The following is a 288,358-nucleotide window of genomic DNA, read 5'->3' on the forward strand; positions in this document are numbered from 1 at the left end:
TGAGACGGAGTCAGCCTCGCCCACAGGTGACGCTGCCCAAGTGTCTGGCCTCCCTCTCCACGCTCCCTCACGTCTGGCTTTGAAGGGCAAATGGGTCTGGGTAAAGCTCCTGGGAGTGAAGGAAACAGAAACGGACTCAATTAGCCGGAGCCAAAGAAGGGATTTGTTGAAGGTGGCACGGGTTGTTCATGAGACTCTCGGGTCTCAGGTTAATAAACCAGGAACAAAGGTTAAGTCAGGGCAGACACCCACCGTCTCTCCCTCTCTCCCCAGCAACCCCCACCCCCACCAGCACCACCACCACGGAGTCCTCATACATGCTTCTCATGTTCTCCTGCCGCTCCCCACTCCAGACCTGCTTTCTCTGGTTCTCCGTGGACATGGCAGAACACCAATGCCCCGTGGCTCCCGAGTGATGTGCCGTCATTCAAGCCACTCCCAGAGAGCGGTGCCTTTGAACCCCAGATTTCTAAGTGAGAGAATGTGATTGGCCAACCTGCAGTCATAGATCTGTCTGCCAGCCCGAGTCCTCATTGCCAGGACCACAGAAGAAGTCATCCCTGGCTCATTTTCTCCTCCTAAAAATCATTCCCACATCCAGGAGTCAACAAATACATGGTAAGCACCTACTGTGTGCAGGCACATACTAGGTCAGGGGACATCATCGTGAGCAAAAGAAGTCTGGTCTTTGCCCTCATGACTATCCGGATAAGGGAGGCAGACAGGAATTCAATGACCTTTATAGGCAGAGAAGCACATCATGTGTGGATAGGTTAGCTTTCAGGTGAGCCACTGGGCGGTTATGAGGAGGCCACCTGAGTTTGGTAGCTTAACTGCCTAAGTCTCCGTTCTCTGTCTCTCGTCTCTTGCCAAGGATACCTTCCATCATCTGCCCAGGACTCTAATCTAAAGAAGCCAAAACCCCTCTTGACTCTCAGCTCCTCCTCTGGCTTTCCCATCCTCAGCCCTGGGAAACTCAGCAGCACAGAAAAAAATATTTATCTTATATTTAGCCACATCCCTACCAAATGACTAATCTCCCGTCCCCGTAGCCACAGTGAAACACAAGACTCAGCACACAGACTGTGGGAGGCAGGTACTGCAGCTAGCAGACCCCAATCACAGAAACAGGCCCAGGAGGGAGGCTGGGCAAGTTTATCACAATACATCGGTGACCCTCCCCCGCTACTTCCACTTCGCCTGTGAAGACAGCTTCAAACCTGCATCATTGAGTCCTTCAGAACCGAACTGTGGGATAACAGATGGTATGAGAACCATTCATACAGAGTGACCCTGATGCGTCAGGAACCGCTCCAGGCACTTGGCCAGGGTTAGCTCAGCCACACGTCCTGCCAGGTACTACCGTGTTTCCCAAAAATAAGACATCCTCTGAAAATAAGACCTAGCGCATGGAAAGATAAGACATCCCCTGAAAATAAGACCTAGCGCAACTTTGGGAGAAAAAATTAATATAAGACACTGTCTTATTTCCGGGGAAACAGGGTAGTATCCTGCCCATTTTATTGATGAAGAAGCAAAGGCACAGAGAGGTGGAGCCCCTCAGCCACAACCACACAGCCAGGAGGAGAAACAGCCAGGTTTTTATAAAATATATTTTTATTAATTCTGAGAAGAAGGGACAAGAGGGAAAGAGAGATAGAAACATCAGTGATGAGAGAGAATCACTGGCCAGCTGCCTCCTGCACGCCGCCTAGGAGGGATGGAGCCCACAGCCCAGCATATACCCTGACCAAACTGGTTCACAGGTTGAGGCTCAACCACGGAGCCATTCTGCTTGGGGGATACAGCCAGTTTTAAACCCGTGAGAGGCCTCCTGAGCCCCACTTTCCACCACTGTTGTCTCTTGCTTTCTACAAGACACCCCATGAATGCAGCCCAGATAGACTTGGTTGTTGTTTTGCTAACTATGTTCCCTCATCAAAGGAAGCAGCCTGTGATGAGGGAGCTCTGGGTGAAGACTCCCCCCTCCCCCCCACCTCCACCCCGTGATTGGGGTCAAAGAACCCACACAGCTCAGCATGCGGACCTATCTTATTCCAAACGCCGCAGCAGGAGATCCAAAGAGCAGGCCAGCCTAGTGAGAACTTTCCCTCTCCTTCCCTCTCCTTCCCTCTCCTTCCTCCCACATGCTGACCCTGGGGGGAGGGGGGTACAGAGGGAAGGAGGGGAAGAGAGAGAACATGAATAAGCCAACCAGGACCCACCTGCCCCTTTGCAGGCTTCCAAGCCTGAGGGAGCCTGATCTGGGAAAGAGAGAAATCTCAGATTGGATTGTGGTTTTGAGTTTTGACATTATCCTGGACTGGACTTTAATGCCTGGGAGGACTTGCCCAAGATTTCACCTGGGAGAGAGGGAACAACTGTTTGAGAGAGCAGGTTTAATGGGGAGCGGTAGGGGGCAGAGAGGGTGGCATGCAAGGACTCACTCAATAAACAAACTACTTCATCATACGATGAAGGCCATGTGGCTCAGCGGTTGAACATCACGACCCATGAACCAGGAGGTAACGGTTACATTCCCCAGTCAGGGCACATGCCCAGGGTTTCAGGCTCAATCCCCAGTAGGGGGCCCATAGGAGGTGGCTGATCAATGATTCTCTCTCATCATTGATGTTTCTATCTCTCTCCTTCTTCCTTCCTCTTTCTGAAATCGATAAAAAGACAATATTTTTTGCCCTCCTTGGTTTGGCTCAGTGGATAGAGTATTAGCCTGCGAACTGAACGGTCCCAGGTTCGATTCCGTTCAAGAGCACAGGATGGGCTGTGGACTCGATTCCCAGTGGGGGGCATGCAGAAGGCAGCCGATCAATGATTCTCTCTCATCATTGATGTTTCTTTCTCTCTCTCCCTCTCCCTTCCTCTCTGAAGTCAATAAAAATATATTTTTTAAAAGATAATTTTTTTACAAAAATTTGTGGGCAAAGACATCTGGAGAAAACAGGTAAAATAAAATTAAGCTAGTTTTGGGGTTGTTTTTCCTAATAAATCTTGCCTATTTCCTCTTGCCTATTTCCCGCCTTTTTTGTTAGCAATTAATTTACAGGGTGTTTCCCAAAGTGTGTTCTATAGAACCTTAGTTTCAAGATTCTGGAGGGGAAAGAATGAAAGGATTTCCATTGGTTAAATCTATTTGGAGAAAGAAAGTTAAACAAAATTTAGCCACGGTGTCATTCACAGCCTCCTTGTGGGAGGAAATTGACATTTCTGATAAAATGTTTAAGTGATTTTCAAACCAACTTCAAGTTGACCCTCAGTGGGGAATCAATGATTGTCCACCAGTTAGTCTTTTTTCTCGTGCCCATGCTAAAGATTTGAGAGATGGGAAAGCTTTTTTTCTGTAATCTTTGAATTTTTTGCCATCACCATGTATTACTTTAACAAATGTTTTTGGAGCTGAGACAGGTTCGGCTCAGTGGATAGAGCTTCGGCCTGCGAACTGAAGGGTCCCAGGTTCGATTCTGGTCAAGGGCATCTACCTTGGTTGCGGGCACACCCCCAGTAGGGGGTGTGCAAGAGGCAGCTGATCGATGATTCTCTCTCATCTGTTTCTCTCTATCCCTCTCTCTTCCTCTCTGTAAAAAATCAATAAAATATATATATTTTTTTAAAGAAAAAATGTTTTTGAAGACAACCATATATCATGGCCAGGTTGTGAAAAGGCTTAAATGCCCCGTGGGAGTACCTGGAAATTATCACACAAGCAATGGGGAGCCATGGAGGCCTTTGTGCCAAGCATTCCTGGGCTGGAGTGTCATTCTTAGGAGACGCACCTTGAACTAGTGACCCGCCCTCCCTTGCCCGTGTTCTTCTAAGCTTCTCCTAAAACGAGGTGTGGACATTGTGTTCTTTCCGTGGGAGCATTCAGAATAGATGTCATCAGAAAGGGACTGTTCAGAAAAAGTGTGAAACACTTCGAAATATGTAAAAAAAAAAAAAAGATTACTGGAGTTCATTGGAATCGATGAAACGGATGGATTGAATTGAAATATCGATGGACATTCCATTGGAACGCGGGGACTTGTCCAGCAAACCTCAGCGCCACCTCAGGCTTGGAGTGGCTACTTCACCGCTGTGTCCTGTGGAGCCCTGACGGACGCACATGATACTGGTCCACAGACGTGCAGATAAATCCTGTCTGCAGACAAGATGATCCCAAACACACCTCGTTTGCCCTTCGGAGTGGAACTGGGGCGTGCCTCTGAGGAAATGCCTTTCTGATCGCCTATAGGCAAGTCTGTTCCTCATATCTCCTTTGAACCGGCTTCCATGTCCTACCAACTTATGGGTGATTTGAACAGTAAAATCTCTTCTAGGGGTTCATTTTATACTTTGAAAGTCATCATTTAATCTTTTGAAAATTATATTTTAACGTGACCGAATCAGAAGGGAAGAAAGGAGACCATGGCTCTGCTCCCCAGTGTCTGCGCCGGGAGGAATTCGCGATGACAAGACTGAGGGTCTGAGTGCTTTATGACGAAGTGTGTCAGGCCGCCAGGACCGGAAAAGAGATGTGATTTGGACATAGTTCGGCCGTCAGTTGGGCATGGAGTGGCAGGGGACTGTTCCAGATGTGGTGGAGCGGGGTGGGGGTGGGTGCAGAGAGGAAATCTGATTATCAGATGTGCAAACCGCTTACAGGCATGTTTCTGTAATTAAACCATGCTCAACAAGACAGCAAGAATGAAGAAAACTGCAAAGAGCTGAGAGGCCTGGATGTGGGGAAACTTGTTATTCTTGAATCGGAACAATGAGGTGTTTTCTTAAAAGATAATCAGATAAGAAAGCAAAAGGAAGACGTGTCCTGAGCTGTGCCCAAGCCCGTGATCGTACAATATTTACGTGAAATGTGAAAGCTAATGAAATTACAGGTCAGTGATCAGGGAGAGGCGTTTGCCTGTTAACACGGTTCTTACCCGGGGACGAACGGGCCGGCTGTGTTTGGAGTAATAATAATCCAGAATAGAAAGGGGGAAAGGTCAGCTTTTGGGAGCAGATCCAGGCTTGGAGGGCTTCTTCAGGGTGAAGCAACCTCCATGTGAGAGAGAAGGGGAGCATTCTGGGCCGCTTTCCAGGCGCCAGCATGACTTGGGTTTGGGGCTCTGGGATTCCGACTCCCCAGGCCGTCACACATGTCACGAGCTGGGCAGGCTGGGGGGGGGGGGGGGGCGGCATCCGCTCTTCCCGCCATCCCCTCGATGCCTCTGAGAGGCTGGAGGAGGTTTTCCTCAACGAGCAATTGCACCGTGCTAGGTCTCACCTGCTATGGAGATGGGCCGGAACAATGCCTCAGACCGAAACCTCTGCTTTTTTTGGTTTTTGTTTTTTTTACATAGTAATGCATCTCTCTTGGTTTAAAACCAAGGGATAGGAGGTACTAACTTCCAGGAATCAAAGAAATGTCACAGGGACGTGTAATGTTCAACCTATACAGGGAATAGAGTGAAAAGTATTATAATAACTGTGTGTGGTGACAGGCGGTAACGAGATTTATTATCCTGGGGAGCATTTCACAATGTCTATAAATACTGACTCATGATGATGTGCATCTGAAACTCACAGGCACTGTGCACATCAATAAAAAATAAAGCTGACATGCAGGGACCACAAGGAGTATGGGATTCGGGGTGAGCTCAGAGATTTTAAAGTCGGGGCTCAAATTCTTGCAGCTTCTGTTCGTTGACTTGGGTGGGCTCATCTTCCCAACCCTGAGGTCCCATGTCGTCAAGGGGTTTCCATCCCTCCGGGCCGGACTTACCCTGGCTGACGCTGGACCCAGCGGCCGCAGCAAAGTGAAGCACGCAAGCTGGACCCGGGCTTGTGATAGTAGGATGGCGGAAGGCTGCCGAGAATGTTTCTTGAAGTAGTAGAAAGGGTACGAATGTCATTTGTATAATATTTAAATAGTAGTTTGTAGCATTTACTGCATGCCAGGCACTGTTCTATTTAACCCTCAAAACAAATCGACGTGGCCTGGCCTGTGTGGCTCAGTGGTTGAGCATCGACTTATGAACCAGGAGGCCCTAGTTGCTGGGCTCGACCTCAAGTAGAGGGTGTGCAGGAGGCAGCCAACCCATGATTCTCTCTCGTCGTTGATGTTTCTATCTCTCTCCACCTCCCTTCCTCTCTGAAATCAATAAAAATTAAAAATTAAAAAATTAAAAAAAAAAACAACAACTATGATTGGTGCTGTCATTGTCTCCATTTGACAGATGGAGATGTCAAGGTCCCAAGGGCTAGAGAACCTGCCAGGAGATACAACAAGTAGGACTGGAGCCCAACAGGCCGGCTCCAGGAATGGAATGTCCCTCCGTGGAGAGAGCAGGCCCGCATATATGCCCCCTGCTCAGAGGGGGCCTCTCAGCCATCGGCGGGCCCTTCAGCACACCAGGTCAGAATTTCCACCTCTGAGCTGAGTTAGGAGCCCCCCAAGAGGCCCCCAGGAGGCTCTGCTTCCTGCACCTTCCAACTTGCTTTAAGACAAATCTCTCCCTCGGCCTCCTCGTGGCACAGGAGAATTCCTCAGCTGCTTTTCTTAAGAGAAACCAAATGCGACGTGAAGGTGGCGGGGACCCTGGCCCAGCTGGCGGGGCGTCCACTGTGGGCAAAGAGAAAGACAGATTTCAGCCGGGACAGACAGCTCGTCTCGGGCCCAGGGACAGAGCCTCGCCAGCCACCAGGTGGGGGACCAATTAATTCATGAAGTCAGTTCTCGAGGCCCCGCTGGCACAGGCAGCATCTGCGCACACAGTTTTCCATTCCTGCAGGGAGAGGCGATGCGGAGAGACCTTCCCCAGAGGCTGCTGGGAGGCTCACGAGAACCTGGGAAGAGTTAAGCCAGTGTCTGCAGATCGGAGCGAGGAGACATCCCCAAAAGGCCGGGTTTGGCCTCAAAACTGTGCTTGTGTGTGGAGCCTCGGAGCGGGGGCTCGGCGCGGCCAGGCGAACAGAAAGACCTTTCATGGCGCTCTCCGGAGACCTTTCCAAAGGAGAGAAGTAAAGTAGAGCCTTTCAAGGAAGAAAGTTCAGCCCTCAGCAAAAACTGGGGGTTTTTTTGGTTGTTTTTTTTTTTTTAGAAAAATTTAATCAATTTTTGCGGTTTCAATAAAAGCAAAGGGTTTTGTGGTTTTTCCCTCAAATTTTTCACCATTTTCCATAAAAACAAAAGCCAACCTTTGAAACCATTTTCCCCCGTTGAAAGGGGCAGCATTTTGCCCATGGACCGTTTCTTGGAAAAAACATCTCTGCAGGGTCTCCGCCTGTGACGGCGCTGCTGAGCCTGGGCTCCGTGGACCTGGGCGCCGTGGCCACACGCGTCCACCGTCCACGCTGGCCGCCCCACCTGCAGCCAGATGTGGACGCCGGCACCCCAGAAGTGTGCTTCTGTTGGAAAAATTCTGCTTGATGAGAAAAATTCTTTTTGTTTTATTTCAACAGGTTAATTTGGAAGGGGGCCATTTTACTTCCAAGGGAGTTGAAGATAAGGTGTTCTGATACACAGGCTTGTGCTTAAACAGATCTAATTTTGGAAGTCAAAAAAAAAATGTACCACCTGATACCCAGTATAATGCGATGAGTTTGTATTTAGTATCTAAAAGGATGCAAGTGTTCACTTCCAGTTGACAGATGAGGAAACTGAGGCCCAGAGAGGCGGTGGGGCCTTCCCAAAGGCACAGAGCTGAGACGCAAATTCAGCTATCTATCTCCACCCCATAGTTTGGGGGTTTTGTGGGTTTGTGTTTTTTTTCATATCTCATATTCTCTGTTGGTAATTAGTTTTATCTGTTCTTAATTCCTGGAGCAAATATCATCCACACTTTTGCCAGCAAACCATATGGTTTTTAACCACCTGGAACTGAAGGTCACTAACTTTCAGCCTCTTGGATTTGAACTTCAGCAAAAGATTTCAAACACTCTCAAAAGTCTTGCTTTCTGGCTGGGATCAAGGACATTTTGGGAACATTTACGGGGTCATCTCGATGAAGTAATCGAAGATTGTTACCCCTCCTGGGTTTCTGCTACCCAGCATTCACAGCCATAACAGCACCCTCTGAGTTTTGCTTATTGCCTTGGCTGCTAGGGAGCTCGGAGCGAAGCTGTGAGTTTTGCTTCCATAGTTCCCCTGCACCTGGATTTGTTTGTGTAATTTCTCTGTATCTCTGCACCTTTACTCTCTTCACTCTTGCCCCTTTATTTTTTCCTGGATTAGTGGTTTTTATGCTTTGTATTTTGTATTTAAGTAAATCATTTCAAATTCCTTCTGAAAGCAGGTAAAGAATAAATACTAAAGTAAATAAATACTGGCTCTCTCAAACTTCAAACCAAAATGAGTAACAAAATTACTTGATGACAGATCGCCGATTGCAGGGAAAACGCAAAGTAAATATAAAAAGAGCTTTCCTCAAGAATGCCAGCAACAGAAAGCCAATGTGGTACCGGTCAACCTTTCAGAAACACAAAGAAAACATTCTCCCTCCAGGATGACTGAACTGCTGAGACTGCTGAGGGCGTCAACTCCAATCCCACCAATTTCACAGATAAGGAGACTGAGTGAGGCCCAGAGAGGGTGACCGACTTTCCCAAGGCCACACAGCTTGGGAGTGGTGAAGTGAAGGTCTGAGCTCTTTCAAAAATATATGTCCTGGTTCACCAAACCACATGAAACAGCCATGAGAATTTAATTTACCAACATAAGGGGGGGGGGGGCAATGGTAAGATATGTACACAGATAATAATTTAATTTTAAAAATTTTTTATACAAAAATAAAAAAAATAAGTGTGTGTGGGGGTTGTTTTTTGTTGGTTTTTTTTTGTTGTTGTTGTTGTCTTTGTTTAGCTTTTTCGGGCCAGCCTAAAAGCTACAATTTTTAAAGGGGGTTAGTTTCTACTCAGTGATCTGTGGTCATCAACAAGCTGTGTGTGTGTGTGTGTGTGTGTGTGTGTGTGTCCAGGTATCTTTGTTGAAGTAAGACAGATGAATTAAAACCCAAGAATCTTTATTGCTAAAATTTAGGGAATTATTGGCAAAACAAGCTGTCACACCTATTCAATGCACTTTTTTTTTTTATTCAATCAGTGTCCAACAAGAGCCTCCTAAGTACCCACGCCATGAAGGGGCGAGAAGTAGTAAACAAAACAGAAAAAGTGTTAAAGTTTCAACCCCCGTGGAGCTCAGAGTCCTATCCCAGGAAGCTGATGTCTGAGAGAGAAAAAAAAACTGTGTATGTCCAAGCCAGTACGTGAAATAAACACTAAACTGCTGGGTGCTGAAGCCAGAGAAAACCCCACAGCCTCTGCATCGTTCTGAGCAGAGAGAAGGAAAGCCTTCGTTTCCATAAGCAGCTGCTTTCGTGAGGTGAATTCAACAACACAGTCATTTACACTCTCCCGGAGCGTGTGGTAGCGCAGGAATGCGTGTCTGCAGCCTGGAGAGCTGGGACTTGCTGCCCCACACATCAGCCCCTCTGTCTTCGCGGAATCCCGGCGTTAGTGTCTGCTGAAAACTTAATGCTGAGTTAAATGGTTTCCCCGAAATGTGGGACCCGCAGCGGCAGGCTTGGGGTCTGGGACATTAGTGTTCTATGTGTTCGTGGAGAGGGATTGATTTAAATATGCTGAGAGCGTCTTAGTGGTAAAAAAAAAAAAAAAGAGGGTGGATTTTTTTTTTTAAGGAAAATTTTATTGGGAATATTTTTCCCCTTAGGTGTGAAATTTGGCAGGTAACCACATTCTCTGATGGACTGTTGAAGACTCGGTTAATTAGAAATAAGACCCGGGTCCAAGGTAAACATCTTGAGCCCGCTAAGTCTTCTTAGGATGTTTGTCTGAAATGCTTCTGAAAATAGTATAGCTTTCTATAAAGAAATATTAACCGGTGTTCATAAATGGAGCTGACTACGTTCTAACCCAGCCCTTACTAAATTAGTATTAGAGGAGGGATTAGGCTCTGATTTTTATTTGAAAATCCCAAGAGGAAAAGCAGCTCCAACCACTGCTTTCTTATATGTTTTTCAGAAAGAAGGCAACGGAGCCTCCTCTTTGGTCAGCTGGGGGGTGGGTGGAGGGGGAGATGGTTAAACCAGCCCCTCTGGCTTTTGGAGCAGAATTTGCATGCCGCTAATTGCCTGCATTTGTTGCTACAATCAGCCACATTGACAGAAGGCAAGCGTGAGGGGCCTTGGAGGTTCCTCTGGGCTGGGACACAGCCCTCTGCCTTGCACCGCAGGGCCAGCCCACTTTGGGATGGTCTCGTCTTCTCCATCTAATCTCCCTTGTCTCTTCTCTCGGTCCCCACACGACATTGTCTAAGGGGGGTTTCACACCCCCCCCCCCCCGAATTAGCATGAGGAACGCATAGAGAGGGCGGCGCCTGCTGATTTGTGGGAACAGCGCCCCTCGCAGCCCTTGGACCTTCTGGGCTCCTTGCAGGACACCGAGCCTCTGATGAGCGCCCTCTGGGGGCCAGGCACCAGTCAGCATCCACCAGCCGAGATGCATAAAAATTAAGCCAATTGCCCTTCTAGCTACAAGGGGAAAAGGGGAACTTGAACCCAAACATTTGGAGAAACCAGCAAGATAACAAGGAGGATGGAAAGGGTGGCGATGGGGAGGGGGAGGAGGAGAAGTCCCGGGCTGAGGACACACAGGTCTGGAGTAGCTGAAAACACAGCTGGCCCCCATCACTCAGAGCAGAATCCGGCAGAGGCTGAGCTGAGCGGGCCTCAGTCATGGGCCCCTCTTCATGGAATTATAATTGAAAAGCCATCAGCACAAAACATTGCATGGTCTGGCTGCGGCTTGCTCCACCTTCAGGGGAGGGCAGGGCAGGTGCTGGAGGTGTCAGTTCAAAGCACAGCTCCCTCTCTGCTGCTCTGATGGTTGGGAGGTTCTGGGGTCCCAGCTGCTTGCCCACATCCTCCTCAGCTTGTGCTCAGCCAGAAGTGCCCTTCCCATTCCATTTCCCTCTGACTAATACCCGTCCTTCTCCCAGCCCCGTCTGGCTTTCACCAAATGTTGTGCGGATGAAAGAGTGAATACAGACCCAAGTGCCATCTCAGTGTGAGCCTTTATTAATCACTGGGCCGTGGACCCCACAGGGTGGGGTCTGGGTTCTTTCAGTGCTCAGTACGAATGATGATGCCTGGCACTTAGTACATGCTCTGTACATATATGTTGGGCAAATGGATTATGCAAAGAGATTCAATAAAAAGTCTTTGTTAAATGATCTGAACTCATACAACTTAGCAAAAGGAAGACAAACAAGCCAATTATAATATGGGCAAAGAACCTAAATAGACACTTCTCCAAAGTGGACATACAGAAGGCCAAGAAACATGAAAAACTGTTCAGAGTCACTGATCATCAGAGAGATGAAAATTAAAACAACAATGAGGTATCACCTCAACCTGTCAGAATGGCTACCACCAACAAATCAACAAACAACAAGTGCTAGTGAGGGTGTGGAGAAAAGGGAACCCTAGTACACTGCTGGTGGGAATGCAGACTGGTGCAGCCATTATAGAAAACAGTGTAGAGTTTCCTCAAAAAATTAAATATGGCTGAAGCTGGTTTGGCTCAGTGGTAGAGCGTCGGTCTGCGGACTGAAAGGTACCAGGTTCGATTCCGGTCAAGGGCATGTATATTGGTTGCAGGCACATCCCCGGTAGGGGGTGTGCAAGAGGCAGCTGGTTGATGTTTCTCTCTCATCGACATTTCTATCTCTCTATCTCTCTCCCTTCCTCTCTGTAAAAAATCAATAAAATATATATTTTTTTAATTAAATATGGAACTGCCAATTGACCCAGTGATCCCACTTCTAGGAATATATCCTAAGAAACCCAAAACACCAATCAGAAAGAATCTATGCACCCCTATGTTCATAACAGCACAATTTACAATAGCTGAGATCTGGAAACAGCCCCAGTACCCATCAGTAGATAAAAAGCTGTGGGACAGTCATACCCTGGAATACTATGCAGCAGTAAAAAAGAAGACTCTCTTATCCTTTGAGGCAATACAGGAGGAACTGGAGAGCATCATGCTAAGTGAAATAAGTCAGTCAGAGAAAGACAAATATCACATGATCTCACTCATATGTGGAATCTAATTAACTGATGAATAGAGTGGATCCACAGACATGGAAGCATGGAACAGAGCAGAATCTCGGGAGGGTGGGAAGTGATCAGTCAACGACCTTGTATGCATGTATGCATATCACAGGGACACAGACAATAGGGTGGTGAGGGCCTGGGGAGGGGTCGGGGAGAGGGTTGGAGGGTCTAATGGGGGGGTGGGGGGACATATATTTTAAACAGTACTTTAAACAATAAAAAATTATTTTTTAAAAAATACAGATCACCTGGGTCCCAGTTCCAATTCCATGAAATGTCACCTCCTGGGCCCCGAGGGATCGTATCCTGCGTTTTTGCCTCTTGAACCCTGCCGCACTCTGCCTCCTTCCTGTTCCAATTCGGGCCACAGGAGAGGGTAAGCGAGGGCTGCCACTGGCTCTCCCAAACCCTGCACATGGCAGGAGTTTCTGGGAGAGGCTGCCATGCCTGGCAGGTAAGGGCAGAACTCTGCTTTGAGAAGCCAACCATGCTCTAAGGCTTCAGTCTCCAGGCCCAGGCCTGGCCTGCAGTCCGCTGGTCCTGGGGCGTCCCCCGCTCCCAGAGCAAATGTTCTCCATCTTCCACAGGCACAGCAGGAACGCCTGGCCTGGAGAAACCCTAGCCATCTGTTTCCGAGGTCCTGGCTCTGTCCAGCCGGAGACGCCGGGAGCAGGGCCGGGTCCCTCCTGAGCTCAGGCAGCCTGCAGCCTGGTCAGCACCAGAGCTTCTGTGTGTGAAAGGGGAGGTGCTGCCCCCTGGATCTTGGTGTCTTTGTTTTAAAGTTTTGTTTTTTTCCCCCCTCTGATGCATCACCAAAGTGTTCCCGTCACCTCTTTCTCCTGTGTGTCCCCCTCTCTTCTCCTCTCTCTAGGGCTCCTCGGGCAAAAATGCGTAGTTCAGAATGACACTGAGGACCAGGGCAGGGAAAACATTTAAAAAGAAGGAAGAGCCGGGCCCTCGCTGTGTGCTTGCGGGTTGAGGCATACTCCGAGTCCGGTGCAGAGGCCTGGGAGAGTCTGTGTGCGGGAGGCCGGGTGGCCCATTCTGGTGAGGGAATGCAGCAGGTAGCCTCCTCTCAGTGTGGCTTCAAGGCCCAAAAAGCAAGCGTCAGGAGGTCCCCCAGACTGCGCCATGAAAAGTGTGCTGACCCTTCGCAATAATTCACTCAGTCCGCTAACAGCTCCTGAGGACCTACTAGGTGCCCACACGTAGACTCCAGCAGTGACTGTCGTGGACACATGCACGGCCCCCCGAGGGATGGGGAAAGGAGGCAGGCCCTAAGCATCAGTGATAAGTTATTCCGTGTGTATGAGTGTCCTGTGGCTGCTATAACAAAGGTACACAAACCGAAATTTAGGCTCTCTTTTTTCTTTTCTTTTTTTTAATTCTGAAGGCCAGGAGCCCGAACGCAAGGTGTTGGTCGGGCTTCTCGGCTTCTGGGCTGCCGGCAGTCCCCGGCTGGTAGATTCATCTCTCCGATCACTGCCTCCACTGTCACATGGCCCTCTCCTTGTGTCTCTGTGTCCCCTTCTTCTTCTGAAGACACCAGTCATTGGATTCGGGTCCACTCAAAGGACCCCACTTCACTCGGTCATCGGCAGAGACTCTCTTTCCCAATAAGGCCACCTTCGCACGTACCTGGGCTTACAATTCAGCCCACAGTTGTGTTTGGAGAAAATGGAGCAGAAAAAGGATGTGCCAGCGTGGAGGTGAGGCTGTGGGGTGGGACAGCATGCGGCTGTGTGTCCGAAGGTGACAGTGTTAGGGTTTCGGCAGGCCAGGGCAAGCACGATCGCCATCTCCCTTGGACCCTCGGGATTCTGGGGCCCACTCAAAGCCCCAGTGAGAGTCGCCAGGGGCCCCCCTGAGTCGCCAGAGCTCCTGGGCCAATTTCCTCGAGCCTTCCCCGCCCGGGTGTTTGTCTGGCTTTGCGGGCAGGGCCCTTTGCAGCCTGTACTTGAGGCGAGAAGTTGACACGTCTCCACTAACGCTGCCTCATAAAAGCTGGAAATATATTGAGCAAAGGATTCCATTTCCTGTCCTCGGCCAGCAGGCGCATGTACCAGGCTTTCATTCTCGGCCAAGCACTCCAGGGAGGTAACACTGCAAACCATTTTTCTGGATAAATGTTTATACTGTATAATTTTTCCTTTGGTGCAAAGCATTTCATATATGCGGGGAAACAGAGAAACAGGCCCAGCCGAGCTGCATAAAGACAGGAATCCATGAAACCGAGGGACAGGGAAGGAGGACAAACATCTCCATAGTCAAGTTCAATGAGGCGAACCGTGGCCGCGCGGCCGCCCCCGGGGGTTCCCTCCCGGCGCAGGGAGCTGCGAACGGGGCTCGCCGCCATGCATTTCAGGAGAGCGGAGCGTTCTGCTCATTGGTCCAGGCCCTCCTGGGCCCGACGGTCCCAAATCTCTCCGATAAGCTTCGCTCTTGATAAGGCCTCCTTTGTCTGAGATCTGAACTGGCTCTTGTTTGGTTAAGATCCTGAACAGACCAGGAAAGATTTTTTTTTTTAATTAATAGACTTCATTTTTTAGAGCGCTGTGAGGTTACAGAAAATTGAGCACAGAGCTCCCCCGTGCCTGAGGCGGCTCCTGCCCTGGCCGTGGGGTGCGGAGTCCAGGCTCTCCGCTCGTGCCCCTTAGGAGGCCGGCGCCTGGCTGGGACTGGGGCTGCCATGGGGACAGGGACATTCCAGCAGGCCTGGCCGACAGGACCTGCTCCCCAGCACTTTTCAGTCTAGAGGGGGCACAGACAAGTAAGCAGGAGCAGCGTTGTTCAAGAGGGTGATACAGCTGAAACCGGTTTGGCTCAGTGGATGGAGCGTCAGCCTGCAGACTGAAAGGTCCCTGGTTCGATTCCAGTCAATGGCATGTATATTGGTTGTGGGCACATCTTCGGTGGGGGTGTGCAGGAGGCAGCTGGTCAATGTTTCTCTCTCATTGATGTTTCTAGCTCTCTATCCCTCTCCCTTCCTCTCTGTGAAAAATCAATAAAAGATATTAAAAAAAAAAAAAAAAAAGAGGGTGATACAGGACATCCCTAGGACCCTGCCTGGCCAGCAGGTGAGGCTGCTTTGACTGGTGCTGGGGGAAAGATGTTTACACAGCACTGTGCATGGCTCTGTTTTATTAGTAAGATCAAAAAGTTACAAATGGCCTCAAGGCTCAAACATGGGAATATGGCTAATTAACCTCAGGATCGGGTGGGTGAAATACTACGCAGCCAGCAAAAATAACATAAAGATTAGGTAACACCTGGAAAATGCTTACAACACAATTTCAAGTGGGAAAAAAAAAAGGCAAAATACAACATTGTACCTACACACACTAACTGGGGCACATAAACTATATACTCGCTGGAAAGAAATACATCACGCTTAACGGAGTTGTATTTGGCGCTGAAGAGAGGAAGGCGTATTTCTTTAACGAGTACCTTCACCTTACACAGCAGGTGGGGAAAGTGTGAGACAAAGAAGTGACCCAAAAGCGCAAATCAGTTCTAATATCATTTGGAGGTTATGACTTCAAAGTCAGCTTTGATATCTAGCTGTTTCTGATCATTCACTACAAGCTAGTATAAAAACTATACCAAGATAATTTGCATATATATTCATAAGACACATTTATATATAAACATACTTTCACACACTTACACATATATATACATACAAACTTACACACACTTATACACATATACATGCAAACAACATACATATATGGACGTGTGTGTGTGTGTGTGTGTGTGTGTACATATATACATCAGGACTTTCTTTCCTTAGAGAAAAGTTACAAGTCTTAATTTCTTTGGAAAAAAAAATCCCTTGAAGGTGGGCCTCAAATGGTCTTATGGAAACAGATGACCAGTCAGAATTTATGAACGTATGATGTAGAGAGGAATAATGTTTTGCATGACATGTTCCTGGCAGCCATACGTGTTCAAAATTATTTTTTAATTAATTTCAATAGTTAAAAAAGAAAAGAAAAAAGAAGGTCATTGAGTAATGAAATTCCCTGCCTCTAAGCATTTTCACTTAAATGGATCCATTTGGTTTTTAACTGACTCCATAGAAATTCGTGGGCCAAAAAAATGAGGTCTGAGCTAGCAACCTTGCCTCAGACCGGAAAGCCGGCCGCTCGGAGCCTAATCCAGGCCCAGCTTAAACCCCTGTGATCCCAGAGGATTGACAGGGGCTTGGATTCCCTCTTCTTATGGGAGAGTTAAACACCATTGGATTCCGGGGTGCTGGTCACTGGCTACGGGGACAGGGACTGCGCATGGCACCGACAGCTCTCCGTCCGGGCACAGAGAGTGAGCTGAGGGCTCCGCAGACAGGGCCGGGCGCTCTGAGGGCTGTGAGCCGGGAGCGCTCCTCTCCCAGCCTCCTTCTTCTCATGGAAACACAGGAATCACAAAGCACCTCTCTCAGCAAGACGGAGCATGACAAAACTGGACTCACATGCCAAGGGTCGGTCCCCAGGTTGGATCCCATGCAATGGTTTTCACTTTCTCCTCCCAATTCTTCTCTGATAATTGATTCACCAAACGGTTACGTTGAAGCTTGTGCCTTGCCCTTGGACAAAGGCTGGTTTTGAGTGAATGATGATGGCCAGTTGGAATGAGCACTTACTATGTGCCACGCACCTGCCCATGGGAGCCACACCCCCTCCAGGAGCCCAGGGTTACTAGTGCTGCTTCCCTATTAGGCAGATGGGAAGCTGTAGCTCAGTGAGAGCACAGCTGAGATTTCAGCCCGGCAGGTAGACTCCCAGCCGACATGCGTAACACGTGAAGGGGACAGGTGTAGGGTGTGAACAAGTTCATTCTCCATCGTGAATGCTAATTAGGTTCACAGGCATCCACACCACTATCCTCCCCTGCCCACTCCCACCAGCCCTCAGCTCCAGGGCTCTGATGTGAAGACCCAGAGGTGGAAGCCAGACAGGATTCCAATTCCAGCGCCACCACTTCCAGCTGTGCCATCTTGCCTGGGGCTCTGGACCTCCCTGCTCCCCGGTCCTTCAGTTCCAAGTTAAGGAGAGCACCTACCTCACTGGCTGTTGGGAAGACGAGATGAAATAAAGTCCATAAAGTGCCTGCAAACCAGGAACTGAGACTCAGAGAGGCTGCCTGACTTGCTCCACATTTCACAGCCTGGGTCCCCCACCAGCGGTCATGGAAGCTGGGAAGGGAGGGACTCACCTCGACCCGGGTTGGCAACCGTTTTTTTGTAAAGAACCAGGTAGTAATTATCTTCAGCTTTGCAAGCCTTTCGGAATTTGTCACAACTACTCAACCCTGTTGTTGTGAATGTGGCTATGTTGCAATAAAACTTTATTGACACAAAAAGGTGGCGGCCCTCGGGTTGCAGTGTGCTAGCCCCGGTTGTGTAGACAGTCTGAAGCTGGGTGCCCTAGACTAACTCAGAGAAAGGAAAAGGAGCTCCAGGAGCTCCTAGGATCCCAACAGCAGTTCCAGGGCTGCTTTCCAGGATGAAACTTTCCCTTGACTCCTAGCAACATGGGCAACTGTGGGTGCTGAGCCTGCCTGTGGGCCGTGGGGTGAGGACGGAGAGCTATGAGGCCCCTTTCTACAGCGGGGCTCTCCCACAGATAGTCTCTCTGTCAGGGCACAGGCCTGAGTCAAACTCCCCAAGCTCCTTCCTGCCCTGGGGCCTTGGCAGGTACTGTCCCCTCGGCCTTCACCATCCTCGTCCCTGTCTGTCCTTCACCTGCCAACTCCCCGCTTCAGGCCTCAGCATAAGCACCAACTCCCAGGCCAGACACCTACCATTATGGGGTACGCCACCACCACCCCCCCCCCCCTTAACAAATACCCATCCTCCTGCACTTCTCCTTGCAACTCTAACCACCTGTGGTTCTACAGTGTTTACTTCTCTCCCCGGCTGGCCTGGGAGCCCGGCGGGCGGGCACCACATTGGTCTTCTGGTTTCCCCAGTTCTAGCTCAGGATCGGACTCAAATATGTGTTGAACAAATTAATAAATGAACAAAAATCGAGAGGAATCTCCTGTTGCAACAATGAGGTTAAAACTCAGAAAGTCTGAACCCTGTTTCCTCTTCTCTTTTCCCGCTTTCTTGCTTTCCAAACTTATAAACAGGTCAAGTGCGTTCACAAAAAGAACTAAGCTCTTTTTTTTTTTTTTAAGTTTTCCAGTGGCTGATGTATTTCATTAGTATTGAAAACAATATAGCTCCATTATACATTTTATGTACGCTAGTAATCCACATATGTGCAAATTTGCCTCTAAGGGCAACTTAGTGTTTTTACGATATGCTTCCAATATTTCCCCATTGTTCCAATGTAATATGTTTTGCTATTAAAAAAACACAATAAAGTTCTAGAAGAAAAGAAAACAGGGTCAGTCTAAGCAAAGAGAAGAGAGATTAGAACTTGTATGACAGCTTTTTCCTTTGCCTTTGACAAGTGAAGGGTGTGAAATTAACTTTACCTCCTCGATTGTAAAAATACAGTGAGCCCTGGCTGGTGTGGCTCGGTTATTTGGAGCGCTGTCACAGGTTCGATTCCTGGTCAGGGCACATGCCCGGGGTTGTGGGTTCAATCCCCAGTCAGAGCAAGTATGGGAGGCAACTGATGGATGTTTCTTTCTCACATTGATGTTTTTCCCTCCCTTCCTCTCTCTCTAAAACCAACAAAAACATATCCTTGGGTGAGGGTTTTTTTTTTTAATAAAATAATAAAAACGCATTGAAATAGTCGTAGGCAGGCTTTAGGTTTAACTTGAACTTGCCGCACTGCCTCAGCTCTCTCTCCTCAAAATCAAAAGGCGTGGCTCACTGCTCTGCCAGGGAACTGTCTAACAACTGGCCTTCAGGTCAGGGAGCCTGGTTAGTGATGTTTACTGACTGCGGGCTGAGGCCTCATGCAGCAGAGAGAGAGAGCTCCGGTCTCTTCCTCTTCCTTGAATAACACTAATTCCATTGTGCCCCACCCCCACGCCCCACTTATCACCTTGTCTAAACCTAATCACTCCCAAAGGCTCCACCTCCAAATACTACGGCTTTAGGGTTATGACTTCAACATACGTATTGGGGGGCGCGGGGGTACCTTCAGTCCATCAGGCCCAGTTTTTTTTAATATTGGTTACATGTTGAAAGGATAATACTTTGGGTACACTGAGTTAAATAAAGTTCATTGTTCAAATTACGTTCACTCTTTATAATGTGGCTATGGGAAAATTTAAAATGACACGTGTGCCTCATACTTCTACAGGCAGGGCTGGCTTAGCTAGACCGTGGGTTCGTACCCACGTGCATAACGCACTGTGTGGCCTTGAGCAACAGATGTGCCTCAGGTTCCTCATCTGTGAAATGGGCGTCACACTGGCAAATAAAGGTGAGCTGTTTCCGTTTGCACCATCACCTGGCAGACAGCCCTTCCCAAGGAGCCATCTTCCCCAGAGCAGGTGTGCCTGCCGAATCCTCCGGTGGGAATGCAGGGGGGTGGGGAGGGGGTAGCCCTCACTTCCCACTAGTCCCGGCAGGAGGAAGGATCACACAGCCTTTGTTTGGCGAAGAACTGATTGACAGGGAGACACTAAGCCAGGAAAGCAAACAGGGCCCCTCTCTAGGTGGTTACTTAAGAGAAATGCTTGAAAACAAACAAGCAAGGGAAGGAGTAGTCAGGAGAAATCTAAGTCGTTAATGAGGTGCCCTTAGAGCTCACGCCAGGCCCCCGATGGGAGGGGTGCATAGAGGAGGACAGCAAAGGGCAGAGGAAACGGAGGGGAGGAGACAATAGAGACGACCAGAAGCCTGGCAGGAGGAAGCTGACTCAGAGTTCAGGTGAAGGAGAGGAAGGAGGCCCCACGTTTGGAAGTAATCACTTAAACAGTCTGCACCTTTCAAAGCAGTGGACAGCAATCGCCAGCTCCACACGTCTGTGTCCTCCCGTGGAGGGCCTCTCTGAACCCAGCGGGCAGGGCGGCGCTCAGCCCGGGCTCGGGGAGAGGGCCGCGCCTCAGGGGCCCCTCCGTGTGCTGCCCCAGCCGGGGTTGCCGAGCGAGCATGCAAGGATGGTTTGTCTGCTGTCACTGGGATGGAACCAACTGGAACCCACTCGCATCCTGCACCAGCCAGGGGTCACATTGTGATGGATGAGGGTCAAGAACCTGCCCCCGACCTGTGTCCTAGGGGTGGGCTTTCCTTAGAGCCCCGGGCCCCCTGGGGTGGTGAAGTTGGCTGAGCCCCACAGCAGCCGCTCTTGGGCCATCGAGAAGCCTTTGTCAGGGGCACTCTGGATGTTTTGGTGAGCAGGTGAGAGCTGCTGGTTTTGCAGAAACAGAGTCCTACATCCCATGGTGTCAGCAGGCCCCTCTGCCCCACATGCCGCCTGCAAATACAGGTTTCTAAGATGCTGAGCAACCAGGTCTAATGGAATCACTCACGTGGCCCACCTCAAAAATCAAGAGATTCCGGTTAAGACCCTGACCAGGCCGAAACCGGTTTGGCTCAGTGGATAGAGCATCAGTCGGTGGACTGAAAGGTCCCAGGTTGGATTCCGGTCAAGGGCATGTACATTGGTTGCGGGCACATCCCTGGTAGGGGGTGTGCAGGAGGCAGTTGGTTGATGTTCCTCTCTCATGGATGTTTCTAGCTCTCTATCTCTCTCCCTTTCTCTCTGTAAAAAAATCAATAATTTTTTTTTTTTTAAAGACCCTGACGAGGCCAAACTAACCAAGTCCAGGCTCTTTGGTGCCTCAGCTCTGCTCCTTCTCACGTTCATCCACATTGGCCGCCACGCCCCAGAGTTTCCCAGAAGGCACTGCATGTGCCATTCTCTTCACCCCTGGTGCACTCCATCATGACCCCTTCCCAGCAAATGCCCTGCCGTCCCCTCCCGGAGAAATCTTTTCTGACTTTCTCCCTGTCTCCCCTCTGCCCCCCACGCCGGCCCATGCACAGCTATTGTTGGCCTCAGCTCTCTGCATCATAATTATATCTCGGTTTATTCATTCCCATGTCTGGCTGCCAGCTCCTGGGGGCACAGTGAGGGCCACAATCCAAATCACCTTGGCATGTGCACATTGCAGGCGTTGAATGCAAATGGGCGAATGAATGAATGAATGAATGAAGACATAAAACTGACTAGACAGGGGGTTCAGAGTTATCCTGAGCTCTTCCTCTTTAGTGAGGAACACGGGGGTCAAGCCCGTGGACCCTGAGGCAGCCAGCCTGGGTTTGAATCCCAGCCCCCAACTCCCTCCATGCTGTGCAACCTTGAGCAAGACACTTAACATCTCTGTGTGCAATCATAGCATCCACCTCCTAGGAGAGGGGTAACCAAGAAACTTTATTTGAAGTGCTTAGAGCAGCGCCAGGCAAACAGAAGGACCAGGGACATTGGGTAGTGTCCGCTGTGATCATCCCACTGGCACTGAATACAGAGCCAAATGCTCTTTGTAACGTCCTGATGTGGATCCCCACCGCCCACTCGGAGCTCACAGCTTAAAACAGAAGGCAAGGAGTTAAACCCGTCAGCCTGAGGAAAGAGGGATTAGCAGCACTGTGTCTGCGGAGTGACTCAGCTCCCTGCCTCTCCAGAGGAAAGCGGCCTTGAAAGATTAGATTATGTGGTGTGAACCGTGGCCGGACGGCAGCACCCGAGAGCTGCTGTCTGCTGCTGTGGCCTCCCAGCCAAGCGGAGGTCTCGGGCTCATTTCCCGTAGGTGGTCTGGCCAGATTTCCTGGAGGCCCGGGGACAGAGCAAACAGCCTTCCCCATCCCCCCGGATCGCAGCGCGAGAGCACTTTCTGAAACTTTAATTGAAGAACTGAAAGGTCGTGTCCATGCTGCAAACCCCGCGCGTACTTCATTTTTAAAACAGCAACACGCCGCGGACTCTCGCAGGTGATGGGCCCAGCACTGGACCATTGAAAAGTGTTCGCCTTTGCCGAAACCGGTCTGGCTCAATGGATAGAGCGTCGGCCTGAGGAATGGAAGGTCCCGGGTTCGATTCCGGTCAAGGGCATGTACATTGGTTGCAGGTACATCCCCGGTAGGGGGTGTGCAGGAGGCAGCTGGCCGATGTTTCTCTCTCATCGATGTTTCTAGCTATCTATCCCTCTCCCTTCCTCTCTGTGAAAAATCAATAAAATAGCCGAAACCGGTTTGGCTCTGCGGTAGAGCATTGGTCTGCGGAATGAAAGGTCCCAGGTTCGATTCCGGTCAAGGGCATATACATTGGTTCCGGGCATATCCCCAGTAGGGGGTGTGCAAGAGGCAGCTGGTCGATGTTTCTCTCTCATCGACGTTTCTAGCTCTCTATCCCTCTCCCTTCCTCTCTATAAGAAAAATCAATAAAATATATTTTAAAAAAGAAAGAAAAGAAAAGAAAAGAAAAGAAAAGAAAAGAAAAGAAAAGAAAAGAAAAGAAAAGAAAAGAAAAGAAAAGAAAAGAAAAGAAAAGAAAAGAAAAGTGTTCGCCTTCAAGAAAAATAGTTCCACCTGTGTTGGACCCGCTCCCGAGGGCATCTGTCCTCCTCGGGACAGTCTCCCTTCGCCAGGTGTCAGGGCTGCGGGAGATGCCGACGAGGGACGTTTAGAAACTGTTCAGGCTGTGACAGTGCACATCCGGAGACAGCCCCGGCCCTGCCCCCCTGGAACAGGAATGTGCCCTTGTTCCAGGCACCCGGTGGCCCAGGGGGCGTGGACAGGCCCGGCTTCCGGTGGAAGGCTGGAGAGATGAATGTGTTTGCGCTCCAGAGTCATGTGACTCCTGGTAACTCGAACCTGGAGCTCACAAGCCAAACTCCAGACGCAGCTGCAATGAAAGGTTCTTGCATAAACATCAGGAGCCCGATGCCGAGGCTTTGCCCTGGGCTTCCCGAGGTGTCTGCCCCTCGGCCAGCCTCTTGACCACTCTGGGCCTCAGTTTCCTTATCTGTAGCACTACCAGCACCTGCTTCCTAGGTGGGTGGCAAAGATGCCTTGAGACCTTTTACTTGAAGACTCTGTTTTGGAAACTGTATTCAAGCAGGAATGTGATCTTCAAAGTAATCGATAATGTAATAAAGGAACCCCCTCCCCCCCCCAAAAAAAAGAGAGAGAGAGAGAAAAGAAACTCGTGTATGAGCAACACCTATTGAATCATGAGAATTCAGGAATCATTTTTAAAAAGAGTCTTTGGTGACTCATAACTTGAAATTAAAATTAATAAATCCGGGTGAGAAAGCTGCACAGCGCCGACTCCCCACCTGCAGGAGCCACAACCCGTGGAACCATCAGAATAGAGAGCGATGGCGTCTGGCTCTCTCACTAAGAGTGCAGCCCCAGGAGCTGGAAATCAGAGAACCCCCAGCTTTCGCTTCTATGTTTGTATCAACCAAGACCACTTTGGGTTAATAATAAAACACTCAGAATGCAGAGTGAGGACAATCCTGGCTGGGAGCCACTCTCAGGAACAGGATCTGGGGGTGGCTCAGGCCCTTTCATTCTTCCAAAGCCTCTTCGAAGAAGTGCCCCAGGCTGGGCCTAGTCTCTAGACACAGAAAGGAAATGCAGGAAGGTAATTGGCTTCAGAAGAACATGACACCCTTGCTTCCTGGTCTTCCTTCTCATGCACATGCACACACGTGTGCACACACATGCACACACATGCACAGCAACAGCCACGGAGCTTCAAAAACTAATTAATCCCAAAATGAAGGGTGGAGAAGAAACCTCCCCCGGACAGCAGTGACTTTTGAAGTGGGGGTCCTGTTTGTTTGTGTTCAAGCCCTCCCAGTCTCTCTCCCGAGCTATAGGTGAAACTATCTCTGGGGATCAGCCAGGAGAACTCCCGCCGGCTTCAGTCCACAGCTGCACACGTGTTCCGGCAACGAGAGACCCAACCACCGAGCCCCGTATGTTGTCGGAGCGTATGGACTTGCAGACCCACACAACGCTCATCCCCACCCCCACGTTCACACCCCACAGGCTGAGTATCACATCACTCCGATGATCAGAACTGCCAGTCCGCGTGGCCCCAAATAGCCATTATTAATCGCCTAATCCCCCTAGGCTGGGGGATTGTCCTGTGGAGACCTACTCCGTAGTCTTGCCCTGACATGAACACTCAAGCTTAATCGTGGAAGCATCTCTCCATGCGCCCCGTCCCAAACTCTGCCGTGCATGACAGCTGTCCCAGGTGGGCGGCCCTGATCTCCCAGCACATCCCCTGGTGGGGCCTCTGTCTCTTTGATGGATTCTGCCACCTGGTGCAGGGTTTTCTGTGGGCATCTGGGGGGGGGGGGGTTAGAGAGCAGGAAAGGATGGTGCTCTGAAGGGGCCTGAAGAAGACATTGATGGGGAAGGCCCATGGGGAGCTGTGACATTGCTGCAGAGCATGTATTCCTAAGGACAGGAGACCCCGAACTCCGCCACCTGTCAACTAACGATGGGGGGGGGGGGAACCTCTGAGATATGGGGTCTCTGCTGGGGCCCACTCATCCCCAAAACCAGCCACACAGCCCCTGAGACACTGCCATGCTGTTGGAGGAGCCCACAACTCCCAGAGTGTGGTGGCCGTGCTCCCCAGGAGGTGGAGGCAGCTGGCGGCGGCCGTGGGGAATGGGAGAGGGCAGAGCAGCAAAGACAGAAAGCAAATGGGGTCATGGTAGTCTGGTTGTTCGACCCCACCTTCAGTCCATAAACCATGAATCTTGTTTCTGCCACAGACACCTCAAGAGTCCTGACGAATCGTGTGTGTGTGTGTGTGTGTGTGTGTGTGTGTTAAAGTACACAACATAAAATGTACCATTTTAACCATTTTTATTAAAGTGTGCAATTCAGTGCTATTTAGTATATGCACAGGGTTGTACAACCATTACCTCTGTCTAGTTTCAAGACATTTCCATCACCCTAACTTGAAACCCCATACCCAATAGCTGCCTCTCCCACCTGCTCCTCCTCCCCCCAGCACCCTGGCTTTCTGTCTCTATAGATCTATCTATCTGGATATTTCGTGTAGATGGAGTCATACAATTCTAACCTTTAGTCCAAATCTAGTTGTAGGGCGACTCTAAAGCAGCACTCAGCCCCGGGGGGAGGTGGCGGCTGGAGCAGATGGCCTCACTCATGGGAAACTGAGTCAAAGTTAGAATCCTTTGTCTTCCTCTTCATTCAGTCCACATTTGTAAGCATTTATGTAGCACCTGCTGTGTTCAGGGGGCAGCATGCACTTGCATGGCAGGAATGGGGGCAGTCTCTGTCTTCCAGGAGCTCACACTCCCAGGAGGGCTTGTGTGGGTTGTCATCCCTGTGAGATGAGGGGCCCCTTACCTGGCAAAGCTGGCATGACATTTACCTGCGGAAAGTGAGGGCCAGGACTAGGGTGAGGGGGCAGGGGCCCCGGTACACCATTGGAGGTGGCACTCACTGTCGGAGTTGTGCAAGTGCCGAGTTGGCACCTGAGGGTGGATGCTCCTACATTGGAAACCCCACTCCCCTCAACCCAGTCCTGACAACACAAATCGGAGGGCTTCCTACAGGCGGGGCAGGACACCATGGTCACTTCCTACGTCCTTTACCTTCGTCATCACAGCAAGCCTAGCAGCGGCTCGGGCTCCGTCTCTCCCCTCTGCACACCAGGCTGAGAGGTAAAGGAACGCCCCGAAAGCCCCAGAGCTTGTGTGTGGCAGAGCTGGTGTGTGAGCCCAGCTGCAAATGACCACAGAACTGGAACTTGTACCTTAATCATGAAAGCAGATGTCCTTCCATGATGTCCCAGAGTGGGGACATTTTCTGAGAGCCTCACCTTCATCACCTATATATTTTGAACTCATCCATACTTAGCTGGCTCTTGTCCATAAGAACTAGCCGGGGTCTATCCCAGAAGTCCACTGTCCACAGCACCCTCTCCCAGGACCCTCTGCCATGGCCATAAATATGGGTGTGGTCACTAGTTTCAACTAAGGTGGACATGCCTGCCATCAGAACACAAGTGCAGGGATGAGTGTCCTGCGTGTCCATGCCACACTTCACTGTCCCACACACACACGCTGGCTGGAAAACAGCTCAAGGTTCCTAAAAGGGCCCTGGCTGGTGTGCTTAGTGGTTAGAGCGTCAGCCCAAAAACCGAAGGGTTGTGGGTTTGCTCTCCTCCCCTGGTCAGGGTACATCAGGAGGCAACCAGTCAATGTTTACTTTCTCATCAATGTCTCTCTCTCCTCTCTCTCTCTCTTCCTTTCCTCCCACCTTTCCTCCCCACCCTCCCACTGTCTCTGAAAAGCAATTGAAAAAAATATCCTCAGGTGAAGATTAACAAAACAATACCCAAAGATTCCTAAAACGTCCTACAGAGGCACAGAGAAGCACATTCTGAGTTTTTATTTTTTTATATATTTTTATTGATATTTAGAGAGAGAGGGGGAGAAAGAGGGAGAGAGAGAAGCATCTCTGTGAGAGAGAAACATCAATCTGTTGCCTCCCGCATGCACCTCACCTGGGGCTCAAACCCACGAGCCCTTGGTGCGCAGGACAATGCCCAGCCATCGGCGTCACACCGGCCAGGACACATTTCTGATGTTTGCAGATGCTTGGTGGCCTGCAACCACTATCCTCTTCCACAGCTCGAGCTGAAGCAAGGAAGCCCTACTCACCTCAGCCAGTATCAGGGTTCCCAGAGGAACAGAACCACCAGGAGACAGGCGTGTGTGTGTGCGTGTGTGTGTACACATATGTATTGAAACAACATGGAATTGTCAGGCCGAGGTCTGACCCCTAGAAGCAAAATGGTCAGTGCAGATGGAGAAACCAGCAAGAGCACGCATAAAACTGAAACCCAGGAGGTCAAGTTCTCCTCAGAAAGGCCCCTTTACGTGTTCAGGAGGGTTTTGTGTCATTGCAAATGTACGAGAGAAAAATCATAAATATACTTTTCATTATGGCTGAAGAAACAGAAACGAAGTCTGCTCTGCAGATCAGGGGGGAAGCCCCCTCGTCTGTGGGAAGGGAGGGGCGGGGAAGGGAAGGAAACATTTGGGATTAAATATTGTCATTTGAGCGGCGCAGCTGATGAAAGCCAGGAAATTCGCCGTGTACGCACCGACAACCTGCCACTCCAATTTTACACTCCGGCCCCGAACAAAAGCCGCACTGTGCGGCCGGCGGCCGCTGGCGTGCCTGCGAGGAAGGGCGCAGGTTTCCTTTCCATTTAATGGCTTCTCAATGTCGAGTGTGAAAACCGAAATGTGGTGCTGTGGGGCCGAGGCTGGGCCCTGCTCCTCCCCCCGGCTCCTGGGAGATGCTCCTTGATGAGGGGCAGGGTCGCCCGGCCCTTGCTTCACCTCAAAACATTCACATTCAGGGGTGCTTCCACCTAGGGGTCCCTTCCTGTCCCCATCTGGACATAGACAGGCAGCCATGACGTCCCGGAACTGCAGCCCAAACACCCCTGGTGCTGTCCTGGTCACAGTAAATCCAGTAAATCAAACCTGGCCACCGCTGACGCCGGGCCCTGGACAGAAAGCCAAAGGCCAGAGTGCAAGAGTTTGGACCAAGTGTGAGTTCAGAGTGAGAACCCCACAGAACAGCGCCCCCTTCTGGCTGGCTCACTCTGGGGAGAAATGAGGGGATGAACCTAAGTCACAGTGATCCAGAGTCCCTGGCATCTGTTTATTGAGTTCAGACCTCAGTCTTGGAAATAATCTAGTGCAAGCATGTCAAACCAGTGGCCTGCGGGCCACATGCGGCCCACAACGAATATTTTTGCAGCCCAGCCAATAAAACGGTATGTAAGAAATGTTTTTAAAATTCTTCATAACTTAGTTTTTACAATATCCTGTTACATATAGTTATTAATAATGAACTACAGCATTCACTAATGCTGATTACTATAATCGTGTTGCATTCATTTCCCTTACGCACCTTACGCTCAGGCGCACCATTTCTCTCCACTAACACTAGCAGCTGATCTTTTAGCAGCCGATGGCCACGTCATTAGTCTTGTACTGACTTGTTTGTTGTGCACAACAGAAAATATTTCAGAGAACGAGAAAAATAGGTTTATTTGTCTTACGCTTATTAATTTGTGCAGTTATTCGGTGTCTGGTAAGTTAATGTTCCAGGAAAAAATATTAACGTTTATTAAAATGTTCTATTATCGTATGTTAACAATTACTCATTTATTTCAATCCTTTGTATTCAACATGTCTCTATCGAAATAAACCTACATAAGTTTTGGGGGTTTTTTTGTGGCCTACTTAAACTTTCACCTTGCGTATTTGGCCCGTGTTAGCCTTTGAGTTTGACATGCTTGATATAGATGATCCTGATAAAACCATGGAGATGTGAAAAGGGATCAGACAAGTTTCGCATGGCCGGGTGGGGACCGAGGAGGGAGAAGGGGCGGGGATCCTGGAAGGCAAGGCCTTGGGGGCCCTCCTCCCAAAACGACCTGCACATCTCTGGGTCCGGAGAGGAAGGCAGAGGCAGCGTGCCACGGCATTTGCTGCGTGAGGAGCTGCGTGAGGAGCTGGAGGGCGCCGTAGGGGAGGAAGGGAGCAGCCTGAGCCTGAGAGGAAAGAGGCACCGGAAGGAGCCTGGGCTTCCTGGCTTGCATCACTCTTTCCCTTTCATGAGTTTAAGGCTGAAATCCTCGGGCTCGGAGCGCTGCTGGGAACCTCCACCGTACCGTCTCATCGTGCTTCAGGAAAGCACACACACCGGTTTGGTTTTGTCCCCAGCTCTGAGGGATTCCTTAGCCCTGGATTAAAAATCCCTACTGTAGGCCCATCCAGAACCAACAGGCCCGGGGTCCCCACACTCACATGGACCCACCTTGCACCACCGTCCTTCCCCCCAAACTGGCCCACCGCTGCCACGCCTGAGCCTGCCCAGCCTTTGCCTGTGCCCTCTGCTCAAAATGCTCCTCCCCCGCGTCCTGTCTTGAAGAAACCCTCGTTGCACCCCCTCCTGGCACCTGTGCCAATGCATTGGCAGAACAGGGCCCTCCCTGCCCGAGTTTCCTCCAGGGGCCTTGGCCAGAATCTCCAGAAAGACTATCATACACTTCCCCCGCAACCCCCAGGTCCGAGAGGCCGCTGGGGCTCATCTTTATATCCCTGTGCAGTAGATGCACCGTACATTTGACCTCTCTGGGACAATAGGAGGGTGTGCATTCCTCACAAAGCCCCCTCCATGGAAATCCCAGCAGGCCCAGGGCTCAGCATTCTGTGTTCATCATCTCAGAGCCTCTCGGCCACCCTCTGGCATCTGGACTTTTATCTCTGCTTCTTAGATGCGGAAGCCAGCCCTCAGAGTTCTTGTAACTCTCCCAGGGACACAGAGCCAGGACCACAGCCCGCAGCCCACCTTCCCAATTAGTCAGAAAAGCAGTATTGGGTTCTCAGCCCCACCAGCCTTTCCTGCAAGCGTTCCAGGCAGAGCTAAAAAAAAAAAAAAAAAAAAAAAAAAAAAAAAAAAAATCTCTTCTAACCTAAAGGAAGCTTTAACTCGTTTTATTTTCAGAATTTTTTTCCTTCCAGATAACTGGTCCAAATGCCCATGATTTTGCCCTGATTTTAAAGCAGTATTACAATACTAGTTTCTCTCTCTCTCCCCTTTCCCTCCGGCTCCCATAAAATGTGCGACAGCGCCACCTTCTGGCCATCAGGCACGGGACATCTGGCCCGCGTGGAAACACCATATCCAGGGAGCAGCTGCTGCCCTTGCGCCCTCATGAGAAGTTTACCCTCTTCCATCCCAACTGGGAGAGGAAACACATGCGGACACAGGTATTCGTGGGAAAGGGAGGCTGGAACTGCAATGACACGGGCTCCCAGGGCTGCCTGGTCACATGTTTCAAAGGTCAGGTACCAAAGGGGCCCTGGGCCAGGGAATGCCGCGCCTCCTGGTCGGCCAACGGAGGATCGCAACTAAGAGGTGAGCCAGGTGTGAGTGCCAGGCACGCGGCAGACAAGGGCAGGGCAGGCAGGAGATCCTGCCCAGCACAGGACCTGGCATGGAGTGAAATGAGGTGAGTCCATCAGCAAATAGCCTGCGTGCCTTGAGCCAGGGGGCAGCCTGCACTAGCAGGCAGGATCCGCCTGTGCCCAGCACTGCCCCGGGAATGGGAGACAACACACACGAATAAATACACGGATAATAGTTTCACATGGTTTGCTGCAGTAAGTCCTATTTCCAGGCAAGTCCCTCCAATAAGCAGGGCTGGGATTCCCTGGAGACCGAGGCCACCGGGAACTCTCTCGTTCGTTCATCCATTCTCTCATCCATTCAGTAAGTATAGACATGATGCCAGCAACTGCAATAAGCACTTACGTGCATGTGTCATTAGATGTTCGCCACAACCCCTATATGCACTTTATGGATTCAGAAATTGTGTTCCAGGGAGGTTCGCTGACTTATCCAAGGTCACGCCATCTCTCAGTGGCAGACCAAGAATGGGAGCCAAGGTTTAACCCCAAAAGCCCACGTGCTAAGTGAGCTAAGCCCCGGGATGGGCCTTAGCCCTGGGAACTATTTACTGAGCTCCTGTCACAGGGCGGGCACTGCGCCAGGTTCTCCAGACACGTCAGTGAACAGGACAGAAGGAGGGCCCTGCCCTGAGAGAGCTGATGCGGGGAGGATGGGTGACCACAAGCTAACAAGAGATAAAGCAGAGACGAGGGTAGAGTCCCTGTGAAGGTTAAAATTAGCTGACACCTGGACAGAGCTAAGCGTAGTGGCGCCTTTGTCAGTGGCTCAGAAGGAAAGGCAGCAAGTCCCAAGCGGGGAGGACAGGAGGCCCATGGGCAGGGGACCAGGGCCGGAGGAGGGGCTTGGGTGGTGTTAAAACTGCTCTGATGGCTGTGCAGGGTGCTGGGCTGGGGGTGACGAGAGAGAAGGCCCGGCAGCCAGGCAGCGAGGCTGCGACCCATGCTTCAAACAACCTGCACGACGCTCACTGCAGCTCTCAAATCCATCACAGTTAAGGGGAATGTTTTCTTTTTTTTAGAATTTTTGTTTTGACATACTTTCAGGCTTGCAGTAAAGTTCAGAATAGTATAAAACATTCCCATATACCCTTAACCTGGATGCCTCAAATGTTAACATTTCCCCATGTCTGCCTCACTTTCTCTCTGTATCTTCTTCTTGGAGCCATTGAAGAGGAAAGTGCCATGCAGACATGATAAGCCCTTGGTCCCTGCGTGCTTCCATCTGCACCGGGACGTTCTCTTTCTCAGCAACAGTCCTTAGTCCAGCACCTCAGAGTCAGGAATTCGCCTTGTTGCAATGCCACGATCTAACCTACAGACTTACTCAGGTTTCAACAACTGTTCCCATAACGCCCTGAACATCAAAGAAAACCCCAGGCCACGCACTGCATCCCACTGTTGTATTTCCTGGGCCCCTCTCGTCTGGAACATTCCTCGGTCTCTCTGGTCTTTCTTGGGCCAGTTCCTGTGCAGCATGAACTTCCAGTTAGCTTTGTCTGATATCAGGTCACTCTATTCAGTGTGTGCACTCTGAGCAGGAACTCTGCTAAGTGAGGCTGTGTCCTCGTTCTGCCGGATCAGGGGGCCCACAAAAGTCCACTGTCCGTTACTGACGATATTACTGTTGGTTAAGGTGGTGCCTGGCACGTTTCTTCACTATAAAGTTATTCTTTACCCTTTGTAGTTAGTGTTCCTGGGGGTGGAAGGGGGGGGAGATTCTTTGAGACCACATGAGTATTCTGCTACTAAAGAAAACTTCAGGAGCATTTGAAATCTTGCTCCCTGGCATAGGTTGTCAGTCTGGCTCAAATAAACTCATAAGATTTGAAAAAAAAAGAAACCGTCACCCACTGGCTTTAGCATCTACTACTGACTCTTGTCTCTGAATCAGTTACTGCCATGATGGCTGCAGAGCGGTACTTCTTTCATCTCCCCTGTAACACTATTAGTTGGCATTTCAGCATACTTTTGTGAGGCGCAGATAAGCACATAAAAATGGGAAATGTCTTTCTCTGTCTGTCCTCCACACAATAGTTAAAGATCCTTTGAACAAGGAAATCAAAGTTTGCCCACAGTCAAATGAATGAAGTTGAACCCTTACCTTACACCAGGGGTCTTCAAACTTTTTAAAGTGGGGGCCAGATCACGGTCCCTCAGAGAGCTGGAGGGCCGGACTATATGAACTACTAATTCCTATTGTAACACCTCGGCTGCGCTCACTGCCCAAAAAACCTGGCGGGCAGGATCAGACTCCTCTGCGGGCTGCATGTGGCCCGCGGGCCGTAGTTTGAAGACCCCTGCCTTACACCATACACAACATTGACTCAAGCTGGACCAAGCAGCTAAATGTGAGAGCTAAAACTTAAAGTTCTTAAAAGAAAACATAGGAGTAAATCTTCATAACATTGAAATTTTCGGTGGATTCTTCTATATGATACCAAAAGCACAAGCAACAAAATAATGGAGAGGGGAAAAAAGATAAATTGGATTTGATCAAAATTAAGTGAACAGACAAACTCATGCCCAGGGGAGAACTGGGAGGGGGCCCTCTTCCAATCACAGGGCCTTTGGGCTTAGAGCCGTGCCTTCCACCTGATGGCTCCAGACTGTACCAAGTGCTGCTTACTGTACACATATGGTTCTTTTGCTGCCCCATCTTTTCCCATTGATCATGTAGACCATGCCTCTCAAACTGTGATGTGCATACAAATTACCTGGAGTCTGTGGGTTTGCAGATTCTGATACAATGGGTCTAGGGTAAGTCTGTGTATCTAAGAAGCACACAGGGATATTGTGGTTTTGGACACATGGACCACACTTTGAGTCACCAGGTAACAAAAGACTTACTGTATCAAGTAATGGGATAGGAAGTCCTCTTCTCCTCTGCCACTCCCTTCCCCACTACCCAGGCCTTGGGAAGGCCTGCTCCCTCTGCAGGCAGTACCAAGGAGATGGGATTTGTCTCCTTGATGTGAATTAGGCTTTCAGAATTTGGAGAAAGAGAAAAAGGAAGAGGAGAAAAAAATGGAGGAGGAGAAGGAGAGAGGGAAGGAGGACAATGACGATAACAACAATGAGGAGTTTTAAAAGCACTGGGGCAACATAAATAATCTAATATACATGTAATTAAAATCCCCGGGGGGAAAAAGAGACAGAGATAACAATGTAGAAGATATATTTGAAGAAATAATGGCTGAGAATTTTACAAAACTAATGAAAGGTATCAAGTCACAAATTCAAAAGGATCAGAGAACCCCACACAGTCTTATTTAAAAAAAAAAACTGATCATATTCAAAATAATGAAAGACAGAGAAAATCTTAAAGAAAGCCAAAGAGATTAAGGAACAAATATAAAAATGACAGCAGAATTCTCATCAGAAACTCTATAATCCAGAGGACAATGAAGTGTCATCTTTAAAGTGCTAAGAGAGAAAAAATAACTGTCAGCACAGACTTCTACCCCCAGGAAAAAAATACCTTTCATAAATGAAGGCAATTTATTTTAATTTTCAGGAAAACAAAATCTGAGATGATTACTTATCCATAGACTGTGCTGAAAGATATTAAAGTAAATTTTTTTAGACAGAAGAAATATAAAACAAGACAGAAACTTGCATCTACACAAAGAAATCCAGAGCTCTGGAAATTGTTTCAATGCACATAAGCATAAAAGACTTTTTCAATCACTCTAAGATGTGGATTGTCTAAAGAAAAAATGGAAGCAAAAGATTGTGGATTTTATAGCCTAGGTAAAAAGTGATGTATAACAACAATAGCCCAAAAGATGGTGTGTGTGTGTGTGTGTGTGTGTGTGTGTGTGTGTGTGTAAAACCCAAGCGACCAGAATGGTGGAACAACCAGAACCACAGGAATGACTGGTCACTATGACACACACTGTGGTGGCCAACCGGTCCTATGGGGGCCCCAATTGCCCCCCCATCCCGATAGGGGGCAGGGCCAGCCAGCCAAATTTCTATGTCCCCTCCCACCCACCAGACTGGCCCTGATCAGCCCCCATTGGGACAGGACTGGCTGGACCCCACCCATGCACAAATTCGTGCACCAGCCCTCTAGTAAAAATATAAAAACAGTGTGCTATGGAATTTATAGTGTATGTAGAAATAAAATGCATGAGAAAAATAGCACAAAGGTAGAGGGGCTAGGGGAAACTTTAATCAGTCTCTGACCAAACCAACCACATCTATAAACTGTGTAGACTGTCTACATCACAGAGTTATGAAGAGCACTAAATGGGATCACATATGTCTGCTATCGAGCTTAACCCTGACAGTAGCAAGTGCTTGGGAAATGACTGTTGAATGACTGAATGGATGGATGAATGAGTTAGTGTCAGAAGCACATATCCCATCCAGTATACGACAGATAGGATTCCTTCCAAAGCAGAGAACCCAAAAAGCTGAACTTAGATTCCTATACCGGGCTCACACGGAAGTGGGTTAAGTGCCAACTAGCTCGGTGCATTCAAGCCCTGCTCTGTAATACAATCAACTCCACCTCCAGAAATTCAGCTTCCCTCTCTGGAGCTGGGAAATGAGGCGCAGAGTTTAGGTAGTCATGGCAGTCAGGAAAAATAAACTTCCCTAGAGAAAGGGACAAAGAAAACCACAAACAGCTCATGTTGAAAAAAAGAGCTGTTTTAATCCCCCAACCTCTGTAATGCACACTTATCTTGCGATGAGCATTTGCACTTCTGTATTTGACCTTGGGAAGAGCCCAAGAAGTCTGGCTGGTTTGAGATGAATGCATAAGCCACATACAAATTCCATAGCAAACCACCAGCAAATGTGACACATAAATAATCCTGTGAACCTAATAAATCAACGATTAGATATTATTATGAATGGAACGACTTCCATGAGGCTTTGTGCCGGAATCCCAGGCTAAGAACAGTAAATAATGTTCATGGAAAGGCCTTTAAATGGGATGTTGGTCCAAGGACTTGTCCGTTTTCCACTTTTGCCTGGGACACACATGCCCTGGCTTAGCAAGAGGGACCACTGGAGGGAAGGAGGCGGCGGGAAAACCCGGGCATGTCTGGGGAAGAGCTGGTGGGAATTGGAGGCTAGCGTGTTGAACATTGCCCCATGTGCTAGCCTCTGAGCCCACCATCTCGCTCCAGCAGTTTCTGCAGCAGCCAGCTGTGCACAGATGCAAGCCAGCAGCTCCTTGCCTGCTGCAGGGCGCGGGTCTTGCCTTCTGCCCAGCTTCTCTGCCACTGCGTCCCGGGAAGCCTCCAGGAGCCCATCCCATCATAGAAGTACTTCCACAGCATCAGCCTGTGGGCTGCTCTTCACCATCGCCAGCGCGGGTGCAGCAACACACCCTCCCCCACCGTCAGCCCCCAGTGGACCGGTTCTCAGTTCGCCCTGCACGCTTCCTCAGGAAGCCCCCAACAGAACAGAGCCCCTGTTGCCCGCTGCCGGCTGAGCAGCCGCCCTCACTGAGGTGAGTTGGTCCCATGGCACTTGTCCCACAGAATCAATTTGTTCAATGACCAACTAACTTGCAGAATTTAACCAATATTTATCTCTTTATACTGTTTATAGCTATTGCTATTGGGAGGGATGGTGTTAATGCATTTGAAGATTTTTGCAAAGCTTCAGGTCACTGATTTTTATTTTGTCTTCATAATAGCGTTTTAAGGAGTAGGCTAGTTCTGTGGGGGCGGCTGCAGCTCCCAGCAAAGGGGGAAGGTGCAGAGGAGCTCAGCTCACAGCAGCCTGGGCCGCAGGTGATGGGCAACAGGGAGACAGCGTGGGGTGGTGTGGCCGGAGTTTGCCCAACCCTGCAGGCTGCCCCACCATCTCTTTGGCCCTGGTGACCCTTCCTGGTTGGGAGCCTGTGTTCCGGGCACTGCCGGGTTTAAGTCTCAGCAACTATTCCTGGCGGCTTTGTGGCCCTGGGCATATAATTTCAGTTTCCATCACCGCTATAGGAAGGGATGAGGGTTACAGTGCAGGTGCAATAAGACAGAATATGATCAGTATGCCATGCAGCAAGCATGCAGTGCACGTGGGACGTTTTGAATCATTGCTCTGGCCACAGACATTGCGTAAGAAGATCCTGCAATTCTGAAGAAGGCGTTGGAAGACATGACTCCTCTCAGTTAGAGACCTGCCCATGCTTCAGGAACCTTCCTGCCCCAGCTCTGCCGCAGCACTGGGCTGAACACTGAGAGCATGGGCACACAGTGCCACCTTCCAGAGACTTCCAGGCCGGAGGCAGTGGAAGGCAGGCAGGAAGGATGGCACGGGCTGAAGAGCAGCAACCACAGGAAAAGCAACTCTGAGAGGAGAAATGGAGGTCGGAGGCTCTCCTGGCAGGAGAGTGAGCGGAGCAAAGGAAGGAGGATGGAAATAAACACCAGTGACTGTACCCGCCCAGTGTGGCTCTGAGGTTGAGTTTTGACCAGGAAATCACCACTCGATTCCCAGTCAGGGCACATGCTCAGGGTACAGGCTTAATCCCCAGTGTGGGATGTACAGGAGGCAGCAGATCAATGATTCTCTCTCATCATTGATATTTCTATCTCTCTCTCCCTCTCCCTTCCTCTCTGAAATCAATAAAAATATATAGATTAGAGACCTGGTACATGAAAATTCATGCACTGGAAAGGGGGGTCCCTCAGCCTGGCCTGCTCCCTCTCACAGTCTGGGAGCCCTCAGGGGCGGGAGGTGACCCAGTGATCAGGGGAAGCTAACGCCCCATCACACCTCTGCTGCTGCCCTGGTTACCTGAGCCTCGGGCAGCCCTGGGCGGCTGGGCAGCTGCCATCCGGGGCTTGCCTGTGCCTCAGGCCAGCCCTGGGGGGACTGGGGGACTCTGGAGACAGGCATGTAGGGACCCAGCCTTGCCATAGACCTGCCATCCCAGTGGGGCTGAGGAGACTGGGCACTGCCATTTCATGGCTTTGAGTACTATGATCTTTGAGGGTGTGGCAATCAATTAGCATATTCCCTCCTTTTTGGCTGTGGGCACTGTTATCTTTATGACGATGTGAGGGCCAATTAGCATATTCCCTCTTTATTAGATAGGATTTTTTTTTTTTTTTAACTAGTGGACTGGTCTGGCCCTGTGTGGGGCTGGGAGAGGACTCGGGGAGAAGGGTTTCACAGGTCAGGAGGACCCAGACTACTGTGCACTTTACCTAAATATCTATTCTTGCAATAATGAAGGTGTCCCTTTAGGGAGATGGCCATTTTTCCCTTGACACCAAAACTTAATTTGCACCACTGGCACAGACAGCATTACCCACGTAAGGAACTAGTTTCTGAACAGAATCCAGCAGAAACTCTGGGGCATGCAGTTGTATGGCCCTGCCTGCCTGACTGTCACCTCCGTGAAGTTGCACTTGACCCTGCTCTTGCTCCAAAGCCTGTGGAAAATCCCACAGAGCGTTGTGGTTGCTCCTCAGGGTGTGGCACATGGCTTGAAGCGGAGAACCTCTGAGAAGCCAGGGCGTGGCGAGGGCTGCCTTGCCTGGGGAGCAACGGCTCCTCCACAAGAAAGCCGTGGGACTAGATGAAGGCCCTTACTTACTGCCTTTGTTTTGTCATCTGTAAAATGGGAAGGACAACTGTGCCCTACCTCTCACTTATAAGGCGTGAGTGCAGTACTTACGTGGCAGTTAACACAGTGCCTGGAACATATGAGCACTCAATAAATGCTACCAATAAATGGTACCTGGTTGTTTTTATATCATTATCACCACCACCACCTTATGACTAAGTGTGGCTGTGATGGTGGAAACACCCATTTAATACCCATGTTCAAATGCAGGTTCCCCTCCTGGACATGGGGTCTGAGTGCTCAAATGTGACACATTCCGGTGCCAGATGGCAGGTGCACAGCACAATCACACTGTTTACTCCCACGCCCAGGACAGGCATTGCTAGTGGATCACAGAGCTCGGATGTGATCTTGTACTTGCTCTGACACCCCGCTCCATTCAGACCCGTGAATAGATCAGAACTGGCCAGAAGATGAAATGTACCTACCCACGGAGACCTCCACCCACGGGAGGGAACAGGCTTAAACTGCAAGAAGTAATTGAGACATGCTGAGTGGGTTTCTGATTAGCCAGCAAAACTTTAACTCTGGAGTGCAAGATTGTAAAAGCAAATTCAGGTTCACTCAAAAAAAAAAAAAAAAAAGTGAGAAATACTCTGTGGTATCCTCAATGGAAATCTATAAAGAAGAAAAAGGGGACATTGGTGGGGGAAAATGGTGAAATCCACTGCCAGCTGGAATTTAATTAATAGCAATGGTTTGGTTTCTTAGTTTTGGCAAATGCCACGATTATATAAGATACACTAGGGGAAACTTAGCACCTGGGAAAATCTGTATCATCTCTGCAACTTTTTAATAAATCTAAATTTATTACATAATAAAACGTTACTGCCCTGGCTGGGTGGCCCAGGGGGGTGGAGCATCATCCTGTTCACCAAACGGTTTCAGGTTTGATTCCCGGTCAGGGCACATACCTAGGTTGCAGGTTGGATCCCTGGTCAGGGCACATATAGGAGGCAACCAATTGATGTTTCTCTCTCACATTGATGCTTCTCTCTCTTTTTCTTCCCCTTCCTCTCTCTCTAAAATCAGTAAAATCATGTCCTCAGGTGAAGATAAATAAAAATAAATAAAATGTTACTTTAAAAATAGTCTAACAAACAACAAGTGTTGGCCCAAAGTTTGGAGAAAAGGGAACCCTTGTGCACTATGGGTAGGAATGCAGATTGGTGCAGCCATTATGAAAAACAGTATTGAGTTTCTTCAAAAAATTAAGAATGGAACTACAATATGGCCCAGTGCTCCCACTTCTGGGTATATATCTGAAGAAACCCAAAGCACTAATTTGAAAGAATATGTGCATCCCTATATTCATTGTAGTGTTATTTACAATAGCCAAGATATACAACAACCCAAATGCCCATCAATAGATAAGTGCATAAAATAACTGTGGTGCATATAAACAATGGAATATTATTGCCCATAAAAAAGAATGAAATCTTTCCCTGGCCAGATAGCTCAGATGGTTAAAGTGTCATCCTGGTATGCCATGGTTGCAGATTTGGTTCCAGAAGCAACCAGTGAATGCATGGATGGGTTGAACAACAAATCTCTCAATCTCTCTCTCTCTCTCTCTCTCTCTCTCTCTCTCTCTCTCTCTCTCTCTTTCTCTCAAATCAATAAAAAAAATTTTTAAGTTTTTAAAAATAAAGTCTTTACCATTTGCAACAGCATGGGTGAACCTAGAGTATATTGTGCTAAGTGAAATAAGTCAGACAGAGAAAGACAAATACAATATGATTTCATTTATGCATAGACTCTAAAGAACAAAATAAAATAACAAAATCGAAACGAACTCATAGAGAACACAGACTGATGGTTGTCAGAGGGGAGGAGGGTTGGAGGACTGGGTGGAGAAGGTGACAGGTTTAAGAAGTACAAATAGTCACAGGGATGTGAAGTATAGCCTAGGGAATTCAGTCAATAATATTGTAATATTATAATTATATAATATATGGGCCCAGATGGGGACTGGAAATGTCAGAGGAAACACTTGGTAAAGTATATGATTTTCTAACCACTATGCTGTACACCTGAAACTAATACATATAATGTTGAATGTGAACTGTAATGGGCAGAGGAAGAGCCAGTAGCTGAAACCTCGCTGGCTACATCACCTGGAGGAAGGGGCGGCTGAAGCTTTGATTCCCAGAGCTCACCTGGGATACATAACCATGACAGTCACATGCGCCCAATTTTCCAGGATCATCCTACGCCAATATTCAGACTTGATTTTGACTAACATCAACAGGTGTAAACATTTCTGAATAGTTTTTTGTTCCCCTTCATGATATTCTCCTTTCCAAAACAGACAATGCATTAAACACATGCTTAAATATAATTCAATCTGAATATTTTTTTAAAAAATTTCTTACAAGTTCATGTCTAGGAAATGATAGTTTGCCAGTCTGTGTGTCTTAATTTTACTTTTTTTGAGGACATGATCACAGTTTACAGAACATTGGTGGCTTTGAGCTCTGAGAGTCTGTTCCTTCCTTATATGACCCATTCATTACTTATCCCTTTGCATGGACACAGCCCTGGCTTGAGCCCACACTCACTTGCTGCAGAGCTGTGTGACCTTGGGCAAGTCCCAGCACCTTCTGAGCCTCGGTTCCGTAATCTGTTAAAGGCAGAGTGGATTAAGATCGAGCATGTAAAACGTCTGTGGAGCAGATGGCAGGTCAGAAGCAGTGCCCAGTAACTATCATTATTGTTGGCATTCAAAAAATACCAGTCCACTTCCATTCTCCTTTTCTATCATAAAAAACATTCCGTTATAGCGATTTAAACTGTGGCAAAGAAGGCTCTGTAGCTCATTTCTTATATCTTCTTACATTCCAGAGCTTAAGTGATCATTTTCCCATCCACTGGGTTGGACATAAGACAGTGAACATCTTCAGCTCTCCTTCCATCCGAGATATTTTCCTGTGGCAAAAATCAACCAAGCTGACAGTCGGGGCTGTGGTCATCTGAAGGCTCTTTTGGGGCCGGAGGACCTGCTTCTTTGCTTCTGAGTTCACTCACATGGCTGTTGAGGTTTCAGGTCCTTACCATGTGAGCTCCCCAGGGGGCTGCTCATGACATTGCAGCTGGCTTCCCCAGGGCAAAGGACCTTGCAGAGAAAGAAGGAGAAGAGAGAAACAGAGAAAGGGAGAGAGGGAAACAGAGACAGACAGCTAGACAAAGAGACAGAGACAGACAGAGAGACAGAGAAAGAGAGAGGGAAAGGGATATACAACAATGTGGAAGCTGCAGTATCTTTATGGCCTAACATTGGAAGTGACATAGCATTAGTTCTGTAGATTCTATTGGGCACACAGATCAACTCTGGTGCAATGAGGGAGGAGACCCACAGGGTGTGAATTCCAGAAGCTGGGGCTCTTGGCCATCGTGGAGGTTGGCCACCACAATCTGTCTGTGGTCTGTTTCCGAGGACACCACCTGGGAGCACAGATGGAGGCACTCACGTCCTCCGCTGGCCCCTCATCAGGTGGCTGCCATCAAGCAGGACCGACAGCAGGGCTGGCAACTTGATAGCAAATGAGCAGAGAGAGTGACGCTACATTCCTCGCTAACTGCAAGACAACTGGCAGGCGAACACCTAAGGCATTAACACCTCCCTCTCGCCAAGGGTAATTATTTCAGCGCATTAGCAGCCTCATATATGCATTTCAGAAATTCAACAGAGAATCAAAGCCGGAGGTCAGTCCTGCAGGTCTTTGCACAGGGCCTTTAATTTTATTTAAAAAGGAAGAATTCGGGACTGTACAAACAGGGTCCATCTGGGCCAGACTGGGCCATAATCAGCTTCTCTCTCACCTGAAAGGACAGAAATAAGAGGGAAGCTGTGTATAGGAAATAAACGATGAAGTGCAAATCTTTTTGTTCTTAATCTTTTCATTGTTTCCAGAGGTAGAAAAGTACAGCTGGCTTCCTCCCAAGCGAGCCCTTGGGACCTGAACCCTAAGAGGCCCCCAAAGATCTAAAAGTCACAGTGACTCAAGGGCAGGTCCTGTGCCCAGCCAGGCTCCTGCGCATTTCCCATCTGTGTTCTGAGAGGCAACAAAGCCGGACTGCTCTGCCTCCGTTCCGCCTATTCCCGAGTGTGTTCTCAATAGCTGTGGCTGACAAGTATTAAACACTTGCTTGCTCTGGACCAGGCTTTGGTCTTATTGTGTCATCAACATGATCTCATTTGACAGGCTAAGAAGCGGAAGTTCAGAAAGGTGAAGTCACTGGCCTTTCCCAGCTGGGTAGACACACACACTGACCCCAGGGTTGGCAGAAAAGAGTGGGCCTCAGCCTGTGATAGATGGGGGAATGGGTGGATGGAAGGATGGATGGATGGATGGACAGATGGGGCAAAAGATGTATAAATGGGTGGAAGGATGATTAGATGGGTTAAAGGGTGGGTAGCTGGATGGAAGGAGAATGGATGGGTTGATAGCTAGTGAATGGAAGGAAGAATGGAATGACGAGTGGTTTGATGTATAAATGAATGGAAGGATGAATGCATGGGTTAGTGGGTAGGTGAATGGATAGAAATTTAATGGATGGATGAAAGGAAGAGTAAATGGATGGAAGGGTGAATGGACGAGTTGGTGGGTGGGTGGTGGATGAAAAGATTAGCAAATGGAGGAATAGGATAATTGTTCTGGTTTTGGCAATCCAAACTCCTTCCTTTAAAGAAGTGTTAGAAATGTTCACGTGTTTGCTTTCCATAGTCCTTGACAAATATCCCACAAGGTTGGGCTGTGAAATACCTCCTCTTTTCCTGAGGAAAAACAGCATCTCTTTTTTCTTTCTTGCAAGTGACGCAAAACATTTCACGTGGCCCCAAAGAGATCTGGCACCTCGGGGTCAGGAGCTGGGGACTTCGCCGAACACTTACATCATTAAAGCTCCCCTGGAATTAATGTTGCCACGGACCTGTGCCCGTGATTAAAGCATTAAACAAATATTGAGAGTGAGGCAGCTCGTTACCCAGGGTCGTTAAGTGGCTCGGGAAGACTGTGGCTGCATTTGAAGCCAATTAAAGGGCCTCACACTGGGTGTTGGAACCACATGGGGGACCGGCATGTCCCCTCGCACATAGTAGGCACCTCATAAAACACATAGAAGAAGCCAAAAGAGTCCCTCTGTCCCAAGATTAGCCAACTCCCCCAACACGCTCCATCTTGGATACCACTCCTCAGGTCCCCTGGGCCTCATGAGACAAAAGTTCAATCCTCAGAGCTGAGGACACTGTGAGCACACAGCACATGTGACCTACACCAGCGATAACTGCCAACGGCTCCGTTGTTGGTTTCCGTGTTTTTAATCGTGGTAAAATAGACAAACAAGGTTTGCCACATTGACCATGTTCCATGTAGAGTTCAGGGACATTGAATACATGTGTGATGGGCTGCTGTCATCTCATCCATCCCCAGAACTTTTTCATCTTCTCCAGCTGAAGCCCTGTCCCCCTTAACACTGATTCCACATTCCTCGCCCTCCCAACCCCTGGAAACCACCACTCTGCTTCCCGTCTCTATAGATCTGACTACCCTAGAAATCTCCTGTAAGTGGGAGCATACAATACTCATCTTTCTGTGTCCAGCTTATTTCACTCATACAATGTCCTCAAGCTTCATCCATGTTGTACCTGAATTTCCTTTCTTTCTAAGGCTGAGTAATATCCCACTGCCTGTCTAGACCACGTTTTCTCTATCCATTCATCTGTCGGTGGAAACGGGTTTCTTCAACATTTTAGCTATTGTAAATAATGCTGCTATGAACATGGCTGTACAAATATCTCTTTGAGGCTCTGCTTTCAATTCTCTTGGGTAGATAGCCAGAAGCGGAATTGCTGGATCATGTGGTAATCCTACTTTTTTAATTTTGTGAGGAGCTGATAAGCTGTTTTCCATGGTTGACTGCACCGTTTTACATTCCCACCAACAGTACCTAGTGTTCCAAGTTCTCCACATCCTCGCCAACGCCTGTTATCTCCAGTTCTGTGTAAATATATGATCCTGATGGGTGTAACGTGGTATCTCCTTGTACACTTGATTTGCATTTCCCTGATCCTTCGTGATATTGAGCATCTTTTCATGTGCTTATTGGCCCTTTGTTTATCTTTTTTGGAGAAATGCCTGTTCAAATCCTCTGCCCATTTTTTAATTAGTTGTTCATTTTTATTATTGTTGAGTTTTAAAAGTTTTCTATATACCTGAATATTAATCTCTTACCAGATATATGATTAGCACATATTTTCTCCCATCATGTAGGTTGCCTTTTTACTCTGTTGACTGTATCTTTTGATTAACAATTTTTTTTCATTTTCATGCAGTCTAATTTACCTATTTTTTTTCTTTTGTTGCCTGTCTTTATTGTCATTATCATGAAGTTGTTGCCAAATCAAATGTCATGAAGCTTTTTCCTGATTTTTTAAAATAATTTATTTAAATATATTTTATTGATTTTTTTACAGAGAGGAAGGGAGAGGGATAGTCAGAAACATCAATGGAGAGAAACATCGATCATCTGCCTCCTGCACACCCCCACTGGGGATGTGCCCTCAACCAAGGTACATGCTCCTGACCGAAATAGAACCTGGGACCCTTCAGTTAGCAGGCTAATGCTCTATTCACTGAGCCAGGGTCTGATGTTTTCTTATAAAAGCTTTATAGTTTTCGCTATAACGTTTAAATTTTTACTCATTTTGAGTTAATTTTATACTGGCTGGGTAGTGAAGTGGGTTGGTGCATTGTCCTGACATGCCAAGGTTGCAAGTTTGATCTCTTCTCAGGACACATACAAGAAACATTTTGAACTAATTTTTGTTTATGGTGTTAGCTAAAGGTACAACTTCATTCTTTTGCAAGTGAATATCCATTTTCCCCAGCATCATTTGTTAAAAAGACTGCCCCTTCCCATTGAGGGATCTTGAAAAATTGTTTAACCAACTAGGCAAGGTTTCTTCCTGGGCTGTCTATTCTAGTCCATTGGTCTAGATGTCGGTCTTTATGCTGGTACCACACTGTTTTGATTACGTAGCTTTATTGTCAGTTTTTAAGTCAGAGAGTATGTCACCTTCAGCTTTATTCTTTTTCAAGATTATTTTAGCTAGTTGGCACCCCTGGAAACTCCCTGTGAATTTCAGGATAGTTTTTTCTCTTTTTGCAAAAGACATCATTGGGGTTGTGATAGGGATTATGTTGAATCTGTAGATTATTTTGGGTAGTAAGATTGCTAACAACTTAACAATATTAACTCTTCCGATCCATTAGCATGAGGTGTCTTTCCATTTACTTTTGTCTTTCATTTCTTTCCGCAATGATCTGTAAGTACCTGGGGAGAAGGTCCTAGTGTCTAATTCCTTAGCGCTTCAGGTGGCAACACCAAGAAGAGCCTCTGGCTCCCTCCAGTGGAGGAGGTGCCTGGGAAGGCCAATGACAGCATCCCCTACACTCGCACCCAGGGCTCTCAAGCCCTAATAAAATAACACCCCTTTGCAGGCCCCAGGAAGTAAACTGCAAATGCCAGGCCTGTGCCCTGAGCCCAGGGCAGGCAGACAGGCAGCTTCCATGGCAAGGAATGCCAGCACCCCAGCAACTCAGCACAAAGAGGGTCCTCCTGGCCGCACCTGGACACTCAGACTGTGGCTCCCAAAGCCGGGCCTCCTGGGCTGTAGAGAGCGTCTCTAGTACGTGATCACCTAGGATGAAAAGATGACCAGGAGACAGGCAGGGAGAGAAGTGGGGGAGGGTTGGATATGGGAGAGGAGGAAGTGTGGGAGAATGAAAGGGCCACTAGTTATTGGGCACTTTCACCTTTCCAGGACCGTGCCAAGTGCTTGATTCACATGATCTCATTGAACTCTCCCTGAAACCCAATGCCCATTTCTCAGATGTGGAGAGCAGGCTTGGGGAGGCGACATCACTAACACAAGGGCACGCCACCAGCAGGACATGGAAATAAATGTCACCAGGCCTGTGAGACACAAACAGCAGAGCGATTTGTGCTGTTACGGCACATACTCAACCTAGGAACGAAGAGTGTCGTTTAGTAACAGTCACGGCCCTGCAGTCCCAGCAGCATGGGCCTCTGTGCAGAGCACGTGCTCTCCCTGTCACCCAGAGCCACCGGTGAAGAGAACATCCCATCTTCTGGTGCCCGGATGCCCTGGCGCATGCAGGCAGCAGGACCCGCAGCCCCCTCCCCCTCCCATGTCTCTGTCCTCTGGCCACATACACACACACCCAGGTGATCGCATCCGGCCCCTGGCTCCAAAAGAAGTTGATGGTGACTCTGATCTACATCTCCAGCACTGCCAGTGGCTCCTCAGCACTGCCCACCAAGGACCTGCTCCTTCCCCGCCTTCCCCAGCTCAAACCTGTGGAACTTCAGGTTCACAGGTAGCTCCTCTCCTGCTCCCAACCCTGGCCAATCCATCAGCAAATCCCGTCCTCTCCATCTGCAAAACGCAGGGATGGAGCGCTCCTTCCAGGCTGCCAGGCAGCCTCTCCAAGGCCCTCCCCAGCCAATTCTCAGCACGGCCACCAGAGGGCGCATGTTAGACTGCAAACCTGGCCAGTCACTCAGTCCTGGAGCCCTCAGGGCTTCCCAAGTCTTTCCCCTGACAGGGAGGCCTGAGCTGATCCCTCCAAGCCTCCATTCCTGACCACCATCAGCTACTCTCTCCACACCAGCCAAAATGGGTTTCTGCCATTCCTCACACTCATCATGAGTCTGCTCTCGGGGTCTCTGAATCCCACCACACACACACACACACACACACACACACACACACACACACACCCCGTCAATCCTCTGCCCAGAGTCCCACCCCATCACCCACCTTTCTCCCTGGGCCAACACCACAGGGCAAGCACGTGTCTATTTGTGTGTGTCGGCTCTCACTGTCCTGTGGAGTAAGACCTGCAGGAGAGGACCAATGTCTGTGATGCCGTAGTTTGAAGACCCCTGCAGGTCTGGCCCGGGCCGCCACAGGAACTGTCCGTAACAATTTGTACTTATTTGTCATGTACTGTTGGTTGAAAATAGCATTCCCACGACTGTCCCAGGCTGGTTTTTGACTTGGTGGCAGGTTTCAGCAGCTTGCCCAGGTTCACCTTCAGGCATAAGGAGAAGGGGAAACCACATTGTTCTTCCTCTGGCTTAAAAAGGAAGCTTTACAAGCGCTTCTAACCTCAAGAAAGCAGGTTTTAGCCAAGACCGGTTTGGCTCAATGGATAGAGCGTCGGCTTGGGGACTGAAGGGTCCCGGGTTCGATTCCGGTCAAGGGCATGTACCTTGGTTGCGGGCATATCCCCAGTGGGGGGTGTGCAAGAGGCAGCTGATCGATGACACTCTCTCATCGATGTTTCTAACTCTCTATCTCTCTCTCTTCCTCTCTGTACAAAATCAATAAAATATATTAAAAAAAAAAAAAAGAAAGAAAGCAGGTTTTAGAAAACATGGATAACAAATTAAGAAACCAATCAGCCTGGCCAGCGTAGCTCTGGGGTTGAATGTCGACCTATGAAGCGGAAGATCATGGTTGGACTCCCGGTCGGGGCACGTACCCTGGTTGCAGGCTCGATCTCCAGTGTGGGGCCAATCAATGATTCTCTCTCATCATTGATGTTTCTCTCTCTCTCCTCTCCCTTCCTCTCTGAAGTCAATAAAGATTTTTTAAAATGAAAAGGAACAAATTAGAAGTGCAGACGCTGAGGGATTTTAGGTTAGTTACAGAGGACAAGGGAACAAGCCACAGGGTGAATGTTAAAAGACACTTCAGTGCAGGAAGTGCCCAGACAGCTCTGTGATCACAGAACCAGAGCTGCTTGCCCGTTTCACCAGCCAGTGTCAGGCCGAGGGGACAAGGCTCTGGGACCGGCAGTCCCAGCTCTCTCAGAGCGAGGTTTCCTGCACACCCGCCGCTCGCTCCCCTGCCCTGGGGGAGGGGGCACAGGGCTCCGGCCTTTTGGAGGAGAAGCCTGCCCTGACCTGCAAGGACAGAAGCACTGAAGTTCCATTTGTGAAAATGGAGAGGAGAGTGTCCCCAGAGGATTGTAAATGGCAAAGACCTGAGCAGACCTTAACATACAGGCTCCGTGTTGGAGATCTCACAGGCACCTCTGGGGACCAGACCACAAATACAGTGGGAACCTGCTGGGCCCCAGTCACATCCAAGAATGCCTGGCCCAGCAAGAGTCCTCCTGCCCAGGGGTTGGTGGGGAGGGGAGGGAGCGGTGGAGAAAGACACCATCAAGTATGCCAAGCCTCAGAGTCAGCTGTTGGCACACCGCCCAAAGACAGTGATTAACATGGTGGCCAGAGCCAGGAAGGGGAGATTAAGAACCCAGAGAAAGAAAAGGAACTCCCACCTCCCCACCACGAGAGACGCGATACCCCAGGCCTCCCTGAAGAGGGTGCTCTTGAACTAGGAATCCCACCCACAAACGCTTACTCAAATTTATTTAAAGTACTCAGTTTCTCAAATGCTACAGAATGATATGGTAATCCTGGAAGATAAACTAAAGTGACAAATAAATGTGGAAGAACATGTTTACTAGTATGACCCAAACTGGAAATATTTATAAACATTTAAGACTAAGTTATAAGTCAGCATGAAAAGCAAAAGAAAGCAAGCCAGTGTCATGCTAGCCAGATGGGCAGCGAAGACAGAAAAGGCCCATCCAGAAGGCTGTACAGGCCAGGGCTCCTCTGTAGGCAGTGCGGGGAAGGGCACAGGGCAGAGGGTAATGCCAGCGGGGGCTGAGGGGGCTGCGGGGAGGGAGGGGTGAAAGGGGCACCCAGGGCACTTTGGGCTCTTGGCATTCGTAGAAAAAAAAATGACAAGTACCATCCATCACTTGACCTGCACTGACCAGGCAAAATACTTGTTTTCTTGTGGCGAGTCACAGTTACAAGGGGACAGACAACAGAATCTTTAAAACCCACAAGAAGCCAAAACAGGTTTGGCCAGTGAATAGAGCATCGGCCTATAGACTGAAAGGTCCCAGATTTGATTCCGGCCAAGGGCATGTACCTTGGTTGTGGGCACATCCCCAGTAGAGGATGTGCAGGAGGCGGCTGATCAATAATTCTCTCTTATTGATGTTTCTAACTCTCTATCCCTCTCTCTTCCTCTCTGTAAAAAATCAATAAAATAATTTTTAAAAATAAAATAAAATAAAAGTTTGAGTACATCTAGCATTTCTCACCAAAGTTCAAACAATGGGTCAGAAGCAAGTCTCAGAGCCAAGAGATGGGAACAAGCACCTGTCCATCAACCGATAGATGGATAAGCAAAACATGACCTTTGTAATGGATATTGTTCATCCTTAAAAAGGAAGGACATCCTGGCACAGGCCACAACATGAATGAACCCTGCAGTCATTATGCTCTCTGAATGAGCCAGAAATAAATGGACACATACTGATCCCACTTATATGAGGGGCCAATCTCATAAAGACAGAGGGGTGAATAGTGGCTACCAGAGACCGGGGAGAGACGGGAGAGTCAGTATTTAACGGCTGCGGAGTCTCTGACACACAGCATCTCCTTGTAAAGAGATGGACAGGGACAGGGACAGTAACTGATACTAGGCCAATACAGTGTGTTTAATTTATACAGAAAAATACAAGAAGTTTAACTAAAAGTCAAAATAAAAGATTATGTGCATTCTTGGGTGGGCCCGAGTCCAATTCATTCCTGGTGCTTGGCTGGATTTAAATAACAAAACCCACACCCTGGCACCTGGGCTGAAGGTCAAGCTGACAACACTCCTGCCTCTGGCAAAGTGTGTTTCCAGGATGTGGCTTTGCCAACGCCACATGATCAACTGACAATAATTAAAGAAATGCCCATGTGCCTTCCCAGGCGCTCTCTACAGAGAGGTAGTGAAATGTCTGGGTCAAGAATGTTACACAGGCTGAACATATGCAGAATACAGTTTAATTGGAATTGAGGGGCAGGCTTTGGGCAATTTGGAGACTCCCTGAAATTGTAGGCACCACCTGAGTGTGTGAGCACATGGGTCGTTTCCAAGGATTTTAGGTTCTCGCAGTCTCTTGGACTAAAAGATGCCTGAGGCTGGGAGACTCATGTCCTCCAGGACAGAACCCTGAACATTGTGTCTGTAACCACCCAGCTTTGGCAAACGGAGTGTTTTAAGTAACTATTCAATAAGAGGGGTCAGTGTACCTGGGATCTTTTTTACACACGTATCTCATTCTTGTAAGGTCTGAGCACTTCTCTATGTTTTTTAAAAAAAATAAGAGTGACACTGCCATAGAGGATGGTGCTGGAGGCTGGACAGAGGCTGTTGGGTCAGTGGCAGGAGTTATGGTTGGCCCTGATTTCTAGGAACAGTGCACACATGGCAGTTACATGGGTTTGGATCATTCCAGCTGTTGGAATGGCCAATGACATCAGAGGCTTTGACCTCCCTGATTGGAAAGACCAAATTCCGTAGTGCTTAGCAACAGAGGTGGGCACCAGCATCTTCTCCAACAATTTGAACAGATCAGAGTCTAGGTGTCCTGAAAGGCAAGATTTGGGAGAAATCATGGCCAGCTGTGGCCCAAGTTTCCAGCTTGAGAACCAGAGACCACAGCCTAGCTGCTCAGGGTGCCCCCTGGAGGTGAGAGAGGTTGAAGTAGTCCCAGGACCACCAGGTGAGGAGACTGGGGGCAGAGGGATTGGAGAGGGCTGACCATTAAGGAAGGGGAACCTGAGTGGGGTGTGTGTGAAAGAGAGATTCAGAAAGCCTGGGGCTGGAGAAGAGCACAGGGGCTGGGGACAAGGAAATCCCCACGAAAGGACACACAGGGAAGCTAAGAAGGAGGCGAGGAGATGAGAGCCAAGGGTGTGAGAGGGGAAGGGAGGAAACAGTGGAGGAATTATCTCTAACGAGGACCAGTTTTGAGGGCAGAGATATGGAACAATGACCAGAGGAACAGAACGATGGCTGAGGAGAGGGCCAGTAGTCTATGAGACTGGAGAGAATGGAGGGGTTTGTGTTTGGCGGAGAGGGGGGAGCAGTAAATAGGATGGAGTGGGGGAGGGGGTTTTGTGACCAGTAACTGAATTCCAGGGGCAAATGCTGTGTACTGTAGCCTGGTTCCTTTACACAGGCCCCTGTGCAGAGAGCAATGCCCTGCCTGGATCTGCTGGCTGGAAGAGGAAGAGGGCGTGGCCCACAAAGGAGGGGACAGAGGAGGAGCCTGCCTCCGGGGCTCAGGACTTCTGGGTGGTGGAGTCTCTGTGTGGGCTCAAGAAGCTGAAGAGGCAGCGGGTGTCTTCAGCGCGACCAGAGCACCATCAGGCCTTCACCAGGCTGCTGGGTAGGAAGGGACCCTGGAGAGCACCCTCCAATCCTCCTGTTTCAAAAGGGCCTTCCTGGAAGGACTCTTTCCCAACAGAGAGGAATGCCCTGCCCGTTAGTGAGCTCCCTCTCCTAGGAGGGCTCGTGTCCATCATTCAGGGGGCACTTAGAGAAAATGGAGGACTAGGCTACAGCTGAGAGGGTCTGCACTGGGATCAGGCAGCTCGGTTCCAAATGCACCCTCTGCGACTTCTCAGCTCTGACCGGCCTTCTGAGTCTAAACACCGTCATCTGTGTACGAGGGCACAAGGCCTCCTTCCCACCCTGAGGGCACTGTCCGTGGACGATGGCCAGGGCACTGGCAGGGGTACATCCATGCATGTGGATGGATTATTTAAGCTCTGAATCTTACAGATATGTGACTGACACCCCACCTGTCAGTCGCCCCAGACTGGGTGGGTAAGGTCCAGGGGTCACCAGTGCTTCCTTGCCCCAGGAACAGTCTCCTCTGTTCCTCTTCGTACTGGCCTCGGCCTTGGCCACAATCCTAAAATTCCCCAGGAGGGCCATGGCTCTGCTCTTGGCCCCTGAACGCTCCCGTGGCAACCCTGTAGCTGTCCCCAAGCTCACATCCGCCCTCTTTCACAGAGGACCCTGTCATTAAGAGATTCCTGGCCTGGGACACAAACCTGAGGCTCTCTGACAAGGTAAGAAGTATTCCTGCTCCGCTATCTGGGGGCAGGGAGAGCCTTCTGAGCCCACGTTGTCTCTCCAAACTGAGGCCTTGTCACCCTCTCCTTCGAGGACGAGGGGTCTCCTGCAGTGTGGATGGGCATCCCTGCCTCAGCCCCGCTCCTCAGGATCCTTTATGTTTGTTCTCTCTCCGTCAGTATCTCCTGTCCATGGTGGTTGCTTATTTCAGCCGCCTGGGCCTCTTCTCCTGGCAGTACCAGCGAATTCATTTCTTCCTGGCCCTGTGAGTACCTTGCTTATTCCCATCATTAAATATTCTTACCTTGGGGAGATGGAGGGAGAGGAGTGACCTTTCACCCGTTTTCCCCCCACCTATTTGTATAATAGTTTCCTTTGTGTGTAAACCGACAGATTGTAGTATCATGTTTTGTAATGCTATTCGTTGTTAAAGCCAACAGTGAAAAGACTGAGCAAAGTCAAAGAAAACACAAAAGTGTTATAGAGGATGGACACCACTTTGCTCCCAAGTAAACACACTTGGGACCTGTCATTATTAATTAAGTCCCTCTCTCTCCTTCTCTCTCACTCCTATAGCAATCCAAAAGTCATGGCCTTCCTCCTCCAGTCCAGCCCTCACTCAGTAACACAGATCCAGCTGGAGTGGCTCAGTTGTTATGGGTGCTATCCCCTACACTGAAAGGTCCTGGCTTCGATTCCCAGTTGGGGCACGTACACAGGTTGCAGGTTCATGCCAGGCCCTGGTTGGGCAAGTGAGGAAAGCATCAATCAATGTGTCTCTCACAGAGGTATCTCACTCTCTCCTTCCTTCCATCCTTTCTTCCACTCCTCTTAAACATCAATGGAAAAAAATATCCTCAGGTGAGAATCAACAATCAATCCAGCAAGCAAGCAATCAATAAAACAGGTCTCTGGTAAAATCCTACCCAGGGATGTTTCTTACAAGTCTCCCTGAATATCCTTCCAAAACACAGGTCTAACCACTTCACCGTCCACTCCACAATTTCATTTGCTAATTACCTTCTGATTCAAGGCCTGGATTCTCAGCTTGAATTCAGCTCTTTGTGATCTCCATCCAACTTGCTTTCCACCCTATATCCCATTCTTTGTTTACTGCTCTCCCAAACACCCTTTCCTGTATTCTTACGTTATATTTCCCATCTAAGTATTTTTTTACATGTATGTATCTGGAAAGAAGACATATCACTAAAATCGATTCAAACATCAGAATCTTTGGTTACCATCTCTGACCCCACAATTTCTACTGGCCAATAGCACTTTAATTAAAATCCTGCTACAATGTGATATTTTGGATTACAATTATTTCTCATCTCTCCCTTTCTCCTTCCCTAATCCCATTAAGTTAGGCACTTATTGAGGAGGAGGGCGCTTGTCAAAACATCATTGGGCTCTTAAAACACTGGGCAATTTTATGTTGCAAATGTTCAAATTATATTGAGTCTGTAAGGTAATCAGTTTTCTACTTGACTGTGAGAAAAATCATTCGTTCATTCATTCATTCATTTATTCATTCTGTGCAACCCCGTATAGTCCATCTCATGTGCCAGGGGATGTGAGGACGGGAAGGGAATTTAAAAGTGCTGTTGAGTTAATGGGCCTGTTAGTCACTTGGTAGGAAAGTGATGGAGATGGAAATGGGCCGGTCAGGCCCTGCCCTCGGAGCTGTGTGGACACTGACTATAGGAGGCAGGTGTGCACTACCCTACGGGTGAAGGGAAGGACCTGCTTCCCCATTGAATTTGACCTTCATCGTCAAGGCCTGAGAGGTGCTCTCAGTCCCGCTCAGCTGCCTGGTGCCTGGGTGGCCCTGGGAGACACGGATAGGGCCCCCAGGGCCTGTGTGAGGAGGACCCAGCCTGTGTGCTTTCCGGGAAGCTGACCAGAGACAGGGTCCTTCCTGCCCTGCTCCTGACGAGCAACCTAATGTCCTTCCTCAGCTACCTGGCCCTGGACATGGAAGACAATTACCACGCCCCAAAAGGGGCCATCTTGTTCTTCCTCTACGGGGAGAACAGCTGCCCGCAGCGCCGCCTGTTCCACAAACTGCGATTCCAGTTCTTCTGCTCCATGAGCTGGAGGGCGAGGGTCACGCGAGAAGAGTGCGAAGAGGTAGGTGGGCTGTGGGATTGGGGAGGGGAGCCAGATGGGGGAGACCGGGGACTGAGGGGGATCGGTTTAGGCACTTGGGGATGACAAAGAATTGGAGGCTGGGCCAGGGACGGGATGGGGTCCACCTGGAGAGTCATCATCTTCTCGGGGGGCTGTTTGTCCTTCCAGATCCATGCTTTTGATCCAGAGCTCTGGGTGTGGGGACGAGATCGTGCCCTCCTTTCCGAGGCCACCGAGCCTAAGGTAGGTCTGAAGGAAGGCGGGTCTGTGTCCTCACAGGTACAGAGGGAAGGGTTTGTTGTCTCTTTAAGAAATCCCAGGAATCCAGTGCCTAGACCCATGCTCATCGTCCCCCTCCCCATCACCAGGCACTGACTCAGCTCCCAGCCAGAGCTCACACACAGCACCTCAGTGGGATGTGTGGGGGCCAGACCTCAAGATTTGGTGGAATCATTTTAAACAGAGCAATTGGGTCCAAATAAGAGCTTTATTGAAATGTTGAGTTTTGTGAAAAGTGAGTAAGTTTCCAGGTGTTTTTTTTCTTCCATATATTGTGCCTTTCTGTTATTCATTCACTTGGGCCTTTTCATCCCTCGGGAATGCCAACTATAGGGACTGTCTGCGACAAAGTCAATGTCTAACAATAGGATATCAGATGGAACATCTCTATATCCAAAGATCAATACATAGATCCTGACCAGCTATGTGTTCATCCAAGTTTACATGCAATCAAATCGCCTATGGCCAGATCACCGTGTGTTCGTCATTTCCCCCGGCTCACCAATCTCTCCCCTTGCACCATTACCCGTCTCCCCTCAAGTATATGTCAAGGAAGTTTGTCAGAATGAACTAAGGTTGAGAAATCCTGGCTCTGCCATGGCTTCCTCTGATCAACATGTGGGAGTTACAGATTTGGGCAGAGGATTCAGTTTTGGTTAAAATCTTGTGACCTAGCTATCTTAGTCCATCTGGCCGCTATAGCAAAATACCACATCTGATCGACAACAGACATTTAGACATTTATTCTCACAGCTCTGGAGGCTGGAAGGCTGAGGTCGGCACGGTGGGTTCTGATGAGGACCGTCTTCTGTGCCTCAGATGCCAACATGTCGCCATGTCCTTACACAGGGGAAGGGGCGAGGCATCTCTCTGGGGTGTGTCCTAAGGGCAGACAATAAGCTCATTCTTAGGGGCCCCATCCAATGACCTAACCACCTCCCAAAGGCCCCCACCTCCTATCACCACCACCTCAGGGATTATGCATTTGGGGGTCACAAACACTCACACTGTAGCACTAGCCTCATTCAGACTCGGTATGAGGGTTAAACATCAGGATCCAGAGGTAGCAGCAGGGATGGGGCACCTGGGCTCATGGTCTGTGGTGCTGACATGGCAGTGATGCTTGCAGTGTGGCTGGGAGTTCAGATGTGAAGGAGCACGAGAGGACCAAGATGTGAGTGAGAGAGAGCAGCTCTCTCCCTAACTGTGCTGCCCCCGTACAGAGTCACCTGGAGTCCTGGCTATACGGCAGCTCGCTGGGTATATTAAGGGATGTTTAGACTCAGGGTCTTCAAAGTACAAGCATCACAATTGAAAACAGTACAATTGTTGGTTGAAGGAGGAACTGGAGGTTAAATGGGGTCTATAGGTGAGTCTGAACTCGGTTTAAATTTTCTAGGGATTTAATCTTTACCTGTGGAGAGCCACCTGGTTGGAATGTGACATCCTGTCTCTTCCTCTCACCTCCAGATCGCTGAGCCCAGGGCACACTCCACTTTTCTGCAGGAAGTCAATCCAGATGCTCAAGACAGACGGCAGGAAGGGAATCACCATCCAGAAGAGCCTAGAACTATCTCTGGCAAGCTCTATAGCTCTGTCTGTCTGTCCCTAGGAGCACTTCTAGGGGTCTGCAGGAGGGCAATCAGGATCTAGGGTTCTTTCAGATTCCATCCCTTCCTGAGGCCCCATCCCAAATTTCACATTGCTTACCTCAAATCTCCCCTGAGGCAGAAGCTGCAGGTCCCACATTTTCTACACCTGGGAGCAACCGTTCAAAGCCATCTGAAGGAGAGAAATACTTGAAAATTATAAAATGAGAGCCCTAAGTTGATGGTAGATGAATGAATGTATGCTATACATTCTATTGGTTTATTTTGAAAATGTTGCCCATAGGATTGTTATATTTATTCTCATCCTATGTAATGAACAGCAGAATGTCCTGCCGCTGTGAGGGGCACTGACCACCAGGGGGCAGATGCTCAAGGCAGGAGCTGCCCCCTTGTTAGTCAGTGAGCTCCCACAGGAGGGCACTGCTCAGCCAGAAGCTGGCAAGGGCAGCAGCAGTGGCAGGAGACTGTTCCGCCTCTGAGGCAGTGCTAGGGAGCAGTGAGCCCAGCAAGGGCTCTGGGACTGAGAGGGATGTCTGACTGCTCTCCTGTGGGGAGCAGGCCTAAACCAGCTGGCAGACATCCCCAAGGGATCCTGGACTGCGAGAGGGCACAGGCCTGGCTAAGGCACTTCCCCCTTCCCCCAGTGCACTGGGCCTCTAGTATTTAATAAATTTTGTATTTATGTTAGGTAGTTTTGAATAGTTTACTAATGTTATAGCTGAATACATATGTCAATACTGTATAATGCTGTTCCCATATTCATTGAGGTTTTTGTGATTTTATCTATTATATTTATTTAATATTAATTATATCTGGGTGAGCAGTTCTTCTTTATTCTTGTAATGTAATTTTTGGGTGGGTCTATATTATTGGATTGTGAGAATTCAAGTATAATTTTTTAACTTGCCTGGGTGACATGTGTGTATGTTATTTTAGATCATTAAAGAGCACAGGGCTATGCATCTCTTGAAATAAAATATAATAAAGATGAATTCTCACTCTGTGATGTTTGTGATAGTGTCAGTTTGATTCCCTTGTTCACTGTCTAATGATAATGTTGCTAAATGGGGTTGTGATTATTCAAACAGCTTTCTTAACTCTGAAAAATAATCCTGAATTTTTTCCACATATTAGAAAAAAAACAATAGAATTTCAGGCAGATCCTAAGCTAGAGTCTGAGAGGGGGGAAATGGGGACAATACTGAGGTAGAAGAATGGGGAAGAGCAGAGAAAAGGAAGAAAGCATCCCAGGTACCCAGACAATAACCAGAAACTCAAAGTCAGGGACAGGTGTTCACCAACAAGCTTTCCTGGAAATGGGCTGTGACAAGGGACCCCTGGGCACAGAGAACACATAGTGTTCACTCTTTACCCCTCATGGGAGTCCTGTTCACAGCCTCTGAAAACAGTATCAGGTGTAGAAGGAACACAGAGAGCCTGTGGTGAAGCAGGAACCCTGCGAAAGAAATGAGGGCCGCCCCAGATGGTTTGGCTCAGTGGGTAAAGCACCGGCCTGTGGACTGATGGGTCCCAGGTTCGATTCTGGTTGGGAGGATGTGCCTGGTTGCGGGCTCGATCACATAGGGGGCGTACAGGAGGTAGCCAATCAATGATTCTCTCATTATTGATATTTCTATCTCTCCCTCTCCCTTCCTCTCTGAATCAATAAAAAGAAAAAGAAAAGAGGGTTCTGGGGGAATTTCTGGGACAAGTTCAGGCTGTTTAAGGAGATGGCCTGATGAAGGAGGAACTACTGCCGTGAACAGTGGATTGTGGAGGAAAGCTTCCTGGGAGATGGGATGATCGGAAGATGCTGGGCGGTCCCACACACCAAGCTTCCATGTCCTCAGCCTGTGGCCTCCCTCCCAGTCCTCAGATGTGCTTCACCCATCAGAGAGGCTCACCTGAGCTTTCGGGACCTGTGTTCTCCTTGGGTTTTCAATATGTAGGCACCATCTTGTCAATCACTGGCCCAGAGTTTGAATCAGTCTCCAGTGCCCTCTCCTCCCCAGAGTTTGGGCCTAACCACTGACCTGCAAGCCCTGGGTTGGTCTTTCTGGCCTGCCTGGCCCACACCCGGAGGCCCCTCCTCAGCATGTGCCCAGTGTGCTCCACTGGGCTCAGCGTGGTGTGCACTCATCCCTATCACTGAGGACACTCGGAGGACTGAAGGGCTTCCTCCAGGGAACCTGGGACAAGGACCAGCCAAAGGTGCTCATGATAGGACCCCCTGAACATGGCCGGTGCTTGGGGTGGGGAAGGGGTTTGGCTGCAGGAACAGTTCAGGCCAGCGCTGTGGCAGCGGAGACTGGGGATGCTGATGACATGAGGAGTGAAACAAGGGGGTGCTCACAGGCCTCGAGAGGAGCTCAGAGATGCATCCATTCGGGACACGGGGCAGCTTCTAACGTGTGAGCAACTGAGTGAGGAGAAGCCAAGAGGAAGCATGTCTGTATATTGGGGGTGGGTTTCTCTTTCCCAACAATGGGGGCAGGAGGTATCCCAGGCGAACAGTCCGGGATGTCCTGGCAGAACTCTCTCCATGGTGAGGCTCATGTTATCTAAAAATATTATTTTTTTAGAAAAATGTTTCACATATAAGTGAGCATGCTATGCCTCCCTCTTTCCCTCATTTCTCAGTTTCCTGTGGCCAGTGATTCTAGGCCGTCAGCTCCCAAGGTAAGGACAGGGCAGGGCGAGGGCACACCTCGTGCAGCGGCGGCAGTACAGACATTCCTTTAAGTTAAAGGGAAACTGGAGTCCCGTGTCTGGGTGGCGAGTCTTCTCCGCACAGTGACTGGGCAAAAGGAATATGGGAGTTCTGTGTACAATGCTTTTGACTGTTCCATAAATTGAAAGATTTTTTCAAAATAAAATGTCGAATGTAAAAGAATGCTAGCCAGAGCCAGTTTGGCTCAGTGAATAGAGCGTCGGTCTGTGGACTGAAGGCTCCCAGGTTCGATTCTGATCAAGGGCATGTGCATTGGTTGCGGGCACATCCCCGACGGGGGGGGGGGGGGGGGGGGTGTGCAGGAGGCAGCTGGTCGATGTTTCTCTCTCATCAACGTTTCTGGCTCTCTATCCCTCTTCCTTCCTCTCTGGAAAATCAATAAAAAAAATTTTTTTTAAAGAAAGAAAAAAAAAGAATGCTATCAGCACTGGCTGGTTTGGCTCAGTGGATAGAGTGTGGGCTGATGGACTGAAGGGTCCTGGGTTCAATTCTCATCAAGGACACATACCGAGGTTGCAGGCTCAATCCCCAGTAGGGGCAAGTAGCAGGTAGCTGATCAATGATACTTTCATCTCTCTCTCACCCTCTCCTTCCCTCTCTGAAATCAATAACAATCTTTAAAAAAAAAAAAAAAGAATGCTATCAAATACATAGGAAATAATTCAAAGGGACTCAGAAGAAGCAATTCACTGACAAACCCACATACACATCAAAAGGAATAACAACTTTAATCTACCAATGGACTTAAATGTCATTTAAACCCATGAGCTCATAACAGTAATAAAATGAAACAAACTAAAAATCTTGTTCAATATTTTGGAAATTGTCTTTCTATTTTTATTTATTTATTTATTTATTTGTTGCATATTAGCCTTTTATTATATAGGATGGAAATTGTCTTTCTTGTATGAAACACAGAACCAAGTAGATTGGAGATGTTTTCTTTAGAAACGTAGTCCAGCAAGTAAATGAAGAAGAAAGGGTAGCCCTTGCTGGTTTAGTTAAGTGGATAGAGCATCGGCTTGTGGACTGAAGGGTCCTGGGTTCGATTCCAGTTAAGGGCACATGCCTGGGTTGTGGCCTTGATCCCCAGCAGGGGGCATGCAGAGGCAGCTGATCAATGATTCTCTCTCATCATTGATGTTTTTCTCTCTCTCCTTCTCCCTTCCTCTCTGAAGTCAATAAAAATATATTTTCAAAAAAAGAAGAAGGATAAGAAAGGGTAAAGAAGCACATTGCCATTTTGTCTCACCTTATGAATCATTTGGTCACGGTAACAGGTATCAGTCAACAGAAGCTAACCTCACAAGACGAAGACAGGAGGATAAAACTGGCTTCCAGAAGATAAGGACACGTGCCATGGACAGAGCCTGAGTCTGGTCTGAGCCATTTCCCACCTAACTACCGATCCTAGGGAATTTCTTAAAAAGTAAAGTTTATGGCAATACAATCTACACAATACAAACTGTGGGAAACTGAGGATTAAAAACCCAATGTCTTCAAACAACAGATTGCAAAGAAATAACAGGAGAGACATGAAGGAGAGCTACTATTACAAGATTTAAAACACCGATCTGCCTCCTGAAACCTGACTCTATTCGTGTCCTGACTGAGACGAACAAAACAAACATTTAGGAAACAGGAACTTTGAATACCGACAGGGCACAAGGTCCGATTTCTCCATCACTAGTTATTTCTCCAACATGGTGAAGCTGCAGCTGTGGCTTTGTGAGGAGTGGTTTTCTGAGAGTTTAGGGAAAACCCCAGGTCCAGCAGGGATTGAGTTGACTGTGTGTGCTGGTCTGCCTGCCATCGTGTTGAATTACACCTGCATTCCTGGAATTCAGTCTGGCGTTCAGCTGTTCCCAGACAGAAGTTTTCCATGTGGACAGTGACTGTGCCATCGCTCTAATCATGGGGTCTGGAGTGTGTGTGCTGCACTCTGCTGTGTCCCGGCCACAGGCTGTCACCAGCGCCAGCTCGCATCTGGCTGCTCCGTGTACCAAAACAGGAAGCCGCTCCGGCCGCTCAGGTCATCCTGTGGTTGGTGCCAGTCAGCCGATCACTGTTCGGCCTCAGGAGCCTCTTATGGGCCTGGCGACTTTTTCTTTTCTTGCTTTTAATTTTGTTTCTTTTTCTTCTCAACACTTTTTAAAACGTAAGAACCTATAAATAAATAAAGCTTTAAATGCTCCTGGGTTCAAATTAAACACTTCTGGTTCCCAGGAAGTCCCGGTTTCCTCCCCCAGGAGAGGGCATTGCAGGCCGTGTGGGGAGGGAGTGGTTCAAGCACAGCGCATTTGCTTCTGTCCTCTCAGGCCTGGGAAGTCGCTGGGTGGGGCCCCCAGCCATCTGTGGAGCCCAGCCCTTGGCATCAGAGGAGAGGAGGCGCTTTAGGCACAAGAAACCTTCCCCCAAAAGCAGGTGGCCTTCGTGGGAAGTGCCAGACTGGACACCAAAGGGGCTGAGGGGAACTGCCAGCTGGCACCTCCCTGGACACCTCAGCCTGGGTGCTAGCCTGAGACAGGACCGCCTTCCAGACGCAGCAAATACACTGAGGAGAGACCCATGTTTCCGTGTGAAGTGGAACAACAAGCCAGATGTTAAAACATTCCAAGACACGCAGAGCAGGGCCTACACTCAGGCTCGCACACAGGAAAGCGCTGCAGGGCTGGGGCAGAGTGGGCCTGAGCTCTCCACTCACCCCCAAAGTCGGCCACCTCCCCAGCTCTCAGGAGCACGGCCATGCCCTTGCCTGGAGCACGCAGGCCCCGTGTGCTGAGCATCAGAGCAGACACACACCCCCCTGCCATGCTGCCCTTCACTTCCCTTTAAAGGAGCCGGTAAATCACCTGGGTGCTCGCCTCCTCAGCATGACCACCCTCTCCTGGGCATGGTCCTGGGTTGGGCTGGCACAATGCCTGCCCAGGTCTGCCTTTGGACACTGGATGAAGTGGCCAGTGCAGAAAGCTGAAAGGACTAAAGCCACTTCTTCCTGGGCAGCCAGCCACCTTATTTGACACCAACTCAGCTTTTCCTGTGCCATGGAAGGCTCCTGGCCCCCCCACCCCTCACTCCCTGGTGGGACAGTTGGGGCATCAAGGCCCCATATGACATCTGCACTCCCAGGCTCCCCACAGGGCACCACAGCACTAACCCCCTGGGATCACTGAGTTGGAGCGGGCAGAAGGGCCGGGGGTAGCAGAAGCTGACGGGGCTCTGGCTTAGAGCGTAAGAACCTTCCAGAAGATGGGTACCAGTGAATGTGCTATTCGAGACTTAGGGGAGGCTACTTCAAGGCAGCTGTGGTCAGCAGAAAGATGCCCCCCCAGAAGATGTCCAAGTCCTCATCTCTGACACCTGCAAAGGGGAGAGGGCTATTGAACAAGTAATGATAACAAAGCAGATAAATCATTGAGTTCTGTGGTGGGGAAGACTCTCATCCAGAAACACCTGTCACTGAAGGCACCTGATGGTCGTAGCCCTTCAGAGTTTGGATGCTAGTTCTCCGTTTTGTGTGTTTCCCAAGTCTGGGCACTGTCTGCTTCCTGGCCAATGTGGAGCAGAAGCACGGAGCCTGTTTTAGCCTGGGATCTCAGTAGGTTGTGTGGCTATCGGGCGCTCCAAGACGGTTTTCCATTCAGACTGTGGCGTTTCGGGCTGTGGAGGGTTGGTTGCTGTCAAGCACCCTCTGTGATCTCCAGGCTCATCGCATTGGGCAGAAAGCTCGCAGCTGCTCCGTGCAGCAGCTGAGGGGCCGAGCTGACAGTGTGGCGGGTTCTCATGACTGAGGACGAGCCAAGCACTCACTCGACAGGAAAGGCAGCCACCCTGCTCCCGAGAAACAGTGGGATCTGCTTCATCCCAGAGCAGAGAGAGGCTCGTCAAATACAAGAATCCCTCTGGCGGGAAGAGGCCGATGTTCTGGAAGCCAAGGGAAATGGGTTTGCGGCCAAGGGGCCAGCTCTCAGCTGGCTGTAAAGGACTTTTTCTGGAAGGTGAACTTAGGGAATCTCCCCGACAAGAGGTTGAAAAAGACTCTCTGGCTCTTGCAGGATCCTTTCCTGTCCTAGGAATACAATTATGATCAGTAGTTTGGGGCCCTTCATTTGCATTTTTAAAAGCCTGACTTTTGTTGTTGTTAATCCTCACCCAAGGATTTTCCATTGATTTTTTTAGAGTGGAAGGGAGGGAGGGAGGGGGCAGATCAAGAGAGAGGGAGGGAGAGATCCATTACCTTCCACAGATGCCCCAACTGGGGCTGGAGAACAAATGTGCAGTGTTTCTCTTTCACATCAATGTTTCTCTCTCTCTCTCTCTCTCTCTCTCTCTCTCTCTCTCTCTCTCTCTCTCTCCCATCAATAAATATATCCTTGGGTGAGGATTTAAAAAACTCAAGCCCAGCTGGGTGGTTCAGTGGTTAAGCATCACTCTATGAACCAAGAGGTCACTAGTTCAATTCCTGGTCAGGGCACATGCCTGGGTTGTGGGCTCAGTCCCCAGCAGGGGTCTTGCAGGACACAGCAGATCAATGTTTCTCTCTTATCAATGTTTCTCTCTCTCTCCCTCTCCCTTCCCCCATCTCTAAAATCAATAAAAACGTATTTTTTAAACATTCAGAACCTCGGTTGCAGTGGCCTCACTTCGAGTGCTCAATAGCCACATGTGGCTTGTGGCTCCTGTCCGGAAAGGTGCAGGTCTACAACACGCCATTAGGGTGTATCCTCCTGGATGGAACTGTACTGCATGGTAATCGCTCAGTAAATTTTATGGGACAGAGGGATGGAAAAGGGAAGTGGAGAAGGGAGGGCTGGGAAGGTGTTTGTGCTCCCCGGCTTGACTCTGAGGTGCCTCAGATTACACGAACTTCTTTCCCCAAACCCCTTCAACTAGGTGGGACACATTCTGCCCAGAGGTCGCAGACTCCAGGGCCTCTCCCGGAGACAGCAATCAGCAGCTCCAGAAGGTGATGGAGCAGCTTCCAATCCTGACCTCTGGCCAAGACTTTCAGGAAATGCTCTCTTATGCCTCCTCATGGCATCTTCAAGAAAACTCACACCGGCAGGCAATGCCTGGGCTCAGGTCTGGTGGCCACATAGCATGTCCAGCGTGGGCCACTACAGGAAAGTTGTCATTGCATTAAGGACAGGTGGCTGTCACGCCACTGTAGCACCTCTGGACAGATTTCAGAATGACGGGGCAAATACTCCTCCATACCTGGAAGAAAACCACAGCTGCCACCACTGAGGTCCGGGCATGTCCTCCCTCACATCACCGTGCCCTGCCAGGCTTTCTGCTGTAGCCTCCAAGGGTGTCTGCATCCTCTCTCACCCCCATTCCATTCAACTTGGGTCAGCCATTGTGTCGCTTTAAATGCAAGTCTGATGCACTGTGATCTTAAAAACCTCCCACCGTCTAGCCTCTGCTCCATCTTCTATCGCTGTCCCCTCCCAAGCATGAGCTTCCTATGTGGGTTGCACACCCCAGACCACCCCTGGAGGCCTTCACACTGTGTGCTTCTGCCCAGACGTTCTGTCCTCATCCTTTGTTGCTGGGATAACCAGACTCGTCTTCAAGTCTCAGCTCGGATGGCCCCGCCCCCAGAACCTTTCCTGACCCTCAAGATCTAGTCAGCATGCCTTCTCTTATCTGAGGTTCCCCAATCAGACTGAGGCAAGGATTGAGTGTTTTTTTGAGAGGTAATCCAGGGAGCCCTGTGAAGAAGTGTGGGAGGAAGACAGGGAAGGAAAGGAGCCAGGACAAAGGACATTGCCAGGAAGGTGACCACTGTGTCAATTGGGCCTCAGCCTAATGGGACCTCAGGAGACAGTACAGAACACAGCTCAGAGGGGGAAGAGGCTGTTTATCCACATCACCCACCAGCACTGGTTGAGGGCTGCACCCTGGGGTGTCACTCCCCAACACATCCAACCTGTTCCTGCACAGACTCCACAGCCAAAGATCACTCCAGTCAGAGATTGCTGGTCCTTGGGGCAACATGGGCATGTGGACAGGATGTGCCACGGACAGTGTCCCCTGCACTCCCACCCCCATGCTCACGTGTACTTCACTCTTAACACCACTGTCTATCTGCCTGAGAGCAATTTGGGGTTCAGGCACATCTTACACTCTCCCCCCAATGCCTGGCACATGATAGGCAACATGGTTTGCTGACTGAATGCCTGATGCCTATGTAGCCCTTGGGACTCTGATGATGCACCCAGGAGAAGGCAGCTGTGCCTCCCTCAGGGAGCCTGGAGGCCCGCAGCCACAACCAGCTCAGAGGGAAGGATATGCCCGCCCCACCCCCACCCTGCAGGGCCAGCCACTGGGCTGTCTTTGTCCTGCATGTCTGTGGCAACCAGTCCTCTTGACTAGACTTCCTCCAGTCTCTAAAATGGATACCCGTTCACATGTCCAAGGTCTGTTCCTGTGGGAATCTGTCCGTTCCTTCCTCCAGGGCAGCGACAGAGGTGCTCAGGGTAGGGGATTTGAGTACTTTCCTGTATTCTCAAAATCTCCCAAAGCAAACTGTACTGCTTTTCTAATTAAACTTTTACTTTGAGATCATTGTGGATTCACATATACTTATAAGAAACAATAGAGAGCCCCTTACCTTCATCCAGTTTGTCCCAGTTGGTAACATTTTACAAAACTATGGTGCAGTCTTAGCCAGTTTGGCTCACTGGATAGAGCGTTGGCCTGTGGACTGAAAGGTCCCAGGTTCAATTCCAGTCAAGGGCATGTACCTTGGTTGCAGGCACATCCCCAGTAGGGAGTGTGCAGGAGGCAGCTGATCGATGATTCTCTCTCATCGATGTTTCTCTCTATCCCTCTCCCTTCCTCTCTGTAAAAAAATCAATTAAATATATATATTTTTTAAAAATGATGGTGCAATATCACAACCAGAACACTGATAAAAGTCAAAATATAAAATATTTCCATCACAAGGATGCCTCATGTTGCCCTTGTATATTCACACCCTTACTAGCTCCTACCTCACTGGCTCCTGAACCCCTGGCAACCACTATTCTGTTCTCCACAGCTATACTTTTATCATTTGACAAATGTTATGTAGGACAACTAGATAGCCACATGCAAATAATGAGTCCAGAACCCTACCTCACACCATAAAAACATTGCAAAAATTAACTGATAATAAAAAATCTAAACGTAAGAGATAAATTATGAATCTGTTAAGAGACAACATAGGTAAATCTTTGTAAACTTGGATTATGCAATTGTTTCTTAGAAATGACCATATGACTTAGAAAACAAACAACCTTAGAAAATTAAGATCACTAAAAATAAAAAATTTTTGCCAAAGGACATCAGGAAGTGAAAAGGCCCCTGGCCAGTGTGGCTCAGTCGGTTGGAGCATTGTCCCATGCACCAGAAGGTGGTGAATTCCATTTTCAGGTAAGAAATAATGAAGTGAGCCCTGGACAGTTGCTCAATGGTTAGAGCATTGGTCCAAGGACTAAAGGGTCACAGGTTTGATTCCCAGTCAAGGGCACATACCTTGGTTGCAGGTTCAATCCTCTGAGCCCCAACTGGGGCTCGTGCAAGAGGCAACCAATCAATGTATCTCTCTTAATATCAATCTCCTTCCCTCCCTCCCTTTCTACTTTCCAGTCTCTCTGAAAATCAGCAGAAAAAATATTCTCAGGTGAGGATTTTTTTTAAAAAAGTGAAAAGAATTTTTTTAAATGAGAGTGAAAAGGATTTTTTTTAAGTGAAAAGGCAATCCACAAAATAGGATAAAATATTTTCAAATATTTTCTGATAAATATATAGCACCAGGAATACATAACACAAACTTAGTAATAAAAAGATAGTCCAATTAAAATATACACAACGGGTTTGAATAGACATTTCTCCAAAGAAGACATACAAATAGTCAATAAGCATATGAAAAGATGCTCAGCATCTTCAGTCATCAGGGAAATGCAAATCAAAACCACGAGATACTGCCGAAACTGGTTTGGCTCAGTGAATAGAGCATCGGTCTGCGGCCTGAAAGGTCCCAGGTTAGGTTCCAGTCAAGGGCATGTACCTTGGTTGCGGGCACATCCCCAGTAAGGGGTATGCAAGAGGCAGCTGGTCGATGTTTCTCTCCATCGATGTTTCTAGCTCTCTATCCCTCTTCCTCTCTGTAAAAAATCAATAAAATATATATTTTTTAAAAAACACAAGATACTACTTCACACCCACAAGGATGGCTAGTAGCAAAATGACAGATACTAAGTGTTGGAGAGGATACAGAGAGATCCAAACCCTCATGCCTTGCTAACAGGAATATAAAAATTGAAATGGTGCAGTTTCCCACTGTGGTGAGAAAGTTGCCATACGACCCAGCATTCCTAGGTACATACCCAAGAGAAATGAAAATAAAAACATTAAGCTAATGCCTAGCTGGTGTGCTTCGGTGGTTGAGCCTCACTCAATCCATGAACCAGGAGGTCACAGTTCGATTCCCAGTGAGGGCACATGCCTTCATTTCAGGCTCCATCCCCAGGAGAGTGCATGCTGAAGGAGCCAAACAATGATTCTGTCTCATCATTGATGTTTCTATCTCTCTCTTCCTCTCTGAAATCAATTTTAAAAATTAAAAAAAAAATTAAAAAATCACTCAGCTAAGTGAAAGAAGCCAGACACAGAAGCCCCACATGTTATATTATTACACATACATGAAATGTGCAGAATAGGAAAAGTCAGAAAGTAGGTCAATGGTTTCCAGGGGATGGGGAAGATGGGGAGGAGGAGTAACTGCTTGGTAGATACAGTGTTTCTTTTGGGGGTGACTAAAAAGGTCTAGAATTAGATAGTGGTAAATATACTGAAAACCACTGAGTAATATATTTTAAAAAGATATGTTTTAGCCCTGGCTGGTGTGGCCCAGTTGGTTAGAGGATTGTCTCATGCACCAAAGGGTCACGGGTTCGACTCCTGATCAGGGCACATCCCCAGGTTGTGAATTCAATCAGGACTTGTATAGGAGGCAACCCATCAATGTTTCTTACACTGATGTTTCTCTCTCTCTCCCTCTTCCTTCTGCTCTCTCTAAAATCAATCAAACAAACAAACAAACAAAAGTATATTTTATGGTATGTGAATGGTATCTCAGTTTTAAAAATTCAATTCACATACAACTTTATGCTATTTAAAGTGATACAGATGCTAAAACCATTTCTGGTCCCTTGTCCAGAGATTCTGCTCTCCTTGGCAGAGGAAAGAGAAACCTGGAAATGGCCCCTATCCCACAGGGACACAGAGGTAGAAAATAAGTTACTCCTTCATGAGGGGAAATCATTATCAATAAGAAAGTGGCCACTTTAGAGTTTCACATATAACCTTTATTGATTACATTTATAACAGAATCACACCCGCATTCACAGCAACTCTGTACCACCAAGCATCCCCCATGAGAAAATACTTGGATTGAGTCTTCAGTGTGAATTATGTGATCTGAGTAAAGAGTGGCTATCATAGACTCCTTCTGATTTGACAACTTTCATGAAAGACCTTGATTCTGATTGAAATTTTTGTTGATGTTCTTAACACTAGCTGAAGATTCCAGCTTCAAACCCCCCAAAATTGGCTGAAAAGCAAAGAGAAAGGCAGTTACTAGGAAGGTCCTCCAGCTGAGCCCACACTCCCCTTGCAGGGCCTGTCAGGAAGCCTCCAAGGGGAGGAGAGTGGAGGGGTGCCAACCAGGTGCCCAGTGCACTTAGACCTGAGGAGTCTAGGCAGGAGAGGGGTGCAGTGAGGTAACACCAGGGTACAACCTTAGCTGGCTCACTTTTAGCTACGGGACCTCAGGCAAGTCACGCAACCCCTCAGAGCCCCCTCTCTACTTCCGGAACAAGGATAGAGTCCCAGCCTTGCAGAACTAGAAAAGGAATGGAATGGAATGGAAGCTACAGCACGTCTGATCAAGAATACAAGCACTTGGCTTAGTCACTGTTCCTTGGGGCTCCCTGTTAGGAAGGTTCTGAGCGCACCTGCCCTCCTGAGGCCTCTCCAATTCTAGCAAGTCTCTGCCAGGCCAAATGATGGGTGGCCAGTGGCTCCTCCTCAGATAAGCTAGTTGTGTAGTTTGGGGTATCTCGCAGGGCATCCCATGTACACCCCAGCCAGGTGAGATATAGCTCCTAAACAGTTGCTTGGTGCCTGCACCTCTGCGCTAAGAGCCTGCCTCAAACACAATCACCTGTAAAGGCATCAGCCATTTTCCTTTGGGCCTCCCCTGACCATCTACTTAACAGTCAAGCTTCTTTCTTTGCTTTTCCCAGAGTGGGTGCAGAGGAGTCCAACTAAATTTGATATCGAGTTGGCAAGCATAAAAAGAAAGATAAATCTTCATGAAAATCTCACAATGCTGACCTACTCATGTTTACAGGCCATTCCAAGCTGACGGAGCCCTGCCGGGGCCCCTTCCTAGGAGCACGTGCCCTGAGAGGCTGAGCCCCAGGTCACTTGTAAGTGAATGTACATCACAGGGAGTTTACCATCCCAGAGAGTCCAACACCGGGTCAGACAAGTGGGACACAGGGGAAAGGGACTCCCACTTCCGGCCATAAAAGAAAGACAAAGACAAAGCTAACCTGCCACATACAACTAGAAAAATGGGGAAATGACACCTACAACTGTTTTTGGGTGCTGGACATTTTCTAGAATATTCCTCTTATTCTGGACGAGACAGAAAATTACAAAGTCAATACCTGTAAATTAGAATTCTATACATTTACATATTAATATGTATTTGCATGTCTCTATATACATAGTTGTGTGATGAAAAGGAATTGGACTGGATAGGGGTAATGGTTAGGAAACAATGGGTGAACTGGGGTTGAGGTTGGGGGTGGGATTTGGAGAAGGAAGGCTTTCTCAGAGGAGACTAAAGGAAGAAGCTGGGTAAACGGAGGTGTCTCTTGAACCCCAGAGTCACCCTGAAGGCTTCCTGGAGGCGAGACTAAGCAGGATTCCAGGTGAGAAATGTGGGGCCTGGTGGAGGCTGGTGGGGTACAGATTGGTTAAGAGCTTTCCAACATGCAGCCTCAATGACTGGGGCGGGGCTCAGGGAGAGGCAGCAGGTCCCACCCCAAAAGTGTGCTCAAGCTCTCAGATCCACTTTCAACCCTGACATGATGAAAATTTATGGGAACTAAACTGGTGGTCTTTGGGGATAGGAGGATTTTAGAACTTGGGACAGAAAAGAGGTGAAGAAAGGTGGGAGGCCCAAAGTGTCCTGGTTCCCACCATCAGCTCTACCATACATATCTCATTGCTTTTCCATTAAGCAACGGAATGAGAGAAAAGACACCTGCTCTGGGTATGACCAAGACTCTGGACTTGATAACAACGCATAACACTAACCATGGCCATAGCCATTCCTCACTTTTTTGCTGAACTACACCCAAGTTCTCCCACATCTTTGACTCAACTATACCCCAGGGAGTGAGACGGGCCTGGGGCACCTCTGTTCCCACCCAAGCCCGCTTACCGAATGAACGAGATGGCCCTCAAGCCAGCCTGGAGGAAGGCCAGGAGGCTGAAGCAGAGAGACAGGAAGGAGGGCTGGGGGGTCACTCTCCTCTCCAGGGCCAGCTGCCCTTCCTGGTGAAGGGCCTGGAGCTGCAGCCACTTGAGAAGAAGGTGTCTGCTGCAGCAGATCCGCCAGCGGTTGTGCCAGGAGTGCGAGTCCAGGGGGGATTCTAGGCAGAGAAAGCGAGTCAGGCCCAGCCTGGGTGTGGGGACAGGCCCACCCTAAGTTTGCACACTGCACACTAGACAGCCCCCAGAACTCAGGGCAGGAAGCCAAGTGCCCCAGCAAGGCAGGTCACAGCCCCAGGGAGTGGACACTGCGCCAACATTCATCAAGATGAAGAGGGCTGTTTATTTATTTCCATGGTGATCATGGGGCCTCCTGGCTGTTTTCTGTCTTATCTTTTAGAGCTGCATACAGAAACATTTATGGATGACAGGATATGGAATTTAGTTGGGACATGTTTTCTATTTTATTTATTTATTTATTTATCTATTTAGAGAGGGGAAACAGGGTGGGTGAAGCTCAGATGAAACCAGGTTGGCGAGGAGCTGATAGTTGGAGCTGAATGATGAAACATGGGGCTTATCTGGGTACTTGAAATTTCCCATATAGAAAGTTAACAGCAATCACAACCACCAGTGGGATTCCTGTGCTCCCATCTCCTTGACGCTCTCAGGTTTCTAGACACTTATAATACTTTGTAAATGCACGCTCTCCTGTTAATACAACTCATGTATTTACTACTAATGCATTGAAATGTACATTCTAAATATACTAATATGCAGGTGCACTATTAATATAAAATATAACAAATATATTTTCCTTTTTAAAAATTCTAAGCAAAAGCAAAAGGAAAGAAAAGCACATGAGCCCCCTCTTTACAAGGAAAATATAAGATGAGAAATACGAATTTTCTCTTTAAACAGAAATCAGTCCTGGCCAGAGTTTCCAAGTTGTTAGAGCATCAGCCCACACACCAAAGGGTCTTGGATTTGATTCCCAGTCAAGCGCACGTATCTGGGTTGCAGGTGGCAATGTGGGAGGCAACCTCTCTCACATCGATATCCCCCCCCCACACACATTCCCTCCCTCCTTTCCATTCTCTAAAAACTCAAGTTCCTCTGTATACATACTAATACTTGTACAGTGAGACTGCCCTCTCCATCCTCTCCATTGAACACCTCTGGACTGAATGGGTTTGAGGGCCTGAACATTTATTAATATTATCTGCCTGAACTATAAAACAATGGCTCTAGTAAAAAAATAATACTGTTTTTGCTGTTGCTTTTTAATCCTCACCCAAGGATATTTTCCCCATCGATTTCTAAAGAGTGGGTAGGATGAGGAAGGGGGGAAAAGAGAGAAAGAAACATTGATATAAGACAGATACATCGCCGAGACCGGTTTGGCTCAGTGGACAGAGCGTCAGCCTGCGGACTGAAAGGTCCCAGGTTCGATTCTGGTCAAGGGTATGTACCTTGGTTGTGGGCACATCCCCAGTAGGGAGTGTGCAAGAGGCAGCTGATCGATGATTCTCTCTCATTGATGTTTCTAACTCTCTATCCCTCTCACCTCCTCTCTGTAAAAAATCGATATATATATATATATATATATATATATATATATATATATGACAGATACATTGATTGGTTGCCTCCCTACCTGGGCTGGGGAACCTTCAACCAAGGTACATGCCCTTGACCGGAAATCAAACCCATGACCCTTTGGTCTATAGCTGACATTCTAACCACTGAGAAAAACTGGCCAGGGCTAATACTGTTTTTTATCAATGTCTCAGTTGACTTATATGATTCAACAATAAACTAACTGCATGTTTAGCTTTCCTTTTTTTAAATGTATTTTTGTTGATTACAGAGAGGAAGGGAGAGGAAGAAATAGAAAATCAATAAGAGAGAATCATTGATTGGCTGCCTCTTGCATGCCCCACACTGGGGATCAAACCCGAAACCCAGGCATGTGCCCTGACCAGGAATCGAACCATGACCTCCTGGTTCATAGGTCGACGCTCAACCACTGAGCCACACTGGCCAGGCTAGCTTTTCTTAAAGGTGTGGAGTATTATTCAAAACCAAAAACAAACAATAAAAATAAACCCATAAATATGTGTGACTATACAGTTAGAATAGCAGTTAGGCCCTAGCTGGTTTGGCTCAGTGGACAGAGCGTCGGCCCACAAACTGAAGGGTCCGGGTTTGATTCTGGGCAAAGGCACATACCTCAATCCCTAGCCCTAGTTGGGGTGAGTGCAGGAGGTAACCAATTAGTACATTCTCTCGCATCGATGTTTTCCCCCTTCCTTCCACTCTCTAAAATCAATGGGGGGGAAATCCTCAGGTGAGGATTAACAACAAAGAAGCAAAAGCCCTGTTAGGATATTGATAAGGGCTGGGTGATGTATGTCTGAGTTAACAGTCACTGGTAACTCATGAGGGCAGGGAGGAAGGTAGGTAAGGGCCCTGCAAAAAGAAATTGGGGTGGGGGTGCATAATGAACAAAGCAAAAAGCAAAACATTGGCTCTAGTTTCAGATACAAAAGCTAAAAATCACTTTATTGCCGAAACTGGTTTGGCTAAGTGGATAGAGCATCGGCCTGAGGACTGAAAGGTCCCGGGTTCAATTCTGGTCAAGGGCATGTACTTTGGTTGCGGGCGCATCCTCAGTAGGGGGAGTGCAGGAGGCAGCTGGTTGATGTTTCTCTCTCATCGATGTTTCTAGCTTTCTATCTCTCTCCCTTCTTCTCTGTAAAAAGAAAATCAATAAAATATATAGTTTTAAAAAAATAAAAATCACTTTATTTAAAAAAAACTCTGTATCAGTAGAACAGTAGGACAAACTGTTACACTTTTTAATCCTCACCCAAAGATATTTTTCCATTGATTTTTAGAAAGTGGAAGGGATGGAGAGAAATATCAATGTGAGACAACGATTGGTTGCCTGCTGCGCGTACAACCCAGGTAGGTGCCCTTGAATGGGAATCAAACCTGTGACCTTTCGGTGCGCGGATTAACACTCTCAGCACTGAGCAACGCTGGCCAGGACCAGGGCTTTTGCTTTTAAATTTATATGAGCTTGCTTTTGTTTTTCTATGATACAATGTTTTTTCTCAGGGCAGGGGGTCCATTTCATTGTCCCTAACTGCATTCTATAGGTGGCAAGTGCCATGTTTCAAATACACCCCCCCTGATGTCCATCCTCCCAAAATACTGCTTCCAATATTTTGTCCTGAAAGTCACTGCTGCATACAAGGGTGCATGTGGGAGTGTCCACAGACAAGACCATGTGGGCTTGCTGGATTAAGGGTTCCGCATATTATGAAATTTGACAGACACTTCCAAATTGACCCCCTGGCAAAGGTTGTGATAAATTATACTTCTCCTAATTGTGTTACTTTTATAATCAGGAAAAAATATTAATCTTTTGCAATATGAAGGGATGGGCATGTGGAGTAGTGGCCCTTCACTTCCCAAGCATGCTCCCACCTAGCTTCTCTTGGCCCTGAGAGGGCCGCTCAAACTACTTGCCCGTCACAGGAGCCCTGGCATCGGGCATCCAACCTCCTATCTCGCTATCCATCCATTTCCTCCCAAGTTTACAGATTCCATCAAGGTGTACTCACTGCTCTGAGCCTGGCTACAGCACGCCAAGGGGAAGATGTGGTACAAGCTCACAAAACATGTCTACTCCTTTGCTCACATACAATGCGGAGAAAACAGGTGTGCTGGACATCAGCACCAGAAAGGGTCTTCAAGAGCAAATCCAACCCATTCATTTTAGAGAAAATGGATGTAACGGTCAGGGTGCAGATGCCACCCTTGTATAGTATGACAGGAGTGCATAACTGAATACAGATGCCGGGTCACAAATGGGTATATATTTTATCATGAATATGTACTACTTCATGAACATATGAATATGTATGTACTCTGTCTGTCGTGAATATATGAATATGTATATTCTAGGTCACGAACATGAATGTATGAAGATACTGTGTAATGAATATATGCATAAATATGGTGGTATTAACAGAGGATGTTATGAATATACAATGTAGAAAAGTATATCTTATGAATATATAAATATATGTACATTTTTGACACAGTATGTTTAAAAAAAACAAAAAACACTTTAAATGTCATCTAACTCCAGATTGCAAACTGGTTTCATCTTAAAAACCAATGTTGGCCTAGCCAGCATGGCTCAGTAGTTGAGCATTGACCTATGAACCAGGAGGTCACAGTTCAATTCCAGGTAAGGGCACATGCCCAGATTGTGGGCTCCATCCCCAGTGTGTGGCATGCAGGAGTCAGCTGATCACTGATACTATCTCATCATTGATGTTTCTATCGCTCTCTCCCTCTCCCTCTGAAATCAATAAAAATGAATTTTTTAAGAATGCTGATATTTGGGTAAAGTCTAAGGCTTCCCTCGTTTAACTGGGAAGACGGTGGGTGATTAATGATGCCTGGCAATAGTGCAGGGGTAGAAGTGCCATGTGTGCCAGTCTGTGGATATCTCTGTGTTACAGGCATCTGGGATAAGAGAAGTCTCCCCATCCCCACCGTGATGGTCATGAGACCCCCCTTCTTTCCCGAGGGAGATTTACCTTTGATGCTTTTAAAACTCTGCTGTCTTTTCGCCACCTACAAGAAAAGCACGTGAGCAGAAGTGTCCACCGTGGTGACCCATGGGCGGGAAGGGGGATTTGGTCTGGAAACCACCAAAGAGGCCTTGGCCAGCGCAAAACATCAGTGCCCTGGTCTCCTTTTAAAAGGATTCTGGGTCTTAATTCCGGGGACAGTTTACTGCTTGATGGTGGAAAACCTGCAACTGGGATGTGGGTGAAGGCAGAAGGAAGCCTCTAATACCTCCCAGGACACCCATGGGAGAAGGGTGCCAGGGCTGAGGAGGGCTGGACCTGGCCAACCTGCGGTCACTGTCTTGTAACCCAGAGCCCTGGGGGAGCCAAACAAAGCAAAGGGCCAGGACAGAAACTCAGAGCAATGGTCCTTCCCTGATACCCTCCCTACCGCCCCACCCTCTATGCCTCCCAGGGATGGGGCTATAAGAACAGGCACTCAGACAGGCTGAGAGAGCTGGAGGGGGTGAGGGAGTAGGTGGTGGAAAGCAGGAGACAAGATGATGAGGAAGCAAGCAAGGTAGTGGCAGAGTAGGAAGGAGAAGAAGGAGGAGAAGGTGGTAGAAGAAATAGTGGCAAGGAGGGCAGCAGAGACAGGCACCTCCTCAGAGAGCAGTGTACCCCCTTCCCAACCTCCACCAGGACATGAGACCTGGCCCCATCCACACACCACCTCTGTGCTCCTTTGCCACGGCTTTCAGAGGACCGCTCCCCACGGAACGTCAGTAGAGGCCTGTGTGTAAAGAATCCAGCACCCACCCCCCTAAAGGCCTGCCCTCACTCAGGCTCCCTACTGTGAGAGCCTCCCTCTTACCTTCTTGTAAGACCTCAGGACCCGGGGCACCCAGTAGGGCATCACAGCCTGGTCCCTGGGCACTGGGAGATAGCCCCCAAAGCGGTGGCCTGGGCAGAGGCATGGCTTGGTTGATTCGGGGGTGCCAGTCTGGATCTAACGGAGAGGAAGGGAAGAGGTGGATGGAGCTGTGCCCCAGACACACTTAGCCTCGGGGACAGAGCCTGGTCAGCCCCTCTCTACATCCCTCCCACAAGCACACGCCAACACCCAGATGAGGGAGGTCCCCTTCATGACATTCTGGGGTGGGAGGCACAAGCACAACCATGGTCCCCCTCCCCTCACTACCCACCTGGATGACTGATCCCTAATCCTAACCCTGGATCCTAATGTTTGACCATAATACCTAGTCTAAACTTGGCTAGTGCTAAGATGGTAGGAGAAATAGTGGTAAGGAGGGCAGCAGAGACAGGCACCTCCTCAGAGAGCAGTGTACCCCCTTCCCAACCTCCACCAGGACATGGGACCTGGCCCCATCCACACACCACCTCTGTGCTCCTTTGCCACGGCTTCCAAAGAACCCCTCCCCACAGGACGTCAGTGGAGGCCTCTGTGTGGAAAGAACCCAGCACCTTCCCCCTCATCTCTGGGTCCCCCTGAAGGCCCGTCCTCACTCTCAGGCTCCCTACTGTGAGAGCCTCCCTCTTACCTTCTTGTAAGACCTCAGGCCCCGGGGCACCCAGTAGGGCATCACAGCTTGATCCCTAGGCACCGGGAGATAGCCCCCAAAGTGGCGATCTGGGCAGGGGCACACCTTGGTGGCATTGGGGATATCAGTCTGGACCATCTTTTGGATCTAACAGAGAGAAAGGGAGAAGACCCAAAGGTGGATGGAGCTGTGCCCCAGACACACTTAGCCTCAGGGACGGAGCCCGGTGAGCTCCTCTCTACATCCCTCCCACAAGCACAGGCCAATGCCCCAGCTGAGGGAGCAGGTCTCCCCTTCCAGACATTCTGGAGAAGGAGGCACCAGCATCTCCATGGTCCCCCTGCCCTCACTACCCACCATGCACCTCTGAATGCAGTGGGACTCTGAATGGCGAGTGGTACAGGGGCAGGACACACAGGTTGGAGCCGAGAGACCTGGCTCTGTCCTGAGCCTGGTGGCCTCTACGAACATCCCTTGGGCACAACATTCAGCCCCCCTAAGTGTCAGCATCTCAGCCGTAAAGAGGACTTTGCCAGCATTTGGCAACATCCATCAGAATCTAAAATGACAGTCTTCGGTCCAACAAAGACTCCTGAGACCGTATCCCAGGACTTGTGTACATTTACAAAATGTGTGCACAGAACACTCACTGCAGCATTGGCTGTTGTGACTGAAGAGCCTGAATGCCCATCTAAACAGAACAATAAATGATGAGAGGAGGGGACAGAGGAAATGGGATGGGCTTTGGCAACAACAAGATAGTCTAGTCTGTCAGACATGATGTTAAGTGGGAAATACAGCACTATAAGTACATCACTGTACCATTTGCAGTTTTAAAGAATATATGTGTAATATTGCTTGTGTATGAGTTGTGATGGGCCACATCCAATTCTTCACCCTTTCCCTGCAGCCTCCCCTTTGCCATGTGACTCTGCAGGTCCTTCCAGCAGGGACAGGGTAGACCCCACCCCTCAGCTTTGATTAGACCAGGGTGGCCAGCAGAATGAGGAGGAAGAGTCAGATCTGGACCTGGGCCAAAGGATCCTCAGAGGTTTCCAGCTGCTCTTACTCATTTGTCATTTTCACAGGAAGGCCATGCCTGAGCAAGCCCACCAGCCTCAAGATCAGATACACAGACTGGGTCTTAAAGAAGAGGCTGGACTTTTTCCATGGCGGGAGGGTTGGAATTGGGACATTGGGGACCCAGGGGCACTCTTTTGGTTTTGCATCTGGTGCCCCAAATCACCATGTCACACTCTCCCATAGGTGGGTCTCTTGAATGTCTTTCTAGAGATCCCACCAAAGAGCATGATTTCCACCGATAGCAGATACACACAGAAAATCTCCAGGACACATAAAAGCCTTGGGATAGGGAACGGGTAACAGGAAAGGGGGCGGAGGCAAGCTCCTTTGTACTGTTGGAATTTCCAACCATGTGCACGTCACGCATCATAGAAAACAATAAAAACTACTTTTGAGTGACTCTGTTGACTTCCCAAAGCTGCCAGGAGCACCAGACAACCTGTATGAGATGTTCTGCAAAGCACAGATGACTCTGCGGAGGAAAGGCTGAGGGGATATGAGGGCTTAGGCAAACGAGAAGACCTACCAAAGCCTGGGGCACTCAGGACCCTCCCCAGCCTCTACACTTCTTGCCACCATGGCATGGACACCACCCCCTCGCCTTGTCTGTGACCCCTTTGCTTGGCAGGATGAGGACACACTGGCCAGTTCTACCCAGTCTTCTAACCACTTGCTGAGTGCATGCTCCATGGTAGGTGCTGCGCTAAAAGCACATGGAACCCCATCCTGTCCACTGAGGGTCACTACACCACACCACCCATGGGAAATAATAAATGCCAGAATGACAGGGACCAGGAGCTAGGAAAGCATTCCAAATCAGAGGAGGGTTTCCAAGAAAGTGTCACTGCACCATGTCCCAGGGGGCTGGATGGTGGAGAAAGCAGCAGAAGAGTATGAGCCTATTCCACAGCCCTCAAGGACGTGGATAACAGCACTAACTTCATGGGCAGACCTTGGAGTTTGTCCATGCAGCAATCTCTCCTCCCTCTTATTAAAAGAACCCAGTGCCCTAGTCAGTTTGGCTCAGTGGATAGAACATCGGCCTGCAGAATAAAGGATCCCAGGTTCAATTCCAGTCAAGGACACATACCTTGGTTGCAAGCTTGATCCCCACCCTGGTCAGGGTGCATGCAGAAGGCAACCAATCAATGTGTCTCTCTCACATGAATGTTTCTCTCCCCCAACCCCCTCTAAAAATCAATGGGGAAATATCCTCAGGTGAGGATATAACAAAACAAAAAACACCCATTCATATAATTCTGATTATATGAATCAGAACTTAAGATTCTAAGGAGTGACTGGTCCCCTGAAGTTTACCCTAGACTCAGATGAAGAATCCCTGATTCAAGTCACCTACCTGCTTTTGGGGTCTCAGGGACAGAGGGACCCAGTAAGGTAGTGCTGCCTCAGCCTGGAGCACCAGTAGGCAGCCCCCAAATCTGGACTGGTACTCACAGCAGAGGGGTTCTCGGTGAACAGCACTGGGGACAGGACACATCTGAGCAAGAGCCAGAAAAGACAATTGAATGTGAGGCTGCATTTGTAACGTGGGCCAAGGAACTCTCTGGAAGAGTAAATCAATGCTCAGAGAGAGCCAGGGTTGAGGCAAGGTGTCCAAGGGCAGGGACAAGGCCTCATGTCCTATTGCAGCTCAGAAAGAGGCAGGTACCATGGCTTGCCCTCCCAAGTCATTTAGTGGGGACAGCCAGAGCCTGCAGACAAGGTGTGCTGGGACTGGTGACCGCTTACTGCCGCACTGCCGTGAGAAATACAACCAGCTCTAGCAGAGAGGTGATTGCTCTTTGTCAACCTGCATACAATGCTTTCCACTTGCAAAGGCTTCCGCATCCATCCCGTGTGATCCTGCCCACCCGTGTGATCCTGCCCACCCATGAGCAGGAAGGGGGGGGAAGGCACCCTCTTCAGGGCAGATGAAGGGGCGGATGCCCAGGGCAGGTACATTAGAAGGCAATGCTGGTTCCCCCGGGCCTCCTGAATCCCTGTCTCGGTGTCATGAGGAATTGTGAGCTAGGGATAGGCAGTGGGTGACACTACATAGAGATTTGGGGGGCTTGGAGAAGGCCCCTAAACCATGAACTCCTGTGTATGACAGATCCTCTCATGAATGCTACTTCTGAACCTACCTTCTCTGCTCTCCCCACCCCACAGGGGTGTGTTGGGGTTGGGGTAAAGCAGACGAGGGTTTGCTTTCCTTACCAAAAGATCTGTGAGGCACACTTCTTTCCCGAGGGTTGGAAATGTGCTCTTCCTAGGAAAAAAGAGCACGAGGTTTAGAAAGTTCTGGGCTTTGTGTAAATTGGATACAGGAGTGCTAGGGTGAGGGCCTGGGCGCCTTCTGAGAACTGGCTCATATCATTAAACCCAGGGGTGTGAGGGGTCATCCTTCTAAGCCTTAAGAGGGCATCTGGGGTGATAACAAAAAGTGTGGTGGGCTCCTGTGCTGTCTGGGGCTCCTGGATGTTGGGTTAATATGGAGCCCTGCATTGCTGAACCTATTGCTCAGGCACATGCCAGCGAGGCCCTTTGGGGAAGACAGCAACATTCCAACCTGGTGAGCACTTTCCAAGACATGGAGCTGCCAAGCACACCTGGGATGCTTTCTGTCGCCCCCTCGCTTACTTAGAATACTGAAGGAAAACATTGTCAAAACCACATTTAACTAAATTCCTTCCAGCATCGAAACCTGGGTACTTGGTCTCTGGGGTGACTCTGTTACTCTTCCTCACTCTCCCACCGCCCCCAACAAATTGTAGAATCTGCCCACCTGGAATCTCCAGTGGCAGGAATGGGACGTGTCAAAGGTGTTTGGTAATATGGAAACTAAATGATTCAGATGTTTTTGAGTTTCATTATTATCGTCATTATTGCTACCTTATCTGAAAACCAGAAGAGCGATACAGTGTTTTTGTGTTTCATTATTACCACAACCAGCTCTGTTCATGTGGTGCCTATGGGCTGAAACCCCCGCCTCCCAGGCCAGAAGTCCGGCCCAGCTCCTCTGGGAAAGGCCCGCACTCAAAGAAGCAAAGCTGGGAGACAAGACAAACGTCCTTGGCCGCAGTTCCTGAGCACCTGGATACAACCACGCCTGAAGACCTCCACTGACATCCTCAACGGAACGGCAAACCGCCCTTCTGTGCTCACATTCTGTGCTTAGGTGTGGTCTCGGCCCTGCCTACGCGATACAAGCTACTGCGAGGGCAGGGACCAGGGGCCCGGGGCGCCCAGGCCAGGCCGCCGGCGCTCGGTGTGAAGGCGCCCTAACAGACCCAACGGCCGCCGGGGGCTCCGGCAGGGCCGGCCGGCTGAGAGGCCGCCGAGAGAGGGCTCCTGAGGAGTGGCGATGCTCACTGAGACGTGGTGATGAAGGCGGAGACTAAGACGCGGGGCACTTGGCAGGCGGGTGGGAGCTCCCTCACACATACTCCTCCTCCGACCGCAGACCAAGCCCCTTCTGCCGGCCGTTGTTCTGGGTCCGCCCTCCCACACGCCCGCCCCTCTGCGTGCCCCGCTGATTGGCGCTTCTTCAGCCAATAAAGCGCTACCTTCTAGGCACGTGCACTTAGCTGGCGGCTGATTGGTTCCTAGTGGAACTGACCTCGGGGTTGGAGGGTCACCGGTGGGACTGGGTGGTCCTGGAGTGGAAAGCTCAGCAAGCCCCACGCGGATGCCCACGCGCCACCTGCGACGGATAGCCCGCGGGGGACGCAGCGGTGGTTGGGGAGTTAATAATGGGGGGTATGGAGGCGGGCGGGGCGGGAGAGGGGTCTGTCCACTGCAGGGCCGTGCAGATGCGGGCCAAGGGCTGGTTTCCGGGATGCATGAGTTTTATCACACGCAGGACTTGGCATATACTTGTATTTAAAGCTGTTCATTGTTTTTCTAAAATTTAGACTTAACTGTGCACCCCTCATGTCATTCGCTGAGTCTGACAGCCCTACCGATGGGCTCAAATTGTGGCTTTTAGAGAAATGTGTGCTTCTTGAGAAACCTGAGGTTTAAAAGGCCGTGGAAGTCAAAACGGCTGCCACCCGAGGGTCCAGCTGCTCTTTTGACCCTTTGGTCTCGTTTCCTCGGCCCCTTAGTCTCCCATTCCTCCACTTTCACTCCGTGCACGGTGCCCCCGCTGGGCATTTGCTAAAATGAAAGCAGGATTATGTCTTCACATTTTCGTAAAACCAAATACTTTCTGCCTCTATATGTTCCTTTATCACAAAATTCAATTTGTTTTTTTTTTAAACGAGTTTTTGTTCACTTTTCACTATTTTCATCTGACTTTAATACTCTCAATATCAATATTTATCCAAACCATCATAAAAGGATCTATAGCCCTGATGGGCATTCCACCCCCACCCCCACCCCCACCCCTGTGTTGCACTCTAACCATGGAGCAAACAAGGGTGCTCCCAGGCACTACTCAGCTTTTTTGGCTCTGCTATTTAACCATTAAGGTCGAGACTGTGAGCAGGATTGAGCAGTACACACGTGAAAGTTCTCCTGGCCAGCACCCATGCTGATTGGACAGTGCCCCTACCTTATTAAATGCTAATATCTCAAACATTACCCCCTGTGTCTGTGGTAAGTGTCATCACTGGCCTCTTAACAGCTAATGAGAAAATTATCCAGGACTCATCATTAGCCGAGCATTTTATTTACAGCTAGCTGTCTTGTTTCTGTCCACCTTTGAGTGCTCTCGGCTTCCCTGCTATTTCCTTTCTAAACCCTCTGGAACATGACTGTAGCATGGAGAACAGGCTCATGACCCTCCCAAGCTCTGGTCCTTACCACTGAGATGCTGTCTTGTCCTTTCATGTTAAGAACAGCTCATCACTGTCCCTATCCCCACCAAGAATAGCTAAAATAAAAAGGACTGGAGATACCAAGTTTTTTAGGAAGTAGCAGGTGGAACCCACATACAATGCTCATGAAATAGATACAACTGTGTTGGCAAACTGTTTGGCAGTATTATAAAACCTAAACATGAATATTGGATAACAAGCAATTCCTTGCCCAGGTATACACCCAAGGGAAATGAGAGCATATGTCCACCAGAAAACATGGGCAAAAGCATCCACAGCAATCTTCTGTTAACAGCTCCAAACTGGAAATGAACCAAATGTCCATAGAAGAAACATTTTTTTAAATATTTGTGGCACATTCGCATAGAACACAAACACACAATCGCAGCCCCCAACAAAGTAGATGAATAAAGCACACACAGAAGCCAGACCCCAAAATGTGCATGTGATCCCACCTGTACGATGTCAAAAGCCAGGAAAGCAAAACTACCGTTCCAGCTGGTGATCCAAGGGACACCCCACCACCCAACCACAAGTGTTCAGAATAACAAGGCCCTGATCCCAATCCTCGCCCAGCCTGTTGGATCTAAGTCCTTGCCTTCCGCCTGGCCTGGTCCACAAGGTGCTAGCAGACACGCTCTGAATGACTGAGCAAGGGACCTGTGAAATCCTGTGTATATCAGGCAAGTCTCCTAACTTTTCCAAGCCTCAGTTTCAAAGGGAACCAGTAATAACCATAGAACTGATCCTACAGGAAGTTTGAGAAGATGAGGTGAGACAGAGCAGGAAAGGTGCTGGAGACCCAGGCACATGAATCGTCAGTACCTGAGTGTATTTCTCCCACATTTCCCTCTCCTTTCCCACTTCAAGCAAGGGTTTGCTCATTGCCACTGTCACAGGAGGGAAGCAGGGCCAGAGAAGCCTGCGCTTGCCAAGCATTTCTGTGCCAGGCTTTTGTTTCCAAAGTTCCCAGGAAAAGGAAGGGGGAGCAGAGTGAGGGCTGAGTCCCTGAATCGTGGTGCAGTTACTGTGCAGTATGTTCACCAACCAAGGGTCTCTGCCTGAGAGCACAAGGGGGGCCTGAATTTAGCCTGCGCTTAGCCTAATTAACCCGCCACAGGCGTAGAAGAGGAGTTCTACAAATCTAAATCCTGGATTAAGTTAAAACATGATTTTTAAATAAAATTTAAAAATATAATTTTTAAGATTTCATGTTCCTTATCGGGGGCCTTCTGAGTCTCAGAAGTTAAAGTATCCCTTTCCAAGCAGGTCATGTAGTGGGTCTGGGTTAACACCAGATGCCACTAATTTGCATTGGTGTGTTTTGTGATAATGGCTCCTGTATACAGGATGCTCACTTTCTCACCCATCCTGGGGCCTGGGTTATATGTCCGGTGCCCACTGGTGGACATCATGTGCAATTCTGCCAAACTCTTACCCTTTCCTCCTGGGATCACGGGTTTCATGGTCGCCTTTTAGTCTGTGATGTTCTAGTGTTCTCTCTTCAGTGAGCTGTGTAACTTCTGTATCTCGGTCTCTCTTTTCTTCTCTGTATCCTCCTGCCGTGGGATACGGAGCCCACTCTCACCCTCCTCCTGACTATCATCAGAGCGCTGTGAAGGGGCAGCCCAAGCCAGACAACCAGACTTGGAGAGTTTGTTCATTTCCAAATGACTCTGTCATCATTGTACCCCTTTCCCCTCACACCAAGCACCCACATCCTAGTGCTTTCCCTGAGATCACCAAAGCGTCCTCAGAAGAGGGGTTCTGAGAAGTGTCTCACTTGCCTGTGGTGCCTAGTGGAAGCTTGCCAATCCAACCATGGAACACAGAACAGAGAGAAGCGCCATGGTGATGAGGGGCATTCACCAGGCTCAGCCAGCCCCTAGCTCCATCCTGCATCCTGGAGGGGCCTGAGAAGAGGACAGGAATTGGGTCTAGGTCCTCAAGGCGCTCAGCAGTCATGCTCTGAATGACTGTGTGAACAAGGGCGACCTGTGAATTCCTCCTGACGCTGGGGCTCCCATGTTGGTATGGCAGCTACCCTGAGCTGTGTCCAGGCACCTGCGGTCCAATGAGTAGTCACAGTGGCTGTGAAGTAGGCTCCAGCACTGAGCCACTAGCCGGCGGGTCCCGAGACAGTGTTGGGGCAAGTGGCACAGAGGGGCAAGGGTGGCATCAGCTCTTCTCTCCCACCCCTCAAACCCAGTCCAAAAGTCCACAACTCCTTACCCAGAGTCCTGTCATTTTCCAGGGTTCAGGCCATGTCAGCCCTTACCAGAATCCCCACAGCAGCCTCCTGGGGACATCTCCCACCACCTTTTCCACCTGCAGCCCCTTCTCAACATGACAGCCAGAGCCATGTTCTGGCCTGATCAGAGGTACAGCCCAGTTCCTCAGTGTGGGAAGGCCCGAAGGGTGCTGTGTGATCTGTGCCTGTGTGAATACAAACACGCATGTGCACATCCCATTTCCAATCACAGTTTCAGAAAACTGATGGCATTGTGGTGTTACCCAACTCAAGGGGTTTGCTGCCTGGGGTGTCCTATGCAAGATATGGTTGTTGTTAGTTTTACTTGTAACAAGTAAAGGAGATCGACACCAAAGCTCTGTCTCCCGGGGGAGACTTAGTCATTACTTGTATACACTACTTGGCAATTACACATTCATTTCTTCCTGGCAGTTGCCTAAACTTACCAGGTTGGGTTCTGCTCAAACTCATCCTTTAAAGTTGCCTCTGCAAAATACTGTGCATTTTAACCTTTAGCAACAATAGCATTTAGTAATATTAAAAACTGCCCAGACTTTGGGACCTTTGTCTTATCTAACAGTGGCTTTCTTCTACTCTAAATACTTCTGAGAGCTTTTAGTCAGATTACATTCCAGATCTTCCCCCAAAAGTAAAGACAAAGAGGTCAGCCTACATTAACACTGGGAAGGCCCATAACTGGGGTATTTTTTCCTCAAGTTCAGGAAAACTTAGAACATTCCCAAAGCACTTTTAACAGCTGGAACACAAAGGTAATGAACAGAATAAAAGGCTCCTAGAGCACACGACTGCTTTCTCCAAACTCGGAGTCAGATATCTGGCTGCTCAGAGTCTATACACCAGACACCATGGTCATAGGAACTTAGGAAATTTCAATTCCGGTCACCAAGTTCACTAAGCGACAAAGGGACTGACAGGTTTCTATTCCTTTGACACTGTTCATGAGCACTAAAAAGTGACTCACTGGCAGTACGAGGACACCTGGGCAACCCATAAACTGAATACCAGCCCTGAAGTGTCATCAGGGTGGAGAGAATCAGTCTTGGCTGCAGCAGTCAGCTCCAAGTTCTCAGGGAAAGAGAAAGTTTGTAGTTCTGACTGGGTTGGCTCAGTGGTTGGAGTGTTGGCTGGTGCTCTGAATGACTGGGATTCAATTCCTGGTCAAGGGGATGTGCCTTGGTTGTAGCTTTGATTCCTGCCCTATTCTGGGTGTTTGAGGGAGGCAATTGATGTGTCTCTCATGTCTGTGATTCTCTTTCCCCTCTTCCTTCCCTTCTTCTTTCTCTAAAAGTCGGGGGGGGGGGTGTTGGGGGAGAGAAGAGGGGTAGAAAGAAAGCCCGTCATGTCAACTTGACCCCTGGGCTAGATCTGCATGAAGCAGGAATGGAGGCCCACCTGCATCTAGCTAGTCAGACCACTATGTGCACTCCCTGCTCTCCACGCCGGCCAGGACTTGCCTGGGCCCGAGATGGGGTCAGGACAGAAGGCACGGGAGGACAGAAGCAGAGCAGCAAGCACCAGCCACGTGAGTCAGATGCCCAGACTCTGGCATGTGCTCAGAGAGGTCCCAGGCCAGGGTCAGGAATTTTCCCACGACCTCCAAACCTGTTTACACTCAGCAGTAGCCACTGGAGGTCTGAACTGGATGAGCAGATATTGAATAGAACTGGACATACGCCAGGCCGGTGTCACATAGCTGGGGGGGGGAAGTTCAATTGCAATGAGCATCCAGCCCTGATATAGAAGGCTCTCCAATGAATTGTGCCTGAAATCTCTAATCACATCCTCTTCAGTTGAGTAGCAGAGAACAGAGCATGTCCGAGTATACAGAAGCAGGTGTTTCTTGCAGTCCACACGGCAGACTTGCCTCACCCAACTTCCCAGCAGCAAGGTGGTAAGCAAAGGTGGCGCCAACGATGGAAAAATGTCTAAGGATACTCTTCGGTCCACCTGCCACCTTTCCCAAATCAAGCACCACATGGGCACTGCTGGTCCCTAAAATGGGTCATTCGGGTCTAGTTAATTCTTCCGAAGTTAATTCAAGCAGGAAGTTCTGACGAGCTGCCTGACCATTCCCTTGACCGAGGAAGCCAGCCGGTGCTGGGTCCCTGCACACTCACTGCTGAACTGGAAACCCGGAGCTAGCTGGCTGAAGACATATCAGAGTGGGAAACAACACACGTTCTGTACTGGTGGCTGGCCTTGCCTGGTGTCACTGCGGGCACTGCCAGGACAGATACCACAGGCCCTGGGCCCTCACCTCACACCAGAGACAGGCCCGACATGGACGCAGTCAACAGCCCACAGCAAGGGTTACTTTGGTCAGTATTTGGAGAAGCTGTGTATAGACCCAAACACTGGAGACAGGTTACATCATTCAGATTTGAGATTGGTTTTGAATCAAAAAATACTCATCTTCAATCCATGTGATCTCTACAATGTTTAGGGGAGGCCTCAGATGGAGAGGGGAGTTCCTTAGAGCAGCAGTTGCCAACCTTTCAGACCTCATGAACCACCAGTGGTCCGAGGACCACCAGTTGGCGACCGCTGCCTTAGAGCAAGCCTCAGGTTCTAGGTAAAATAGGCATTTTCTTGAATTCACTTAAGCAACAGTGAACTACAGAGAACAAGGGCTTGCACGCCCAGTTGTCCTTTGTTTTTACTTTCCTCAAAGCTTCACGGCCATAATTATCATGAGGGTTCCAGGCCGGCCACACTGCACGAGAGGAAGTCATTCTGTAAGGCAGGAGCAGTGACACTTTTAGGCTCAGTCCTGCCAAAGATGTGGAAACTGGGACCATGCTTCAACTTAACTCCAGGACCTGCTAGAAGGATCTGGAAGGTGAGCAAAGGACATGCATCTCTAATGAGATTCAGCTGACAGCGCCAGGCAGGTGAACCCGCAGCTGCCCAGGAGGGACCTCGCCTTCTTCACTTTTCTCTCTCGGTTCTCCACAGAACCTCTCAGGAGGATGAGTTTGCCATTTAGGGGCTTTGTCCCAGAGCTTGTCAATTTTATGATACTGGGAAGCAAAAGGTCAAAGTTTCCAAACGAATTGAAGGGCACTGGGGATGTTTTTATTAAAAAAAAAAAAAAAGAAGAAAAGAAAAAAAAAAAGCCAGAGAGAAATTAATCAGGAAAACAGAGGACACATTTCACAAGACAGCTCAGGTTGGTCTCTACATGAAGGTACCACAAAGCTGCCCCTTTCCCTGGGGTCCCTCGCCTCTAGTGTGAGGGCTCAGTGCAATCCACCGAACAAGGAAAAGTAACCGAGAGGGGAACAAACTCTGCCCTGCCCCCGGTGAAGCACACACCTGGGCAGATGAGGTGGAGATGGCTGTGCTGACTGGAGAGAGAGCTGAAATGTCCTCGGAGACCAGCATGCATTTAGGGCTCTGTTCTTCAATAGATACTGAGATCAGCAAGGACCTCAGAGGGGGTTCCCAACACGGGCAAGCCACCAGGAGAAGTCAGTGCTCAGGGTCTCCGTACGGGAGGGTCCCGGAGAGCTCCTGGTCTCCAAAGGGCACCCTGATTCGTACAGTGTGACTTCTCTAGAAAGCTGCCCTCTTGCCCACAAAGGGCTGCAGTCCTCATGTGCTGTAACACTTCCCAGAACAGCGCCTGTGTACATCGTGCAGATGGAATAAACGCAGGGTCGTAAAAAGACATAGCCCTGTCCAGTCCTGGGACATGTGGCTGCAGTTTGAGATTCTAACATCAGAGTGTGTGTGTGTGTGTGTGTGTGTGTGTGTGGTGGTGGTGGTGGTGGTGGTGGGGTAACACAATGAGCACTGACAGGAAATGGCTGAAGGGAGAGTTCTAATGTGAGAGAGAGGCCAGGACAGGCACATGGGTGCTGCCCAGGGACCAGGACCAGGGGTGATATTCCCAGGGCCTTCCGAGTTGCTCAAAGGCCTGCAGTGACATTCTCTAGTTACCTGTATCGCCAGCCCCATTTCTCTGATTCAGAAACTGAGATGGGGGTGAAGTGCTTTTGTCCAAGTCTGAGTCAGTATAGAAATGGGAATTCACAAAAAAGAAAAAAACAAAACAAAATGAAAACAAGAAAAATAGGAATTTAGTCCTGGGTCCTGAGACTGACACCCCAACTCCCTGGGGCTCTCTTTCCACAAACACTACCCTCACTACCTGCCCAGGCTGCACAGAAGTTCACCTCGCCAGGCCCTCACAGGTCTGTGGCCACTTTCCTGTGCTTCCTGACAGTGGATGGTGGAGCTGGCACCCCACACAGTGGACCCTTACATCAGGAGACTCAGTTATGTCAATGAGCTTCCCTGAAGGAGGATTTTGTTTTCCCTAGAAAACTGTCAGTGAGCCAAAGACAAACTCAATTTCTCCAATTCTTTTTTTTTTTTTTTATAAGACATGCTCAGCTCAGCCTTCCCATCAGCTACTGATAAATATGCAGACATATGTTGCACACTCTATAGAAAGCATCTCGGGTCAAGAAGCCTACAAGAAGGTGGATGCTCTGGTCAGAAGGTCAAATCTCCAAAGTGCATGCTGCTGTTCTTCCCAGGTCTCAGAGTCTGGAGCTGCGCCCTCGAGGGGAAGGGGCCCTCAGGAGGTCAGGGACTGAATGTTCTTGAGCATCTCCTCGAAGGCCTGCGGGGACGGTGCGTCCGCATTCCGGAAGGTGGCCTGGACTCTGCTGTACAGGCTGAAGGATTTCAGCTCCAGCCAGATGAACCCGAAGCGGTCATCGTCAAACAGGATGAAGACCCCGGGCGTGCGCTCGGGGCTGGTGAAGCCGTGGCCGGCGATGAGGCCTGTGCCATAGAAACTGAACAAAGAAAGAGGGAAGCACAAGGGAAAGAAGAGTGAGAGGAGCTTCGAGGCTCTGCACTGGCCCCAGTCAAGCCCTGTGTCATCCGGGTGTTCTAAAACACCCTTCATTCCATTCAAACCACTTTTTGCTATTCACCACCAAGAAGCAAGGCAGCTAAAACCGGTTTGGCTCAGTGAATAGAGTGTCGGCTTGTGGACTGAAAGGTCCCAGGTTCGATTCTGGTCAAGGGCATGTACCCTGGTTGTGGGCACATCCCCAGTAGGGGGTGTGCAAGAGGCAGCTGATCGATGATTCTCTCTCATCGATGTTTCTAACTCTCTATCCCTCTCTCTTCCTCTCTGTAAAAAAATCAATATATATTAAAAAAAAAAAAAAAAAAAAAAAAAAAAGAAGCAGCAGCAGCAGCAGCAGCAAAGCATCAGCAGACATCAAGAGAGCCTGTCTTCATCGGGCCTGCACAACTCTCCATGTCCACGCGCCAAGCCATCTAGCAGAGGCAGGGCTCTGGGCCGGTGGGGAGACAGATGGTTGGGATCACTCCACCAAACATTGATGTCTACCACTTCACCCAACTACGGGAGGAGGATCTCAAGCAGCCCCACCTCACAACTCTGTCCCAAAGCACATATCTTCATAATGCAGGCCCAGGTAACAAAATCTTAATTCCTAGGGAAGCTATGTCAACATTTGTACAATTTAAATATAATCAATGAAGACTTATTGTCATGTAACTGACATTAACTCAGAAGATCAGACTTTCAAATATCATATAGACAACTATTGAGATCTCTATGTATTATATGAGGCTAAAACACATTTATCTTTCTTGCTTCTGATGAAGGACAGTAAGTCAGGGGCTGGCCTGAATCTCCCAGCATGTGCAATGGTGCCAGAGATCCCCAAAACTCCCGGGCACGCTAAGACACTGCTGGGCTGAAGAAGGGAGAGCAGCCTGTGGTTCAGAGGGTTTCCTGGGTGGGGAAAAAGGTCCAGAAGCTACAAGGAGGCAAAGGCTTAGAGAACACACAGCAAATGTTTCCTGTTGGGTCGCTGTGGCACCGCCTCACAAACCAGACAGGGAAGGATCGCAGCAGCCCCTCCCAAGCCATGGAGCCCCTGATATTCAGGATGGGGTGGAGGACCATCCTACAGCTCGGCCAGGGGTCTGGACCGGAGCTTCGGGACTGGTTGGACCCAACGTCCAGGTGAGCTACTAATGGGCTCTTGGCTGGCCATGAGCTACTAGGACCTGTCAAGCTTTCCAGGAATCACAGAGCCTTTTTCTTTTATGGCCTTTCAAATGGGAATGTAATGTACGGCATAGGAAAAATAGTCAACATATCCTAATAACTTGGTATGGTGACAGATGGTTACTAGACTTATTGTGATGATCACATCGTAAGGTATATAGATGTGATTCATACACCTGAAACTAATATAATATTGAATGTCAACTATATTTAAATAAAAAACTTTTTTTAAACTGTACAAAAATATTTACATCAGGTAAAATTATATCGGAATGCTATTTGTATGTCTCCCTCTGGAAAAACCAGATTCAATCACTTTTATCATAATTGTTCAACAAGAAAATGTAATAATTTTTTTCTGCTAAGCCCATGTAGATACCTAAGTCCTTTTCAGGGAGCTCAGCCAGCTGCCCACACTGTTAGTCTGTAAGTGCCAGTAAACAGCCCCTGCAGACACAGCACAGCAGCTGGCCCAGAAGTAAAGTGAGACAAACCTTCACACGTGACCTGGAGAAGGCTAAGAGGGTCAGCGGTAATGCCAAGAGACTGACAGATCATTCCCTCAAAATGCCCACTCAGGCAACCGTACAGGAGGACTTCCTGTGATGATGAAATATTCTAGATCTGCATGTCTAATGTGGTAGCCGGAAGCCATGTGCAGCTACTGAGCACTTGAAATGTGGCCAGTGCAACTGAGGACCTGAATTTTTAATTTTATTCATTTTAGCAAAACTTAAATAGCCCTGGAGTGTAGGGGACTGAGGGCAAGGGTCTAGTACTCATCTACCAGGGAATGGCCTGAATGGCAGGGGTGGGCTTGAGTAGCTGAAAGCAGGGGCCTGAGACAAAACCCTAAGTCAGGTAAGAGCTGGCAGCCTGGGGGAGGATCAGGGATCGGGACCTCTGCAGGGAGGGAAGCAGCAGTGCCAGCCCCTTTCCAAGTGCTGTCTGGGCTGGGGTTCACTCTGGTGGCCACTGCAGCGCTGGCCCAAAGTAGCAGAGAAGGGCAGAAAAATAACAGAAAGGAGGAAGGAGAGAAGGAGGGAGGGAAATCACAGGAAGAAATAATGAATTGACTTCAGAATGACCTTCATTAGGAGATGGATGGAGAACTCCCGACAGGCCTTACCTGCAAGGACATCTGGGAGAACTCCAAGCAGCCTTTCTACATGGAGAGGTGTGGGCAGGGGGAGAGTCCTCTTCCTCACTGTCTGTTTCAATGCTGCCTGACATCCTGCCTCATCTCCCTTTTACCTTAGCAACTATGTGATGCAAGGCATTCTGGGAGGAGTCTTCACACCTCACAGTTCTAATACCCCAAGTCTGAGGCTCCCTAAGGGATGTGACAGCTGACTGTAGAGCCCAGGAAACAGTGCCATCCGTTCAGGTATGAGCTTGGTCCAACCATCAGAGGCTCCCATTCTGGTGCAACAAGCCAGCCTGCCAGAGCCAGGTCCCACCCCAAAACTGGGTCTTTGCCCACCCTCCTGTCCTTACCATATCCTGCAGGTTCGGGGATAGTTCTCGTTCCTTGAGCTCACACCCACAGGCAGAACAAACTGGAGAGGCTCCTCCTTCAAAGCTGCGGCCCCTTCACTCCCGGGCTCGGGCTCTCTGACCTCAGTGGGCGGCCTGGAACCCTCGCCGGAACCCTCGCCGTCCTCAGTCCTGCCTTCTGGCTGCCGCTGCTCCCGGTGCACCTCCTCCTGAGCCTCCAGGACGATGCGCGAGAGTTCGTTGAAGTTGTAGAGGTCGTCGACAGTGGGCAGCTGGATGGGGTGCATGAAGTCGACCTCTACTGTCTGCTGCCCGGCAGGGATGTTGGGGTCACCCTGTGGATCAAGTGGATGGTGGTCAGCAGGGCTCAGAGAGTAGCAGAAATACACTCCTGCCTATATCTCACCTCTGGCCAGATGAGCTCACTCAACATTCCTACTGACTTAGCAGCAACCATTTGAAAAGTAGGACCATTTTAGAAGCCCTTAAAAAATTAGTGCCTAGAGGAGGCAGCCCCATCAGTGAAAGGTCGTTGAGGACAAAAAATCACAACACTGACTAGTGATCTGCTGAGGGTCTGCAGGCATCCAACAGAGTGGCTCATCTGCATTCAAAGGCCACAGGTGGAAACTAGCCTGTGTGGCAGCTGGAGAGACCAGGGCTTAGAGAACTTCATCCTCTCCCAGGGTCAGGCAGAGGGCAGCAGGCCTGAGGGGCCAGCCCAGATAGGTCTGCCTGGAACGCAGAATCTCCTAAGCCCGTACCCCAGGAGATGCCTCAGGCCCTGCAGCTCTCCACGAGCCCCAGGAGCATGCGGAAATCCCTGCTGGAGAGCCCCCCTGTGCCAGGGACGCAGCCCTGGTTCCAGGCTTTTGTTCACATGAGGTTTCCCCAAGCAGAGGCTTCCCGGCAGACAGAGGTTCAAGAGCAATGCTCTGTGAGGACTAGGAAGTGGTGCTGCTTCTTCAGGATGCTCTAGTGTATCTGCCAGAAACTCACCCCACCAACTACGCAAATGACCAAAATGGTTGGCGGTCCTTGGAGCGGGCAACACAGGGCCTACGTGGCTCAACAACCCTCCAACTGTTTTCACAAGCTGCTGAGCACAGGACATGAAGTGGGCCTATGTGCTACTGCAGGGGGTCTCCAATGTGCTGGTCCTTGGGGTCACCTGGGGAGGCTGTGAAGCCGTTACCCAGCCCCCTCCACATTAAATTAGAATTTGTAGGGTGGGGCAAGGGCATTAGAGTTTTTTCAACTTCCCTTTCTCAAGGTATGTCAGTGTGCAGCCAGGAAAAGAGCCCCGAAGGGCAGCGGAAGTGCTCAAAATCCCCTAGGATTCTGGGTGGGTGAGCCCAGGGAGGGTCTGAGGATCTGCACTCCCAACCAGCTCCCCGGTGAAGCGGTGCTGCAGGCCCCAGCCATACCAAGCAGCCAATGTGCAGCCCGAGTGCCCTGCCATGGCCAACCTGACAAGTCCACACAGGGCTGGACCCGGCGGGTAGCCCCAGGACTTACTGTGATCTTCGTGACCCTGGCGTGCCTTCCATGGAAGCTGAGCATGACAATCTCTAAGCCGTGGCTGCCATAGGTGCCTTTAAAGAGGCCTGGCCTGATGAGATCATCCGGGTGGCTGGGTGGGAGGTAGATGCGGCGGTAGGTCAGGCAGTTGCTGTGGGGAGAGTGGGTAGTGTGACAACATGGCAGAGTCCCACAGATCTACAGCAATGCAGAGCCCATACCTCCCTGTCCCACCCCGGGGGGGGGGGGGGGGGTGAGAAGGCAGGAAGATGAGAATGGCCAGGTAAGTGGGGAGCATGAGCACTCCATGTTCCTGAGCCATGCTCACCCTACCCACAGGTGCATGGCACCCTCACACCTCCTCTGATTCCAACAAGGCTTAACGGGGGCTCACATGTCTCTGCTGGGCCCCCCGAGGCAGGTGGAGTGGAGCTCTCAGAGGAGGGAAGAGAATGCCACTCCTGTTCTGTCCCTGGGACAGGAACCCAAGACGTGGGCAGGGGACATAGTAAAGGGACTAAACAGGGGCTGCAGGGACAGGGCTCAGGGACAGAGCGGCTGAGAAAGCAGGCCTCCCAGGGTGGATGAGGGAAAACAACCCTGAGGATCAGGCTCATACAGCAGGCCTATAAGATGGAAAATATATGGGGTGCAGGTGGGGAGGTGGGGATGGGAGAGAGGGAGGTACTGAGTTAACAATTCTCCCACAGAGACTGCGCTCACAGGACCCACAGGGAGGGACTGTGCTCAGCACCACAGAGGGCGGCCGCACTTACTCATACTGACTGGTGTAGATGAACTTCATCAGGATGAGCTCTTGCATGTGCTCGTGGAAAATGTCCTCCAGCGTCCGCCCCCATTCTTCCCTCAGCCATGTTCGGAATTCCTTCCAAGAGAACACAGGTCGTGAAAACTACCATGACACGGGGGAATGGAGCCTGCTACCTGTGAGTCTGATTGAATAAAGCAGCATTTTTATAGCTGTGGGCACACCTATGACGAAGGAACCCACCTGGGTGGACAGACGGAGACAGGGCTGGGCAGGAGAATGGGGAGCTGCCTGCGTTCGGTCCCAGCACCTGGCCTGCCTTCCTGCTGGGCGTGCCACCAGAGAAAAATGGGCCTGTCCCTGCTTTCCCTGAGCCCAGACTTCAGGGGAAGGAGCAGGGTCCCTTCAGGTGAGGCTGGGCCACAGTCCAGGCCCAGAGCTCCCAGGGACAGCACAGGAGCTTCACTTCATGCCCATGAGCCAGGAGGTGTCTATGCTGAGCTGGCTTGACACTGCACAGCCTCTGAGCCTAGTTCTCGGGGTTCTGGGAAAGCAGCAGCACAGCAGGGCTCAGCCGCCAAGTCCGGGGCTGGTGAGTTGGCCAGACGCACTTTCTGCAGCTGCTGCTGAGGAACATGGGACAGCCTGGGTCGAAGGACTGGGTGGATTTTCCTTTCTCAAATATGCCTTTATAATAATGTTGTATGTTCGGTAAGTGCGTGTGCAAAAAGACCCCAAAGCTCAATAATTCATTACGGAATCAAACACCAGGAAGGATATTTAGTGCTTAATTGCTTCATTTGCACTTTTAACTTAACCCACAGAACTGAGTTCCTAATTCAATGTAGTGTTTCTAATGATTATCTAGAATTTGCTCTATAAATGAAAGTGAAAGCAATTTACCAAAACAACAAAAGAGCTACAATCTGTCAAGTGCTTTAGTATGCTACTGCTCAAATCTGGCAAAGAACAAAAATTACTAGTGAGTACACAAAACAACTATTAGAACTACAAAGTTAATATATAAAAATCAACTAAATTTTTATATACAAGCAGCACAAAATTGTAAAATAAACAATTTTAATCCTATTTATAATAACCTAAAACAAAACAAAACCACAGGACTTGGGAATAAATATTGCAAAATATGTACAAACCTCCACTCTGAAAATGCCAACACTGCTGAAAGAAAGTAAAGAGGCTGAATAATAGTGAGAAGTCCCTACAGACTGGAGACTCCCCATTAAATCAGCAATTTACAAACTGACCTACACATTCAATGTCAATCATAATCCTACCAAGATAACCTTTCTTTAGAAACAAGCAAGCTGATTTTGAAATTCTTGTGGAAATTTAAAAAACCTAAATGTCCAAAGCAATTTTGCAAAAGAATAGAGCTGAAGGATGCAACTAGCCCATGTTACAACTTACTATAAAGCTACAGTAATAGAGACGGTGATATGAGCATAATGACTGACAAATATATTAATAGAACTAAACAGAGAGCCTGGAATCAGACCCACATTTATCTGGTCAGCTGATCTGTTTTGTTTTGTTAATCCTCACCTGAGGATATTTTTTCCATTGATTTTTAGAGTGGAAGGGAGTGAGAGGGAAAGGGGAATAGGGGAAAAAGGGGAAGAGAGAGAGACTGTCATTTGAGGATAGGTAAAGTTTTTTAGGACACATAAAAAATAACCATAAAAAAATAATTTGACAAATTATACTTCACCAAAGTCAAAACCTTCCACTTAAATGGCTCAACTCATGGAATAAAGGTCCTTAAAAAATAAAAGAGATAAATAACAAATAAAAATGGAAGCAAGTGACTGTAATGAACAAGGATTTCAATGTTGCCATGGTGAATAATCAGACTTGAGCTAAGCGCCATAGAGAAGATGGCTTGTGAATAGTCCTAATCTTATTACTTTGCATGAAAAGGCCAAAGTCATTAGGAATACCAACCAGACCCAATTATTTAGAACAAAGAACTTTTAAATACATGTTTACTATAAAATAATCTTACAGCATATATAAACATAAGGAAAAACTTAGGGGCCTAGAACATATAAGAATCAGTCTAATATTTACCCAGGGCTGGCTTACTATGTGTTAACACTGTGTGTAATCATTGTTTAATCTGCACAACAGGCCTAGGATATGGGTGTTAACATTTTCCTTGTTCTTCAGAGATTTGGGACTTATAAAAGTAGAGAAATCTTTCCAAAGTCTCCCAGCTAGGAAGTGACAGAATTAGAGCTAACCCAAAGTCCATGTACTAATTAGTCTTGCCTTCACCAAGGCCAATAGTAGGGTCAACAGGAGCAATGGGGGGGGGGGGGGGGGGGGGAGCCCCGCGGGGGAGGGCTCACCTGCCCTGGCAGGCTGTACACAAGGACCAATCAACTGACAAGTGACCTAGGAGGGTTGAATATTATAGAATACCACATGTGAATGGCTTAGCACCAGGCCTGGCTGGAGCCATCTAGAAGGATGCCAGGTGTTATTACCCTCACTCCACTGTCTGATCTCCATGGAAACCTTATGGATCATGCAGAACTGGAATTGCTGTGTGGAAGGGATAGAGAATCAGAAACATCGATGAGAGAGAAACATCGATCAGCTGCTTCCTGCACACCCCCTACTGGGATGTGCCCACAATCAAGGTACATGCCCTTGACCGGAATCGAACCTGGGACCTTTCAGTCCACAGACCAATGCTCTATCCACTGAGCCAAATCGGTTTCGGCAAGTGTTCCATATTTTTAAAAATAAATAAAATTTTAAAGAAGAGACAGTATTTTGAAGTGGTATTATGACTTAGATCCTCAGAAAACTACAACTCAAAGACGAGTTAAAAGTACTTGTGCAAACAAAAGGAAGCACAGAGACTCTTGGGTGTGGCTGACACGCAGGTTTATCCACTGTTCTGCCCGGTCTGAAATTCTCAATCACCAGGTCCTCCTGCGGGGAGAACAGTGGGGCTCTGAGAACAGTCCTCTCATCTGCCTGTAACTCACCTCCAAGAAGAAACCTGTACAGCACACGGAAGCTCTCGGGATGAAGGATTGCCTACTGAAAACAATTTCCGTTTGGTCATTCATTCTGAGAGTTGGTGGGTGTGTGGTCTGTGAGAACATGGGCCCCTACCCAAGCTCCAATTCCTCCTCCCGCCCAGCGGGAATATGAAGGCCATCTGTAAGGGTGCTGTGGGACCTTGGGAGCCTGGCCAGCTTCTCAGTCAAGGAAGCCGCCAAAAAGAAGATGTTTTTGGATGTGAACCTGGATCGAATAGCTGGCACTTGTATCTTGCACAGCTTGTGCGTGTGTGTTAGCATGCCTACCCAGCATGGCCCATTTGCTTTGTTTCCTGTGCTCTATATAATCCTGTACTGTGAAAGCCTGTGTTGCAGTAATTTCACTGGCCTGTGCGTAAGTCCTAATAAGCTCATGTCTTTCACAGCCAGTCCTCCAGGTTATTTTGGGGGAAACTGGCAAGCAATATACTGAGATTTCCTTGGACCTCGGCTCTTTGCATAGCAGCGAAGAAACGAAGGTGTATGCTTGTGTACACAAGTCCATATGAGGCCGTTTCTGACAAAGGGTCAGGACACTTTCTGCAGCAACAGTGTGAGGATGAAGCATGAGAGAGGGCGCTCTTGGTGGCATGCTGATGCCAACCTCACATCTGCTCCTTGTGCACAGGAGCGCAGGCTTACCTCTTGTCTCCCACCAGACATCCTGTGGTGCTCTGTCTGGTTGCACTTGGTAGAGAACTCGTCCTTCTTCACAATCTTGAACATTCATGACAAAGGAGAGAGGGGGACAATAAATCAGCCATGGCATCTCCATCAGACGATGAACCCCCCCTCGATGCTGCACCCCACTCATCTACAGAAGCCCCATATGCCTACAAATCGTGACCAGTCCAGAAAAGAGAGCTCAGGACTACCTGAGCACGCTCAGAGGAGCGGTGCACCAAAGAGAGAGGTGTTTGTGCTTTTCCAAGGAGATTGTTAGAGCAGGAAAAGGGGACTGTCGTTTTGAAAACAGAACAGTGAGGAATTGTATTTGGAAATAACAAATGGTTTTAACTGGACGCAGAATCAGTAGAGGGTTCCAACTAGTGATTCTTTGGGGAGTTACATCACAGCACCACAGCATAAATACACAGAAGGGATGGAGGTAGAGCCGTTTTCCCCCCATTTCCCCTGATCTGTATGGACACAGGTTTTTAGCTAGAAACACCCCTGCAAACTCAGCTGGCCCCAGAACTTGGAAGAGCAGGGGAGACCTCACCCCTCGACTGCGCGTGGCTGCCATGTCTGAGAGAGCCCAAGCATGCACTCACCTGAATGTGGCCGTTGTGGGGCCCTCTGTGGCCGTACATGCACTCCACTGTGGCTGACTTCCTCTCCATCAGGTGAATTCTAAACAAGGGTTTGAATCGCATTGGGTCGTCCACATGAGGGTCATGGGGAGGCAGGTACATCCAGCCAATAATAAACAAGCCGTCCACCTGTGGTGAGGAGAAAGGGCGCATGTCCATGTGAGGGTTATAGGCACTGAGGCAGAGGTTTCTCACCCCACAGCTGTCCATGATGACCATCCCACACCTCCACACTCCAGTCCCATGGAGAACCTCAGGACCAAGAGACATCAAGATGCTCCTGATTTATGGCAACGCACAGCCCCGCAACCAAGTGCTTATTAACTAGAAAGTACTAGTAATTCTCTAATGGAAAGCAATGTGCTATAGCTGATAACACTGTATTATATCAATGGAATTTACAAGAATAGAACATAAACATTAGGTGATGGATATGTTAATTAACTATATGGCTGGAAACCTTTTATAATGTATATGTATATCAAATCACCATAATGTGCTTTATAAATCTTATAATTTTGTCAATTATACCTCATACCTCAATAAGGCTGGACAAAATTAATTTTTAAATAGAAAAAAAACAGTTGGATCTGAATCCAAAAAAGCCTTTTAGAGAGAACTTCCAGATCTAAAATGGGGGGGGGGGGGGGGGGAGAGAAGTGGGAGGAGCTAAATGATATGAGAAAAAGGCAGGCGGAATAATCCAGAAAGTGTCACCCACTAGGGCCACTGAATGCTGCTTTCAACAGAAGAGAGTCATGAGGCAAAACAAACTAATAGAATGTGATTTCTATTACAGTTCAATGAACCAGCTGTCAAAGGCAGTTTTGAGACAATCAGGAAACCTTCCATATTGGCTGTGTCTCAAGTAATAAATATCAAGGGATTATTAATACTCTTGTAGGGTGTGATGAGAATGTGGTGGATATGTAGGAAAATACCCAGATTTAGAGATCCACACTGATGTACAAACAGATGAAGCGACACAGGCCTGGAATTTACTTGAAAATGCCTGAAAACAAACCACCACGGGGCAGAGACAGAGGCCACAAACTTGGCACATGATTGGTAATTGCTGAATCCACATGGTGGGCATTGGTAATGCATGCTACCGTCCCCCTATTCGTGTGTGTGTGTGTGTGTGTGTGTGTGTGTGTGTGTGTGTGAGACAGTGAGTGATAGAAAGCGACAGAGCTCTGATGGAAGGACGGCACAGTCCCCACACACTGTGCTCAGCACAGAGGCACCATGTTCTCAGTGGAGGGGACAGGGACAGCCCAGGCTGGAATGACCCAACAGTCACTCTTGCTTTCCCAGAACAGCCTGGATCGACGGCTTCCAGCTCTATCGACAGAGGGGAGAAATTAATCGCTTTAGTGCTAATTGGTCTGAGACAAGAGCCAGTTGCTGTTATTCAATCATGGGTTCCATTTTCCCGTAATTATCCTCTGCTTTCAGAAGCCCTTTTTTTTTTTTTTTTTTTTTACTCTATTACTCACTGCCAGTATGAAAAACAATTATCACCGGCCTGACTAAAAGAAAAAAACTATGCCCACACTGGGAGCTATCTGGCTTGTCTCTGAGAGAATGTTTTAAAAGCAACACTTTTCCCCAGTGATATTAAACATAACACTTGTAAATGTGTTTCTTAATGAATGTTTCTACCAAATATGAAAAAATATAAAGCAGTATTTATCCCTGTCCAAAACCCCACCTGCTGAGCAAAATATACAGAGTGACAGAGTAACTAGCATCACTGGGCAGCCCACCTGGACAGGGCTCAGCAGAGCTACACCGAGACTACCCAGAGGCCTCTGCGAGGCAGACCCACTACCATTACATGATGTGCAGACAGTCTCCTGGACTGGGCTTCTGGCACGTGCCAACAAGAGGGAAAGCAGGAGCAAAACACCAGCACTCCCCAGGGGGCACCTGACTTTGTTTTATTTTGACATCAGCTACAGCAACATCCGGGCCCAGGGCTATTCAAAAGGCACCGTTCAGAGCACATGCAGCCTTCACTGGGAGGAGACTGCTGTTCTGCATTAAACCAGCGAGGGCCACAAACATACCCTGATGAGAAGCTCCTGTGATTATGCTAACGTCACACAGAAAGCAGCTGACTGCCCCTCCTGTAGAAAAGGCACCACACTCCATCCATGTGGGACAGCAGTCCTGACTTCACAGGAATCCACACTCGAGGCTCTCGGACTTACCACCACATTCAGCAGTCCTCCATAGGGCCCGATATCTGGCTGCCACAATCCCAAGATGTGTCTGTATCGGTGGAGCACTATAGGAAGAGAGAGAGAGCAGGTCTTCACTTCAGAGGCAGCCAGTCTTCACTTTATAGTAAATCAGAGGAAAGGGCAGGAGGTGAAGAGAGAATTATGAAGAAATTATGAAGGCTTGTAACAGAGCCTTATTAACGTGAATTGAAGCAAATCTTACCTACAAGTTTCTGAAGAATTCTAAAAATAAAACTGTCTTTAAAAAGCATCATAAAACGCCAAAACCGGTTTGGCTCAGTAGTAGAGCGTCGGTCTGCGGACTGAAAGGTCCCAGGTTCGATTCCGGTCAAGGGCATGTACATTGGTTGCGGGCACATCCCCGGTAGGGGGTGTGCAAGAGGCAGCTGGTCAGTGTTTCTCTCTCATCAAAGTTTCTAGCTCTCTAGCTCTCTCCTTTCCTCTCTGTAAAAAATCAATAAAATATATTAAAAAAAAAAAAAAAAAGCATCATAAAACAGCCCGCCGGTGTGGTTCAGTGGTTAAGCATTGACCTATGAACCAGGAGGTCACAGTTTGATTCCGGGTCAGGGGACATGTCCAGGATGCAGGCTTCATCCCTATTAGGAGGCATGCAGGAGGCAGATAGATGATTCTCTCTCATCATTGATGTTTCTCTCTATATATACCTCTCATTTCCTCTCTATGAAATCAATTTTAAAAAACCCACATATTTAAAGGGGTGAGCTTTTTAAAAAATAATAATAATAAAACAGACAATTGGGTCCTTTTGAAATCCAGCCCCTATCTTGTAAGACACAGACTGGGCGCCTTTCTGAAGTGATGAGCATCCCATCAGTGTACACAACGAAGGAAGCACAGGATTCTTTAAAAGGAGGGGACAGAGTTAAACATGTCATGGGACAGTATATTAAGAATTAAATTGGGTCATCTCACTTTTTTTAAAAAATGGCACCTCCCCACCTCATTTAAAACACAATGCATCCAGGGGTCTTCAAACTTTTTAAAGTGGGGGCCAGATCACGGTCCCTCAGAGAGCTGGAGGGCCGGACTATATGAACTACTAATCCCTACTGTAACACCTCGGCTGCGCTCACTGCCCAAAAAACCTGGCCGGCCAGATCAGATTCCTCTGCGGGCTGCATGTGGCCCGTGGGCTGTAGTTTGAAGACCCCTGGCATAGACATTGACTGAAGACAACTGGAGAGAAGGAATCCCAGTGCCACCCTGAAACCCCACTACACAGAGATGACCAGCTGCAGTAAGCATTTTGGAAAATGTCCTTCACTTCAATTGCCTTTGCACATGTACTTGTGGAGTGAATGAATGAATGAATGAATGGCAACCAACTTACACAGTCCCTAACTGCCAGGCATAGGGTCTGAGGTCTCTGTGCAAACAGTGTGTGGTGATTAATTTCATGTGTCAACTTACTGGGCCACGTTATTCTGGATGTGTCTGTGAGGTTGTTTTGGATGAGATTCACATTTAAATCAGCGGATGGAATAAAGCTGACGGCTCTCCCCAATGTGCTTGGCCTCATCCAATCAGGTGAAGGCTCAGTACAGAAGGCTGACTCTCCCACCGGAAGAAGAAACCCCTCCTGCCTTGCTACAAGAGCAGAGACATGCTATTTCTAATTTCAAATTCTAAATATGGCTCTTCCTGACTAGAATAAGAGGCTAACCCTCCTGTGACTAAAGAGAATTTCCTCCTGCCTGACTGCCTTGAGCTGGATATTGGTTAAAAGTGACCTGTCCCTCTCCACCCTGTGGTGAGTGATATTCCCTATACCTACTAAAGCAATCTGGAGCTCTGCCAGAATTCTGGGTCAGAACCTCAAAACTCAGAACCCTACGGTTAAAGTTATTTTTAAGTTCGAAATGTGCTTCGACAGTCATCATCCATTTGCACACAAGAATGTGTTAAATATGCCAGTCATAAGGACAACACCCCCCGCCCCCCATGATGCTTCCAACTTCTTACAGACAGGAATTATCAAGAATACCAGGCCATGACATGTGGTCTGATATTGAAGAAAATAAGTGACACAGCAAAAGCAGCTAATCTGAGGCCACAACGCTCTCACAGAATTTGCAGCCTCAGATGATGCTGACTTGCTTCTCTTCAGAGCAGCGTCTTGTACTCAAGACTGCCGATCCTCTCTGGTCCAACAGAACCAAGGCCCGATGGTTTTAAGAGACCAGGAGAACTCAATAGGTCCAGGAACAGAGCAGGGCCCCAAGTCCCTCAAAGCCAACTGTCACACAGACTTCTCTGGAAAGTTTGGCTAACGGTCAAAAGAAATTCTGAGCTGCACTCCGTTCAGCATGCTAGGAACACTGAAACACCAACTGCCTGGGCACTGTCAAGTTTGAAGGTGGGGTTGACATTTCTTTCACACATTAACTTTCCCCTGGAGGTAACAGACCACACACAGTTCAAATACGTCCACAGAGAAATGGAACTAATACAAGTTTTCTATAATGACTGCTGTATTTTTATAACTCAGACCTTAGAAAAGACAGCAGCCTCCAGTTAGACCAGCCTCTTCTAAGCTGTCAGCCACCGGCAGCTGGCAGGCATCATCACTTCAGTCCCCACAGTCCAGAGGCTCTGGAAGTCCCCTCCCAGAAGGGTGGTGACACACCCTTACAAGCTACAGGAAACTTCTGACCACCCCTTGGGAACGAAAAGAACACCCCCACACAACTCCAGGCACTGCCTGGGTCTCAGCCACCAAGCCTCCCTCCCAGAGGTGGGTCAGAATTCCATTTTTGGTCTCAGATATAAGCTCCAGACAGACTGTTGTTCTAAGAGAATCTGTTGGCAAATGTGTAACATAATGAGCCTCTAAGTGCTTGTCCATTTGTATTTAAAAGCCCATGCCAGGCCATTCCCGTCAGCACAGCAGTGACAACTGATGGATTGCTCTCATAAATAAGCGCTATGTGGCGTTCTCTCCCCAGGCCTAGAGAAGGCACCTTGGCTCACCCACTGCTCTGCAGGGAGGGCGGGTTAGTCTAGGACGAAATGTTCTAGAGAGGCTACTTCTAAGAGGGTTTGGAAAAGAACAGAATTCATGCCTTCAGACTTGGCCCGCCTTACCCCTTTGCTATCCAGCCCCAGCCACGCCCCCAGCTCCTCCTGACTGTTCACACACCGGACTGCTCACACACACTCCTGACTGGTCACACATATCCCTGTCTGCTCGCATATATCCTTGTATACTCACATACCCTAAGTGCTCACACACACTCCTGGCTGCTCACACATATCCGTCTGCTCATACACACTCCTAACTGCTCATACACACTCCTGCTGACTACACATACACACTCCTGACTGCTTACACAACTGACTGCTCACATATACCCAACTGCTCACACACATTTTTGTCTGCTCACACACACACACACACACACACACACACACACACACACCCTGACTGCTCACACACTCCTGACTGCTCAAACACACTCCTGACTGTTCACACACACTCCTGACTGTTCACACATATCTCTGTCTGCTTATACACACCCGACTGCTCACACATATCCTTGTCCGCACACACACACACACACACACACACACACACAGACCCTGACTGCTCACACACACTCCTGACTGCTCACACACATACCCTAACTGCTCACCCACACTCCTGACTACTCACACATATCCGTCTCTGCTCACACACACTCCTAACTGCTCACATATATCCCTCTCTGCTCACACATACCCTGACTGCTCACACACATCCTTGTATGCTCACACATACCCTAAGTGTTCACACACACTCCTGACTGCTCACACATATCCGTCTGCTCATACACACTCCTGACACACACTCCTGCTGACTGCATACACACTCCTGACTGCTTACACACACTCCCGCTGAATGCTCACACACACCCAACTGCTCACACACACTGACTGCTCACACACACCCTAACTGTTCACACACACCCCTAACTGCTCACACACACCCCTGACTACTCACACACACACTCCTGCTGACTGCTCACACACATTACTGACTGCTCACACATACCCTGACTGCTCACACACACTTCTACTGGCTGCTTATACACACTCCTGACTGCTCACACACATTCCTGGCTGCTTACATTCCTGACTGCTCACACACACCCCTGACTGCTCACACCCACACTCCTGACTGCTCTCACACACTCCTAACTGCTCACACACAAATCCTGACTGCTCACACACAATCCTGAGTGCTCACACACACACTTACTGCTCACACATACTCCTGACTGCTCACACATATCCTTGTCTGCTCACACACACTCCTGATTGCTCACACACACCCTGACTGCTCACACACACTCCTATATGCCTCCTTGCCACTGGTCTTTACTCTATCAGTTCAGCTCTGGGCCCGATTACACCTACACTGTGGATGGTGTTCACAGTAATGTGCAGTGCTCAGACACCACCCCAGAGCTTGCTGATCAGTGCTGGCATCTCCACCTCCCCTGGAGTAAGTAAAATGGGACCAGCAAGCACTTTAGCTACATGTCCAGAGCCTGGCAGTGGTTAGGAGAAATTCCATAGATGACTCTATTCCTTGTGGGCTGAGTAGGTTTTGTTAGAAATTGTACACTTAAAAGATTTAGAAGTGGGTCTACTCCACGCAGGCGATGCTGACACAGCACACTCGCAGGGCTGAGGGAGTAAGCAGCAGGGTTTGTACTTCTACAAATGGAAACACTGCTTTCAGCACATGCATATAGTTTAGTATTTTTCTTGACACTACAGTTCGTGCTCTTCGTCTCAACTCAATCGAATAACAAGTGGAGATAGCCTTAGTCGCCATTGACTATGGCTTCGGAGAACTTCCAGAGCCCAAGTAATGCCAATCAACATGAATCAGGTTCTGCCCTCGCTTGTTTGGCTCAGTGGACAGAACATCGACCTATGGACTGAAGGAGCTCAGCTTCGATTCCAGTCAAGGCCACATACCTCAGTTACAGGCTCGAACCCCAGTCCAGGTATGTGTGGGAGGCAACCAATCAATGTGTTTCTCTGTCTATCCCCCGCCTTCTACTCTCTCTAAAAATCAATGGGAAAATGTCCTCGGGTGAGGATTAACAATAACAACAAAAGAGGAATCAGATTCTAAATAATGAACTGTTTCTACATACTTTTGTCCATTTTCAGTCTCAGATATAAGTTCCAGATAGATATATATATAGGTACATATCTATGTAATTTTTTCAAATTCACATGTGCTGTCCAACTGTGATCAACTAAAGAAGCCTAGAAGTAAACCACTTACATTTCATTTAATTTCTACTCTGACCTCCCAGTCTCAATAAATGTGCATCAACAGAGCAATCACGCTGATACTACCTCAGAAACAAAAGATTCCACAGAAACCTGGCCCATATGTACAGCAGCCCCAGGCTGGTGTGCTCCTGGTCATGGCTGAGCCACAGAGAATGCTGGGGAAAGGAGAAAAGACAGCCAAAGCCAAGGAGGTCAGCTCGCTGTTAGGACCAAAGCATCTGCGTGCTGTGAGTCGAGGTCCCTCTCCATGCAGCTTCTGGCCGTGCTCCCCGCCACAGCCAAAGTAGCAGGAGGTACATACGGCAGGTGTACACATCTCTGTACTCCATGTGCTCGTAGTCGGGAAGAATTTTCATGAAACGGCCCGACTTCACGCGAGGGTTTATACCTGAACGACACAGCAGGGAAAGGGCTAAAGATGGTTCCACTTCCATGATGTTATAAACAGGTTTCATATGACGCAACACCTGCTCCCTCACCCCATCCTACTCAATCCCCAGTACCTTAGGAGGCAAGCACTTGACAAAAATGAGAGGCCCGGCTATAAAGAAAACGTGTGATTTGTTCCTTTCAGTCTACAGATTCACACCAGAAACTCATGATGGTGACAGGCTTGGGACACTCTTCATGCTCACGTTCCTCCCTCTCCTGTCCGGGGTCAATGGAGCTCACTGGGTGAGAAAGCAGAGGACGCAGCTTGTGTACACCTGGAGTGACTGTTTAGGGAACCCTTGTGCCCCAACCAAGATATTCAGCTTGTAGAGTGTATGCCCAGCGCTTTCCTTTGCTTTTGTCTGTTTGGTTTGGGGTTGCAGATGACATCTGCCAGCTCCTAACGCAGAGACTTTGCTTCGGAGTCAAGGCTGGCTCACTCTTCCACCTATGCCAGGGCTAAGGCTGACTTTCTTCTACCACCTGTTCCAGAAGCTAAGTAATTTTCTCCTGGATAAGGCCTTCAAAGCAAAGTCACAAAAACATGCTCCTGCTCTGTGAAACCTGCTTCAGCTGGTGGCAAATTAGACACTTTGGGATACTAAATGAAGATAATATGAATCGTTCTCTGGATTTCCCAACCATTTTCAAAGAGTAAAGAATCAGCAGTCAAGGGGGCGGGAGCAAGATGCAGGGAGTTAATGGGGGAGAACGGAGATATCTATAACACTTTCAACAATAAAAATTTTTTTTAAAGAATCAGCCCTAGTCAGTTTAGCTCAGTGGATAGGGGGTCGATCTGTGGATCAAAGGCTCCCAGGATGGATTCCAGTTAAGGGCAGGTACCTTGGTTGCAAGTTCCTCCCCAGCCCAGGCCTTGGTCAGAGCACGTGCAGGAGGCAACCAATCAATGTGCTTTTCTCACAGTGATATTTCTCTCTATCTTTCTCTCTCTTCCACTCTAAAAATCAATGGGAAAATACCCTCCAATGAGGATTAAAAAAATAAAAGAATCAGCAGGCAAAAGAAATCTCCCGATGTCCCTCTCTGTCCACCCAGGCCCCGTATGTATGTGTGCTTGTTGACCTCACCATGGCCCATGTCCGCTCTCTGTTGCCCACTCCTGACCTCCCCCCGGGCACACCATCACCTACTCCCCAGCAGTCACTACCCACCTACAGAGAAGACTGTTCCTTGACATGACCAATGTCTGTCCTGCAAGCTAAACCTGAGCCAGAAGGAAGGTTGCTTTCTGCAAATCCCACATAGACTTTTTGACCATAAATGATGTTCATTTAGTCTAGCCAGTATGGCTCAATGTTTGAGCATCAACCCAGGAACCAGGAGGTCATGGGTCGATTCCTGGTCAGGGCACATCCTAAATACTGGACTCGATCCCAAATAGGGGGCATGCAGGAGGCAGCCAATCAACGATTCTCTCTTATCATTGATGTTTCTAAGTCATTCTCCCTCTCCCTTCCTCTCTGAAATTAATAAAGACATATTTTTTTTAAATAATGATGTTCATTCAGATATAAATAAGCACCCTCCCTTGCCTCTTGCTATGTGTTGGTTCCTGGACCAGGCTGTTTCCCTGACCTGGGAGGGCCCGGAAGTAATTTCCCGCACCTGTGAAGCAGTCACGTACTACCGTGTTTCCCTGAAAGTAAGACATCCTCCGAAAATAAGACCTAGTGTATGGAAAGATAAGACATCCTCTGAAAATAAGACCTACCGCAACTTTGGGAGAAAAAATATGAGACACTGTCTTATTTTCGGGGAAACAGGGTAGTATGTGATATCTCCCCTCCCCCCATGTATTTCTTTGGTGCCTGTCGAGCGGTGTGAGGCTCCCTTTCATCTTTCAGCTGTCATGATGGGCCTTGTCTGTGAGTTTCCCCTAATAAACCCCATCAATCACCAGACAGGAGTAGCCAGACTCCTTCTTCCTTCCTTTCCCTGCTCTCACTTACAGAGGTAGGTTTTCCATCTCGGGGCTTTTTCCTGAGTCTTCGTGTGCAAACACTGCCAGCCCGTTCCCACCCCCGGTGCCCAGGTGCCCCCGCTAGATAGGACAGCCACCATCAGGACCCAGCCAGCCCCTCCTCCACTGCTGAGATGAGCTCCGTGGGGGCCTTATTCACCAGGTGTGCTGTCCTCTGGGTGTCACAGCCATAATGCCCGGCAGACATGAGCACCTGGCCCCTCCAGGACAGTACTTGAGACTCACAACTCTTTTTTTTTTTTTTTTTTTTTTTAATATATTTTATTGATTTTTTAACAGAGAGGAAGGGAGAGAGAGAGAGAGCCAGAAACATCAATAAGAGAGAAACATCGATCAGCTGCCTCCTGCACACTGCCCACCAGGGATGTGCCCACAACCAAGGTACATGCCCTTGACCGGAATCAAGCCTGGGACCTTTCAGTCCGCAGGCCGAGGCTCTATCCACTGAGCCAAACCGGTCCCAGCGAGACTCAGAACTCTTAAAAAGACAACAGTCTTTATGCTGCTTTAAGACACTATCATCACATGGCCCAGGAAACTCAAAAAGCAGTTCCCAAGGACAAGCACTTGTCCTGTTAGAAACTCATAAAAGCCAGTGGGCATCCACACGAGCCAGGAAAGCTTTCTTGTGTGTATGTACAGACTGGTGCAGGGAGTACTTGGTTTTGACTCTAACACCAATGCCAACAGCAGGAGTGAATTCCTCCAGTTCTACGGTCTGACTAGAGGTAAGACTCTGAGCTCTGGATAAAACACCGAGAAATCGAGGGTGGAGCCAGGACCATGTGGGCTCCCATAGAATAAAGGGTAAGAGGGGAGCAGGGGAGCAACCAGCTTCCTGCCTCTGAAACTCTGGGCTTTGGAGGAAAGACAGCCATTGCTCTTGCTGATGAGATGAGAGGACAAGAAGGGTTATAATTCCATGAAGAGATGCACATCTTCTGGGGTTGGTGGGATGTGAAGCAGAGGCAAGAGGAGAAACCAAAGTCTCAAAGTGCACAGGGACAGAGGAGCAGAGAGAAAGGTCTTGAGCAGATCAGCCTTGCAGTGGGGCCCGGGGCCGGGACAGCAACTCAGGAGGCAGTAGCCGGCGTGAAAACGGTGGCTGGGGGGCCAGAGTGAAGCCCGGGGTCCACAGGAGGGAGGAGGAGGGGATGCGAGGAGTTGGCAGAACTGGAGCTGATGTGTGGCAAGACAGAGAGGTCCCAGCAACAGCCTTTCCAAGTTTCTAAGTCTCTCTGAGGCAGGTGAGAGCGGACAAGAACTTGGAGGTCACAGCTGAATGACCAAAATTGTGCCTGGAAGAGAAAGCCTCGTGAAGAACTTAGAGCTTTTTGGTAGGAAATCACCTGAACTGTGAGCAAATTCTAACACAGAAAGACTAACCAATCCAACACTCCCAAATAGCCATTAGATCAGAGTGCGGAGAGTCTGATGGGATGAGGAAGCGATGAGATGTTAAAATCAGCCCAGATACAGAGAATGAACACTGCCCGGGTCTTCCCACAGTCAGCCGCTCTGCACAATGCCAGCTCTGCCTGTGCTGGGAGTGCAGCCACGTGACAGAGGGGTATCTCGGAAGGGGACTCTAAGAGGAACAAATCCAAAGGAAAGATGGGATTCAGAGAGTGGCCCCAACTCGCCCCCAGACCTTGCAAGAAAGCTTGCAGCACACAGATGTTTCCTTGGAGAAGCGTAGCCCTCAGTTCCTGGGTAAGGTACTTGGTAAGCAGACATCAGCTGGTCTGTTTTCCATGGTGAACTGAGTAGAAAGTTCAGGAGAATGTGAAAACCAAAATTTTCTAAGATGGTTTTAAGATGAACATTTAAGGCCCTTTTCAGAATGGTCCACAGGTCAACTTTAGGCCAAAGAGAACTGGGTCACCATTATCTTTCTTACTCTGTTCTTTAAGCCCCAGCTCTGGGTGCTAAAACAATCCATGCCACACCCCAACGGGGTGGTGAGTGAGCATGCTGCTTCCTGGGCCTCCGCTGCTCCTGGGCCTCCGCTGCTCCTGGGCCACCGCTGCTTCCTGTGCCTCCGCTGCTCCTGGGCCAGCTCTGCGTTACCAGGAGCTCACAGCCTCCTGTAACGGGGCCTCAGGAAAAGGCCCGCTGGGAAGATACTTGGGGCTGGGGAAGCTTGGAGCACGCAGGGAGTGTTGCTGACGACACTGGAAAGTAAAGGAAACTGAAGGGAAGACTGAACTGAAGGGTTAGAGCCCAGTGCCAGGCTGGAGGGAAGAACTGGCCCACAGGCAGCCCTGTTAGCTGGGAGTGTCAGCGGGAGGCTCAGGCGCTATTTCCCAGTTACTATCAGCCATTGCACATCTCATCAGGCCATGGACCCAGAATCCAGAAAAAGGGACCCTCTGGAAGCACCCGAATTTGTTCCCAGTATAGCTATGTTTCTCAGATCTGTAGGTCCTTGATACCTAATATCTTGTTATGGGCTGAAAAATAAGCGTACTGATATGCCCAGAAGGGGGAGAAGAGAGGCCCCATCCCGTGTTAGTGCTGTTGCTGCCAGTGCTGTCTCTAAAATGTCAATTATACGCTGGTCAATGTGGCTCAGTTGGTTGGGCATTGTCCCGTGCACTGAAAGTTTGCAATTCCCAGTCAGGGCACATGCATGGATTGTGGGCTTAATTCCCAGAAGAGGACGTGCAGGAGGCAACTGATCAATGTTTCCCTCTCACACAGACGTTTCTCTTTCTCCCTCTTCCTTCCTCACTCTTTCTCTCCTTTCTTCTCTCTCTAAAAATCAATTTTTAAAAAAATCTTTAAAAAATTAAATAAAATGTCAATTATGACATTAAAATTAAGGTCTAAGAATGGAACTAGGGCCGGGACTGGTTTGACTCAGTGGATAGAGCGTCGGCTTGGGGACTGAAGGGCCCCGGGTTCGATTCCAGTCAAGGGCATGTACCTTGGTTGCGGGCATATCCCCAGTAGGGGGTGTGCAAGAGGCAACTGATCAATGACTCTCTCTCATTGATGTTTCTAACTCTCTATCTCTTTCCCTTCCTCTCTGTACAAAAATCAATAAAATATATTAAAAAAAAAAAAAAAAAAAAAAGAATGGAACTAGGTTTTCGGTTAAAATAATGTACTGTTCATCATTGATGCTCTGCTCTTGGAACAAAATTAATGATGGGTGATAACAGATTAACTTACGCTTCGCATAGACATCTCGACAAGACACACCCGTGATCTCCAGCTTCCGCAAGTTTTCACAAACACCATACTCTGTAACAAGAAACATTTATTAGACGTTACAGTCAAGAAATCCCAAAGTAATAGAAATTAGACTGTCAGGAGGGAAAGGAGAAAAGGGAGGGAGAAAGGAAGGGAAGCAGGGTGCACGCCTAAGCCTTAGCCATGCCTCACTGCTCTGATCACACGATTCCAAAACCACACAATCCCCAGCTTATGAATATGGTGTGGCAGAAAGTCAGTGTTCTGAAAACTATGCATGTTCCCAGGAAAATGAGATTGTCATTGGTGTCAGGGTTCCACGAAGGCCCTTTAAACCCCGATTGGCCCACCGCACTACTAATTCTATTGAACAAAAGCATGGGTCCTACAACTGAAGACCTAGGCAAGACATGGGAAGGAGGAGCTGGACACTTCTGCCCTTTTGCATTGGGCTCCCTTAGAGCAACAGCCAGTCAGGGGATCCTTACACTCCATCCACCTCCCTGTCCTCACCTCTCGCCTGGCCCATAGTGCATCCTCCTTGTCCCTACTCTCATCCCACTACGGCTCCACTATTCAAAATCACACCTCCCCCCGCAGCACTTCCCAACCAAAACCTTGGGTCCTTCTGTTCAGATCTCAGTGAGGTTTCAAAAGGAAAGTCTGTAATTGAACTAATGGACACAAATACAGAACTGCCTGTTGGCCAGGAGCTAATAGTGACAACAATAGCCTCATACCAACCTTTGTGCAAGCTGGGCACCATGCCAAGCTCCTGCCGGGCACCACTACACTCTGCCCTGCCAGCAGCCCCGGAGAGAGGTGCAATTGTCATCTCCATTTTAATGATGAAAAGACAGAGGTAGAGAGGCGATTGATTTGCATAAAGGAGCCTGGGCTTATGAGCCGGATGAGAAAGCCTCATAGTTGTGAGCACAGCCCTCGCACAGGTGTGTGCTCTGTAAGCATCTGATGAGGAGAATAAGGGGCCCCTAGGGCCTCACAGCAATAACCACTAGGACTCTCACTCACTGTGCTCATGTCAGGTGCAGGCATCCAACTGGGGCTTCCTAGGACAGCCTAATAAAATGCTGACAATCACCTCTATGCCCAGTACTACGTCCCTATTGCAGGGAGGGAAACTGAGGCTTGGTGAGGTTGGTGACTCAGCAGTCATCGGAAATATGGATTGATACAGTCTGGACAATAGCCGCAGAGCACTGTCTCTCATCTCATGCCTGAACCCACCTGAGGTCTGGTCTTTTCAATGGAATGGATGATATTAACACAAATGCTTCTGTAACAGTTGGGATTTTTACAGTACACAAGGTAGAGCTCAAAATGCACTCAGGCTGGAGAAGCTATCTGGGGTGAGGCAGTTACTACTCTGCAAACCCCTTTTATCAGGCTGCTTTTTCCTATCGCCACTATCAAACAGACATGAAGTTCAAGGCCTAAAACCATGGCCTTGCTCATTATCAGGCAAAATACACCTGTTTATCCTCTTGCCAAGAGCAATGTGGACTCCATTCTAGAACAGAGATCGCCAACCTTTCAGACCCCACGGACCACCAGAGGCCCACGGACCACCAGTTGGCCACTGCTGTTCTAGAAGATTATACAGATTATAAGGACTTCTGAGAAAACACAAATCATGAAATATGCTGAGAATCTGGGGTAAAATAATGTGGGCATGTGACATGAGTTTTCAGCAATCTGAGAGACCAGTTTGTGGAAATCCTTGCAGACCACTCCTGGCTGGTGAAACAAACGAGAACAACTGGTCTACCCCGAGAAGAGCTCTGCTCTAATTAAATTATCTTAACATTTTCCTGTGGCTCTGTGATGCCACGTGGCTCCCGCTGAACATGACCAGTCATTGTCACTACTTCGTCCAGTTCTCCATAAACACATTTTATCCTCTTGTAAAAACGATGCACTACAAAATTGTTACTGCAGCCCAGCCGGTGTGGCTCAGCAGTTGAGTACTGACCTATGAACCAGGTCATGGTTCGATTCCTGGTCAGGGTTCAGTCCCCGGTGTGAGGTGTGCAGGAGGCAATCAATGATTCTCTTTGATCACTAATGTTTCTACCTCTCTCTCCCTCTCCCTTCCTCTCTGAAATCAATAAAAAATATATATTTTTTAAAATTGTTACTGCTTTGGTTTGCTTTCTGTGTGACTTTCTAAGGCCAGCTCCTTTTCTCAGTTCCAGCATGCTACACCACATAAAGCAGCCAAGGACCAGCCTCTTTCCGCCTCACCAACAAAGTGATTTGATTGTGGGGCAATGGGTGTGAGAAGGTGTCCTCCTTTGAATTGCTTACTTTGTAATATGTGTTAGTACTGAAGGCCAATGGTTATATACAGGGTGAGCCCTTAAATGCATCCATCTGTGCTCTTATTGCTGATGGCCTTTTGTGAGGCATGAGACTGTCCCTTGGGCATTCCTCTGCACTCAGACTGTGGAAGGCTAGTTACTTGGTTCATAATGTCTAGGAATCCAGTTACTCCAACCTGAGAGAAACTACCATTGCCCCTCATTACTCACTTTGACTTCTGAGTGATTCTAAGGTTTTTATCAAGGATGATCATATCATCATAAATCTCTGTGTACTTTGTCAACAAATGGTATTGCTAATAGCACAACCAGATAAAGCATCCACAAAAATGCCATTAACAATCAGAAGAAAAGCAAAGTTATGATGTATTGCTAACGAATACAGAAATTCTTAGGGGGACTTTTCTTAATATTCTCAAAAGATGACAACAAATTCACCAAAGTGGAATCATGAACCAAATGTTCCTGTAAATGTTGGGTATTTTCCACAGGATGGAATTATAAATAATAATAATAATAATAATAATAATAATTTTTAAAAAAAGAGTGATCAAGAACAATTCCACATCCTCTAATTGTTCTATAAACCTTCCCATAAGTTAAGGGGGAAATGCCCTGAAAATAGCTTTAAGGCCAGTGTACATGCCTGTACTACATATCCTTCCTTCCAGAAAACCTAACAAGTGTTAACTCTCTCCTTTGGCAGAGATCCCATCTGAAATGATTAAAAGCACTCCAAACCATGTTGCCTACTGCTGCTCTTAACAACTGGCTAACGGGCCACAGTATGCTCATGTTTCTGTGCCCGAATGTTGCTGACTGGTCACGAGTTAACTCGTGTCTTTTTCTCAACTCATCAGTCAGTATTTTCAGAGACGTGACAAGCAACACATCTAATTCTTTCCATCCATCTTTTATTCTGGCTAAAGTTTTAAAGAATACATGTCGTGCGGGGACCCGTTTGGCTCAGTGGTAGAGCGTCAGCTTGGGGACTGAAGGGTCCCGGGTTCGATTCCGGTCAAGGGCATGTACCTTGGTTGCAGGCACATCCCCAGTAGGGGGTGTGCAAGAGGCAGCTGATCGATGACTCTCTCGTCGATGTTTCTAACTCTCTCTCTCCCTTCCTCTCTGTATAAAATCAATAAAATATAAAATACAAAAAATAAAATAAAAAAAGAATACATGTCGTGGCAGAGAAGAACATTTGAGCAAATTAAGTGCAAATACTTTGTCTGATTGGCCGAGTGACTTTGATAGTCAGCTGGAAGATAGTACTTTGTTAGAAGATAGTAATGAGTCTGACATTAGACCATCAAGAAGGCAAAAGAGAAACGTGAGAGTAGCTCTGACAGTGAAAGTGATTCTGAAGAATGGGCAGAAAAAGACATTTTACCAGCCTTGAATGATTATACAAATATTTCAGATACAACTGTTCAATTTGAAGATTCCTAAAGCATAAGTGAAGCAACCAATTTACTTTTTGATAAGGATTTTTTTCTACCTCATTATGTCTCAAACCAATTTATACCATCACCAAATAGAAAAATAGCACAAAACCTCTGCTCAAACTTCAACATGGATGGATGTTACTTATACAGATACTAGAGGAATGGTGCACGAAATTCGTGCACGGAGATGGGGGCGCTCAGCCCAACCTGGACCCTCTCCAATCCGGGACCCCTCAGGGGATTTCCGACTTCAGTGGGGTAATCAGGCTGGCGGGGGAGGGAGGGGTACCTCACTTTTGGCAAGATCCCAGGGATTGGGCCAAAACCGGCAGACGGACATCCCTTCACAATCTGGGACCGCTGGCTCCTAAATGCTCACCTGCCTGACTGCCCCTAACTGCCCCCCTAAGGCATGATCTGCCTGCCAGCCTGATCGCCCCTAACTGCCCCTCTTGAAGGCCTGGTCACCCCCAACTGCCCCCCTCTGATGGCAGGTAACTGTCCCCCTTCCCCCCGCTGGCCTGGTTGCCCCTTAGTGCCTCCCATGCCGTCCTGGTCACCCCAACTGCCTCCCTCTGCCAGTCTAGTTACTCCAACCTGCCCCCTCTCCCGGCCTGATTGCCCCCAATTTCCCCCCATGACAGCCTAATCATGCCAAACTGTCCCCTCTGCCGGTCTGGTAACCCCCAACTGCCTTCCCACTGGCCTGGTTTCCCCCAACTGCCCCCCTACTGGCCTGGTTGCACTTCACTAACCCTGTCTGACAGCCTGGTCACTGCCCCCATGCTAGCCTGGTCGCCCCCAACTGCTCCCCCCGCTGGCATTGTTGCCCCTAACTGCTCCCCCTGCTGTCCTGGTCACCCTTCACTGCCCCCTTCTGCCAGCTTGGTCATCCTCACTGTCCTCCCTCCCCCGCCAGCCTGATTACTCCACTCAGCCTGCTGTCAGTCATTTGGTTGACCCTCACTAACCCCCCTGCCAACCTGGTCGCCCCACACAGCCTGCTGGTCAGTCGTTTGGTCGTCCCTTACTAACCCCCTGCCAGCCTTGTCACCCCACACAGCCTGCTGTTTGGTTGTTACTGTGAGGGCATGATGACCAATTTGCATATTACCTTTATATTAGTACAGATTATTAGTATAGATAAATAAGTTTCTTGGTTTAATTATATTGATGGGACTAAAAAAGCCATAATGTCAACTGATCCTTTACTTGAATTATCCATATTTCCAAAAAATATGACTAGAAAGAGGTTAGAGCAAATACTTACATTCTTTCATCTGAATGATAATTCACAAACAACATGTAACACAGACCATCTTTACCAGTCAGACCTCTTTTAGATCACTTTATCTCAAAATTTAAATCTTTACATATAGCAAAACAGCAGCTATCACTCAATGGAAAGGACACATCAGATTTAAAACATACAATCTGACAAAAATAACAAAATATGGAATTTTAGTAACGATGCTTTGTGAAAGTGAGAGAGGCTATATTTGCAACCTCGAGATATATCGGGGTGAAGGCAAAAAGTTACAACAGACTATATTATCCATCTTACGGCCTCTTCTTGGTTCTTGGCATCATATTTACCAAAATAATTACTACAATAGCGTGTCTCCAGCTGAACTCTTATTGAAGAACAAAACACTTGTCTGTAGATCAGTAAGGAAGAATCATGGGTTTCCAAAACTACTGACAGTAGCCAGCCACATGGGTGAAATCTGACTTGAAACAGCTAGTCAGCAAGGTGTTAACTATGGGATTTGGTATTGCAAGCTGTCAATTCAAAAGTTTCCTTACTAATCTAGCACATAAGGTAATTTATGAAATTATTTTTTGAAAGAATCTACCCCAAAGATGGCAACAATGTACAGTTCAGTTCCCGGTCAGGGCACATATCTGGGTTGCAGATCAATTTCAGGTGGGCGGTGTGCAGAAGGCAGCCAATTAGTGATTCTCATCATTGGGGGTGTGTGTGTGTGTGTCCCTCTCTCTTCCTCTCTGAAATCAATTATTTATATATATATATATATATATATATATATATATATATATATATATATATATATTTTTTTTTTTTTTTTTTTTTTTTTTTTTTTAAGTTGGGAAGGGGGTAAAAATGGGTGAGCTAGACTTGGGAATACTATAAAGTCTTTAAAAGAAATCCTGACACATGCTACAATGTGGATGAGCCCTGAGGACATTATGCTGAGTGAGATAAGCTAATCACAAAGGGGCAAATACTATATGACTTCATTTACATAAAGTCCCTAGAGGAAGTGAATTCATAGAGTCAGAAAGGAAAATGGTGGTGGCCAGGGAGTGGAGAATGGAAAATGGGGGGTTCTTTTGTTTAACTTATCTTAATTGTTGAAATTATGACAGATGACCCCTACCCCTGCCCCCTCATTGACTTCTTGCACCCTGGTCCTGCCCCTTCCCCAGGCCTTCACTACACTATTGTCTATGTCCATGGGTTATGCATATGCTATATAATAAAGAGGTAATATACAAATTGATCCTCACACCCTCGCACAAGGTGGCCGCTCTATGTGGTCAAAGATAGCTGCTCCCAGGTGGTCAAAGATGGCCGGCAGGGGAGGGTAGTTGTGGGCAAGCAGGCCTGCATGGGAGGGCAGTTAGGCATCAATTAGGCTGGCAAGGGAGTGGTTAGGGGGATATCAGGCAGGAAGACAGGCAGACAAGCAATTGGGAGCCAGCATTCCCCGATTGTGAAAGGGATGCCTGACTGCCGAATATCCTCCGAGGGATCCCAGATTGGAAAGGGTGCAGACTGGGATGGGCTGATGAATTTCGTGCACCGGGCCTCTAGTATGGATATAAGTTCTTTGGTTAATGTCTTCCTGCCCCCGCCCCCCACTTCTCTCTGAAATAGGTCAGTCTCTTGCATGTTTTAATGTTGGGGAGTTAGTTTTTAATGGGAACAGTTTCAGTTTAGGAAGATGGAAAGAGCTATGGAGACCAGATGGAGGGTAATGGCTGCACAACTATGTGAACATACTTGATGCCACTCAAATGCACACTTAAAAAATGGTTAAAATAGAAAATTTTACTTTAGGTATATGTTACCACAATAAAAAACTAAACTGCCACTTCAAATATTCCAACCAGAAATTTTTCAAAAAGCTATTTGAAAGATGTTCTGCTAAGAGTTAAAAAACAGCCTGTAGTTTGGCCTGAGTCAAGTTAACACTAAAGCTGCACCTATCTGCCAGGGGGCTGCCCACTTCCCATCTTGCTTTTCCTGTTCAATGAAGCGAGTGCTGTATGATGGGGCTAACCAAAAATTGTCCCAGCCCAGCCAGTGTGGCTCAGCATTTGAGCGTCAACCTATGAACCAGGAGGTCATGGTTTGATTCCTCGTCAGGACACATGCCTAGGTTACAGACTCGATCCCCAGTAGGGGGCGTGCTGGAGGCAGTCAATTAATGATTCTCATCTCTTTCCCTCTCCTTTCCTTTCTGAAATCAATAAAAGATATACTTAAAAGAAAAGAAAACTCTGTCCCATAGCACATTTCTTCTTTTTTTTAAATTTATTTATTTTATTGATTATGGTCTCACATAATTGTCCTTATCCCCCCCATTCCCATCCCAAACCCCACCCTACATATGCCACCCACCCCCCTCCCTGTTGTCCATGGCCACTGGCTAGGCCCATATGCATGCACACAAATCCTTTGGTTGATCTCTTCCCCTTACTCCCACCCTCCCCTACTTTCCCTCTGAGGTTTGAGAGTCTGATCGCTGCTTCTCTTTCTCTGGGTCTGTTTTTGTTCATCAGTTTATGTTGTTCATTATTTCCTCTAGATGTGTGAGATCATGTGATCAGCACATTTCTTCTTCTTCTTTTTTTTAATCCTTGCCCAAGGATATATATTTTTTTATTTTAGAGAGAAGGGGATGAAGTAGAGATAGGGGAGGAGAAGGGGGAGAGAAAGACACCAAGCAGTTGCCTCCTATATGTGCCCCGACCAGGGATAAAACCCACAACCTAGGTATGTGCTGATTAGGAATCGAACCTCTAATCTTTTGGTGTACAGGACGGTGCTCCAACCAACTGACCTAGCTAGCCAGGCAGCACATTTCTGAATATGCACTGAATCTAGTCAGTCTCTGTGGGTGGGAATGGCAAACAAGAGTTTTCTCTCTCTTTTCTACTCTCTAGCCCCCACAGGAGCGGCCAATGGACACACATCTGCTTCTTTAGGCTCCTGTCCTGAAGGAGAAGATGGTACCCATGCCAGTGTGACTGAGGTGTGTACACACTTGCGCTGGAAAAGAAGGGGAAAAGAAAGTTGACATCATTACTCGGTGTACTGCCTCAAAATTGGGATACTATAATTAGAAAGGACTTAGCCTCTTTGTGCCAAAAAACACCACTTATAAGGGAACTCTGCCACCTTGGAAAGGCACAGTGCTAAGACACCGTCTGAAGCAAGCTTGTGGGCGTGAGTCTTGGTCCTGGAGGGGCTGGAATGTCAGAGATGAGGTCCACGGGCAACACAGAAGCACTGAAGAGTCTTAGGGAGGAAAGCAGCTCAGTACTGCAAAGTGGACTATTAACCTGTGGGTGGAGCCAGCAGAGATGCACCTGGAAAGGCAGGTGGGAGCGGGAGGATCCAGTGAGGCGGCCACTGTACCACCAGGTAAGGCAGAGACAAGAGGAAAGGAAGGTGCAACCCAGATTTGGCACCTGGCAAGGAGGAGGGAGCCAAAGAGAAGGGCGAAGTGGCCTGGAAGAATGCTGCTGGCTTACTTCCTACCTGCCGTAAACTCAGTATTCTTTTTTTTTTTTTTACCTCAGCAGCATGGTGGAGGCAGCTGGTGTCGGATGAACCTGGATTCAGGACGACCGAAGAAAGTTGCACCTGAGCCTCCTCCGAGCCGAAAGCCGAAAGCTAAACTCAGTTATTCTAAATAAAACTAAAAGGCGGTATTGATCGGAAAGACTGCATTTTTGTTTGTACTAAATTAGGAGATAATTATAACCCTTAATGAAATATGGTTAAAACTTTTCCTTCGAGGCTAAAAACTAAGTCAAAGGCAGGAGGGTGGGAGCTTGTGGGAAGGAGGAGTGGAGGTCAGAGGCCCCTAGGTTTCCTGACACAGCTCCTCTTGAGCGAATATTCAAGAACACTCAACAACCGAGCTCTAATTTCAAGCCCCTGTGTGTTCTCCAGTAGCTGCTTTACTCAGCTATTATTGTAAATGCATGTAATGCCCTTAAAAAATATAATAATGTAGCCAATCTAGAAAACACTCTGCAGCCAGCTCATCTTAGGATGGGAAAAAATGTAAAAAACAAAACCTGGACATGGCCCATAGGTGTCTCCTATTAAACTCCTAGAACATTCGGGATGCTAAACAAATAGTTCCGAGGACAGCTAAACCACCTACATAAATCAATGTGACTTATTCCAAACAAGTTTCATCCTGCAAAGATACACAGGCTGGGTGCCAACAGGGACCTTGAGAAACTTTGCTCTTCCAGTTAGATGTTGACGTTTGACCCCCAACCGGCTCCTATGACGGTAATAAGAGACCCACCAAGGGAGACCCACTCAGGCTAAGGCCCATCTGCTATCCCACACACTCATTCTTCCTGAGTGCACACATGCCTGCTCTGCCTCGGTACCCATTTTGAAAACAGGAGATAAGCCCAAGAGTCTGACTGACTGTCATCATCTCACACTGGCTCTTTTTTTTTTTTTTTTTTTTTTTTAAGTATATCCTTATTGATTTCAGAGAGGAAAAGAGAGGGAAAGAGAGTTAGAAACAAACATTCCAGGATGAGAGAAAATCATTGATTGGCTGCCTCCTGCATGTCCCCTTCTGGGGATCAAGCCCACAGCCCAGGCATGTGCTCTTGAACCTGGGACCCTTCCGTCTGCAGGCTGACTCTCTATCCACTGAGCCAAACCAGCTAGGGCATAATATTCCAGACACATCCCTATTCCTCCACCAATACTAGACAAGCAGGCCTGGAGATTTCAGGTTTACTCTCCATCACCACTGAGTGGACAGCGATGGCATCACTGGCAAAGGATGCTGACTCCTAAGTTTGGAAGCCAGGCCATCTCCTGAAAGGGCCTGATTTGGGGGACGACACTTGTTCCTCCTCAAAGGCCCAAAGTTGCCCTTGTATTTATTTGCATGCCCTTTGAAGCCAGAAAGACAAACTCAGATCTTCACATGCATTACGTAACCACTTAATAAACACAGTAAAAATGGCAGCGCCTGGATCTCTAACAACCAACCAATTGTTTTTGGCAAGTCACCAGTGTCTGTCCAATTAAATAGGGCCAACGGGAAATCTTTACGCAATGCTTTCTGATACCAGATTCACTTTCCAGCCCACTTTCATAAGGTTAAAAAACAGGAAGTCTTAAGAGGCACCATTTTTCTTTATCCTTTTTTATTTTGCTAATTGAAGGGACTAGGTTTCTCTACGAAGCAGCACATGAAATTCAACCTGTAAAAATAAAGAGAACTATAGTCCTTTCAACTAGCAAAGCAGAAGAAAAGGATAAAGGTTTTCCCTGTAGTTTTGAGATCCTACTGTAAGTCCAATAGGTAAGACTGGCTTTCTCTTCTCATGGTTGAGAGACATGTGTTTTTATGACCTGGACAGTTTGTTTATACAACTGCCAACCCACCTTCCCTGGTGGGCTCAAGAAGTATCCAGTTAACAGGAATCAAAAACTATTTTTTAAAGATTTTTTTTTTTAATATTTTTTTATTGATTATAAAGAGGAAAGAAGAGGGAGGGAGAGATAGAAACATCCAAGTTGAGAGGACCACTGATTCAGCTGCCTCCTGCACACCCTACAATGGGGATCGAGCTGCAACCTGCACACATGCCCTGACCAGGAATCCCACCGTGACCTCCTGATTCATAGGTTGACCCTCACTGAGCCATGCAGGTCAGGGAACAAATATCTCTTAAGTCAATCTTAAAATTAAGCCCACCGTATTGATCTGTGAGTGCCTTGTGTGGGGCCTGGATGAGGTTGGTTGATCTATTTGGAAATGTCTTTTGTGTGAAGTGTATCCTTGGGCATGTGGAGGTATTATTGATTTGAGAAAATGTTAAGTAACTGATTTACTATCTGAAAAATTTAAAGTTCTGAAAGTTTAAGGTCTCTTGCCAAAAAGAGGTTTTAAAGCTAACACCTTAATTTTAATGGAGAAAGGGGAAGACAAGCCCTTCCCACTGCGAACAGGTAATCCAATTCCAACCAGCAGCTATCTTTAAACAATGTGTCCATTTACACTTGAATGGCTACACCTTTTGATAGCCTAAGGGCAAGTTTACATGTAAACAAGTTTGCTTCTCAATTCCCAGGGCAGAAAAAAAACAAGGTTTAAAATTATTAGATTTTAAAATTTATTCTTAGAAGTGTAAAAGTTTATTCATTAAAAAAAAAACAAAAAAAAAAGGAGATTGAAAAACCTGATGAACAATAATAGCTGTTCATTTTAATAGAGTCAGCGATATGGGAGGGGAGTGGACTGACTGTTCTCAGGGAAAGGGGGAGTGGTGGAGGGGGGAAGAGACTGAACATAAAATGTTCACCTTTGGATGAGGACAATGAGGGGTGGGGAGGGGGCGGAGGGTGGGGTGGGAACCTGGTGGAGGGGGGAAGAAATGAGGAACCTTTGTAATAATATGAACAATAAAGATTGATTTTTTTTAAAATGAGGACCTTTTATAATAATATGAACAATAAAGATTGATTTAAAAAAAAAAAAAAAGATTAAGCCCATCTTAAGCCCAATAACTTGCCCATTTCACCTTTCGAGCAATGACCCTTCCAATTTTAGCCATATTGAATAAAAGCCACATTTCTCATATTTTGCATCAGTATATCAAACAGAAAATAGCATTTTCTTCTAGATGCAAAAACAAAATTAAGTATTGGTTTTAATTTCCCATTTCTGTCATAAAGATCACACATTATGGGGAAAAGAGATTTCTAATTCTGATGGAATGTAAACCCACATTACACCTCCAACCGATCAAACTATTATACAAATATTCCCTGTGTCATTAAAATCAAGGGAAGAAATGGGGAAATTATATATTATTAATTCAAAACCTGATAATGGCAACAGGCACTGAGCTGAAAAATATGAAATTATTATGACTCAATATTTAGAGGTCAGTGTTGAATGAAAAAAATACATGTATGAGCATGTCTCTTTTTTATTTATCTTCTGTCATTACTTGAAAATTTTGATTTCAAACTATAGTCTGAATTTTGTAAACTCATTAGCATTAGGCAGACTTCATGAAATATTGCATAAATTAACAGTGTTAAAATTGGCGAGCATTTAAAAATCTACCAACTAGATGGTGAAGTATTAACCAAAAAAAGCACCATCAGGGTCAAAGGCAAAATAATGTACTTGGCATGCACCCCTGGTACTCTGAGTTATTGACTTATTTATAGCCCCACATGCAGTAGGCCTGTAGCCAAAGGAATGATGCATCAAAATGTGTTTACCCTCCATCTACCCGCCCCTGCCTAAAGACTAGTTTGGTTTGGTTTCCTGAAAGGAGGAAAATAGCACCTGTTTTGTCACATACTTGCCCCAAATCAGGAGCGCTGATTTGGCTTCTCAAGAGCAATCTTTTTATCTGCACAGAGAAATACCAGTACCACTAGAAAATATTTACTCCCACAGCTCCAACATGCAGGGCTACAATGGCCAAAGTTCTATAAAAATAACTGATTTATTATTGCTAATATATTACTACCAGGACAGTGGAAATTGTGAACTTCTTACCAAACAATATAAAAAGCTACTTCATTTTAAGTTTCTACTGTAGCTCCCTCCTGGCCCAAAATCATCCTATCATTTTAGAAAGAGCTATTACACAGACATGCCTTGTTGGCATTGAAAGTTCATGGCCCGAAAGCCTTTGAAGCAATAACACAGGAGTACGGCATCCTGTTTTTCTTGTGGCTTGTTTTCTGTTCTGGAAAATCCAATTATCAAAACACAGAAAGCAAACACATAAACACTGAGTAGTAAACATTCAAATTCATTAGTTAGTCTCACTCACTCTCCCAAGACACTAAAAACTGGATGCATTATTATCCTATCAGGTTTCCTAGGACCATCCATCTCCTCAACCAGTCTGAGATCCCGACTTCTATTTACCAAGGCTGGGAAAGCTTTGGTTTTCACCCACAGAGACTTGATTTTGGCCTTATTAACACCCACTATAACCTAATGTCTAGTTGAGGAAGGATAAAGTTGTGGGGATGAGAGAGTTAAGACCACCCTTGTCTTGTACACAACTATTAAAAAAGTAATATGCAAACTGACTCTCACGCCCTCACAAAATGGCTGCCTATGACCAGGCTGGCAGGGGGTTTAGTGAGGGACAACCAAACAACTGAACAGCAGGCTACATGGGTATCCCGGCCAGCAGGGTTGGGCAGTTGGGGGCAACCAGACCAGCAGGGGAAGCAGTTGGGGGTGATTAGGCTGGCAGGGGGTGGCAGTGAGGGTCGACTAGGCTGGTGGGGTGGGGGGGAGTTGGAGGCAAGCTGGCTGGCAGGCAAATAAGTGATTAGGAGCCAGCAGTGCAGGATTGTGAGAGGGATGTCTGACTGCTGGGGATCGGGCCTAAACTGACAGTCGGACAAATCCCAAGGGGTCCCGGATTAGAGAGGGTACAGGCTGAGCTGAGGGGATCCCCCTGGCCCAGTGCACGAATTTCATGCACCAGGCCTCTAGTTCTTTAATATAAATGCAATCACAATTATACTAACTCTTGGAGACACCTATGGGATTATCCATTTATTGACCTAGATAAGCTGGAAATAAAGCTATGAAAATGAAATAGTGAAACCAAAGATCTGTCAACCATCTTCATAGGAAATGTTCTGTAATATATTAAACAGAAATCTACCTAGACTAAATTAATAAAACCCACAAGTCAATAAGAAAAATAACAACAGAAAAAGATGGCAAAGATTAAGGATAAGCAAGTTAAAAAAAATCCAAATTTCCAATAACATTATTTTTAAAATGTGCATCCTTACTAGTTATCAAGCATATGCAAATTAAACTGAGATGCTGCTCCTCTCCCAGCATGGCGCACATATTAAAGATGGATCATTCACATTAGAGAGAATCCAGCGGGTAATGGGTTAAATGAGATAATCTGACCCACAAAAGGCAGCTATTTTGTGATAATGCATATTGGGCATTTGTATTTTATATTTTGTGACTTTCCTGGTGTGTAAATAGGTAAAACCATTCCAGGAAATAACTGGACAGTATCTAGTAAAACTTTGAATCTAAAAAAACAAAACCTTCATGCCGAAACCGGTTTGGCTCAATGGATAGAGCGTCGGCTTGGGGACTGAAGGGTCCCAGGTTCGATTCCGGTGAAGGGCATGTACCTTGGTTGCGGGCATATCCCCAGTAGGGGGTGTGCAAGAGGCAGCTGATCGATGACTCTCTCTCATCGATGTTTCTAACTCTCTATCTCTCTTCCTTCCTCTCTGTACAAAATCAATAAAATATATTTTAAAATAAATAAATAAATAAAATAAAATAAAATTAAAAAATAAAAAAACAAAACCTTCAAATCTCATAGCCCACTGCCCGGCAACACTGCTTCTGGATATATTAGTATTCCTTAGAAAAATTTTCAAACTTATCTGTGTCCAAAGAAACATATATGAGATTGTTCACTGTCATACTGGGTATAATGGGGGGGAAATAAGTGAAGGAAAAAAAGTGTGGCCTCGCCTTAACCGGTTTGGCTCAGTGGATAGAGCATCAGCCTGCAGACTGAAGGGTCCCAGGTTGATTTCAGTCAAGGGCATGTATAATATCTTGGTTGCGGGCACATCCCCAGTGGGGGTTGTGCCGGAGGCAGCTGACCGATATCGGTTTCTCTCTCATCAATGTTTCGAATTCTCTATCCTTCTCCCTTCCTCTCTGAAAAAAATCAATAAAATATTTTTTTAAAAAAGTATGGCCTCTTCAAAGAATGAACCAACACAAAGCGCCCATGTGGCTCAGTTGGTTGGAGCGTATTCCTGTACACCAAAAGGTTTCAGGTTCGATTCCCAGTCTGGACACATATCCAGGTTACAGGTATGATCCCAGTCGGGGTGCATACAGGAAGCCACTGATATCTCTCTCTCTCTCTCTCTCTCTCTTTCTCTCTCATATATATATATATGTGTGTGTGTGTGTGTGTATTCAGTAGCCATGAAGCATAATTAGACACTCACCATTTAGAGCAGGGGTCCTCAAACTTTTTAAAGTGGGGGCCAGATCACGGTCCCTCAGAGAGCTGGAGGGCCGGACTATATGAACTACTAATTCCTACTGTAACACCTTGGCTGCGCTCACTGCCCAAAAAACCTGGCGGGCAGGATCAGACTCCCCTGGGGGCTGCATGTGGCCCGCGGGCCATAGTTTGAAGACCCCTGATTTAGAGGGTGAGGGCTTCACATGTATCATCTTATTTAACCCACAAAATGACCCTCCGGGCCAGTACTTCCACCAATACTCGGCAGGTAAAGCAGCATGCCCAGGACCGCTTAGCAGATACCCAGAACCTGCCTTGATCACTACAAACCTGGAGTTTTAGCCATTGAGGTTTACAGGAGAGAGTAATCGACTGGCTGGCGCCCTTGCTGGGAAGGATGTGAGAAAGGAGGCCTTCTCATGTAGCCTCACTGGGGGTGCCAATTCCAACAGCTGGACAATGGGTAGCTAAGGTGTTATCAATGTGCTAAGCTACTACCTGTAACCCCACTTTGGGAAGCACACACTAAGACAGCCTCAGAAGTTCTAAAAGGTGCTGTATGTCTCATAAATTCCTATGAAATGCACACAGGCAATCCAGGTAGCACTGTTTATGACCAGGGAACATTGCCATGTTAAGTCTGTCAGTAAGGAGCTAGTCTGTGGCACATGTATGCAGGGGAACAGTAGGAAGCTTTTTTTTTTAATGCTAAACTGTCTCTAAGGTAATTTATATTCCTTAGATCTCATTTAACTGAAAACATGTACATGACTCGACATGTGTATATGGAGAGATGTTTTCCAAATTTCTAAGGGTTTATTTTTTATTGTGGGGACTCTGATGATTCTTCCCTTTAAAAAAAAAAAAAAAAAAAAAAGTTGCTTAAACCGATTTGGCTCCGTGGATAGAGCGTCGGTCTGTGGACTGAAAGGTCCCAGGTTCGATTCCGGTCAAGGGCATGTACCTTGGTTGCGGGCACATCCCCAGTAGGGGGTGTGCAGAAGCAGCTGATGATTCTCTCTCATCGATGTTTCTAACTCTCTATCCCTCTCTCTTCCTCTCTGTAAAAAAATCAATAAAATATATATTTGTTTAAAAAGTTTATTTGAGCCGAAACCGGTTTGGTTCAGTGGTAGAGCGTCGGTCTGTGGACTGAAAGGTCCCAGGTTCGATTCCGGTCAAGGGCATGTACATTGGTTGCGGGCACATCCCCAGTTGGGGATGTGCAAGAGGCAGCTGGTTGATGTTTCTCTCTCATCGACGTTTCTAGCTCTCTATCTTTCTCCCTTCCTCTCTGTAAAAAATCAATAAAATATATTTTTAAAAAAATAAATAAAAAGTTTATTTGAGCCAAGCTGATGACATATGCCAGGCAGCAAGATCTCAACAGCTCCCTGATGATTCTTAATTTCACTCTTTTGTTGTTCTGCGTTGTTCAGATCTTTTCTTACCTATCCTTTTTACCAATATATGAGAGCTTATTGAACATCAAAGATTTGTTAAGGTTTAAACGCAGAGGGCCTTGCACTCTGGATTAATAAGTAAACCTTCCTCCTGGGGTCTGTTACAAAACTAACTACTCGATACTCCCGCTGATGCCACCAGCATCCCTGAGGCAGACAGCAACCACTCCAGCACTATCCAGCTCCACCCACCTGTCCAGAGACCAGTCCTTTTCTCAGAAGGACCTCCAAACACCCGCTCTGTTCCGCACCTACTCAAGCCCACCTCGATCACTCTCCTCTGCTTCTCACCCCCACCCCGCGCCCAAAGGGCTGGGGACAGGGAGCTGCACCTGCAGATGTCAGGTTACTACCTGGCCTAAACCTCCAGGGTCTCACACCTACAGGGACCCCCACCTCCCTCACAGCTAGAGCCACTTCCCTTGGCTCCTTGGCGTCCAGTTCCCGCAGCTGGGAGATCCCTCATCCCTCTCCGAGCACCCCAGTGCCCACGGAGAACGCTTCTTGGCCGCCCCCGCGCCCCGGATTTGTGACAGGACCCGCTCCTCCCCCCGTCACCCGCTCCCCCACAACCAGAACCGCCCCTCGGTGCTTCCCGATCTGCGCAGGTCTCCATCTAGGGCCCATGCAGAGCCGAGACCCCCGAGTCCACCCTGCTCATGAGGCCCCCCGACTATGGCAGGTCCCTGTCCAGGGCCCTTGGGGACCTCAGACCCCTTCCAGGCCTGTACACGTGCTACCCGGACCTCCGGGCATCCTCCCAGTCCCGGAACCTTCCCCCACGCCCTGACCTCCGCCTCGAGCCCCCTCCAGGCCAGGACCCCCCACTGCCGTGCACTCACCCTCCCGGCAGCGCCGCCTCCAGATGGTGTCGTTGTGCAGGATGCGGCAGAACTTGGTGCAGACCTGGGCCAGGCTGGGCAGGTCCGTGCCGGGCAGCGAGGCGAAGATCTCCACCAGCAGCTCGGGGGGCAGCTCCAGCAGCGAGCAGCGCGGGGGCGGCGACGGGCTCGAGCTCCGGCCCCCCCACTCACCGCACAGCTCCGCCGCGCCCGCCTCGATGCGCTCCTCCTCCAGGTCCGTGTCCGGCTCGCTGTCGGCCGCCGCCGTCTCGGCCGGGTCCCGGCGCTGCTGGCGACGCCGACACCCCCGCGAAGGGCCCACGCCACACAGCCGAGCACACACCGCCATGCCTGTCGGAATAACGGCCGCCGCCGCCGCAGCTGCTGCAGCCGCCGCCGCCGTCGCCGCCGGGCCTGCACCTGCTCCGCCGTCAGCCGGCCCCGCCCCGCAAGAGAGCGCAGCCGGGACCTCAGGCCTAGTCCCGCCCATCAGAGCCAAGCCCCGCCCCCAGTCAGAAGATCTAGCCACGCCCCCGATCCGTCTCGGCCCCGCCCCCACAGGGGACTGCAGAGGCCCCGCCCCGGAAGCCCCACGTGCGGGGGTGGGAGATCCGCCAGGCCCTCTGCTAGGAGGCCGGCGACCCCCTGGCGACTCTGTCTTCCACTCAACTGCGGTCTGAGGGCCTCCGGCTCCCCTCGCGGAGCTTGCCCGGGAAAAGATTACCCACTAACGCGCTACGGTCGCCCTTCCCCACTAAAGGCGTGAGTGAGGGCAGCATAAGGGCGTGCTGCCGCGTTTGAGAACAGAATCCTAAGGATTCCCCGGAGGACATTCTCCCCCTCCCCCCGCCCACGACTCCGACGATCCTCCGAGAAACTCTTCCCCAGGACGGTCCAAAGAACCCCCCTCCCATGAATCCTTCCAGGACCCTCTCTGAGGGCCCCATGGACCCCCACTAGAACCGCTAGGACCTCCCCCTGAGGAGAGCCCCAAGGAGTGGCTCCCAGGATTCCCCAAGGACACCTTCCTCCCCAGGACCCCCTCCCCCGCAAGGAAAGCTCCAAATGACCCCCAAGACTGCTGCTCACAGGCGTGATAAGTGACAGGTGGAATCAAGGCCAACCGTTAAAGTTCTACGAAGCCAACTAGAACCCTAAATTGTGCCTCCCAGCTCTTTTATCTAAAAACTAACATTCACTTGTTTCTGCCCTTAATACAAAGAAAGGGAGAAATCACGCTAGGTGATAAATCCTGTGTCATTTGTCAATGATCTTGTTACCTTGTTTACTGTGCTCCAAGGCACGTGTGTTTTAGAGACTGTAAAGCTAGCTCTTGACTGTAGCTTCACCTTAAATAACTCATAACAGGAAACCGTTATTGTCTTTAGAGAGGAAAGCCAGGGGTACGGATGCTATCGTAGCAACTCTACAATTCCTTTCTGATCGAGACTTACTTCAATGCCCTGAAGTGCTGGAGGAATAGCCCAGCATCTAAATGGAAGCTAAGAATCCTCTGGCAAATGCAGTGTTTCTGGGGTGGGGTCTTGCTTATCTAATAGAAAAGACTAATCTGCTAGTTTCCCTGGGCCCAACCTCCACAAATGCCTGGCTATCCACCTCCACCTCCATAAGGAAATCTCTAAGCAGAAAAGAGGGCAGTCTACCTAGTCCACAGAATCCTATAAATAGGGAAGTGCATCTTTTGACAAAAAATAGCAGTGCCTTAGTTCAAATTTTTACCATCTCAGGTCTACACAATTGAAAAACAACACCTTGGTCAGAAATAACACGGGTAAGCTGCTATATCCTTTCACCATCCGCACAGGATGTCCCATTCATTCTCCACGATGGTGACCTTAGTTTTGATCCCACAAGTTGTGATAGAGGAGAGAGTTTTGCACAGAGACCTGCGTCCTCTCCCCTCACCCCACAGGTCAGACACACAGTCTTGGGGTGGGCCTGGGGCTCCACTCCTGAGCCCTGTCTTAAGAATGCCACTGCCAAAACCGGTTTGGCTCAGTGGATAGAGCGTTGGCTTGGGGACTGAAAGGTCCTGGGTTCGATTCCGGTCAGGAGCATGTTCCTTGGTTGCAGGCATATCCCGGGTAAGGGGTGTGCAGGAGGCGGCTGATCGATGACTCTCTTTCATCGATGTTTCTAACTCTCTATCTCTCCCTTCCTCTCTGTACAAAAATCAATAAAGTATATTTAAAAAATAAAAAATAAAATAAAAAAGAATGCCACTGTCAAACTATGAACCAGGATGTCATGATTCAGTTCCCAGTCAGAGCATATGCCCGGGTTGCGGGCTCAGAAGGAGACAGCCGATTGATGATTCTCTCTCAACATTGATATTTCTTTCTCTCTCTCCCTTCTAAATCAATAAAAAATATATACATTATTATATATATATATATTAGGTAATGTTATTTTTCATATATTTAATATATATATGAAAAAATAACACCAAATTGACCTGCATCTAGAAGGTTTTTCCATCCATCCTCTGTAGTTGTCAGAACTGGCTTCCTTCAAACAGTAACATAAGTAAAAGCAGACTCATCCCATCACTCACCTATTTAAAAGTACTTAGTGGGCCTATTGACTCCTATTACATCACACACTATCTGGTCCTATCCTCCCAGCCTAGCCTCCTCATTCCCCACACACATCTTTCAACCAGTGCCACCAGATTCCTTAGCCAAAACTCACCATGTCTTATCACATCTCTGTCACTGCTCAAGCCGTCTCCTCTGCCAGGAAGTCCCATCTCCCCAGTCTATGCCATTAAATCCAACCCCCTTCCTTCTTGTCTTCCAATGGTACCCCTTCTAGGAAGGATGATCCCTTTATTACAGCACCATCATATTGTTTTATTGTAAACACTTGCTTCCTTTGGCTTTACTATGTTAACGAAAAAAAACATTGAAACCTGTAAAGAATTTTTTAAAGAGTTTATTTGAGCCTTACTGTCGACAATTGCCGGGAAGTACAACCTCAACGGATTGAGATAATGCTCCGAAGAATGGAGGGTTACATTTCTCTATTTATACACCGAAATCAAAGGAGGGACATAGGTGGGTTACATGAAATTCATTGGTGATGGAGTAAGGAGGCGGGAGAAAGCAAAGCGGTGGGAAACTCCTGGGATTGGATAAAAAGTAAAATGATGGAGGTGTACTCAGGTGAGTGCAGGAACAATTAACATGATAAAGAAGGAATTTGAGGCATCTGTCCTGGCGCCCACCACATTTGGTTGTTCCCAAGGGCTCCAGAAAAAGGGAAGTTACAAGTTACCCAGACATCTCACAGATATGTTATCTTAGAAGCAAAAAGGCAAACGGGCTCAGTAAAAAGATCAAAGTTGATCTTTGTCTGGGAGAATATCTGGGACATGACTACCTACTATAACCTGTTAGATATTTAATTTTCAAACCATCTTTTGTGGTTATCTTAGGTCTCTGGGTTTGCAAGACTGCCACGCAGGCCTTCCCTGAGCTTGTCAGGTTAGCATGTGGCTTTTTTCTTTCACAACTACAGTGGTGCCTCACACAACGAACTTAATTCGTTCCAGGAGCAAGTTTGTTATGCGAAAAGTTCGTTATATGAAACGCGTTTTCCCATAACAATACATGTTAAAAAAAATAATTCGTTCTGTAGCATAAAATATGCTAAGATGACATAAAAAAAGATAAATTTTTTGTTATTATTTTTATTTAGATACATCTAAAAACATAATTTTTTTAAAAAAAAACATTTTTTTAATTTTAAGACAGACTAAGTAGAGTCTACCGAATCTTGCACATCTTCATCCATTTTCTGCTTTTTGGCCGATGGTTTCATGAAAAACCTGTCCAAAGTCGTTTGTTTTTCTCTTTTCTCCAACATCTGCCGGAAATAACGGACAAGAGTATCGGAGTAAAGATCGTTGATCCTGTTTGCTTCAGCTGAATCCGGATAGTGGGCATTGGTAAACTCCTGAACTGCTTTCCATTTGACCAGGATGTTCTTGATGTCAGCAGTTAGGATTGGTTGATTGTTTGATTGTTGCTCCTCGTTATCAGATGACGCTTCCCTTTGAGCATTGTCCTGTTGCTGGACCAGAAGTGCTTGGAGCTCTTCAGTTGTCAGCTCTTCTTCGTGTTCCTCAATAAGCTCCTCTACATCCTCTTCCTCTACCTCTAATTCCAACCTTTGGGCCACTGTGATGATGTCCTTCACCACTTCTGTGTCATCAACTACTGCTTCTTCCTGGGTCCACAAAGGCACAAGCATCTTCCAAGCAGAAATGAGGGTCCTTTGTGACACTTCTTCCCAGGCCTTCTGTATAAGTCGTATTGCCATAAGGACATCAAATTTCTCCTTCCAAAACTTTCGGACAGTCATATTGTCTCCACCAAACTCGCATTCTTCAAACACCTTATTAAAGAGGGCTCTAGTGTAGAGTTTTTTAAAGTTCGCAATAACTTGCTGATCCATTGGCTGAAGAATGGATGTGGTGTTTGGTGGCAAATACTACACCTTGATAAAAGGATAATTTTCCTGCAATATTTCCTCTAGGTCTTTTGGGTGAGAAGGGGCATTGTCAAGTATCAGAAGGGCTTTGAGCGGCAGTTCTTTTTCCAGCAAGAATTTCTTCACGGCAGGAGCAAAGGTTTTCAGAATCCATTCGTTGAAGATAACTTGGGTCACCCAGGCTTTTTGATTGGACTTCCAATGGACGGGCAGTTTGGACTTAATAACGTTATTTTTCTTGAAAATTCTTGGATTTTCAGAGTGATAAACCAATAGAGGTTTGATCTTGAGGTCTCCGCTGGCATTAGACGAAAACATAAGGGTAAGTCTGTCCTTCATGGCTTTGTGTCCTGGCAATTTCTTCTCCTCTTTTGTAATGAAGGTTCTGCTCGGCATTCTTTTCCAGAAAAGACCCGTTTCATCGGCATTGAACACTTGTTGTGGGCAGTATCCTTCATCCTTAATACATTTTTGAAAGTTAATAGAGAACTTTTCTGCTTCTTTCTTGTCAGCACTGCCAGCCTCACCATGCATAGTAACGCTGTGGATTCCACACCTTTTCTTAAATCTAAAAAACCACCCCCTGCTGGCTTTGAATTCTTCTTCATTATCTTGATTGCTGCTACTTCCGGGGACATTTTTCTTTAGATCGTCATAAATTCTCTTGGCTTTGTGACAGATAATATCTTGGGTTGTTACGTCACCTTTCACCTGCCTGTCCTTAATCCAAATCGCTAATAGCCTCTCCATTTCCTCGTGGATTGAAGACCTATGTTTTTCATGAAATAGTTTTGATACTCCTTTGGCTACTTTGGCTGATTTGATTGCATCCTTATTTGTCAAAATGGTGAAAATGGTGGTCTTGCTGAGGCCAAACTCTTTGACGAGGTCACACTGTTTTACCCCACATTCACTCCTTCTAATTATTTCCTGTTTCATTTCAACAGAAATCACCTTCCTGCTTTTTTTAGAAGCCATGATATAAAAAAAATATTGAGTTTAACTTAAAAGGACGACTGCCGTGATACGTGCGTGATTTAATTCGTAATGAAGAACGATTGCCGTGATACGTGCTTAAGTTAAGCGCAGTGACTAACGACTGCCTGCAGTGCCTGTGCGGAAGGATGCAATACATCGGCAGCGATCGTGGAAGCTCGGGCGAAGCAGTCGTGGAAGCTCGGGCGACTTCGTTGTGTGAAACGAAGTTCGTTGTATGAATCATGAAATGAAGTTCGTTGTGTGCAGCGTTCGCTGTGCGAGGTGTTCTTTATGCGAGGCACCACTGTAGATGTAACCCTCACAACATGACAGATGTACTAACCCTTCATGCAATCAATGAATGTTCACTGACTAAATATTTGTTGAATAAAAAAAAATAGCAAACAAATAAACTGGCTAAACAATTAAACAGGGAGGAATGTGAACCAAATAGACATAGAAAGACTTTTGGGCTATCATCCTCACCATCACCATCCAAGCTAGGAAATATCTCAGCAATGCAATGTACCAAATAATATAATAAAAATTTTTGGAATGCCTGACTAGCCTATGTGCTATGTTCTGTGTGGATCCATAGATTCTAAAGCATGATCCTTGCCACTGTTACATCTCAGTCAGTTTTAAAGGAATATATCTATCCCCTACTAGGCCCTATTAATAAAATATATTTTTCTTCTAGGAGAGCTAAGAGTATATTAAAATGTACAAATTTAGTTTGCTCAAATTTTCATCTTTAATAGAATGGTTAAACTATTCTGTGTCCATAATTTGAATTATACAAGTAAAAGCTACAGCTATATATCCTTTACACCAGGAAGGCTGCGTACAATAATGCACAAAGATGTTGGAAGGATTGAACTGATGCAGACCACCAGAACAGAAAGAAAGACAGCTGTGAGAACTTGGGTAATCCATGTTGGTGTAAAGGAGCCAGAAGGGAAAGACTTTGAATATAGCGGAGAATTTTCATATGTTGAATGCTGAAAGCATTTTATGTCTTTGAACAATTTTACAATCCCTCATACAGAACTTGTATCCTTTACAAAGAACACTAAGTGGGGTCATACTTATATAACGAAAACCTACATAGAAGAGATTATTTGTTTTAATATTACAACAATGAACTCTTTGTTAGTGAGAACTGATAACATCTAAGGAAGTAAGTAGAATACAGGGCAGGGCATTTTTCAATTGGTTGCCTGGAAAGTCACTGAAAGTAGTAAACCACGTTAACTTGATGCACGCTGTTAGATGTGAAAAATGTCATCTTATCCATTGCCCAGCACAGTCTGGGTGATGGGAAAACATTCATAGGCCAAACAAGAGGTTCATGGTTTAAAACAAAAGTCTGAACAGTTGCATCCCTTAACAGTCGCATATATTGTATGGGCAAAAGCCGGAAAAACAATCCATTGTATTTAGAATTAAACAAGCTAACAACAACAACAGCCAAACCTTTGGAATGTTACCCAGTTCCATCCGTTGTTATCCACTCATTTAAGAAATAATGTTAGGTTATCTGAATGATTTACCATGGCTTTCCTGTTCGCACTAGTTTGTTGATTTCTAAAGTTGAACCCCCAAGGCACAGGAAGCATTCTAATACGGTGCCTCTTTCGCAAAACCTCCCAGGAACCAGCGAAGACACTCCCACAGTCTGCACCTATTGGGTGTCCACTGCAAAATCTTCCTGGCTGAATTCTTTCTGAGAATAGCTCGGGCACTCCTCTTGAGCAATACTTGTTTGTTTACTTGTTCTAAAGAGCAAAGCGATGACACAGGACAGATTGGATAACTGGCCAATAGTGTCCCAGAGGACTTCCAGGGTGGAGTTTGTCTTCCAATCAGAAAGAGGAGAGGCGGGACAGGCCCGAGGAGATGAACTACTTCTCAGTGTGACTTGCCCTCCATATTGAGTGTGGCGAAAATAACTCTAATGTGTTTTAGAGCAGGTTAATGTTTTGCGCCCCATTTGACAGATTCTTAGAAATAGCTAGCATGATTTACAGCTGCGTTACATCAGTGATGCCGTGATGTCATTCAGTTTTTACCGGTTAAATTATTTCCCCCATGATTATGGTCATTTAATATTATAGAAAAAGGAATAAGGTGAGAGTTATTTAAAATTAATACTGCTTGGCTTTCTACAATGATTATGTGATAGTTTAAAAGCACTAGGAGATTCTTGGAGAAAACACTAAATAAATTTAAGTGAAAGATGTGTTTTTGCTTTTCTCTTTTATATGGATTGTTTCAAGGAACTGTAATATTTATGTTATTCAACTAAAAATAAATTATACTATGGGTATATTAGCTACCTTAAAATAATTCATGAACAATATCTATTATCTGAATATTTTCACTACATCAACCTTCTATTAAAATGTAATTTGAGGCACATGAAATTTTTCACATACACTCAAGCACACTTGTATTCCAAAGTTACCTTTTTAAAGAAATTTAGAGCTGAGACCGGTTTGGCTCAGTGGATAGAGCATCCACCTGGGGACTGAAAGGTCCCAGGTTCGATTCTGGTCAAGGGCATGTACCTTGGTTGCGGGCACATCCCCAGTGGGGAGTGTGCAAGAGGCAGCTGATTGATGATTCTCTCTCATCGATGTTTCTAACTCTCTGTCCCTCTCTCTTCCTCTCTGTAAAAAATCAATAAAATATATTTTTAAAAAATTTAGAGAGAAGGAAAGAAACATTTGTTGTTCCACTTATTTATGCATTCATTTGTTGCACCTTTTTAAATTTAATTTTTCTATCACCATTTATCCCCTCCATGCCCTCCACCATACCCCCAACCCTTAATTAATTGCTTCTTGTATGTGCCCTGATGGGAGATTGAGCCTGCATCCTTGGCATATTGGGATGATGCTCTAACCAACTGAATCAACCTGGCCTACAGTAATACTTTTTAAATATATATATATATATATTTTATTGATTTCAGAGGGGAAGAGAGATGGAGAACTAGAAACATCAATGATGAGAGAGAATTATTGATCAGCTGCCTCCTACATACTGGGGATCCAGCCTGCAACCTGGCATATGCTCTTGACCAGAATCCAACCTGGGACACTTCAGTCTTCACTGAGCCAAACCAGCTACGACCAAAAGTAATACATTTTAGGTTTAATTAATTATTTATTCAAATATGCTAAATCTAAAATGGAAGTTATGCCGTAACTGGTTTGGCACAGTAGATAAGAGTACAGCCTGCAGACTGAAGGGTCCCAGGTTCGATTCTGGTCAAGGGCAAATACCCAGTAGGGAGTGTGCAGGAGGCAGTTGAATTGATGTTTCTCTTTCATTGATGTTTCTAACTCTCTATCCCTCTTCCTTCCTCTCTGTTAAAAAAAAAAAATCAATAAAATATATTTTAAAAAATAAAATAAAATGGAAATTATGCTTGAGAAACCTTTATACACCAACTGTATTGGATAATTTCCTGAGAAATATGTAGGGATATGTGGTTTTGTTTTATTTTAATTATTTATTTAAAAAAATATATTTTCTATTTTATTTTTTTAATGTATGTTTGTTAATTTCAGAAAGAAAGGGAGAGGGAAAGAAACATCATTGATTAGAGAAACATCTATTGGCTGCATCCTGCAGGCTCCCTCCTGGGGATTGAACCTATAACCCGATATGTGACCTGACCAGAATCCAACCATGACCTCCTAGTTCATAAACACTGAGCCACACCAGCCAGGCAGAATATGTGATTTTAGGTTCAAGTAGGAGCTCAAGGTTAGGGATACGACCATAACAGCCACTGTAAATGTAGACTTCAGTTCTTGAAATCTCAACAGAGTAATCCGGTCCCAACACTAGCACAGCCCTTGAGGCTATCACAATGAACCAAGGCCTCCCGGTAATTTGGTAATGTTTTATGGGTGCTTAGGGACTAGGAAAATATGAAACTCTCCTTCCCTTCCCCCCACTCCCATATGCCAGATAATTTATTTCCCCCTCTTGCATTTGGAACAGTTGTCCAGCAAGAAAATGAGAAGTCCATTTCTTACAGAGCAGCACTAAGCCAAGAAAGCACTCACCAGTCAATACTAAGTATCATAAAAATCCCTTTGTACTTCAAAACTGATAATTTTGTGTTTGGCAGAGGATATGTACACTACAAACACTTACTGGATTTTTTTTTTTTCAATCTTCATAGAATAAAAACAATCAAGATAATACACTGGGAGCTTAAATCTTTGGAATTTTGGAAACCAGATAAAATGTCCAAGTGTTCTTTATTAACTGTATATTATCAGATTTTAAAGATAAAGAACTGTGACAGAAAGAGGAAAAAAGAAAACGTGAGATGGCAAGTGACACATGCACAAATGCACTGTTCTTTTGTAGACACTCGCAAAATAAAGAGCTACAACCAACATCATTGTTTGGGTCGTGTGGATAATTACATGGGAACTGTAATACACTTGCTTCTCTATTAGGAAAAAAAATCCCAACTGTCTTAAAATCACTTTGAGAAATACATCTTAGAATGTTTTATACATTTGTATAGTAATGCATATTAGCACACTCCAATTACTTTATCAAACAGGCATATAAGAAAGGCTTTTATACCACGGTTCTCAAAACTGCCTGGTACTGGTACAAGAACAGACATATAGACCAGTGGAACAGAACAGAGAACCCAGAGATTGACACAAGCCAGTATGTCAAATTAGTATTTGACAAAGGAGGCCAGAGCATACAATGGAGACAAGACAGTCTCCCATAAATAGTATTTGGAAAACTGGACAGATACTTGCAAAAAAATGAAACTAGACCACCAACTTACCCCATACACAAAAGTATACAGCTCCTAGGGCAATGGAAATTAAAGAGAAAATAAACAAATGGGACTACATCAAAATAAAAAGCTTCTGCAGAGCAAAAGAAACCATCAACAAAACAACAAGAAAGCCCATTGCATGGGAGAACATATTTGCCAATGTTATCTCCAATAACGGCTTAATCTCCAACATTTACAAGGAACTCAAAACAACAAAAGGAAAATAATCTAATAAAAAAATGGGCAAAGGGCCTAAATATACACTTTTTGAAAAAGGACATTCAGTAAGCCAAGAGACACAAGAAGACATGCTCAAAGTCACTAATCATCAGAGAGATGCAAATCAAAACAACAATGAGGCAACATCTCATACCTGTTAGAACAGCTATCATCAACAAATCAACAAATGACAAGTGCTGGAGAGGATTTGGAGAAAAAGGAATCCTTCTTCACTGTTGGTGGGAATGCAGACTGGTGCAGCCACTGTGAAAGACAGTATAGTGTTTCCTCAAAAAATTAAAAATGGAACTGCCATTTGACCAGGAATACCACTTCTAGGAAAATATCCCAAGAAAACAGAAACACCAATCAGAAAGGATATATACACCCCTATGTACATAGCAGTGCAATTTACAATAGCTAAGATTTGGACACAGCCTAAATGCCCATCAGCAGATGAATAGATTAGGAAATTGTGGCACACCTACACAATGGAATACTATGCAACAGCATGGGTTGATCTGGAGAGCATTATGCTAAGTGAAATAAGCCAGTCGGTGAAAGATAAATACCACATGATCTCACTCATTTATGGATAATAAAGAACATTACAAACTGCTGAACAAAAATAGAGGCAAAGAAGCATTGAATAGACTATAGCGGGAAGGTAGCGGAGGGTGAGGGGGAATAAAAGATCAACTGAAGGACTTCTATGCATGCATATAAACTCAACCAACAGACTTAAGACACTGGGGTTGGGGGCATGAGGGCAATTGCCGGCAGGTAGTGGAGGCGGGGGTGGGGGTGTGTGTGGAGGGGGAAGAGGAGGTCAGTAGAGGGGGGAAAAAAGACATATATACTACTATTTGTAATACCTTAAACAATAAATTTAAAAAAAAGGCTTTTACAAACTTAAAAGGGCCAAAATCCTAAATATAGGCTATCTTTCAAAGTAATAGATATTAAAGAGCAAAAAACAGCCAAAGAAGCATTTGGTGTTCATCTAGATGTGTTGTTGGCAGCAGGAATGGCACCAGGTGTCTGACCCATGGGGTTAAACCAAAACTAGGTTCAGCATCCTCAGTGCTTGGGTTCTGGCTAGGAAAGAATTCAGAGCAAGACACAAAACTGTAAGAGGTTTATAGAAGAAATTACAGAGTTAGAAAAGGCAATTCCTAGAAGAAATGAGCTTCAGAAACAAGTTAGCGAGGCAAAGTGAAGCGCTATTGGAGCTTGGGAATGAGGAGGCTAATGGTAATGTGCCGGGTGAAGAGAGAGGGAGAAGGCATGGAAGGGACAGTGCACTGGTTCCTCCATCCTAAGGATTTTATTTTATTTATTTTTAAAAAATCTTTATTGCCGAAACCGGTTTGGCTCAGTGGTAGAGCGTCAGCCTGCAGACTGAAAGGTCCCAGGTCGATTCCGGTCAGGGGCATGTACGTTGGTTGCAGGCACATCCCCAGTGGGGGTGTGCAAGAGGCAGCTGGTCGGTGTTTCTCTCTCATCGATGTTTCTAGCTCTCTGTCTCTTTCCCTTCCTCTCTGTAAAAAATCAATAAAAATATATTTAAAAAAAAATCTTTATTGTTGAATGTATTGCAGATGTCTCCCTTTTATCTCCCCACTGCCTGCCACCACCCAGTTCCAGCCTTCACCACCCTATTTTCTGTGTCCATAGGCAATGCATATAAGATCTTTGGTTAATCTCTTTATTTTTTTTTTATTTTTTTTATTTTTAAATATATATATTTTATTGATTTATTACAGAGAGGAAGAGAGAGGGATAGAGAGTTAGAAACATTGATGAGAGAGAGTCATCAATCAGCTGCCTCCTGCACACCCCCACTGGGGATATGCCCACAACCAAGGTACATGCCCTTGACCGGAATCGAACCCGGGACCTTTCAGTCCCCAAGCCGATGCTCTATCCATTGAGCCAAACCGGTTTTGGCTGGTTAATCTCTTTATAACTCCCCTCCAACTCCCTTCCCTCTGAGATTCGTCATTGTTTCATGTTTCCATGCCTCTGGTTCTATTTTATTCATTAGATTTCTTATTCATTTGTTTTTATTTTTAGATTCAATTGTTGATAGATTTATGTATTTATTGCCATTTTATATTCATATTTTTTTTTCCTCCTCCTCCTTTTCCTCTTCCTCCTCCTCCTCCTTCTTCTCCTTTCTTGTCTTAAAGAATGACTTTCAACATTTATGTAATACTTTTGGTGGTGGTCAACTCCTTTAGCTTTTTATTGTCTGTGAAGTTCTTTATCTGACCTTCAATTTTAAATACCTTTGCTGGGTAGAGTAATCTTGTTATAGGACCTTGCTATTCACCTTGAATATTTCTTGCCATTTCCTTCTGGCCTGAAATGTTTATTGAGAAATCAGTTTACAGTTGTATGGTCACTCCCTTGTAAATAACTAACCACTTTTCTCTTGATGCTTTTAAGATTCTCTCTTTGTCTTTAGCCCTTGGCATTTTTAATTATGACGTGTCTTGGTGTGGGCCTCTTTTGGTTCTTCTTGTTTAGAACTCTCTGCACTTTCTGTACCTGTATATCTATTTCTTTCACTAGGTAGGGGAAGTTTCTGTAATTAATTTTTTCAAATTGGTTTTAAATATCTTTCTCTCTTCTTTCTAGGCCCCCATAATGCAAATATTGGTACTCTTGAAGTTGTACCAGAGGCTCCTTACAGTATCTTCATATTTTTTGGATTCTCTCTCTCTCTCTCTCTCTCTTTTTTTTTTTTTTGTTCTTCTGATTAGGTGTATTTTGCTTCCTCATATTCCAAATCATTGATTTGATTCTCAGAATACTCTACTGTTGAGAATTTAGGGAAGGTCCCAGGGAAGAATCTTAATAGAATATTCAGCAGTTTTCCAAGTGTGTCCTTTTAGGGTTGTAGCCTCCAATGATGGATTGGCTGGCACCGGGACAGGGCATCATTACTCAATGCAGCTGGTCCTGACATCGGCAGTGGCTGGCTTTATTGCTTATCTGGACTCAGAGGTGAAATACAATTGAAGCCTAGATGTTATCTCGAGGGAAGCTAGGTCAAGGGGTCCAAACAGCATGACCAATGATATGCTAGGGGATGAAAAGTCACCCTAGCCGGGACCGGTTTGGCTCAATGGATAGAGCGTCGGCTTGGGGACTGAAGGGTCCCGGTTTCGATTCCGGTCAAGGGCATGTACCTTGGTTGCGGGCATATCCCCAGTAGGGGGTGTGCAAGAGGCAGCTGATTGATGACTCTCTCTCATCGATGTTTCTAACTCTCTATCTCTCTTCCTTCCTCTCTGTACAAAATCAATAAAATATATTAAAAAAAAGAAAAAAAAAAGAAAAGAAAAGTCACCCTAAAATTGATGTCCAATACTAGGCACCGGGGGCTTTCCATTCTAGTGACCTTCTGTACCTGGCCCATCGTCCTTGCTCTCCTCAGATCTGTCTAACTGCCTACAACAATCTCCCTCCCCCATTCAAGGATCTTGTTTCAGAAATCTCTCAGAGAAAAGGGTCTCTTCTGTAGCTGCTGAAAGAGGGTGACATTTTTCTTCAGAGCCAAGAAAACCTTGCTCTCTGCCAGAGAGACAATGAGGCCTGGACATGGAAGGAGGTGGCAATGGTGTCTAGAGGTGGTATTCCCTGAATATGAGTAGGGCTTGTAACTTGGTGGAGACAAACTGGGTTATATACTTTAGTATTACTGGGGCAAGACTAGAACAACGAGAATTATGACAAATGGTCCAGTGGAAGGAAAATCATTTTAATACTCACTGATTCCAAGTCAAAGGATGGGTTAAAATGAAGCTTTAGTTTGGAGAGATGTAGGTAAATATTTTAGAAAATGAAATAAATTTAGGATCCAGTTCAATTCACAGGTGAAAAATAAATTTTTGAAGACAATTAACTGAATTACTTTAATATTAACAACTGTGTATTAGAGTCTATTGAAACCAAAAATTTCCCCCTAAAACCACCCTCATTGTCATTAAAGTGCCATATTAAGACCAATTAATTTACTGCATTATTAGTTTCAATTTGGCCCAGCCAGTGTTGCTCAGCGGTTGAGCCTGGATCTATGAACCAGGAGGTCACAGTTCGACTCCCGGTCAGGACACATGCCTGGGTTTCGGGCTTGATCCCCTGTGGAGCATGCAAGAGTCAGCTGATCAATGATTCTCTCTTATTGTTGATTTTTGTGTCTCTCTAACTCTCCCTTCCTCTCTGAAATCAATAAAAAATATTTGTTAAAAAGTTTAGTTTTAATTTGGCCTGATTGTTTACATAAACACAATAAGAATAGCAACTGACTGTATAGGCGCTTTTAAAATCTGCTTTGCTGGAATCTCAGATTGAACTTTAATGAACTCCTCAGGCCAAAGAAGTTGAGCCACCTAGTTGCCACCAGGTTTTCCTGCAATACCTGTAGACTTGGGTAAATTCCTCAAGTTCTTGAGATTCCCAATGATGTCTTGAGGTTCCTATTTTACCATCTCTCAGGAAAGCAATCTTTACTCCTTACCTGGAAAGACTGCCATGAACTATGTAATGAAGCAAGATACTAGGCTTTTCTCCAAGGCACTCTTATTGGCTTCAAAGTCATTTTCCTTCCTTAAGGCTTTCTGCTAATATTGAGTCCAGGCATGTCACTCTCAGACATGGCATTCCAGTCAAAGTCTTGGTTGATAAAATTATAATTGGAAACTGGTCTTATTGAATTCATACAAAGAAATGTATTGCCATGATTTACTTATTAAGAATTGCCAAATTCTGGAGGATAAGGTAGAGAGAAAATATATTTACCAAATTATTTTTACTTTATTATATATTTTTATTGATTTCAGAGAGGAAGGGAGAGGGAAAGATAGAAACATCAATAATGAGAATCATTGATCAGCTGCCTTCTACATGCCCCCTACTAGGGATTGAATCCGAAACCTGGACATGTGACCTTGACAGGTATGGAACCCTGGACCTTTCAATCTGCAAGCTAACGCTCTAACCACTGAGCAAAACCAGCTAGGGCCAAAATTGTTTTTAAAATATCTCCTTATATTTGGAATATGAGTACATCCTTGTATTTATAACAAAGTAGAAAAGAACCAAATTCTAACTCTTACTTTTGACATTTAAATTTCTTAATTAAATTTATTATTCAGGAGAGCATACACCAGGCCTTCATTTTGAGGAGTTTTATAGACTGAGTATTAGAGGAGTATCTTAGTAGAATTCACCAGTGTTATGCTGATATACCAAAATGAGATTTATTCTCTTAACTTCATTTGTCCTTGGGTGTGGTTGGCAAATGGCAGTAATTGGTTTTCTGCTATCTCTGTAAGTAGGGTGATATAAGCTATTTACCCTCCAGTGCAAACCATTTACTCTTCATTGGACTTACTAGATGGCTGCAGACTGCTTGGCATCTAGATTTTCTGAGTGGTTGCTAACTGCTGTTTCCCTATTCCACTTGTCCAGGCTTACTGGCCTCTTCATCTATATAACTCTCTTTTAACATTTCTCTTTATAAACCTACTAGAGGCCCGGTGCATGAAAATTCATGCACTGGGGTAGGTGGTTCCTCAGCCCAGCCTGCCCCCTCTCAGTCCAGGAATTGCCTGCTCTTCTGTGGGAGGCAACTGGCTGATCAGGGGAAGGCACCACCCCCATCACCCCGCACATTAGAAAGGTTGAGAACCACTGCCTTAGATGGTCTTTTATGAACACATTTTAAACACTCTCACTTGTTTTCTATTGTGTAGAAAGGGGTTTGATTTTCCCTTTTCTATAGACCTTTCACTAACACAGCACTCTTACTTTCAATAAACACACCTTCAATAAAACATAAGACATTGCACCAACAGCTCTAAATCTATTTTCTAGCTGCTTTTTAAAATTTTTATTAAAAGGCCCAAAGTTGGTAAACTTAAGACTTGTCCAGCAATCAGTGGCTTAACAGCTGAAATTAGTTAATCTGCTAACATAGCTAAGGGTTTTTCCTTTCAAATAAGTGGCTACCCTCTAATAACTTGCATTATAAAAGCTGGCCTAGATAAGAGATTCCAAAGTTAGCTTCTAGTAAACAAATACTGAAATAACTTAAGACAACATGTGACAGAAGTCACTAGTGGAGATTCTTAAAATTAAAATGTTAATGAAAAAAAAAAAACCATTGAAACCTGTAAAGAATTTTAGTGAGTTTATTTGAGCCAAACGGTCGACATATACCGGGAAGCAGAACCTCAATAAATTGGGGTAAAAAGGAAGTTACAAGTTACCCAGACATCTCACAGATATATCTTAGACTTAGGAAGGCAAATGGGCTCAGTAAAGAAGATCTAAGTTGATCTTTGTCAGGTGAAATATCGGTCTAGGAGAGTGTTTCCCAAAGTGTGGTACGCGTACCCCCAGGGGTACGGGAAGAGTTTGGTGGGGATATGCACTGCACCGTGCTTAGCTGTGCCTAATTCTATGTTCTCATGAGTACGAGGGGTACTCAGCGTTACGAAAATTATAGAAGGGGTGCACATATGTCAAAAGTTTGGGAAACACTGATCCAGGACATGACTACCCACTATAACCTGTTTGTAGTTAGATTTTTAATTTTCAAACCATCTTTTGTGGTTATTTTAGGTCTCTGAGTTTGCAAGAAGCCACGCAGGACTCCCTGAGCTTGTCAGGTTGGCATGTGGCTCTTTTCATTCACAAAACATACACACACACACAACTGAATGTGCTCTATCTGGTAAGCCAAAGAATACAAACAAAAACCAGCATTTCCAAGGTCAGTGATACCCTGCGATAGAAGCACAAAAATACTCTATCAGGTAGAGTGGTTAAGAGCCACCAGCACGGAGAACTGGGCACGCGAACTCAGAGCAGCCAGTCACGCGGGACAGCACCACACGGCAGGGATCCCGAGAGGCACACCCACACGTCTCCGTGGGGCGAGGGGGAGCGCGGGCACACAGTGAAGCGTCCTCACTCGGTCCCCACAACCTGGGCGCTGGTCCTCCTCGCGCGCATGCGCAGGGCGGCGCGCCCCACGCCCCGCCCCCGGTCCTGCGCGCGGCGCTGCTTCCGCCACGCACGCTATGGCGGCGGCGGAGTCCGCCCTTGGCCCCGCCTCTCGGGGCGGCGCGCCGGTCACTTGACGCGGCTGCGGGCTGAAGAAACACAAGGGAAGTCGCGGTCGACGTCGTCGGGACCTCCGCCACCGAAAGCTGCGGGACCCTCTGCCTCGCCGCTTGCTCCCGCCTCGCGCGCCATGCCGTCGGAGAAGACCTTCAAGCAGCGCCGCACCTTCGGTGGGTATCCCGGCGGGGCCGGGGCTGGCGAGGGCGGCCCGGCCCGGGAGTTCCGAGGGTCCGAGGCGCGGGCCGGGCCGGGGGCCCGGAGGTTGGCGGAGGCTGGAGAGAGAGAGCTGAGGGGCCGAGGCGGCGGGCCCGGCTCAGGGGCCCGGAGGTTGGCGGGGGCCGGAGAGGCCGAGGCGGCGGGCCGGGCTGGGGGGCCGGGCGCTGACGGAGGGCCTGGCACCGGAGAGCTGAGGGCCGAGCGGCGGGGACCCGGCGCCAGCCGGTAGAAGGCTCCAGGGCCGCGCGGGGCTGAGGTACCGGTGGCCGGGGCAGAGCAGTGGAGGGGCCGGGCCGCGGACTAGGGGGAGGGTGGGGACTGAGGAGCCGAAGGGCTGGGCCGGGAGGGCTGAGGGCTCGGGCCTGAGAGGCCGCGGGGTTGAGGATGGAGTCGGGTGACCGACGGGCCGAAGGTTTCCGGGAAGGGCCCGCGAGGAGAGCTCCGAGGGCTCCGAGGGCTCCGAGGGCTCCGAGGGCTCCGAGGGCTGCGGGGACGGGGCGGTGCGGGGGTTGGGGTGCGAGCCGGGCCCGGGGCATTCACACCCGGCCCCGCGGGGGCGCGCTTTGGCGGAGGTGCTGAATCACCTTTGGCTCCTGGTCAGCCCTCTGGTCCAGGGGGTGCGGGGTGGCTGTCCCTCCAAAAAGCGAAGTCCCATGGGAGAAGTGGTGGACTCGTTGGGAGGCCCCCCCTCCTCCCCGACGCTGGGCTGCTACAAGCCCTTTGAAGTGGCGGCTCTAGGATGCAAGTGAATCACCTCCAGGTAAGTTGTCCTGGTCCCATGTGGGCACTGGAAACCTCAGTGCTTTAATGGAGAGAAGAAGTGAACGCCGGGGAGCCCCCGAACCTGTGGCTTCTGCACCCCCTCCATTCTGGCCAATGTGGATGGGACTTGCCCGGCGGGCGGGACATCTTGATCTGCTTGTGCAGTAGAGCTAGGGTGGGTGGCTTATCCTCCTGGCTTGCCAGTGCATTCTTACTTTGATATTAGTAGTAAATCATAAAATCAGTTCTCTCCCATTTTAGACTAGAAACCCAACTTAGGCTTTCTGGCATCTGGGTGAAATTGAAAGTAACACCCTAATAATCACTGCTCCACAAAAATGATGAGAAGGAAGTGATCAGTGCTCTTAAGCCAAGAAAATTCTGCAATAACACCGTGGCCTCAGAGGACGTCTGTTTGTAGGACTTGTTTATGGCAGCTCAGGGAGGACAGGAGAGAAGGGAAGCACCAGGTTCCTTCTCCACGGAAAAGGTCCCACCGTAATCTTTCCGGCCTTAAGCAGTGATACCTTTGTCTAGATTTCTGGAGTCTAGAAAGAGGTGAGCATTCATTTGAGCTTGGATAGGGTTTTCTAGATCTCAGGATTGATAAGTATTTGATTTCTTGTGCCTGAGACGTTTCAGTAAATGAAATTCATGTTGGCCTGCTGAGCCTATCTTTTCAAACAGTTCCTTAGGTAGTTTGTTGGTTAAGAAGACTTAGACGTGCCTTTTTAATTAGAAATTTTCCTTTTAGAGACGTTAGTGAACTCTTAATATTATTTAGCTTTTTTTGCAACCCCGAGAATGGCATTTAAAGCAGATTTGCAGTATTTGGCTTCCATCCTCACTGACTGACATTTGAAAGTTAATTGGGGACATTTGTGTGGGAAAGATGCCCATTTTTTCATGACTGAAACTATACTTTCCTCTGCTTAAAGGATTTTTAGGTTATTCTGGAGAAGTTCTAATTAATTGGAAGGATTTCACCTGGAACCTGTGACTCTAGAAGTAAACAAGCAGGAATGCCGCTTCCCTCACCCCCTTCCCATTAGTGTATCTTACATACCAGGTGGGGAAAAGTAGGTTTACTCTGCCATTACAACATTATCTTGTATTAATAAAGTTATTGTAATTATTATAATTTGCAAGCCATTTTTCATATGAACAACTGTAAACCTACTTTTGTCCACTCTGTATATTGTATCTGCTTTCTCTTTACCTCACTTTTCCTCCCAACCCCCTTTTCTAAGATCTCTTTGTCATTTGGCAGAAAAGTATCAAATATCTCTTAATGACCACTACCTTTCTTTGCTCTTGACTTTCATAACAACACTGATAATTGAGTTTTCAGAGATTTGTAGCACAGTAGATGAGGGGAATTAATTCTTTGGCGAAAACCTCTATACTGTAGAATCTAAGAACAGCCCTAGTTAGCTTGAGCAGTTTTATCTCTTTCCAAGTAAGTGAGTTTTATTTTAAAATTGAAAATAGCTCTGTTGATGTCTTATGCTATGATTGAGAAGGCAGGAATGGATCTTAGGGCCAATCCCAAACAACCCCTTTTGTAGCTAAAGAAACTGGGTGGGGCCCAGAGAGGTGAAGAACATGGTCCACCTAGTGGCAGAGTCTGAGCTTGTCCTTGTAAACTTGTGAGATTATTTATTTATTTAATCTTTATTGCTCAGATTATTACAATTGTTTCTCTTTTTTCCCCCATAGCTTACTTCCACCCAGTTTCCACCCCACCCTCTGCCCTTACCTCCCCCACCCCATTGTCCTCATCCATAGGTGTACAATTTTAGTCCAGTCTCTTCCTGCACCTCCCATACCCCTTTCCCCCTGATAACTATCAATCCACTCTCTTTCTTTGCCCCTGATTCTATTACATTCACCAGTTTATTATTTTTTAAAAAATATATATTTTATTGATTTTTTTTACAGAGAGGAAGGGATAGAGAGTTAGAAACATCGATGAGAGAGAAACATCCATTATCTGCCTCTTGCACACCCCCTACTGGGGATGTGCCGGCAACCAAGGTACATGTCCTTGACCAGAATCGAACCTGGGACTTCTCAATCTGCAGGAAGATGCTCTATCCACTGAGCCAAACTGGTTTTGGCTCACCAGTTTATTCTGTTCCTCAGATTTTTAGATTCACTTGTTGATAAATATGTATTTGTTATTCATAATATTTATCTTTACCTTTTTCTTCTTCCTCTTAAAGAATACCCTTCAGCATTTCATGTAATCCTGGTTTGGTGGTGATGAACTCCTTTAGCTTTTTTTTTTTTTTTTTATCTGTGAAGCTCTTTATCTGACCTTCAATTCTGAATGATAACTTTGCTGGGTAGAGTAATCTTGGTTGTAGGTTCTTGCTATTCATCACTTTGAATATTTCTTGCCACTCCCATCAGGCCTGCATAGTTTCTGTTGAGAAATCAGCTGATAATTGTATGGGTGCTCCTTTATATGTAACTACCTGCTTTTCTCTTGCTGCTTGTAATATTCTGTCTTTTGCTCTTGGCATTTTAATTATGAAGTGTCTTGGTGTGGTCTTCTTTGGATTCCTTTTGTTTGGGGTTCTGTGCATTTCCTGGACTTGTAAGTCTATTTCTTTCACCAGGTGGGGGAAGTTTTAGGTCATTATTTCTTCAAATAGGTTTTCAGTATCTTGCTCTCTCTCTCTCCTTCTGGCACCCCCATAATTCTGATGTTGGTATGCTTGAGGTTGTCCCAGAAGCTCCTTACACTATCTTCAACTTTCTGGATTCTCTTCTCTTCTTGCTTCTCCAGAGGAGTGTCCTTTGCCTCTAACAGTAAAGCTGCGGTCTTCTGAAACCACATCTCCTAAGTTATCACAGGCCTGTGTGTGGAGTAGCCTGCATCCCATCCTCTCAGAGTGGCGCCCAGTCAGTCCTGCCCTTGGGTGTGTGCCTCAGACCTCTGCCTTCCACAGCTCCTGAGTTTCCACCTTAACAATCCAGATTCCCTCTGCAAGAACATGGGTGTCCCAGGGGCTCGACTGGAATTGGGTTGGGTCTCTGTAGTCTGGTGCTTCCGACTCCTTTCACTATGGAGAAGCTTTGGCAACCTCTGTGGTCAGATCTCTCTGTGCACACTCACTCGCACGATTGTAGACCCTGCCTGCTGCAGCTCCCGGCTCCTCTGAGTCTCCCAGTCTCTGAGTCTCCAGGTGCCTTTCTCTGCAGTCCAGATTCCACCAGTATGAGCCTGGGTCCACCAGGTTCTGGACAGGGTTGGGGTTTAGTGTAGTTGAAAATGGGGTTCAGTGGAGCCGCAGCCGGGGGCTTCCTTTCCCCTCCCGTCAGCCAGGCACTCGGCTGCCCGTTGAGCCTCTCTACTTTCTCCTTGTAGATTTCCCACTCCGCCAGCTTTCCTGTGGTTTTGGATGATGTCCGTTCTGTCTTTTAGTTGTTTTGAAATTGTTGTGCCAGGCGGCAGCTTAGGTGCTTACCTAGGCCGCCATCTTGGTTTCTTCTCCATTTTACAGTTTTTATTTGTTAGCTATCTTCTGTGTACAAGCTTGAGCCCTGGGGGAATACACAGATGACTAGAGCTGCATCCCTGATTGCCAGGGGCAGTCTGACAAACAGATTATAGCACTGAGAAAATAATTGAGTTAAAAGAATTTTTGATCTGTGTTGTTGATATGCTCCTGTCAGATGTACTATTCACCTCTGAAGATAACTAAACATTTTTTTAAAAAATATATTTTATTGATTTTTTTTACAGAGAGGAAGAGAGAAGGAAGAGTTAGAAACATCAATGAGAGAGAATCATTGATCAGCTGCCTCTTGCACACCCCCTACTGGGGATGTGCCTGCAACCAAGGTACATGCCCTTAACCGGAATCAAACCTGGGACCTTTCAGTCCGCAGTCCAACGCTCTATCCATTGAGGCAAACCGGTTTCGGCTGAAGATAACTTTAAAAAGTGTGTTATTGCCCTGGGTCTTGTGGTAAGGTTTGTTGAGTGTAGTCCCATCCACCAAGAGGTCATTGGTTTGAATCTTCAGCGACTAATTGCAAGTGCAGGTTGTTACCTGTGCTTCTGACCAGCTGACCTCTCTTTTCCAGGTGGTCAGGAGTGAGGCTAAATGTTTGAAACCTCTAATCTTTGTTGGTCCCTTGGCAACCACCCTCCATCCTTAAGGCTTTCTCAAAATCACCTCATTAACATAAACTCAGGTGTGGTTGAAAGGGGCTTAGTGTGAATAAGGAAAGATCTTTATCACCCATACTAGTGGCCTGTTGCAGGAAGATTCCTGCAATGGGACTTCCTGCCTCGGGTCACCTTTCCGCCTGCTTTCCTCCCTTCTCCCTGCCCTGCCCCACCTGCTTTCCTCCCTTCGCCCGCCTGCTTCCTCCCCTCCCCCGCAGGGCCTCCCTTCTCCACTGCTTTGCTTTCTTCTTCGCAGCTTCACTCCCTTCTGCAGGCTTGGTTTCTGTCTACACTGTCTTGATATGCAAATTAACTGCCATATTGGTTCGGTTGATTTGCATACTCACCCTGTTTGGCTGGTGGGCGTGAGTTATGTGGTGGAATGATGGTTAATTTGCATATTTCTCTGTTATTAGGTTAGATAGGGAAATCTAAGGGTTTTGGGAGCTCTGTGCCAGGACCAAATATGTATTTCTTGTTATAAGTCACAATGTAATAGGTGAAAACCAATAGGTTAAATTTACTATTAATAATAATAGCTAAATTTATGTTTATCGTCATATATTGAATAACAATATGCACTGGGAAGAATCAGTGAGTTTGCAGTCATCTTTGTCTATAGCAAATATGTTTTTTTTTTTGTTTTGTTTTAATATGTTTTTATTGATTTCAGAGAAGAAGGGAGAGGGAGAGAGAAATAGAAACATCAACGATGAGAGAGAATCATTGATCGGCTGTCTCCCGCATGCCCCACACTGGAGATTAAGCTGTGACCTTCTGGTTCATAGGTCTATGCTCAACCACTGAGCCATACAGACTGGGGGCAAATATGATTTTATTTAGTAGTTTATCTTTAGAGATGATTTAGATATGGATGGGAAAGTATAAACAGAACTTACATTCATATTTGAATATGGGAATTCGATAATTTTTATGGGGAATATTAACTAAAAAAAAATTCAAACCAAAATGGCAGTGATGTTAAAATAAATTCATGTCTATATAGGTCATAGCATCTTTTTTTCTGGAGCTACTAGTATGAACACTTTCTCAGGAAGTTCATTACATTGATCATTTATTTGCAAATACATACCATGAGAATGAATCCTACCATAGTAAGTCAAGGTGATTTTATTAATTTTTGTTAGAAGGTTTTAATTTATGCCATCTTAATCATATGTTCATGTATTGCTTTATATATGACATGATCCTCCAATTATATTGTTACCTTATTGAGAACTGGGCTTGGCTCCCCCCCACACCCCATATTCTACAGATAGCCTAATACAATAGGTGAAAATATAAATAAGTGATTCTATTAAGGGGGAGAATACAGAGATATTCTCAAAAAAGTATTCAACAGGCCGAAACCGGTTTGGCTCAGTGGATAGAGCATCGGTCTGCGGACTGAAGAGTTCCGGGTTCGATTTCTGTCAAGGGCATGTACACTGGTTGCGGCACATCACCCGTGGCAGTGTGCAGGAGGCAGCTGGTCGATGTTATACTCTAATCGATGTTTCTAGCTCTCTATTTCTCTCCCTTCCTCTGTGAAAAATCAATAAAATATATATTTTTTAAAAGTATTCAAGGGGAGAATCCAAGATGGCTGCACAGGTAAACACCTAACCGCAGCCCCACACAATAATTTCAATAAAATAAAACTAAAATATAAAAGACATTACCCAGAACTACAGGAAAGTCGACTGACTGGAAATTCTACAACGAGAAGCAAGGAGAAAACCAGAAGGAAGAGCGGAGGAACTGTAAAAGCCTAAGGTACGGAGACATGCGGTGCGCGCGGAGAGGACGGAGCCGGAGAAGAGGGGCAGCTGAGTGCCTGGCTGGCGTTCCCTAGTGGGAAGGAGATAAAAGCTCCAGACTGTGCTGAACCCCAGTTCTGACAGCACTGAACCCCAGTTCTAGACCAGACCCCGGGGACCCAGGCTCATACAGAGGCAGCTGGGCGGTAAGGCGGAACCCCGGGGAGAGGCGAAAGGAGGTCCCGGAGGCGCACACATTACGCACAGAGAAGGGACAGTTGGCTGTGCCGCGGGATTGCCCTGGCAATTCCACTTCCAACTGAACTGAACCTCAGTTCCGGGCTCATTGGGGGAGAGCCTCGACTGTTTGGTAGCAGGCGAAAATCGAGGACACCTTTCCCTCACAGGTGCTTACAACGAGTACTGAAGGACCCTAAGGAATACTGAGGCTCTGGAGCCGCATAGGGCGGGGCTGAGGGAAGCCAAGGCTGTAGGCTCCACCCTGAAACTACATCCAAGCAGAACACAGAGACTTTTAAGGCTACCAACTCACGGAAGCTGCGAAAATGCAGACAAGGAAAAAGTTCACAAACGAAAGAAATGGAGGACAAAAAGCAACTGGATATAGAGTTCAAAACCACACTTATAAGGTTGTTCAAGAATCTCCTAGAAAAGGCCGATAAAATAAATGAGACCTATGAGGATATGAAAAGGGATCAACTAGAAATAAGGGATCAACAATAAATAAAAAATACATTGTCTGAAATAAAAAATATTATACAGAGTCCTAAAAACAGAATGGAAGATCGCAAGAATCAAGTCAAAGATTTGGAACATAAAGAGCCAGAAGACACTCCTCCGCAGAAGCAAGAAGGCAAGAGAATCCAGAAAGTTGAGGAAAATGTAAGAAACCTCTGGGACAACTTCAAGCGAACCATCAGAATATTGGGGTCCCAGAAGATGAGAGAGAGCAAGATATCGAAAACATACTGAAAGAAATAGTGACAGAAAACTTCCCCCACCTTGTGAAAGAATTAGACTTACAAGTCCAGGAAGCACACAGAACTCCAAACAAAAGGAATCCAAAGAAGACCACTCCAAGACAAATCATAATTGAAATTCCAAGAGCAAAAGACAAAGAATATTAAAAGCAGCAAGAGCAATGCAGGTAGTTACCTATAAAGGAGCACCTATACGATTGTCAGCTGATTTTTCAACAGAAACCATGCAGGCCAGACAGGAATGGCAAGAAATATTCAAGGTGATGAATAGTAAGAACCTATCCAACAAAGCTATCACTCAGAATCGAAGGCCAGATAAAGAGCTTCACTAATAAAAAAAAGCTAAAGGAGTTCATCACCACCAAACCAGAATTATATGAATTGCTGAAGGGGGTTCTTTTGGAAGAGAAAGTAAATAAAGATAAAAATTATGAACAAATACGTAACTATCAACAAGTGAATCTAAAAACCAAGGAAATTAAAAAAAAATCTGATCAACAATATTAATTGTTGAATATGATAGAATCAGAGGGGGAGTGAACTGACGATTCTTGGGGAAAAGGGGAGAGGGTGGAGTGGGAAAAGACTGAACATAAATTTTGCACTTATGGATGAGGACAATGGGTTGGGGAAAGGGCAGAGGGTGGGGTGGGAACTTGGAGGAGGAGAGCAACGGAGGGGGGGGGGGAAGAGGAACATTTGTAATAATATGAACAATAAAGATTAAAAAAAAAATTCAGCAAAAAAAACCAAAAAAAAACAAAAGAAAAAACATGCAATACCTAACTATTTAGCCAGGACACTGACCTCTTCTTATATTATGAAATTAAAACACTGATGCCCTAGCTGGCTTGGCTCAGTGGATAAAGCATCGGCCTGTGGACTGAAGGGTCCCGGGGTTTAATTCTGGTCAAGAGCACATGCCTGACCTGTAAGCTCCATCCCAGTGTAGGGCTAACAGGAGGCAGCCGATCAATGATTCCATCACTGATGTTTCTCTCTCTCTCTCCCTTCTCTAAAATCAATAAAAATGTATTTTAAAAAGATTAAAAAAAAAAAAGAATTCAACAGTAGACTGTGCTTATTTGGGGCACTGTACAGAACTATTTAACTCTTAATAGGGCATTCCTTTCTCTCTGGTCTTATAACTCCTGATAGAACCATGTAATTAATTGCTTGTTGATTTCCATATAATTGCCCTTGACCTCACATATCAATCTTTGCTAGATATGAAACGTTAGTGCTTGATTTCTTTCACTTCTAGAAAGATGTGCCTACTTGTTTTGCTCTGCTACAAAAAAAGGTGAAATTCAGATATAAAGCTCAACCAGCAAAAATGCAGGAAATAAGCTGCTTTAGAGTCCTTAATAATGCCTATATCTCTTTTCATTGCAGAACAAAGAGTAGAAGATGTCCGGCTTATCCGAGAGCAGCATCCCACCAAAATCCCGGTAAGTAGATAGTTTCAGATACCTATGTATGTTTCAGTGGTTAGTAATGTATGCAGCCCTGGCCAGTGTTGCTAAGCGGTTAAGAGTGTCAGCCGCATACCAAAGGGTCACGGGTTCGATTCCCAATTAAGGGCATGTTACCTAAGTTGCAGGTTCAATCCCTGGTCCTTTTTGGGGCATGTGCAGGAAGCAGTCAATCTATGTCTGTCTGTTTCTCTCTCTTTTCCCCTTTCCCTCTGCCTCCCTCTTCACTTCAGTGGGAAAAAAAATGTCCTCACGTGAGGATTAAAAAAGAAAGAGAAAGAAACTCCACTGCTAAAATTTTATAGAAGCTTTCATGTTTGGCTTTCTGACTGGTCATCTGATACCAAAGTAGGGAAAAGAAGATGAAAGATCCGGGGATGGGGAGGAGGAAGGGGAAAGGGGTAGGAGGACTGTAAAGTGTAAAGAAAAGATAATAAGATGGGTCTGCTCAGCAGTTTCACCTATAGGATTCTATAGTAAAAGACATATTCTGGTTGGACTGGCTGGAACTTTCACAATAATGTGTCTTTGAACTTGGGGTTAACATAGGGCTTAGTATTGAACCTTCTGGGGAATTACCTTAATTTTGTGTTTTTTTTGTTTTGTTTTACTTTTAAGTACCTGCTATGCTTATTTACTAACAGGTGCTACCCTTTGGAAACAAATAGCCAGCCCAAATGTCTGCCAGAATTCTACAGAATCCTTTTGAAATGTGAATATCTGTGTACATTAAAAGTCATCTTTTTTGTTAATAGTTTGTTTTTTTGCAGAAATCACATATTTGTACTTACATGTAGTGTTTGTGACAACACTGCACAAGTTTGAGAAGCAGACTCACAGCCATTCCTATGTTGAGAATATGATGGGTGGATGGATGGACTTGGCACAGTCCATCCTGGTCCTACAGTCTTCATTCCCCAGTGGTGACTTTTTCTGTGCTCCTGTTCATAGCTCTTACCATTAAGTGAAATTTTGAGACGGTTCTTTCAGGTCTAGTAAAATGCCTTATTCTGAGTTATGCATCTGGTCTCCCCAATTAGAAGAGGTAAAGGAAAAAATTTAAAGAAATAAGAACTGAAAAGTAAAACAATCATTTTAGGTGATTGAATTTTCACGGATATCACCACCAAATAGTGAATAGAAGCAGCTAGAACAGCTTCTCCCCAAGCAGACCAGACTCAGCAGCTGAAAGCAGAAGATACCCAAAGTCATCTTATCTGGCATTTTCCAGACTGCGGTGTGTTCCTTTAACAAAGGATTCTAAGATCTTGAATTTTTTCTTCTCATTCCTTACTTCTGCTTTCTGGGCCAAGAATCTATGATTTATGTATTGGCTCCGATTTCTGCTACCACTTAAAACTAGGCAGGTATAGTCTCTCCGCTGATTTCTGTGGATATCATGTTCTGAACACAGCTATAGATAAATTCATTTTAACAAGGAAGATGACAGCTTCACTTTTTTTTTTTCTCTACAGAAAGGAAGTATGGCAAGGAGCTAATGGATTTATTTCCATTCATAATGTGAAACCATTTTTGTTTCCTGCATATTTCAAGATCCTTGACTTTAATACTTATTAAAGAAATAGCAAGAATATTTTATCAAAATGAAAGGAATCTTCAAGTAACAAATTGAAGATTTGACCTCTACTTATAAAATATTTACTTAGTATTATTTTCATGTCAAATAGAGAAGCATGTCTCTAGTATAAAAAACAAACTTAGTCTAGCTCAGCTGGTGTGGCTCTGTGGTTGAGCATTGACCTATGAACTCAGGAGGTCAGTTCGATTCCTGGTCAGGGCACATCCCAGATTGCGGGCTTGAGCCCCAGTGGTGCGTGCAGGAGGAAGCCAGTCAGTGATTTCTTTCATCATTGATGTTTTTCTTTCTTCCTCTCCCTTCCTCTCTGAAATAAATAAAAATATATATTTTAAAAAACCACCTTAACATTTTTATTAAGGTTCCTACCATGCCACAGGAAATGGTAGTATTAGAATTGGTACAGACAGATTCATATCTTTATACTTTATACTTAAGCCTCTCTGTTCTGGAAGGCAGCTATGCTCACCACTATACCACCAATGCAGCCTCACCGTTCTGACTAGTATATTTTCATGGTTCCAAATAACAAAATACTTAGCATTTTCTTCCTCCTCCCTGCTCACCCCCCTGGAGGCAGCTACTGTGTCTCTTGTGTACCATTTTATAAGAGATATAGATCTATGAGGAAACTAACAAATGTGCCAGTTACAACATAGGAAGTTTTTTATTTTTCTCCCTTAGTGACTATTTTAAAATCACATTTCTGGATTCATTTCTAGGTGATAATAGAACGATACAAGGGGGAAAAGCAGCTTCCTGTTCTGGATAAAACCAAGTTTCTTGTACCTGATCATGTCAACATGAGTGAACTCATCAAGATAATTAGGTAATCACCTTTTTGTTTTTTTATTTCTTTAGGTAACTTCTCATTTATTTTTAATTTTTTACTGATCTTAGATGAGGTGGGGGAAAGGAAGGAGAGAGAGAGAGAAACATTAATGTGAGCGAAACATTGATTGGTTGCCTCCCGAGTGTGCCCCACCAGGACCGAACCCAAAATCTGGGTATATGCCCCAATTGGGAATCGAACCTACCACCTTTTTTGTTGTTATTGTTGTTAATCCTCACCTGAGGATATTTTTTCATTGATTTTTAGGGAGAGTGGGGGAGAGAGAGAGAAAGACAGAGAAGCATTGATATGAGAGAAACACATCGATTGGTTGTCTCTTCCACAAGCCTTGACCATAGCCCGGGCCAGGGAGGAGCCTGCAACCAAGGTACATGCCCTTGACCAGAATCGAACCCGGGAGCCTTTGGTTTGCAGGCTGACGCTCTATCCACTGAGCCAAACCAGCTAGGGTGCTGATGTAGGGGACATCCTGATACTCCAACCAAGCCACACCAGCTGGGGCTTAACTTCTTAATCTTTTTAAAAAAAAAAAATGTTTTTATTTATTTCAAAGAGGGCAAGATAAAGAGAGAAACATCAATGATGAGAGAGAATCATTGACCAGCTTCCTCCTGCACATCCCCTGCTGGGGACTGAGCACACAACCCGGGCATGTCATGATGGAAATAGAACTCTGACCTCCTGGTTTGTGGGTTGATGCTCAACCACTGAGCCATACCAGCTGGGGTTAAGTTTTTATTCTTTATCACACTTACAGATAAATCTTTTGTTCTGATTAAAATTATGCAAGCTTAATAAAACCATAGATGTTTCATTTCTTGTTTTTATTTTTTTGTTTGTTTTTTTAAAAATATTTTTTATCTGCTAGATCTCATGTCCCTTCTGATTCTTTTATAACATCTAGTGTAGATGTCCTTTAATCAGAAAAGTTATAAGTTTTGTATCAAAATTATTAAAAGAATTCAGATTTGGTATAGTGGTAATAAATTGTACCAGCTTAGGTCTTAGTTTATAAATATTTTGAACTATTTTTCTCACATTTTAGACACTAATGACATTCTTCAGACAGCATAATAGTTTAAAGCTCAAGGTAGTAAGAATTATCACTAATATTGATCATGAATATAATCATAGGAAATGTCTTGTTCTTTGTGAGAAGAAATACTAGTCATTAATGGTAAAGTATACACTTAATTTTGCCAGAAGCAGCATTTAAAAAAATATACTTTTAAAATCAATTAATGGGTGATATTTTTACACGTTCCCTACTGATTGATGTGTCAATATTTTTTCATATTTCTTTCAATAGAAGGCGCTTACAGCTCAACGCTAATCAAGCCTTCTTCCTGTTAGTGAATGGGCACAGCATGGTGAGTGTGTCCACACCGATATCGGAAGTGTATGAAAGTGAGAAGGATGAAGATGGATTCCTGTATATGGTCTACGCCTCTCAGGAGACATTTGGAATGAAATTGTCGGTGTAAGACTAGAAAAATGCATCTGTTCTAGAATTTTTTAAACCCTTACCAACGGGGAAAAAAGGGATGTTACCAACTGAGATTGGATCAGTTCATCTAAATCACAGATCATCAAAACAGTAGTGTCTTGCCTAGGAGTTTTAGAGAGTTGTTTTTGTACTTTAAGCAGAAAAACTGAGCTCCAAGCGAGCACATTCAGCTTTGGAAAACTATATTATTTAACCTAGGCTGTCTTGTTTTAAAGTTTAAAAATAAAATACTTTGCATTCTAAGTTACCAATAAAATAGATCTTCAAGTTATTTTAATGTTCTTTCCCCAAGAGGAACTTGTATTTTGAGCATTCAGAGACAGTAAGTCAGAATCTGCCAACTTTTATTGGTTTCTATCCAACTAGAGAAATCTCAAGCTTAGCTCCCAAAACACATTTGCCATAATCGTCTGCAAAAAGCAGGCTAAATGGAGGTGTATAAGAAAACTGTGAACTGGTGTTCAAGGTTCCTGATTCCTATCAAGTACACCCAAGGCAACACTCTTGCAGTGTTAGGAAGTTATTTGTTCTCCAGACAGTAACATACATGGTAACACCACTGCTCAGTGGAAACCTTGAATAATTTATTTTGGTCAAGTTTCTCAAAAGGCCCAGAGGAAAAAAGTGACATTTCTTCTGTTTTGGATATTCTCTGATCAAAGAGCTCAAAATAGTGCCTGCTTTGGTAAATAAACAAGCACTTGTATCAGTTTCATTCTTTAGGATAGCAGTAGAAATTACAGAATCCTGCAGATGATTTATGTTTTATGTTGTGTGTGACTAAACTATGTTGTTAAAAAGTTATCACATTTTAAAATAGTATTTCAGTTATCATTTAGGTCAAACAACATTGAAATTCCCCTACTCCAAGCGCATTCCCCCACTTCAGTTGTGAAGAAAGCAGTAAAAGGAGATACAGACTCTTCACAGATATTAATATAAAAAGTTAAACATTTCCCAAGTCCAACCAGAATAACCAATACTTCCTACTACCTGCATGATTATTTACTATTTTCATGGAAATCTCACAAAAAGATCACAGACCACTTTTAGACTATATGTAGCAGTTCATGATTTGCCTTTGTGTATTTAGATGTGTATTTAGATGTTGTATCAGTTAGTGGAAACTTACTATAATGTTGGGATTAGACAATATAACTGTGTATGGGCCCTCACCCCTCAAACTATCACCTACTCCAACCGCTGCATGCGTCTGTCTACATGGCTAACTTTTAATATGTATATTTTTACATTATGTACATTCTTAATTGGCCTGTCTTTAGATTGTATGTCACTATATCTGACATTCTTGTAACTACTGTGTGATCAATAAGATTCCTATAAGAAATTCTGCTTTTTAAAAACAATACCATGCTGAGAGGGGCGACATATCCCAAGTTAATGGGTAGTCACTCCATATTTATAGGATCTTTAAAACAAGTACATTTTTAAATGAACTAAGGTGAATAAAGGCACAACTAAAAACTGTCATTAAAGCTCAATTTAATGGACCAGTGTTTGAGACTGCATACTGTCTGTACTAGCCAAAGCCAAATAGAGTCCTTCCTAACAAGAAGCATCAGGCTGGTTTTGCTGGGCTGGGGGAGCAGTTGGGTGGAGTGACACCTCTGAAGGTCTCCTGTCAGGGGCATCTTCTTCACTGTGGTCAAGGTTCTGCCCCTTGGTCTTGACCTTACAAAACTATACTAAGAACTTGTATGCCACAAAGTAGGAGGAAGATGGGTGTGGGATGTAGGTGTTTCATGGGAATAAACACTTGAAAACATTGCTCTGAATAAACAAAGTGAAATAAACACAAAGGTATAGAGTATGTGTGTGTGCAGTCGAGATGGCATGACTCATGGTACCTTAGGTTACGGGGAGCCGCATCAAGTAAAGACATAATGCAAACACCAGCCACGTAGTGGCCGGTGCTACTCGGCTGGAAAACCAGACCTGGACCCAACTCAAGTTCCAATAGGCACTGCAATGTCTGTGGAAGAGTACGGGGAGCAGTTGAGGAAATACCCTGCTTCCCTGAGTTTCTTGTTCAGATGTGCATGTTCCGCATCTCCCGAAGAGCAAGTGCTCCACATTGGGCTGCCAGCTGTGTCGTTTACTTACCGAACAGTAGCCTGAAAAAAACCAAGAGGCCTTATGGACCTTTATGGTGAAAAGGCACCAGAATTCTCCCTCTAGTGCTTGGCACTGCTCAAGACAAAAATAGTCCTAGGCACACTTACTGCCAACCTCTCAAATCCAGAGGACAGAGCTTAAGATGGTAGGGTACATTCACCATGCATTTGGGAATGTTTAAAGAAGCTTAGATCTATTAACACATACTTTGATTGTTATGAAACCTTTATACCCCAATCAAGAATTCACATTTCTGTCCATACCAAAGACATTTGTTAAAAACCTAGGAACCTTGACAGAAAACAGGTTTAAGACTATTCCTTTTGTAAAGCTGGGAAGGCAGAAAAGGACTGACTCCCTAGTTTAGAGATCAAGAATTGTGAATTATAGGAAAAGATGTGTGCTTCATATTTGAGGCAAAGACCCAATAAAATGAAAGTTTTTGTTTTTATTTTCATTTTTTTAATTTTCAGTACATTAAATTTACTCATAAAAACATTCTAAAAATGTACAATTTTTCTTTTAACAAAGTATAATAAAACATAAAAACCCCAAAAACAATACTTGACATTTACAATTCAAAATCAAATTAGCAGAATATTAAATATTTACAAAACTATATTTTTAAAAAATATTTATAAAGTTACATGCAATTTTGTAGAACTGACAAAAGAATGGCTCAAAAATGGGAGACTTTTCCTTCATTCCTAAAAAGAAAATATGTTCAATAGAAGCTGTGAAGATTCTTAAGTATACGAGGTCTTCAGTTTCAGTACCAAAGCCTTTGTCTTTGTGCATGTAAAAACTCACCCATGTGAGGGGCTTGTTACAATACCCGACCGGCACGCCCCTCCCTCCACTAACAGTGTAGTAACATTGACCTTTGGCCTCAACCAGCACAGTATTTTTGTGAATGTTGATTAGAGATACTTTCTTTCATAACATTGGGACTTGTCAATAATTGGGCCTCTTCAGAACCCATGGCTTTAAGTGTCACCTGACTCATTCTTTGGGAGTCATCTGTACTTTGGAAAGGATGGCCAATGGGATCAGGTTCCACAGGCCCATCCTCTGAGATGGGGGGTCAAGCTGAGCAGAGACATGGTTTCCCTTATAACCTTTAAGACTCTTCAGTGGGTAATACCATCACTAAAAATCATGAGAGGAGGAGGAGTGACAAAATGATAGGGAGTGAAGAGGGGAGGGTGCAACCCAATTTCTGCTTGTCAAGTGTTCACTAGAGACTGGAGTGAGTGAATGAGTGCAAGCCTCAGTCAGCCTGTGCTCAAACAGGGAACACGTCACAGCTGTGTGACGTCAGGCAAAGTTACTACCACTGCTACTGCGCCTCCATACATAGTGTGTAGTGTAAACTAACTATGTTGACTTCTTGTGATAAAGGACTTATAGAATTCTAAATATAGTGAATTAAAATACTCAACCTACAAACTACTGTATTAACAAGCTGACTCCTGTAATCTTTTGGAGATTATATAGATGATGCTGGTTTTTTTAAATACCCAATCACACCGGCTTTCAAAAAATAATTTTTTTTTTTTTTTTTAGAAGTGCTAGCTCCCATTTCCTCAGTGCTCTTTAACAATTGGGAGTTTTAATGTTAAAACATTTTCCTATTTTCAGTATGACCATGAAACAAAAATTAGAAAATAAGGTAGAAAATTGACAGTTTTGCTTAAAAAAAAAAAAAAAAAAAAAAAAAAGATGAAATAGTTGTTTCATCCCAACATTGTATTCTACTTTGATCTGTACATTCTACTTTCCCCATTCTTGAAGATAAAAATGGGGTTAGAAACTTTAATATATGACAGACTACATAAAGCAAAGTGGCTGGTGCCACACCTACCTGGTTGCCACAGCACTTGGAAACAGCCACGATTTCAGGAAAACGACTAAGTAGTTGAAAGGATCAGTCTGATCTGTGTTTCTAACGTGAGGACATCTTCTGAGGAAATGCAAAATGCTCTTTTAGGCCTACTGGCTTTGGTTGCTTTCGGAGAGAAACTCATCAGAGATAATGCTGCTAGCAAATATTCCCAAGGCCAAGTATGCAATTCACTTGGGAAGAGATCTGATGGATCAGCAGCTTTGTGGCCTGTGTATCTCATATCTACATTTTACAATTCTCAACGTGGAATGACCTCATTGGAAATGTCACACCACACACATAGTTTCAAAGAAACAGAATTTTTCTAAGACCTTTGATGACTGGAACACAGCCACACAATGTCTGAACTTATTTACCTTAATTTGAAAGTCATACTTCAAAGTTTGTTTTAATTTTTTGTTGTATTTAATGCTAATCTCTAATATTTACCAAAATAGTTATAAGGGTGACAAAAGACACTTTCATTTCCAATACTGACCATTAAAACAAAGAAACCTAAATATGACCTTTTTTCTTTTGTTATGAGTCAGTTTTCCACAATGTCACTGTGTTGAAATAGGATTTATTTAAAATATTTCTTTGTTTAAAAAACCAAAAAATTTAAAAGTTTGGCTTTCAGCACATATCCAGGCCACTGTAATGGCCTTCAGAAATATTAAAATCGTAAACATCAATGAACACTCTAAGTCTTCCTTTAACATAACATGACAAGTTCCAGTCTAATATTCTTTAAGGCAAAGTTGTGTCAGTTCTCATTATTTTGACATTTTTGTAGTGTTTATAATTTAAGAGATCAATGTAACATTCCCCCAAAAAACTTGTAAGCATCAGCTTTGCTTAAAAACTGTATGTAATAATACTGTGTACCAGGAAGAGATATAAGAATACAGAGGTCTGTCAATTCTGCATTGCATAGAAATAAAACTCTACTAAAATAAAACTCTAAAAAATTCTACTAAAAGCCTTCCATAAAAAAAATGTAACAACTTTCTGCTTTAGTTTCCAGGAAGCCAGGAAACTGATCTCAAAATTTGAAACTTCCTATCACAATGCCTCAAATTCTAGAGTATTCTTTCTATTTACATCAATTTTGTTTGAGGCTGATTGTCCCATTTTAAGAATGTTCTGAATATTACATTTTCTCTTTTTAAATAAATATTCAACTGCAAAAATCCCTGGGTAAGGCCTTCCCGATTAATATTTTAATACTGAAGGCGTTAGCATTTAAAATAATATTTGAGCAGAAAATTCCCTTTAGACTTGAAGATTTAAGTTCCTAAATTTCAGATCAGAAAGCTCTCATTGCAATAGGGTGAAATTGAGAACTGTGTGGTGAGGACTTTATTTCCCATCTCAATAAAACTAGACTTTTGCAGATCCTGTAGCTCTGTCCTGTTGGTGTGGTCTCTTTTAGAGTCTTATCTTTTTCTATTGTAGCCTTCCAGGTTTTCAACAGAACTAATAATACAAAATAAGTCAACAGAAGAAAATTTCAAATCTTTTGCTCATAAATTACAGGACTATATTGTTGAAATGTGTGTCTCAAGTGTGAATCTGTTAACAGTAAGCCTTGGGAAGGCTATGTGAGGTTTTAGACTTGAAAACTGCTAAGGATAGATAGCATCTGTTAGAGACAACTCACAAAGGCCATGCTGTTACCGTGTGTCTGCAAGAGCTCCTTTGTAGTGGAAGATGACAGGCCTCAAAGCTATGGAAGGACCGATAAAGAAGATATTCTCAAAGCTTTGACAGCTAGGGATTTTCTGGGACTTGGACCCTTAGAAATTAAGTTGTTGCAAGTAACTATTTCTACTTAATAATGTAGTTTAAATTTATTTGCAGAAAAAATTAAAAACCTGAAACTGCTACAAAGTGTTTTACGGAGGGAAGTAAATACTAAGATCTCTGTGTGTACAAAGTGACTAGCCTGCTGGTGCCAACTCTTTAAAGACAGATTCTCTGAATATCTTGCACTGACTGCTCTCAGGGAGTTTGTCTCCAGAACGGCAGAGATTGACATCAGTTTACATTCTTCTGTAGTGCAATCCCTAAAAAAGCCCAGAAATTAGTGCCTAACCACTTTAGGAACAAAACAAAAGTGACATTTTCCCTCACCCAGGGGTGTCAAGAGTCCGACTGGTGGAACTCCACTTGGAGAACTCCAACCTTCAGTTCTCGATTCCGATCTCGCGTAGCTGCCCTGGAATTACGTGTGAGCCTAGAAGGACCAATGACAGCAATGCTCTTCCAGAGACGGGAGGCCTCTGCATTGCCATCAAGGGTGGAGGTGGCCAATTTCACCTGCTGTGGAGATACCCACTAGGCAAGTCCTGACATCAAGCTCCAATCTAGGATTTTGGCAATAAAACTGAGTTTGATGCACTCCTATGCTAGGTTTTCTATCCAGTCTAATAAAGTAAAGCACCTTTGGATTAAAGATATTAAGCTCAACAGCAACTAGACTTCTCAGTTTTGTATTTAATTTTCCTTATGTCTCCATGGCTTAATAGTGTTCTGTTGCCAGAGAAAAATATCAATCTGTGGAGTCCAGACTTTCTGCTGGAGGGGCATATTTCAACCTAAAAGTACCTAGAGAGAGGGAAAAAAAGAGATCAAATTTGAATCACTGTAGAATTACTACAAACAGCTGATCTGTCCAAAGTTATTTCCAGAGTCACTGGTCAAAATTCAGGTGCTGGGAACCTAGACCACCTGTTCTAACCACTGCCAACCCCCCCCTCCCACCCCACAACTGATGCAAATTTACTAGTTTTCCAAGAATCAGACAAGGGGTGAAATGACTGAAGTTGCCAATCTATTCCTTGATTCTTTTTAGGAGTGCTTTTTCTGGGATTCAACAGCACATAGCTGGTTGGCCATCCAGCATGCATCTCTCGGGACATGCGTCCTCTGGGGACAGGGCCCCTGCTCTGGGATCGCGGCATCAGGACAAGCAGCACAATCTCTATCAGCAGGGGTTGCCATAGCCCGATTGCCACACCTGCCGCCAGACCAGCTGAGTCTGAGCTGTTTGTCTCTAGGTCAGCAGGCGCCCACCGGCCCGAAAGGCTGGTGACCACTGGTTTAAGGAAACCTTTGCGGCAGCAGTCGCCAACCGGTAGCCCGTGAGGTCCGGAAGGTTGGTGACTGCTGCTCTAGATGACTAAGATACACAGGCAGGTCTGGAAATCACAGGTTTAGAGCAACCCTCATACCTACAGAGATCAAGTGACTTTTTAAGTCTGCACAGTGAGTAGTCACAGAGCTGGGACCAATTTTCCCAATGCCCGGTTTAATCATCTTTCCAAAACCAACAGCAAGAACAAATCCACTGTCATAAATACATCAACCATACATTTGGATTTGACTAAAGGAGACAAAAGAGAGTGAATGGGAGAAAGGGGGGAAAGCAGAAGATGGCAGAGCAGTGAGGATGATATCACACACGCACATACACACGCCAACAGCCCTGGCACCCTGGGGGGAGAGCGGAAGTGGGGATACCGATGTCCACCCACAGCGTTTGACCTTGTGCTGTGTGCCCTAGGCTTTCGGCTAAGGATTGGGGGGTGGCATTAAACTGCTGATACTTGCTTCCCAGTCACATGGCAAGAAATAAGAAACCAAGGAGCCATCAGGCCAGAGCCCCTCTCCACTGCCAGCTCAACATGCTCTAGAATGAGAAGTATGATGACATCATGGAGACACTCTTAGAACCAAAATAACCCACCTTCTGGGGGCTTTAGAACCTACCAAGAATTTCATGCTTTTGCAAAGAGCATTTAAAAATTACTTTTTGTTTTAAAAGAAGCAAGTTTACTATTATTTCCATAAACAGTAAGCCTTCGCCTGCACCTCTCTGGGCAGCGCTGCACTGCTAGCCAGTGTAGCCCGTCTGCCTCTGGAGCTTCACCGGCCGTGGCCCGCCTTTACCTTGCCGATTGAAGTCCATGGACGGCTGCTTGCAGTCCTGAGCGCGGTGACCGGTGGCCCCACAGTTGTAACATGAGAGATTGCCGCTCTTTTTGTGACTGGAACCATTGCTACTGCCCACCAAGCCCTGGGCCTGGTACACACCAGCTGCCCCTGCCATGAAGCTCTGCATGGGGGGGACGGTGAATGTGGACTGGCCGCCCAGCACGGGCTCGGCAGGCACACTGCTGCCATATGGTGAGTGCACAACCGGGAAGGCGCTGTTGCCGTACTGCTGGGTGCCCACGTAGCCGCTGCCACACACAGGGCTGAAGGGCAGGAAGGGGAAGGGGAAGACAGATGGCCCCGAGAACGGGTGCTGGAAATAGTTGGCGTAGCTGACGGTCAGGCCACCGGAGCCGCAGCTCCCGCTGCATCCACAGGATGTGCACACAACACAGCCTGGTGGCGGGCCTGGGGAGGGCTGTGGGGGTGCCGACGGCTGCTGATGGTGGTGGTGGTGGTGATGGTTCTGAGCAGAGGCAGGAATGTTCCCAGGGGAGCCGCTGCCACTGCTGCTGCTGCTGCTGCTGTAGAAACTGCTTTCAGGGACCGAGGAGAGCGCAGGGCTGGAGCTGGGGGCCGGGCAGCTGGGCACAGTGGCCATGTTTGGGAAGGAAGGGGAAGGGTGGCTACTGGAGGAGGCAGTGTTGCTGTTCGCACAGAAGCTGCCCTGCAGGGGGCCCACAGGCACACTGCTCATTGCAGAGAAGGCAGCTTTGGTGTTGGCTGTGTACAGAGCAGTCCGGGGGTTTATTATTGCAGGGGGCACACTGATCTGCACGTTATTAGAACAGGAAGTCTGTCCAGAAATGACAGAATCTGCAGGGACAGATGAAGACACCAGAAGTTTGATTGGTGGCCGAGCCACGTGGAAGACCGTGCTGGATGTTCCCACGGCAGCAGTGCTGGTCTCCACCACCAGGGCCGGCTGCTGGGCCGGCTTCATCACCCGGTCCAGGGCAGACGCATGGACAACTTTGGTTCGGGGACCAAAGGAGACGGTGGGTGACCCGGAGCTGCTCTCGGCAAGTCCAGAGAGGACCTGCATGGGCTGATGGGGGGCAGACGTGGGCAGCACTTCCATCATGGCATTGCTAAAACTCTTGTCCACTTTGATTCCACTTCTTGGTCCAGAGACTTTATTCCTTTCTTCTAGAGACAGCAGTGAGTGCATAGAAGACGAGAGGAGCTTCATGTCCGTGCCGCCCCTCTCTGCTTTGTGCACGGAATTCAGCATTCTGATGGGGGCAATGTGCGGGGCTGCAGTCATCATCTGTGGAGGCAGGGGGTGGTGGCCTGAAGGGTTGGAGCCCGCCTCATTCTGCACAGGGAGAACCTGGGCGGTGGGTCTGGCAGAACTCGAAGTGAAATGACTCAGTAGCAGGACAGGCTTCTCCTTGTCAGAGCCCTCCGTGTGCATCTCCACACCTAGATGGAAACAGAGAGGTCAGCACGGCCCCACAGCCTCGGGCAGAGGCAGCACCGCGCCAGCCATGCTGGGCATCCTTACGCCTGTCATTCTCCTCAGCGCTGTCTGAGCTCTCTTCCCGGGCCTGCACCCCCATCGGGCTGGGGGAAGAGCTGGAGCACTCTGAGGAGCTGCCTTCCCGGGCCGTCTGGTGAGGGGGCTGCTCCACTTCCACCCGCAGCACTGTGGAGAAGGGACAGGTGAGAGTCCAAAGGTGGCACCCAAATCCACGCGTCACAGAACTCCAACGGGGTCCTTGCACCCACCGCCGTGCAAACCTATCGCACACTGGTTTCTTTCATCAATCCCAAGAAGGTAGGTATGGGTATTTCCATATTCAACAGGGCTGCCAGAACACACAGCTCTTAGAGGACAAACCGCCCAAGGTCACGGCGAGTTATGTGGCAGATGCAAACACAGCGATGCTCTCAGCCAGATGCTCTAACGCCTCCCTCTCCTCAAACACCAGAGAATGAGAACAAAGGGTTCCCAAACCAGCATGGTGCTGCAAAAGGAGTCATCCACCTTTTCCAAAAGGAGTCATGAGTCATCTCACCCCGTTTCAGGAGGTTGAGGGACATAGACCGTTTTAGTTAAATAACCACCTAGAAGATACTCTGCACTTTTTCCGTCCTCATTTTCTATTACTCTTGATATTTCTACTGGTGTGGCTTGATTGGTTGGAGCATTGTTCTGTACACTGAAAGGTTGCGGGTTCGATTCCCAGTCAGGGCACATACCCAGGTTTTGGATTTAATTCCTAGTCAAGGCACATTTGGGAGCAACCAACTGATATTTCTCTCTCCTTCCCCCTCTGTGAAAATTGATGAAAGCATGTCCTCGAGTGAGGATTAAAAGAAAAAAAGAAAGAAAACAACAGAGCAACTTATACAGGGGTCCTCAACCTTTCTTTGAGGAGAGGGAGAGGCAGGAGGAAGAGGGGGAATAGTGGCTAAAAAATCAGATCACTGAAGCTTCAAGTCCCCGGAGCAGAAAGGCGTAGTGAAGCATGGAGGAGACTTTCAAAGGGAACCTTTGAGGCAATGACTTACACATGACCTCTGTGCTCCACCTAGGGCCGTGGTCGGCAAACTGCGACTCGTGAGGCACATGCAGCTCTTTGGCCCTGTGAATGTGGCTCTTCCACAAAAATACTACGGCCTGGGCGAGTCTATTTTGAAGAAGTGGTGTTAGAAGAAGTTTAAGTTTAAAAAAATGTGCTCTCAAAAGAAATTTCAATCGTTGTACTGTTGATATTTGGCTCTGTTGACTAATGAGTTTGCCGACCACTGACCTAGGGGAAGAGAGAGGTTTTCATTTATTTTGTATAATTCCTATTCTTTCCTTCTCAGTGTAATAGTTTCTGGAACGAATTCTTTAGCCCAAACAACTTTAGGGAATTCATCAGTATCCAGCTTCTAAGAAAATAACCCATCTAATTTCCTATAAATTACTATTTATAATTTTAGCAAAAGCTAAAATTATAAATAGTAATTGTAAATACTAAAAGCTATATATGGCATAAGGGTGTATTATGAGCTCTAACGATTATCAAAAGGCACAGACTGCATTCCATGTGTCATTGCTGACCCGGCTCTCACCCACCTGCAGTGTGGGGGCTTCGGACATTCTGCACGGGCCCTACGTGGCTTGTGGGGGGCACACGGGCCACTCCACTGCTGGTGACTGGGGGTGGGGCTGAGGGGTTCAGGCACCGTTTCTCTGACTTCTCCCTGTTATAATAAGAAAGCATGCAAACAAGCAAGTTTTAAATTCTGCTGAAAAACCCTCTCATGTTTCACCAACTCTGCATAAGTGCATATATTCTACACAAAGGTGACTTTCATTAAAATAACCCCAGGGTGGAAGATACCACATTCTAACTAGTCAGATTCCCTAGAAGGACCTTTCCTAGCAAAACTTTCCTAGGGCCACATTCATAGAATTTTAAAAGCATTAACATGTGCTAAGCAATCAAAAGTGATCCAATCACTAATGTGTAACAAAGCTCTAAGTCCTAGCATCTGTTCAGCAGGTCAGAAGCTAAAATAACAGACATTTCACAACGTCACACTTACTTCTCCAGCTCCAGTTGAGTCTTGAGTTTTTTCTTTGCTCCCATGGTAAGGGATTCAAATTTATTTAGATCTTCTTCCGTAAGGCTCAGAAACTTCCATAGAAGAAATAAATTACAAAATTATTGAGAATTAGGATTCTGAAAACAAAGAACTTTGATTCCATTTCTAGGACATGCAAACAGACCAAAGAGTGGATAACAAAAGACTTGAGAAAACTAAAACATTTACTTGCTGAATGTTTTGGTATCCATAGTTCAAAATACAAGACTCTCATTTTGCGTCTATAAGGGCACCAGGCACCTCACAAGGGCTTGGTGAAGACCCATGCTGTGTAGGAGGAGATGGCAGAGATGCCATCTGTGGAAGTGCCCCCTTCCTCGCTGGGACACCCTCCTCAAACGCAAGCATTCATCCCCCTGAAGACAGGAGGACAGTTTCTTTTAACAGCACTTTTTTTCTTGATATCTGGGATAACAGTAACTTTGTTGGGCAGCGAGTGATCCAGAAGAGCAGAGGTCATCAGAACTAACCCGGCATTACACCAAGCAGACAAATGATGTTCTGGCTCTCAAGACAGTCCATGACATGATTTGTGAGTGTAGCCATTTTAACTTATATGTTAAAATGTCTAGAGCTGATCATGATCAGTGTTAGTAAAATCTATTGTTTCTAAGATCTACCAATCCTAAACTGAAACCATTACAAATATACTTAAAATTTATTTTTTTATTATGCAGTAAAACTGGATTTCTAAATTCAATTGCAGAGTTTTAGACAAATGAAATTTTACCTAGATAAAAGCCACCAAATCATTTTATCCAACAGGGGGAGCTCAGAGTTCAGATATCGCATATAGGTCTAATTTAGTTTTATCATCGATACCAAGACTTAAGAAATTTCAGGATTTATAAGTGAAATAATGCTTATCTGAACTTTCTATTGTAAAAAATAATTTCTATGTAGCACTGCTTGATATTAGTATCCATCTATTCCTTTAGCTATTTGACCCTAAATCAAGCCAGATCATCAGAGAGCCACTTACTGGGACCTAAGTGTTTGGGCCCCTTGAACTGAGCATCAGCACATGCACAGGCCTATAAGGAAGGACGTACAAGATGGGGAGTGGTGGATGTGGGCACCAAAATTCACAATTTCTACCAATTGCAGGACTGATAGAGACACAATGTCCTTCTCATCACATAGAGTACCAAATTTGTAAAGATCCCAAACTACCTAAAAAAAACCCTGTTTATTTGCAACCAATCCTATTCTAGCTTTTGCTTCAGTGGCAGGCAACCTTCAAGTTCTAATCCACTGCCACCCTCCTGGAGCATGCAGGACTTAGGGCATGCCTCTGTAGGTGTTAAATTCCAGACACTATGATTTCCACAACACATACAGTTAAGAAACCCAACTGACTTCCTCTAGGAATGAAGTCAGAAGAAAAGTTACCTGGGAAAACAAGCAAATTCTACATTGCCTGTTTAGTAGCCAGCATACCTTCTCCATTGTAAGCTGTTTGAAGACGGGATAGTATTTGTGCAAACGCAGTTTCCTCAGCCAATCTAAAATCCCATTTTGCTCCTGGGTCTGAGGGGTCTGCATTAGGATGGTAGGCGAGGTGTCCATCTGGGTGCGGTAGGCCAGCGCTGAGCCCCCGCCCCCCGTGTGGGAGCAGTGGGGCAAGGCAGCCGCGCCAGCTGAGTGCTGTATGTGGTGCTGGGCACCACTCTGAGAGGACGGGATGCCGGCTACTCCACACACAGGCCTGCGAGAACAGAGGACATGTGGTTTCAGAAGACCGCAGCCTTACTGTTAGAGGCATGCACAGGCCAGCTTCTCCATCCTGGATGCATCTGCAGTCCCATCCGCTGCTCACCGCAGATCCCTTTCTGCCCCATCACTCCATCCCACTGAAGTCTGACGTCTGTAGGCACGTATGTGTACATGCACATATATGTATCTATTTGTATGATGTTTAAGAACATGTGTACATATGCGTTTGTACGTACATGTTTAAGAGTGTGTATCTATGTGTGCACGTGTGTGTATGTTCATATGTGTGTGTCACAACTTGACTAGTTTCTTTGTTACTTTTATGATTTGTGACAATCATAAATTAAAACTGACTCCCCTAAATCTTAAATACTCAAATTAACCTTAAAAAAAAAAATCCTAGAAGCTGGAAGGAACTTTCTGCCCTTGGCCCCACATGGATCGACTATGTGCTCATTACATACCAGGCTGAGTGCTATGCAGTAAAGAAGAAAGTCAGCGCTTTCTAAGACCTCTTTGACTGCCTAGTCCTTCACACAACTGTGCGCGTGTGCGCATGCTCGGTGGTATCAGCACACTAAAAATATCAGCTGTCAGACAGGCAGACGGCCTCTGTCACCTGAGTGCTCCTACCATCGCTGTCCGGCTCACGAGAACGGAGGCCCCCACAGCAGCACGCTGGCATCAGGCCACTTGCCTGCTGGGAGCCTGTATAAATGAAGGTTCTCAGAAATTCTGGCTTCCTAGAATGAGCAGGGCCTACAAACTCAGTAGGGGTCCTTGGGAACTCCAATTCCAGTTGCTTAGAGAGCACTTTTTTTTTTTTTTTAGAAATCTTAAATTGGACTATCTATACAATTCTTCTCTCAACATTTAAACTAAGATTAAGAATGACTTATTTACACACAACCAAAAGTACAACTCTGATTTAAAAGGTGTTGGTTAGCCAGCCAGTGCTCAGCATTTGAGCACTGACCCAGGAACCAAGAGGTCACCTGTTCGGTTCTCGGTCAGGGAACATGACCAGGTTCCGGGCTTGATCCCCTTAGGGGGCATATAGGAGACAGTGGATCAATGATGTTTCTCTCTCATTGATGCTTCTATCTCTATCCTTCTCTCTAAAAATCAATAAAAACAACAAAAAAGAAAAGGTTTTGGTTACATGGTAGAAGTCTCACCTTCCAGACACGCCCATCATGGTACCAACTTTAGAAAGGGAAAGGTTGCCAGGACCTGTGAGTTAAAATAAATATCATAAAATTTACAGACAATAAAAATATTCTCACTTTTATTTAACCCCATTTTACAAACTCACTTGGACTTTGAAGCTGTTGGGTGGGAGATGAAGTGCTGAAAAATTTCTTAACATGGTCATTTTTCAGTACGTGAGAAGGTAATGAAGCCAAATACCTAAAAATTAAACCAAGGAGCTTATCAGTATTAAAATGATATTACCACAGACTGGGAGAGAAATTTCAATTCCCAATTAAGAGAAATACATATATATTCATCTAGATTTAATTCAATTTAATCCTATTATGATTCATAGTTTCCCCATGCCCCTTTTCCTTGTATGTTATTACACTGTATGACCAAGTCTTTCAGGGCCTGATGAGCTATAACATGACCACAGCCAGTGGCATCACAATCACCGGGAACTTGCAGCCACTGTACTGCCACTAGGTTTCAGGCGCTAAGATGTCAGGTCCCATTCTGGAGATCAGGCAGCAGGCCTGCCCCTCCCTGCACAGTTACAAAACCAGAACGCTAGGTCAGGATCCAGGGTCCAGAGACACCTGGCGCAGGAGACTTTTTGTTAGACCCTGGAACAGTCTGAACTTTCCACTATAGAGCAGAAATAGTAATCAGATATAATTTAAAAAATATATATATTTATTGTTCATATTATTACAAATGTTCCTCTTTTTTCCCCCCTTCCGTTGCTCTCCTCCACCAGGTTCCCACCCCACCCTCTCCCTTTCCCCAGCCCCCATTGTCCTCATCCGTAGGTGCACAGTTTATGTTCAGTCTCTTCCCACACCCCCCTTTCCCCTTTTCCCCAAGAATCGTCAGTTCACTCCCCTTCCATACCTCTGTAATCAGATATAATTTTATCAGACTGTTAAAATTACATTAAATAGGAGCATATACTAGTACATTGATTTTTTATTTATTGATTGATTTTATAGAGAGAGAGGAGAGAAGGGAAGGAGGGAGGGAGAGGAAAGGAGGGAAGAAGAGAAACATCAATTTGTTTCACTTATTTATGCATTCATTGGTTGCTTCTTGTATGTGCCCTGACTAGGGGATCGAACCTGTAACCTTGATATGTCAGGACAATGCTCTAGCCAACTGAGCCACCCAGCCAGGGTGAAATTCCTTTGCTCATATTCTCAAAATCACAACTAGATTATTAAGAGTCTTTGAACTGCCCATAACTGATGAATATCCCTAGAAACAAAGTAGAAATTAAAACCATCCAGAGTAGCCCTAACTGGTTTGGCTCAGTGGATAGAGTGTCCGCCTGCGGATTGAAAGGTCCCAGGTTCAATTCCAGTCAAGGGCATGTACTTTGGTTGTGGGCACATCCAGAGTGGGTGTGTAGGAGGCAGCTGATTGATGCTTCTCTCTCATCTCATCAATGTTTCTAATTATCTGTAAAAATCAATAAAATATAAATAAAATAAAATAAAACCATCCAGAGTAATGTACTAGTATAACCTCAAGAGCTGCTCAGATGAACAGGCAACTCATGTCTGGAACCGCCCAGCCTGCCCACACTGCAGAGGGCAGTCACCACCAGAAGGGCTGCTCCCTATGGCCCTGGGGTGGGGTGAAGAGCATACCTCAGGTCCGCTTCCAGATCCATGTGGTTTCGCTCTACATAAAACGAATCTGGGCCAGCTAAGCAAGGAATGAATTTCTCCAAATTTTCTTCAGGGTATAGCTGAGATAACTGAAAGAAATGAAAAAGCTTTAGGAAGTATGTCAAAGTTCATTTTAAAACCAAAATTCTTCCATATAAGAAAACACTTGGGTAGGTATTAGATGGTGATATCTGCTGGTATGATACAAAGTACTCTTCTATTAGCTCCTTGGGATGTAGAAAACCACAAAAGAACATCACACTCCCACCATACCATCAAGAAAAGGCTTGGTATTCTGCACATAGTACCTTCCCTTGAGCCCAGCAGAGAGCTGAATTGCAAGGTCACTACCTGAACTGATTTTCAAGAGGAACCATTCCTCTGAGGAGAGATGAGACAGGTGAACCGTCAGCTGTGGCAGAGCACTAGGAGGAGGTGGCTGCCGTATAAGCAGATAGAAGAGATTGGCCAAGATGGACACATTCCCACAGGCTAAGTGTGACATCCATCAGCCAGGAGCTCAGACACAGAGGAGTGTGCCTTCACTTCCAAGCTCTCTTCTATTTTTAAAAAAATATATTTTATTGATTTTGTACAGAGAGGAAGGGAGAGAGATAGAGAGTTAGAAACATCGATGAGAGATAGACATCGATCAGCTGCCTCCTACACACCCCCCACCGGGGATATGGCCACAACCAAGGTACATGCCCCTGACCGGAATTGAACCCAGGACCTTTCAGTCCCCAAGCCAACACTCTATCCATTGAGCCAAACTGGTCTTGGTTTTTTTTTTTTTTTTTTTTTTTAAAGTAAATCTTTATTGTTCATATTATTACAAATGTTCCTCTTCCCCCCACCCCCACCCCCCGCCATTGCTCTCCTCCACCAGGTTCCCACCCCACCCTCTGCCCTTTCCCCACCCCCCCATTGTCCTCATCCATAGGTGCACAGTTTATGTTCAGTCTCTTCCCACATCTCCCTCTCCCCTTTTCCCCAAGAATCATCAGTTCACTCCCCTTCCATACCTTTGATTCTATTATATTCAACAGTTAATATTGTTCATCAGATTTTTTTTTTAATTTCCTTGGTTTTTAGATTCATTTGTTGATAGTTACATATTTGTTCATAATTTTTATCTTTATTTACTTTCTCTTCCGAAAGAACCCCCTTCAGCAATTCATATAATTCTGGTTTGGGGGTGATGAACTCCTTTAGCTTTTTTTTTTTTATTAGTGAAGCTCTTTATCTGGCCTTCGATTCTGAGTGATAGCTTTGCTGGGTAGAGTATTTTTGGCTGTAGGTTCTTGCTATTCATCACCTTGAATATTTCTTGCCATTCCCGTCTGGCCTGCATGGTTTCTGTTGAGAAATCAGCCGACAGTCATATGGGTGCTCCTTTATAGGTAACTACCTGCTTTGCTTTTGCTGCTTTTAATATTTTCTCTTTGTCTTTTGCTCTTGGAATTTTTTAAAAAAATATATTTTATTGATATATTACAGAGAGGAAGGGAGAAAGATAGAGAGCTAGAAACGTCGATGAGAGAGAAACATCGACCAGCTGCCTCCTGCATACCCCCTACCAGGGATGTGCCGGCAACCAATGTACATGCCCTTGACCGGAATTGAACCCGGGACCCTTGAGTCCGCAGACCGACGCTCTACCACTGAGCCAAACTGGTTTCGGCTGCTCTTGGAATTTTAATTATGATTTGTCTTGGTGTGGTCTTCTTTGGATTCCTTTTGTTTGGAGTTCTGTGTGCTTCCTGGACTTGTAAGTCTAATTCTTTCACAAGGTGGGGGAAGTTTTCTGTCACTATTTCTTCCAGTATGTTTTCGATATCTTGCTCTCTCTCATCTTCTGGGACCCCCATAATTCTGATGTTGGTTCGCTTGAAGTTGTCCCAGAGGTTTCTTACATTAACTTCAATTTTCTGGATTCTCTTGCCTTCTTGCTTCTGCGGAGGAGTCTTCTGGCTCTTTATGTTCCAAATCTTTGACTTGATTCTTGCGATCTTCCATTCTGTATTTAGGACTCTGTATAATATTTTTTATTTCAGACAATGTATTCTTTGTTTCTTGTTGATCCCTTATTATTTCTTGTTGATCCCTTATTATTTCTAGTTGATCCCTTTTCATATCCTCATAGGTCTCATTTATTTTATCGGCCTTTTCTAGGAGATTCTTGAACAACCTTATAAGTGTGGTTTTGAACTCTATATCCAGTCGTTTTTTGTCCTCCATTTCTTTCGTTTGTGATCTATTTCGTTGTCTTGGCATTTCCTGATGGGGAGGAGTTTTAGGGTGGAGCCTACAGGCTTAGCTTCCATCAGCCACGCCCTATGCTGTTTCTGAGTCTCATAATCCCCAGGGTCCTTCAGTACTCACTGCAAGCACCTCTGAGAGAAAGGTGTCCTCGATTTTCGCCTGCTACCAAACAGTGTAGGCTCCTCCCCAATGAGCCCGGAACTGGGGTTCAGTTCATTTGGAAGTGAGGTTGGAGGTGGCATTCAGAGCAGTCTGTCTCTTTCCCGCCAGGGCAATCCCAGCACAGCCAACCGTCCCTTCTCTGCAATGTGCGCGCCTCTGGGACCTCCTTTCGCCGCTCCCCCGGGGTTTCGCCTTACAGCCCAGCTCCCTCTGTTTGAGCCTGGGTCCCTGGGGAATGGCCTAGAACTGGGGTTCAGAGCAGTCGGAACTGGGGCCCAGCACAGTCCGGAGCCTTTGTCTTCTTCCCGCCAGGGCAATCTGGCAGCAGAGACAACAGTCCATCCTCTGCGCCCAATGTGCGCGCCTCCGGGACTGCCTCGCCGCGCGCGCCGCGTGTCTCCGTACCTTAGGCTTTTACAGCTCCTCCGCTCTTCCTTCTGGTTTTTTCCTTGCTTCTCGTTGTAGAATTTCCAGTCAGTCAACTTTCCTGTAATTCTGGGTAATGTCCATTTTATATTTTAGTTGTATTTTATTGAAATTGTTGTGTGCGGTTGCGGCTAGGTGTTTACCTGTACAGCCATCTTGGATTCTCCCTTCCAGGTTGAGTCTTGACAGATTAAGAGATTGCCAAGCTCTCTTCTATAGGCAGGAGACTGGAGAGCCTCCATAGATGACACAGATGTGGGTTGGCTCCCCCTGGAGGACAGGGAGGAAACTATGTGCCTTTCCCTGGAGCCTTCGACCCAAGACAAAAAGCCCTTAAGCTGCTAGGGAAGGAACAAGACTGCTCCTGATCCCAGAGCCCAAGCAAAGACCCCAAGTTTCTAGGGAGGATGATGAAAAGATAAAGAATGCAACAAATTCAACAGGTTCATGAAAAGCAATACTTTCCTGCCTCGGGGCACAGGGTAGTAGTCCTCCTGGCACAGGCCACTGGCAAAGATACCCTGACTTGGAGGAAGGTAAAAGCAAAACACCTCTGGCCCGGAGGAAGGGGCCTACCTGGGTCAAGGATCCGGCAACATCACAAAGTGGAAGTCAAGAGAGAAACCAAGATGGCGGCATAGGGTAGACACCTGAATGCAGCCTACCACAACAAATTTGAATTTAGAACTGAAAAACAGGGGAAACATCATCCTGAAGCACCAGACGGCTGGCTGAGAGGAGGCTCTACCATCTGGGAAGGAGAGAGAAGGCACGCTGAACCTCAGGAACTGTAAAGGTGCGGAGAACTGTGCATGCGAAAAGGCAGCCGCCCGACTTCGTTGCTGGCTTGCTTTCGGAGCGTGGAGAGGGCGGGCCGAGTTCGCTACTGGCTTACTCCCGGCACGGAGAGGGTGGACAGCTAATGCGAGGCTGTCTTTCTTGTTCGGGAGGAAAACAGAACCACCCTATTGCTCTGATAGATGGCCCCAGATGGAGAGGCCAGACTGTCAGGAAGTAGGCAGAGATCTCTCGGAGGTGTGTGAAGCCAGCGGCCATTACTGCGGGACTCATAAACCAGACCCTCGTAGGGAGGAGCTGAATAAAGCTTGTCTGCACCACCCCAGACTCCGCCCCATCCAAGCAGAGCACAGAAGCCCTTCCTGTGGCGAGCTTTCTCATTCGTAGTGAATGGGACTCTCCTAGGGAGTGACAGACAGGAATCTAAAGCTTGTCTGCGCCTATACCAAAGAGGTGCGCGTGTCTGCAACCAATTGTGCAGGATTCAACAAAGCGTGTCTGTGCCACCCCAAGACTTCGCCCCATTCAAGCAAAATACGGACACCCTCTTAGCTGAGACACTTCTGATCCTCATAGCCAATTGGCTTGGAGATCAACGCTTCCCAGTGATACCAACAACAAGCAAGGCTTAACAACAAGACTGCACACACAGCCCACAAAGGGCTACACCAAGACTGTCCACCTCAGGTAACTGGGAGGCTGACTCACTGAACCATATAGTACACCTTAGCACACAAAGCCACCCTACCAACTCAGGGAAGCTGTGAAAATGCGGAGACAAGGAAACAGTTCACAAACAAAAGAAATGGAGGAAAAGAAGCGACTGGATATAGAGTTCAAAACCATGCTTATAAGGTTTTTCAAGAATTTCCTAGAAAATATCGATAAGACCTATGAGGATATGAAAAGGGATCAACTAGAAATAATAAGGGATCAACAAGAAATAAAGAATAAATTGTCTGAAATAAAAAATAATATACAGAGTCCTAAATACAGAATGGAAGATCGCAAGAATCAAGTCAAAGATTTGGAACATAAAGAGCCAGAAGACACTCTTCCGCAGAAGCAAGAAGACAAGAGAATCCAGAAAGTTAAAGATAATGTAAGAAACCTCTGGGACAACTTCAAACAAACCAACATCAGAATTATGGGGGTCCCAGAAGATGAGAGAGAGCAAGATATCGAAAACATACTGAAAGAAATAGTGACAGAAAACTTCCCCCACTTGGTGAAAGAATTAGACTTATGTCCAGGAAGCGCACAGAACTCCAAACAAAAGGAATCCAAAGAAGATCACACCAAGACAAATCATAATTAAAATTCAAGAGCAAAAGACAAAGAGAAAATATTAAAAGCAGCAAGAGAAAAGCAGGTAGTTACATATAAAGGAGCACCCATACGACTGTCGGCTGATTTCTCAACAGAAACCATGCAGGTCAGACGGGAATGGCAAGAAATATTCAAGGTGATGAATAGCAAGAACCTACAGCCAAAAATAATCTACCCAGCAAAGCTATCACTCAGAATTAAAGGCCAGATAAAGAGCTTCACTAATAAAAAAAAGTTAAATGAGTTCATCACCGCCAAACCAGAATTATATAAATTACTGAAGGGGGTTCTTTCGGAAGAGAAAGTAAATAAAGATAAAAACTATGAACAACAAATACGTAACTTTCAACAAGTGAATCTAAAAACCAAGGGAATTAAAAAAAAATCTGATGAACAATATTAACTGTTGAATATAATAGAATCAGAGGTATGGAAGGGGAGTGAACTGATGATTCTTGGGGAAAAGGGGAGAGGGGGATGTGGGAAGAGACTGAACATAAACTGTGCACCTATGGATGAGGACAATGGGGGGGTGGGGAAAGGGCAGAGGGTGGGGTGGGAACCTGGTGAAGGGGGTGAAAAAATGAGGAACATTTGTAATAATATGAACAATAAAGATTAAAATAATAATAATAATAAATATTAAAAAATAAAAAGGCAAAAAAAACCCACAAAAAACAAAAACAAACAAACAAACAAACAAACAAACAAAAACAAAGTGGAAGTCAAGCTGCTGCTGGGGAATGAAGGGGCTGGGATGCCGAGAAAGCCCCTGCCAAAAGCCTTGTGCCTGGGCCTAAGGCTGGACCAGGAGGAGGGAGCACTCTCTTCCCACCTCCCCCAAGTCCATCACCAGACAACAAGTAACAGCTGTCTCACGAGTGGGGTTGGGTTTGAGGGGTCAACAGTAGGGAGATCTCTCTGTGCCACAGCCACAGGAGACTCCTGAAAGCTGAGTATGAAGCAAGACCACAGAGAATAACCTTCCACACTCCAGGCCCCACTTGGGGCTCCCTCCCAGCAGCTATTTGCTGGAGAAACCTGAAGCCTGTGGTACACTGAAGATAACCATAGTAACAATAAAACTCAAACCTACACCTGACTGGATCAACTCGAGGACACCACTGAGGGCCCGACAGAGCAGCAGCACTCCCATTTCCAGATATAACACTATTTCCCTCAGTCTCTGTATTTTTTAAACATGATTTCTAATAATCAAAAGAGAGAATAAAAACTTAGCAAGATAATTATCAGAATCATACTCAAAACCAACTCAAATACTGGAACTATCAGACAGAAACTTTAAAATAACTATATTAACATAATAAAACATTTAGTTAGAAAAATGTGCATGCAAAGCCTGGCTGGCATGGCTCAGTGGTTGAGCATCAACCTACGAACCAGGAGGTCACGGTTCAACTCCAAGGGCACATGACCAGGTTGCAGACTCCATCCCCATTGTGGGGCATACATTGATTGGAGGTAGCCAATCAATGGTTCTCTCTCGTCATTGATGTTTCTCTCTCTCCCTCTCTCTCTCTCTCTCTCTCTCTCTCTCTCTCTCTCTCTCTCTCTCTCCTCTCTGAAATCAATAAAAAATATATTTTTAAAAACATGAATAACTAGGAAACTTCAGCAGAGATATGGAAAGTTGATTAAAAGACATGTCAAATGGAAAGGCTAGGGAAAAAAAAAAGCAAAAACAAACAAACAAACAAACAAACAAAACAAAACAAAACAAGTAAAGTATGGTATCAGAGTTGAAGAATCCAACAGGTTCATTAGCAGTCTGGGCAGAACTGAGGAGTCATATGAATTAACTGCAAGACAGAGGGCAATAGAAATTACCCAAACTGAAACAGTGCAGAGACTAAGAAAAACAAAAGCAACCTAGAGTTGTAGAGAACATCAAAGGTCCAAATAAATGTAATAAAGTCCAGGAGAAGTGCAAGTGAGCGGGCAGAAGAAATATCTGAAGAGAAAAGGACAAGATTTTTCCAAAATTAATGAAAGACAGCAAACCATATATCCAAGAATATGATCCACTGTAAACACCCAGACAAAAGACCAATTCAAGCAGAGTCAGCATCAGGAAACTGTTTTGTTTTGCCCTCCCTCCCCCATTTTTTTTTTTTTTAAACAAATGAGAGGTAGGCATAAAGAAGAGCTAGGCACAAAGTGTTATAAATGTTATAGAGGAAAAGTGAACTCCAGGGAGGATCAGTAATGCTAGAGAGCATGGCACTGTGGTGTTCTGTGCTTGACTGACCAAAAGGACAGGCAAGAATCAAACAGCCTACTGTCCAAGCTTTTAAAATAGGATCCACCAAAGGTGTTTTTTCCTATAGGATTATATCCTTGATTTTATAATGAAAATATCAGATTTTGGAGACACTTCAGATACTAGTAGCGTTATGTAGGTAGGTAAGTACACATGTAAAGAGGTGTTTATTTAGTAGTGGAACTTTTTGTTCAAATGATATTGCAGCAATTTAAAAATAAATAGCAAAATCCAACGTGTAAAACAGGTAAAGGTGGGACTAGATGAAGCCTCTGACCACTGAGCCACCTGTGCTTGCCTCTCCCTCAGCCTCCACGAAGAGCAACCAAACCAACACCCTTGGTCATGGTCTGCCTCAACTCATTCTTAACAACTAGAAGGAGCAGAGATTGTGGCACCGAGGACCACATGTTTATTGCCGTGCACCTGTCAGACACAGCCCTTGGACTGCCTCTGGGCAGGCACTGCGCTCACTATGCTAGCTGAAGGAAGCCATCCACTGAAATCACTCGGCAGTACAATCAACCACAGGGGACGGAGCCTTCTCATTGTTAGAAGAGCCCTTAATCACCTTACCTTTGAAATAAATTCAGTCACTTCAGAGGAAGATTTGGTTACTGATGTTACTGAAGAGTCAGACCACAAGACCTTAAAAACAAACAAATGAACAAGCCTTAAAAACAGACACCACATATGCAATTCACAGCAGGTCTGTCCAGGCATCTTTGCTGGCGCAGGTGCTGGGAACACAACAGGCCCTAGTGTGTTGTGCACCATGTGAACCGGAGCATTTACATATCCCTTGACTTGTTGCAGAAAGAGCATTTACCCAGGTCCAAAGCTGAACTTTATGTTTTGTGCAATTACTCAAGCATGGAGTCTTAAGGTTTGCTCCTTAAAGTTCTAGGAAGTCACTGATAATTACGACTTGATGCCAGTAAACATCAGCTTCAAGTGGACCTCCTCTTCTCAGGTCAGTGTACATGACTCTGAATGCAAGTCAACTAAGTTACCAGAAATCAACCCATGCATCCACACAGTAAGTGCTTGTATGCACCCCTGCCCTCAGGAATCTCACAGAACTGGGGGCCCCACGGGAGCAAATCCATGACAGCAGGCCAGGGCACCAGTACTAAACAGCAGAGAAAAATCTTCCATGGTGGAAGTGTAGGAAGAATTCAGAGAGGAAACCTCAGAGAAAGGCTTTCTGGAAGTTCTACAATGCCTGTTATGCCAAAGACCTGACTATACATATGTGCTTTTTCCTTGCCTGCAGGTATGACAATGGGCAGTTTTATTTCATTACTTCCTAAGTGTCCGTCTCCCCAAATGGATTGTAAGCTCCTGGAGGAGGGCTGGGTCTTTTCTGTTTGTTTTCTCTCAGTATGTCTCACAATGCTTCCACCCATAGTGCTAAGTGCACAAGAGGGGAGGGGAATGGCACCTACAGATATCACCAGAGGACTTCTCTGCATGAGAAAAGCACGAGATGAACTGGAATGGGAAAGTAAGAAGTATGGTAAAGGAATGGGACAAAGGGACAGAGTGAGATGTGAGGGAGGAAGGGGCCAGAACAAGAAGGGTTAAACCATGAAATAGAAACTTTACCCTAAAATCCAGAAGCCACTGGAGGATTTCAAGTCAAGAAATAAAGTGATCAAATATATATTTTTTTCTTACTTAAAAATATATTTTTATTGATTTTTAGAGAGAGAGGAAGGGAGAGAGACACATAGATGTAAGAGCAAAACATCAATGGGTTGCCTCCTGCATGCCCCTTGCCGGGGATATCAAGCCCACAACCGGGTCATGTGCCTGACTAAGAATCAAACTGGTGACCTTTCAGTGCACGGAATGACACCCAATCGAGCCACACCGGCCAGGGCCCCAAATGTATTTTATTACCCAAAATAAAGTATTATTTTTATACTGATTTAGAGCAAACAGAGCTCATAGATACCAAAAATTTCTGCTCCCCCCACCGGCTCTCAACATGTATGCTGAGGGGCTCCTGTGGCCTGGCAGGACTGCCATCTCCCTTCTTGCCTGCTGACATTCACATTTTATTTCAGCAGTTGTCACACCACACAAAAATTACCAAGGCTTCTGTTTCATCAAGCTTCCACTAAATGCAAGCTAATTGAGGAAAAGGACCATCTACTTTATCTTTGAATTTCCAACATCTTCAGAAATTCACCAGCAAGGCGAGCACTATATTCTTTGAACAAACCAGCCTTGCCTCTAAAACCTGCCTACATTAAAATGAAAATATCTAAACCTTTTGTGTCTAAAATAATTAAATCTGCCTGGCCAGTGTTGCTCAATGATTGAATGTTGACCCATGAGCCAAGAGTTCACTGGTTTGATTCCCAGCCTTGGTTTCGGGCTCAATCCCCAGTAATGGATGTGTGGGTGGGAGGCAGCCATTAATGTCTCTCTCTCATCAATGTTTCTATTCTCTCTCCCTCTAAGATCAATAAAAGTATATTTAAAAAAAAATAAAATCTTATGACAACATTAAAATGAAATTTGGTAGTGGTGTTGGAGAAAGCTGCTACCCACATAAAACACAAGTAACATCTATGATTAAAAGTGAAAACTGTCTAGTCATCAGATGTTTTACTCAAAGCACTGTTGACACGTTGTGTTTTTCAAAGTAAAAGATGTGGAAAACTTTTTCCTTATAACTCTTACACTATGATAACAATCTATTTGTAGTTTGAATCTTTTCTCTCTCTCCTTCCACATTCATATCACATGAACATGTCCTTACCAACTAAAACATGAAATTCAATACCCAAAAAGTAAGGGTAGCATGGACAGACCATTTTCTTTCAAATAGACAATTTGTATCCTCAACAATGATGTACTTTATCTGGGTACAACCATCTTAGGTTCTCTGTTCCTGATGTTTTCCTTTTGCTGCCAAAAGGAGCTGATAATTTCAACTGTGGGCAGACAGAAAGTAAGGACCAGAAACAAGCACTCAATTCCATGCTGAGCCCAGCACCACTGTGTTCCACAAATGCAGAATTATTTCATCCTCATACCCTCTATCTCTGCCTCCCTCACTTACCCATTCCCCTGAACAAGGTGAAGAAACAGGCCACAGAGGGACATGGATATGAGAAAAGCCTCACATCATGCCATATGAGGCTCTTTGGCCCCTTGAGTGTGGCTCTTCCACAAAATACCACGGCCTGGGCAAGTCTATTTTGAAGAAGTGGCGTCAGAAGTTTAAGTTGAAAAAATTTGGCTCTCCAAAGAAATTTCAATCGTTGTACTGTTGATATTTGGCTCTGTTGACTAATGAGTTTGCCGACCACTGTGCTAAAGAGATGCATGCCCCGTCAAACACAAGATGGCATCAATTGTAAGCTGCCCCATTATTTTACATACCAAGAAAACATGTTACCAATCAAATTATGGCACATTTTCCTACCACTTACTCAGAGAGCTACTTAGCCTTACTGAGACAGATTTAACACATCTTAAGCATACACAAAAAGCAAAATATGCACAAAATAGATACGTATTTAGGATTTCTTCACACTCAAGAATCTAATGCTTAGTCACTTTTCACCTCAGTTCACAATAGTACTGTTTTCCCACATGGCATCACACTCCAGAGCATGTGGAGTGACATTTTCTTTGCCCACACAGGAATTCATCAAGCCAGAGGCCCCTGCCCACTGCTCATCCACATCCATAAGATAAGCGGGAGACTCAGTGCCACCACACCTATTCCCAGCTCTCTGAGAAGTCCAAAAGCAACTGCAAAGATGAGCAAAGCAGCCGAAACCGGTTTGACTCAGTGGATAGAGCATTGGCCTGTGGGCTGAAAGGCCCTAGGTTCGATTCTGGTCAAGGGCATGTACCTTGGTTGCGGACACACCCCCAGTAGGGGGTGTGCAAGAGGCAGCTGATCAATGATTCTCTCTCATCAATGTTTCTAACTCTCTATCCCTCTCTCTTCCTCTCTGTAAAAAAATCAATTATATATATATATATATATATATATATATATATATATATATATATTTTTTTTTTTTTTTTTTTTTTTTTGAGCAAAGCAGTGATATGGAAAGAGGCAGCTTGGAGAAAGCACAGACCATGCATGAAGAAAACTTATAAAAAGTTAAAACTATCATTAATAATATTCTCAGTGAACTAAGAAGAAAGCATAGCCAAGGACAAGATGAAAAAAAGTCACAGAAAAAGTGTTTTTTGAAATTAAAAATAGAAGAGCAAAATTGAAAAATTCGATTGAAAAGATGGAAGATGAGATAATCTTCCATAAAGTAGATAAAACAAGCAAACAAACAAAAAGTAAATGGGAAAGAAAATAAGAGTGGGGTGGAGCCAAAGGACCAGTCTTGAGGCCCAACATGCAGATAACAGGAATTCCAAACAAATTAGAAATAGAGAAAAATGCAACAGGAAATCAAAAGGAATGATTCAAGAACAGGTCCCCAAATGGATGGATGTTTTTAAACTGAAAGGAACACTGAACCTCAGCTTATGATGACCACGGACCTACACCCAAGCAAGTTTCTGAGAAATGTACTAAGAAAATCCTGAAAACGGCTGGAGACTGTAAAACAGGCCATAGTGCAGGATCAAGGCACCAAAACAGAGTACTGATTCCCAACAGCAACCCTGAAAGGTAATCAATAAGCAGTGCTTTCAAAGTCTTGAGGAAAACGATACAACTTAAAATGGTTTTCTCAATGTCAGAGTGACAGTTCAGAGGCACTTCCAAAGAGACATGAAAAGTCTCATAAACTGTACCTCCCAAGTACCCTTTTTAAGAAGCAAGCAGATTAACTACTAACAAATACTAACTTAAGACAAAAGATGACCTAAGACTCAAGAGCAGGGGGGGAGGAAAGAGCCTCTAGGACTCAGGGGTCCTCAAACTTTTTAAAGTGGGGGCCAGATCACGGTCCCTCAGAGAGCTGGAGGGCCGGACTATATGAACTACTAATTCCTACTGTAACACCTCGGCTGCGCTCACTGCCCAAAAAACCTGGCAGGCCGGATCAGACTCCTCTGCGGGCCGCATGTGGCCCGCAGGCCGTAGTTTGAAGACCCCTGCGTAATGATGAAAGGGGGATCATGATGAGCATGATGAGAGCTGTGTACAGGGCTGAAGACCTGGAGTCCAGGAGAAGCATAACCACAGCTCCAAAGATGAAACTGGGATACTGGACATTTCTCAACGAGGGGAATTTTAGACATCCAGGGAAAACCTTAGGGGTGAAGTCTTTTTGTTAAGTATTTGTCTCTGAGCAAAATAACAAGTAAAAGGAAAACACAATGTAGGAATGGAAAAGTACTATCATATGGCTCCAGTCAACAACCTTCTCATAGTCACACTAATTACCATTCAACTACTGAGACATACGAAAAGAAACAGTTCCCTGTGACTCCCGGCAATGTATGAAGGATTACTGGACTCTAAACTCTGCATATAAGTGTGTGTGTATATATATCATGAAAACAAAAACTAAATTTAAAAAATGACAAGATTCATCTTTTGCTAACAGTGATAAAATATTCAGAGCAGTTAAGACTGTTTTGAGATGACAAATTATCAATAAATTTTTACCCTGACTGGTGTTTCAGTGGCTAGAGCTTGGGCTTATACACCGGAGGGTTGTGGGATCGATTCCTTATTGCAAGTTAGATCCCTGGCACCAGTGGGGTACAGGAGGCAACCAATAGATAAGTCAGTCTCATATGGATGTTTCTCCCTCTTCCCTTCCACTTTCTCTAAAAATCAATGGGAAAAAATTCTTGGGTGAGGATTATTTTAAAACAATTAAAATTTAAAGATACAGTACTAAAATAAATATAATGTCTAGGCTCCTAAGGAAAAATGGCAGAAAATGTTTTCTTTTTTGTTCATAGCATTCTACAGTTCTTAAAAAATAATAATAGTGTATTGATTTTAGAGAGGAAGGGAGAGGGGGAGAGAATAATCTAGGTGAGGGCACAACATCAATCTGCTGACTCCTGCATGTCCTCTATCGGGGAATTGAACTAGAAACCTGGGCATGTGCCCTTGACCAGAATCAAACTGGCAACCTCCTGGTGCACAGGCTGACACCCAACCAACTGAGCCACACAGGCCAGGGCTCTATAGTTCTTTTTAAGTCAATAAAACTCTACAATCTAATAGGTGTTTCAAGGGTTTGTGTAGTCTTTTGATGTTTTTTCCTCCCTTTCATTCATATTTAATAACTAAAGAAAACTTTTTTTAGTTTTAGTTATTCCAGTTCCTCAAAATGAATTTGAAAAAGCCGGTAAAATGTGGACATTTCACATGTACAAAGTTAAATACTGATGTTATTCTCACTTGCTTTCTGATTTGGTTTCCTCAGGAACCAGCAATTACAACTTCAGCAAAAACTAAACCTTCCATCTACATGGAAAAGAAGAAGAAATTCAAACTCCTGTTTGTAGTACATTTGTGTATCTTGAAACCATCTTGATCTGGGGTTATGTCTTCCTATAAAAGAGTAATCTTTAATTTGTATCCTGGAAAACAATGATACATGAAAATCAAAACTAGAGATAAACAAGGCTGGAAAATTGGTGGGGCAGAGAATCATTGAATCCTTTCTGAATAAATAAAAGCTTCCAGGGAAAAGTATTTCATTGAGTCTTTCTATACTGTTAGCAACACATTGTTGAATCTCATCGAGGTATGGCAGACACTCTTAATAAGATTTTTAAAAATTGTTCTGGTCACAGTATAATAGCTATTTATTTCCATATACAAAGGATAACCTATGTAAAGGACTATTTAATCTTCATTAGATTCTGTGGACCAAATCTTCATTAGATTCTGTGGACCATGCAAAGAAAATCTTAGCATGTTTTTTTAAAGTTTTATTAACTTATAACTGACAATGAACTACACATATTTTCTTATTTTTTTTTTAATAACCATATTTTATTTTTGTTAATCCTCACCTGAGGGTATTTTTCCCATTGATTTTTCAAAGAGAGTTGACAGGAGGGGAAGAAACAGAGAGAAACATGGATGTGAAAGACACGACTGGCTGCCCTTGCTCGTGCCCCAACAGGGGCTGGGGATAGAGTCTGCAAATGAGGTACATGCCCTTGACTGAAATCAAACTCACAACCCTTCAGTTCTCGGGCTGATGCTCTAAATAATGAGCAAACTAACTACAGCAGAACTTCACATATTTGAAGGGCACAATCTGATGCTCCAATCAATATAATGTACATATTCTTCACCCCCAAAAGTTTCCTACTGCCCCTTCCTAGGAAGCCACAGATCTGCTTTCTGTCACTGTGGTTTGCATTTTCTAGAATGCTATGTAAACGGACTCTTATTTTGTTTGGGGCGAGGTCTGGTTTCTTTCACACAGCATAACTGAGTTTCATCCATATTGCTGAGTGTATCAAGTTTACTCTTTTTACTTTGAATAGTGCTCCATTGTATGAATATGATATAATAGTTTGTTTATCCATTCTCTTGTGAAGGGATATGTGGGGTGTTATAAATAAAGCTGCTATAAATATTCATATACAAATCTTTGCATGAACATATGCTTTCATTTCCTATGGATAGGTACTTAGGAGTGGAACTGATAGGTCATATTTTAGGAAAATATATATATATATTTTTTTTTAAATGGCCAAATTATTTTCCAAAGTACTCACACCATTTTACTTTTCCATCTGCAGTGTAGCAGACTTCCAGTTCTTCCACATCCCTGTCAGCACTTGGTATGGTCAGTCTTTTTACTTTTAGTTATTCTAATATTCATCTAGTATCTTGTGTTTTTTTAAAATACATTTTTATTGATTTTTAGAGAAAGAAGAAAAGAGAGGGATAGAGAGATAGAAGCATCCACGAGAGAGAAACAGCATTGATCAGTTGCTTCCTGCATGCCCCTATTGGGGATCGGCCCACAACCAGGGCAAGTGCCCTGACTGGAAATCAAACCGATGATCTCTGGTTCCTGGGTCAACGCTCAATCGCTCAATTGCTGAGCCACATTCCCCGGGCTACCTTGCTGTGATTTTAATTGGTATTTTCCTAACTACAGTACTAATGATGCTGAACATCTGTTCATGTATGCTCTTTGCCATCCATACATCTTCCTGATGAAATCAGGTTCATCTTTGGCTCATGTTTTATTGGACTGTTTTCTTATTATTGAGCTTGAGAGCTCTTTATGTATTTTGAATACAAATTATTTATTAGATATGTAATTTGCATCTATTTTCTCCTATTCTGTGCCTTCCTTCTCTTTTCATTTTTTTAACAGTGCCTTTTGAAGAGCAAGTTTTAAATCTTGATGAAGTCTAACATATTGTCTTTATTGATATTTTTGACATTGTATCAAAAAAAACCTTTGCCTCATATAAATCACAAAGCTTTCTCCTATGCGTTCTTCTCAGATTTTTGTAGTTTTAGGTTTTACATTTAGGCCTGTAATAAAATTTAAGTTAATTTCTGTATAAGATGTGAGATTTGATCCAGGTTCATTTTTTTGTGTGTGTGTGCATGAAATATCTGTTTCAGAACCATTTGTTGAAAAAAAAAATCCTTTCTTCACTGAATTGTCTTTGAATCTTTGTCAAAAATCAATGGGCCACTTCCATCTGAGTCTAATTCTGAACTCTGTTCTGTTCTGATCAATGCCTCTACCCTTGCAGCAATGCCTCTGTGTCAGAATTCCTGTGGTGTAACAGTAACTCTTAAAACAAGGTAGTGAGTTTCCCAACCTTTTTCTTTTTTTTCCAAATTATTTTGAGTACTCATAGTTCTTCCCATATAAATTTTAGAACCAACTTGTTGATTTGTAAGACAGAAAAAAAATCTATTGGGACTTAATTTTTTGGGGGGCGTGGGGGTCATTAAAATGGAAAAAGTTTAAAGATATGTTGTTGTCTTCTCGTCCTGCAGCCCACCACTTCTCTCTCTATATAGAGCTATAGCATCTGATGACAGCTAGCTAGAGTGACCACAGTGAAACAAAACCATAAAGTGGCTGCACTTTTCTTACAAGTGAATAATACATATCTGTATCCTACAAGCAGTTGCATAAAAGTAGAGGACAACTCACCAGCACACAATTTAAGCTGCACAAATTAATGGTGTGTTTTATAAATAAGATAGTAATTAAAAAAAAAATGTTGATTATATCTTCCTTTTGTACCTTGAATACCATCCAACAAATGCACTCTGGACTGTAAATTCCTTGGGGCACAAGTTCCCACCTCAAAAGAATAGTTAGTTGGACTATAGGAAGGATTTTCACTTTCCTAAACACACGAATACTTTTACCAGTTATCACATGAGGAAAAGTCAGCTTTTCAGACACTTCAGCTTAACCACTGGGGTAAAAACATCTAACCCTGTGTGACAGTCATCAGTGTCAACTCCAAGCAATAGTTCCTAGTCTAGTGCCATAAGCTCAGAGCTGTGACTGGCGTGAAGGCCGGTGGCTCTAGGCTCCTGTTGGAGTTGTGCAGTTTGCTTTCAGAAGACTCAGACAAGGGTCCCCATCCCCGCCAGTCTGCTACTGCCTCCTCCTCCTGCTTATAATCCCCTCCTCCTCCGAGAACTCATGAGAGGCCAAGTGCCTATTCTGCCAAAGCTCATTTCTTCGGTGAGTAGCAGCAGGCAGTTGTGTTGTATAGGATTTCTGCATCTCATGCTGCACAAGCCCAATTCCCTGCCACAAGTAAAAGGACTGAAGACAGGGGCAAATCAAAGCCCAATGATCAGATGGCCTGTGAGTGGGGCCAACCATCCCAGATCCGCCCTATGCTCAGCAGCTTCCCAAAAGGGTAGGCCCTGTGGAGGCAAATAATGATGCCAACAGTCCCTCAGGAAACACTAGACAGCAAAAGGCAGCGAGCAGAGGGAGGAGACAGCATGTCCATGGTCTGGGGACTTGCTGGGCTCCTGATGCCTACTGGCCTGAATGACGCTGGGATTCCAAGGTTTACTGGCTTCCTGAGTTTGGGTGCTAGTCGCAAGCTTTAGCAATCTCCCAAACTTCACATCTTTTCCATACATTTTGAAGACATTGGTAGTTTAACAACTGACCTTTACAATGCAGTACCTCCCAAATCAAATGAAATTTTATCCTTTTAGTGGGAAAAGTATTTTCATGCAGCTACACTCTTTGAAAAACTAGTAAACTACACATAATACACACACTAAATACTACACAGAAGCTTTTATACCTCAGAACATTCTCCAACAATACAGGAAGCAGATTTTCCTTATCATTCAGTATTCAGGCACATGGTCAAAGGAGAACCTCACACAACATACTGGACAAGTAACAGAACCTCAGGGACATGGCCACCCAAATTCACTACCCAGCCTCTTCAATAGCTAAGTGGGAACAGAAACAGTTCGGGTCAACAAAACATAAGTAGTGTCTAGCACTGCCTTGGAGGGTCTCTAATCGTAATACACAGTATGTCTCAATTTTCGCAAGTCTCCACATAAGCCAACTTAGATAACCAACTACTACCAGCTGAGCATGTCAGTCTAGAGAGCAATCACCATATAGACCAAGAAGCTCTTGCCATCTAGTGGGTAGAGAGAAGAGTTTTTGTTTGCAGGTTTTTACTATATCCAGATCTTGTGCTGAGAGCTTTGAAGGGGCTCTCTCATTTCATTTCCCCCCAAACTCCTCCTCCTTTTCCAACTGGAGATGTTAGGGCACAGAAGTTCAGCACTGTCCTCAGTCACGTGGCTGACAGGGATAGAACTGAACTGTTAACTCCAGGCTGTTCCAGAGCCCCAGCCCCTCCCCCTCATGGAGGCCACTGAGGTCAGGGAGTGAGTACCCCCTAGGCTGAAGGCCAACAAGCCCAGACTTGGAGATGGCCCACCCATAGGCCGAGTCCCAGCTTTCTATCTCCCATAGCACTAGCAATGTTTTGCAAAATGGCCTATTTATTTAGATAAATAAAAGTATCAATTCATGGTAAATGTTCCCTCCTATCCCTCAGAGGAGAAAAGGGAAAAAAAACTTAGCATCTTACCTCAAAGGAACATTCAACATTTCTTTCATTTTTTTTGTGTGATAATCCCTTCAGGTCTATCTTTTCAACACTCACTGTAAAAGTAAAAAAAACACACACACAAAAACAACAAACAACAAACAAAATTATAAAAATGAAATAAAATCCTGAAGTACATATTACTTTAGCATTTAATATTTTAGCAATTTTCAAAGTAAGGCTTTCAATGCCCAACGCTGCTCAGTCTCTTCTGCGGTGTGTTCACCTGGAATGAGAAACTTAAGAGGAAGCAAAAAAGCTGTCACACTCAGGAATGGAAGGTGAATTTAAAAGTAAAGCAAGAAAAACAGGCAAAGAAATAAATACAAATCATAGAAAAGGAAGAGAACAGTGCTTGAAAAGAGAACATAAGTTTATTTGAATGCACACAAGTATGAACTAATTATAACTAAAGATTAGTTATGATCTGTTCCAATTTCTGAAAAACTAATGCTCAATGTTTTCCACTATTACTATGTTAGACACAGCTGCCCAGAGCCTTTCATTGGATCTTCTTGTCTCATCCTTTTCTGACAGGGCAAGGCTGGGGGTGAAAAGGGCAGCAGGTATAGGAGAAACAGTGAAGATTCCTCATGCTGCCTCTAAAGAATATTGAGGATTGTCATAGACTGGCTGCACAGACAGTGACCAAAAAAAAAAAGACAAACTACCATTAAAGAAAGAGTTCTAAAGGCACCAGCCTCTTCATACCACCCTTTCACACACATGTGTGCATTTTTTTATCCTCAAGAGTAAAATGATACATTAGAACGCCTTCTTCCATTACTTTTACTCTTTCTGGAGGACATATGGCAGGGTTCTATAAGGATTTCTACAGGCCTTTCAACCCAACGTCCAATAATTGTTACAATTCCTACAGATGTCCATGCTCCTGGTCTCCCACACCAATGTTTCCCAAAGTCTTTTCCAAGGAACACCAGTCCTGTGAGATGTTCAGAGTCACCCCTGAAAACCTTCATGGTCAAAAAATTTGGAGGAAAAATCTGCAAAACTCCTTGAAGATTGTCCATGTACATCAGCAAATTAAAGGCTCTGAGAAGTCCCACAACAAATAAATCTTTTTATTAACAATTCCCCAGTATTTTTGGTCACAGAACTCTTTATTCCCCTAACATCCTAGAGAAAACGAACTGCTATGTTCAACATGCTTTGGGGGAGGTTCTAAACCTGAACCACCCAATACCGTAGACACTAAACACATGTGACCTTTTAAATTTGTATTAATCACAAGAATAGAATTAAAGTCTAATTCCTCAGTTGCACTGACCACATTGTGTCAACAGCCACCTGACAGAGAACATTCAGTCGTCACAGAGTTCTACTGGACAGCACCGTCCTGAGCCGAGGGCTGGAAAACCACAGGCTGCCCTCTGCTGGTTTGTGTAAATGGTTTTACTGGCACACAGCCACACTGTTTGCTTACATATAATCAATGGCTGCTTTCCTCCCCACGATAGAACTACCGTATGCCTTTGCAGAAAAAAATTTGCCAAGCCCTGCTCTACCCACATGTCTTATGAAGTTCCTGCTGTGGACCAGGTCCTATTCCAGGGGCTTGTAATAAACCAGTGAACAAGATAGATAGGTTCTTATACTCACAGATCACAAGAACCCACCTATCTTGTTCACTGGTATATTACGACCCTTCGCTTGCTAAGTTATTCTCTTGTAAGCCTCCCTAATTTTGTAAAGCGGCATCAGGATTGATATGCATATTGGAAGATAATAGAACCCATTTGGTTTAGAGTGTTGTTAATTTAAAATAAGCACCTTATAGGAAGAAATTACTCAAAAAAAATAAAAGTACGTGTTCCCATTCTGGCAAAACAAAGAAAACACTACATTCAGAGGTTGTACAGCTCCTTATTTGCACTCAAACTACTCACTGTTCCTGTACAACTTCATCAGTCAGATAGTCAAATAAACAGCTTTTATGTTTTCAGAACCACTATTTAAAAAAAACTTACCCACAATGACATCATTCTAATCCAGATCTTAACTTTTTTAAACAATAGGATAAATAAAATCAATGAATACAGAAAAATTTAGTCAGCATTTTCCTTGGCATCAGAACACCAATGTGTACCTAAGTGTCCCAGAACTGAATAATATTAGGATTTATGGAAAGAAGCAAAAAAAAACAAAAACACAAAACCTCATCTGGTCTGAAAGCAGGAAGTGACTCATATCTGGACAGGAAAATGTGAAAAGCAGATGAACATTATTCAGCTGTTTTCAAATAAAAAAAAGCATTTGAACTCCAGGACTGAAATGTTTGTAAAGATTCTTCATAATCAGACCGATGGACATGGGGCTTTGTTTCAGTTCTATAAGTCCATGCCACCCACCCTACTTATAGGGAAGCTGCAGCAGCTTTTGCTACCAGGAAAGCTCTGGATCAAATAAATGGCTAAAAAGTTCTGCCACTTTACTCACAGTGAAATTCTCTCCATACTGCCCTCCAAGAAAACAACTCCTGCCTTCACAGAGGCTCTAAAAACAGGAGAGGGGAGCCTGGTGAAATGGAAAGGCAGGAGAGCACCTGTGGGCTGACTTTCGGTAGCAGACATCACTGACAACGGTTAATGTGGAGGGCAGCATTACGGGATGCCTAATTAGGATTCAAAGATGTTTAAGTACACTTTCAGTTGTGGAGCTATATTAAAGACCATGATTACAAAAAAAACCCCACAAAACGCTTATAATACAGCTAAAAATATAAATTATATGCAAAATGATTATAGTTGTTTATAAAAGTAAAAACTGACTAAAAATAAATTATCAGAAGTAATAGCAATGATAACAAGAATAATTATAATTGGTGGTAAAATTATGAGTAGCCTTTCCTCAAAAGTTCTGTAATGTGGTTTCATAATTTTAAAGTATATTTATATGCATACAAATATCTATTTACAATCCACTTAAAGTCTACTGGTAGATGAAGTGACCCCTCTTCCCCTTTCTCTCTCACCTTCCTGGTCAGTCCTGCAGACTAAATAATATCACAGTCACAGAAGTCCCACCACCTTCTGAAGAGTACAAGCAAACGTGTAAATTTTAGGGGCTAGATAGCAATCCATCATCTGAAGGGACAGACAGTGAAAGGTGACTTAAAGTGACAGAACTTTTAAGTCATTTCTTTGATCCAGGGATTTGCATCAATTGGAAAGACTCGAAGACAAGAAGGGCACACTTCTATTTGGTCAGAGATGAGCCAGTCATGGTCAGGAACAGTGCTCTAAAAGGCAGACTAGGAAGGATAGGAGCGTCCATCTGGGGAACACTTGGGGACAGGAGAAAAGGGGCTGGGATCCAGACTGTGTACAGTATGTCTATGTAAGACAGATGGAAATGGGACAAAGGGATATGAGGCTAGACCAGTGGTCGGCAAACTCATTAGTCAACAGAGCCAAATATCAACAGTACAATGATTGAAATTTCTTTGGAGAGCCACATTTTTTAAACTTAAACTTCTTCAAAATAGACTTGCCCAGGCCGTGGTATTTTGTGGAAGAGCCATACAAGGGGCCAAAGAGCTACATGTGGCTCTCGAGTCACAGTTTGCTGAGCACAGGCTAGACCATGTTGAGATGAGACTGAAAAGAACAATGTGCTTTTTCCTTTTAAAATTTTATTTGCTCAAACTTTTCTTCTTTTATGCATTCAAGATGCACATTAGAAATTCTCAAAACTTACAAATTAGATCACATAACTACTAATAAAATGTATTAAGTAAAATGCATTAAACTACTTTTAGAATTGAATCAATACCTAATTTTAATTCCTTAAAATTTTTTAAGTTGATTTGAGAGAGAGAGAGAGAGAGAGAGAGAGAGAGAGAGAGAGAGAGAGAGAGAGAAACACCCATTTGTTTTTCCATCTATTTGTGCATTCATTGGTTGTTTCTTCTATGTGCTCTGATGGAGGGCTGAACCCGAAACTTTCTCATATAGGGACAAAAACTCTCTATCGAACAACTAAGCTACCTGGCCAGGGCTCAATACTTAATTTTAAAAATAAATACACTAGCCCTGGCCGATGTGGCTCAGCTGACCGTCCTGTGCACTGGAAGGTCACTGGCTGGATTCCTGGTCGGGGCAGGTTTCAGATTTGGGTAGATAATGGGAGGCAACTGATTAATGTTTCTCTCTCCTTTCCTCCCTCTCTAAAATCAATTAAACCCAGCTGATGTGGCTCAGTGGTTGAGTGTCAACCTATGAACCAGTAGATTAGGGGTGTCGAACTCAATCAGAGAAGGGGCCAAAATCTAAAATCCAGCCTAAATCGCGGGCCGAATGGTTTACTGAACAGTCATAAACTGACAATGTCATAAACTGACAGCGGAGTGCAGTGATGACATTGCAAGGCCTGGCGGGCTGGATTTGGCCCGAGGGCCTTGTGTTTGACACATGTGCAGTATATCATAGTTCAATTCCGGGTCAGTGCACATGCCTGGGTTGTGGACATGATCCCCAGTGTGCGGCATCCCAGTGCAAGAGTCAGCCGATCAATGATTCTCTCTCATCACTGATGTTTTTTCTCTCTCTCTCCATCTCCCTTCCTCTCTGAAATCAATAAAAATATATTTAAAAAAAAATAAAAAACAAAAAATAATACACTAATGTAACTGGAACAAGAGGGAGGAGTTTTGTGTAGAAAATACAAATGTGTTGTAATAAAAGCCCAGGCAAGCAGCCGAAAGGCCTGAAGCAGAAGCAGTCACTGAGGCTGGCACAGAGTCACAGATGATTTAGGACAATGACTGATGGAAAGGCCACACAGCCAGCAAGTCCCAGCACCAGAAACACATTCTCTTCATTTCAGCCCAGGGAGCTCCTGGGTAAAACTGCCACAACCTAAGGATCACATTCGCTAACAAGCATCTTCAAATGATTTATAAGAGCCAACTGTTACATGAGTATTTATAAGATACCTATAGATAAAACTTCAATATGCCCCAAGAATAAGCCACTCTTTTGAAACATTTTCCTTTCTAAAGTCTTCTGGAAAATTTTGGGTGGTTAGTAGTTTTCTTCCAAATATGTCTTTTATTTGATTTCAAGGTGTCTTTATTAGTTTAATTCTATATGCCCAGTAACAAGAAACCACTTCAAAAATTATAAAAAATACACTAAAATAAATGATAGTAAAAAGTATAATATTTATGACTGAGAGAAAATATGAAAAGATAATAATTTTGTAGCACAAACAACTCCTCCTAAGATCTGTGTAAGCAAACTCAAGTCTTCATACTTGAAATAAGGACACTAAATCAGAGTAACATTTAGGATGCTTCCTGCTTTAAAATTTTATTACTGAAATCTAATTTTTATTTAAAAATTGAAAAACTGTATTCTTAAAGGGCCAGCTGAATAATGTTCCTAAAATATCAACTTGCTTTCTCACTTTCATTTACTTGCCTATGTTAATGGGAATACATTTTAAAAGCATTGCTTCTTTCAGCTATTATTAAAATGTGAAATTCACTACCACACTGATTGAGCTGATTTTTTCCCCCCTACATCCTTTTAGGACACATGTCATGCTATATTTAAGGACTCTATCACATAGTATTTTTCTTTGATTGTTAGTTCTTCAGAAATTGGGATAGAAACAAAAGTAGCGCATAATTGAGAAAACACAAAGCTGATAAAAGATATTTCTAAAGTAGCAAAAACAGGAAATGAACACACATTTTCCATTTGAGTAGTTAGTGATAACACACTTGCATTTTGGAGTCCAAGGAACTTCACTTATTTATGTTTCAGGGCAAACACTTTCGTTAGCATTACTATATATTCAGCACAGTACAAGCCACATTGATGGAAAAATTACAGAGTTCAAAGTGGTAATACCTGGGCTAGACCTCAAAGGGAAGGGCCCATCTGGGCACAGCAACACGGTATGACAGCGCACTGTGTTTTAATAAGTTTAGTCACAGTGGGAGCCAGGACACAAAGAGAGGAATGACAGGAGACCAGAGCAGAGAGGGGAGGACAGTCACAAGGAGGCAAGGGCACAGACAGGGCCAGCCCACCAACCCTACAAGGGGCACATAAAGAAACTCACGCCTCTCTGCAGATTAAGGTAAACCCAAGGGCTCTGCAGTGAGACAGGCGTAGTCTGAAATATGCACTTTCCAGCCCAGTGACCGTAGGCAGTTATTTAATCGTGAACAAAAGGAATAATGGTTTCCACTACAAGGGCCTGTGGTATTAAGTAGGTGAACACAAGCAAGCTGCAGGGTGGTTAGTGTTGGATGACATTGCTGCTGCCATCAGTGCTGCTGCCAGGCTTCCTAAGCAGGGGACCATGACCCAACATGCTGGACAGGTCCCTGCTCAGAAAACGGGCTGGAGAGATGAACCCACACGCAGCAGAGAAGACGGAGGCCTAAACCAGGATGGTGGCCTAGTGATGGTAAGAAGAAACCACAACAGGCTTACAGGGATAGACATACCAGGACTGCGACGTGTAGACCCCTTAAGAGGGACAGAGAACTGTTATGGGCTTTTAGGTTTTGTCCCAAGTGCCTGAACATTGGTTATCAATCACGAATACTGGAAACCCATTTTAGGGAGTGGCAATGGGAGTCATGATTACATTCCAGGCATACTGACTGGTGGAAATAGTCAATGACCGGAGGGTTCACAGGGGCTTGGGGTCCCGGGGAATGGTCACAGCTGGACTCTCAGATCTGAAGTCATCAACAGATGGACAGTGGCTCAGAGAAGACTGCTCAGTGTTAAGTGGGGGACCAAGAAAGAGCCAGTAGAGCACTGATGTTTAAGGGGCAGAAGAAGAAGGAATTGTAAAGCAAACAAGCGAAAAGAAAGGAAGGAAAAACCAAGCCAGCGTGTTGTCTGGAGACCAGTGGAATGTTCACACCAAGGCTTGTGTATGTCTGATGTTCCACAATTTAAAAAAATGAAAAGAAAATAAGGGAAGACAAAGTCTGGAGTGGGGTAATCACAAATGCCAGGTGAAATAGAAGCTGACTTATCACCCAAGGAGTCATTTGTGACTTCCCATGAGAGCAGCTTCAGAGAGAAAGATGCTCAAGCCAGAATGCAGGCTCAGGAGTTATGGAGAATCAATCCACTGTACGTCCAGGAACTAAGCTGTGGGCTGTGAGTGTACATCACACATGACCAGACATAACAACTACGGCAGATCGGGAGAACCAACCCAATCATTACTTGGAAATGCATCAAAAAAAAAGTAATGTTTTGCCCTGAATGGTTTGGCTCAGTGGATAAAGCATCAGCCTGTGGACTGAAGGGTCCTGGGTTTGATTCCGGTCAGGGCATGTGCCTTGGTTTCGGGCACATCCCCAGTGAGGGGTGTGCAGGAGGCAGCTGATCGATGTTTCTCTCTCATCGATGTTTCTAACTCTCTATCCCTCTCCCTTCCTCTCTGTAAAAAAATCAATAAAAATAGATTTTAAAAAAATGTAATGTTTTGATGGATGGAGAGATGGGCAGATAAGGGACAGGGAAGTAAAGTAAAATGTTATAGAACTTCACTTAGAATATTATTAAAAGTAATTTCTACCTCTCCTTGTACATTATAACTGTCTCCCTAAGTTTTAATAATAATAAATACAAATGACTATATTTGGGGAGACTTGCTTTCCCAGAGTGTATACAACAGTCCTGAACATTCCTGAGTAACTCAAGGCCCCAAAGGAATACACAGCTGATTACTTGTTGCTGAAGCCAGATGTGGGCAACCACTATACTGTTTTCTCTATGCCAGCACTTGAAAATATTCACATTATATAGTACAGAAGAAAGGTTAACATTCATTTTTTAATGTGTCCTTTTTAAGCACGGTCATCTTGATTTTCATTTTCTGTTTTCTTCAGTCTAACATTAATGGTAAGGGCATTATGAACTCTGAGTTGGAATTCCAGGGAATGTTACTTATCTGTGACTCAGTTCTCCCATCTGTAAAATGGGGCAATAATTTCTTCATGGGATTGATATTAGAATTAAATAGGTATAATATAACTGAGCCCCACAGAGTTCTTCAGAAAATTACATGGGTTAGTCTATGTAATAAGCTTGGGACACAACCTGACCAGAGCAGTCAGGGTTTCAGGCAGTCCTTGTTGCCATTCCCTGACTCTTATACAACAGAAATGGAAAAGTCTGAATTCTTTATTTTATAAGTGAAATTGTTTCAGGACAAACTTCCAAATAAGCAGAGAAAAACCAAAACACATGTGGGTTACAGAAAAGACAATGAGAAAAGTTTATAATAATAATACTTAAGAGTGACTTTAGACTTCCAAAAGAGGAATAACCTAGGCTAAAGAGAGTATTACAAAAAGTGTGACGAAAAACCAGGTTAGCTTGCTTAACAATTTTGGACGGAAGAAACTATTACGAACCATGACCACTGAATGGAGCATACTGCAGATAACTGATGTCTGACACAAGTGATGCTAAAGCTGGCTCTCTGGGCACCAGCAACACAGACAAAGGGGTGACAGAGATAACAGCCACATATTCTGCAATTATATTTTTAAAAAGGAGTGAGGGGGTTCTTGATAATTATGTCTTGAGGAAAAACCACGGTGGTGAGGAAAAGGCCAGCCCTTCAGATTAGGAGGGTGCAGGGCACAAGTTCTACTATGCTGAACTGTCCAGAGACAAAGGGAGCAACACCCTACCAGGCACTGCTCCCTGGATGACACTCAGAAGAAAAAGGATAGGAGCAGTTTTAGGGGAGAAGAAGTGCCTATGACTGAGTGACAGCATCCTTGCAGATGAGGCCCTGCTGCGTCCTGAGAATGATGGTCCCTGGAATGGAGTATATAAAACAAGCTGACTGGGCCCCATGGCTGCTATAAGGATTAACTCTTTTAATACCATGTCATGGTCACATATAAACAAACATGAGTGCAAACATTAGAACACAGATATATCCAGCATATGACCCAAGTCACAGACGGGTGGCTTGCTATGATTTTATCAAAATGGATCTTTATTTAAAGTGCTTACTAAGCATCTGTGAGGCACAAAGCTGTGCCTGAGACAGGAGGGAGAAAGAGAATGGAAAACACAAAACAATCAGAGTATGGCTCCCACCTTAGTGCTGCTCCGTTCTGGAAGAGACACAAACAAAAGGGGGAAGGAACAAAGGCCAGCTGAGTGAGGGAGCAAATGGCTTGGGGCCTCCTGACGACCATCCAAGCCAGGGTCATCCTGGCCCATCTGACTATTCTGCAGACTTGGAGTTCACTGTAGAGCCATCTAGTCCTACACATCACCTTCACACTCCTGGAGTCCCCCACACCTCCACACAGCTTACCAACTATACAGCAACTGACTCTGTCTAAGCTGGCTGCAAAAGTCAGGCACACCAGAACCAAGGAACTCACAGCTTCGTCTAAAATGTGCCCTCCATCCAGTCCAGAGCTGCACTGCTCAATATGGTAGCCATGGTCCACAATGAGCTACTGCAATTGCAATTGCAATGAAAAATAAATGAAATTTCAGGTCCTTGTTGCATAAGTCACATTTCAAAAGTGCTCAAAAGGCACATGTGGCTGGTGGCAAACTAAATAGTGCAGATGCAGACCGTTCCATGACTGTAGAAAGTTCTTCAGGATACTGCTGCTCTGGAATTTACTTATTTTGGTGGGAGGAGGATTAACAACTTGCACTTTTCCCTCCTTAATAAGTTTGAGGTTTTTACAGCCAAGATACATTCATGTATTACTTACAGAATGTAGAAAAAGAATACAACTTACTACAACTAGCGTATACAAAAGATCTAAAAGCATTTACAAATATCAGCGCAAGATTCCCCTCTCCACTCTAGTACAACTTCTTCCCTTCAGCCCTGCAGATGGACAGACTCACCTTTGGAGTGTTTTCCCACAGTCCTCTTGGGCAGCGACTCCTCAGTGGAATGTGCTGACGTACGTAGTGCATTCTCCAAACTATTACTGACACTGGTGACAGGGGTTTCGGTTCTTGGAGTGACCTAAAAGAACAAAAACATAATTATCTATTTTCTTCCATTTTTCATAGGAATGATTTTCATTGTTAGTTAAAAGTCATTTGTTTATTGTAGTTTCAAATTTTTCTATAAAACAGGTATTACAAGTGTTTGGTATTATAAGTGCTTCCTATGAAAGTCAAAAATTTCACCCATCTACTACTCACCACTGAAATTTAAAAACAGCCCAGAGAACTTTAAGCAAACCTGGGAATTTGTGTCTTGTGTCCATGGTTCACTGGACTGGATAAAAACATGTCAGCCAATAAACATGGGTGACACATGTCATGAATTACCGTATTTTCTGGCGTATAAGACGACCCCCTAATTTTACAGTTAATACATAGGTTTAGGCCTATATTTGCTGTATAAGACTACCCCCCACTTCCGAGACAACACCAGTTCTTTTTTTAATAGACCGCCTCTCTGACTCTGGCCAATCTGAGCAGTCTTTTTACTAGAACACAGTGTACATGTTCTGTACCCGAAGCTACACTGTGTTCTAGTAAAAAGCATGCTCAGATTGGCCAGAGTCAGAGAGGCGGTCTATTAAAAAAAGAACTGGTGTTGCCTCGGAAGTGGGGGGTAGTCTTTTACAGCAAATATAGGCCTAAACCTATGGTTTAACTGTAAAAATTAGAGGGTCGTCTTATACGCCGAAAAATACGTTATAAGCCTATATGTGAGACAGAGCCTTCAAAAATAATTACACAGCAGGACTTAAACTGCCCTTCAACACATCTTGAATAAATCACAAAATGCTCTAAAAACAACAATAAAGGACGGAATAGAACTGAATCTAGTTGAGGGTTCATTTTACAAAGCATATTCTGAAACTATATTAAAATTCCATTTTTAGGAATTCATCAAACAAAGTACTTACATATGAAAAAGATGTGTGTGGGGGTAAGAGGAGAGGATACTTGTTGCAGCAGCGTTTGTAATAGTGAAAAACTGAAAACATCTTAAATAGCTACCAAGAAACGACTAAATCAAGGACAGTGCATCTACAGATGAACTACAGTGTTTCCCCGAAAATAAGACATCCTCCGAAAATAAGACCTAGCACATGGAAAGATAAGACATCCCCTGAAAATAAGACCTAGTGCAACTTTGGGAGAAAAAATTAATATAAGACACTGTCTTATTTTCGGGGAAACAGGGTAGGTATAGTCATAAAACCACCATGAAAGCTTGTCAACAAACAGAAAGATTAAAAACAAGCCATAGAGTATCATTCCATACCCTCCTCCTTTTCTTTGGTTTAAAGGGAATGTGTTTGTATGTAAATGAATGGAAAGGGTCCTGGAAGGATATGGCAAACCCTTATCTGTAGAGACCTGAGGATAGGCAGGAGGGAGGAGGGAGAGGAGACTTTCTGGGGTGGGGTGGGGAGAAGGCAATAACTTTCATTCCCTCCCCCCCCCCCTTAGTAACAACTTTGTATTTGAAAATTTTATAGCCAAAATATATTTATGATGTGTAGGATTTAGAAGAAAATAATGACCAATGCTTTAACTTCTTCAGAGTCACAACTGAATGTATATCAAAATTTTAAACAATAGGTTGCACTTAGGGCCCTTGAGCGGAGATTTCCAGAGCCATCTCGTTGCTTCCAAACATCCTGCTCATAGTAGGTTCACCAGGGGTTGGAAAAACCACGCAAGGCAAAGAACTTGCACCAAGATCGGGACTGAAATATGTTAATGTGGGTGATTTGGCTTGAGAAGTCTGATCACCGAATATCATCGGGTCTGGCAAGATGGCTTCTCCCAAGAGCATGCCAAAAGATGCACAGATGATGGCACAAATCCTAAAGGATATGGGGATTACAGAAAACGCGCCAAGAGTTATAAGTCAGATGTTGTAGTTTGCCTTCTGATATGTGACCACAATTCTAGATGATGCAAACATTTATTCAAGACATGCTAAGAAAGCTACTGTTGATGCAGATGATGTGCAATTGGCAATCCAGTGTTGTGCTGACCAGTCTTTTACCTCTCCTTCCTCAGATTTTTATTATATACTAGAGGCCAATACACACAATTGGTGTAAGGGCCTTGGCCCTTGCCGCCCTGGCTTTGCCCAGAAGGTCATCTGGCTGTCCAGTCTAATTAGCATATTATGCTTTTATTATTATAATATATATAATATAATATAGATTGCAGAGCAAAGAAATAAAAGACCACTGCCATTAATCAAGCCATATTCAGGTCCTAGATTGCCACCTGGTAGATATTACATGACTGCTCCAAACTACAGACTTAAATCTTTACAAAAAAGGCATCTACTTCTGCGGGAAGAGTAAGTTCCACGATTAAGTGTTGGTTCAGTTACTAGCAGACCAAGTACTCCCACACTTGGAACACCAACCACACAAACCAGTTTCAACTAAAGTCCCTCACAGGGCAAAGGTTTACAGTACAGATGCCCACTTCACAGTCCCCAGCTGTAAAAGCATCACTTCCTGTAACATCAGCAGTTCAGAATGTTCTGATTAATCCATCATTAATTGGGTCAAAAACATTCTTATTACCACTAACATGGTGTCATCACAAAATACTGCCAATGAATCAACAAATGCATTGGAAAAAAACACGTAAAGATGATGATGACGATGACTACAATTTGTAGTTAATAGCCTTAATGCATGTAACATGTATACTTGAATTTGATCCACTGTACTGAGATTAAACATGCCTGTCAGATATTTTCAAGTTGTGTTTTGGAAAACTTAGTATTTAACGAGTAAATATAGTTACCATGGTTCTTAATTGAGATGTATTTTCTTTAATAGAAATCATAATGGTTTTTCATTTAAAAAAATGTGTCAAACTATAGAGGAAAGTTAAGATTTAAAGTTTATCAAAAGAGGCATGACTTTTCTCACAGTAGTATAATTAGGACACACTATACTACATACATAATAAAGGGAAAAGGAGCATAACTTTCGATCCTGATTCTGCTACAGTTGGACATGAGACATGTACCCCTTATCACCCCATCCCTTGAGCTCCTGGCCTTGGTTCTCATTAATTTACTTAATTACTTAATAGGTGGGATCTGATCAAAAGCACTTGTAAGTGCATTGCAAACATAAACTTCATCACCTCAATAAAGCTCTGGTGGTGGGGGCACTGAGGCAGAGGCAGAGAGTTAGGAGGAGAGGACGGAGATGGCCACAACTCCTGCAGGGTTGAGCCAGCATTCACCACATGAAATACAGAGCAACAGCCAATCACTCATAGAACTGCAGTAAGACCATATGCCATATCCACAGCAAGCTCTCTCTATTCCCACCATTGTCAAAGCCACTGGAGCAGGAAGGTCTCCCTGCTTTGTGCAGACAAGTCTCACTGTGCACGCACAGCACAGGATTAACAGGTCCTGGACCTCACAAGAGATATGACATCATAAGGAACTCATCATAAGTCTGGTAACCTGGAAATTAATATAACCCAAGGAAATGACACCACCACCAAAAGTCAATTTTTAAAATATATTACCATGATATTAGTAAAATGATATCAAGACAGTTAAAATTTTAAATCACTTAGATAATTTAACTACATTGAACTGTTTCCCTTACGTTTGGAAAAGTTTCTTTTATCATCCAATGGTCAGAATACTCCAGAAATGAATTTCTTTCCTATTAATAGTACTATTAGGTACAAATAATTACTCAAAAAGTAAGATTTATAGTTCCAACAGTAAATGTTACTATGAGACACAACTCAGGAGGCTGACATTCATATCTACTAGTCCTATCTAATAAAGAGGGAATATGCTAATTGACCCTCATGCCATCACAAAGATGGAGGCACCCACAGCCAATAAGGAGGAAGTATGCTAATTGACCTCCATGTCCTCAAAGATGGCAGCGCCCACAATCGCAAGATGGCGGCGCCCAGTCCCCTCAGCCCAACTGGGGCATCAGTTGCACTGCAAGGCCGCTCTGTGCCTGCCTCTGGGGTTCCCTTGGCCCCCCCAGCCACACAGGGTCAGACAGAGGCACAGAGAAGCCTTGGATGGCAGCTGCCCAGCCGCCCAGGGCCTTCTGAGGCTAAGGTAACCAGGGCTGGCCGAGGCTTGCACTGCTGGCAGTGGCAGCAGCAGAGGTGTGATGGGGCATCACCTTCCCGATTGCCGGGTCGCCTCCCACACCTGAGGGCTCATGGACTGTGAGGGGGGCAGGCCAGGCTAAGGGACCCCTCCCCCCCTGCTCTAGTGCATGAATTTTCATACACCAGGCCTCTAGTATAAAATAAACATAACCACAGCAGAATCCTTCCTATTTGGGCTGACTAATATGAACTCCATTGTTCTCTTAGCTAACCTGGTAAGTAATTCTAACTCCTGGCCCTAAAAAGAGGCTGAGTTGTCTGGATTAGTGACAAACCTTTCCTGCCTTGAGCTCACACACCACATTAAAAAACATACCCCTTGCCTAACCTGAAACATCCCCAACAGTCACAAAGAGAAAACCAGCCTCCCGACTCTCAGCCTGCAGGGAGGAGGGATGAGGGAGGCAATGGTGAGTGCGGGAGATGCTCTGCATTCAATGTTATGGCCAGAACACAGCTGTGAAATAAGGAGAGCTGGACTGAAAGGATGGTTTTCAACTTTGGCTGCCTGAGGCATTAGAAAAAAACACCAACATCAAGTCCCATACACCCCAATCAAATCAGAATTTCTGAAGTGGGGCCGAGACACTGGTTTTCTTTTTTTTATGCATTCAACTCCCCATGTGATTCTAATTGCAGCCAAGGTGTGAATCACTGATAGCCCCATGTCCAAGTTTTTACTGTACCCATCATCTGGACAACTCTCAGCACCAGCAAGGGGAAACCCAGAGAAAACAGGAAACTCCTTCTGTGGATTAATAGGAAAAGCTAAATGGTATAGGTCCAACTGCCATGTTACAAAGAGAAAGGGAAAGTTAAGAATTTAAAATGTATTGCATCTGATATAAATACATGAAAGAAAACTTTTTTAAAAAATATTTTATTGATTTTTTACAGAGAGAAAGGGAGAGATAGAGAGCTAGAAACGTCGATGAGAGAGAAACATGGATCAGCTGCCTCTTGCTCACCCCCTACTGGGGATGTGCCCGCAACCAATGTACATGCCCTTGACTGGAATCGAACCTGGGACCTTTCAGTCCGCAGATCAAAGCTCTATCCACTGAGCCAAACCAGTTTCGACAAGAAAACTCTTTAAAATTATAACTACTGGAAAGGGAAATTTGTTTTCCTTGGTATTCCCTGCACCCGCCCCCCCCCCCCCCCAAAGCATTTCTACTTAGTTTTCCAAATGTTCACTTTTTCACACACCCTTTATCTTTACTTTGCTCCTTTGTTTACATTGAAAGCTGTCTTCCCTTGCATTTCCCAGAAACGCTGTTTTAGGGTTTATTTTTGGTTAAGTTAATTTGCCCATGTGACCTACGCTCAACTCAGATGCTCTCTGACTCACCCTCACAGCAGAGCTCCAGTCATCAGCTTGATGTGCAGAAGAATGAAGATCAGTTCCAAATGTTGCTTTCTGCTACTGCAAGGAAGGTAATGCGAAAATGCTCTCCAAAGACAGAGCCCCAACTCAACCTTGATGAATGTTTTCCAGTAAGTTCAAAGTCCTCTTTTATGTAAGCCCCTTGCTTTATATCTAAATGAACACTCAGTATGCATGCCTGCACTAGCTAATCATTCTTTGCATCTTTACAGCCAGCCTCTCCACTGAGCTGAGGGCTCCTGTGGTCTCTCTGACATCTCCCACTTCTCTCCTCCGCTCAATCCACTGTAGCCACCAAGGGGAAACTCAGCAGCCAGGTTCTGCCTCGAGGCCTTCGCCCTGGCTGTGCCCTCCGCCTGAAATGACTCCTCGTTGGCATCACATCTACATCTGAATGTCACCTTAGCGAGGACTTCTTGAAGCTCAGTAAGGCAGACACTTTTTGTCTTGTTTTGTTCACTGCTGCATCCTCTGTACTTCAAACAGTCCTTGGCACAAAATAGGCACTTAACACACACCTGCGAAATATATGACTGTATCTACTAAATTTTAATGAAATTCAGGGTTAATCTAATTAAAAAAATACACCTATATTTTAAAGTAATACACAATCATCAGAATATCTCATCAGGTCTAATAATAGGCTGGCAGTTGCCAACCGGTGGTCCAAAAGGCAGGCGGCAGCTGTAATAAAGGTCTGACAAAGCTTAGGCCATGAATGAAGTCTGACGCTGAAGTGTGCTAGTAGTCACGAGGTACACACTCTATTCTGTGGTTCTGCCAGGGAGTGATTTTCCCCATAGGCCTAGGTAGACAGTAATGAGTTATATAGTCCCTCCACCTGGGCTTACAGCTCACACCCGGTTCTGAGACAGCTAACCCTCTAATTCAGTGGTTCTCAACCTTTCTGAGAACTATATTAATGCCACGACCCTTTAATACAGTTCCTCATGTTGTGGTGATCCCCAACCATAAAATTATTTTCATTGCTACTTCATATCTGTAATTTTGCTACTGCTATGAATCGTAATGTAAATATCTGTGTTTTCCAATGGTCTTAGGCGATCCTGCTAGTGGTTCTCAACCTGCTGGAAAACACAAATATTTACATTACGATTCATAGCAGTAGCAAAATTACAGATATGAAGTAGCAATGAAAATAATTTTATGGTTGGGGATCACCACAACATGAGGAACTGTATTAAAGGGTCGCGGCATTAGAAAGGTTGAGAGCCACTGCTCTAATTGTTACAACTCCTTAAATGGAGGCTAGGCCTCTTGTTCCAAACTTTAATGTGCAAAATGCTTCCAGATCTTATTAAAATGCAGGTTCTGATTCAGAAGGTCTGGGGCATGAGATTCTGTATTTCTAACCAGCTCTCAAGAGGTGTCAGTATTGCAAGAGTATATCAAGATAAAGGAGCTTGCCATAATCAGAAGATGCGGTTTTCTTTTAATTGACTTGAGAGGGAGGCAGACAGATGCATACATACACACATGCAGACACTGATTTATTGTTCTACTTACATATGCATTCATTGGTTGGTTCTTATATGTACCCTGATCACAGACTGAACCAGAAACCTTGGCATATTGGGACGATGCTCTAACCAACCAACTGGGCTATCTGGCCAGGGCTTCACGACCTTTTTTTAGTCAGAATGTAATCCAATGATGTATAGAGAATTAGACCAGAGGAACTCAAAGACTCTTTTCAAGGGTAAGGTACCAAGATGACAAACTGTATAAACCATTAGCCTAGAGAAGGGACACATGTTGAACAGCATGACTCTTGCTACTTCTCCCCCTCAGATATTTATACTTTTCTTTAAAAGATTTTCCTCAGTCCATGAATCTGATGAAAGAGACCTAACACTACACCACTAATTTAAAGCTTTGTGTTTAAAACTCACTTTAATATTCATGGACCAGCTGGGGCTCAGTGGTTGGGCATCAAACTAGGAACTAAGAGGTCATGGATCAATTCCCGGTCAGGACACATGCCCAAGTTGCAGGCTTGCTCCCCAGTGGGGGGCGTGCAGGAGGCAGCTGATCAATGATTCTCTCTCATCATTGATGTTTCTCTCTCTCCCTCTTCCTTCCAGAAATCAATAAAAATATTAAAAAATATATTTATGGAACAGGACTACAATTTTTAGAAGAGAGTTTTAATTATTAAAAGTCTATTTTATTAACCATCATTCAAAGTCATCCAAATGGGACATGCTAACATGTAGTAGAACTGAAGTACCTCAAAATACAGATAAGCTGATTAGAACCATGGGTCTCCAAAAGTCTTACTTCACACTACTAATAGGCATTTGAAATGGCTCTGAAAATGGCAGTAAGCACCAGAGCAAGAGTTTTTAACTTTCCTTGTGAAACATAAAAAACCTGTTTTGTTGACGAAGTCTACTAAACCTTCCCAGAAATATGTATTAAGTGCATAAAATACACAGGATTGCAAATAAAGCCAATTACACTAAAAACAGTTAAGATCTTAAAAGACAATTACATTTTTTTTTTTTTTTAATTTCAGAGAGGAAGGGAGAGGGAGAGATAGAAACATCAATGAGAGAGAATCATTGATCATCTGCCTCGTGCACGCCCCTATTGGAGATCGAGCCTGCAACCAGGCCTGTGCCCTGACTTCCTGATTTCCTAGGTTGATACTCAACCAATGAGCCACACTGGCAGGGCAAAAAGACAAACTTCTTTAACACACTTAGCAAACAGATGTCATGTAATCTGAAGTATGAGGAGCATAGAGGATATCTTAAGATGCCTCATCCACTGCAATATGAAAATATCTGCTTTCTCTTGGTAGAAAGTCACAAGCATTGTTACCACCACTGTGGGTTTCTTCCCGTTTTCATAATGGCAGCATATGCTACATTTACAGTTAAGAGTCTAGTGGAAGTAAAGCTGAGATCTTCCCCATGGCCTCTAGGGGAGCAAGGACAATGGCAAAGTTGGCCAGGAAGCTGTCAATGAGGTTGGGCACTGTGCAAGAGGACAAGCTAATCTACCAGGGCACTGATGGATAATAGGTGTTCCCTTCTGGACCAAAGTGCCAAAAGACCACCATATTAAAAAGCAATCCAACCATCAGTGCCCTCTCCTCACATTTTTTTTTTAACCTGAATAGTATTAATATAGGCACTGTCTTATAAATACAAGCCCTGGCCCTGAGCAGTATGGCTCAGTGGACAGAGTGTCAGCCTGCATACCAAAGGGTCTTGGGTTTGATTCCCAGTCGAGGGCACATATCTGGGTTGCAGGTCCGATCCCTGGGCTGTGTCTCTTACATCCATGTTTCTGTTTCTCTCTCTCTCTCTCTCTCTCTCTCTCTCTCTCTCTCTCTCTCTCTCTCTCTCTCTCACCTTCCACGCTCCCTAAAAAAAATTAAAAAATAAAAAAATCCTTGGGTGAGGATTAAAAAAAAAAAAAAGAGCTGAAACCGGTTTGGCTCAGTGGATAGAGCATCAGCCTGCAGACTGAAAGGTCCAGGTTCGATTCCAGTCAAGGGCATCTACCTTAGTTGCAGGTACATCCCCAGTGGGAGTTGTGCAGGAGGCAGCTAATCGATGTTTCTAGCTCTATATCTCTCTCCCTTCCTCTCTGTAAAAAATCAATAAAATATATTTTAAAAATTAAATTAAATTAAAAAATAATAAAAAGAGCCCTGATAGAAAAATCCTCACTGTCACTTTCGAGTTCAGGGACAGGGAGGGAGGGAGGGAAAGGGGGAGAAATGGTGTCTTTTTGATGCCTAAAAGTAGTTTTCTACCATCTACTGCAAGTTTGAACCACTTTATCTAATTTTTAGAACTCTTCTATATTCCTATTCATATTTTACTTATAGTCTTGTTTTCCACTAATCCTAATACTCCTAGAGGCCACAGTAAAGATCACAGTTGTAATTCTGCTAGCTTCTAACTGGAATGCCTCATTTGTTGCCGTTATGAAATAGGCAGAAATTAACAGTGCTTGTGATTTCAGTCTTTTTTTATTTTTTATAATATATTTTGATTTTTTTTTTTTTTTACAGAGAGGAAGGGAGAGAGATAGAGTGATACATCGATCAGCTGCCTCCTGCACACCCCTCACTGGGTATGTGCCCACAACTAAGGTACATGCCCTTGACCAGAATCGAACCAGGGACCCTTCAGTCCAAAGGCCGACGCTCTATCCACTGAGCCAAACCGGCTAGGGCTGATTTCAGTTTTAATGGTGGATATGGTCATGTCTGGAGACATTTTTGGTGGTTGTAACTAGGGCAGGACTCTACTGGCATCTAGTGGGTGGAGGTCATGGATGCTGCTAAACATCCTACAGTACACTGGGCGGGCCCCAAAGAATTACTTGACCAAAACCTCGACAGTGCTGAAGTTGAAAAACTCTACCCTCACCCAATTCCTTTTCTCTATTATAAACCTTAGGATTTTTAAGGCAAAAGCAGCCTCTTAACTAGAACTACCTTAAAGCCAGCCCAAATTGGAGGTCTAAAGGAGGCTGCCTTCTCATCCCCCAATACAATCCCTCTAAAACAAATGCAATGTGTAACTCTAAATAGAAGTATATGCAGATTTGTTTTCCTTACCCATTAGGTTCTTGAAAATGGACTGCAAAATTTACCCTTTACATATGTGCTCTCACAATGCCCAGCAGAGGGCAAGGCATGCAGTGTGTACTCAAATGTTTAACTGGTAAAGCAATGCTTAATCACTTGAGAACCCAAAGTTTCAATGTCTCAGCTGCACTGAAATTAAATGAGTGATCAGTAATAATAAAAGAAACTGAAGGGGATGCAACAGGCAGGCAGCAGTACAGCTCATCTGTTGACAAGGTTATGGTTCTTGGGAATGCCTACAAAAAGGCAATGGTGTGCCTTCCCCTCACACATGAAGTTAAAAGTTCCAAAATTTACCTTCAGGTACACCCATACATAATCAAAAGACATCTATACAAGGTTTCCACTATAGAATGTATGTACTAGCAAAATACTGGGAACAATTAAGTGCCATTAATATGGGACTGGTTAAAGAAAATTACACATCTCAGCTTGAAATGCTAGGCAGCTGTACACAAAAGGGACAGTGACATGAAAAGGCTAAGATATGAGTTAAATTTAAAAAGCAGATACACACTGAATGCCTAAGACGTGAACACTTTATAAGAGGCCATGGAGAATAAAATAATGACAGACACTAAGATTATAACCACACTTGTATCATTCTTATACCATTTACCCAATATGCTTATACATACATGCATATATGTGATGGTTACAGTAATCATTACCTCCACTTTAGCAATAAGGACTGATGCTCATCCAGCATTTTATCCCAGGTTATCTGGTCAGTAAGGAGCAGCCATATAGCTACAGACATTTATGAGTTGGTGCAGATTCAATCCAAGGAGAGCTACAAACATCTGTTTGGATGTCCCCTTCCCTGTAATCTGGGTTGGAGGAGGAGGGTATCTTTTCTTCTAAATAGACACTCCACTTAAAAATGGACTCTATCATGCCTTGGCTGGTGTGGCTCAGTTGGTTAGGTGTTGTCTTGTGCATGGAAAGGTTGCCAGTTTGATTTCCATTCAGGGCACATGCCTGAGTTGTGGGCTCCATCACTGGTATGGGGTGTGCAGGAGGCAACAGATGGATGTTTTGCTCCCATCTCGATATTTCTCTCTCTCCTCCCCTCCCTCTGCTCTAATAAAAAAACATACACCTAAAACCAAACCAAAACAAAACACTACCATGACAAGTAATCACCTATTCTAAAACTAGCATGCAATAGCTTAAAGATTTGATTATTTGAACTACAGCTAGACAAAATGTCTTAAAAGTCAGTGCTCATAAAATGTTAAGAGGGGAGCAATGTCATTCTCAACTAGCAAGTGCAACTGTCTTGACAGCAATTAGGAACATGTAACAAACTTTCATTACATCTGTACCATTGGATCCACTAATTCTGCTGGGAGGCAATTATGCTAAGAATATAATCAGTGATACAAAGATTTGTGTGCAAGGAGAATCTTCTTAGCTTTAGAAGAGCAAAAATAAATATGAACATAAATACCCAGCAAGATTAATACTTAAATAAATTTACATCCACGTGAATAAATATTATGCAGCCTTTTAAAAATAATTTCAGAAAACGTAAGATATGGGGAATGCTCACACTTAGATAAGTGAAACAAGGTGAAATTTTTTTCTGGGTCATTTATTTTTATTTACCTAAAAAATTAAGCAGCCGGGACCGGTTTGGCATGCCGGGACCGGTTTGGCTCAGTGGATAGAGCATCGGCCTGCGGACTGAAAAGTCCCAGGTTCGATTCCAGTCAAGGGCATGTACCTTGGTTGCAGGCTCATCCCCAGTGGGGGAGGGGGAGTGGTGGTGCAAGAGGCAGCTGGTCGATGTTTCTCTCTCATCGACGTTTCTAACTCTCTGTCCCTCTCAATTCCTCTCTGTGTAAAATCAATAAAATATATTTTTTAAAAATTAAGCAAGGTTGGTATACAATATTAATTTCAGGTGTACAATATTGTGGTTTGACATTTTTATACTTTACAATATGACCACTTTACTAATTCTAGTAATCATCTGTCAAAGATGCAAATCATATCCCTTACACAATATTATTGACTATATTCCCTTTCACTTTTTTCACCCATCTGCCCACCATGTTCCTATTTAGAAACAAGGTAGAATTTCTGCCCACCATGTTCCTTCTGGTAATCATCCCTTTGGTCTCTGTGTCTGTTTAGAAACAAGGTAGAATTTATAATATGTCAATTGTGTATATACACAAACAGGCACTGGGGGGGAAAAAAGAAAATGCACCATCATATTAATAGTATTTATTATGGCTGGGGATTTAAAAATCGTTGTTTTCCAATTTTTCTGTAGGAACATCACTATTAGAATTTAGAAAAACTGCTCACCATGTCAACAATTGTCCACCATCTTCCTACCAAGCTGGGTGCTGTTAAGAAGCTATTGGGAGGTGCTGAGCAGCATCCACAAGAGGTGAAAGATGCTGGCCTCATGGGAGAAAAAATAATTTCAAAGAAAATAAGGGGTGGCAGAAAAATGATTTCTGGTGGTCCAGAAACAATAATAGAGTTGAAGTCTAACTGCCAAGTAACCCGCAGGAAAGGCCTTTCAGGCACAGGAACAGAAAGGGCAAGAAGAGCTGAGCAGAAAGACCTTCCTGACTAACGCTTATGAGTACAAGGGGGCAACAGGGCCTTATGTAAGAATATGAACTCCGAAGTGTCTACAGACAGTCATTTATTTTCAATTCGTTTTCCAAGTAACCCGTCTCTACACAAGAAAGAATAACATCTGTTAAATGCTTTTAACTCAGTGGGGAAAAAATACATAAGATGAAAAAGAATAGTGATTTGTAAGCATTTTATTAAAATAGTAATTATGTGTCTCTCAAAACCAGAACAAGAAAATAGATAGTTTAATAGTGAAAGCTATTTGCTGACTTAGGCCAAGTGAAAGCCAATGCTAACCAAAATCCGTTTTCCATGTGAAAACATTCCTTTTAAAATTTCTTACCCTAGAACTCTACACATCAAAAAAAGAAAATAGAAAAAAGATTACTGCTCAGAAATCTCAGCAAAAGGTAAGAAAGACTTAATTAGCTGAGCTCCAGCAATGTGACTATAAAGAAAAGGTCTTCCACAAGCAGCCTGCAGAATAGCATAACTTCTACCAGAAATTCCCAACCCTAATTATGCACATCTAAGAAGCTTTTAGAAATTCATATTCCAGGGCAACCCAAAGCAGGCCAATTAAACTAAAACCTGGGGAGGTGTATTGTGTCCTGGTACAAACAGCTTTGGAAGGGTCCAGAATTACTGCTTAGGAAACTGCAGTACAGAATAACATAGATTTGGGGCAAAAGCTCTGGGCTGACTAAAGACAATTTTTCCTAAGCTATGCAAACCTATAAAATGGGAGTTAAAACAGACTAACTTTCTACATTTGTTGCAGGATTAAAGTGTCTAGTCCCTGTTACATAGCAGGTGCTCAATAAACAGTCACAGTTATCTGGGTTGATGATACAACTGAGGAACAGGATATTGCAAAAAAAAAAAAAAGGCTTTTGTCTGAACAGCCACACTACCCAGCTCTCGTTCAGAGCTTTATTTAAATAATTCCAGTAGGGAATCCAAGATGGCTGCTCGGGTAGACACCTAACCGCAGCAGCACACAACAATTTCAATGGAATACAACTAAAATGTAGAGTGGACATCGCCCAGAGCTACAGGTAGTGGACTGACTGTAAATTCTACAACAAGAAGGAAAGAGAAAACCAGAAGGAAAATCAGAGGAGCTGAAAAAAAGCCTAAGGTACAGAGACATGCTGCGCGCTCGCACGCACGCACGCGGAGAAGTCGCAGCCGGAGAGGAGAAGAGGGCTGGGTGCTGCCTGGCGTTCCCTAGCAGGAAGGAAATAAAACCCCCAGCCTGGGCTGAACCCCCGAACCGGCAGCGCTGAGCCCCAGTTATGGGCCAGACCCTGGGGACCCAGGCTCCAGCAGGGGGAGATGGGGCTGTGAGGCGGAATCCCAGGTGAGCAGCGAAAAGCAGGGCCCCCGGAGTCGTGCGCACATTGCGCACAGAGGACTGAGTGTTGACTCTGATGCTGGATTACCCTAGCAGGAAGGAACAGGGCTTCCGGCGGCGCTGAGCCTCAGTCCGGACTGCTCTGAACCCCAGTTCTGGGCCAATCCCTGGGGACCCAGGCTCAAGTAGAGGGAGACGGGGCTGTGAGGTGGAGTCCTGGGAGAGCAGCGAAAGGCTGAGCCCCTGGAGTCGCGCACATTGCTTGCAAGGGAAGGAATGTTGACTCTGATGCGGGATTGCCCTGGAGGGAAGGAAATGGGAGCCCCGACTGTGTTGGGCCCCAGTTTCGACTGCTCTGAACCCCAGTCCTGGACCAGACCCTGCAGACCCAGGCTCGAGCAGGGGGAGACGGGGCTGTGAGGCGGAATCCCAGGGGAGTGGCGAAAAGCGGAGCCCCCAGAGTCGCGCGCACTGCGCGCAGAGGACAGTCTGTTGACTCTGATCCTAGACTCCCCTAGAGGGAAAGAGAAAAAAAAGCTCCAGACTGGAGGAATGCGACAGGGAGCAGGAGCCCCTGCAGGACACCGGCCAGCCGGGTGCCGGCAGGGAGCAGGGCGACGGGGCCCCCCGGGGGGGGGGGGATGGTTTGCCCCTGAGCCTTCGACCTCTGAGCACAGGCAACGGAGCCAAGGCCTTGGGCTGCTTCCTGGGCGGCGTCGACCCCCGCAACAGGCTGGAGCAGCGCGGGAGCCCGCGGAGAACAAAGGGGTGCCACAGGCCAACCTGCTGAGCTCCCAGGACAAGGAGGAAGAAACCAAAGAAGTTCTCAATGTGAAGAAATCAAGTGAGAGCAAAAGATAGTAAAATTACTTAAGAAAGAATACAAAGAAGATCTTGAAAAATCAAAGACTAAGTCAGAACTCAACTCACCAGCCAACATTGCAACATATATGCGTTTAAAAAAAAAAAAAAAAAAAGGACAGAATGTTGGAACAGCGGCAGCCAGGCCTAGAGTGCCCAGGCACAAGGCAGTGGCAGCCGGGCCCAGAGCAGCAACGGCCAGGCCCCAGAGCAGCAGCAGCCAGAACCAGAGCAACAACAGCCAGCACTGGAGCAGCCAGACCTGGGGCAGTGGCAGCCAGGCCTGAGGCGGAGGCAGCCAAGCCCAGGGTGGCCAGTCCAGGAACACCCAGACCAGGAGTGGCCGGGCCCGGAGAAGCCGAGCCCAGAGCAGCCGGGTTGGGAGCAGCCAGGCCCAGAACAGCAGTAGCCAAGCCCGGAGCATCCAGGCTGGGAGCGGCCAGACTCGGAGCGGCCGGGCCCGGGGCAGCCGGGCCCAGAGCAGCCGGGTTGGGTGCGGCCAGGCCCGGAGCAGCAGTTGCCAGGCTGGGAGCGGCCAGGCCCGGAGCAGCCGGGTCTTGTGCGGCCAGGCCCGGAACAGCAGCTGCCAGGCTGGGAGCGGCCAGGCCCGGAGCAGCGGGCTGCCAGGCTGGGAGCGGCCAGGCCCAGAGCAGCCGGGTCTGGTGTGGCCAGGCCCGGAGCAGCAGCTGCCAGGCTGGGAGCGGCCAGGCCCGGAGCAGCCGGGTCTGGTGCTGCCAGGCCCGAAGCAGCGGTTGCCAGGCTGGGAGCGGCCAGGCCCGGAGCAGCGGCTGCCAGGCTGGGAGCGGCCAGGCCCGGAGCAGCCGGGCCTGGTGTGGCCAGGCCCGGAGCAGCAGCTGCCAGGCTGGGAGCGGCCAGGCCTGGAGCAGCCGGGCCCAGAGCAGCCGGGTCGGGTGCGGCCAGGCCCGGAGCAGCAGCAGCCAAGTCCAGAGCAACTAGGTCGGGAGCGGCAGTGACCAGACCCGGAGCAGCTGGTTGTGGAACTAACCAGAGCAACAGAGGTCAGGCCCGGAGCAGCCAGGCCCAGAACAGCTCACTCCTCGCCTGCCCCTGCCCCACGGCTGCCTCTCAGACATGGCTGGAAACTTTTGTGGGAACTTGAGGTCTGCTGAATCAAGTGATGAAGGCTTAGATCTGGATGTGTTGAGTTAGTATAGGGCTGGGGTGTTGATCTGTGGGTGCCTTGGGTGGAGCCTGGATGAGGCTGGTTGACCTATTTGGAAATGTCTTTTGTGTGAAATGTATCATTGGGCATGTGGAGGTATTATTGATATGAGAAAATGCTAAGTAACTGATTTACTATCTGAAAAGGGATTTACTATCGGGGAAAGGGAGGGAGGAAGAGACTGAACATAAACTGCACCTATGGGTGAGGACAATGGGGGATGGGGAGGGGGCAGGGGGTGGGGTGGGAACCTGGTGGAGGGGGGAAGAAATGAGGAACCTTTGTAATAATATGAACAATAAAGATTGATTTAAAAAAAAAATAATAAAATTAGGAAACTTTGACACACACACAAAAAATAAATAAATAATAAATAAATAAATAAATAATTCCAGTAGGCTTAGGTGTAGTCTCCTTGAGCAGAGCAAATAGGCAGTAAATTTAAGGTGTGGGGAGAGGGACCTAAATAAATTAAAGGGAAAAACCAAGATGGTGGCATGGGTAAACACCTAAACTGATGCCTCGCACAACAATTTCAAAACTACAACTAAAAGACAAAACAAACATCATCCAGAACCACAGGAAGCATGGCTGAGTGGAAATTCTACAACTAGAATGAAAGAGAGAAGCACACTGAGACTCAGAGGAGGTGTAGGAGGCAGAGGTACTGAGATGTGTGTGCGGAGAGGACTGACAACTGAGTGCACGCTGGCTTTCTCAAGCGGGAGGGAGGCAAAAGCTCCCACTGCACAAAACTCCAGTTCTGGGAAAGACTCTGGGGACCCAGACTCATTTGGGGAGAAACTGGACTGTCTGGCAGTGGGTGGAACTTGAGGGCAGCTTTCTCTCAGAGGTGCTTGCAGCGATTACCTCAGGACATTGAGACCCAGGGGCCTCTTAGGGCAGGGCTGCAGGGCTGATGGGAAACCAATGCTGCCTGCTCTGCCCTGAGACTCCCCCCATCCAAACTGAGCACAGAGGCTTTTGGGGTGGGAATCAGGTGGAGGGGAACTATGGGGAAAATAGAGGAACAATTGTAATAATCTAAACAATAAAGGTTTATTAAATTTTAAAAAAAGAAATTAAAGGTTGCTGGAAAAAGGTACAATCCTATATAATAAAAAACATGTAAATTGACCATATCTCTACCACACTCACCAGCCAATCAGGAATGAGTATGCAAATTAACCCAACTAAGAAGGCGGGTTAATTTGCATGCACAGGCTGCAGGCAAAGAGCAGAGCGAAAGAGCTGCTGGAGAGTGGAGCATTTTGGGGAACTTGGCTCCACAAGCTGCCAGACGGAGAGCAGAGAGGGAGAGCTGGTCGCTTGGAGGATTTGGCAGAGCGTGAGGCCATGGGACAGAGACAGAGCAGGAAGTTTTGGAAAACCAGCAGCGCAGGGAGCACCAGGAATGCTGGGAATCATAGTTCTGGTAGCAGACGTATCTCCTAGACACCACAGCAAAGTGATCCTAGAGCAAGTTACTGTTGCGGTGGGGGATGGAGGGGAAGCAAAGGTGAGAGACATAAGCAAAATCAGAGTGTCTAGGAAAAATTAAAGGGAAGATATCCTAAAACTTCTAGGAAATCACCACCAATGAAGCAAAGGGAAAAAAAAAGCTTCTATTATTCCGTGAGCAACAAATCAAACTGGGTTGGGGTCTCAGACAATTTGCATATGATTGCAAAGACCTGTAAACTCCTGGATTGTAGAGGGCTCCAATGAGGGCTCCCAGATTGGAGAGGGTGCAGGTCGGGCTGAGGGACCCACCCCCTGTGCACAAATCTTCGTGCACCAGGCCCCTAGTAATCTTTAATAATGAAAGTATAATATGCTAATTAGACTGATGTCCTTCTGGATGACCTTCTGGACAAAGTCAGGAGTGCGAGGGAAGCCCAGGTCCCAGGTACCAGAGGGAAGCCACTACCAGCAGTCTGGGGAAGGCCTACCCTTGCATGAATTTTGTGGCATCGGGCCTCTAGTGTTAGCAATAAGAAGCCACAAATGACAGCAAATGAACATATAAAAGGGTTTTTAAAAGAAGTTTAAAAGGCACAGCCATGTGGGAACCAACAGCCCAACCTAAATAAACTCTGAAGGCAACACTGTGTTTGAATATAAAACACATTCAGGAAGATAATCATTCACCATTCAAGAAAACTTTAAATTATGTGACCATATAATATCAAAATTGATTTTACAGTGCCTGGTCATGTGCTCACTGGTTGAATATTGATCTATTAACCAGGCGGTCATGGTTCAATTCCTGGTCAGGGCACATGCCCAGGTTGTAGGCTCGATCTCCAGAGTGAGGCATGCAGGAGACAGCCAATTAATGAAACTCTCTCATCATTGATGTTTTCATCTCTCTCTCTCTCTGTCTCTCTCTCGCTCTCACTCTCTCTCTCTCTCGCTCTCGCTCTCTCTCTTTCTCCCCCCTTTCTCTCTGAAATCAATAAAAATGTTTTTAAAAGGTTAACAGGTAAAACAAGTTCAGATGCAGAGGCTACAGCTGCTCCTCCACCACACAATCTCAGGTAGAATTTTATCCTGTGAAAATCACATCCAAAAGGAAGGCAGATGAGGCATTTTGTAGGTTACTTTTTTCTGCCAGAAATATGTTTAAATATTGGAATTTTCTGTGAGAAACTGTCTAATCATAATAAGTAAACCATGCTATAATGACTATTTCAGTTCCCAATATAATACTCAATTGCCTGAGATGAACCATTCAAAGCAGTTAGCACTTTAAAATGGTTGCTTCCTAATCCCTGTGGGGTACTAGCCATGATATAAAATCGGTTGCAGAACATTCAGGGATCCACCAGGGGAAGATCAGGCACTGAAATAAACTATAAATGTGTGGGAAGCATCAAAGGTCCAGAACGTATCAGTAAAATAGGCCCTTGGGTTTTATTTCTATAGGAGCCACAAATTCCATTCTAAGAGTCTCGACTGGATGCCTATTATAAGCAAGGCAAAGCTGCTCAAAGTCAGAAACCAAATCTTTTATGGCCAGCTATGCAGGGAAAAATCAGGCCAGAAAAGGCTCAACTGGAATGAACAGAAAGAAAAGACTTTGAGGTCAAGAAATGTAAGATTTACCTCCTTTAGCATATATAACCAGACTTTATTCAACAGGTAAATGTTATTTGCTCAAGTGAATTCCACAATTACAAGTAAAAGAGAGCCCAAACCTGCCCTCTCACACTTCTGCAAGTTCATCCACACACCCGATTCTCTGTTCAGTTATTTAGCACATACAAAGTTCCAGATCATTAACATCATGTCTCACATTCTCCAAATGACTCTCTAATTTCAAGACACCAGGCAGCTCATTTCTCCTCTACACAGAACCTTCATCTTTTTTTTTAAAAAAAATATGTTCCCGCAACCAAGGTACATACCCTTGACTGGATTCAAACCCGGGACCTTTCAGTCAGCAGGCCAACGCTCTATCCACTGAGCCAAACCGGTTTCTGCAGAACCTTAATCTTTAAAATGACAAATGTAACAGTCTATGTAAAACCCTCCTTCACAGCTACACCTCTGGAGAGAATTAATCCTTCCTAGGAAACATGTTCAATATTTATGTAACACGTGGATGATATAAAATGCAGGTAATTCTACTTTTAATAATGGTTGAATAGTCAGACCACCCTTCATGTATCAATAGATAACTATAAACTCTGGACAAAGTATAAAAAATAATAAAGTGAACACAACCAAAAGCAGGCAGAAATGAGAGGGAGGTCTACACTTGGAAAAAGAGATTTGCACTGTGTGAGTTTCATATTCTGCAAGCCCAGTCCCATGAGAAAAAGGAACAGCTGAAGCTCAGACAGAACCTCAATCTTAACTGACTTGAAAAACCAGAGATCAGAGAATTCTGGTGGATTATTGTGGCTGGAAAATGAGGGAGAAATCCAAGAAAGGAGAACACCTGAGAAGAGGAACACCAAATTCTGCAAACAAATTCTGCCCACATCTTTTTTTTTTTTTTTTTAATATATTTTATTGATATTTTACAAGAGGAAGGGAGAGAGATAGAGAGATAGAAACATCAATGAGAAACATCGACCAGCTGCCTCTTGCACACCCCCTACCGGGGATGTGCCCGCAACCAATGTACATGCCTTTGACTGTAATCGAACCTGGGACCCTTCAGTCTGCAGACCGACGCTCTACCACTGAGCCAAACCGGTTTTGGCTCTGCCCACATCTTTGAGAGCCCTGAAACAGGCTTGCCCAGGGCAGGCTCCAAGAAGCCAAGTTAAGACCAAACAACTGAACAGAGACATCAGCACATGGAAGAGCATCCCCAAGTTGCAGTCCAGCCATATTTACTGCCAGCTAAACAAACAAAACATCGTCAATACTTTTCGGGAGGACAAAACAAAATCCAGAGTTTCTACAATGTCTCATTCACAAAATCCAAGAAGTAATCTGTAATTATTGGACATGTAAACAAATTAAAACATGACCCATACAAAAAAAAAAGGGGGGGGGGGGAGACCAAGCACAAAATGAGTCACATGCTGGAATCACAGGAAGTATTAAGTGGCTAATATATAAGGAAGCTCAAATATTAAGTGGCTGTCATACGGAAGCTCAAGAAATAAAAATATGCTCACGATGTAAAAACCAGAAAGAAACTCAGCAGGAGGGAAACAAAAATCATTTTAAAAAGAAAATTCAGGATAGAACCAAGATGTCCTTCAGTAGGTGAATGGATAATGAATTGTGCACATCCAGAGTGCACACATCATCCAGTGATATGTAATATTATCAGTGATAAAAAGAAATGAGGTGTCAAGCCTTGAAAAGATATGGAGGAACCTTAAATGCATACTACCAGGTTAAAGAAGCTGATGTGAAAGTCTACACACACTATATGACTCTAACTATGTGACATTCTGGAAAAGAACACTATGGAGACACTAAAAAGATCAGGGGGTGAGGGAAGGGAGGGTAAATAAGCAGAGCACAGAGGGTTTTAAGGAAAGTGAAAATACACTGTAGGATACTGTAGTGGTGGCTACATGTCCCTACACATTTGTCCAAACTCATAGAATGTACAACACAAAAAGTAAATTCTAACGTAAATGTGGGCTTCAGGTGATTTTAATGTTGAACCTTTGTGTAAACCTAAAACTGCTTTTAAAAAAGTCTTAAAATAATACATTCTTTAAAAAAATGGGAATTCTAAAATGAAAAATATTTCTGAACTAAAAAAATCCACTGGATGAACAGTTTGCAATTAACAAAAGACAATGAATTTCAATACAGATCAACCGAAAGTATCCAATCTGAAAAACAAAGAAATATTTGAGAGGGAAAAATGAACAAAGTTTCCACAACCTGTGAAATATCAAAAGGTTTAATATACCTGCAGCTGGAGTCTAGAGAAATTATGAATGAAATTTCCCCAAATTTGGAAAGTGACAAATTTAACAAATCCAGAAGTTTAGAGAACACTGAACAAGATAAAAAACAAAAGAACAAAATCCAACACTTGGTAAAAGGGGAATAAATGATGATGGAAGAAGACTCAACTTGGAGTGATGAGTATACAGTGCAATATAAGGGTGCTATGTTGTGGAACTGTGTACCTGAGACCTATATGATTTTGTTGAACAAAAATTCAAAGGAAACACACACACACATACACACACCCCACTTGAACACATCATAGTCAAGTTGCTCCAATACCAAGACACAAGAGACAATCTTGAAACCAGCCAGAGAAAAACAGCATTTTGGATACAGAGTAACAGCAAAACAAATGATGGCCAAAAGACAGTCTTACAATTTCTTTAACTAATTTAAGAAGTAATTTCTTCATGGTTTTTCCTGTCCCAATATCTCTTTCCTTCTGGGACTCCAGCTGAAAGAAAAAAACTGAAAACGCAGAATCCTAAAAATCCTTTAACAAGGATCTTAGCAAAACATCTATCTATCTATCTATCTATCTATCTATCTATCTATCTATCTATCTAAAAAGCTAAGCAACCATTGCATCCAAAACAACCGGAAGACTAAACAGGCTGTGTGGGGCGACCAGGCCCGCAGGGGAGGCATTTGGGGGAGACCAGACCAGTGGGGGGAGGGGGACAGTGAGGGGCAACCAGACTGGTGGGGTGGGGCTGGGGCAGTTGGGGGTGACTACACCTGCAGGGGCAGAGGGGGGCAGTGAGGGGCAACCAGGCTGGCGGGGTGGGGGTGGGGCAGTTGGGAGTGACCAGGACAGCAGGGGAGAGGGTCTGTTAGGTGAGATCTGGCAGGCAGGCAGGCAGGTGAGCAGTTAGGAGCCAGTGGTCCTGGGCCTAAACCGGCAGTTGGACATCCCCCAAGGGGTCCTGGATTGGAGGGCTGCAGGCTGGGCTGAGGGGACAACCCCCTGCATGAATTTTGTGCACCAGGTCTCTAGTCCATAATAAAAGTGTAATATGCTAATTAGACTAACATCCCTCCAGATGACCTTCTGGATGAAGCCAGGGCTGTGAGGGAAGCCCAGGTCCCGGGTGCCTGTTGGCAGCCAAAGGGAAGCCCGGTTCTCAGGTGCCAGAGGGAAGCCAGTGCCAGCAACCCGAGGGAAGTCCAGGTCCCGGGTACCAGAGGGAACCTGGTGCTGGCAGCAAGGGGAATGAGGCCTACTCTTGCACGAATTTCATGCATCAGGCCTCTAGTCTATCATATATAACAAAACCCTTATATGCAAATTGACCGAACTATGGAACGACTTGTCTCTATGATGCAGTGACCACCATGGGGCAGACGCTCAACGCAGGAGCTGACCCTGGTGGTCAGTGCGCTTTCACAGCGGAAGTGCCACTCAGCCAGAAGCCAGGCTCACGGCTGGTGAGTGTTAGCAGTGGTGGCAAGTGCCTCTCTCAACTCTGAGACAATGCTAAGGAGCAACCAGAAGCCTGCTCACACCTGGCGAGCTCAGTGGTGGTGGTAGAAGCCTCTCCCACATACACGGCAGCACTAAAGACCCCTCAGGGGATATCTGCCTGCCAGCTTAGGCCTGCTCCCCAACATTGATGCACTGGGGGATCCCTAAACTGGCAGGCAGACATCCCCTGAGGGGTGCCAAACTGTGAGAAGGTACAGGCCGGGCTGAGGGACCCCTGATCCAGTGCACAATATTCATCTATACTAATAAAAGGGTAATATGGTAATTAGGCCAGATGTCCTTCCGGACAAAGCCATGGTGGTGAGGGCTGAGGCAGAAATGGGCCAATCAAGTGGGAAGGGGAGAACAGTTAGGGGTGATCAGGCTGGCAGCAGAGGGCAATTAGGGGCAATCAAGCCAGTAGGGAGGGCAGTTAGGGGGTGATCAGGCCAGCAGGAGGGAGCAATTAGGAGGCAATCAAATCGACAGGAGGGAGCAGTTAGGGGGCAATCAGGCTGGCAGGCAGAGGTGGTTAGAGGTGATCAGGCCAGTAGGCAGGCGAGCGGTTAGGAGCCAGTGGTCCGGGATCGCAAGAGGGATGTCCAAACTGGCAGTCAGACATCCCCTGAGGGGTGCTGGATTGGAGAGAGAGTAGGGCCAAATTGAGGGACTACCCCCCACCTCCCATGCACAAATTTTGTGCAGCGGGCCTCTAGTCCTATATTATAAAGAGGTAATATGCAAATTTACTGGCACACCATTGCACAAGACGGCCGCCACAAGATGGCTGGCATGGGAGAGCAGTTGTGGGCAATCAGACTAGCAGAGGAGGGCAGTTAGGGATGACCAGGCTGACAGGGGAGAGCAGTTAGGGGTGACCAGGCTGACAGGGAAGGGCAGTTAGGGGTGACCAAGCTGGCAGGGGAGGGCATATGGGGGGGACTAGGCCTACAGGGGAGGGCAGTTGGGGGTGATCGGGTCAGCAGGGGAGCAGTTAGGCATCAATCAGGCTAGCACATGAGTGGTAGGGGGATGATCAGGCTGGCAGGCAGAAGTGGTTAGGGGCAATCAGGCAGGTGAGTGATTGGGAGCCAGCAGTCCCAGATTGTGAGTTGGATATCCCCCTAGGGGTCCCAGATTGGAGAGGGTGCAGGCTGGGCTGAGGGACACAACCCTCAGTGCACAAATTTTGAGCACCGGACCTCTATATATTTTAAAAAGGCTACTATGGCCGAAACCGGTTTGGCTCAGTGGATAGAGCGTCAGTCTGCGGACTGAAAGGTCCGGGTTCGAATCCGGTTAAGGGCATGTACCTTGGTTGTGGGCACATCCCCAGTAGGAGGTGTGTAAGAGGCAGCTGATCGATGTCTCTCTCTCATCGATGTTTCTAACTCTCTATCCCTCTCTCTTCCTCTCTGTAAAAAATCAATAAAATATATTAAAAAATAATAATAAATAAATAAATAAATAAGGCTAATATGCTAAGTGTCCGACCATCTGACTGGTTGCTATGACGCACACTGACCACCATAGGGCAGACACTCAACACAGGGGCTACCGAGCTGCAGTGACTTGGCAGCAGTGGTTCTGGGCAATGCACCCCGAAACCAGAGAGGAGGGAGCCCGATTCCTCAGAGGGCTGTGGGATTCCACCTTTGGCCATGGGTTTTGTTGCTGGGTCACTGTCGGCCTGTATCTGGTTATTGCACACTTGTGTTTGCGTTCCACACCTGTATGGACAGCAACTTTGCAGAGTGCCCTCTCACACTCCGGGATCCCTCAGGGGATGTTGGAGAGCTGAAGGGATCTCGCTCACTGCAGATGTCAGGGAGGGACTGTGGGAGGTTGGCTCCAGGGTGTGTCCGGCCCATCTCACCCACCCCACCGGCCACCTTCTAATTAATTTCCTTTCAACGTGCACAAATCCGTGCACCAGGTTACTAGTTTTTTTATAAAAAGAAAATTAAGATAACATCTTGCCAACAGACCTGCACTCTATAAAGTGCTAAAAAAATGTTTTCCAGACTGAAGGGATATGTTAACAAACTGGGTCTTCAGGGAGGAATGAAAAGCACTGGAAATGGTAAATATGAGAGTAAAAATAAAACCTATCTTTTCCTTAACTTTAAAAAATTGCATTCATATTATAGCAAGAAATAATATACTGTGGGTTTATAGCATATGTAGAATACATATAGTAACATAGTAGCATTAAGGATAGAGAAGGTAAATGGTTACAATACATTTGTTAAGGTTCTTATATTTTAGGTGAAGTAGTACTTCAAGAGAGAAGGCAAGCTAGTAGCTAGAATGAAATTCTATGATTCCACTTAAATGAAGTGCCAGAATAGGCAAAACTAATCAAGGGTGAGGGAAAACTAGAACAGAAGAAAAAAAACAGAAGAGGAGAATTAGTGGTGGTGATAGTGAAAGTGGGAACTGACCAGAAAATGGCATGAGGCAATTTTCTTGGGTAACAATGTTCTATATCTTTGGTTTGGTTATGCAGGTTTATGCACTTACCAAAACTCAGATGGTATATTTAAAATATACGTATTTCACAACAATTTTTTAACTTCAAACTTAAAAGAGAGAGCCCTAACCGGTTTGGCTCAGTGGTTAGAGTGTTGGCCTGCGGACTGAAGGGTCCCAGGTTCAATTTCAGTCATACACCTTGGTGTGGGCACATCCCCAGTAGGAGGTGTGCAGAAGGCAGCTGATTGATGTTTCTCTCTCATTGAAGTTTCTAACTGTCTATCCCTCTCCCTTCCTCTCTGTAAAAAATCAATAAAATATATTTTTTAAAAAGTAGAGAGAGCTTAGTACTGAGGATTATCAACTAAAGGTTATTGAATAAATAAAAATTAACAATTAATTGGTGGTGGGGGGTAGGGAGATTAACTTATGTTGTAAAGAGTAGATTTCAAACAAGAAATCAGCAGCAGGCCCATTGGTAGCTGGACACTGGCAGTGCAAACAAAAGCTGTGAATGACGTCACACTTCCTACTTCTACAAGTTACACACAATTTCGGCCTCCCTTTTTCTTCTCATTTCATATTCTTAAGGTTTCTCCTCTCACTTTTGATGACGTAGAAAAAATATTTTTAAATGTAATTTTGGCTTCACATAATAAAAATAGCCACTCAAAATGTCACCTTTGGCAAATTACTTACTTAACCTCTCTGTGTCTGTCCTATCACTGCTAAGACAGGGACAAAAATAGAACCTCACTCACTGAGTTGTTATGAGGATTGAATAAATAAATTCCAAGCACTTAGAGCAGTGCCTTACACATAGTAAATATTTGAAATGTTATCTATCATTGGCATCATACCCTCTTTTTGACTACCTGTTTTGTACTTTATCTCGATTATTTATTCTAAAAGAAAAAGTCATTTTGATTGCTCAATTAGCCTCCCCAATACAAATATTAATAGTACACAGTTCATGAGCTTCAAACCCAGAATTTAAAATAAAGGGGAAAAAATCCCCCACAAGTAAATGTTCTCAGAAACACCACATCTTGCAACAAACAGTCCCCATTCAAGAAAATACTCAACCAGGAAGCTGGAGTCACAAGAATCCATTCTTCCACAGGTAATGCATAAGTTTGGAGTAGTACTCTGATATTTAATTGTGTGAAAGTAGAGTACACACATCACACAGTGCTTCTCATACAACTTCAATACTAGGTACATTCAAAGTAACTTGTCAATTTTATTAACTTTATTATAGCTAGGTAGTTAGCATTATTTCCAAACTTTTACATATTATTAAAATGCCCAATAGAGAGAAGGGGATTGTTTCTCTTCCCCATAAATTAATTTTCTTCCTTTTTCAAAGTTATTTTTTCTAGTCAAGAATTTAATATTTCCAGAAGCAGTTACTATGTATACTGTTTTAATTAGATTGACTATGAATCAGTAAGAAACCCAAGATTATAATAATTTCTTCCTAATAAATCTATTGAAGCTTTTATGTATAAGTCCCAAATAATTAGGAGATAACTCTATAATGCACCCTTCTTAGAGTTAATCTGATGTCAATTTATAAAAGTGTAAAAGAAATACAAACTAAACTTTAATTGGGATGATTAGCAGTTGTTCAGTGTATTGCCATTCTATACCAAACTAAAATTTCTAGGCTTACCAAAATTTATAATATTTTCCACATTAAAGGAATAGATTAAAAACAGTCCTACTTTCAGAACTACAACCACTACTCCTAACCCACATAGACAATCTACTGTAGGTAGCATCAGAAGACCATACACGCTTGCCCAGCTCTGTGTACTTGTCCATAAAACTTGGTTTTGTCATGGGATAACATAAAGCCAAACTATCATGTTCAGAGAATTTCTCCTAGTGAAAGCTTTTGCATACCAGCTTTCTTTAGAAAAATAAGACAGTAGAATACCATATTAAAATTCACATCGCCCTAGCAGCTGATCTGGCTCAGTGGATAGAGCCTCAGCCCTTGGACCAAAGGGTTCCTGGTTTGATTCCGGTCAAGAGCACATTCCTCAGTTGCAGGCCAGCCATGGTTGAGGTGTGTGGGCAGCGGGGGAGGGTGTGTGTGTGTGTGTGTGTGGTTGGGGTGGCGCGGGACACACACACAACCAAAGTGTCTCTCTCACATCGATGATTCTCTCTGTCTCTCCATCTCCCTTCTGCTCTCTAAAAATCAATGGAAAAATATCCTCAGGTTTAACAACAAAAAATTCACTAGAATCTACAGCTATGAAATGCATCAGAGAAATGGCCATTGGATAAAGGCAATTAAGGAACAGCCTGAGTTGATAATAAGTATTAATACTAGGGCCATAAAAAAAGGCACTAAGGCCCAGGTAGTTATGCTCAGTGGTTGGAGCATTGGCCCATGGACTGAAGGGTCCCAGGTTCGATTACTGTCAGGGCATGTACTTCTGTTGCAGGCTCGATCCTCATGCAGGAGGCAACCAATCTATGTGTTTCTTTCACACCGAAGTTGCTCTCTCTGCCCCTCCCGCTCCCTTCCACTCTGTCTAAAAATCAATGGAAAAAATACCTTCAGGTGAGGATTAACAAAACAAAAAAAGAAAAAGCACTAGGGGAAAAATTGTTTTCACTAGGATGGCCTAAACAACCAACACTTCCTTCCTATTTTGTGTTCACAGATGCTCGGAACACAGCCCTATTGGGTGGCAGGGACCACTAGCCCTGGAATTGAAAGAGAAAGACAAGCTCTGCCCCCTGCTAAGTCAAAGTTTGGTGATGAAAATTTAAAGAAAACTATTACAATACAGTATGCTAAGTTCTAGGACAGAAGGCGGCAACAGAGGGCTTGGTATATATGAGCCAAGAAGTTGGGGCTGGGGTGCCTCAGGTAGTATCTATTTGGTGTTCCATCTAAGAGAACAGCATCTGTAAAAGCTCAGAAGAAAAGTAAAACATGTATAATACGAGGAACTACAAGTATAGAAAGAGATGAGTGTAGACAGGCAATGGATAGGTCAGAAAGGTACAAAATACCATGCTAAGCACTGCATACCAGAGAATAAGAATCCTATAGGCACCTTACCGAGGCCATTCAGTAAGAATGTGGGAACTGTTGTTAGAAGCTAAGAATGGGGCCAGGGAGACTAGTTGTTATAGAGACTAGATCTATCTAGGTCAGTGAGATTACGAGGTGCGATAGTATACCAGACCCAGGTCAAGGTCAGAAGTTAGGTATGTCACAGTTCTTTCTTTTTTTAAAATATATTTTTATTGATTTTTTACAGAGAGGAAGGGAAAGGAATAGAAAGCTAGAAACATCGATGAGAGAGAAATATCAATAAGCTGCCTCCTGCACACCCCCCATTGGGGATGTGCCGGCAACCAAGGTATATGCCCTTGACCGGAATTGAACCTGGGACCTTTCAGTAGGCAGGCCGACGCTCTATCCACTGAGCCAAACCGGTTTTGGCTCTTTCTTTCTTTTTAATCCTCACCTGAAGATTTTTTCCCATTGATTTCTAGAGTCAGAGGAAGGGAGGGAGGAGGAAGAGCAAGATTGAAAAGAAAAACTGTGAAGTGCGAGAGACAAGGTACATGCCCTTGACTGGTAATGGAACTCACTAATCTTCAGTCCCTGGGCCGGCGCTCTAACCACTGAGTAAAACCAACCAGGACTGAGCAGCTATTTTTTAAAAATTGCTAAGGTACCAATGTTTCTGAATAGTTTAATTAAAAAATAAAGGAGAGCAGCTACAGTTTTCTCTTGTTGGCTTTAAACAATGACATCAGCTTAATTCTAAAAGGAGATCATCACTCACTTGCATTCCGGCATGCGTTCTTGACTCAGGGGAGAGTGGAGTTACATGAAGCTAGGGTTGTGCTTGTTCCCTAAAGACTAATTTTATCTATTCCTTGGCTTCCTGGCAAATAGCCCAACATCTAAGTCCACCTACACAGAAGTGTGACATATGTGCGACCATCATCCTAAGTGTGGTGGGGACAGGTTGAAAAAGGAGAGAGGACAGGCAGATAGAGGGACAGGGAGTACAGTGACCTGGGCTGTGGCTGAGTTGATGGAAAACAAATCTAGAAGGATGTTTAGGACTTGGAAACAAGCTGATTGGAGGGATAAGAAGACAGGCAAACTATCTATGAAAGGCGTAGGTTTCTTGCTGGGGGGTGAAGGGGGTTGTGGCACGGTTAGGGACAAGGGTAGAGTGGTCCAAATTGGGGGTAGAAAAACTTACCTTTGGACAGACTGAGTTACCTGTAAACGCTAAACTGTAATACAGGTTTTGGATTATCAGTGACAGTGGCAAAATCACAGCTAAAAATGTCATGAACTATAAAATAAAAAAAGAAGGGAAAGAAGGAGAGGAGTCTGAGGAATACCATCATCAAAAGGGTATGAAAGCAGAAGAAAAACTGAAAGCAAATACTCAGAAGTAGGAGAAAGATCAGTGGTGCCAGAGGACTAATGAAGGCTCTCAGTGGGCTGCCCAGGCCATGCCCAGGCTCCGTTAAGCCAGAATCTGGGGGAGGCCCCTGCAGTCATATATGTTTTTAAAAATACACTGTCTCCTAGGAATTTCACGTAGGTGTGGGGAATCCACAGAACAAATGAGAGATAAAAAAGATAACTGAAAAGTACCCAATGAAACTGACAAATTAGTCATTCAGATAAAAACATCAATGAAACCAAATGTGAAGCAAACCCAAATATATATGGGAAATGCAGCAAATGATAAAAGGTATTTCAAATCTGGAGGGGAAAGATGGATTAGTCAACAAATAACACTAGGGCAAATGGGTTTGTAATCTAAAAATATAAATCTAGCTTTGTGCCTTACACCTTAATAAATTTCTAAGATGGATCTGTTAAATGTAAAATGAGAAACCACACAAGTTCTGTACCAGAAGAAATCACAGGGAATGTCTGTATAATGTATGATGTATATGTATAATAGTATGTGCAATACATAATGTATAATGAATTTCTCATGACACAAAACCCAGAAGCCATTACAGGCTGGTAAGTATATATGAATATATTTTTAAAACTGCATGGTAAAGTCCAAATGAAAGGAAAAAACCTGGAAAACAAATATTTGCAACTTCTAAAGACAAAAGCACCATTTCCTTGAAACTTAAAGAACTCCTAAAAAACAATAAAGATCAACAATCCAACAGAGATGTCCAGAGGATATGACGAGCTTGCCAAAGATAAAATAAAATTATACTACACTGAGATATGCTTCTCACCCAACCAAATGGCAAAAATCTGGGGAAGGGATTAAGGGGTGAAATGATCTCCATACTAGTTGAAGGTATAGGAACAGGCACTCACATTGCTGTAGAATTCCAAAAGGTGGATGATCTCAGCAATATCTAAAGTAATTATAGCACAGACCACAGACCACTTCACCCCCCAGCAGCAATCCTACTTCCAGGTTTCTGTTCTATAGATATAGTATTTATTGAAATGTAAAAGCCATGGATGCTGTTTGCTGTATGTAGATGACACATATATAATATGTCAAAGACACGGAATTGTCTGTAATGGTAAAGAGGGAACAAAATGTCCATCAATAGGGACTGATTAAATAGCACGTTTGTACAGGGCAGCCATAAGCTACAACGAAGAAGCTCTATGAACTGATAGGAAATGCTCATCAGGAAAGACTACCAAGAAAAAGGGACACAGACCATGTGGGAGTAAGACACTAATTATCTATTTGTTAATACACAGAGTTTCTCTAGAAGGTTCTACAAGCAACAAAGAGGGGAATGAAACTAGATGGCTGGGAAAAGGATAAGAAATCCAAAGGAAGACTACTACCCACCACACTCCTGCACTAAGCACTTTTAAATCTTTGTTTCAATTTTCCTTAAAAAAAAAAAAAAAAATCATCAATCTCAGTAAATAGTTTCAGTATGATCTCTACCACAAGGATACTGAAACACAAAGGTGGGAGGGCACAATTTTCTAAATGTACCGAAAACCAATGAGTTGTACACTCCAAAAGGGTAAATTTCAATAAAGCTGTTATTTTTAAAAATAAGTATACACCACAGCACATTATCATTTACATAGAGAAAAGACTGCAAAGGATAGCTAAGCTTTTTCTAAAACTATGGCTTTATATTTACATAAAATGGACAGACAGAGGTAGTGTTAAGTCTAAACCAGTTTACATTTCTCTAAATGTAAGATTTAGAGAAACAAAGGCAGCAAAATGCTTTAAGGCTAGTTTTTTGAGAGAGAAACATTCATTTGTTGTTCCATTCATTTATGCACTCATTGGTTAATTCCATCATGCCTTAAGGAACAGCACACCTACAGCACCTGTCAGCTACTGAGTACAGTAAAGCTACTACAATCAACCATCAGCTCTACCACTATGAATTCTTCTCTTTCTGAAAGTAAAAATGTCTATTTTACATTCCTTACACTTTTAAACTTCTATAAGTCCTCTGAGCAGTAAGAATTTTGAAATAACATAGTAAGGGTTTGAAGAAGCAAATGTAAATACTGTAATGCCTATACATATCAGAAAATATAGTTAAAGAAGTATTGATTTAGGATAAAGAATGAAGCAGTCAAAATTTTTATTTCTAAAAGAGAAACAGAAGTGTCTAGGCTCAGAGTTTAAAACAAAACACAACAGCTTACAAAAGAAACACAAACAGCTTTAATGGGGCTGCTTTTCCAGGATTACACTAAATGTAAGATTTAGAGAAACAAAGGCAGCAAAATGCTTAAAGGCTAGATTTCATGAGTTGCCTACTCCAAGCAACAGAAGGGTTTATCAATGTTAGGCATTAAATTTAAAGCAGCAAAGGAATAGAAAATTCAATGAACGTGACTGAAATTAATTTAGGAGTGGCATAGTGGATATAAAGAAAACTAGATCCCATTTGTTTAGAAATATGGAAGCAATGGCACCAAGGTTACTCATTATAATCTCTTACTACTGTTTTAAATTTCTCTTTATTGATTTTTTTGAGAGAGAAACATTCATTTGTTGTTCCATTCATTTATGCACTCATTGGTTAATTCTTATATGCCCTGAGATTGAACCTAAAACCTTGGCTTATGGGACAAGGTTTTTGTCAATTGAGCTACCAGGCCAGGCTTATAACCTCATTAATAAGGGTCAGGCAGAATTCTCCAATTTTCCAAGGGTGAACAAAAATCTCAGCTCCAAGTAACTATCCAAAAATCAAATTTGAGCCAGGACCGGTTTGGCTCAGTGGATAGAGCGTGGGCCTGCGGACTGGAAGGTCCCGGGCTTGATTCTGGTCGGGGGCATGTACCTTGGTTGTGGGCACATCCCCAGTAGGGGGTGTGCAGGAGACGGCTGATCGATGATTCTCTCTCATCTATGTTTCTAACTCTCTATCCCTCTCTCTTCCTCTCTGTGAAAAACCAATAAAATATATTTTAAAAAAAGCAAAACAAAAAAAAAATTGAAAACACTGAGAGACAAACATTTTACTCTATAACAATGTGCTTTGCTCAAGTTAGCATTCCTCTATAAAAAGCCAGAGAAGGCAGAAGGAAGCACTCCCTGCACATCTGCTGGACACTTCACATGTGACATCATATGACCCTCCAAACAAGTCCATGAGGCAGGTAACTTGCCTTGCAAAGGGAAACACGGCAGGAGAGAGGACTCTGGCCAAGGTCACATAGTTGGTCATTTAAATGCTCATTTGGGTAGGAAGATGAATTAGCCCCTTCATCACATCTGGCTTGACAGATTTCTGGCTTGGCAGAAAGGCTCTATTATAAATGATATTTTTGTTCCAGCTTTTAGCTTACTCCCCACCAAAATAATGATCACCAGGCTTCTGCTTTTAATAACGTGATGATGCATCTGCACACACAAAAGAGTTGAACAAGACTGGAAATCACAGCCTAGAATTATCAGTGTGTGGCATTTAACCTGAAGCCTAACAGCACCTGAAGGTGGCCTTTTAGGGGACTGAAACCCATGAATAGGTGCTAGTCCACTGGCACCCCAAATTTTACTGAACTCCCAACAGACCACCACATTCCCTGCGACACATCTTTTCCTTTGTTGTAGGGGAATAACATTTTTCTGCCCAGAGCACAATATGGGTGGGATGTGAACACACATTTAAAAAGAAAACCACAGTCTCAGAGATCAATGTCACCAAGAAAAGATAGGACATAGATTAAAACCAATGCAGGGACCACAACCACTTCTTACAGGAAGACATTAAAGAAGAAAAGCCACAGTCCAGGTTTGAAAGAGAATTTAAAACCACTAGCAGCAAACCAGAGAGTACCATTTAACTTAAAAGAGCTTAGGCACTGTCAAAGAAAGATATTCAGCACTACTGGTCTTTGACTGCAATCTCTTGCTTCCCAAAGTCAGTGTGTAATCTAAATACCACACACTTGGTCAAAGAAAATCCTTTTTGCCCCCCTCAGAGCACAGTTTTGGCATTGGGTCCCAAGGGGCCGTTAAAAACAAGTTTGAGCCCCAAACACTTTGGTTACATAGTTTTGAAACATTTAGACAAAAGTTCACATTTCTAAGTGGTTGACCACGATACCCTTCCTGTTTAATTTGGAGACTAGAGATCTTTAACTTAACCTAGCATTCCTTAGGAGACTCATATCCTCAACACGCTCGGGCTCCAAGTCAGCCTGGGATTTGTTTCACATTGAGAAATAACGGTTTCACATGCTACTGTTAAACACAAGCATAAACACAGATATGCACGTGCATTCATAAATGCATACACACATATTCATAAGCATACACATTCATCAGTGCTATTCGCACACTCACAAGCACACTAATACATGTGCTCATAAACGCGTGCCCACTCCGCGGTCCCACCTGCCCATCTGACCACTCCAGGGGCGACACCTGCCCACTTAGGGGAAACCCACAACTGGGCGTCACGTGACACCCGCGAGTGTCTGCGAGCCTTCTCCGTCTTATACGGCTTCCTTTTCTAGTAATAAACCTCAAGTTTGGAGAAACCAAGGCGACTCCTGTTAACTGGGGCCGCAACCTCTGCCTGAGGCTATCTGTCCCTCTAAGGGAGCTGAGTGCATCCTCCCACACTTCCCCGGCTAATCCGGGCGAGACGGAAGGATGCAACAAGCCTCAAGGGCGCAAGGTGCTGGACAGGTCTTGGGGTGCAGGATTTGCGGGCGGAAGTGGCGGCAGGGGCTTGGAGTGAGGGCATAGGGGGTTCAGGGTGGAGGCTTGGGATACAAATGCGGAGTGAAAGCTTGGTTTGCGGCTGCGGAACCGGGATGGAAGCTTGGGAGTGGAAGGTATGAGTTTAGGGTTCAGGTGGGGGTTTTGGGATCTCAAGCGAAAGCTTCGGGAGCGAGTGTTTTCCGTTCAGGGTGAAGGCTTTTGGTGGTGGTGGTGGTGGGCGTTTTGGGGAGCGGGTTGGAGGCTTGCGGTGCGGGTGAGGGCGCCGAGCCCGCCTCCCGCGTGGGCACGCACCTTGTGGCAGGACGGGCAGGTGGGCAGCGCGCTCTTGCCCCCGTGGCCCCCGCCGCCGCCGCCGCCGCTCAGGCTGCTCTGAATCTGCGTGAGCTCCTGGCGCAGCACCTGCTTCTGGTGGAAGCTGAAGGCCGGGTGGTTGGAGGCCATGGTGAAGAGCAGCAGGAACTCATCGCCCGTGCGGCCCTCGTTGAGCTGCAGCCCATAGTTGTGGATGATGGAGTCGATGTGCGTGAGCGTGCGGTAGAGCACACCGGCCGCCTCGCGCTGCTCCGAGCCCAGCAGCGCCAGCGACACCAGCAGCTTGCTGCGCACCACCTCGTCCGTCAGGTTGGTGAGGCTGCCCAGGTCGGCAGGGTTGTTGGCCTTGATCTCCGAGTCGCGCAGCGAGTGGTAGTCCTTGCGCGCCAGGTCCTCGAGGCAGGAGCCGAGGAAGCGCAACTCGAGCGGGATGCACAGGTCCAGCAGGCCGCACAGGAACTCCACGCGCTGCGGCGACGGCAGCTCCGAGAACCAACGGTACACGCCGTCCCTCTGCAGCGGGCAGCGCTTCTCCACCATGCTGCCGCCCGTGCCGCGCCGCCGCCCGGGGCCGGAGGCCGGAGCCCGGGGCCGGGGGCGCGGGGCGCGGCGGGAACGAGCGGGAGGCGCGGCGGGGCCGGGAGAAGGAGGGCGGACGCCGCGGGCCGGACCGGGGGCGCGCGGCGCGGCGGAGACCCCCGCCAGGGGCCGGCGGGCGGGCACGCGCGGGGCGCTGGGGGGGCCCGGGGCGGCCGGGGCGGCCGGGGGCGGCGAGCGGCCTCGGGCCCCCCGCTCACGGGCGGGCTCTTGGCCCGCGCCCGTCCCCAGCGGCGGCCGGTGCGCGGCGGCGGCGGCGGCTGCTCCTCGTCGTCGTCGTCGTCGCCCGGGAGGCGGCCGCCCCCATCTCCCCCCGCGCCGCAGGTTCTGTCACTGCGGGCCGCCCCCCGACGGAGCCGCCCAGGCCATTCCGCCGCCGCCGCCGCCGCGCTGGTGCTGGGTGGCCGTTACTAGGACGGAGGCCGCGGGAGGGCGGGCGGGCGCCGCGGGAGCGGTGATGGACGGACACGCGGGGCGCGGCGCGCAGGCGGACGGCGGAAGGATCTGCGCCGGTACTCGAGCGGCCTCGCGTCCAGGCTCCGAGCGCCGCGGACGGATCCAGGAGAGCGCGGCCGTGTTCGCAGCTGACGGGCGCCGGGACGGAGCTCAAGTGGGCGGGGTAGTTGCCTCTCGCGACAGCCAAGCCGGCAGGGCCCGCCTCCTCCCCCCGCTGATTGGCTCGAACTGCCCCTTCTAAGCCCGTGATTGTTTCGGATCCCCAATCCAGATTCACACGCCCCCGCGACCACGCCCCCCGGGGCTGTCGATCACGTTAGAACCGCCGCGTTCCGCCCCTCCTCGGCTGGCGGAGTCGATTGGCCCGTCGAGCGGGAGCGATGGAAAATCCGGGGCGGATTTATGGTTGCTTTTGTTCCCACAGATTTGCGTGGAGCATTGTTTTAGGTAAAAGCTGGGCGTCCGGCCTGCTTTATTCCGGAGCGTCACAATAGGAAGATAGCGGGAGTCTTCGAAAAGCTGCTGGAGCGGGGCTCCGGAGACCCGAGTCCCCATCCCTGCTCTGCCCGCTAAGCTGTGTGACCTTGGGCAAGGGGCTTGGTCTCTGAGCCGTGGGCGCCTTCACAGCAAATGAGGGGAATAATAGCCGCCCCAGCAGGCGGCTGGTGAGCAGGTTGTGAGCTCATAGAGGGCAGGCGCCCTCATTTCGGAGGCTGTTGGCCTTCCTTGGGGATGTGATGGGAACACGCTTTCTCCATTAAGGAAGCCTCCTTTCAGGGGGTTACTGCCTCAGCTCAGGAACCTGGAGGATGCAGATACACCCACCAGAGGTCGAGAAACAGGTGAACCGCCCCCTCACCTGGCATTGGCATTGGCACCGGATTACAGGCTGTGGAAAGGTGGGGCACCCAACCACCTTTAAATTCTGCAACTGCAAGCAGCTACAAATAAGGTAACAGACGCAGGAAAAAGAAATTCATTCCTCCGGTGCTCTACCTCTAGAGCCCTTATTTTGATGTCTTGTGATCAAGGATGCGTCTTTTCCCTAAGCAACTTTATGGAGGCCTGGTATATGCCAGGTTCTAAGCCCTGAGCAGGGCAGCCATGAGCAAAGTGCCCTAGAGCTTAAAGCAGACATTACAGAACCATAGTTGAGAGAAAAGGAAAATTTGTTTTCCTCACCTTGGACAAATTTTCCCAGACACCCTGGTGTTCTCGGCCAGTGTAGGAAGAAGCAGGAACTCAGGAAAGCTTCCCAAGGGTATTGAATCCATGTAGGTAGCAGCGGCAAGCTGGGTTTCCCCGCCTTATTTCCCCAGGCCAAACTAATTTCTATAAATAATTGAATTAATCCTTGTTCTCTTTTACCACACCTTTTTGAGTGATTTCATAGAAGTAGTCACATTCCAAAATCTACAATATGAGGGAGTGAGGGAACATGAAAATCAGGACCATTAATACCTTTGCTTTCTATTGGTAAATGAAGTTCCTCAGAATAGGATCTTATCAGCTGAAACCGGTTTGGCTCAGTGGATAGAGCGTTGGTCTGTGGACTGAGAGGTCCCAGGTTCAATTCCGGTCAAGGGCATGTACCTTGGTTGTGGGCACATCCCCAGTAGGGGGTGTGCAAGAGGCAGCTGATGATGTTTCTCTCTCAGCGATATTTCTAGCTTTCTATCCCTCTCTCTTCCTCTCTGTAAAAAACTCAATAAAATATATATTTTTTTAAAAGAATAGGATCTTATCAGCATTGAGGGTTTCTCAAATCCAGTCCAAATTGGCTGTGAAATCCTCAAGCTCTGGTGCCAAGCCAACCTGAATTTCAGCCCCAGCCTTAGCCCACTCTGGGACCTTGGCTGTTCACTCGACCCCCCTGAGCCTCAGTTTCTGCATATGTAAAAGGGAGTCAGTTACCAGCCCCACCCTCACAGCTGACAGTGGAGCACAGAGATGCTAATGGAAGCCATCCCTAGCTAGGACAACTAAGCCACACAAGTCACTAGATCAAGGTCCCCCAGCCCCTGATAGCCTTTTAATCTCTTTTTGCTGTGCCATTTGTTAATGTCTGTACTGGGTTGGATAGTGCCTTTGAAAAGATTATATCCACCCAGAACCTCAGAACGTGACCTTATTTGGAAATATGATCTTTGCAGATATAATTTAGGTAAGAATCAAGATGAGATCATGGTTAGAGTAGGCTCTAAACCCAATAAGAGTGTCCTAAGAGACAGGAAAGAACAAGCAGAGACTCAGAGAAAAGGCCATGTGACGATGGGAGCAGAGATTAGAACCAGGGATGCCTGGAGCCACCAGAAGCTAAAAGAGGCAGGAAGGATCCTTCTCTGGAGCCTTCAGAAGGAACCTGGCCCTGTCCACACCTTGACTTTGGACTTCTGGACTCCAGAGCTGAGAGAGCATAAATTTCTGTTTCATTAAGCCACCAATTTTGTGCTTATTTGTTAGGGCAGTTTTAGAACACATTGTATCCTGTGCCCCTCAACTTCAGTTCGGCTCAATTCAATGTAACTCAACGAATAATAAATTGTTACCCTACAGAATCAGACCCCAATAAGGGTTTGGGAGCCTCTAAAGAGAATGGGATCCAGCCCTGGCAACTTTAAGGAACTGGCAGTCTGAACTCCCTACCCCAAAGTAGACAAACTGTGCTCCCGGTCTGTAGGAGCTGTCCATTCTGCCCAGTATTCCCTTCCCTGGGAAGCAGCCAGGGGCCTCCCAGGGGAGAGGGTTGGGCACCCACCTGGAAGTCCTTCGGCACATAATCTCTCAGGCCGGGCCCTGATGCTGTACCTGCTCTCCCTCCCAGCCAGGCTCCTGCTCTAAAACAGATTCCATCTCTGGCCTATTTAGAGCTGCTCATTTTCCCATTTTCTGCAAAAGGTGACCCCTGGCTTCAACATTTCTCCACCTCTGCATTGACATAGTGGAGGGGCCGTGGGGCTGTGGGAGGAGGTTGCTGGAGGGGCAAAGGACAGGTCAGATGGTGGGGCATTCCTCCCTGTGAGCAAAACTGAAGCTACAGTTAAAAGCTGGGCTGAGTGTTCAGAAAAGGAAAGGGTCCTCACACTGTAGAGTGGACAGCAGGTTCACCCCCTTCAGGCCATACTTGCCTTGAGCTTAACTCGGAGCCAGGGGTTGATAGAGCAGTGGGCCCTGCTGTTGGGGAGCTCATAGTTGAGGTTGGGACAATACGTCTTTCTGCATTTTCCAGAGGGCTGGAATGGAGCATAAATTAATGTTATTTATGAGAAAGAGAGACTTGGAGCTCACCACAAATTCCCCAAAAGATTTTGCAGTGGAGATATGACGTGCCTAAGTCCGAGTTAGTGATACTGACTAAATTACCACAGTAGGCGATGTCAGGGCTGAGACCAGATTGGCCATCTGGATTCCAAGCACAGCCCCTCCTCCTCCTACCCCCTCCTCCACCCGCACACCATATAGTTTTACTTTTTACTTTTCCTTTCTCATTTATAGTGGGGAGAGGAGCCTGGAGGCCAGGCTGGGGTCAGGAACATGAAAACATGACTGGGACACAAATTAAAGAGTTGGGGCTGGAGGTGCACACCCAGACTTCCTGCCTGGACCCGCTGCTTATTTTGTCATGGGTGTAGGTCATCAGGATGTGTGTGGTCTCAAGTGGGATGGACTTACCGAGTTTCATTTTTCCTTTGTCCTAGACCCTGCTTTCCTGTGACTAAGAGAGCAAAGGGACTCCAAACCTCTAATGTGAAAGCCTTAAGAAGTGGGTCCTGGGTGGCTGTTGATTGGAATATCGTCCTGTATACCAAAAAGTTGTGGGTTCAATTCCCAGTCATGGCACATAGCTAGGTTGCAGGTTTGATCCCTGTTAGGGGTGCAAACAGAAGGTAACTGATTATCTATCTCCCTTCCTCTTTTTCTAAAAATCAATAAACATGTCTTCGAGTGAGGATTTTTTTTTTTTTAAAGCAGCATACTGACATGATCCTTGCTCATCTATGAGAGCCTTCTGTGACTGTCATAATCCCATGTGTCTGGTCCTAAAATTATCATTATTTCCATTTCACAGATGCTCAATAGTCAGTCATGGACCCAGGGCCATACAGTTCATATCAAGTCACTTGCCCAGACTCCGACCCTCCAAGAGGAAAGCACCAAGTTGACCTGTCATTTATTCACTAGTTCTGCAAACCAAAGACTCCAAAGGTGTCTGTCATATGTCTTTCGAGCTGTGACTGCTAACAAAGTCCACCCGGAATCATAAATGGGCAGTTGTTTCAAACTGCACCCAACCCTGTTTCTGCACAGCCACATACTTCTCCAAGCAGATCTGCTTCCCAGGGTGCCTTTGGCCTTGGGATAGATAGATATGGTGTTTTCCCCATGGGAATTAGTTGGGCTCTTATTTAACATGTTGATTCCTAAGCCTGACACCAGATGCTGAGTGAGTCAGACACTGGGGAGAGGGACCTTGGGCTCTGCATTTGTCAGCACCCTGGTGATCCCCAGACCCTAGTTCAAGATAATCACACAGACAACAGTGTGTGATTGTTGGGGGAAGAGGCGTGAGTGGAGGTGGAAGAGGGTGTGAGGGAATAAATGGTGATGGGGGATAAAAGAAGTCACACTGTGGATTCTCATCGTTAAAGTTCTGCAGCCTATTTCTGTTGGATACTCGTTTTCCACATTTCTATGTTTCCTAAGTCACAGTAATGAAACACTCCGAAAGCCAACAATTAACTCACTGCTGCTCTCAGTTTTGTGTGTTCTGTTTGTTTACTTTTTTTACTCTGGAAGTTTTAAAAAAGACCCAACGTCAAGGAATAGTGTAGTGATTCTCATATCCCTATTGCCCAGCTTCAATAGAAACGACATTTGCTATTCCTATTTTATCTACTTCTCCCACTCCACGCTAGCATAACATTTCCTTTCTGAAGTACTTTAAAGCAAGTAAATTGGAGCATATATATGTATTAATGTGTTGTTTTTTTCTGATTATGAGATAATACATGCTCCTTGTAAAGAGATTATATCTCAGTAAAAGACAATGTAACAGTTACAAATAATCTCACTTCTCAGTCATAACCAATGTTAACATTTTGAAATACATCTTTCTAGACACTCTTGTATTCATATATAGTTATGCATGCCTAGTTTTACAAAAATAGCATACTTCATAAAAATAGTATTGTACTCTACATTTCGTGATCTGCTTTTTTTCATTTTACCTATCCCAGATGTCTGTCCTGTTGTGGACTCTTATAAAATCACAGTTTTCAAGGACAGCCCAGAATCTTGTTGTTTGGATGTATGATGATTTATTCAACTAATCCCCTTAGTTGGGCACTCAGGTTGTTTCTCTGCTCTGTTGATTGAGTTTCAAACGGCAATTCTGCTTACCTAGACTTGGTACCAGGCTGAACCAGATGCAACTTCTGTAGAATCCTGCCTGAATTTCTGAGAATTATCAAGCAGAGATAAAGATGGAGGGCTTAGACTCTTCCCAGTGGATAATCAAGTTGTCACTGCTTGGTTTGAAGTCTCAATACAAAAGACACACCCAGATTCAAGTGTGTGTGAAAAACACAATCCAAAGGCAGGCAACAATTGTTTGGGTGACAAGGTTTAACTCAAAATATGGAGATTTCTTTTTAAATTTTTAAAAAATTGTTGACAATATTACAGATGTCTCCCATTTCTCTTCACCCTTGGCCCCCTCCAGCTAGTCCCTACTCCACCCCAGGTCTTCCCCACACTATTGTCTGTGGGCTTATATGGGGTAGGCTTATATACATGTATGTTCTCTTCTGATCCCTCCTACCCATCTCCTCTCTGAGATATGTAATTCTGTTCTATGCATCCATACTTCTGGACCTATTTTGATTGTCAGTTTATTTTATTCATTAGATTCTACATATAAGTGAGATCATGTGAAATTTTCTTTCTCTGACTGGCTTATTTCACTTAGCAAACAAGTTTTCAGTTCCATCATACTGTTACAAAGGGTAAGAGATTCTTCTTTTTTATAGTTGCAGTAGTCATCCGGTGCACAATGAAAGGAAATTAATTAGAAGAAATATTTTAATATCACTGTTCGCCTTTTCTCTATAATAGAAGTGTCAACCAAATTCACGATTGACAATAACAGATGGAAACACACATGTGCGAGAGCTTTATATGTATTGTGCATGTGCGAGTCAACTTAGCCATATATATATATTAAACTTGCTTGATTAGACCTGCTTTCTGATTTAGCTAAACTTTTTCCAGCCCAGTGAAGCATCCCAACTTCTCTTTCAGATAATTGTCAGCAACTCAGCAGTAAATTTCAACACAAAGCAGATTATTATTTTAGACGCAGGGAGAACAAAGGGTAAAATATTTAACTGCAGCAATGTTTGACTACATTCTGTGCAGTGAGAAAACCTGAAGTCATTTTTAAGGTCCACCATTTCTTACTTCTTTTCAGTTGGGTCAAGTTCCTAAGCTTTCTAAATCTCTGTTTTCTGGCTATTGAAAGGAAAATAGAATTCCACCGAGTCTCCTAATCTACTTATTCCAGGACTTCTGTGAGGATCTAATAAGATGAGGCTCAGGAAAACACTTCATAGACATTTGGTTATAGTGTAAAATATGTCCACCTGGCTATAAAGCAAGTTGTGTTCCTGGGCTGAAGAAACTGCAAGGGAGAGAAAGCCAGGCATTGCTACATGATGTCATTACCTGGTACCCACAGAGACCATTTCCAGGATATGCTGGGCAGTTGGCTGCATTTTGCTCCGCGGGGTCTTGGCAGCATTGGCTGTGATTTGGTGGGGTGTTCCTCTGAAGTGATGGTGGGGCCTGTGTCCTACCTGGGGGAAGCCGAATATTGCTTTGTGAGGTCTAGGTCCATGATGCTGTTTCTCTGTAAATAGCCAGTACACGTTACAGTAGTTCCTGCATTGGGCATTTGTTCCCTGGTGGTCAGTGTGCATCATAGTGACTAGTTGGACAGACACTTAGCATAATATATATATATATATATATATATATATATATATATATATATATATATATATATATAAATTCCATGTAACACAGCTTTTTTATCCACTCATCTGCTGATGGGTACTTGCGATATTTCCAAACCTTAGCTATTGTAAAGAATGCTGCTATGAACATAGGGGTGTACATATTCTTTCTGATTGGTGTTTCAGATTCTTAGGCTATATTCCTAGAAGTGGAATTACTGGGTCAAATGGCAATTCCATTTTTAATTTTTTGAGGAAGCTCCATACTGTTTTTCATAGTGGCTGTACCAGTCTGCATCCCACCAGCAGGGTTACACTACTAGATATCAAACTATACTACAAAGCCTATATAATCAAAACAGCTTAGTTCTGGCACAAGAACAGACATATAGATCAATGAAATAGAACAGAGAACCCAGAAATCAACTCAAGCCATTACATTTAATTAATATTTGACAAAGGAGACAGAGCATACAATGGAGTAAAGACGGTCTCTTCAATAAATGGTTTGGGAAAATTGGACAGATACATGCAAAAAATGAAACTAGACCATGAACTTACACCATATATAAGGATAAACTCAAAAGGGATAAAAGACTTAAATTAAGTCATGAAACCATAAATATTCTAGAAAACATAGGCAGTAAAATTTCAAACATTTCATGTAGGAGAATTTTCACTTATACTTCTAGGGAAGTGGTCAACAAACTCATCAGTCAACAGAGCCAAATATCAATAGTACGACGATTGAAATTTCTTTTGAGATCCAAATTTTTAAAACTACTTTTAATGCCACTTCTTCAAAATAGACTCAACCAGGCTGTGGTATTTTGTGGAAGAGGCACACTCAAGGGACCAAAGAGCCGCATGTGCCTCATGAGCCGCAGTTTGCCAACCACGGGACTAGGGCAAGAGAAATAAAAGAAAAATAAACAATGGGTCTATATCAAAATATGGAAGGTTTCTTTTTAAACAAACATACCGGAGCTCACCTAACATAGTAACTCTCCTTCAAAGTAGTCACCCCACAAGGCAGCACTCTCATTGCAATTAAACTGTGATTGCTGGAAAATACATTGGTGAACTTCTCTTTTAAAACTGTCTCCAGAGACTGGTGTAAATCATTTTTTAATGTACTGTATGTTGGAGAGCCTCCTTGCTTCAAGGTGGGATATCTGGAGATAGACTGTGCTGATAAATTATATACAGGATAATCTACTTTGCCTAGTTTGAGCAGAAACGTATTAAATTATTACAGGGAATTCAGAGTCTCTAGCAGGGTCTGAGAGTCAGGTGTGAATATCATTCTTATATCTTTTTTAAAATGTCCATGTTCCTTGCCCGTTTTTCTACCAGGTTTTAGATATCAATGAAACAGAACAGATTTTTTAATTGTTGAGAGTATTACAGATGTCCCCAATACTCCCCCTTTTTGTCCCCCTCTCCCCACTGAAATCTATTATTCTGTTCCATGCATCCATGCCCCTGGACACTATTTTGTTTGTCATTTTATTTTGTTCATTAGATCCCACACATACATGAGATCATGTGATATATGTCTTTCTCTGACTGGCTTATTTCACTTAGTGTAATAGTCTTCAGGTTTGTCGCAAGAGTAAGAGCTCTTTTTATTTTGTTTTTTGGGGTTTTTTTTAGTTTCTGTCAATTTTTTAGAGTTCTTTAGATATTAGGGATATTAGCCCTTTATCTGTGATTTATTTTAAAATATCCTCTCCCAGTTTGTCATTGCCTTTAACTTCATTTTTGGTGTATTGTTTTTTTAAACCTTGAAAAAGTTTTTTTTTTTTCTTTTATGTAAAGTTAAATGTATTGATGTCTTTTTATTGCATCTGGATTTTGGGTTGTGATTAGAAACCTTTCCTTATACCCAGATTATAAATACATTAACCCATGTTTCTTGTATTATGCATATGGGTTCATTTTTTCATATTTAGTCCCCTGTTTACTCTTATGTAGAGCATGAGGTATTTGCTTTTGAAACCGTTTTATTAAATGTATTAATTAAACCACAGGTTGCAAATTAAAATTCTTTAAAGAGCCAGGTAAAGAGTAAACGAGTGAAACTAGATGGTAGAATAAAATAGGGAATATTGAGGTCTGTGGCCAACCATAGATTAAATTTAGTAGGTGTAGCCGAAACAAGTTTGGCTCGGTGGATAGAGCGTCGGCCTGTGGACTGAAGGGTCCCAGGTTTGATTCTGGTCAAGGGCGTGTACCTTGGTTGTAAGCACATCCTTGGTGGGGGATGTGCAGGAGACAGCTGGTCGATGTTTCTCTCTCATCGATGTTTCTGACTATCTCCCTTCCTCGCTGTAAAAAAATCAGTAAAATATTTTTTTAAAAAAAAATTAGTAGGTGTATTAGTTTCCTAGAGCTGCTGTAACCAAGTACTGCAAACTTGGTGGCTTAAAACAACAGAAATTTATTTTTTTCAGTTCTGAGGGTAGACATTTGAAATCAAGGTATCTCAGAACTCTGATGGGAAATCTGCCCAAGCCTCTCTCCCAGCTCATGGTGATGGCTTTGAGGCTTCATCACTCCCACCTGTGCCTTCATCATCACATGGCCTTCTTTGTGTGTGTCTGTACCCAAAACTTCCTCTTCACAGAAGGACATCAGTCATTAGATTAACAGCCCACCCTAATTCAGTTTGCTTTCATTTAACTTTGCAGATTACCAAATATTCCATTTCCAAGTAAGGCTAGGTTCATAGATTCAGGGGGATATTATTGACCCAGTAGAGTGAGGGGAAAGCAGAATTGTTTGGAGCCCCTGTGGCCTGCACTCTGAGAGTTTGAGGACCCTTTGTAGATATCTTATGTGGCTGCCAGAATCATCTCTGCTTAATGATGAAGAATCTGCTGTGTTGAGAAACTGAAACTTTATTTTTTTTTTTAAATATATTTTATTGATTTTGTACAGAGAGGAAGGGAGAGAGATAGAGAGTTAGAAACATTGACGAGAGAGAGTCATCGATCAGCTGCCTCTTGCACACCCCCTACTGGGGATATGCCCGCAACCAAGGTACATGCCCTTGACCGGAATCGAACCCCGGACCTTTCAGTCCCCAAGCCGACGCTCTATCCATTGAGCCAAACCGGTTTCGGCTGAAACTTTATTTTGAGAATTGGTTCTGAAAAGCATTGACAGCTTGTCACCTTAAGAGGTCCACAAGAAAAGGAAGAGGAAATCCAATGGTCAACTCTTCTAAGTCTGAGCTAATAGATGGCCTGTTCCACAGCCTGAAAGAAGACAGGCTTGTTCAGTATGAATATTTGGGTTTCCCATTAGAAGCCAGACTCTCTTATGTATTTTCTGCGACTGTAAGGCATGAGTTCCTTCAAATTCCTTTGTGCCAAAAGAGGGCCCATTTCCTACCCGGAAGGCGGAAGATGGTGCCTTCCCTGGCTAGTGGCAGATGGGAACTCAGAGATGCTGGACGTGACATGCCCCTGCTGCGTTGAAGACAGACTGGGCCACGTGAGAAGGAATGTGGGAGCAGGGAGTGGCCCCAGCCTACAGCCAGCATGAACCTTAAACCTGCAGCCTCAAAAAAGTAGATTCTGCCTCAACCTGAATGAGCCTGGAGGCAGCTTCTCCGAGGGACTAGAGTCCAGCTGGGTGACACCGTTGTTCTCGTCTGTGAGACCTGAGCAGAGAACCTCATTAAGCCTGTTTAGATTTCTGGCCTGTAGATTGTCAGATGATACATGGGGTTGTTTTAAGCCACTTGCTAACTTGTTATGCAGCAGAGAAATTAACACACCTCTGCTCTTGGTGAATTTCTAGGGGTGGAGACACTAGATGGGGAGAAACGGAGTTTTGGCATTAGGCAATTTCTTTCTTCTGTTGCACCTCCATCCATATATTCATCTACTCAGTTAATAAGCATTTCTGTTTCCCGTTCAAGACATAAGGTATGAAAATCAACCAGTGTGGGGTGTTCTCGGTGGCTTCAGAGGTTGCTGGGAATCAGACACACGTGCCCTCTTCTTCTGGTTAACTAGTAATAGAGTCCAAGGAGCTAGGTGTATCTAACCTCATTTCGTCCTGGCGTCTTGTAAGTTCCTAGGGCTAGAAGTAATTTGGTAAAGTCTCTTAACACAATTCCCCCTTTGGGGTAATGTCCCAGAAAATTGCATTCCCTCACCCCCCAAAAAGAAGCAAACAATGGCTTTTATACATCACAGACCCGGGTACACCTGGTAAATTACTGTCTACCTCCCAGTAGCTCTACCTCATAATGTCGAAGATGATCGGTGTGAAAAACTGGCTTGTGGCAGGTACTCAATAAATGTTAGAAGTTGGGCTTATGATCCTCAGGTGTAACACTTGTTGCACACCCTCCCTGATATCACGTTGTTAAGCAGCGTGACCCAGAGCAGGGATCCTGAGCAGTGTCCTCATACCATCAGAAAGCTGAGGACTAGCCGAAACCGGTTTGGCTCAGTGGATAGAGCGTCGACCTGGAGACTGAAAGGTCCCAGGTTCGATTCCGGTCAAGGCCATGTACCTTGGTTGTGGGCACATCCCCAGCAGGGGGTGAGCAAGAGGCAGCTGATCAATGATTCTCTCTCATCAATGTTTTTAACTATCCCTCTCCCTTCCTTTCTGTAAAAAAACAATTAAAAAAATATGAGGAAAAAAAAAAAAAAGCTGAGGGCTAGAGAAGGGACTTGCAGCTTTGGCTGCATATGAGTATCATCAGGGGATGGCTAACCACCGCCGTGCTGGCCCAGTGAGGAGCCGAGCCACTGCCTAGAAAGATAACCTATGGACCCTGAGCATCGAGGGAGCACGTGGACATGGACGGCACAAGCCAGGTTTCAGGTGGGAGGAGGGTTTGTATCGAGGACGGGGTGTGAGGAAGGAAGGGAATGGGAAAGCCCCCACTCAGGCAAGGGTGACCTAAGGCCACAAGAATGGGTGGGAGTCTGGGGAGGGGGGGCTGGTGTTTGATCATGGAGGAAGATCATGGACAGACATGGCCCTTTACCTTCCACGTCTCTGTTGTGGGTTGAGATGTGTCCCCCAAAAATATGTGTTGAAGTCCTAACTCCTGCTCCCTGTGAATGTGGCCTTACTTGGAAACAGGGTCTCTGCAGATAAAATCAGGCTGAGGTGATGTCATTAGGGTGGGCCTAATCCAATAGGACTTGGTGTCCTCAAAAGAGACAAGGAAGGAGGCCTTCTGAGGACAGAGACAGAGACTGGAGGGGTGCGGCCACAGCCAAGTGAAACCTGGGGCCACCAGAAGCTGGAAAGGCATAAGGATCCTCCCCTAGAGCCTTCAGAGAGGCAGCCTGCCAGCGCCTGACTTCAGCCTTCTGGCCACTAGAGCTGTGAGAAATCTTTGTTGTTCTAATCCCCCGTTTGTGGTGCTTTGATAGGGCAGACTTTGGACACTGATCCAGTCTTCAGGGCAAGGGCATGGATGTGCAACACTGCTGATGAACTACCCGAAGGCCACTTCCAACTGTTCTCTCACTGTCTCAGACTACAAAGGTTGGAAAGCAAAATTTTTATATGCCCACGTCCCTTGCATTCAGGAGTGACCGTGCAATTCAGTTCTGGTCAATAAGACCCAAGTAAGTCTTCCCAGGGGGGTCTGAAAATGTCTGCTTCTCTAACAGAGGGAAGTGTGTCCGGCACATCTTCTCCCTCCACATCAGAGCCTCTTTGAACACGGCATGGCCCCAGCATTAGGGGTCCATGGCTGCTGGCTTATTAGCACGGAGACTCACCCAGACTCTGTGCCTGGTATCATTCAGCTGCTCAGCCAAACTATGGCATGAGAAAAATAAACTCATGTTTGTTCAAATTAGTGGGTTTTCTCTACCTGCTGCTGAACGCTTTCCTAGTTGATATCATGCTCTGCCCATAGGAGCCTTTTCAGACCCCTCTTCCCTCTGGTGGACCAGAGAGGGTGAAGGTGGGAGCTCTGGAGGGAGGAATAAACAGATTCTAATTCCGACTCTCACCCCATCCCTCAGTGCCCCCAAGCTATCTACTTTACAAGATGGCACGAGAGTAGGTAGGGTCCTACAAAAAGCTCAGTACTAAAAACAGGGTCAAGGTCAGGGTCAGAACTGTCTCATCTTGCCTGGACTTTGGACAAGCTCTTGACACCAAATGGGTACCCCTTTCCTTAGTATGTGTGCTTGTGTCTATATCACAGACACCATCCTCCCCACCTGACCCCCAGCTGAGCTCAAGCCATTCCTGAATCAGAGAACAGTCATGGCAATAGGTCATCACGGTTGCTGCCATTTATGGGTTCTGTGCATGGGGCACAGAGCAGTAAATCCCTTGCCAAAGAACAGACAGCTAGTAAGTGACAGAGCTAGGCCTTGAGGCTGGCAGCTCACCATGCCTCCTGCCAAGTCTGAGCTAAGGGTTTTGGCACAAACAGCAGGAAGGGCAGAAATGCCAAGGGACAAAGCACTTTCATGTCTCATTTAACCCTTGTGGCATGCTTTGAAATCAATGGATCATTATCTTCACCTGGCAAAAAAGGTGGTCAGGCTTGGGGGGAGGAGAGCAGACACTGCAGAGCTTGGACTGGAACAACGATTTCCTGATCCAAAATCCTGCTCCCTCTAGAATGGCTGAAGATTGAGACCGGGTCGGGATTGCAACTCAGGGTGAGAAGGGTCACTGTAGAGCAAGTTTCTTCAACACAGTGCAGGTGACCCTGATATTAAGCGCTAACAACCTGTCAAGATCTACTGAAGTCTGAGTACTTAGTAGTGGCATCTCACTCAGTTCTCCTTTTACAGATGACGAGACTGAGGGTCAGAGAGGCCACTTGTCCTGTGTAGAAAGCCAGCAAGGACAGACCCGTGTCCTCTCCACTGTGCATCCCTGTCACATTGGGGGGGTTTCCTGACCACAGAAGCTTTAACATATACAAACCAGTATGTATGTTTGTCTGCTTTTATATGTATTTGGCTTACGATTTTGTTTGAAGTGTGATTTCTGTGACTGACAATTTTTTAAATCACTGATTCATGTGTCACACATGATTCTTTCATATATCTGATGCTTGGCACTGTGACTTACTTTCTTTTATGCAGGAATAGCATTCCATGAGGACATCTGTACAGAAAGATCAGAAGCATCCCTGTCTGTACACTTTACAGCCTTGATGCATGTCTCAGTGGAAGGTCAGTCCTGCTGATACACATATGCCAATGACTTAACTAAATTACTTTTTATTTTAATCCTCACCCAAGGACATGTTTTCTGATTTGAGAGAGAGAGAGAGAGAGAGAGAGAGAGAGAGAGAGAGAGAGAGAGAGAAGCATCTATTGTTTGCCTCGTAAACGCACCCCAAAGGGGATTGAACCCACAACCCGGGTATGTGTCCTGACCCAGAATTGGACTTACCACTCTTTGGTGCACAGGACAGCGCTCCAATCAACTCAGCCATACCAGCCAGGGCTAACTTAACTAAATTCTAAGCTCCTTAAAAGAAGGGACCAGGTTTGGTACTTTTTTTTTTTGTCACTTTGGGTTTTTAGCCTTATACACAGTAGGCACTTATCAAATGTTTGCTGATGGTTGTTCCTTCAGCAAAGTTCTTTTGCAATGCATCTCCCAAACAAATATTTTCTTCTGTAAAGATTATGGTACTGTGTCAATTTCTCCAGTTAGTGAGAAATCTTTCCTATCAGTTATTATGTGTTATGTATAATTATGGTTCTACCCAAATGCTTAGAAAGTAAAATTTAAAAAAAAATCTTGTTAATATTTCCTTGTAACATAACATTAACCCCAGAATAGAAAATACTTAAGCTGGAAGAGAATTTAGCAGTCAAATGAGTTAATTTCTTAATCAGCAGATGAAGGAACTGAAGTTCACAGAGGTAAAGGGCTGTCAGGGACCACCCTGTCAATCCACTTGTCAGTTTGCTGTTGGGAGCTGATTTCTGATGCAGAAAATTGATGATTCATATATCTAAAGGTTCTTTATCATCTCTATGTTTGACCTTATTTTTTCTGTATTATAAACATGATAGCATTTTGCAATAGCACATTCTATTCACAGTCAATCCGTGCATGCTTCTATCATTAGACATGACTTTATCCATGTGGCCAGCTAACTAGCAGCTCTCAGAGGGCATGGACCAGGCTTGCTCATGGCAACTAGGATGTGTAAGGTGATCAAGATAGATTTGTTGAATGAATGAAAGTTGGACTGAAGCACAGTGTATGACTTTCTCAACACTTCTGTGTTCCACTTAGCATATAAACTAGTGATAAAGTGAATTCATGTATTGAGACCTACAAACTGGAGGCTTTCCACCTCTGTGGCATGGGCATGTCACAAATCTAAACCTAAGTCAGCCTGTACTTATGGACACAGATGTCAAGGAAACCAATACTGTGTATACCAATCACAGTCCCCCAACTCAGCTTTAGCTAGCTTAGCTTAGAAAGTAGGAACTGCTGGCCTTCTCAACAAATCCTCGACTTCCTGGCCAATCGTGCCCTGTTTCCACGTCTAACATTCTATAAAACATGCTCTTTCTCAAAAGCCTGTGGGAAGAGGGTTCCACTGCTGGTGAGGCACTGTTTGCCCCAACTCATGGATTGTTTTTCCTTGAATCATTGACATCAAACTTATTACTAAATTGTTTTTCCTTGAATCAATGACATCAAACTTATTACTAAATTGTTTTAGCTTTGTCATTTGACACTAGATTATTCTGTTTAGTTGCGATGGGATTTTAGTGAGAAATACCTTTGGCTACACTAAACAGTGGCATTCAAATAGGGGTTTATTTTTCTCACATGACAAGAAATCCAAAGATGAGCAGTGCCCATGCTTCTCCATTAAGTGAAGCTCGGTGATATCAGGGGCAGCATCCTTGGTTCTTTTGGACTTTCCTTATGGTAGCAATTTGGCTGCCATATTGCTACAGCTCTAGGCATCACATACTGTATTCAATACAAGAAAAAGGGAGGAAGGGATGAAACCTGTAGATGTTTCTTATATGACCTGTAGATATTTCTTATAAGACAAAAAGCAAACACCCTTCCATAGATTTCTATTGTACTTAAATCTCATTGTGTCTGTGGCCACAGGAGATGAGGAAAGAAAGTGGCCTGACCAAAAGCTTCCTGATTGGACTTCCTCACTTGCACCTCTGCCATCGCCCTTCGAGAAGCATGCCCAGACTAGCCTGCTGATCCTGAGATGAGAATGAGAGTCAGGTGAAGGAGAGCCATCCCATTTGAGCCCAGCCTGGATCAGCCAGCCTCCATCAAGACCCCCAGATGGGTGAGTCTAGAGCTACCCTGTTGACCAGCTGACCCTCAACCTACCTGCAAATGTTTGAGAACTAATGTTTGTACAAAAACTCATATAATTTAACACCAAGACAAACCAATTAAAAAATGGTCAGAGGACCTGAACAGCCAATAGTCAGATGAAAAGATGCTCATTATCATCAGATAAATGCACACTAAAACCACAACAAACCCTGGATGAGAGTGTGTGTGTGTGGGGAGTTTGGTTGGAGTATTGTCCTGTACACCAAAAGGTTGCAAGTTTGATTCCCAGTCAGGACACATACCTAGGTTGTGGGTTTGATCCCCAGTCAGAGTGCATACGGGAGGCCACTGATCGATGTTTCTCTCTCACATAGATGTTTCTCTCTCTCTCTCTCTCTCTCTCTCTCTCTCTCTCTCTCTCTCTCTCTCTCTCTCTCTCTCCCCCTTCCTCTCTCTCTAAAAAAAAAAATCAGAAAAAAACATGTCTTCTAGTGAGGATTAAAAACAAAACAACCACAACAAGATATCACCTCACACCTGTGAGAATGGCTATCATCAATAAATTAACAAACAAGTACTGGCGAGGATGTGGAGAAAAGAGAATCCTGGAGCACTGTTGCTAGGAATGCAGATTGGTGCAGCTACTATGCAAAAAGAGTATGGAGTTTTCTCAAAAAATTAGAAATAGAACTAACTTATGACCTAGCAAATCCACTTCTGGGTATTTATCCAAAGAAACCCAAAACTCTAATTCAAAAAGATGTATGCATCTCTATATTCAGTGCAGTATTATTTACAATAGCTAAGATATGGAAGCAACCTAAGTAAAAGACACTTGGTAAAAGACATACTTGGTAAAAGACATAGGTATAAAATAGAATAGAACTCAGCCATTAAAAAAAAAAAAAAAAGAGTGAAATATAATCATTTGGGACAACATGGATGGACCCAGAGGCTATTATACTAAGTGAAATAAGTGAACAAAATAAATGAACAAACAAAGCAGACAGACTCATAGATACAGGAAACAAACTGAGGGTTGCTAGATGGGAGGAGGGTTGGGGGTAGGTGAAAGAGGTGAGGGGATTAAGAAGTATAAGTTGGTGGTCAAAATAGTCACGAGGATGTAAATACAGCATGGGAAACACAGTCAACAATCCGTAATAATAAAATCGTAATATGCTCATTAGACCGGATGTCCTTCCAGCTGAAGCTGGGGCTGCTAGGAAAGTCTGGGTCCTGCATGCTTGCTGGCGGCCAGAGGGAAGCATGGGTCCCGGGTGCCAGAGGAAAGCCAGTGCCAGCAGCCAGGGGAAGGAAGGTCCACTCTTGTCCGAATTTCATGCATTGGGCCTCTAGTATTGTAATAATTATGGATGGTGCCAGGTGGGTACTGGACTTATCAGTGTGGTCACAGTTTAAGTTACATAAATGTCTAATCACTATATTGTATTCATAAAACTAATATAATATTGTATGTTGACTAATTGAAAAATAAAAAAGAGAAAAACCCTCTTGAATCTGCATATTGAAAGATCACAACTTGTCTCAGAAAAATTAACAATAAAACAAAACAAAACTGCACTAATACAAAAAAGAAAACTAATTATTGTCATTTTAAAAAATACACATTTTTACAACAGCATTATTGAGATGTAATTCACGTATCACATAGTTTGCCCGTTTAAAATATACAATTCAATAGTGTTTAGTGAATTTTAGAACATTTTCATCATCCAAAAAAGAAGCCCTATACCCATCACCATCACTCCCCATTTCTCCCCAACAGCCTCAGCCCTAGGCAACCACTTACCTATTTTCATCTCTATGTATTTGCTTATTCCGGACATTTCATATAAATTGAATCATACAGTGCATGGTCTTTTATCACTAACTTCTTTAACTTAGTATAATGTTTTCAAGGTTCATCCGTGTTGTAGCATATGTCAGTATTTCATTTATTTATTTTTGTCCCCCCCATCAGTTTATTGATGTATAATTGACTAAAGTATATATACTTAAGGCATATAACCTGAGGATTTGATATGAGGGTACATTGTGAAGTGATTACCATAGTCGAGCTAATTAACACTCTCATTACCTCACACAGTTACCCTTTTTTATATCCCTTTAGCACATGTCAGGTCTACAATACAGTATTGCTAACTCTAGTCACCATACTGGAATTAGATCTCCAGAATTTGTTCACCTTATAGTTGAAAGTTTGTGCCCTTTGACCAACATTAATGATTGCTGCTTTGCGATGTTTTCTCGCCTGTTACTATGGCCATGATTACCTGATATAATTGGCATACTTACCCATGGGTGAGTAGCAGAGCATTTATTAAGCAGGCACTGGGGTATGGCAAAGAAGTCCAAGATGTTGTCTCCCTCAGGGAGTTTTTATCTCTAGCTGAGGAGAATAAAGCCCTTATAATCATGATGATTTGCTATTTCAGTTTCTCATATTATCACCTTGAACAGCAAAGAAAGCCACTATGTGCCAAGCATGACAACAGGTGCTTTGTATAGTTAATCCTTTACACGGCCTTGCATCAGGCAGGATGCTTTTGGCTCTGTGTACCAGAAAATCTAACCCAAAGGGGATTAAACAAAAAGGAAGTTCATTGTCAAGAAGTCCTCAGGTAATAAGACCCCAGAGATACTTAATGCATTGGCTTAAGGACACTGTTGAGGACCCAAGCTTTCTGTCTGTACCTTCTTTCCTCCTCTGTGCATCAACCTTGACCTTAGTCTGGCTTTTCTCATTTTCACAAGTGGCTGCACTGTTCCAGGCATCACGTATAGCACCCAACGAAAGAAGAAATATTATCTCTCTTTCTGTATCGATTTTAAGGGAAAAACCAAACCAAACCAAAACAAAATCTTTCCTTGAAACCCCTCAGCTCATTGACCAGATTGTGTCACATGCTCATACGTAAACTAACCACAGACGAGAAATAGAGTCATCATGATGGCCCTTGTATATGCCTTCTGGGGCCGGAGCCAGCTCTTCTGAAGCCCATGGCTGTGCAGAGTGTGGAAACCATAATAAACTTAGGGTTCTGTTTCCAAATGAGGACACTGAGGCTCTGAGAGGTCCAGCCCATATTTGTCTGACCCCAAAATGTCTCTCCACTAGACCACCCTGCAGCTTTACAGGAAGTGGCAAGATGGGATGAGGAACTGCTTAAATTATATCATTATAGGTTGTTGTTACCCTTTAAGTATCATGATCATTGTGGCCAGCATACTCCATTAGAATCAACTTTTGATCACCATGTAGGTGCTCTGTAATCATTACTTTTACAGTGAGGCAGGTATAATGTAGCCTCAGATAACCACACAGGCTCATTCCTCTCAACATTGTACGAAGGCCAAGTTGGCCAGGTTAATCACCTCCACATGTGGGAGCAGACTCACAGCTTCCTGGTACACTTTTTTCCTTCTCACCTGCCCCGTGGCTAGTTCTCTGAGAGTGAGCTGCCACAGTAGGATGAGGGGAGGAACGTCCCTGGACACAGTACTAGCCCATTGGCATGGATAACTGTGGATTAGGCCAACCAACAGCAACCTCATCCTCATCATTCATTTGGAACTCACACAGCACTGCATGTCACTAGCACCAACACAGGCCATGTCATACCCCTGTCTCCAGTTGATTGTGTGGTGCCCTCTTTGTTCTGTCTGAGTCATTCATGGTCAGTGACATTGGAAGCAAGCGAGAGGTGGGAAGACCCAGAACTTTGGAAACCTGGATTCTATACTGAGTGGCCACATTATTATGATCTCTGAACACATAATAATCTGGCCACTCAGTGTATATCCTATATAATAAAAGGCTAATATGCAAATTGTCCCATTGACCAGGAGTTAGACCAGCAGGCAGGCCAACCAACTACCAGCCACCCATGTCTCCTCCCCCTGGCCAGGATGGCCAGATCCCACCCATGCATGAATTCAGGCCTCTAACACACACACACACACACACACACACACACACACACACTGAGTGGCCAGATTGTTATGCGTTCAGAGATCATAATAATCTGGCCATTCAGTGTATAGTTCCTGGCTGTGTGGCCTTGGGTATGCCACTTATTCTTTCTGAGCTTTGATTTTCTTATTTGTGCAACAGGTGGTGCCTTACAGGCTGCTGACCATGAACACCGATGTCTGATGTGTGGCTGGGCTCCCAAGAGCAGTGGCCATGAACGTTATATGGTTGGGCTTGGGCCAGTAACATTGAGATGAGCAGTCAAGGCTCCTGAGTGAAACTGCTGAGTTTATAAACTCTGGTGCCAACTTCTTACAGCACTTGGAATAGGGCCAAGGCAGATTCAAATGGAGTGAATTGATCTCCTAATGGCCACAGGATATCTTGGCATACTCTGAAATAAGAGCTTCAATTTTCCTGTGAGTGCAGGCTTCAAAGTCTTGTGAGCTTCCTTGTTTTGTCCAGGGAAACTAGAAAAGAAACATTGAATGGATTTATGTTTCTGCATGGGTGGGTATATTAGCTTCCTATGGCTGCTCCAACAATTACCCCAAATTTAGTAGCTTAAGACAATACAAACTTAATATCTTATAGTTCTGGAAGTTGGAGGTCCAAAAGGAATCTTTCAAGTTAAGAAATCAATGTGTCAGCAGGGCTGCATTTATTTGAGAGGCTCCAGAGGAGAATCCATTTCCTTGCCTCTGAATGCTTTTAGAAGCCACTGGCATTCCTTGGCTGGTGGCCCCTTCCTTCGTCTTCAGAGCACATCTCTCCAACCTCTGCTCCATCATGCTGTCCCCTTCTTCCCTGCTGACCATTTTACCTCCCTCTTATTAAGAACCCTGTGATGACATTGGGTCCCCCAGACAAGCTCTCATCTCAAAAGCCTTAGCTTAATCATAGGTGCGAAGCCCCTTACCCATATAAGGTGACATATTCATGGGTCCTGAGATTAGGACATGTGCAGCTTCGGGGCTCGTATTCAGCCTGCTGCAGTGCCTATAAAGCAAACCTGTGGTGGAGGGGAGGAAGTTTGCATCAAATGTCCCATGTGCTTGATGCTCCAGTCAGCGATCATACTCCTGGGGAGTGGGACAATCTGCAGAGGTCCAGGATGGATTCTAGATTATTTCTGAAGACTAAGAGAGATATTTGGCTTTACTAATACTGGCTCTGGATTGACCCTGGCTCTCTGTGTTCTTGAGAGCCCAGACAGGTGGATAGACCACTGGCTAGTTTGTCAGACAGTAGTTAATGCAGTAATCACCTTTTTTTGAGGTTTTGGATTTTTGTAGTTTCAGTGGCCCACAGACAGCTGCAGGCCAAAAATATTAAATGGAAAATTCCAGAAATAAATAATTAAATTGTGTGCCATTTTGAGTAGCGTGATAAAATCTTGTGCCGTCCAGCCCAGGTCATAACTCATTACTTTGTCCAGCGCTGCCATGCTGTAGGCACTCCCTGCTTTATAGTCACTTTGTAGCCATCTCGATGATCAGAATGACTGCTGTGGTATTGCAGTGCTTGTATCCAGGTAGCCCTCATTTTCCTTAATAATGGCGCCAAAGTGCAGGAGAAGTAATGGTAGTAATTCAGATATACCAGAGGGAAGCCATAAAGTGCTTCCTTTTAGTGAAAAGGTATATAATGTGCAGGGGGGAAAACATAGTACATATAAGGTTCAGAATATCTGCAATTTCAGGCATCAATTGGGTGTCTTGGAACATATCCCCTATGGATAAGGGAGGACTACCCTACAGGGCATTGGTTGACCATATGTTGTAGGACTGAAAGGCAAAAAGGAACCAGAGGTAACACTGAGGGGAGTAGCTATGGCTCTTTGGGCTTGGTCATGCTGCATGTGGTCACTCCTCACCTATCTCCCAACATACCTCTTGTGGGAAGAGGGAGACTTTCATAACAAAGTCCCATTGGCCAGTTTGTTCACTCTTAGGATATTGTACATAGGGTTGTGAAGTACTGGCTTAGGAAAATGGATTTGCAGGTTATATACCTATCTCATCGAGTCCTAACTAAATTAGACATGTGCCTTAACAGGATTCCTGCAAAGAAACTGTGGACTGAAGGAGATACTATCCTAATAAATCAAGCACTAGCAAAGAGCAAGAAAATTGCAGAGACAACTGTCTTACTTGTGGAACAGGCTCTTTATTGGATCTATACCAAGGTGAAAACAAAAACAGCCATCCAATCAGACATCAAAGGAATACAGCCCCTAATTCCAAATGATCAAGAAGTCTATTGGAACATGTATTCAACAACCTATGAACATTCACAAAAATCCTCACTCCAAAGGCTTCTTTCTGCCTTGAGGTATCAGTAATGATGGAAGCTGTCATAACAAATAAGAGATTAATTGTTTAATCTTTTACTCAGCACTCTAAATTTTTTATTTTGATATGGGCTTTTATTGTGCATAAAATATAAGAAGATTAATGCATGTGTGCAATTCATAAATTTTAAAATGCACATATAGCCCTGGCTGGGTGGCTCAGTTGGTTGGAGTGTCTTCCCATACACCAAAAATGTTGCAGGTTCAGTCCCTGGTCGGAGTGCATGCAGGAAGCAACTGATCCATATTTATCTCTCACATTGATGTTTCTCTCTTTCTCTCTCACAAATCAATAAATATATCTTTGGGTAAGGATAAAAAAAAAGTAAAATAAAATACACATACATTGTGGGTAGCTGCTGGAAAGTTTTTGTCTGGCGGGATTCATGATAAACACACACACACACACACACACACACACACACACAAACAAACAAACAAAAAACCTTGGGGGACTACTACCTAAATAATTAATGTCTACTAGCTGTCAAAACAAAAACACCAAATTAAAAGATTTATAAAACATTTTAGCTTTGTTTTATGTAATCAAGAACTACCTAGGGAGATGACTATAAGCAAATCATAAAGTTCTAGACATTTTTTGTTGGTGCAGAGAAGCTATTCTATAGCAAAAGTGTTTGGTAGAGTTTTAATTTTTTACAATTGGACAGAGGAGTCCCTTCCCCTCTCCATATAATCCCTACTTCTCAACAGAGTGAGGATTGGGTGGAAGGGAAAGAGGTTCTAACAGCCAGAATGTTGTGGGGACAGCTCTGGCTCTCCCGCCACACATAGATTTCTGGTCATAAGTGTACAATTCATCTACTGAGAAGAAACAGTTCTGAGTCAATCTCTCTTCAAGGCTAGGGTAGGAAGTGGAGACCAACTTCCCTTTTGCCCCTTTACCTGGAAACCGTACCTGGCTGCAGAGATGGAGGGTGGAGGTGAATGTGTTTGGACAGTTGATGGGAATTCTTATCAAAGGCTTCAAGGAGAGCTTGACTGAGTTTATGCACAACATTTGCATGTAAATGCCTATGCCCACGTAAAAAACAACAACATGGTTTGTACATTTCACCATATTTTTTTTTTCTTTCTTTAATGCTCACCCGGGGATATTCTCTCCTCCCCCATTGCTTTTTAGAGAGAGTGGAAGGCAAGGAAGAAAGGAGGAGGGGGGAGAGAGCGAGAGAGGAACAATGATGTGAAAAAGAGATATTGATTGGTTGCCTCCTGCACTCACCCCAACCTGGCTGGGTATGAAACCTGCAACCCAGGTACATGCCCTTGACTGGAATCAAACCTGGGAGCCTTCTGTGCTTGGCCCAAACTCTACTGAGCAACACCACCCAGAGTCCTTTCCCCATATCCTTTTTTTTTATTTTTTATTTTATTGATTGTGGTATCACATAATTGTCCTTATCCCCCCATTCCCATCCCAAACCCTTCCTCACATATGCCCCCATCCCCCTGTTATCCATGGCCAGTGGCTAGGCCCATATGCATGCACACAAGTCCTTTGGTTGATCTCTTCCACTTACCCCCACCCTCCCCTACTTTGTCTCTGAGGTTTGAGAGTCTGATCGCTGCTTTTCTTTCTCTGGGTCTGCTTTAGTTAATCAGTTTATGTTGTTCATCATTTCCTCTAGATGTATGAGATCATGTGATCCAAGAAATACCCTTGTAAGAACCGAAACTGAGACAAGCCATAATGGTTATGCTGAGAGGCAAATGAATCAATCTGTAGTGAGTTCCTTTCTGGGCCAACAGTTCTTTTGAGTCCCAATTTCAATGTCAAACAGTTCCTTATGTGTACATGTCAAACATGATATTTCAGATCTGGTTGGTGGACAAATGGTGGTGATGCAGATCTGACCGTCTCTGGTTTGGTCCTGGGCATCTTTCAGTAACACGCAGCTGCTGTCTGCTGGTATGGCGAGGCGTCGTCAGCGTTTTCCATCTCTGAACTGTTTCTCTTCTGTCTTCATGGCAGGAGCACTTCTGTCTATTCCTGTCTGTTACAGGAATCCAGATGGTCTCGGAGTTGTTTTCTGAAAATATACAAACATATTCTCGACCAAAAGTTAATAAAGGGATATTTTCTATAAATTTGACTTGGGATCCTTTTTCTTTTTTTCTTTTTTTTCTCCCTCCAAATGATTTTCCTCTGACTTGTTTTGACACCATGTGTGTACTTTCATGGGTATCTTGCTGTTAGCATTTCGAATGAGGTTTAATTTCCTAAAGTACAAATTTTTTAGATGTAATTTACTTGCAGGATATTTTCCCCATATTCTTAAAGGAGTCTTTCTATATTGAAAAGTATTGGGAAAGCATCATTCTAAGCTCAGTCTATGTTCCGGCTGTGAGATTGTCACTTCATCTCTCTGAGCCTCAGGGTTCCTAGACTGTGGGACAGTCCTGCCCCACCTTGGGCTGTTGTCATGAGCACACAGAGTCCATGCCAGCATTTGCTGACTCCATGCTTCTCCCGGGGACTGCACAGGCCTCTCTGGGTTCCTGGTTACCAGTTTCCCCAGCAGCATTTTTGTTTGTTGGAATGGTTTCTTGGGGTCTCCTAGAGGAAAGATTCCCAGCTGAGTTCCAGAAAATGACCACACTCTCCCCCTCCTGTCTGGAGGGCTCCCAACTGCTCCCTTGGTCGCCCCGCTGAGAAGTGATGTTAGGAATGTTTCTCTCTTGAACAAGTGGCACAGCTCCTTTCAGCAGAGCAAGAAACAACCACAAAAGTGGGTGCAAGGTCTTGCCAAAGCATGGCGCTGCGGGACTATCCTTTTTTTTTTTTGTCCTGCCTCTTGTCTGTCCCACTACGCCTTCGAGAAAGGTTGAGTCGACCAGCCTGGCAGTATCAGCTTTCTCAGCCCCATCGTGGTTATTGTATGTCACAAAACACAGTGGTGGCACCGGACCCAAGAGATTGGGGTCCTCAACTCCAGATCTCAGCCTTTTGGTAGCAACATGCGGGGCCCTCAGTGATCAGCATCTCAGCCTCCTTCCTAGCCAGCAAAGAGGTGGCATTGTCCTCAGATGCCCTTGCGCGTAAAGCAGCCCTGAGTGAGTGAGGGTCTCTACCATGATGTGAAGGGCCTCTGTTCTGGAATCAGATGGGCCAGGGTTTGAATCTCCGCCACTTCATAGTTGTGTGACCTTGGGAAAAATACTCAGTCTTTCTGAGCCTCAGTTTTTTAATCTGCAAAATGGCAATAATAAGCATTTGTATCACAAGCATAGTTGTGACCCAAATGGGTTCATCATTATAAAGCATCCAGCACCGGTCAGTTGACCCATGGAAAGAGCCTGAGTGGAAGCTGTTGTCATTTCAGTCACCTGATTATGAAACCAGAAAATTAGAAACTACAGAAAAATTCACAGGAAACCAAAAGCGCTCATTAACCCCATGCCCTGGAGATCCATACTGCCAGAGACTCTGGGTAGGTTTCCTTCCAGTTGTGTTTCTATTTGTGTGCATTTCATATTCGGCTCGTGGGTGAATGAGTACAGCTCACATATGTATATACAATAGTTCTTCTTAATACCAGGCAGGATGTTTCTTAACCCAGTTTTTTAAAACTTAAAAACATATCGGGAACATTTTCTCCAAATCCTTACATTTTGCCATATTGCGTATTTTCCCGCACTTGGATGTTTCTGAAATTAGCATGTGTTTTGGGATCAGCGTCAAGAGAAACGTGCCAGCCGCTCTTCTCTCTCTTTCCCCTGGAAAGGGGAGTTATGAAATGCCTGATGCACGTAGTGAATGATGATGATGTCTCAGATTGAAAGAAACGTGGCATCTCATTCTGAAAGATGCTTCATAAAAAGAACGTGTAGTATTCTTAGGTGCCTTCTCTATAAGTCCCTGAACTGACCACTATTTTTGCACATTTTAGCTCCTACCAGTTTTTCACTATCATTAACAACAATGTTTTAAAAGAAAACATATGGCAGGAAGAATAATCAGGTGAGTCACTGACAAAGCAGGATGGAGAGGTCAAGGTCACAGCTAGCCTGTGCTGACCTTGTAGGGAGGAAGTACTTTGGCCACTCTCTCCTTCCTCTCTGCAGTCCCAGGCCAGGGCTCCCCTGGGCGAGGAAGCGGATGTTGTGCAGAGCAGCCTTGGATGGGCAGAGGCAAATGCCCAGCGCACCTGCCATTTGGAATGGGGAATCCAGGTTTAGGCTGGGTGCTTACTATGAGGGCTTCCCCCCATCCCAGGCAAGACAGAAGGTCCTGGCGAACGGCTCTTGTCAGCGCCAGGCACAGACCACTTGTGAGCACACGTACTCCTGAGGCAAGAAAGCTCTCTCCTTTTCCAGAGTTGCGTCTCATACCTGCATTTTGGGTCGGATGCTATTTTTAAGCGCCTGGCACTGTGGATTTGTATACTTGAAGGGAAGAGAGGAGACTCAACACAGAGCCGGGTTGGGTGGGCAGGGGCTGGCGGAGCTGCGTTTGTGCTGCTGTAACAATGAGGCCTCAGGCTGGTGGGCTGTCACGCCCACAGCTGACATTAATCACATCCTGCCTCGCCTTCTCCAGCAGCTCTGACATTTGAGGCCGCACCCCGCTTCTGGAAAGCTCCCACCCAGACTGTAAAGTTGCTTCTCTGCCGTGCTTTCCATGTTGAGTTCCTCCCTATCCTTGGACCTCTCCTGCCTGGCTCTGGAGACTGGACGGCTCTTTTTTTTTTTCTTTTTTCTTTTTTTTTTTTTTTTTTTTTTTACAGAGAGTTAGAAAGAGGGATAGAGAGTTAGAAACATTGATGAGAGAGAATCATTGATCAGCTGCCTCTTGCACACCCCCTACTGGGGATGTGCCTGCAACCAAGGTGCATGCCCTTGACCGGAATCGAACCTGGGACCTTTCAGTCCGCAGGTTGAAGCTCTATTCACTGAGCCAAACCGGTTTCGGCTGGACAGCTCTTTGAGACAGGACACAGATGCCCTGTGGAAGGTTGGCAGCTATATAGGGTGGGCCAGAATAGGCAGGGTGTGGTACCCAGCCCAGTTGCTCTTTCAGCTGGGGTTTTGGGATTGGAAACAATGGAAATTGACTTTTGCTGACCATCTTGGAGCCGGAGGAGAGGGGCTACTGGAAAGAGATGAGTTAGCTTGCAGAATAGAAAAGAAAAAAAAAAAAAAAAAGATGGGTAACAGATTATAGCCTTCTAGGATCTGGGAGGGAGGATTAACAAGCAGTGGAGGGTGGGGGCAGAGATGAGGGGTTGTGGAGTGGGTGCAGGGAAGGGTGGATGTGACTGGGATTAATCTGCTCCATTTTACACATTGGGCAACTGAAAGCCAGAGGGGGAGGGCACTTGCCCAGGGTCATGTGCTCATTGGAGCCACAGCCAGCCCGGCTCTCAGGCCCCTGACGTGGCTCAGTGGGCCGGGCCCAGGTCCTCAAAGAAGCCCAAAGCGTCCAGGGTCCTCCGCAAGGAGAAGAGGCCCTTCCAGGAGGATCATCTCAAGTGCTGCCCTTTCCCCTCCCAGATCCTGAACCCTCTGGCCACACATTGCTTACATAGGATTGCCTCAGCCTATGCCCCAGGCAGAAGAATGGGGCTCAGGCAGGACCGGGGTGTGACTCATTTCTGTCTGCCCAGCCAAGAGCCAGAGAGGCTGGCAAGCAGAGCCGTTCAGCAGCCACCAACTGGCAACCGAAACCGTGCACAGAGCAGCAGGGCCTCCGCGTACACCAAGGCCACTGAAGAATGGGCCTGGTGGGATGCCAGGCTCTGCCTCTATGACCACCAGCAAGCCCACCTCTCCAGAGCCTGCTCCCGTGACAATCCCTCCCCTCCTTGCCCTGGCCACCCCAGACAGCTCTCCTGTCCCTCCCTCCGCACACACTTCACTGGGAACACCCTCCCCCGTGTCCCTCCCAGCCCCACCAGCGTGGCATGAAGGAATTTGGGCTCTGCAATCGGAAAGCCACGTGACTAGCTTCACAACTTCCTGGTTGTGGACCTGAGCACATTGCATAGCTTCTCTCTGTCTCTGTTTCCTCCTTTGTGACATGGAGAGAAGACCTCCCTTGAAGGGCTAAGGCGTGCGAACACTGATATTTGGCACACAATAGACACCAGCCGTGATGGCTGGTATTCTCCTTCGAGGCCTGGCATCTCCCTCCAGTACCCAGCCGGAGGAATGTTCCCGGCCTCAGGGTTGCTCTCTCTTGAGCTGCCTATCACCTTGATCGGCATAATTTTTATAGCACTTCCAGATGCTACCCTGTATTGCACTCATGGCACCAGTGAACATTTTGGCTGCTTAAAAGCAAGCTCAACAAAGTACTGACTGTCATCAATTCTTGCCTTCTAGAGAGGGTGACATTCACATTGAGGATTTTGGCCAAGGGATTCTGGTTAGCCGGGAGCTTAGGAAAACATGTCGTTTCAAAGCAACACCTAGTGCTTTGTGTTGCTAACCGCTGGAGTTCTGGCTCAGCCAAGCATCTTGGAGAGCTTGTGGCCTGTTGTTCAGGACTCTTTCTGCTGCAAATGACAGAAATTTAACTCAAATATCCCAACTTAAAATAATATTTATTGGTTCAGTAACTAAAAAGGAAAATCTGTAGGTGAGTCTAGCTTCAGGTACAACTGGACCTAGTGGCTCAAATAACATCTCTACTCTTTGCTCTGTTCTCATTGAGTTAGCTTATTTTAATATATATATATATAATTGATTTCAGAGGGGAAGGGAAAGGTAGAGAGAGTTAGAAACATCAGTGATGAGAGAGCATCATGGATCAGCAGCCTCCTGCATGCCCCACAATGGAGATGGAGCCTGCAACCTGTTATGTGCCCTGACTGGGAATCAAACCATGACCTCCTGGTTCCTAGGCCAATGCTCAACCACTGAGCAACCCAGCTGGGCTTATTTTGTATATCCTCAATCATCTGAATAAGAATGATGGCTGCTCTAAGCTTCTTTTGACCTCGAATGTCCTTTGTAACTGTCTCAACCAACAGAAATGGTGGAAGTGACATTGTTTAACCTTCAGGTGTCTTAAAAGGCAGAGAGCTTCTGCCGGGCTTGTTCTCTTTTGGGACACAAGTCCTTGGAACCAGTATATTGATTCTTAGGAAAGATGCAGATTGGTTCAGCTTAGGCAAGGTCTCATTTCTAAACCAATCTCTTTGGCTGGAGGGATGGAGAATTCTGGTTGGTCAGGCTGGATCCTGAGTCATGCTCTGGCCTGGTGAAGAGTGGGAGCAAAGGTAGTCAACCTGGCCAGGACCTAGGCCGTTTGCCAGAGCAGGTCCAGAGTTGGCTCAGAAAGGAAAAGGGGGATGTGTCTATTACACGAAGGAGGAACCATTCTAGGATTAAAAAAAAGGCAAGTCTACAGTTTATTTGTGAATCGCTCTGCTTATCAAGAAAATGTTTTCTTTGTTAAGGTATAGGTTATGGGGAGTTGGGAAAAGGAACCCAGAAAAAATGAGATTCATGATGTTTTCCTATCATACCTGGGCAGGATTTGGAGAAAGAAGAATGTCAAGATTTGCAAGCAGGGAGAGGAAGCCAGGTCCCGGGGAGAGAAGAGGCTGGGCCCTCGGGAGAGAGAAGGTCAGCCTTAGGGGGAGAGGTGGCCAGACCCCGGGAGAGAGGATGCCTGAGGGGAGGAGGCTGAGCTGAGCTGAGACAGAGGAAAAGAGGAAGAAAAGGCCATGTTGAGCCGAAACCGGTTTGGCTCAATGGATAGAGCGTCGGACTGCGGACTGAAAGGTCCCAGGTTCGATTCCGGTCAAGGGCATGTACCTTGGTTCCGGGTACATCCCCAGTAGGGGGTGTGCAAGAGGCAACTGATCGATGATTCTCTCTCATCTATGTTTCTAACTCTCTATCCCTCTCTCTTCCTCTCTGTAAAAAAAATCAATAAAATATATTTTTTTAAAAAAGTCGTCAGGATTTTAATAGCTTTAAAAAAAATTCCTTAAAAAAAAAATAAAGGAAAGAAAAGAAAAGACCATGTTGAGAGGGAGAGTCGTGGCCCAGGTGGGGATATCCTCAGGGAATCCCATATCTGGGCAGCACACAGAGGCCAGGGCAGAGGTCTCTCCAGGTCCCACTTGGGCGCCTCTGAGGCTGGGTTAGGCTGCTAAGGGTCAGGGATGGCTTCTAGAAGTGACAGCTCCCAAAGGCCACCGGAAGGGCTTTTCCTGTTTTACCCACACGTGGAGTTGTTTTCATTCTTGCAGCCTGTTGGTCAGCACTAGAATTCTTTCCATTTTCCGCCCAGGAAATAAGGCCCACAGGGAAGTGGCTTGCCCAGGCTTTGTGTGGGCTTTGGAGTTCTTCCAGAGGAGAAACTGGAGCCCCTCTGGGGCAGGTCCTTACGCTTTCCGGGGTCCGAGTGACCTCACTCACGGTGTGGGGATCCTGGCTCCACTGCTCAGATTGGGGTCACGGTGGGAAGTACTAACTAGTGTGTTGAAAGTGCCTGGCTCTATGCTGGGAAGGAGGTGCTCCAGGCCTGGGCGGGGTATCCATGGGTGGTACCTCCCTTGCTGTCCTGGAGCAGAGGTGGAGGGGACCGAGGATTAATGTCCATGCTGCAGAGGGAGGTGTGCGTGGCATCGGTCCAGGTTTAAGGAAAGTCTGCTGACCTCTTGTCTTTGGACCTTTAGCTTGGGGGTGGCAGTGGCAGAAGCAGTGGGACCACACTCTCTTAGTCTCTCTCTCTGTGCCCCAGGTGCTCCCCTGGCAGGCTCAGTGTTTTACCTGAGAGCAGTGTGAGGAGGCCCCCATGGCTCTGCCACCTTGCCCATTTCAGGGACACTGAGGGGAGCCCCACCTTGGGGCTGAGCTTCTGTAGGGATGCAAGCTGCCTGAAGGAGCCCGTGCCGAGGCCAGCTCTGTGCTTCTCCTTGTGATGGATGTGTGGGCCGCAGAACCAGGATGGGGAGCCCTCCTGATACCCTGGGTTCCTCCATGCTGGCTGGACTCCTCCCCTAGCTCTCCATTGCCCCTTCCTGGCCTCCTGCCTCACCTGTTGGGATGTATCTGGTCTCTGCTGTCCCCAGAAGGTTGCCTGGGTTGGTGGGTATCTAGGTAAGAGGTTCTTCTATCTGTGGGCTCAACATTGGGGTCTGTATTCTAGGGATTTCTGAATCTCTGGTGTCTACCAGCAGCCCATTCACTGTGTGCAGTTTTGGAACCTGAGTCTCAGGTGACCCTTCGGTGACCCAGCATATCATATCTGCTCGAGGGCCCCACCCCTGAGCCTTTCTACCCGTTAGCAGAGCAGGACATCGGAGTAGAGTTCCAGCCTCTTCCCTAGCCTCCTGGCTCTCTCAAAGCTTCCTCCTACATAGCCCTGATCATGGCACTTCCTGTCCATTCCTTCCTCGCAGCAGCAGCCCTGGCGACCTTGGCTATGTCTCAGCCCCTTGCCTTCATCCTTTGCCCTTAGCGTGCTTGTACTCGCCCTGAAACCCTCCCTCCTCTGCCTCTGGCCCCATCCCATCACCTTTTCACCACACTGAACCCCTGCATGGAGGTGGAAGGGAGAGAGCAAACCTCCCCCGCCCCTTCCAGCTGGGTGGCCTGGGGCAGGACCTCATCAGCACGACAGGCTGAGGAAGAGGGCAGAGAGGTGCGGGGAAGTCTGTTTCCACAGATCCTGGGGACGGGCCCATGGAGGAAGAGTGTGTGCTTGGTGGTTTTTGACAGGTGTGTCCACTTTGGTAAACACCACCACAATCCAGGTGTAGAGCCTTCTGTCACCCCTGGGGTTCCCTGTGGCCAGTCCTCCACCTGGCCTTGGCAGCCACTGCCCTGCTTTCTCCTGTTAGATTCCGTGTCTCCTTTGTAGAGTTTCACATAAATGAGATCATACCACGAGCCCTGGTGTCTGACTCCTTTCCCCGGCCATAATGTTGGGAAAGCCGTGGTTGTCTGTCTGGGTAGTTCATTCTCTGTCTTGCTGAGTGGTGGTATTCCATTGTGTAGGTGTACAGCCATTTCCGTACACACACCTGCTGTGATGAACAAAGCTGCTCTGAGCATTCATGCACACAAGTCTTTGTGTGGACATAGGGTTTATATCTCTTGGTCTAAAATGATAAAAAGGATGGATTTCTGTGTGTGGTTAACTTTGTAAGAAAGTGCCGAACTATTTCCAAAATGACTTCACATTCCCATTTGTTTCATATTCTCTTTAAGTCGGTGCTGTCATGTTTTTAAAGTTCAGCCATTTCCATGGGTGTTAAGGGGTGACTCATTGTGGTTTTAGTTTGCATTTCTCAATGATGAATAGTGTTGAGCATCTTTTCATGTGCTTTATTGGTCATTTGTTTATCTTCTTTTGTGAAGTGTCTGTTCAAATCTTTGCCCTCAAAAATGGGCTGTTTGCCCTGGCCAGTGTGGCTTGGTTGTTTTAGTGTCATCCTGTGCACAGACAGGTCACTGGTTTGATTCCTGGTGGGAGCACATGCTTGGGTTGTGGGCTTGATCCCCGTAGGGAGTGTGTGGGAGACGAGGATCCATGTTTCTCTCTTTCACTGATGTCTCCCCCCTCTCTCTCTTCCTTTTTTTCTTTCTTTTTTTCTTTCTCTCTTTCTTTTCTCTCCTCCTCCTCCTCCTCCTCCTCCTCCTTCTCCTCCTCCTCCTTCTTCTTCTCTCCCCCCCACCCCTCTCTCAAATCAACAAAAACATATTTAAAAAAATATATGCAAGCAACTAATGCCTGAGTTACCCAAATTTGTGTGAGGACCTACCATTTACCTAGGGCCGGCACTGTGCTTAGCATTGCATTGGGTATTTCATATGCATTCCCATTTAATGAGCTTGTAGCTCTTCGGAGGGAGAGACTGAGCCCTCAGGGCACATAATGCTGTGTATTAACTAAGATTATATCTTGGCTGCAATAACAAAGACCAAAACAACAGTGGCTTACACAAGAGAGAATTTTATTGTTTTCTTTCCTAATTGTTCGATATTAAGCAATGCAGGCCCAACACGGCAACTCTAGGTGCTCTTATATTTCTCTTATTGTCCTGCCAATCCCAATATGTGGTCTCCACCTTAAGAAGGATGTTCAAATTTCTGCCAGAATGTCTACATCTCAGCCAAAACAAACAGGGAATAGGAAATGTAGGACATTCTCTCTACAAGGCCCACAATTTTCACTTATCTCTTCTGCTTACATTCCATTGGCCAGAACTTAGTCACATGACCACATCTAGCTGCAAGGGAGGCTGAGAAACACAAGGGTTGTAATGTTAAAGAAAGAAGGAGTGAATGGATATTGGGTGACAACCAGCAGAGTTGGCCTAAAACACTCAAAGCTGTAGAGTGGCAGTATCCCCTAATGAGAGAGGCAGTGTGTACACTGATTAAGAAGGGCTGAGGCCCAACACAGAAGTATGGAACAGACTGACATATTTCAGAGGGAAGGCAGAGATGGGGGGTGGAGAGATTAACTGGGGAACTTGGAAGCATATATACGTATCCCATGGACACAGACAATAATATGTTGAAGGCCTGGGAGGGCAAGTCGGAGGTGGAGGGTGTCAGTGGGGGGAAAAACAAAGAGGACATCTGCAATAATTTCAACAATAAAAATTTTTAAAAAGAGAAGGGTTCAAGCCCCAGAATCAAACTATCATGGGGTTTAATTTTGGCTCTACTATTGAACAGCTGTGTGACCTGAGCCTCAATTTTCTTATCTATAGCACAGGGGTGATGATAATACCGTATTTCATTGATTCTAAGATTCACATGTTAACATCTCTAAAACTGAGATGTGTTTACAAGTACTGACAAGTTGAATTGACAGGTTTTTTTTTTCATTCTTCATAGTACATAACAATGGTGTATCTTATATCTTACAATGGTATCCAATATTCAATGAAATACAATTGTTTTGAAGATAAAATATGGAATATACATATTCTGTTAACAGAATTATCAATAGAATATAGAACGATTATGCCCTATTCACCTGAATAGTTCTAGGATATTGGTAAGAACTCAATAAATACAGTCATTATTGCTACCACCAAGTGTCCCAAAAAGGAAGTAGTTCAGTCAGCTGAGGCTAAGATAGTACCTGAGGCTCAGTGACTTTGTAAACCCCCTGCCTGTCAGCAGCAAGAGGCAGACAGGTGCTTCCTCCTTCCCACACACCCCTCAGTTATGTAAAATCAATTTGGCAATTGATGGCTGGATGGAGGGGATGGGGATTAGGTGGGAAGGGAAGGGGACCAGCTCACTTTCTGTCTTAGTTAGCGTGAGTTATAATAACAAAATACCATGATGGGGGGGGGGGGGCAGGGGGCAGGCGGTGGTTATAAACAGCAGTAATTTAGTTCTCATAGTTTTGGCAACTAGAAGCCCAAAATCAAGGTGCAGCATGGCCAGATTCCGGTGGGAACCCACTTCTGGGCTGTGGACTCACCTGGCGGAGAGCAGAGTGAGGCCGAAAGCTCCCTCCTGACCCTCAGAAGGGCACTGATCTCATTAATGGGGACTCCACCTTATACCCTCACCTAATTCTAATCACCTCCCAATGCTCCACCTCCTGATATCAGCAAGTCAGGGAAGGTTTTCAGCATGTGAATTGGGGGGGGGAGGGGGAAACACAATCATTCAGCCCATAACATTTACCTTCTCAGTGTTCATCCTCAGCCCTGTGTAAATGTCCTGTGGCTGCCATAACAAATGTCCACAAACTATGGAGCTTAAATCAATAGAAATCTATTCTCTCGCAGTCCCGGAGGCCATGAGTCTGAAATCAAGGTGTTGGCAAGGGCAGGCTCCCTCTAAAGCAGGGATGGAGGCATGAGGGCCATTTAAGGCCCGAGAAATCACTGGGTCTGGCCCTGCCAAGGCATTAGGGCTGAGTTAATTAAATGTTTGACCAAATGGAGCCAGCTAGTTTTTAAGTTGATAATTTTGTACGGCCTTCGAGTGATGTTATAAATATCCAAATGGCCCTTGGCAGAGAGAAGGGTCCCCACCCCAGCTCCAAAGGCTCGAGGGGAGGATTCCTTTTGCCTCTTCCAGCTCCTGCTGGCTCCTGGCAGTCTTTGGTGGTCTAGGTTTATAGACCCATCACTCCAACGTCTACCTCTTTTGTCACCTGGCCTTCCCCTCTGGGTCTCTCGTGTCTTGTCTTCAGCAGAGGGCCCACCCTAATCCCTTGTGACCTCCTCTTAGCCTCACTATACACCTGCAAAGACCCTGCTTCCTAGTAAGGTCACATTGAGGTTTGGCTGGATGTGAATATTCATTGGGGAAGGAGCACTATTCAATTCAAAGCATCCTTTACTGCAGTCTGTTTCCTGTCTGGCCTTGATTGATTCTGCTCCTCACCTCCTCGTTCTTGTTTGTTCCCACATCTGCCAGTTCTGCACGGCACCCCTGACACTAACCTCTGAGCATGTTCTATTCCACGCGGATGGGAAAGGCGGGCCCAAAGGTTCTGCGGCTGCATTAAAATATAACGAACCAGAGAGGAGATGAGGGGAAGATAAGCGGGGAGAAATAACCAATCGAAAGGAATGTCACATAATGGACTCACTGAAGCACATCAACATCTGTTACCAAAGACCCCTGGGATTCTCTTTATTTGTGTTCCAGTTTTTTCCTTTAATAAAACTTTCTAGTTTAGGCACCGAACTTGTCAAAGCACAAAGATGGCATAAAAGAGATTTTGAGTTTGAGGTATTGGCTGTTCTCTTCTTTGAGGTGAAAAGGAAGTAAACAAGTCAAGTGTGTTGTAAGTGTTACAAATGAGGTTTTTCTTTTTTAACGGGCAAATTTTTAATCTTTTTATTAGAAAATGGACAAAAGACATGGAGAGATTTTTTTTTCAAAGGCAATATAGTGATTTCACCTACAGGAATACCTCATGAGGTAGTTTTTCTACCAGGGACAGAAGGAAGCTTCTTAAGAGTCCATAGGGGTCACTTCCTTGAAATTGGCACGTGGGCCACAGTGGTGCAGCATTGTTTTGGGAATTATGTGAAAGGCATTGTGGCTGAAACCAGTTTGGCTCAGTGGATAGAGCATTGGTCTGCGGACTGAGGGGTGCTGGGTTCGATTCCGGTCAGGGGCATGTGCATTGGTTGCGGGCACATCCCTAGCGTGCAGGAGACAGCTGGTCGATGTTTCTAGCTCTCTATTCTTCTCCCTTCCTCTCTGTGAAAAATCAATAAAATATATATTTTTAAAAATAAAAAAATAAATAAAAGGTATTGTGCATTTGATTTTATTAGAATATGGGAAAAATTTTCTGAGGTCAGGTTAATTATTTTATAACTGTCAGGGATCTGAAGAAATCATGTAGCTCAGTGGTTCCACAGCCTTTAGCCCTAACACCTTTTTTTTTAATTGAGAAATATTTTGTAATGCTTTTTTTTTTATATATATATATATATATTCTGAAATGAAACTTAGAACAAACATATCCTACCTACACACCAATGGCAAAAAGCAATCGCAAAGCCCTAACTAAACCATAAAAAATAAAAATCACTTACAGTAAAACAATATGGATTTCAAAAAGTAAATGTTTGAGTCTGACCATACAAGACAGCATGATGAACAGGTCAGACGCTTGTACCCAGAGGGAGCATCATGGTACACATGTGTGGCACAAAGGCACCACTGGTGGTGATGAGAGTTTTCAAAATGGTGAACAATCCTATCTAATAAAGAGGGAATATACAAATTGACCATCAGGTCATAACTTGATGGCTGCATCCACAGCGGAGGCAGGGATTCCGTAACACAAGATGGCTGCTCCCACAGGCTGAGTTCCTATAATATTAAGCAATTCAGGCCATCAAGTAATTACTTCTTCTTTCAATTAATCCTCCACAATTTTAATTTGTTTTACAATTCGTGGTTTTCACAAGCAATCAGCAGGGACCTAAGGCTAGCTGGCACGGAGCCAGGGCAGGGGACCTGAGGCTGTGCCCCCCACCTGGTGAGGCTTGACAGGGGACCTCAGGCCATCTCCCCTCCCTGGTGTCAGGCTGGGAGATCTCAGGCCATACCCCCACAAGGCTTGACAGGGACCTCAGGCTGCGCCTCCCCGCTCTGGTGCCAGGCCAGGCATCCTGAGACTGCGCCCCCCCATCCAGTGGGGCTTGACAGGGGTGGGGCTGGCTGGGTCTGGATCCAGCCCAATGGGGCTGGGGCTAGCTGGGGCTGGGTCTCGAGTGATTTCCAGGCGCACATGGGTGGGCGGGGACTTGACTCTGGTTCCCATGGCGCACCCCAGAGTCTGACAGGAGGAAGATTTTCATATACATTTTACTAATTTTCTTTCATCTCTGACATTTCTATTATAAAGAAAGGGAAAATAGCAATATTAAATTATTTCCTCAAGTTAATTCCCTTTTAATGTGCACAAATTTTGTGCACTGGGCCAGTAGTTTTTAATGAAGTTCCAAACAAAAGAAGTGATGATCTTTCCTTGATCCTGTGGGAGTTGTACTCCTAGAATATCTGATGTATAGTACAGCTGTGCAAAAACAGAAGGCAGAGTGAGAGTCTAGACCCATAAATTATAAGGGGATTTTCATTACATGAAAGTCTAGTAGGAGATTGGAAAGTGAAAGGCTTCAGGGAATTCTTCATTTGGGAGACTGCTGCAGTCCTTGAACCCCTGCAAACTTCCAGAATACCCTCTAAGAGGCAGCATCACCTGTGCCAAAGATTATGATTTTTTTAAGCAAAATGAGGCTGAGAGACGGGAAGTGCTTGCATCCCTACCCTGTGTCACACACCCACCATTGGAGTAGGGATGGAGAATGCAAACACACCCACAGGACCCTGTTAGCTTAGCATAGGGCTGCTTTTTGGCAAAAGGGACCCTGACGACACTCAGTCTTTCTTGCTGAGGGACAGTGGGGGTTGGAAAACAGAAGCTTCTAAGCTAAGTAACCTTGTGAGCTGCTGAGTCACCTGAGCTCTGGAGTCCTGGGAGGAGGAAAGAGGACTCTGCCAATGATCTGGACCTCACTTTGACAGCAGAGTGTTCAGAACACATACTTCACAGTCAGATGGGCCTGGGTCCAAGTCCTGGCTCAGCTGCCAACTGGCTGGGTGCTTTTGAGCCAACTGATGAATTTCTCTCTGAGTCTCAGTTTTCTCATCTGCAAACAGGGTTAATAATATTACCCAATTATAGGGTGGTTGAGAAAGACACATATAACATGCTAACTTAGCACAGCTACCTGCGAGACATGGAAAGTCTTGCTCAGTGATCATAAGTTTATAGAAAGCCACAGCCTGGGGGAAGATGGAGCAAAGAAAACCTCTTTTCAATTAATCCTTCACATTTTTAATTTGTTTTATAATTCGTGGTTTTTAGGGTATTCACACAGTTGGGCAACCAGCATTGCTATCTAATTCCAGAAAGTTTTCATCACCCCAGAAAGAAGCCCCATATCCGTTAGTGGTCACTCCTCATTCCCTCCTCCCTTCAGCTCCTGGCAACCACTTTCTGTTCCTGTGCCTTTGCCTATTTTGGGCATTCTGTGTAAATGGAAATACACAATGCCTGGTCTTTGTGAATGACTACTTTTACTCAGCGTAGTTTTTTTGTTTTTGTTTTTAGTTTCATCCACATTGTAGCATTTTAACGTTTGAGATTCCACATTTGTTTATCCATTCATTGACTAATGGATATTTGTTTTCCTCACTTTTTGCTGTTATGAATAATTCTCTACTTCCAGGGCACTAGCCCCGGGCACGTTGTGGGTGTTGATTGAGAGCTAGCTGACTCTGTTCTGAATCTGCTCCCTTGTTTGGGTGGAAGGACATGAATCAGATGGCCCTGGGTTTTGGATCTGCTTCCCTATCAGTCACTGTGTGCCTTAACCTCTCTGAATCTCAGTTTCCTCATCAGGGAAATGGACGATTATGAGGAATCAAGACTGTGCTCATACGTGGTTATCACACAGTAGGTATTCAACATTTGTCTCAAGCCAACCCCTTTAATGCCTTATTTATTACCCTCTGACCAGAGTAGGGCATCCCCCTTCGCTCTACTGAAACTTATAGAATCTAGCTGGGCTGTAGTGAGGGGCGCCCTGGAGCTGGCTGTGCACCTGAGGACCGGCTGTGCACATCTCTTTCCAACTCTGCATTCAGTGGTGTCACATTGGCAGCTTGAAATCAACACCGTAGGAGCATTTGCATCCTAAAAATCAGCAAACTTGAACATAAACTGTGCACCTATGGATGAGGACAATGGGGAGAGGGGAAAGGGCAGAGGGTGGGGTGGGAACCTGGTGGAGGAGAGCAATGGTGGGGGGGGGGAAGGAACATTTGTAATAATATGAAAAATAAAAACTTATTTTAAAAATAAATAAATAAATAAATAAATAAAATAAAAATAAAAAAAAATAAAAATCAGCAAACCTTCCAATGAGGGCTTCCCCACCCTGAGAGCCAGTTGTTAAACACTAACCTGCACACCACAGGTTCTAGTATTTTCTATCAAGCTGGCCTGAGTGGCAACAGGATGCAGACAGGAGAGAGCCTGATGAGACAAGACCAGGATTAAGTCCAAATGTGCTAGAACAGAGGTAGTTTTCTGCCCATCAGCATCTCCCACTCCTGGCTGCAGGGCCTGACATCCACTCTAGAGTCTAGAAGTTCCACATCCTCACTGTTCCAGTCTCTGAATGCCCCTTTGTTGGCAATAGGACCTGGGGGAAGTCTGCTGGAAATACAACAGCTATCATATGACCATGTGGAGATAGACCTATGAATTAGAGAAACATGCTGAGGATGGGGTATAGAAAGAGTTTGAGTTCTCAGTGGTATCACTGTGCCCTGAACGAGCCCTGGAACTGCCTGCCTCTGGACTTCCTACTTGCATTAGTAAAACTACTTTGTTGTTTGAGGCATTTTTAGTTAACTGTTCTACTACTTGCAGCCCAAATAATTTTGATACAGATGCCAACACAAAAAGAGGGGAGGACACTGGGTTCCAAAGAGATTAGAAAGTAATTTCTGAGAGATCAGCTTAAATTTAGAAGGCAAGAATACATCCTAGGGGTGGCCAGGCAAGGATTCTTCCAATTCAGAGAGTGGCAGAAAAATGGAAAAATTATTAGAAAAAACATAATTGACAAAACCGACTCAAAAAGAAATAGAAAGTCTGAATAGTCCTATAACCAATTAGGACATTAAACAGTAGTTTAAACTCTCCCTACAACAAGCATTCTAGACCCAGATGAGTTCTACCAAACATGTAAAGTCTATCATTCTAGTCTTATATAAACTCTTTCAAGGAATATAAAAAGGAGAAATATTTCTAAACTTGTTTTTGCGGCCAGTATATCATGATATGAAATCTGAAGAGAATAGTATAAGAATGGAAAATTATAGGTCAAAGTCACCCATAAAAATAGACACAAAAATTTTACACACAATAGTAGCAAACTCAATTTTTGATATATAAAAAAGAACAATGCTAAAATTAACTTCCTTTTAAATAAAATTTCTTGACAACTTAAGAACAAAATTAAACTTTCTTAATATGATAAAGCATATCTGTCAAAATGCTACAGCTAACGTCGTTCTTAATGATCCCTATTCAAAGCAGTCTTTAAAATCAGGAACAAGTCAAGGTTAACTCTATCTTTGCTTGTGTTCATCATTGTACTGGGGGAACTATCAGACTAGAGAAATAAGAAAAGTAATAAAAGTTAGGTTTGGAAAGGAAGAAACAAAATTATCATTATTCTCAGATGATGTGACTACATTAAAAACTTGCATCTATAGAAAAAAATTTAGACATGGTAAGAAAGTTTTTAATAAGGTCATGTCCATAATTAACAAAGCAAATCTAAGAGCCAGGAGAACGAACAAAGCAGCAAGGATCATGACTTAGACAAGAGGCACAGGGTACTGTCTGCAAGAACAAAACCCAGCAGTTTTCAACCGGTGTTCCACAGTTTTTAAAACATGCAATACCTGTCTATCTGGTAAGCGGGACTGACCTCTTTTCCCTTAGATTGTTAAATTAAAAAAAAAAATTATAACAGCCAATACGATAGCCATCAAGTGTGAATAAATCAAAATTATACCTATTGCCGAAACCAGTTTGGCTCGGTGGATAGAGCGTGGGTCTGCGGACTGAAAGGTCCCAGGTTCGATTCTGGTCAGGGGCATGTACATTGGTTGCGGGCACATCCCTGGTGTAGGGTGTGCAGGAGGCAGCTGGTCAATGTCTCTCTCATCGGTGTTTCTAGCTCTCTATCTTTCTCCTCTCCCTACCTCTCTGTGAAAAATCAATAAAATATATTTTTTAAAAATTATACCTATTTTTTGTCAGATTAGCAAAAAATAAATAAATATAAATATAAATATAAATATATATATATATATATATTTTTTTTTTAATGGTGTGCCACAGAATTTTAGCAATTAGTTTATGTGTGCCATGATATGAAAAAAGTTGAAAATTGCTGATAGAACTCATCACAGAGCCACCTGATCCTGGGGTTCTGCCTAAGACCAGGACTGGTTTAAGAATGTGGGTAGGTCTAAGGCCAGACATAACTGCAGTTCCACCTGGTTGGACAGGAGGCATGGAGGGTGGGGAGCAAGGATATTCCAGCATTAGCCTTATAAATTGATTGCTTCACTCTCCTTCCATCCTGGCAATTCTGTCGCTGAGTCTCTTTTAATCCAACTTGCTTACGGTAGATGCTTTGACCTTACTCTGATGCTGGCAAGTCAGGAATTTCTGTATCTTTCTTTTTCCAGGTTTCTCTTGCCCAACTCCCTCTCCTCTTTCCAGAAGAAAGGATATGATTGAATGGTGCCTGTCTTGTCTCCTGCACTCATCACCTCTTATTCTATCTGTTGCTACCTAACAAGCTACTCCAAACCTAGTGGCTACAAGAAGAAGAAAAAAGTATTATGGTGACAAATCTGATTTGAGCAGGGGTTGGCAGGCTGATCATCTCTGCTCAAAGTGGATTCAGCTGGAGCAGCTCAAGCCTGAGGGCGACTCGTGCTGGGAGCTGGGCTCGCTCGGCTGAAATTTCTCTCACTCTCAGGTCTGGCGGACCTCGGTTCAGACACCCACATGTTACTTCTCCATGGTCACGGCTGCCAAGAGTGAACATACTAACAGGACCAGGTGGAAGATGCATCACCTTTTATGACCTAGCCTCAGTTATCACATAGAGTCACTTATAGCATTATCACAAGCCCACTCCCACTCAAGGGAAGGAAATCTAGATCGCACTTCTTTTGGGAGAAGTGGTGAAGTCCCACTGTAAGAGGAACATGTGGGGTGGGAGATATTGTTGCAGCCACTTTGGGTAATCTGGTCCACTCTTTCTATCCCTGCTCCTAGCCTCTCCATTTGCTTGATAGCAAACCAATCCTCTCCCATAGGGGAAGCCCGGGACCTGGGTTTGGCCAACCGTAACCACCATCTGTCTAGCTGCAGGGCTTGGGCCAGGGGTGAGCATTGGGTCCAAACCAGCTCAACTGCAGCCAAGCCCTTCTTGCCCTGTGGTCAGAAACCCCACAGCAGGAGGAGCCGCACACGAGGGACACACAGCAGAGCTGCACAGACAATGCCATGCAGTTGCTGAACAACCTTGGACTCTTCAGGCTTCTTATGTGAAATTAAACCCTTAGCCGGATAAGCCATGGGGGGTAGGTTTTCTGTTACAGCTGAACACAATCTTAATTTATACTTGGGACAAATGGCCACTCTCACATTCACCCCAAATTCATCACTGACACGATCATAAAGCCCAGGAACCATCATGGTGGTGATTCTTTATTTGAATAGCTATTCACAAAGGAACTCACTTTTGTTTATCTTTCCAAGCTGGTCCCTTCCAAGCATTGGGAGTAAAAACCTCAGTAAACTTACCTTGTGTGAATGAGTGAAGGGAGCAGGTTAGCAAAAGCCATGATGAGAATGGCTCCAGTGTTGGATAAATCTGAGTCCGAGTCCATTCACCTCCTGAGTGATCTTGGTCCATTAATTTCTCAGCCTCGGTTTCCTCATCTGTAAAATGGGGATTATATAACTACCTCAGAGGATTGTCATGAGGATTAACAGGTTGAATGAGAGCTTATTGCTACTGTTGTTATTGAAACTGGTAGGAGGTGAGGACAGTAGTGAGAGGAGAAGAGGTGGAGGATAACCTGTGAGGTGTCACCCTACCCTCACTCCTGACCTGGTCCTCCCATCCTCCAGCTACTTCAGGCAGGGCAGTTTGGGCCGGTCTGCTGGCAGTACTTCCGCTGTCACACCCAGGACCACTCACGTGGCTGTAATCATCTTGTGGTTCATTGGGCATCTTGTGGTTAAAGACGGCCCTCCCACATACCTGGTGGGCGGTGCTCGCTGATGGACAGCGTCCATGGCTCTCCTCTGCTCCAAGTGGCTTCATTCTCCATAGACACATTGGGCATCTTCTCAGGGTTCTGAGAAGGCGAGAGCGGGACCACAATGTCTCTTGAGACTGAGGTCACAAGTGGCACATCATCACTCCCCCCGCGTTCTATTGGCCAAAGCCCTCTGCAGATTTGCCAAGTCACATTGCAGAGGAGCTTATGTCAGCACTAAATTGGGGATCACTTTCTCCCCAACCATATTATCCCCTTGGTAATCCCACTAAATTTTCAGTTTCCCCCCCCCCCTCTGGATAGTTTTCCTACTGTTTTAACACATTACCACAAACTTAGGTACTTAAAACAACCTAAATGTATTATCTTGAAGTTCTGGAGGCCGGAAGTCCAAATTAGCCTGCAGGACTGTGTTTCTTCTGGAGGTTCGAGAGGGGAGTTCGTTCTCTTGCTTTTCCAGTTTCTAGAGACGCCACGTTCCTTGGTTTGTGGCCCCTCCATCCACCTGCAAAGCCAGCCGTGTAGCACCTCTCCTCTCTGCCTGCCTGCCTCCCTCTTATCAGGACATTTAGGATTGCATTAGGGCATGGCTGAGTAATCCAGGGTAATTTCCTCAATCCCAACACCCTTAACTGACCATGTCTGCGAAGTGTCTTTTGCCCAGGGAGGTAAGTTACTTGGTAAGGTAAGTAGTCACAGGTTCCAGGGACCAGGCCCTGGGCATCTCTGGGGGTGTTATTCTGTCTTCCACAGACTCTCATACTTTCTAATCTGTAGTTTCCAAACTTTTTTTTTAACGTGTTCCAATATGAGCTTGTTTATTTATTTTTTTAAAAAACTGCCCCGGTATATGTAATTAGAGCCTGGGCTCCAGGCCAGATGACCAGCCCCCGCCTTCTGGCTGCACTGCCATGGCCAGACTTCTTAACCTCTCCACATTCGTTTCCTCACCTGCAGGATGTGGCTGTGAGTTTCCTGAGGCTGCCATAACAAACTGGCACAGCCTGGGTGGTTTAAACAACAGACATTGATTCTCTCCCTTCTGGAGGCCCTAAATCCAAGATCAAGTTTCTGGCTGATGGGTGTCTGGGGAAAGCCCTCTTTCTGGCTTGTAGTTTATTTCCTTCTCGCCGTGTCTTCATGTGGAGGGCAGAGAGAGAGCAAGCTGTCTTATGTTTCCCCTGTAAGGACAATGATCCTAGGACCTCATATCTGTCTTTATTATTTCATTACTGCAAATTCAGCCATATTGGGGGTTAGGGCTTCAACATACGCATTTGGTGGGCGAACACCATTCAGCCCATCACAGGGATGATAACATCTCAGAGAGCTGTGAGGAGCAAATGAACGAAGAGCTGTAAAAGGCTTGGAGCAGGGCTGGGCCGTGTAGCAGCATAAGGATTAGCTATTGTTACTAATCTCATTATAAAGCATATATCTGTAGTCTGTTACTACCATTTTTGCACGTTGTCCAACATAAGAGAGAAACTTTAAGAGGAGGAGGTTAATTGAAGTTAGAATTATATCAGTTTCTTCCTGCAGTTCCAATGGATCATCTTGTGTACGTCTCAGGGTGCACGTGCCTCGCTGTCCTGGCCTGGAGGTCGGTCACTCGTGCAGCTTCCTGAACCCCATCCCAGCGTTACTGAGTCAGCCTCCCTGGTGGAGGAGCCTAATATCTGTGTTTTTCAAGACATGCTGATGTGTGAGAAACTGCTGTAGTCAAGAATGGGAAAACACCCCGGGACCCACTTATATCCCCCGACCACACAGCCGCCATGTCAAGGTCATTCCCACCCATCTGAGTGAAACCATAGCTGATGAACAGTGAGGTCTTATATTCTCCAGGTTGCAGTCAACATGCCAACATCCAAACCAACCAAGCACCCCACAACAATCCTGTCTTCTTTCCTTGATATGTGAAACCATTTTGAAAGTTTGAGATTCAAGTCACAGACGGGCCAACACTTTGGTTTAAAGAGGGATGTTTCTGCGTTCTCGGTCTCCAGCAAAGCCCTTTGACCTTCAGCACCGGTGCCAGGGCTCCCCTCTTCTCTATTAGCACCACCAGTCGGCACGTACATGGGTTCCTGAGGCCCCGTTGCACGAGAGACCTGTATTCATTTCAGAAATGGGAAAAACACACACTTTCCAAATCCTTTTCCTTCATTTCCCCCTCTTTTTTCTCAACTGGCCAGCGAGGTGGACTGCATTTGGGCTGAGGGCAAAGGCAGCTGCACCCTGAGAGTTGCTTTGGTTCATCCATCTTCTTGGAGAACCCAAAGCCTGGCCGTCCTCTCAGTTGGGGAAACAGATTCACAGGTTGCCCTTTGCCTCTCAGGAAGCATTTCCCAGCAGTCCTGGAGCTGGTGCAGTATCTGAGGAAACCATTCCCATGCCTGGCTTGCATTTGCTGGGTCTCTGATGGAAAATACACCAGGGCCAGTGACCTCTGACCTTCCAGCCACATAGCCTGAAAGCAAGCTCTAGTGTGAGAATTAGAATTAATTTTTTACTTCCCTTCCCAGCTTCCTCTCTTTCTCTTTCTCCTTTCTTTTTCTCCATGTTTCCATTAATCTATTTTTAACTGAAAAATTATTCATGCAAATAATGAAACTCAAATGCTACAGAAAAGTATGCAATAAAAAGTAAGTCTCTTTCCACCCCAAATCTTGGGGCTGCCAGACTGTCTTTTTCAAAGCTAAGCAAAGTTATCAATTTCCTATGTGTATTTTCAGAAATACTCCCCTATCCACATATATATGTGTGTATGTACATATATCCCATACATGTATGCATATATATGCGTGTTTGTCATACTTTACACATTTCTTCTTACATAAGTGGGAGCATTCATGTACATTGCTCTTTTCCCTTAATTTATCTCAGAGAGAGCCCTGCATCATCTCACACCGACCCACCTCGTCTGTTTGTCTGACTATGTGCTGGTTGTTGGTCTCTAAGGGCCAGGCTGCATTTATCCACTTCTCCCTCCCATAGACATCAGGCTGTTCTTTCTTCCTTTTAAAAAATATATATATTTCATTGATTTTTTTACAGAGAGGAAGGGAGAAGGATAGAGAGTTAGAAACATCAATGAGAGAGAAATATTGATCAGCTGCCTCCTGTTCACCCCCTACTGGAGATGTGCCCGCAACCAAGGTACATGCCCTTGACCAAAATTGAACCTAGGATCCATAAGTCTGCAGGCAGATGCTCTATCCACTGAGCCAAACTAGCTAAAGCCATCAGGCTGTTCTTGGTCTTCGCTATAGCAAACAGAGCTGCGTGGAGCATCGCTCCTTGCACAGCTGTGAAAAGTGCATTGGCGCACACATGCCCAGGTACTGGTCAGGAGGGTCCCTAAGAGGTGGAACTGCTGCACAGAGGGACTTGCGTCTCAGTGCTGACTGTTG

The 288,358-nt window shown here is 45.6% G+C and overlaps 5 protein-coding genes, 1 long non-coding RNA gene and 1 pseudogene across 9 annotated transcripts; 4 read left to right on the forward strand and 3 right to left on the reverse strand.

The window, feature by feature from the left end:
- Nucleotides 1-49,978: 49,978 nt before the first annotated feature.
- Nucleotides 49,979-55,751, forward strand: LOC311633845 (speedy protein E4-like; the record flags this gene model as incomplete). Its single annotated transcript, XM_084906862.1, has 7 exons — nucleotides 49,979-50,009; nucleotides 50,817-51,026; nucleotides 51,656-51,714; nucleotides 51,898-51,983; nucleotides 53,677-53,848; nucleotides 54,017-54,091; nucleotides 55,740-55,751. 7 exons carry the CDS (start codon nucleotides 49,979-49,981, stop codon nucleotides 55,749-55,751), a joined length of 645 nt encoding a protein of 214 aa, XP_084762988.1.
- A 12,051-nt stretch (nucleotides 55,752-67,802) lies between these two features.
- On the reverse strand, nucleotides 67,803-80,765 carry LOC311632971 (uncharacterized protein C16orf95 homolog). Its single transcript, XM_084905065.1, has 8 exons — nucleotides 80,634-80,765; nucleotides 79,479-79,530; nucleotides 78,619-78,759; nucleotides 76,179-76,325; nucleotides 75,491-75,625; nucleotides 74,644-74,680; nucleotides 69,975-70,185; nucleotides 67,803-68,069 (listed from the first exon to the last, which is right to left on the reverse strand). Exons 3-8 carry the CDS (start codon nucleotides 78,757-78,759, stop codon nucleotides 68,051-68,053), a joined length of 690 nt encoding a protein of 229 aa, XP_084761191.1. The 5' UTR covers nucleotides 79,479-79,530; nucleotides 80,634-80,765; the 3' UTR covers nucleotides 67,803-68,050.
- A 6,689-nt stretch (nucleotides 80,766-87,454) lies between these two features.
- Nucleotides 87,455-129,664, reverse strand: FBXO31 (F-box protein 31). Of its 2 annotated transcripts, XM_084905042.1 has the most exons (10): nucleotides 129,203-129,664; nucleotides 111,774-111,845; nucleotides 106,461-106,547; nucleotides 100,811-100,887; nucleotides 98,556-98,723; nucleotides 97,924-97,998; nucleotides 94,212-94,321; nucleotides 93,433-93,586; nucleotides 91,915-92,249; nucleotides 87,455-89,161 (listed from the first exon to the last, which is right to left on the reverse strand). In XM_084905042.1, the coding sequence occupies exons 1-10, from the start codon at nucleotides 129,549-129,551 to the stop codon at nucleotides 88,939-88,941; spliced, it is 1,650 nt and encodes a 549-aa protein (XP_084761168.1). In that variant the 5' UTR covers nucleotides 129,552-129,664; the 3' UTR covers nucleotides 87,455-88,938. The 2 variants fall into 2 exon arrangements, with proteins under 2 accessions (XP_084761168.1, XP_084761169.1); XM_084905043.1 differs by lacking the exon at nucleotides 106,461-106,547.
- Nucleotides 129,665-146,876: 17,212 nt separating this feature from the next.
- MAP1LC3B (microtubule associated protein 1 light chain 3 beta) lies at nucleotides 146,877-161,747 on the forward strand. The gene is made up of 4 exons (XM_084905066.1): nucleotides 146,877-147,052; nucleotides 156,200-156,255; nucleotides 158,599-158,705; nucleotides 160,039-161,747. Exons 1-4 carry the CDS (start codon nucleotides 147,013-147,015, stop codon nucleotides 160,211-160,213), a joined length of 378 nt encoding a protein of 125 aa, XP_084761192.1. The 5' UTR covers nucleotides 146,877-147,012; the 3' UTR covers nucleotides 160,214-161,747.
- A 1,064-nt stretch (nucleotides 161,748-162,811) lies between these two features.
- On the reverse strand, nucleotides 162,812-241,067 carry ZCCHC14 (zinc finger CCHC-type containing 14). 2 transcript variants are annotated; one of them, XM_084905030.1, is made up of 13 exons: nucleotides 239,831-241,067; nucleotides 204,667-204,790; nucleotides 194,756-194,829; nucleotides 184,280-184,351; nucleotides 176,422-176,531; nucleotides 174,891-174,985; nucleotides 174,754-174,808; nucleotides 173,300-173,567; nucleotides 171,800-171,891; nucleotides 171,327-171,454; nucleotides 169,764-169,904; nucleotides 168,212-169,681; nucleotides 162,812-166,867 (listed from the first exon to the last, which is right to left on the reverse strand). In XM_084905030.1, exons 1-13 carry the CDS (start codon nucleotides 240,389-240,391, stop codon nucleotides 166,812-166,814), a joined length of 3,246 nt encoding a protein of 1,081 aa, XP_084761156.1. In that variant the 5' UTR covers nucleotides 240,392-241,067; the 3' UTR covers nucleotides 162,812-166,811. The 2 variants fall into 2 exon arrangements, with proteins under 2 accessions (XP_084761156.1, XP_084761157.1); XM_084905031.1 differs by lacking the exon at nucleotides 184,280-184,351.
- LOC311610286 (transcription initiation factor TFIID subunit 9-like) lies at nucleotides 206,568-207,439 on the forward strand (annotated as a pseudogene). Its single transcript has 2 exons — nucleotides 206,568-206,837; nucleotides 206,967-207,439. The product of its transcript is annotated as a transcription initiation factor TFIID subunit 9-like (transcript).
- An 11,517-nt stretch (nucleotides 241,068-252,584) lies between the features above and the next one.
- LOC311632974 lies at nucleotides 252,585-257,631 on the forward strand. Its single transcript, XR_014796873.1, has 4 exons — nucleotides 252,585-252,768; nucleotides 253,329-253,526; nucleotides 255,015-255,104; nucleotides 257,029-257,631. It is a non-coding gene; the product is annotated as an uncharacterized lncRNA (long non-coding RNA).
- The last annotated feature ends 30,727 nt before the right edge of the window (nucleotides 257,632-288,358 follow it).

The sequence above is a fragment of the Pipistrellus hanaki genome, assembly GCF_964339955.1.
Source record: "Pipistrellus hanaki genome assembly, chromosome: 15".
In the NCBI taxonomy this organism is placed as follows: Eukaryota; Metazoa; Chordata; class Mammalia; order Chiroptera; family Vespertilionidae; genus Pipistrellus; species Pipistrellus hanaki.

Excerpts from the sequence above, each read along its gene's own strand:
- LOC311632971 (XM_084905065.1), bottom strand. The coding sequence starts at position 78,759 with ATGTGTCCTGTCCCCAGTGCTGTTCACCGAGAACCCCTCTGCTGTGAG. Across the intron at positions 76,326-78,618 it reads CCCTGAGACCCCAAAAGCAG|ATCCAAAAGATGGTCCAGAC; the intron begins GTAGGTGACTTG and ends TCTCTCTGTTAG. Across the intron at positions 70,186-74,643 it reads GAGTTTTAAAAGCATCAAAG|AATCCCCCCTGGACTCGCAC; the intron begins GTAAATCTCCCT and ends TTCTCTGCCTAG.
- FBXO31 (XM_084905042.1), bottom strand. The coding sequence starts at position 129,551 with ATGGCGGTGTGTGCTCGGCTGTGTGGCGTGGGCCCTTCGCGGGGGTGT. Across the intron at positions 97,999-98,555 it reads CCCACAACGGCCACATTCAG|ATTGTGAAGAAGGACGAGTT; the intron begins GTGAGTGCATGC and ends TGAATGTTCAAG. Across the intron at positions 94,322-97,923 it reads TGTCTGGTGGGAGACAAGAG|GAATTCCGAACATGGCTGAG; the intron begins GTAAGCCTGCGC and ends TTCTCTTGGAAG.
- MAP1LC3B (XM_084905066.1), top strand. The coding sequence starts at position 147,013 with ATGCCGTCGGAGAAGACCTTCAAGCAGCGCCGCACCTTCG. Across the intron at positions 156,256-158,598 it reads AGCATCCCACCAAAATCCCG|GTGATAATAGAACGATACAA; the intron begins GTAAGTAGATAG and ends ATTCATTTCTAG. Across the intron at positions 158,706-160,038 it reads GAACTCATCAAGATAATTAG|AAGGCGCTTACAGCTCAACG; the intron begins GTAATCACCTTT and ends TTCTTTCAATAG.
- ZCCHC14 (XM_084905030.1), bottom strand. The coding sequence starts at position 240,391 with ATGGTGGAGAAGCGCTGCCCGCTGCAGAGGGACGGCGTGTACCGTTGG. Across the intron at positions 176,532-184,279 it reads TGACTGAATTTATTTCAAAG|TTATCTCAGCTATACCCTGA; the intron begins GTAAGGTGATTA and ends CATTTCTTTCAG. Across the intron at positions 174,809-174,890 it reads CCAACAGCTTCAAAGTCCAA|GTCCTGGCAACCTTTCCCTT; the intron begins GTGAGTTTGTAA and ends TTTAACTCACAG.